Genomic DNA, 288,358 nt, shown 5'->3' with positions numbered 1-288,358 from the left:
CTGCACTGCCCTCTTTTCATCCCTAACACCACTACAGCCAGGATTAGGGAGGAACTTGAGGCCAGAGCTTTCTACAGACCTCTGGAGATGCCTGAACTTCTTCCTTCCATGAGACTCAGTGAAGCTGTTTTGCCTACAGGCACAAAACACAGGCTTCTAGAACCTGAAAAATAATTTTCTAATTTCCTTAATATCCAAGAGGAAAGTCCATGGATAAGAGGAAGAAGTCATCACACTTGCCCAGACAAGTTTATTCCTGCTCTTCCAGATACAATGGAGAATCAAGCCCACTAACGACAAAAATTATGATCTTGCCATGAGAAAATTCTACAATTCTAGGAGGATTTAAAGCATGTAAAAGAAGCATCATTTATGGAAAAATATCTGGGACTTCCAATTTTGGTCCAGAGAGAGCCTTGTTATTTTTAGTGCCGAATTTTCTTTCTTTTTTTTTTTTGGAGACTGAGTCTAGCTCTGTTGCCCAGGCTGGAGTGCAGTGATGCTATCTCGGCTCAGTGCACCCTCTGCCTCCTGGGTTCAAGCGATTCTTCTGCCTCAGCCTCCTGAGTAGCTGGGATTACAGGCATGTACCAACAGACCTGGCTAATGTTTGTATTTTTAGTAGAGATGGGGTTCCACCATATTAGCCAGGCTGGTCTTGAACGCCTGACCTCAAGGCTGTCTCAACTTCCCAAAGTGCTGGGATTACAGGCGTGAGCCCCAATTTTCTATTTTCATGGCCTCTTTGTAAACAACTAGAACCTCCAGATGTGAAAATAAAGAGGAGACAAGAATTGTTGAACCTCTTACTATTAAAACAATTAAACTGAAAGTTACCACAGTGTCTGGCACAATAATAAATACCCAATAAGTATTTCTCAGACTACAAGATTTTAACTTTGCTACACTTTCTTGGTGGCACATTGGTAAATATTAGAAAATATAGCACATAGGAAATAAACCTTTGCTTCCTAACCTCCTTTTGAAAGTTAAACTTTCTGAATCCAGACAGGTAAGTTAAATTTTCAGGATAATCTTGGCCAATGATTTGGCTGACTTTCAGAAGTCATTTATTAATAAGGTGCTAGTTTAGAGATATTCTAATTAACATATTCATTGATTCAATTTGCTTGGCAGAAAAGCTGCATAAAGCGATGAGGATGAAATGAAGCAAGTCATAGCTAAAAATCAATTAACCACCTTCTACACTTAGTACTGCTGACGTTGTCCTCTCTCCACAGTCATTGTGTACAATGCAGCTGTACAGTCCTTGGTCTACCAGCTGAACATTACATATGGTAAGAAACTGAATATTTCCATTTTGTGATTGCTTCAGTCTCTCGGATTCCTCTATCTTTGCACCTTCATGAGTCCAGGTTACATCGATGAAAGAATCATCTTTTAAAACACAGAGGAATTGAGCCGTGTCACCGCACTTTACAGTGACGTCCTGAAGATGCAGGAGAATCTTGGGTGCCTCACCCACGGACTCTTCAGCACATTCATCAGTGCTTTCTGCAGTTTGTGAAAGGGACACAGTATGGTGCATCTGTACATCTTGAATGGACGCAGCTGTGTGGGTGGAACTTTGAGATACACTTTCAAAAACCTGCACTTCATATTCATATGATGATCCTTGAAATGACTTAATTTCCTTTTGAGATATTTTGCTCTCCTCCTTTGTGAAAGAGGAATCTGCCACTGCCTGGGACTTGGTGGACTCTCTTACATCTTTCCCAGAACTTTGCCTATCTAGGACTTGCACTGTATAATCAAGTGACAAGAAAAAGAAAAGAATATTAAGATCTAAGTTTTGTCACTTGCCCATGTTAGTAACACAAAATGGCATGAAAGATGAAGATGAAAGACATAATTGTCACTTGGAAGCAGCATGCCAAATGCAGTATGCTGTAGGATGTCAAGATCACACAAAAGAAAATTCATTCCCAGTGATCCAGTGATGAGTGGTTGACGAAGGCTCATGCGGATGCTATACAATATCTGGTTCCTTCTTTCTGTTGTCGTTTGAGTTATTCAAAGTGACCCAGTCTCTCTTTCTATCTCTCTTTCTCTAGCTGACAATATTTGGGGCAGCATTTACTCTCCCTCTACCATATGCTTTATAAGTAATAATCAGCAAAGAGATCATTTAATGACGCAATAATACAACATTGCTTAGAAGAGCAAAAAAGCCAAGCAAAGATAGTGCCTAATAAAATAATTACTGGTTTTCCAGTGCACAGAAAACATACTTCAATGAAATTCAAAGTATATATGTTAACCCATAATGACCTGGGGAGAGTTACTGTATGTTATTTTATTAGTAAGTTATGGACTAACCACAGTATGCAATAAAACAAACATCAGAGACTCTCATTAGTAACAGTGGAACTGAGAAGTATACAGCAAATCAAAGTTGTTGAAGCGAGATGGGCTTTACCTTTTGGAGTCACTGTGAGTGTAGCTGCACAAGTGGCTTCCCCAGCACTATTGGCTGCTTTGCAAGAGTACTGCCCAGCATGCTCTGAGTAAGCATCAACTATAAGCATTAAAGCCATGCCTGTGGACTCCTCAAAATGGAAAACTATATCTTTTGATGGTAGAATTAACTGCTGGTTATGAAACCATTGGATTTCTGGCTTGGGAATGCCAGAAACCCTCGCATGAAATCTGACTGTCTCCCCGCTGTGCACCCTGAGGCTTGACAGAGGCTGGATGAAGATGGGCTTTTGGCCAAGGGACTCCTTCTTAAATGAAACTGATAAAGAGACATGCCATTGGGAGTTTGATGTATTTTCTTCAAATTTGCTAAATCCTGAAAAGAAGCATACCAATTTTTAATGTCTTACCTTGCATTGAAACCAGAACTCATTTGGAGTTGTCTACAGATTTGTCACAAATTTCAATAATGGGCTAGAATTCAGTCCAATCCTAATGCCTTGTCATTGTATGTCACTACTGATTCGAAGTCACACAAGTTTACCTCCATTTCCGAGAGAAGCAAGTTGAGACATGAATGGGCTAAGGAGCTTCACTACATTGTTCATGAAGGCAATAGTGGATACCCAGCAGGATTTGGGTATTCTTTTCTTTCTTCTTCTGGTTGTAAAGTCAGCTTTTCTATTTTATAAACCACTTTAAATTCATTATTTAAAAAACATCTAGTTATGGTTAATGTGCAAAATTAAGAAGAAAAGGAAGTTTCTCTGAATTCTTATGTATTTGTGTGTACTTAATACTACATAGACTATATTTGCTCAGGAAAAATAGTCCCACTATATAAAAATGCCATCCTTGTTTGAATCAAAGTGCCCCATTACTGAGGAAGTGTTTCTGATCACAGTTTAAGAGCCCTAATTAACATAAATGTTAAACCATAGGACTGGAGTCCTCAACACTAAGACATCTTGAAAGGATGGTGAATATAACTCACTGGTGTACAGACCTGAAACTGTCTAGCTTTTGTGAAGTCAAAATTGTGTCAGCATGATGAGAGGATTATAATACTCTTAGATGTTTTTAAAATGTAATTTTTATCTTGGCCAAATGAGAAAACAAATCTACCTATTTCTTCAGCATGTTTCACCCCCTTCTGATTCATGCTGATCAGGAAGCATGACAGCAGGTGACAGCAGCAATACATTACAAATTGTTACAGAGAAAAAGCAGGGCCAAATGAAACATGAGGGTTTATGATTCACAATGAAAAGTGGTAAAGGAGAAGTGAGAACATGGCATATAACATGGAAATAATTAGTTGAATTAGAAGAGAATGGTAGGAACAACAGTGATTTACATGAACTCTTGAGTAATTGTTACAGACATTGTAAGATTCGATCTATATTTAAATGGGGTTCTGAAAGTTGTTTTACTCTACCTTCCAGGCTCAGGCTGGCTGTGCTTGACACTTGGCCTACAGCATTACTAGCAACAAAAGTGTACGTTCCTTCATCTTCTGGAAAAGCTTCGGCAATTTCCAGTTGGTAGGTGTCTTCAAATTGAGTCATTCTAAAGAACCGAGATGGCTTGATTTTCTTGTCTTTGCTGTACCAAGACACTTTAAGATCTGTAACACAAAAGAAAAGAGATACTTTGACCACAAAAACGAGTGGATTTTTAAAATATTACCTGCAAACACAATGATAATAATACTAGTGACTATATTTCATATTTGACCTAATAACATCATTCTTTTATCTGGGTATGCCATATCCACTACTCATCTTCAAGAAGGAAACATGATTCTAGAAAAATATAGCTTGTTCTATGGTTGAACTGGTCGTAATGTTAAAATGATAGAATTTCAGTAACATTCTTAGACATTTGCATGTCATGCAGTGGAAGCAGGGATTTTGACATATTCAGTGACTTTGAGAAAAAGATAGTCCTGAGAACAGTCAACATGAAGGGTTTGATCTGGGCTTGTAGTTGCCTTCTGGGACAGACAGTGAGAAAAATCTCCACTTTTGGTTTGCAGAAAGATCGATCACAAAGAGAGCTGAGAAGATCAAAATATGAAAAGTCTAAAATAGATGCCTTTGAAGGCTGAAGGAAAAAAATCTCTATTTTTGTTCCTAATGAGCAAAAGGTTTCAGCACAGCAGTATATATGGCACAAATAATTGTACAGAAAATAATCTTTTAAATAAAGAGGGAGATTTATGGTATTTAAGCATCTTAGATACATTTAACACTTTTCAGAGTGGCAGTTATAATACATTATAATAAAGCTAGCTATTTATGTATAAGGATTGGAACCATTCTAAAATAATAGAAAATAAAAACTCAAATCACAGACAAAGACCATGTTATTATGTTGTAATAATTGCAGGTGATATGCACTCTAATTTTAGTTAATTGTTTGAATAGCCAAAATCAAAGCCACCTTGTTTATAGAGCACAGTCACTATACTACTTCATTGTCTAAATATCATCCAAGACGATCTTCTAACAGTTCAATTACCTAGCATTTGCCTGCATTTTAATGCCAATATTGGTCTATAAAAGTTACTCTCCTTCCCATGATGGTAGTTGTTTATAAATGCACGTTCTCCTCTTAGAGTAACAAATCTGTTCAGTTCCTTACATAGTAAGGTAAAGTAGAAAATGAAATCCTGACACTACAACTTGTCAGCTGTGTGACCTTGGACATGTCATTTGAGCTTTCTGGATCAGTCTTTTCATTTGTAAAATGGTGTGCATAATAATTTATGGGTTATTTATTGCATACAATTGCTGTGAGAATTAAATGATATAATACACATGAAAGGGCTTTATAAGCCACTGGCACAAGGCAGTTATTATAGCAAGAATATCTAACAACACAGACAGAAGCAATGTTGTCTTCAATAACACACCAGATGACAGGGCCATGTGATATAACAGGAAACACCATCACTATTTAGTTTATGTGAAGGGGTGTGTGTGTGTGTGTGTGTGTGTGTGTGCACACGCACGTGGTGTGATAATTAATGGCAGGGGAAGAATGAATAGTTCGGTACATCCTCTTACAAGGTTCTCTACTTATTCCTGCTGACAGCTTCTTCCTTTGGTAAACTGAACGAGGCACCAGGATACACATGAACTGCCACTGGTCATGAACCGCCCACAATAAGTGAGTTAACATGTGAAGCCTTTCTTGGTAGTGGACTTGGTGCTTGTGACTGCGATGCCGCGATCAGTGTTGCTCATTGGCCTCTCGCGGCTTCTATGAGGCCACTCTTCTCCAATCTTACCTTCTGATTACTCCTCCAATACCTCACTTCTCTCCCTTGACTCCCCTGGCTGAAGGCTTCTTCCACACTCTCCAGGCCTATTGTAATAACCTCTCTCCAGTTCCTGACTGCCATTCTAGCCTCCCACATCTGTCCATTCCTTCTTTCCCTATCACAATATTCTTTTTTTTTTTTTTTTTTTTTTTTGGAGAGGGAGTTTCGTTCTTGTTACCCAGGCTGGAGCGCAATGGCGCGATCTTGGCTCACCGCAACCTCCGCCTCCTGGGTTCAGGTAATTCTCCTGCCTCAGCCTCCTGAGTAGCCGGGACTACAGGCACGCGCCACCATGCCCAACTAATTTTTTGTATTTTTAGTAGAGACGGGGTTTCACCATGTTGACCAGGATGGTCTCGATCTCTTGACCTCGTGATCCACCCGCCTCGGCCTCCCAAAGTGCTGGGATTACAGGCGTGAGCCACCACCCCCGGCCACAATATTGTTTCTAAAAAGCGAACCTGATCACATTACCCAGGGGCTTAAAAATCCTTCAGTGGCTCCTCAGTGTAAACAAGATCAATTCCAAAATCTTCAGCATAGAATAACAAAAACTTTAGCCCGGCCTTTGCCGTATTTTCCAGCCTTCTCATCGCTCATGATATCACCTTCCAACAATACTTAAACCACTCAGTTCTAGCACATTAAGTGTCCTTTCAAGTTCTGATGACTTGGAGATGTTGTTTTCTCTTCCTAGGATGCCGCTGTGTTCAATGGCCCTACTTATTTTTCAGTGCTCAGTTTATACATCTTCCTGTGTCTCTCTCCTGGACAGAGAATGATGAATATGTGGGCCTGCTAATAGCACTTACAACCTTGGGATCTAGTTGTGTGCATGCATCTCCTCACCTACATGTTGAGCTCCTTAAAAGCAAAAGCAAGATCTGTTCAACCCAGCACCTAGGGTAATGTCTCAGTAGCAGGGAAACAGTAAATGGTAGAATAAAAATTTCCCAGATGCTTAAACGAATAATGAACAGTATAGTTTCTAGACTAATTATTCATCATTTTGTTTGGCTCTCTGTCACTCTATAACTCTCCAAATGACACTGTGGCAATAAACATTAGCAAAAACCTAGCTTTTTTATGTGTTAAGATTCTGCTTTCTCAGATTGTTCCTCTACCAGTAGGTGGCACTGGAGACCTTCAATAGGTAACATTTTCACTGCTAGAAACAGCACCTGGTTGCTCAGGCCCACGTTTCATGTTTCAGAAAGTACTGCTTCCCCACAAAACATGGAAAAGGGGCCTCTGAAAACTCCCAATTTATTTCCAATTTGTGGAAAGCAGGGCTATGCTTACTTAAGGCAATACCTGGCCAGAGGAAATTGTGTAAATATTTTTAGTCCTAGTGATGTGACACTATGTGAGTTGATAAGTTTTTGAAATGGCATTTTATTTAGTGAATTTAATTTCTTTCATACAGAAAATAAATTTATAAGAGGGTGCTAAGACCACTATATGTGTACAAATATTACCACACATAGGAAGTTAATGATCTTCTGAGTTTACAAAGCCTATACAAACTTTTAAAGACATCGGTCATACAGAAAAGATAGTGAAGTTTTCTCTTTCTCTTTCTACCCCAACTGGTGTCTTATAGAGTGCTTCATGTATATTTCTGGAAGCAATACTATAATATGTTAATATGTTATAGATTTAAAAGCACAATACCAATATAGTTAAGACAAATATTACTAATTTGGATGATGTATATATGTATGTTTATATAAAAAATTCCTCTAAAATTAAATAAATTGATAAATTATTTAGTGTAGTTTTAGTGACTTTGCTTTTAAAATACATTTTTTTATTATTGTGTTAGTAGGATATTATCAAATCGGTCCTCATTTGTTAATATTTAATATTTCTTGAACACTATGCCTCAAGTATATAGTCTATGATATTTGTCCATGCTGGTCACCCAATACTAAGTATTGATGTTTATATAATTCCTTTCTATGGCTATAATAAAATGAATGTATTGAGCCCCAGTTACTTGGCAGCCATGCCTATAGGTGCTTTACATACATTATATCTTTTAATTATGCTCATAAAATCAAATAGGTCCATTAGGTTTCTAGATCACCATCTCCATTCCTGAGGAGGAAATCATCAGGTCAGAAGACCAACTGAAGTATTAACGTGTTTAGAAAAATAAATCTTGACAAGGTAGAGACTGGATTATACACTCATGGGAGAAGCCTAATAAACAAAAAAATAAAGCTTTGCAATTACTTATGGGTCAGAGTGCTGGAAGGTGTCCAAGCTTTGAGAGTTTCCCTTTGGTTGGTGGTATACAAAAGCCAAGAAAATTAGACAGTGATTTTCATTTGGGATAAATGGATCATACATTCATTTATCTTGTCTCTATCTGAGGTCTGTCTATAATCATAATTGACTTGAAGTGGTTCTACATATCTTGTCTCATTCCACAAAGATCAGATTCCTGGGATGAGGGAACTGGCTGGTGGTACTTGAGAAGCATGCCCCAATTAAAAATGGTCACAGGTAACTCTGATTGATTACTATATGATGGGCACTATACTATATACTAACTTGGGTTACCTAATTTAATCTTGATAATAATCTTAAGTGTTTGATAATATTCATTTAACAATCATTAATTTGTCCAATCGACAACTATTTACTGAGTATCTACTATGTACCAGGTGATATTCTAGGGCAAGGATTCACTCTTGCTTTCATAGAGCTTACCTTCTGGCAGGTACTACTTTTCAGATGCCTAACTCTAGGTACTGAAACAGAATTCCTAGCCTTATAAAATATACTTTCTAGGATTGGATGCAATAGTATACTTAATGTATTCATGACAGAAAGAGAACCAGAGGAATGACATATTTGCCTAAAGTCACATATTGAAGGCAAGATTCAAATCCAGCATCTTTGACCATAAAGCCCCGACTTTTGACCACTATAGAGTATTGTTTTCCAAAGGATACCTTCCACACAAGCATTGTCTGTAGACTGAATAATGTCTTATATAAATGTATTATTCTTTTGAAATATATGTAGATGCCATTATAATTAATCTAATAATAATTTTAGTTTGTCATTGTATTTTATCAATTAAGAAATTAAAGTGCAGCTACAATCATAAAGGGAACATGACCTTTTTTAAGATTAGTGAAAATCATGAATCTAATTTTTTATTGTGATAAAGAACACAAAACATAAACGCTTAACCATTTTTAAGGGCACAAAATAGTGAAAAATACTTATCTAATTCTTAATTTAATAATTGAAATAAGTTTTCTGCTAGATTTCCATTAACCTTCAAATTATGCATGAGAGACGTTTGTGATGGAGGAAAAGGTCAGAGAATGTTTTTCCCATATAATTCTTTGTTTTTAAACCTACCTGTTCCAGAAACCTGGCATTGAAAATGGGCTGGCTGCCCTTCAGAAGTGACAGTGTCCTGAAGTGGGGTGATGATAGCAGGAGGATAAACAGGCATTTCCTGATCGGGAGACACAACTTCTGGAACTAAAGAAAGAAACCACAAGATTTGTCATGATTAAGTCACCATGGAGACGTCACAGAAGGGAGCATGTAGGTTTATCTTAATTTATTTCACAGCAGAGTGCTTTCAAAGTTGGGTAGAAGTCTACTTTTATGAGCTCCAAATTGTATTTTTTAATGCACTGGGAAAGCACAAAAGCCTGCTTGTTAGGTTTTTAAGCTGGGAGGTAGCAAGGCATTCCCACCTTCCACTGAGAGTGAAGCTGATGTTGTGGCAACTCCATAGTCATTCTTGGCTTCACAGGTATAGACTGCTGCATCCTCTGGGAAGGCTTCAATTAGCAAAAGTGTGTACTCTTGCCCATCATGAAGAAATTTGCACTTGAAGCCAGTGGAAAGCAGCTGCTCTTCCTTGTACCAGGAAATTTTGGGCTGTGGTCTGCCAGATATCACAGCACAGAAGCGGGCAGGCTTGCCAGACTGTACAGTGACAGGCCGGAGCTCCTGCAGAACTTGGGGCGGTTCAGGAGCTAGGAGTAAATGTCGACAAGTAGCCCATGAAAAAGTGTAAAAATACAGGAGAGCATGCAAAACTCTACATTGATTTGTTGCTGAGTAGTTATACATCCAGAGACAAAATTTTGGAATTTTTGTGGTATTTTTACTTGCCTCAGAATATTAGAACAATCTTTGTGCTAGGAATGAAGAAACATTTAGAATTTGTCCTCAAGCCAAGGGATTATCGTCAGAAAGGTATTTTTGATATTTTGGGGGCATGCTGAGAATGCTGAGTTAACCTGATTATCCCAGTTTCTGGTTGGGGTGGGGGCTTAGCGATGGATACCTGAATGAATTATAAAATAACTTCCATGTGCTACCTATTTTCAAAAGTAATATGGTGAGGAGGCTCATCCCATTCAGGGTTGTTTGTTTTGCAAGTATTTGTGTTTATGTCATAGTCATTGTGTTATGTACCAGTGCCAGTAAAATGCAATCAGTAGGTGTTGAATGAATGACTGAATAAATACTATTTCAGATCTAGTTAAATACAATTAGGTAGACTTAGCAAAATTCAGCTTTCCTGTTTTGCTAACTAAGCATATTCTTAGTGCTGTGATAAGTGAGAGGACCTGGCTTATGAAACCCAGACGTTGGAAGAAATGACTTCTGTGAGGCTAGTTTCTGATACTATCGTAGAAAAGATTTTTACTTTCCTGTGCCTTGGCTTCTCCACTACTAATATAGAGACAGTAAGAACTGGATGCCGTGACTATTGGTCTTCTAGGAACCTAGGGAATGTTGGCGATATGGTTCATCTTTGCGAATCCTGAGATTACCCCTAGTGTTCCTGCATCTGCCTCAGGGGTATTTTATTCAGAGAGGTATGGCCTAGGATAAGGACAGGAAGGATGAGGAAAGAGATCCACTTTTCTCTTTCATCTAGGTTAGACTCTAAACAAGGTCAGCTTGAGATTCAGCCTTAAGATTTCTAATGAGGAAAGCAGAGGTTTCATAGCACTCCCCTGAGGACTGCTCAGAGGCTCCTCAGGAGTGCTTGGTAGCAGGTGGAATTCCCCCTCCAAAATAGGAGTCCCTGTTCTTAAAGTTTGGGGTAGAGAGGATCTAGCTCCACATTGCCTGAGGCTCTCTAGGCCCTCCAGGGTCTCAAAGCAGACCTTTGAGTTCTCCCAGGCACTCCAAACCAGAAGTTGGAAACACCCCTTTTCGCTTGGTAGTGCTGCTAGGACTTGAACAGTTCAGGTGGAAAGCAGAGAACTAAAACAGTTTAATGGCAAATCTAGAGGTTCATCTGGGGTGTATGATAATTGACACCCAGTGGGTGTTCAATAGTGTTGATCAACCAAGTGAGGATCTGGCCATCAGGTGCTTTCTGGAAATAGCTGCTCAGTAGGTCTTTTAACAGCTGCCCTTTCTTTTCCATAGGTATAATGTGAAAAGAAATGTAGCTGCAACCACATGAATGCCATAGGTTCTTTAGACATTTCCTTCAAATTGCAAGAATTTAGTGACTTAAATGGGAGAATTATTTTGAAAGGATCCACAAAATGTGCTGAAATCTGTCCCTACATACCATTGACATAGAGAGTGACAGAACTCCTGTTCCTTCCTGCCACAAAGGTGTATTCTCCTGCATCGCTCTGTCTGGTCTCAGAGATAAACATTCGGTGGATTCTTCTCTCCACTACATATTTGTGTCTTTCTTGAACTTGAAAATTGATTTCAATGCCATCTTTATACCAGTGGGCATCAACATCATCTTCATTGACCTCAAACTCAACAACAGCACGCTGTTTCTCAATGACCTGTTGATGAAACAGCATAAAAAGTCAATCCATTTCTAAAACTGTTCAAATGAATGGTATGTGAAATCAATATATTATGATCTAATAAGTTGGCTGATTATAGCACTTTCCAATTTTTCCTGCCTAGTATTGGACAAAGGGTACATAAACTTTTTTTGTAGAGAACTGTGTTTGTACCTGCACTGGGGAAAGAAACTGCCCCAAAGAGACAATTATTTCATCCTTAAATGTTTGATTATTAATTACTAATAACAGATATAATGATGCTTTACATTTGGGGGCTTTTTATTACCTAAAAAGTAATTACAAAATTTGATTTCACTTGCTAGGAACAATAATTTTGTGGACTAGGTAGGAATTATTAAGAGTGAGAACGCTGAGGTTCAGAATTGGAAAATTAATGATTGAAGACATCTCCAGGTTACCTGAGTCCTCATTGAAGGTTTCTTCATTAAGGTCTACAGTCTCTAAAGCCTGTTTTTTATTTTTAGTTTTTTGGGGGGGATGAGCAATATGATGAAGCTGAACGCAACTGGTATTTCCCTAGACCTGTTTCCTCCATTATATCATTTGGGGTGACTGACACTTATGAGGACAAGCTCTGTAAATGCAGCTGACCGCAAAAGTGCCCAGCACCCTTGTCAGAAGCCCCCAGCATGGCTTGGACAGAGCTTCCTATAGACTTTGTAGAAAGTAGTTCTAGCCACTAAGGCCTTCCACACTTGCCTCTCCACAGAGAGAAACCTGAGAAAATGTCACCTTGTTCTTAATTTCCTTAATTCTAATTGATGTGTGAACCTCACGATTTACATTTTAATTCTTTTCTTGTTGGTGCTGCTTGGCAAGCAGCCATTTATTAGATGGTGAAGTTTCTACAGCTGCTTTAATTAAAGTATTTAGACAGCTGCTAGGGACACACTTGTTCCCTAAGTGAGTGGAAACCGTGGCTAAATTGAGGTCAGTGTAAGAGAGTCTAAGCCAAGTAAGAATAAGCTGATTTAATTCTTTAAAGGACTGTGGTTAGAAAATGTAAAGGGGAAACATTAAAATATAAAATGATAGATTATGGACTATTGATTTTTCAAAAAATTTAGTATGTAGACAATACCTGAACCTCCTTTTTAATGCTTCGGATGCGAACATCTCTGCCTTCTACAAAGAGGTTTGCAGTTGACATGTTGCCTCCTGCCACCACTGTGTACTTCCCAGCATCAGACATCCGGGTGGATGGGATCAGAAGGCGGTGGACATATTTCTCCTTCTGAATCTTTATTCTATGGATGCAATGGAAATTGGACTTTACCATATGGTGATTCAAAGGAAACTGGGAATTACTGGAATGTCGCAAGACAAAACAACCGACCTGTCTGTGATCTGCAATTCCTGGTCATCTTTCATCCACTGTACAGTGATGTCAGGTTCAGAAACCTCACATTCAAACATGGCTCGCTTCTTCTCCAGAACCTTAATGTCCTTAATGTGTTTCCTAAATTCTATATGACGAGCTGGAAAATAGCATGTAGAAAAATTAACATTTTTTCACAGCTTTATTGAGATATAGCTCACATACTATACAATCCACCCACTTAAAGTATACAATTCAGTGTGTTTCCATGTATTCATCATTGCGCAGCCATCACCATAATTTTAGAACATTCTGGACATTTCACATAAATGGAATCATACAATATGTGGTCTTTGTATGGTCTCTGGCTTCTTTCACTTAGAATAAAGTTTGCAAGGTTCATCCACGTTGTAGCATATAGTAGTGCTTCCTTTTTACTGCTGAATGATATCCCATTGTATGGCTATTCCACATTTTATTTATCCATTCGTTAACTGATACACTAACATTTTATAAAGCATGTCTGACATTTTTAATGGATCTAATATTTATGAAACCATACCTTCCACATAAAGTGTGGCTGTTGATGTAGCTTTTCCAGCCACAAAGGTGTAGTCAGCAGCATCCCCAAAGTGAACATTTCTGATGTTCAGTGAGTGTGTGAGCTTTTTCGTTCTCATTTGGCACCTGTCAGTTGATTTGATTTCCACACCATTCTTTAACCATTTGTAAGAGATGCCTTCATAGTTCACTGTTACCTCAAAAGTAATGGTATCTTTTTCCTCAGCGTTGATGTCTTTCAGCATGGAAGTAATCATGATTGCTGCAAAGGAGAAAAGAAAAAACATCCAAGGAGATTTTATGTAAATATGATGTGGGTTATAACAGGTGCAGAATGAAAACTTGGAATGTTTTTAGTATATCTGTTGAGGTGATTACAGTTTAGAGATATAAGCTTTGATACTTTCCTTGTACTATACAGGAGAATGCCAACTCACAAAGGAACAGCAAGATCAGCAAGACCAAGTGATAGCCGCTGAGGCATCTTTCCAGGTAGCCTTTCAATGCTACTCTAACTGGAACATTTTACCCAGGTGGAGACAGTAGTGCTTTACTCAGTGTGAACACATACTAGATGTTTCAGTTAACAATTTTATTTTTTATTCTTTGAGAAAGGATCTCACTTTTTCACCCAGGCTGGAGTGCAGTGCTGTGATCGTGGCTCACTGTAGCCTTGACCTTCGGTGCCCGAGTGATCCTTTCACCTCAGCCTCCTGAGTATCTGGGATTACAAGTGTGTGCCGCCATGTCCAGCTAATTTTTTTTCCCTTTTGTTTTGGTAGAGGCAGGATCTCACTGTATTTTCCAGCCTGGTCTCAAATTCTTGATCTCAAGTGATTCTCCTGCCTTGGTCTCCCAAAGTGCTAGGATTACAGGCATGAGCCACACTGCCCACCCCATCAAAGATTTTTGAGTGGATTAAAAGCAAGGAAAGTGTAAGGATGTAGAATATTAATGAATCTACTGAATATTTCATATATATGTAATATATATATTTTAACTTACGGGTGACTGTCAGAGTTGCGCTGACTTGGTCATTGCCACAGACAAATGTGTATTCTGCTGAGTCCTCTGTGCTGGTGTTCATGATGATCAGCTGGTGGAGTTTTCCCTGCACAACTATCTTGAACTTTTCACTCATCTCAATTTCTACACCATTCTTCAGCCACATGGAAGGGACATTGAAGTGGGATACCTCGCACTCAAAAGAGGCAGTTTTGGTCTCAGGTACCTCGATATTTTTCATGGTTTTTGTAATATGTAATGCTTGGTAAAATCAGAGAGCACTTCAGTTAATGCAACTTATTAAAAGAATGAAGGAAACCAAACAAATAAATAGATGGGGTTCATCAAGGAAAGGGCTGTAGGGGCTGCCGGATACTTACTCTCCACAAACAGTTTTGCTTTGCATTCCAATTGCCCCACCACAGCCGTGTATTCCCCAGCATCCGAGGGGGAGATGTTCTGCAGCATCAGCTTGTGGACCTTCCTTTCTGAGACCAGTCTGTGTTTGTCACTTGGCTTAATTTCCACATTCTTATGGAACCATTTCACTGGAACTGTGTCATGAGAAACACTAACTTCAAAGGCAACAGTGGCATTTTCCAAGGCTGTCACATCCTTTGGCTTTTTAATGATCTTGACAGCTAAAAGGAAAGTTGGAGCAATTCAGTGATAGGGTTACTTAATGGTAACCATGGACTATTTGTAAAGTTGTTTCTAAGTCAACTTACTCTCCACGTGCAGTCTGGCACTGGCTCCTAGCCTTCCAAGCTTGAAGCCATAAACAGACTCATCCACGATGGCACAGTTTTTAATCCTCAGAGAGTAAGTTGTTCCTTTGATAGAGATAGCATACTTGTCATTGGATTCCAGCACAACTCCATTTTTGATCCACTGGACACCTTTCACATTAGGGTGTGTAAGCTCGACAGTGAAAACAGCATCCTGTGTTTCTGTCACTGTGAGGTTCTTCAGAGTCTTCTTAATTTTGACAGCTAAAGACAAATTTATGATTGGTTTAGAAAACATAGATGACATCATCAAGGAAAAGAAGTTCTGAACAAGATCATTGCCTAGTCACCTTGCAAAAGAATGGCTACCAAACACTTTGCAGTTATACAGCACCTCTGTTTTAAAAGACACCTGAGATTATATTTAGGGAAACCTGAGATCCAACTGGACATGTACATAATGAAGTGATTTTTCTCTGCTTTAGTATGAAGTTTGCATAGCTATATATTAGTAGCATAATAGACTGATTAGAGAAGGATAAAAGATGAATGGAGAATCAGTGTCTGATTTAGCTGTTTCAGAGAGCTTTAACTGAAGAAATGGCTTTTTTTGCATAAACACATTTGATAAGCAATTTTGTACATCATGGTATGTGTCTCAGGAAGGTTTAGAGGATCTATAATGACTTTACGAAATGAAGATTTATGGTATCCAAAATGGCCATATCCTATGTCTTTTAAAATGATAAGGATCAAGAATGTAATATAATTTGAAAAGGACAAATCCTATGTTACTTACCTTCAACTTTGAGTTTGGCAGATGTTTTGGAGGTGGCCACCTTGTAGGTGTATTCTCCAATGTCATCTAATTTGGTGGCAGCAATGATAAGTCTCCTTTTGTGGCCATCAGACTCACTTCTGATGTTGTTAGTCAGTGGCAGGTGTTTGCCATCCCTCAACCATTCGCCTTCAGAATCTGGGTTGGCAACTTCACATTCAAACACAGCTTCCTGGGATTCAGCTACAGTCTGATCTGTGAGTGGCTTAGAGATGGCCCCTCCTTTGGAATAAGAGAAGTACTGTTTGAGTCCTTTAAAAATATTCACACAATAAGAAAGTCTTTGCACAAGTAAATATAACATATCAAATTTAAAAACATGATTCTGAAATCATGAAATGTCAATAAGATTGTTTTCATCCATATTGAGGCGATACCAAAGAAATCCCCTATTCTAAGTATGCATGACTGATAATTAGGAGAAATACGGGAATCAGAAAAGTTTTGCAAAGAAAAAGCAACTATTGTATTAATATGAAATTCTTGAAACAGTATACCACCGGGATAGCCTCTAACTCAATTCCTTCTTCTTGAAAAGCAATTTACTTGGTCTTTTAATGATTATTTCCTGGGAATCTGATATTTCAACTACATAAAAATTTGCTAAACAAAATGTCCAAGTCATCAATGGTTCTACTAGATTTTTGGATTTCTGTATAGTAAAAATCACTGTGTTGGCAAATATCACCCATTCTATGAAGTTTCACCCCACTGCCTCCCACTTTTATCATCCACTAACAGAAATAATTACTGCTTTAACAAGCTGGTTGCTTATGTAGCTGTCCTTTTTAAATTATGAATTTCTCAAGAAAAAAATCAATCATTTCTTACTGAGCTTTGTGTCCTGAGTTCCTAGAAGTGTCTGACCTACGGTAGGTACTTTAAAAACGTTTGGTGAAATTACAGTGGGGTTCATAGTTTGCTCCTGTTTCCACATATTTAAAAACATGTAATTTATATTAAATGTATAAAAACGCTGAATCTGAAATTTTGTTTTACAAGTCTTTTCATGGTTCGATCTCTGAGGAAATCTTATAATGTGAGTAAATATAAACCATGAAATTTTCATACCAAATAAGACAAGTCATTACCATATGACTTGCTTCAATATGAGATGTTATGGACAACATGATCTGAATGTAACATCTCAACTCCTCAATATTTAAAATTGTAATGAACCAAACAAATTAATGATACCTTCTAGTTTTCTGTTGACAATTGATTTATATATTTTATTCTTCATTATAAAGCTAAAAAGTTCTGCTGAATGAGCCTGCTCCCATTTCTATGTCATATCATAAATTACATTAAGCTGTATTTTAAAAATATTCATTGAGTTCATGAAAAAGTAGGAAGAAAATAAAAGGAACAAAGGCTAAAGAAGCAAGAGTGGTTAAAAAAGGATATAATTATTTAGAGTAAGAAAGTTTAAATAAAGCTTAATTTAGCAAACATCAATTGGTTATCTGTCATGTGCAATATATTGGAATATACAAATAAAATTCCAGATTTCAGGAGTTTGTACACTGGTGTGGAAAGGGGAAATGGGGAATAAGACAAGTGCATAATACAAACTATGAAAAAGGCACATACAAAGTGATCCTGGGGGTTGGAGGAGAAAGAGATCATATACAAATGGAGAGATTAAGGAAGGCTTCATGGAGAAGGTAACGCTTGAGGTAGGCCTAGAAGAACATTTGTAATTTAGGCTGGTGGGAACGGTGTTGTGAGTACTATTGGCTTTGGGAGTAGCATAAGCAGAGGCATGGAAGTGGGAAACTGAAAGGAATTTGGGGGGAGAAAGAATAATGATTTCTTAAGATAACAATCGTTCCTCATAAGAATTTAGGTTAAAAAATATGCCAACCTGCCACAGTAAGTTTTCCAGATGTCATATTTTCTCCTGCATAAAATGTATATTTTCCTTCATCATCTTTCATCATATTTAGAACTGTCAATTTATATATTTTTCCATGTGCTTCAATTTTATATTTAGGACTGGGTTTGATTTCCTTGTCCTTAAAATTCCACAAGACATCGATTCCAGAGTGGGACAGCTCAACCTCAAACACCACATTTTGAGTTTCTGTACAAGTAAGGTCACGAAGACCTCTGATAATTTTAATTTCTGGGAAAAAATAAAATAATTTTGGTTATTATTACACTTGGAAAATGGAATGCTTAAAATAATTATCAGATAGGTAGAATAATCCTTACTTTCTACAGAGAGATTACAGGTGGTTTCAACTCTGCCAACCATCAGTGTGTAAGGTCCTTCGTCTGAAGCATGAGTTCGGTTAATGATTAGTCGCTGTTTAGTGCCTTTCACGATGGCCTGCACACGGTCATCAGGCTTAATTTGTTCGTCATTTAAGTACCACTTAACAGAAGTCACATCAGGGACTGAGACTTTACATTCAAGCACAGCCTTGGTGCCTTCAATCACGTTAACATCTTTTAGAGGTGTTATCACGTCCACACCTGCAAAATCGTACAAGCACAAGATGAATGAATTTTGTTTGAAATGTCTGCTCCTTAAAGTTCTTTACATCGATTGATAGAGTAAACATAAAATTGTATAAGTAGGACTCACTATAGACAGAGACGCGCCCACTGGTGGAGAGCCCAAGGGCTGGGATGGTGAAAGAGTAATGTCCAGCATCTTCCTTAGTCATGTCTTCAATGAGCAGCATATGAGATTGTTTGTCTATCACAATGTGAACCCTGTCACTGGGCTGCACTTCTTGGCCGTCTTTCATCCAGACACCTTCCACATTTTCCAAGGAGACTTTAACTTCAAGTTGAACAATGTCGCCCTCACAGACTTTTTGGTCACTAAGTCCTTGTAGGATAGCAATGGGGCGGGCTGTAAAATACAGGCAGAAAAAGAATTTTATGCTCAGTTTTTATCAATAAATCATAATGATGCTCATTGCAGGCTGACAAGAATGGAAAGACTTACGTTTCATCTTTAGTTTACAGGTTGTCTTTTTCCCGTCGATGACAAAGCTGTATTCTCCCTGGTCCTCTTTGGTTACATCCTTGACTGTGAGGTTCTGACGTCCACGACGAGATGTAATTGTGTATTTGCCATTGGATTTAAGCTCCACATTGTTATGATACCATTTTCCTTCTATATTTTCCGGGGATACAATACACTCTAATTCTCCTGAATATGATTCTGGAACTTCTATGTCCTGAAGCTCTTTCACAAACTCAACAACTGCACCTGAAGTGTAAAACAGAAGGAGAAATCAATTTCTCCAGAGGTATGCATCTAGACTTAGGATGGAGACAATGTCTTGTATATCTCTTATGTCCCCCATACTATCAGGAATATTCTTAACATCTACCTGCTGCTGGGCTAAGAAATACATTTTCAGTAAGAAGCAGTTATTTTAATTTTTGAATATTTTTGAAAGTAGAGAGTTATGTTTCAATAAAAAACCTGAAAGTTAAAAATCAGGGTAGTATTGTTTTAAAAATCCAAATGGTCAAATTGTTAGTATTCTTAATTAGGAATACAAATTCATTATTCTGGCTATGAAACTCATAGCTAACTTCCAAATAATTGTTTTTATGAAAGAAAAATTGCATAGCTAATTTTATCACATGCTAAGGGTGACTTTAAACCTTAGGTAAACAATGAAATCCTTCATTGTTGAATACCTTCAACAATAAGTTTAGCAGTTGTTTTGACATTTTCATCTTCCACAAGTACACAGCTGTAGTCTTCAGCATCAGATGTATCAATGGTCAGTACAGAGAGGAAGTGAACCTTTCTGTCAGAGTGCATCCTGTATTTATCTCCCTCATGAACTTCCACACCATCTTTATACCATTTCACTTTGACAAATGGTTCTGAAGTTTCACATTCAAAGGTTGCCATGGTGTCTTTTTCCTTAGCAACAACATCTTGTAATTCCTGTGTGAAAGTGATCAATTGCTTGGCTACAAGAAAAAGGTGGGGAGGGGAAAGGGGAGAGCATATTATATTAAATAAAATTCACAATATGAGGAATGGGGAAAAAAATAAAAGGAAACACATTCATGGATATTCATGAATGCAAAGACATATCCATTAAAAGAAAGATATTCAAATTACCTTGGACAAGTAAGAATGCGTGACTGGATGTTTCTCCAGCTATGTTAATGGCTTTTACCATGATGCTGGCAGAGTCCTCAGCAGTCACATCTCTTATGACCAATTCACAAACATTGTCTTCAGGCCAGTACCAGTAGATCCGGTCGGATCGTTCAATTTTGACACCATTTTTGTACCATTCACATTCAGGGTCTGGTTTCCCCACGACTCTGACCCGGAAGTGTGCATCAGATCCTTGGCCCACTGTTTGGCTTTGGATTCTTTCAAAGATTTTGGGAGCCTCCATACTAGGACTTAGTTCAATTTTATCAGGTTTAAAAGTTGGAATTGTGATTTTGCCTTCTTCAGCAAGGGCTTTCTTTTCCTCTTCAGTTAACTCTTTGGTCCAGTGGAGAAGCTCATCTTTTGTCTTCCTGAGGAGTTCCTCATAGGATTCATCCTTCTTTCGAGACTTGAGCTCCACAGCAGTAATGGCTTCATAATAGCCCTCTTCCGTTCTGCGCTTGAATTTACTGCGCAGCTCTTCCGACTCTTCGGGCACTTTTTCATGGGTAATTCTTTCAGCCCTTTTCAATTTCACAACTTCTTTGGTTTCAGTGGTGTCAACAGGTCTATCTACTTTTTGTACTTCAAACTGAAGCTTTCCTGGTTCGTGTACATGAAACTCAGGCCTTGGTTCAGGAGCTCGCCTAAGGACAGACCTAAAATCTTCCCTCTGCTGAATCTCAAGCTTCACTTTATGCTCTATCACACCTTCGGGATTTTCTGCAGTGACCTTCACTTCACCCGTATCATATGATTTGCAATCCACAATGTCCAGGTAATGGATGCCATCATAGCGAACTCTGAACCTTTTGCTTTTGCGGATGAGCTGTCCATTGAGGTACCAGTTGACTTTGGGCTGAGGGTATCCTGTTACTCTGCAGCGGAACCTTGCAGTCTCCCCTTCGAGTACTCTAACTGGCTCTGGGAACAAGACAATGTCTGGCTTTTGCTTTTCTTTCTGATCTGTTGTTACACCTGTAAGTGCACCTTCATGAGCCATTCTCTCTAATTCTTCAATTCTCTGTAAGCCTTTCCTCCCTTCAGGCAACTGGGATTCTTCCACAAGACTTTTCTCATCTTTAACAATAAGAGTAGCAGAGGTATGATCTGTTCCATATTTGTTAGTGGCTCTGCAAGTAATGATACCACTGTCTCTAGAATATGCAACGCCATAATCAAGGCTGCAGTACCCAAATTCATTGATCATGCGGAGCCTGTTGGCTGCTTCAAGTGGCTTTCCATCATGGAGCCACTCCACCACCATTGTTGGGTCACCAATGGGTGTTAGCCTGCATTCAAAGTGGGCAGGACCAAAGCGCTTAAGTCGTAAGGAGGTGAGTTTTTTCTTGAAAAATGGTTTCTGTTGTTTCTCTTTATCATAGAGATCACCTTCTTCCCATTGCTCTTGACCATATCGCAAATGGAGGGGCTCCAGTTCTGGGGCTGCAATCTCCTTTGCTCTATATGTCCCCCGTGGGATGATTAACTTTCTCTCTGGTTCAGGCTCTGCAAACTCAACTTCCACATTTACTTTGCATCTTGTAGTGTCTCTGCCAGCCTTATTAATAGCAGTTGCAGTATACCAGGCAGAATCTTGGCTGACAATTGAATCGATTTTAAGGGCAGCTTCTCCCTTGGTTCCCTCAATTCTAAAAAAAGTTGGGGAAGGGAATCATCAATATAGTGGTATAGCTTCCTTGGTTATTGGATTTGTATAAAGAGCTTAGCTTTATTATTTCCAAACTTACCTGATTTTGGGATATTTATGAGGCACAATGATGTCACTATTTTTCAACCATACAATGTCAGGGTTGGGGTTACCCGTAGCTCTGACTTTCATTTCAAGTCGGGAACCCTCTTTTATATTGACGTTTTTCAGTTTTTCCACAAACATCGGTTTTAACTGATGTTCCACAGCTGAAAGAGAAAGGTCATGATTTAGAGTAAGACTGAAATACCTGTTTATAGCCCAAGTGATGATAAAATTTGTTTATTTTTATTTTATTTCATTTTACCTTCCACAGTTAAAATCACTGAAATTGAAGATCTTCCTGCCCTGTTTTGGGCAACCACAGTCCATTCTCCAGAATCACTGGGTGTGGCAGGGACAATAATCAGTGATTGAGTACCATCTTCTTTAATGACTACTTTATGGGTATAGTCATTGACAATTTGCTGGCCTGTGAAGATATGTTTAAAAGAAAGTAGATCTTAAAATAGTTTTTGAAAATTGTCAGACACATACATAAGCTTGTTTTTGTGTTTTTATGATTAATGAGCAAAAACTTATCATACCATCATGAAACCAGAAGGTCTCTGGCATAGGTCTGCCAACAACCTTTAAGTCAAATCTGGCAGTTTGCCCTTCTAAACATTTGAAAGAAGCAGGTTTTAACACAAAGACTGGTTTATACAGTCTCTCAAGTTGTGACTCATCTGTCTCCTCCAGCCTACGTCCAGGGGACATTCTTGCAGGGGACATCCGCGCAGGAGACATCCTTGCAGGGGACATCCTTGCAGGAGATATGCGTATAGGAGACCTGCTCACTGAACGTGGAGAGAGAGATCTGCAAAACAAAGACAAACGATATTTTCACGAGGCATAAAGAAAACTCAGCAAAACAAACTTCATTTGTTTTATTCATTATTCATGTTATTTTAGAATTTACTTCTTGAATATATTAGAGGGCGCCTCAAACTCATTTGGATCTAAAATAGAATATATTATTGTTGCCCCCACAGCTATGTTTTTCCTATATTCTCAATTTTGGCTGGTATTCAGTACATCCAGGTACCCAGGCTCAAAAATCATGGAATAATCCTTAATACTCTCTTTTCCTTACCACTTGGATTTAATCAGTCACCAGACTTTTTTGATTCGACTACCAAAACATCCTAATAAATGTTGGTTGGTTAAGGAAACCAATAAATATATTTATGGAAAAATAAAAATGCACCTTTTTTTTTTAAAATCTCAGAGGAGGAAAACATAGAAATCATATCTGGAAACAAAACAAAGAAAAGCAAGACTCTACCTACACACTACAGCCGGACTGACTTAGAGTTTGAATGATGCTGACACCACCACTTACAGGCTGGATGAATTAAGGCAATTTTCATAGATTCCCAGGGCTTCAGTGTTCCTATTTCCAAACCAGTAACAATCATCTATTTATTGCAGGGCTGTTGTATAAATTTACATACGTAAAAATCAGGTGTCAAATAAGAGCTATTGTTATAATAGCTATAGTACTAGGAAAATAAATAGTATGTTACGCTGATGAAAATTCTTTGCTCATCTTACATAGGGGCAATAAAAAAACTCTTGGCAGCTGTTGGTGTTGCCAATGGTAAGTTTCTGTGCCATCTTAGCCCTCGATTTTCTTCTTACACAATAGCAACTTACTACTAAGGTATTTGGTGTTTTAAAAATAATTTTATATACTAAATAATCCAAATTGTTACAAGTCTTACCTGATTCTGCTCACTGGCTCTGGTGTGGGGATGTAAGTCGGAGCTCCAAGTGGTGCAGCAGGTTCCACATACAATTTCCCTGAACAAATTGCATTTCCTTTAATATTGCTGGCAAATGCAGTGTAGATTCCTTCATCTTCTGGAAGAACAACAGGTATACGCAGACTAGCTCTGCCATCTTGTAGAAAGTCCATTTGGTATCTTTCTCCATGTTTGATGCGCTTGCCATCTTTGTACCAAGCAATCTGCAAAGAATACCCATGCATGTATGAATAAAATTTATATCCAATCGTTATATTATAACCAACTTGTATCTTTACTGAGGAAAGGAGGTATAATAAATGCTTATATTTTACCTTTGGCAATGGATATCCAGACATCTTGCAATGAAAAGTGACACCCATCCCCTCAAGAATTCTGTAATTCTTGATTCTTAAATCAAATCCTGATTCAACAGCTTCAGATTCAGAAATGTCAACTGCCATCTTTTCTTCTCCATCTTCTTCAAGAAGTTCTTCTAATGTAGTCTTTATTATTCTATATTCAATTTCTTTAATAAGTCTCTCTTCAAATGAAGAAATATGGAATTCCTATGCAAAAAGATTATGGTCTGTTAAAAATATATATCCTTACTGATAGAAATTATGTAAGGATATGTATCTATGCTAGATTGTTGAAGTTTTTAGCTGGGAGAAGAGTCTAGAAGACTTTTGGTTTATTTTTTTTAAATCTGCATTATGGTCATCTTTCCCAGTGAATGCTGTGGCATCTTGGGTAAAAAGGTATTCCAAAAGTAGGAGTTAGATTTGGGTTAGAGGTTACAGTAGCTTATCACACAGATGAAGAGAGCTTGGCATTAATGAACTTAACTGTGCTAATATTTGTCTTTTCCTTAATATATTGTAATCCCTATTTCTAAAGTGACATTTTTGGCATATATGTTATCTCTATTTCTAAACTCACAGGTGCAACATACCATGAAGATTAAAGAAACTTAGCAGCAGTGAACTTGGAACTACTAATAGTTGTCTAACCCTGATCTTATCACTTGAAAATGAAAATATCAAAAAAAGAAAGGAAAGTATAATTTATGAAATGGTTTGGTTGGTCATTATTTTTATACTCACCTGATCTTCTACATAAGTTCTGACCATTGTAGTATCTTTGGCCATTTTCTTCCTAATTAAGGCTTGTTCTTTCTCATACTCTTTTTCATACTCAGAATATAAAAATCCAGGTGCTGTTTCTCCAACTTTGGGTTCTTGAACAAATGCAGTCACTTGTGTCTGGTAAAGCATTTCTTGCTGAGACTTCATCAGTGACTCATAATCAGCTAAGAGTTAAGAACATAAGTTAATTTTTAACGTTCCTATTAAAAAGCATTCATGCCACTATGCATTCAGGGAAACGCTACCCTGGGGAAAGTTAATAACCAAAAGCCAAATTTTCCAAATTTCTGCTATTGAAGTGCTCAATATTTTCTAGATTGAGTTTGGAAACCAAACTTACACTAACAAATCAAACCAGTCACTACAATTATAGAAAGAATTTTTTATTAGCAGTCAGTTTTGGGAGGATTTACCAGGGAGGTCTTCCTAATTTGCTGTGTGGCTTTTGAAAATTCATTTACCTTCCTGAATCTTGAGTGCTTTATCTGCTAACTGAAGATAATATTGTAATTTCCTCTAAGGGATACTGCGTAGATCAAATGAGACAGAGTGTAGACCAGTTCACTGTAAATGTGAACAGTCTATCATGAAAGCTATTGCATTTTTTTCAACTTATAAACATTGAAAATCCTGATTTCCAGATTTTCTTTAAAATATCAGGATCTCTAGCAACACTGAGCCTGGTGCATGCCTGGCAATAACACAACTACTCTCTCTTTGAGGCAGGGCACGTACTCTCCAGTGTGCTACTGTTTTCATTGTGCTCCCTGTTACCTGCCTGGGCCTGGAAGGCAACTGGATTTAGAATCTCCATTTTCAGAGGCATGATATGCCTAGAAACAAATACACCAGACTAGAACTGCTAGAACCTCAGAAGTTTAATGCCAGTCTAGTTGTTGAGGCCATGTGGTCTAAAACATTTTCCATACAGCTGAGGCAAAGACACTGGGGCTAAGTATCAGAACCAGTAAATGGCAACAGGTTTCTCAGCAAATGCACAGCACTGCTATCTCCTTGTATTTCAGCTCTTATCACGCACATAGATACTACCTTAAAGTTGCACTTACCTTCTTCAAGCAAGGAAGCAGATGCAGAAGTTTCTCCATGCTTATTACGAATAACAATAGTGTATTCTCCAGCATCGTCGGCAAAAGTCATAGAAATCACTAGCTTGCATTCACCGGTTTGTTTGTTGTAACTCACTTTGTATCTTTACGAAAATGAACAGATTTTAAAAATCAGTTATAAAGAACCCTTCTGTGGGTAAAATAATTGGACTTCTTTGTGCGTGGATCTGTGGTATAAAATTAAATGACCCTAAACATATGACTAAGCTCCACCATAGATTATAAGATTGAGGAAATTTGCAAAATTTGCTGAAAATTGAGGAAAATGCAAGGACATAAGTAATTAGGGCCAAATAAGTTAAAATAATCATTTTAAAGAATATTTATTGCTAGAATCAGTCATGAAATTAAGTGGTTTTCAGTGTTTATGTTAGCAAATGATCAGGCAACTTAAACAACAGGTATTTTCTCTGTATTCATTATTTTGTTCATTATTTTATTCAGAGATCAAATGAATAATTAAAACAAAAATTCCTTTAAATATCTCAGTATTAACTCTCTGGTACGATATTATTATTAAGATACGGCACCTACATTTTTGGATTACCAGGTTGCTCTTTTAATCTTAAATTACAGAAAATTTAGAGCTAAATTTTATATTGAATGAAGAAAAATTACTAGCATAGATTTTTGTGCATAACTAGCTTCCTTCTTCATTATATGGTCCCTATTCTTCTATCTTTTAGTTGCTTGGTTATTACATGTTTTTATTGAAAGTTGTCTCAAATCTTTTCTGGAAGTGTGTGTCTGTGTGTGTGTGTGTGTGTGTGTGTGTGTGTGTGTGTGTGTGTGTGAAAATCCGAAACTAGAATGTAAAGAAATGTACCTTCTGTCCACTTTTGTCACATAGTTTTATTTCTTAGGAAGACTTTGCACAAAAATAATGTAAAAATACCTGAAAACAAACTAAGGCTCCACAATGAAAGAGCCTACGTTCAAGGTTGGTGGGGTAAGTAAATTCTACTTTAGGCTTCATGCATATATCATACAAGTCACAGGGAATTCTATGTTCAGACATCAAAATACCTGTATCCAGTGGTTAGAGGAACACCAGATTTTTTCCAGTACACATGGGGCTTTGGGTTGCCGCCAACTTGGCATCCAAATACCACGCTCCCACCTTCCACCAGTTTCTGGACCACTGGTTTTGTAATAAAATAAGGCGCAGCAGGTTCTCCGGGCCCTGCTTGTTCCTCTGTGATGCTAGTATCCGTCATAACCACATCTCTTGACTCAACAAAGCTGGAAAGAGAATTCCCTTCATATTAGCTTCTGGGTTGCAATTTGCCAATACTGACGGGACTGAAAATCAAAATTTTACTAGAACAGCTGCTAATTAGCAAAATGTTTTACCGTTTCTCTTCTGCGGTAAATTTCTCAGTCATGGCTGTGGTTTCTTTTTCAAATTCTTCTGACACTAAAAGAAGACAAAAGTTTCTCCTTGAAATGAGATGTCCAGTGACCCCTGCTTAGCACTGAGCGTTAAATTGACCACATAATCTAACCCCCAGTTCCCAAAAGGGACAACATTTCAAGGTGTGCAGAAACTGTACTGTGGAAGAGTGTCAGGTGAGAGTGATGGCACGTGCATTAGGACTGTGGGAGGTTGGCCACTAACCCTGCACAGCCAGATAGCAGGATGTGCTGACGGTTCCGGCCTCGTTTACGGCACTGCAGGTAAATCGCCCACTGTCTTCCGCAAATGCTTCACGAATCATAAGCCGAGCGATTCCACTCTGGAAGGTTATCTGGAAGTCAATGGAACTTTCGATTTGGTAGTCTTCCCTATACCATGTCACTGTTGGGGATGGGTATCCAGAGATGTGGCACTCCAAGGTGACAGATTCACCTTCAATGACAGTCACGTTTTTTAAGCCCTGAAGAGAGGAGGAAAAAGAAATAATGATATGTGTGCATATTGATTAATCATTTCTGTTTTGTAACAGATGTGGAGCCTGAACTCACACATTTCAACCACCACAAAATGGCCTTTTCATCAGGACTCCAGAAATAGTAGTAGAGAGACTAATATTTATATAATATACTAATATATTAGTAAAGAGCTGTAAGGCTCAATAGCAAATGCTACCTGTGCAACAAAGCTTTGCGACAGTATCACCTATTGGAATGAATCTATCCCTTTCATGGATTCTCCTTGTGTTGTGGTACATATCACCTTATATATTTTATTATGCTTGTTTATGTACATTTTCTCTGATGGCAGAGAAAATATTTCACAGAGGGATGAATTGGTCTTTATGTCTCCACAGCTCCTGCAATAATGCCTTCTGCATATTAGAAGCTCATTAAATCTTTTGAATCCATTATGTACCACACATAATTCCCCTCTTCCTTGCCAAACAATGTATGGTCTTAAAATGAGCATCTGTAAGCTCACTAATGTCATTTTTGTATTAGTTTGAGAAACTAATCTTTGCAAACGTGTATGAAAAAGATTTGAATAGATATTAATAGGGTCCAACATAATCAATATCTTTACTCACCGAGACCAAAGTTGGTGGAGTAACAGGAATTTCAACAGGTGCAGGTACTCTTGCTGTTTCTGTTACCTAGATTATTACAAATGACATTACAAAATGCTCACGAAATTAAGGTTAATCTCATAAACTCTTAGCTCATGCAACATTATAAATATAATTTGAGAAAAATATCTCTAACCCATACTATGCTCCATAAAAATCAAGTCTGAGTGCAGTAAAGGAGAAAGGCAAGACTCTGCTGGCTACTTTTCAGTACAAACTGGCCAACCACCTGGCCCTGCTTAATGGGAGTAGACCAAGCAACAGCGGGTAACCAGTGACCAACCTTGGCTTCACGCCCGTGCAGTACTTCAAAGCGCTCTTCACGGATGGTGGTGCCAGTGATGCTCATCCCTACTTGCTTTTTCACTTCAACATCAGCTTGACTCTTGTACGTATCTGGCGTGTCAGTGAAGGGGAATTGTGGCGAAGGGGTGGGCTCTGCCCTTACTCTAGTCTCACTGGGCTTCACAGTAGGAGCCTTCACCGATTTGGTGATCTTCTGAGCAGAAGATGCGGCTGACAACTCTTTTTGTAATGTGGCAATAGCACTACCGGCTATTGATGCCTACGTGGGAACAGTCAGAAAATAAAGTCACTTAACCATCCTCCGAGTCATCATTCAGAAGTGTTTTGCCACTAACACTCTTGGACTGAGTCGGTCCATTTTTTAATGTTCTCATTATCACTCTTATGGTTAGAGATAAGAAAAGTCAGTTAGAAATAAGCCAATTATAAAGCTCCTTATCATGCCTGTTATTTGTAAAACAAATTTTAAAATATCCTTTTAAAAAGCTGTGTTAAGAACTCCTTATTTTATAGCTTTGATCATAAAAGGACAGGATATTCTAAAGCTTAGTCATGAATTTTCACCTAACCATTCTAATGAATGCCACTTTTGAAAATACCACAGTGGGAGATTCAAAATTAAGAAATTATTAAAATTGTTGGTAAATTCTTAAGAGCTACTTTGCAATAGTACATTTGGGTTTTAGCCACAAATCTATGTGAAAGGTGAACATGGAGACATTCAGAAAAAATATTTTAAGTTTCTTTACTGTTTTTATTCTGTTGCAGTCTATGGTTATTTGGTCTGTAATTGGTTTTGTAATTTATGACAAATTTATAATTTTTAATCAAATATAGGTGTTATATGTAAAGTATAATTCTTTGAAGGCATAGAAGATTTGGATTCTATTTCTTAGATATATATAACAATAGTGACTAATATCAAGGATTTATTATATGCGGACAACTTGTTAAGGTTTTTATACACTTTTTACTTGCATTTTACATTTATGTTTACTTTCTCCTGATGACAGAGGTTATAAGGGGGAAGACAGGGCACGAATCCAGAGATATTTCATTCCACAATCCAACCCAACCACCATACAGTACCACCTCTCTATCTTGCTATACTGGGTATATGAATATATGATTTCTCAATGTCTGTCTTTATTATTGAAACACATTCACAGTTAAGTTACTCTGAAATGTCTCACAGCATAAGTAAAACTATGCTGTGTAATACACTACCTTTCACAAATCACTGGAACAATAGTAATCAGAACAACTGAGTTGGAGCTGTCCATGAAATGTGAACTAGAGAGAAGCCTATGTGGATTTGTGTCTCTGCAGTCTGTAAGATAACCTCATGTGACTCTAAGCTCACTCTCCTGGGCAACTTTCAGAAACCAAACCTTTGGGGAGTCTGAGCCCACTGTGAAAGCAAACACATACACAGACACACACCGCCAAAAAGAAGCCTCCATTGGCCTGCCGCAAAGATGCTTTATTTCACAAGTTAGATACTTATTTCCTTTAAACATTTCTGTATCATGCTCTTTAATTTCTTACCTCATATCCATGTTCTGTCTTAGGAACGGAAATTTTCGAAACAGTAAAGTGAGGGCTAGCTGTGCGGGGGCGTTTATCCACATGGACTAATCTTTCTGATGTTAGATCTGTAGTTGTCTTGATCTGCATTGAAATGAAACTCAGTGATACCATTTATCACCAGATGAGCACAGCAGTGAAGCTTGCTTTACCGTGAATAGGGTAAAAAGTCAGCAGGTATAGACTCACCTGTGATGATATGTGCATTCCCATTTGATCAGTAGTTTTGATATGAGTTTCAGAAGGAGCCTGGATTACTCCAGGCTTGACTGCTTTAGGGACAACATGGGGTTCTGAGGCTGGACGTTTGGGAGGCTCAGCAACCTTTGCGGCAGAAATGCGTTCCTTATATCCATACTCCAAAGTAGTCTGCTGAGCGTAGGATTCTTCAAGATGCCCAGGCTCTCTGGGCTCTCTGACTCGGGCCTGGTCTACTGCAGCAACAACTGTTGCTACAGCTTCAGCCTTTTTTCCAACGTCCGCCTGGAGACAAAGTTTCCAGAATTAATACATAGGAACATCGAGATCAGGCTGGAACATCTGCTAGGCATCAGGACAGGCAAATGTCTAAAGGCACGATAGGTAGATGGCATCCACATTATACAGCCGTGTTAATGTGTCTAGAAATGTGACTCAGAAACACTTTTAGGGACTTACTATTTCATTGCTTATTATATTGTACAAATGTCTATTTAAATACACTCTCTGTATATCTGCTTAATTAAACTAGACATTTAATCACATAGAGACAACATAGGACAATCACAATATAAATATAAAATCATAAGGAGATTTTGAAATTTTCTAGAAAATTTCCAGGCACATAGTCAATCAGCAATTGGAAAATCAGAATTTTGGAGGTGGTTATCTCCACTGATTATTTTTATTAACTTTATTATTATCTTTATTATTATTTTTATTTATTATTTTTATGACCATTTAGTGTTAATGCAGTGACAGCGATGATATAAGTGCACTCAAATACTGTCATCATCTCATCCAGAAAAATCAGTGACTACTGAGTTATATGGTTACATGCAAATTTGACATAACATGAAAGCTCATAAACACAGAGTGAGCACATGAATTTACTTATGATTCCCTAAGGGTAAGATTTATTTAATCTACTAGAAAATACCTTTCTTAAAACACACAGATGACCAAGAAAACCCCATGCAAATGAAAATATTGTGATTAAAATGAAAATGTTATCATGTTTGGATTCAAGAGAACAATCTTTCACATTGAAGTTTAATTTACTTTCATTATTATGGGGAGTTAAAGTGAAGAAGGAAACAATATTATTTTCTCATTTCTGAGTCTGATGAACATAAATGGAAACATAGTTTGCAGAGGAGTTTCTCTTTTAAAGAAAGCAACCTAGCTGATGTGGCTTAGATATTATGATTCTATGTAATACTTGGTAACAGCATACCACAAAAATCACATAGCCATGTTCATCCAGTGCATTGTAAAAGTGAGATTGGAAAATTTTATAGTATTCTGTTTTCTATACCTGTGAATACAATCTAGAATGCATCTGAAACATTTTTCAACGATGCAACTTGTATAGCTTTAAAAATTATTCTCTGAACCATTGAAGATATAAATGAGATTTTTCTGAGATGGAATTGAGCTGTTAGTGATCATGGGCTTTACCCAGGCCTTCCTTTTAGGAAGACACAAACAATTTAATCTGCCTTGAAAGACTGCAAATACCATCTTCACTTTGGATTACATCATCTCAGAAAAAACTATAAAATATACACGAGGCTTAGGTAAGTTAAGTTCGTCCATTTATTTGTTTCTTTTTTAAAAACTATGTTGGCCATAAGTTGACTTTAATTGTATAGAAATTTTAAAATGTTAACATTTTCAACAGATAATACTAAATAAATATACTTTTATATTTGATTTTACTTTGACTGTAAAGTGATCACATTTCCACTATCTCGTTTGAACCTTTTGGCCAGTCTGATATGAAGTAGGTTAAGTTTTAATTTCATTTTAACAATGATTAAAGTGGAATCAAAGAAAGTGTCATTTGACTAAATGTCACAAACTGAAGTATTTAAATTTTGTTCTTAATTTTAAACATATTGAAAAATCTTAATCATGGTAGAATATTTTAAATTGCGGAAGCATCTGTCTATTTTTTCTTCAAATTATTGTATATCAAATCTATTTACACATGCTTTTTGCTGGACTACGAATGAGTACACTGGTAATTTCTTTTATTTCTTAGTGGACTTCGATATTTCTCATATTTTTATAACCTGGAGAAGCAGGAAGACAAATTGGACTAGAATACTCCAATTCAAACCAGTTAAATGCTGAGAATAAATTTAGGAGATACAAGGAAAAGCATTATTTGGTCTGACTTTTCACTACTAGAAATGCTCACTGTTCAACTGGAGGACGGACAGAATCTAACCATCTTGACTGTTTAATTGATCAGTTAAGCAATTAGATGGAACACTAGAAGCACAATTCATGACAGATGAAAAGTTATGAGAGTTGATGATGAAATGGGATGAAACAATACTTTTCACCTCCATAGCATCAGCTTTCATCTCTTCTTGAAAAAGATGTATTTGTTCTTGTTTAATAGCAAATCCTTCTCTAGTCATTGGCAGTATGGCTGGCTCAGCAGATTTTGCAGTGGTAACTATTACTTTAGGTATAGACTTTTTCTTGGTTTCCATCCTTAGCTAATTTTTAACAAAAACAAGATAGTCAATTCATGACAAAACTTGAATGGAAACAAAATTAAAAAGTTAATCACTCAGGAAGTATGTTGCACAGTGGGATTTTTGTCATTTATGAGACTTCTGAAAGGCTGATATGCCATTAAAAATTAAACTTGAGTAAAGGTTTAAAAAGTTTATCTTAAATCACGTCTTAGAAAAAAAAAAAAAAAAAACAAAGCTGTAGAGTTAGAAAACCACACTGAAGGAAATACAAACAGGATTCAGGCAATCCTGCTAGTGAAACGAAAAAACTTTAGTTGCTAATTTTCAAATGGCATATTAGCAATAAAAAATACCATAGGTAAATGGCTCATTTGGGGTAAATGACAGAGTTATGGGAAACAGTTTAATTCATGGATATTTCATAGCTATAAATAGATACAATAACCTTTCATGGCTTATGTGTAATCGTTCCGGTTGGATACTTCCTTTTCTAGATTTTAATACCTGCATCTTGTTTAGCTTTATTGGGGGCTGCTATAGCAGGCACTATAATTTTCTCAGCTTATCTTCTAATCTGATATTTACAGGAGGATAAAAGATAAAGTTTCATACAAAGAAAATTATGGGTAATTTACTGAAATAAGTCTATACTCCATAACATAAGATACTGAATTTAGACCCCTCAAAACACACATCTTCTTGGCAGTAAGAGTCATCATTTTCTTATACAATTTTTGTGTTATTAAAAAATGTTCATGGGTCTCTTAAAATTAGCCTGCATGCAATTTTAATCAACTTCTGAAAGATTCCCAAATGTTAATAAAACATTGAAAATAATGGTGAAGAGATAAGTGGAGAAACGGATATGTAGTAATATTAACAATAATAAATAATTCTTTTTTTAGTTTCCAATTATTTAATTGTCTAAAAAATAAATTCAGTTAATAGTGACTCATACATAAGAAATTTAGAGATTTGATATTAATGTATTATAATAAGAGATTTCACATGAGATGTGGTATTAATGAATTATGATAGAAGATTTCACACTTGGAACAGCAATAGTCACCTTTCCATGGGTAACTTGGATTTGTTCTTGTCTAGTAGCCACAGTTTCTCTAGTTCTCAGTATCGTTTCTTGTTCTTTGGCTTTAGCAGTAGCAACTGCTATTGTAGACAAGGCAGTTTTCTCAGCTTCCTTTCTCATCTGATTATTACAGTAAAATCAAGATTTAAGCTGTACAGGGCTTCAAACACATATCGTATGACCCTTCCCCCTTCCTCATGGGGATGCAAGATGGTTATTCAGGGTTAAATACATAAGAGAAATTAACTTTCACCTGGCAATGCCTACATATCCTGACTGACAATCATGAAACTTAGAAATGTTAGCTGTTAAAAAACTCCAGATAAGCCCCTATTTTGCTTTTTAAAAAAATTAAGCTAAAAATGCTAATCTTCATGCAAAGAATAATGGTGAATAAAATGTATTACAGATGCTACCGATGGATGAAAATCAAACATGTAGATAAAATTAATGATAATCAGTCACACATTTACCATTTTGTTTTCAGTTAGGGATTTTAAAAGGAAAATACAGATTAATCATACCACATTGTAGTTAATAGTTTACTAGAAATTAGTTTTAAGATGAACTTTTCACAGCTCAAATATCTGTATTCACCTTTTCCTGAGTTATTTGAACTTGTTCTCTTTTGGTAGTAATGCCTTCTCTACTTCTTGATACTAAATCTTGTTCTTTGATTTTGGGTGTGGCAACTATAACTTTAGGTACCACTGTTTTCCTAGTTTCCTTCATTATCTGATCATACAAGAAAAAGAGTAAGAAAAGTTATTATATTCCATAAGCTTCTAATAAAAGAAACATAAGTCAAAAAGAAAGGAAGCAAAATTTCTTCCTATTCAAGGACATTTTAATTACACTAAAATATATCATTTGAGTTTCTTTGATCATCCATACTGTTTCACTGGCAAAAATATCAAAACAATAAGTCTGGTTAAAAAGAAATCAAATGTGATTAGCAATAAAAGACTAATCAGTGCTATTTTGTATTTTTCACATTTTTTAACTACACGAGACATTCCAGTAGCACATAGTTTTTTTTTTTTTTTGTTTTTTGTTTTTTTTTTTTTTTTTTTAGAGTATGAATTAACTTCTTTAAGGACATCTACTTCAATAGGAAGATATTAAAGTGATTTATTATATTAGCAATAAGCCAAAGAAAGTCTGAAAGTTAGGAATGAATTGGCAGTGAAAACTAGTTGTGTGGGAAAAGGAATTTTCTATTTGCATTATAAGAAGAGGTGGAGGTGAAGAAGTGATGGTTAAGATCCGTGATGAAAATGTAGGTGACTTGCAAATGAAATGGTGTGAGAGCGACTTTCACATTGGCAGGAAGTCATCACCTTTTCATGACTTAGGTGCATTTGATCTTGTTGTGTGGCAGTTTCTTCTTGAGCTCCCAGGATTGTTTCTAGTTTTGTGGACTTTGCAGTGGCAACTACCACCATGGATGCAGCAGTTACCTCAGTTTCCTGTCTTATCTGGTTTTTAAAGTAAAATAAAGATTTGAGTTTCAAAAGATACAAAAGAAATGGCAAGACATCCTTGAAACATTCAGTAGAATACAGAATGCTTAGTAGGGAAAGAGAAAATGTCAGATTTCCATTTTAGGGGCCTACACTTGTGCTTAAGACATAGACTTCTGCTTTTCTGAGGAATGGGCTTCTTTTCTGCCCAAATTGTCCTAGACCTGAAAATATCTCATCTTGAGACAGGTTGACATGTTAGGGAACCTGGTGGGTGGCTGCTGACAAGTGGCTAGAAAACTGTAGGCCAGCTGAACATGCCAGTCACCAGCATTGCAATGGCAATGGGGATTTCTATGCCTTTAATTATGCCAAGTAGGGTTCTTGCCGCATTCGAAGTGTATCACTCACAGTAAGAACAGAGAAATTCAGTCAGCAGCCTCTGGCAAGCCTTTTAAGTGTACAAGGTTCTCAATTGGACCTTTGCAGAAAAGTAGCTCTAAGATTAGCAAACAGCTTGAGTTCAAGAAGGATGAGCACATATGCCCTCTTCAACACGGAAGAATTCAAGATAAATGCCTCTCTCCTGACACTTAAAGGCTTGATTTCACACATGGGAAAGATGTGGATTTTGGTGACACTGAGATTGTCCTTACACAGCTCTAGGGCACAACAGCAGCAAACGCTTCTAGGTCACTGTTTATCAACCATGAATTGAAGGTTTTTTTTTTTTTTTTGAGGAAGTATTCACTATTCACTTTCTCTGATGTCCAGCATTTCCTCACTTTCTCTTGCTATTTATTCAGGGTGTTTATGGGTGATATGTGTGTGTGTGTGTGTGTGTGTGTGTGTGTGTGTGTGTTGTCTTACAATTATGTAGAGTTTGTGCATTACAATCTAAGTGACAGAGGACTTAGGCTATACACAAAGAACCTGACTGTCCTGGTGGGTAACTGGACTGGCACGATATCTATCTTCCATTTATGTTTGTTCTAGAAAGTTCATAGATATGCCCTGAAGTATTTTGGTAGACAGTCTCTTGAAAACTGATCAAGTGAGTGAGAAATAGTGCAGTGTGAACATAATTTCCATCCTGAGTTTCAATACTAGACATAGAGGAACAATGACAAAAACACACAACAAAAGACTTTTCTATTGAGGGGTTTTGGTTATAAACTACCTGCAGCTGGCTGGAATGTGATATTGTCAACAAACTAGAAGATATTTACAAAATCAGACTTACTGTTTCTTGAGTTACTTGTTTTTGTTTTGTAGTAATTTCTCCAGAAATTCTAGTTTCTTGTTCTTTGGCTTTAGCTGCGGAAATTACTACCTTTGGTACAAATGTTTTTTCAGTTTCTTTTCTTATCTGTAATCAATGATTAAAAAATAGTTATTTCCTGATACTCAATGAAATGCTATGGTGTTTATTAAATATAACAACATAGGAATTTGATGATGTAAAATCCCCTTTCTGGAGATGTCACTAAATAAAATAAGTAATCTCTTGTTCATAAGTAAGATCATGCTCTTTCTCTCCCTAAACCCGGAAATTAGGTAGGCTGCTTAGAGGAAAAAAAGTTGAATTCAACACTTTGTTTTGAACAGAAGAATTGTAGTCTTCTTTAAAATGACTTCTAATTTTTATAAATAAATGTATGGCAATATTATTCTGTACTAATTCTGTCATCTAAAAGTAATCTTAGAATATATATTAGAATAGAAAGCTTTAGAAGTAATTTTGTCTGATCTTTTTATTTTACATGTGAGAAATCAAGCATGTATAATTTATAATCTATATTTATACAATATTTTGGTTTTGCCAGTTTTCCTAAATACTGTGAGAAATGCTGTTTCCATCTGGGCACCTAAGATATATGTGTATGTAGGGGGACAGTTTTCTCCATTTGCCTCTTTGCCGTTCTCAAAAATCTCATCACTGAAACACGGGATCCCTAGGCTGAAAGAGACTTGAAAGTTCATCTTCTCAAACCACCCGACAACTGGCTCACCGGCCAAGAGCTCTCCTAGCTGGCCTTTCCCAATCTGTCCCCAAATGCTGCTAATCATGGGGCTGTCCTTTTCATCTTTTTTGGTCATTTGGCTTGTTAAGGCCATGCTGTTCATTTCACTTCAAACTCATGTGCAAATGTCTTTCAAGGAGCCAGGAAGCAGTTGCTAAGATTTCTAAAGCAAAGTGAGTTCAGCATCTTTTCCACTCTTCCCCATTCCTGCTTCAGCATCTATTTCTTCCTCCTGGTTTTACCCAACTGTCCTCTCCCTATAGTCATATACTTAGTGCACTCCCAGATCAGTGTGGTGAGACTCTTGTTTCTACTCCTGGTGTAGGTTCACAGAGTTCTCGTTCATCCTCACAAGGGGAGCATTCAGGGACACTACCAGACTTTGGTATCCAGTCCCAGAAATGTACACATGTAACAAGGGGAATTCATTAGTGTGCTAACAACTGTGTGGCCCAAGAAACTACACCCTGCACGGTAAAGATGATTGTCTGTGTTGACCCCACAAGAACCTCAATGAATTTCAAATCAAAACTCATTCTCACCTGCTCATGAGTTACGTGCATCTGCTCTTGCTTGGTGGTAATTACTTCTCTGGTTCTGGATTTTAATTCTTGTTCTTTGGCTTTATCGGCGGTCACTACTACCTTAGTTACAGCAGTCTTCTCCGCCTCCTTTCTTACCTGCTTTTCATAGAGGAAAGGAAGGAAACACTTTAATCATCTTATATTAAAAAAAAGTTCAAGACCAGCCTGGCCAACTTGGTGAAATCCCATCTCTACTAAAAAATACAAAAATTAGCTGGGTGGTGGCACACACCTGTATTCCCAGCTACTCGTGAGGCTGAGGCATAAGAATCACTTAAACCCAGGAGGCAGAGGCTGCAGCAAGCCGAGATAATGCCACTGCATTCCAGCCTGGGCAACAGAGCAAGACTCCGTCTCAAAAAACAAACAAAAAGTTACAATAGTATATCATGATTGAGACATAAATGTCACACAAGAAAGAATAAGGAGGAAAGCTAGAATGAGTTTAAGCTATAACAGAAAATCTATTCAAATATGAGGCAGAACATTATCCTTGATTTATAACACTGTTCAGCTGTGAATCAAGTGTCATGTTTGTTTTGAGAAAAGTAAAAACAAAAGTCCTTTCGGGAAACTTAGAGAAATGGAATGCCTGCCCTGAAATAGTAGTTTCCATGTCCAGTGAGTGCAGTGATCAAGCTCAGGAATTGACTGGTCTCTATTTCTCCGACCACTGTTTGCCTTCTTACCTTGAATATCATAGTTGACTTTTGCCTGCTCGTATAGCCCAGGTATTTCTGGCCTACTCTGCTCTTGTGATATTCACCTTGTCAACACCTTTGGTATCTCAGATCACCTTTTGCTCAGAAAGTTCTAAAAGTCTGGGCCCTGCTGGGCTCAAGGCTGTCTTCAGAATGATTTGAGCATTGCTGCACGCAGAGCTCAGTGGATGGTGGTTGAGTAAACGTGGCTTGAAGGACGCGGCTCTGCGGGTGCCCCGTGGCAGCCTCACACGTACCTGTTCTTGAGCAGGTTGGACATGCACAGCAGTCGTGGTTGTCCTCTGAGCAGTCTGCTCTACAGCGCTGATCACTGGTTCTCTCACTCTGGCCATATCAACCGCAGCAACAACAGTCGCAACAGCTGCACTTTTGTCAGCATCTTGTTTCACCTAGATTAGACACGACCAAGTAGATTACTTTTTTTTAATGACCTGCCCAGTAGAAAATAAAAAAGCACACTGGAACCTGAGCTACCTAGAACAAAATACACTCATACATGAGCATTTATTATTGCCAAGATATGGAGACTGCATCATTAAAACCTGTATTTTATGGAAACTTCACAGATTGGAGCTTTTGTCCTAATTGAAATGGTTTTACAAAGCATGACTACCAAATCTGGTCTTCAGTTGCTGCTATATTTTTATGTTCATATGCATTTTTCCTCCAATTTATACAGACTGAGTTTTATGTCAGAAATTGTCGGAGAAACCAGAATGTGAAATAAGGAAAAACAAAACCATTCTAACAGTACCTCTTTAGTGCCAGTGGCGACAGCCCCTGCTGCGTAGGTAGCACTGGCTGACACACTGGCTGCAGCGCCCGCAGCGCCACTGACGGTCACTTGCTCCTGGACACCGTATCTCCCTTCCCATCTCTCTTCTGTCCTGATCTGAGTAGAGCTTGTCAGTGTTGTCTCTCTCATCTCAGCCTCAGATGAGGAGGCCACGTAGCCCTCTTGCTTCCAAGGGGGTGGCACTTCGGCGCCTGTGGCCACAGCAGATGTCTGAGTCTTACGCATGAGCAATGGCGACTTAACAGACCTGATGGGGGATGTGGAGATTCTTGCTGCCGGAGACACGGACCTGAAAACCAAAAGGCGGAGGTCAAGAATGCCAAAGCAAGAAACTCCAATAGGGATAATCAGATGTGAATCATGGGATGAAAATCTCTAAGTGCTTTAAGGCAGAGTTTTAAAATGTGTGCCTCCATAACCTATTCAGAGGGTAAATAATGTACTTGGAAGTAATTTGTTTTAAATCTCAATAAACATATTATCTGCTGTAACCCTGTAAGAGAAGCAGCTTTAATTCCAAATAAGCTACAGACTTTGTGCCCCGCATCTTCTTACATTAAAAAAAAAAAAAAAAAGTCGCAACAGAAAAAAGGTGCTTAATACGCAGCCAAAGGAAAGACATGTCAAATCCAGCAATCTCTGTATTCCCAATTAATCTCTGTATTCCAATTCTGAGGGTGAGGGGATGTCAAATAGGTGTTATAAGAAGAAAGGTTTCTGTAATCAAAATGCTTGTGCCACTCTAGACTAGAAAAGTAAAGCCATTTTTTCCCCCTGCAGGACTTCTCACAGCCTTTACCATGTTAATAGGCCTTGTGAATTTCCAGGACAGGAGGACACATTCTTAGGAAGCTTTCTACCACGTTTCTGAGTGTAGGTTATGCAGCGCACTTTTCAAATTGCTGCTTTAACCAAAGTGTTTGTGGACAGCTACTTTTAATTTCCTCTGTATTTGTTTACACTCGCCCTCCTTGTATTACACTCTGGACTTATTTTAAATATATTTAGAGTTATTGTGGGAATTGGCTAATTTAAAAACTAATGATTCTGTGATGTTTGGTTAAATTGATAAAGTTGCTTCTTCCAGAATAGTTTTCATTGTTTGCTTTTTAGGTGTATCTGAGTGCAAGTAGCATCAGTTGAAGAATATGGGTGCTAAATCCCAGCACTGAGAGCCAAAAAAGACCGTTTCTGATCTACAGCAATAATTCTGGGGATTGGCTAACTACTGTAAGGTAAAAAGTTTTTCAAAACTAATTTAATTTTTAATAAGGCTTATTACATATTCCTCTCTAGGTGGCAGTATTGCCCTATCATTGCATTTTATTAATTCTGCATATAAGAAAATGTTCATAAATGCATTCTGTCACTACCTAGGATATTTCTAGGATATTTAGTTTACACTGATCATAAATGAAATGATTATTCTAATTAAGCTTAAGGTACAGTTGATATTTTCTCTAAATTACAAAGTACCTTAACAGTACATTACAACATTAACCAGGTTCATGAAGAAATATTTAATTATTTTCTTGAAGAAGTGTTTGTGTGTGAAAATTCATTTACATTTTATAAATGAAATTGTAATCAAACTAAAGGGAAATCTAGGGAACAAGCCTCTTTTCTGAACATGACTGCCTTCAAAATATAACAAAAACTGAGTTAGAATAATGCATGGTTTCCACTAACTGAAGAAAAGCAAAGAAACATGCACTTTTAAGTTTCAACCTGTGCCTTGTTCTTGCTGTACTTAGTAAATGGGTTTAATTCAAAAAGAGTTAAAGACATGATTAGCATGACATGACTGATTAACAGCAGGTCACAGGTAAGCCTATAACTGTGAAAATCATTGTAATTTCCGTCATTATAGGAGAGTGCTTATTTCTGCACTTACAATAAAAAATAATCACCTGGTCACAGTGAGACACAACGCACCTTATTCAATGAAACGTGTTTACCTTACTCTACAACAAAAATCAAGATTAAACTATGAGACATTTGGGAAGTAGTCTAACTTTGATAAACATTATTTTCTCTGCAAATTGGCATTTTATTTGTTAATTATTTAAAAGCAAAATTTTGGACCAATTTGGATGGTTATTAATGAACTTTCAAAACTGCTAAGATGGTCAAAATTCGCCATTGGATCGGGACACTCCATGATTCTAAATGACCTTTAGGCTTGCTTGCGTTTTCAAATATAGTTGTGTTGTTATCTCCTCAAGAAATCGCATTTGGCCTGTGTTGTTGATTTCATGGTGTGAAAACTTGGATTTAGCCTGAGACTGAACACTTTTTTTATTCAACTGCTAGACATGTTTTTTAAAGCAAGTTTTTTGCTCAAGGTTTCATGTTAGTGTTTGCCAAATCTTTACATTTTTGTGCCCAAACAATAAAAATTGGAAAATAACTAGCATTTTTTTCGTGTATTTATTGGACGTTTACATTGCCTCTCATGTGAAATACTATTTTGTATCTTTTAGTTTTTATTTGTGTTGCATTTTTCCCTTCAAAAATTAATTTGTGGATAATTTTTAATGCATTTGTGTATTAGTTATTTGTCATAAATGTTGCAAACCTTCCCCCAGATCCATTTCTTTCACTTGGCTTGTTTATGGGGTCTTATCCAGCATATGTAATTGTGTAGGCTATACACTGTTTCTAGGCTGGTGTTGTCTACCTTGCAGCCATTTTATGTTTATTGATGGTAGAGGCAATGAAGTATCTTGAGGAGAAGGAGCCTCTTAAAATGTTTTCACAAATGCTATTTGGTTTAGTAATGACCTTTTGCTTTTGCCATAAATACATTTTGATTTTTATGTAGTTGAATCTGTAACTGTCTTTTTAAAAGCTTTCACCTATAAATACTTTTGCAAATTGTATTCTCATTTTTTAATTTTTTAATTTAACTATTTAATCAAGGTGAAATTTATTTTGTAAATAGTGAGAAGCAGAAGTTTATGTTTGTTTGCTTCCAGATAGATAACTAATTGGCATTCTTTATTAAAACACCTCTCCCTCCTCTGAATTGAAAGGTCCCTTTGTTTAAAAATTGAATTTCCTATATGCTTGACTCTCTTTCTGGACTCTGTTTTGTTCCCTTGGTGTATTTTTCTATTCATTTATCAATATCATACTGTTCTTATTATAGCAACTTTACAGTATGTTTGAATATTATTTAGGTCAACTATCTCCTTATTGTTCTTTTATAAAAATTTTCTGGGCAGGGAACATCATGTGTTTTTTACTTCATTTAAATTGATCTATAAACATTTTTTGTTTGCTCAAATTTTGTACATTTTTCATTTCATCATATTAAAACGTTCATCATGATAAACTAAAATCTCAAACTTTCAAAACTGTTGTGGACAATTTACACTTCATTATATAATTTCTGAGCCCTGTTTATGATACATGGTCACCTTCTAAAATACTTCCATATTAAGTAAGTATAGAAATCCATTTTATTTTCTAGATAAAATAACCAAGCATATGCAAAACATTTAGAAGGTTTTACTTACTGTCTGAGTATAAGGACATTTGCATAATTATTTTCTATTTACAAGGCACTTTCAACTAATTATCTCATTGAAGCCCCAAAATGCAGCTTGAGATCATTCTTATTGTGATTCTCTTTAATTTACAGATGACACAACTGAGACCTTGAACAAACGACTTAACTTCTTTAGCTCCAGTTACCTATTGATAAAATTGAGGATAATAATTCTTACAGGTTGTAAACATTTAATGAGATAATGTATGTAGAGTTCCAGTCAAACGTCTGAGAGAGGAAGTGATCCATATATAGTAACAATTATTTTATTATTATACTTATTGCCCTAAGTCAAACTGTTAAGTGATCAGGGTGTTTTGTCTTTAGGGCTTTCAACTGTAACTTCTGTGCTCTTCTCCTTTCACTGTGCCATTTTTTGGTCCTAAAGTAGATATTTATTACATGAAATATAAATAAGAATTCATAAATTTTTAAGGGTCTTCAATTTACCTGTGGACAGTGAGGATTTATGAAATTCATATTCAGTAACTTCTTGCTTTACCTCCTTTGACACCTACTACCTTTTTGATTGCATGAAACTTATATGGGAGGGGGACAGGAAAGCGCTGGGAAGAAAAGGGCATGGTCCCTGGTGAGGCCTGTGCCCATGGACCTAGGCGAGGACAGGCACTCCTGCCTTCCTGCTCAAATGCTGCATTTCCCAAGATCACCCTGACCTGCCACGCTCCCGTCCTATGCCTATAAAACCCCCTGAGACCCTACAGGCACATAGACAGCGGCCAGATGTCGAGAGGAACACGAAGCGAAGCCCCACAACCTGCCGGTTTGTATGCCCCCCTGGAGGTCTGAGCAGCGGGGCACCGAAGAAGCGAGCCACTTCCCGCTTCGCATGCCCTGCGAGGGGGACAAGGGAACCTTTCTTGTTTCAAAACCTATTTCCAAAATGTGCAATAAGCTGTTGTCCCTATGGAAGCTTTACCTGACCGGAGATGGGGTAGGTGCTCGCACGTGTCTGACCGGGGAAGGGGAGTGTCTTATGGGCGATGGGGACTGCTGCCGAGCCAGCTGTGCTTTGGCAGCAATGGACGGTGGCGTTGGGGATCTGGACTTTGGCTTCGGAGGAATCCTGGGAGGTGTTTTATGTGGCAGCTCTTGCCCAGCGGCACCATCTATGACCATCTCAACTGTTGCAATTGATCTGGCATCAAAGTGGGCTTCAATCTTCTGTAAAAGATTAGAATAAAGCCCACGTTAAGGAGGAATAGCTGGGGGCACAACAGGCTGAAAGGCTTGAAAACCAACCGTATAGAAAAATACCTTTTCAATTCGGGTTTCTCTTGATTCTGAAATCTGAGCAGTCGAAACAATTGTCTTTGTCTTTTTAGCAGGCACTACTTCTTCACCTGGGGGAAAGGAAGGATGAATATTTAGGAGGCGCACAATGACCTGTCTTTAAAGAGATTCTGTTAATTCTGACTACAAATTCAAAAAGATTTTCTGGGTATCTCAATGGAGAAAATTGCAGAAATTTTGGATTTTGCATGAATATAAATTAGGTTTAAAATAGAAAACGTTCATTATTAGATAAAAATTTACTTAGAACAATTTTTTTTAATTCCTATATTTGCCAATAATTTGGAAATGTAGATCACTTAATTGAAACCATTTCCAGTTTATAATGAGATTCATGAGCACAGATTGCTTCCATTCTGAGCTCCTGCCTAGAATCTCAGGGATTTTCCATGGGTGTCGAAAAGCCAGCTTTTATATCAGCTGACAGCTGTCTTCCCAGGGTTGTGAGAGGAGGCAGGTGGACGCTTGGCCCTACTTTGTCACAAACCAGCTCTCTCCCCTCCTCTCTGTTCCTCAACCTCCAGCGCATACCTTGAACCAGTAATTCAGCAGTCGAAGTAGCTCTTCCAACACTATTGGTGGCATTTACGGAATAGGTCCCTGAGTCTTCAGGGTATGCTTCCACAATCAGTAAGCTGTAGAGTTCGCCTTCTTGTGAAATTTGGAAATCAAGGGAGCTCTGGATTTCGGCTCCATCCCGGTAGAACTTCACCACAGGTGTAGGGATTCCAGTCACTCTCACTTGGAGTCTCACTTGGCTTCCTTGTCTCACGGTCATGCTCTGCAGTCGTTGAACAAAGTTGGGTGGCGCTGTCTCGGCTGTGGGGGCGAGAGAACCAAATCAGGACTGAGAGCCTGGGCGCTCCCCACAAGGTATTTTTAAACAATCACAGCTCTGATTCTAAAACCAGGCAATGACTTGCCAATCTAAACATCCTTGACTGTCCTTGAACCCAGCTCACCCAGTGATGACAGCAAGAATGGAGCCAGGAGATTAGAGAAGGCTTTCTTGCCACCGTATTTTATTTTATTTGCTTTGTTTTGCTTAGCAGTTTAGGCCATCAACTTTTGTTTATTTGTTTTAAAGAAAAGCTCTAGATTTTGTTATCACATTTCTAGATAATCTTTCTGGCAATTCCCTCTCAACATATTAATAGTGCTCTATTGATACGTTAAAGTCATGGTGCATATTCCAGTAAGCTGCATTAAAATGAATTCCAGTGGTTGATATGGGTGCACCTGTTATGAATCATTACATTTTTCATTTAATTAAAAATATTCCAAACCTTTCCCAACTTGATAGGTGCTCAAATAACCCAAATATTTACTTGCATTTAAAATGTTAATCCCAATAGTAACATTACTTCATGTTTTATGTTATAGAAAGGAATTTTTTTTGGTTATGTTGAAAGAAATTTTTTATAAGTGTGAAGAGTGAATGGAATTAGCTTTGACATGATTTTGGGTAATAAACAGCAGGTGCTGCCAACCCTGTGCATTTTCCATTTGTGAATTTTCTGGGTGCATGCTGAAGTACTACCTGATGTTACTTGATGTGCTTTCTGTTTAGGTCAATTATAGCTGTATAATTGAACATCACTGATGGTATAGTTTATTGGATAAGCATATGTAACATTATGTAGCTTATGTAAGATATTATTATGTAATGTGTAAAGGCATGCAATATTCTGTATACTAATGTCTCACTAGGTAGTAAAGGATAGAGAAAAACAACAGAGGCCACTAAGATTGGTGATAACTTTTCTGGGGAAACAGTGTCATGCATTTGAATAAAAAACAAGCATTTGCTTTCTTCTGGGTATGTTTACATGCCTCTTAAATGGGTGGTCTGTAGACCACCAGCATCAGAATTAACTGGATGCTTGTTAAAGTACAAATTCCTGGAGATTCACACTTTCCTGCAGAATATTTCTTATTCCTTAATAGACTTATAAATAAGGCTCCAAGCTTTTCTACTTGCTGAGAAACATGATTTTTAATATTTCCTCAACATAGTTTTGAGTATTTAATATGTGTATAGAGAAACTGATTCTCAGCCACTTTTATGATGTATTCTAGAGGAAAATTAAATTCCACAAGGCAAACAATTGGTTATAAATAATTCATTCTTCAGCGGACACTTCTCTAGTTTAAGAGTTGTGTCTACCTACGCTCATAGCTTTTTCTGGACCCCTTTCCCAATTTGCCGGAGATGTCTCCTGGGGGAGCAGAGGATTGGCATGTCCCTACCAGCCTACCTTTCACGAGAAGCTCAGCAGTACTAGTCGCTTGTCCAGATCCATTGGTGGCTCTCAGGGAATATCGTCCACTGTTGGCTTTAGTCACGGCGGGGATCGTCAGTTTAGCGCGGCCATCGCTAAAGGAGATCTGCACGCCGGGCAGAGTGGAAGTGGAAATCACCTGGCCATCCCTAAACCAGCTCACCTCAGGAACTGGAAAACCTGAAGAGCAAGAACAATTCATCTTTAGGTTTCAGTGGGCACTGCAAAGTCCTCTGCTTTGTCCCATCATGTTCACTGCCTTGTCCTAATCTGTAAAAGCTTTCCAGCATGGAATGCCACTTAATGATAGTGAAAACCCAACAGTTGCATGATCAGTGTGTAAACTTGCAGACCATTAGGAAGGCAGGAATGGAGGAAACCGAGGCCAAAAGAGACTTAATGATTTTTCCAAGATCCCTCGGTTAGCAGCAACACAGAGGGGACTAGAATTTCCATCTCCTGCCCGCCTGTCCAGGGCTCTATCTGATGCAATTTAATGGGTGTCATTAAAATAATGAAAAGGATTTATAAAAACAAAGAACCAAAGAAATTTTGAAATAAAGAGTGGCTGTTGTCCTCTTGGAGAACAAGTAAAGAACAAAAGCAGCAAACTGATCTCCGAGTTCTACCTGACAAGCCCAGGAGGCACGCCTTCCTCCCTCCTCTGTGGTTACAGGGACGCTGTCTTTCTGGACTCTCCTGCTTTCACAAGTGCAATCAGTAAAAACACTGTAACATGGACAAGCAATTTCTCATAATAAGAGCCTGATCCTAGTCTTTCAGAACAACATGGATCACTGAAATTGCACGTGGAAATCCAAGTTCTCTTTACCTGCATAAATTGTAGAGCCAAGAACTGCATGTCCATCGTTTGATGTTTTAAGTACATTAAAACTCTGTACATTGAGAATGTATGAGGTAAGTTCCAAGCATGGTGTATTTTGCACTTGGCATAAAGGTTGATGCTCTATCTACTTAAGCTGGGAGGTAAAGGTAATCTAGAGAAAGTCTATTTTGTTGTTCATATGTTAGCCAATCTCCCACTATGGCCAATTATTTTTTGGACCGATTTATGGGTATTGGATATTTTCAGCAGTGTCTTTCTAAGAATTTATTTGTATATAGTTTGAAGGAACAAGAAGATATGAAGTAGCCAGATTCCACTGCTTCTCAAGGAGGCAAATTCCTACTGAAGTCATATGTGTTCTGCTCAGTTCAAAAGTTACTGAGTGTTACCGGATAAATAAGTAAATTATTTGGAAGCCAATAAGACTTTATCATGCATGAAAAGAGAATTTCATTGGTCTCTTTATGTACAATAGAAAATAAATAATGATTATATGATACTTGTGCAATGTAAAATAAAGTATTATCTAGTTATGAATAAGAATGGTACATACAATAGAAAAAAAAAGAGAAAAAAATCTTATTTTATTTCTTTATTATAAGCCAAAAAATTCTGAAAAAGAAGTGGGCAATGCAACATGGAAGTGAACTAAATTAATAATCAAACTTTTTTTTATTAATCCATATCATCTTACATGGCTAGTTCCAATACTACAGAAAGAGAAAATAATGATTAAATAATTTTGAAATTATTTATAAATATAGTTCATAGACTACTCCCCATTTTTTCATAAGATGATACCACACATTTTTTTGAACCATCCATAAACTGGCTTATGAGGAAGAAAAGGCAAAAAAGAGATGAACTTCCTTTTAAATAAAATTCTAGGGTTTGTGTTTGCTTCCTTTTAAATAGAGAGACCCAAGAAGCATATTATTTCCTGTCATTTCGAAATGATTGGAAAGTCTTTTAATTCATTAGAATCACTCATTAAAAATTGAAAATAAAATAATAACGAGGAGTTGGTTTATTACTGAACGGCTCTGCTTCTGAGGAAAATTAGATGCATTGTTACTTTGCATATGAGCCAACTAAAGTTCAGGTGTCCAGAGTAGGCAGCCCAGGCTACCTACCCAGTGGCTCTGTGGCTGGCTTCTATTGAGTTCTTGGCTTCCAGTCTGGCTCTGCAGCTGAACCCAAACATGGAATGACTAAATTTGGTCCTACTTAGCTGCTGGATTTTAACAGCAATTTTAATCCAATACTAATTATTTTTGCTTTGTGGAATAATAAATATGAATAAAACATTTTCAAGCCATTATATTGTCAGATTTTGTCAGTGCTCTGTGAATAGTATCCTCTTAAAATGACCTTTCCATAGTGTTGGATTAATTTTCCAAAGTGAAAGCAGGGCTTAAACTTGGCATCAAGTCCTGCAGCAACATTAACTTACCGGAGAGGATGCAAAGGGGAAAAAAAAAACAAAAGGGTGAATGTGTGAACTTACCACTGATGTGCGCCTCAAAGGTTGCGGTACTACCCTCCAGTACCACAACACTTTGTAACGGCTGCGTAAACGTCGGTGCTTGAGTTGCCATCTTTCTAGGCACTCTGAAAAAGAAGAGAAAATGAATTAGGGTGTCCCAGCTAAGAGTCACTCTGGAGCTGCTTTACAGATAGCAGAGACACACATTTCTTTAAATGGATTGCTCCATAGGTCATCTGTGGGCCTAGAGTGATGCAGAGGTCTTCTCTTTTGTGGCTTGAAAAGTTTTAGACAGTTCTTCAATGGTTTACTTAAAACCTAACCCAAAGTAGCAAGTGTAAGGAGAAATAGAAAAAAAAATATTAGCCAAACAGAGCAAGGAATCAACCCTAGTGGTCAAAGAGGGAATATACAGTTTTACCTATGGTGGAAAATCAGGTTGAGTTGAAGAAAAAGAAAACCACAGCAATGGGGGATTAGTGAAGTGTAATTAGAGACAAGACATGTGACAAATGTAAAATGAACCTCTGGGCCAGGCTCGGTGGCTCATGCCTGTAATCCCAGCACTTTGGTAAGCTGCGGCGGGCAGATCACTTGAGGTCAGGAGTTCGAGACCAGTTTGGCCAACATGGTGAAACCCCTGTCTCTACTAAAAATACGAAAATTAGCCAGGCGTGATGGCACGTGCCTGTAGTCACAGCTACTTGGTAGTCTGAGGCACAAGAATCGCTTAAACCCGGGAGGTAGAGGTTGCAGTGAGCCAGGATGGTGCCACTGCACTCCGGCCTGAATGACAGACCAAGACTCTGTCTCAAAAAATAAATAAAATGAAATGAAATAAACCTCTGGACCAGCTTAATGTGTGAGATACAATTATTTTAAAAATTTTCCTTCTCCCCAGGATTTTTCATTCACTCTATATTTGTAAAGTTGACATTGAGTCAGACATTATCTGATTACTTAAAATAGTCACCAGAAGTAAATATTTGAACTTTGTAATATCTTTCCTGACTGGAAAAGCTTTGGCAAGGCTTATCAAATATGCAAACTTTTTGTAGACAGAATACGATGCTTTCTATTTCTTAGCATTTCTTCATACTATAATTGCGCAGTGAGTGTTGCTACTGTTGAAGTAAATATTCGAGAAATTTAAATTTTAGTGAACAGGCCAAAGTTTATTATAGATCTGAAAGAAAAAGGCTGGCTTGAGTTCTTAATATGGAACAATCTGCACACTTTGAATAATGGAAGGCTGGTGTAAAATGTAGATGAAGTGAAAAGGCCTATGCTTTCATAAAGTAAAATACTCAACATCAAAGAAACGAATATAAAATTTGCAGTTAAGTAATTTTGTTAAGTGCAAGAAAGTACTTTGCTTATCAGTTTCAGAAAGATTATGTGAAGAATCTTCAGATGCATAAATACCTAATTATTCAACATGACTATTCTGTTCTGAAATAAAAAGAAAATTTCTGAATTGTCAATCACTTTATTACTATTTTTTATAAAATTCTTTGTTTACTAAAACTTCATAGAGCAATAATCTTCTTAGTGATAATTCTGTTCCTTATCATAACTTTTTACTTCATTAAAAAAAAATAAAACCAGCATTCTCTGAGACAATAAAATTTGTATTTGGAAAATTCAGATAATAAAAGCTTTCATAATTTTTTTTGTCAGGAACTCCTTTTTGTAGCATATTTTCTTTGGGATGAACAACTTTCTGTGCCTGACTTTTTCTGTTTACAAGCTAGTGCATCTTCTAAAAATAGCTGTCTTCTTAGCTATGGAATACATAATTTTATATCTATGTATTTACAGGCATTGACAATTAGTAATTGAATTCTAGGAAGATGAGAAATCAAATCAAAGTGTATTTAGAAGTACAAAGCCTTTAACCATTATTTTTTCCCTTCTTAGTGTCAACATTTATCTCAAATTTTATAATTGGAATGTGTGCTGAATTAAAATGCATGCAGAGATTCTGAATATTTTAGAAAACAATTATATCACTTTATTCCAAATCTCTAACTATGTCGCCATTAACCATCATAAACTGGTCTTACATTCCTGTTGTCTAGGTGGATTTTGTTGCTTTGCACTTGCTCTTCACAGGCCTTTGTCTAACTGGGGCTAAAGGTATGCATCTAAAATGTCATGCTCTTAAAATAAACTCTCCTAAACTCTCCAAGGTTGACTGACAGCAGGCAAGTGTTCTGCCACTGTCCTGCAACTGATACCTCAGCAGTTGATTCCCTTAAAAAGTCATCAGGGTGTAGCTGACACCACACACATTTTATCAGAGCTATTCTTGGTGTGCTTCACTTTATCATTGAGTAATATAACCTTGAACATTTCCAACAGACAAAAAGAGTCTAGAAAAGAAGCAAACGTTTCTCTCAACATTTCAGACTTCAACATTTAGAATGTTAAGTGAATTTAAACAATTTTGAATCATGGAATCATTTAGTTGACATGCTAAAGCTTTCAATTTTTTAAGGAAAAAATACCCCGACATTTTAAAACAGAATTTAACAAGAAGATTTGAATAATGGGTCAGCACTAGCAACAAGTAGTTACACAAACACTTGTACAGAGGCATTTAGCACACACAAATAATCCAGAGCCAGAGATCAATACGCAAGTGACTCTACTATCAGAATCAGAAAAGTTGCTACTCACCTGATTTCTCAAGAGTGCCTAAAAAGGGTGGGACTAAGCCCAAGGTTGCTTCTGAAACGACGTCCTATGTAGAGTTGGTTTTTCCGACCATCTCCGACATGAATCGGTGAGCCTCTAATCCTAAAAACAAAACTACACAGTCCAGACTGTGTAGTTTTGCTTTTCTATGCAATCCCTACACCCGAGGCGAGGCTGGGAATGCACGACTGCTCAAGAGCCAAGGTCTGGCCTGCCCTTTTATTCAGCAGATCTGCTGACAGCCCCACATCCTTAGGCAGGGCCCTGGGTGATTGGCTGTCTTAGGAAAGCATGATGGGAGAGGACCTATTTGGTAGTGTCACATACCACCTGTTCTTCTGATTGACAGTGCTAAATTTAGCACCTCAAAGGAGACTTTACCGAGGAAATAGAACTGCATTTAAAGAGTAACTGTGTTGAGGCTCAGAGAAGAGCATTGGTTGCTGATGTTAAAATCTGAAAATGCGGGTCTGAAGAGGCGTAACAGTAGATAGCACTTGTGGGCACTCATGCAAAAAAGCCCAAAACCTGAGGACTCTGCCCTGAGTCAGGCCCCAGTCCTGTTCCCTTCCCCCATAAAACAAACCAAATGGACCTGTCAATCATGACAGCAGATGAGGGAATTTTCATGTTCTCTGAAGAATCAGTTGCTGTAAACCTTAGTGTTGAAGACAGCCAATTTGTACTACCTACATTCTCCAGAATCCACTTCTATTTCAGGGACAGTTACACTGATGTTAATGAACTTATTGCTTATACAACCCTGCAAGAAATAATGTTGAGAGGGAAAAATGGAACTCTGCTTAGGTTAGTCTGTACAGTGCAATGATTTCACTTTTGTCAGATTTCATTTTTGTCCAGCATTAATATTTACAAATATGCATGCATTTCTCCTAAGTAAGTAGCCAGGTCTTATGCTTAAATCATCCATAAGGTTCTTTTTCCAGGCATGTGAATGCTGTTCTGCTAATCTCTGGAGTTTGCTGCTACTAATGGGAAGTGGTTAGGAGATGATATAGTTGCTATTTTAGGACTAAATTTAATTTCAAGCAAGAGATATTTCAAATACAAAAGAGCACACCAAAAGATCTTTATAATGACTCAGCTGAGAGATTTGTGAAAGTCTACTTAGAGGGAAGAAAATTGTCTTGTTGATAATGGAAAGAAACTTTTATCAATAAAAGAGACTAAAATTTTAAATTTAAGTTAAATTTCTTTATATCTGTAATAAAAATGTTCCCTGTTATGGAAGAATTTGGCCAGGCATTAGACTTTTCAACTTCTCGAGTATTTCATACCTCATATTTATTTATATAGTGACTAATATGTTAATGTTTAACAGAGCTTAAATTTACTAACAACCAATGTAGTACAGTTATACTAACAAGATGACACCATGTACTTGTTTAAACATTTTCTCTTTTACTTAAGTGGTGATATCCGTATTGGTGGCATCATTTCCACCCCCGTAGATTGCATCTGCCATAATAGAAATAATTCTATTTGATTGCTTTATCCAGAAACAACTGGTTTCATGTTATATACTTTGAAAATTATTCCCAGCGAGAGATTTGTGTTACAAAGAATCTACTAGTCATAAGGCAAAGAAACCCTAGAAATTTGTGACCTTTCTGTTTTGGGGTGTTCACCAATTGGCTATCTATTTAAGATACATTTGTACATGTTTGTGTGTGTGCATGTGTGTATTTTTAGGCTCATTTGACCTGATGTAAAGCATGTTAATGTTGTGTTATGTTTGTTGTAACTAAAGTCAAACCACTTTAATTCTTATGAGAACTAGAGGGAAGAAGTGACTATAATCTGGAAGCTTGTGTCATCTTGACCTGATGCAATTCAGGTAACTTAAGAGCCAAAAAGATGGACCATATGTTATAAACATAAAGTCAAATGTCTCTCCTTTTAAGCTGCTTGTCTAGTCACTGTTCTTGGACTTTTCTAGACCTTGTCTCCCAGCCTACATCTTTCTCCAGTGCTGGATGCTTCCTGCCCTTGAACATCAGACTCCAAGTTCTTCAGTTTTGGGGCTCTCCTTGCTCCTCAATTTGCAGACATTCTATCGTGGGACCTTGTGATTGTGTGAATTAATACTTAACAAACTCCTATAGATACATATATCCTATGAGTTCTGTCCCTCCAGAGAACCCTGACTAATACACCTTGCATATTGTCAAGATCCTTGCCTTTACGCCTTTATATGTTTATATAATATTCAGAATTAAAAAAAGAAAGAATGAATGAACAAAAGAAGAAAGAAAGAAAAAAAAAGGAAAAGAGGGACCAGTTAGTAAATAACTATTATGCTGCTCTGAATAGAGGTCTTCTTATTGGAATAGTAATGGACAGTATATGATATGGTGTACATTAGTTTTAAAATTAAGTATGCCATAGTAAACTAGTCTTGTGGAAACCAAATACTAGTCAGATTTGGGGAGTTTGCTGATACAGTAAGATCTCAATTTACCACCCTAACAGTGGGGAGGAGCCCCATAGATAATCCCAAACAGCTGATAATTCAAATGTAATGCCTACTTAATTTGGAATGCATGGCATGATTCTCTTTGAGCACAATATTCAATGTAATTCAATAAATATTTATTAAATGTATGCTTATTGCTGATCACTGTGCTAAATTGCTATGATTTTGGATTCTGTCATTGTTTGTAGATTTGATAAATCTCCACTGAGTGGTGACTTTGTGCTGGGCATTGTGCTAGTGATAGCTAGGCAGAGCTGACCAAGAAAAGACAGTTACAGTCATTGTGCTCTTAGAGATCATGGTCTACATAAACTCCTAATGAATGCTCATTAATCTTGTGACCAAGGCTAGGATATGTTTAAAACTCAGGCAATAACTTCAATGACATAGACTTTGTTTACCTTATATAGTACCATATACAAAGGAAAGACTTATTGGGAGTTATCTGAGAAATGGATGCAGTTTTTAAGGCCAATGCAAGGGTGCTAGAAGAGAGTAAAACTAATGTCTCTTATAACTCATTAACTTTTGTGTGTGTTCTTTTACTGTATTAAACACAGTTCAGGCACAGAGATTATAGCAATTCATACAACACACAAAAATAGCTGCCCTCTAAGAGTTTACATTTTCGTTAGCACATCATAACAAGTGATATAATATTTGTAAATTCCTTTCCACTCATAAAATATATCAAAGCTGAAATATAGGCTCATCATGGAGCTATTTTTAAGCAAGGAAGTAGAAAAGCAAATTGAGGAAGTGCACAGGGAAAAGCATCCTGATGAAAACAACTTGTTCTAATGGATGACAGTCTGTGTTCTTTGGGTTACAGAGGCAGAGAAAGCTACACTGGGAACGTGGGAGACAAGAAATTGTTGCTTACAACTTAAGAGATGACTTATTGTCCCATTTTTCCTACCTCCAGTTGTAATTACTTTAGAAGCAAGATCAAATTAGATTTCCACAACTATTTACAAGTGTAAGAATAATCGCAGACACATTTAACACTACACTGAATACAAAAAGATTATTTCAGACATGTAAGATATTTTTACCAAAGTAAGAAAGATCAAAAAGTTAAAGTCTTGAATGTTTCAGTAACACTGCTGTTAGGGGCACTTGGAATTTTACTCCTACTCTACATGGGTTTAGACAACTCACTTGAATCTCTGAGTCTCAGATTTGTCAGTTGCAAATGGGAGATTATGATCTCCACTTCAAAGAGTTATTAGGAAGATTAAATGACAGAATGAACGTGACAGTGTCCAGGACCCTGAGAATCTGACACATGGTAGGCATTTTGTTCATTTACTGCTGCCAAGCATGACATTAAGAAAATAATTTCTGTGCTTGGTAATATTGATTTGCTCAATTATCTCTAACTGCATGATTAAATATACAAGATGGTATTTTCTAAGAAATCTTTGAGAAGTCCAAAAGTGATCTCATGGAATAAAGCACATGCCATGCCCTTCCCTGAAGGCCCTCAGAAGGTGACATGACATTTATATGTGGATTAAAGCAAAGCCCAAGAAATACTGGAATCTTAAGAAATAAGTTGGGCTTCTGAAAGCCTATGGCAGGAAACTATAAACCTGATTATATTCAACCACCAGCAAATGCTCATTGAAGGTGATACTGCTGTCAAATATCAAGCTTTACACACGTTGAAGGGAGGCAGCCAGGCTCATTTTTTTCAGTAACCACTGCAGGCACAGCACCCGGGGACAGGGATTAAGGGCTCTTCCAGGGCCAAGAATATATCTGGGAGCTGAAAAATAAGTTTTGTTCTGAAACAGAAAAAGAAATCTGCAATAATGAAAATAATGGATGTTTATCAAATGTCTACAAAAGAAGATATGTCAACTAGTCAATGGCATTTGAGATGGGTATATTTCAATGCATCCGATGAGCTCCGGGATGATCTTCCAAAAACAAAACAGTCTGGGTAGGACAAAAATCTAAAAATGGCCCCAAAGGAAGCTCTACAGTCTCAAAAACCAAAGGCAAGCTTTGAAAAATTAAAGCCTCCTTGAGCCTTAAATTATGGTTCTTTTTTTTATGCTCCTATGGAATTCTGCAGTTTTTATGTGTCTGTTAAAAAGATTTAGGCATTTTTACCTTTGTGTTTTACACCACCAAGTTCAAATTTCCAGATAAATTCCCCTTTCCCCCATTTTCTCACTTAATACAGAAAGCCCTTACTGTATTAGCAAAGTATGGGGTGCTACAATATTCTCTGTTGCCCCACCCCATATTTACTAACCGCCCTGCTCCAAGCTCTCTGTGTTCCTGGGAGGCTGACTCCTAGAGAGGTCCTCCATGGCCCTCTGGTTTCTGATATGGCTCAGCCAGTGGGAAGTGCTGCAAGGAGAGAGGTTGGAGTATTCATTCCCTCTGCTTCCTCCTTGCCTGGCCATGGTTTGACCGTGCGTTCCTTTACTTGTGGCCAAGCTCTTGTGACCTCTCTTCTCCGGATTCTTTCTTTGGTTCCAGGAACTGCTCCTTTCCCCATTGTTTTTAGCTAGGGCTTTGGACTGTTGCTATTGCCAGGATTCTTTGGCAGCCCCCATTAGTTTTAATTACCCTGCTAAGTCTTGTAATAGTCCCTTCACTAAACTCTCTTCAGTTATGCTTTTGAGTTGCAGGTGCCTCCTGCCCTGACTGTGACCTGGCTTACTCACATAAATACAATAAGAACTTCTCTCTTTCTCTTAAGCTAAACCAAGTCATGTATTTACCTTCATAGCTAAGTTATTGTTTCCACTTTCAATTGACTTCTTCCTTACCCAGCTTCTTCCCTACAGGCAGCATGTATTTTTAACATTATGTTCATATTTCTGTTCCTTTCTTTCTCGCTCTGTTCTTCTATTCCTCCTTTCCTTTTGTCCCAAGTGTTTTTTGAGTATGTTCCATGTACCAAGAACTATGAAGGATGTAAGGTCCTTCACTGCGACATTAGCTGGAAAGACAGGAGAGCTATGCAACGATGCAAGAAGAGACAATACGTTAAGAGCCAAAATGCTGAGACATTAAGTGTGCAGAAATTCAGAAATGCAAGAGAACAGTGCAGAGTGAAACAAAAGCAGAACTCCTCATGGAGAGGGTCACTTACTTTGAGTGTTTCTATTTCATTTTATAAAAGAATTGAAGCATTTCAGTAAAAGCACATAAAATATAATAAAAGAGAAATGGAAATAAAGAATACCTTTAAGAGAAAATAGAAACAAAGTAGAAAACTAAAACTGTGTCAAATAATAACATAAGCTCATAATCCACAAAACTCACTATATTTGCTGGAGCTTATCTTAGGTTGGTGATGAGCTTCCAGAAAGTTAAAGAAAAAAGAAAGTTAAAATTCAAAATACAAAGTGGAAAGCATACCAATTCCTGGGAAGCATGCAACTTCCCTCCCTTCCTTTCTTCCTAGCTTGCTTGCTTTCTTCCTTCCTTCCTTCTTTCTTCCCTTCTTTCCTTTCTTTCTTTCTTTTTTTTTTTTTTTTTTTTTTTGAGACGGAGTTTCGCTCTTGTTGCCCAGGCTGGAGTGCAATGGCGCGATCTCGGCTCACCACAACCTGCGCCTCCTGGGTTCAGGCAATTCTCCTGCCTCAGCCTCCTGAGTAGCTGGGATTACAGGAATGCGCCACCATGCCCAGCTAATTTTTTGTATTTTTAGTAGAGACGGGGTTTCACCATGTTGACCAGGATGGTCTCGATCTCTTGACCTCGTGATCCACCCGCCTCGGCCTACCAAAGTGCTGGGATTACAGGCGTGAGCCACCGCGCCCGGCCCCCTTTCTTTCTTTTTGATGGCGTCTTCCTCTGTCACCCAGGCTAGAGTGCAGTGGTGCAATCTGGGCTCACTGCAACCTCTGCCTCCCCTGTTCAAGCAATTCTCCTGCCTCAGCTTCCCAAGTAGCTGGTATTAAAGGCATCTGCCACTGCGCCTGGCTAATTTTTGGATTTTTAGTAGAGGTGGGGTTTTACCATCTTGGCCAGGCTGGTCTCGAGCTCTTGACCTCATGATCCATCTGCCTCAGGCTCCCAAAGTGCTGGGATCACAGGCGTGGGCCACTGCATCCAGTCAGTACAAGCAATTTTCTAATGCTAAATTAGTAAAATGTATAATCAGCTTTATAGAGTAGGCAGGCACTAAAGGCACTCTGTACCTATAGAGGTACACAGCAAAAAGTCCTTAACAATGTACCTGTAGCAGATATAGTGACTTATTAATTTGATATGTTGATGTTTTCAGTATGAGTTTTAAACAAATGTTCAGGGCATACCAAAAAACAACTCACTGAATGCAACTGAATGAAAGGCTAAGGAAATATAACCCAAGTTAAAAAAATTAAGACAGGAGTGAGGCTCTAACCTGATCCATGGTAGGATTCTCAACATTTCCTGAAGTAATCAGCATCAGCACCCCTAGCATAAGCCTTGCCAATACTCGGAAGGACTCTCACATCCATTTGTAACCACAGTAGAGGAAAATGATGGATAGTACAGTTTCTAAATCAGGCAGACTTTGGATCAAATCCCAGATGAGCCAGTTATTGGCAAAATGACCTTAGATTAATCATCGAAGCTTCATTTCTTCCTCATAAAATGGGAATGTTCACTTCTTCATAGTGAATATTCTCCTGTACTGTTGTTTTGGTTTCTATTAACTAGATTTTGTAAGTTCTTATTTGACTTTTTGTTTTTACAAATAGTTTTAGATAATAGTATTTATTTTTCATAGTACATTTTATAACAAATGCTCAATGGGGAAGCCGTTGCTGGTTACTGTTATTTGGGTAGCCCTTTCTATACCTTTGGTCACACAGTTTCTGCCTGGCAGGTCTGAAGTGGCATTCATTCCTTCTTTTCCATTTCAACACTTTACTGCTGTGACCATATTTTGGGTCTTTCCCTCTTCAAGTCTTTCCTCTGTAGAGTTGCTTCTCTTCTAACATCAACAGAGAAGTTAAGAAGTTAAAGCTACGTCTCTTTTTGTCACTCTTATCATGAGTAGGGCCTAAACATTTACTCTGTAAACATATTAATATGCTTATCTGTTTTCCTCCATGTCAGGAGAAAATGGGTCTATTCCTCTTCAAGGCTAGACCAATATTCAGGATCCTTCTCTTCTTGTCTCTTCCCAGACACACACTATTCCATATAATATGTTTAACTTCCTCTATCTAGAAGTTTCTTCCCCTTACTAGCAACTCTACTTGATAACATTTTTCCCATTTAATTATAACTGAGTATACTGTTGTATTGATTTTTTTCTTATTGCTATGGTCTAAATATTTCCCTCCAAAATTCATATGTTGAAATCTAACCCCCAAGATGATAGTTTTAAGAGATGGGGCCTTTGGCAGGTGATTAGATTATGGGAGTTTTGCCCTCATGAATGGGATTAGTACCCTTATAAAAGAGGCTTAAGAGAGCTCCTTTTGCTCTTCTGTTATATGAGGTCATAGCAAGAAGGCCTTTTCTCTGAGAAAAGGGCCCTTGTTAGACATACAGTCTCCTGGTGGCTTGATCTTGAACTTCCCAGCCTCCAGAACTGTAAGCAATAAATTTCTATTGTTTATAAATTACCCAGAGTAAGGTAAGTTGCTAGAGCAGCCTGAATAGACTAAGACACCTATTCTTTCTGACTCTCCATTCATCTTCTTTTCTCATTGTTCTTGTACTACTCACATTGTGTTTTCCACTGCCTCCTTCTTCCTTCTTCTTCTTCTTTTTTTTTTTTTTTTTTTTTTTTGAGAGGGAGTCTTACTTTGTCATCCAGGTTGGAGTGTGCAGTGGCATAATCCTGACTCACTGCAACCTCTGCCTCCTAGGTTCAAGCAATTCTGCCTCAGCCTCCTGAGTAGCTGGAATTACAGGCACATGCCACCACACCTGGCTAATTTTTGTATTTTCAGTAGAGACAGGGATTCACCTTACTGGTCAGTCTGGTTTCAAACTCCTGACCTCATGATCCACCCATGTCAACCTCCCAAAATATTGGGATTACATGCATGAGCCACCGCTCTTGGCCTCCACTGCCTTTCTATTTCCGAATCCAACAGGCAGTTTTTAAATAACTTTTTGCAATAATTTTGGTTGTCACTTATTAATCCAATGGATACCTTAAAAATTGTATTTTCATAATGCATAATAGTAAGTGATGTATTATGATACTCTTCAAATAAATTCACTTAAAGGAAAACTATTAGTGTTGAGTGACTGAAAAATCAGTGAGTTCATAGCAGTAAACTTGAACTATTTCTCAGCCTATGTCTTCCTCTGGCCTTGGATTTCTGCTTAAACAGACAGGAAGAACATTAAAAATTTTCTGCATCCCATCACTTTCACCAGTTCATCTACTAACTTTTGTACTTCATCTTTCTAGAAGCTGTCTCCAAACTTGAATTCCATGGCACCAACCTCTCTGGATTCATACAGTTCTGACTTAAAAGGCCCTTTGTCATGAGCAGTTCTCCTCCTTCTTTGCCTTAAGTGCTGATCTTTATCAGGTTCTACCTCTTCTTACTCTTGTGTTTTCCTGGGGTTAGCTCATTTCCTTTCAAGACTTCAACTACATTCTGATGACTTCAAGACGGTTATCTCTGGCTCTCTCATTGCTCATGCACTCCAGGTTCACATTTCACTGTCTACTGGGTATCTCCAAAAGAATATGAGACTTAAAATTCTTTATAAATCTGTCCCTCTTCTTGATTTTTACATCTGAGTTAATGTCACAATCTATTCAATCACCTAAGTGAAAACTCTGAGAGTTTTTAATGCCTCCACCTCCTTATTATCTGCCTCTGAGATGTCAATGAATTCTTTTAATTCTACCACCTAAATATATCTTGAATCTTGTAATCTTGTTTATTGCTACTGCTATTTCCAGGTCCTTATTTCTCACTTGTTCTATTGGATTTAGCCTGTTAACTGTTCTTTTCTGCTTCCAATCTAAAGTCTACATCAAAGCCCAATAATCACTCCATGAAAAAAATTTCACATAATTTCCCTGATTTAAGTCTTCAGCAACTCTTGGGAGCCCTACATCACCCAAGATACTGATTAAATCTATTATCCTCCACGCCTGACTTTTTGGTCCTGTTTAGATTTTGCCCAGCCCATTGCCTGGTGCAGCACTCACTAGAACAATGATTGACACGTAGTAGCTGCTTCGTAAGGGCCAAAGTGTGAACCCTCCAAAATTCATATGTTGAAATTCTAATTCCCAGTGCCTCAGAATGTGACTGTGTTTTTAGATCAGCTCTTTAAAGAGATGATGAAGTTAAAATGAGCTCGTTAGGGTGGGCCTTAACCTACTATCTCTTGTGTCCTTATAAGAACAAGAGATAGGAGCAGGAATGGTGGCTCATGCCTGTAATCCTAACACTTTGAGAAGTGGGAGGATCGCTGGAGCCCAGGAATTCAACATCAGCCTGGGCAACATACCAAGATCTTGTCTCTCTTAAAAAACAAAACCAAAAAGTCCTGGGTATGCTGGTGTGCACCTGTAAACCCAGCTATTCAGGAGGCTGAAGTAGGAAGATTGCTTGAACCTGGGAGACTGAGGGTGCAGTGAGCCATGACCACAACACTGCACTCCAGCCTGAGTGACTGAGTGAGATCCTATCTCCAAAAAAAAAAAAAAAAAAAAAAAACCACACCAAGAGATTAAGACAAACACAGGAACAGAGGAAATACCACGTGGAGACAGGAGGAAGATGGAAGTGAAGGAGAGAAGCCTCAGAAGAAATCAGCTGTGTTGGCCCTTTGATCTTCAAACTTCAAATATCCAGAACTGTGAGAAAATTTAAGCTGCCCAGTCTGTACTACATTGTTATGGCAGCCCTAGAAAACTAATGCTGTGCTCAGTAACATATATCTTAAGGACATGAACAACTTTATCAGAGAAATATAATGATGACAATTTGAGCTTTTGGTGACCGACTTTCTCAGAATCCCTGAAGCATGTTTTAAGGAAATGAGAGTGGAGCAGGCTGGAGAGACAGGACTTCCTAGTTGCTTATTACCATATGTCAGCAGCAAAAAACTGCTCATCTCCAGGCCTTCACTTTTTTATTCTAAGTGTCAATGTGTACTGTCCCATTTTAAAAAAGGAAGCTTTAGGAAGTTTCACCTTTGGCAAATTCTTTGTCAAAATGAAGGAACACCTATCACCATAATGTGAATCTGTCTTCCTCCATCTCTGTTGATAGTTTGTGATTTGGGGACGTTTGTTACGGGGTACAGAGGAGGAAAATAGTAGTTATCCTTCAGTATCCTTGGGGGATTGGCTCCCCTAACCTCCAGCAGATACCAAAATCTGTGGATGCTCAGGTCCCTTATATATAATAGCATACTATTTGCGTTTAACCTACGCACATCCTCCCATATACTTTAAATCATCTCTAGATTCCTTATAATACCTAATACAATGTAAGTGCTATGTAAATAGTTATGCTGTATTTTTTATTTATATTATTTTTTATTTTGGGGTTTTTCCTTTTTTTAGTATTTTTGATATGCATTTGGTTGAATTCATGGATGCAGAACGTGTGAGTAGGGAGAGCCAAGTGTATTATTAACCCATCAGCAACTACATTCATTAGAGGTGGTTAGTTGAATAACAAATATTATAAAACCATATGCAAGTTTAAAATATGATATGCTTTGAAAAAGAGAAAAGTAGGTCCTGGCATCGAGAAGCTGGCCTTTGTTATCACTGATGAGCCAGTACTGATGCATTATTACTAAAGTTCATAATACACATTAGGATTCACTCTTGTTTTGTACATTCTGTGGGTTTTGACCGATGTGTAATGACATGTATCCACCATTGCAGTATCATTCTCAGCAGTTTCAGTGACCTAAACATCCTCTGTGCTCCACTTACTCATCTTCCTCTCCCTTCTCTCCCTAAACCCTGGCAGTCACTGATTTCATATTGTCTCTGTACTGCTTTCCTTTCCAGAATACCATATAGTTGAAGTCATACAGTATGTAGCCTTTTCAGATTAACTTTTTTCACTTAGCACTATGCATTTAAGAATCCTTAGTGTCTTTTCATTACGTAGTAGCTATTTCTTATTGCCTAAGATTCCGTTGTATTTATGTATCTCAGTTTGTTTATCCACTCACCTATAAATCCATCCTGTTTGCTTCTAAGTTTTGGTCATTATAATAAAGCTGCTATAAACATCTGTGGGAAGGTTTTGTGTGGACACAAGTTTTCAGCTCATTTCTGTAAATACCAAGGAAGGAAGGAAGGAAGGAAGGAAAGAAGGAAGGAAGGAAGGAAGGAGGGAGGGAAGGAAGGAAGGGGGTAACCTCCACAAAACACTTTTAGTTCCTGCCCCTTTACCTAAGTGGACAACTGGTTCTTGCTAGTACTTTTGTCATACTTCTAGTACTTTTGTTTCCTATGTTGTCTTTTTGGGCAAAAACTTTTGTTTGTGTTTAGCTCCCGTCTGAAATGTGCCACGTTTCTTTCTTTAAGAGAGAAGGTTAATATTGTCTTGTGAATAAGTATTCCATTCATGTATGTATTGCATACCCGAGAACATAGCCTGAAATATAAGAATTTAGCTGAAAGTGCTGTTGGTGGAACAACAGATCTCTCCTACTTTATTATTCTTAGGACAGAAGTATCTCCTAGATTCAGAAAGATTCATACTCTTTTTCTGTGCATAATATAGAAAAACATAGTTAGGAAACACAATATATTCTTCTGAAAATAAAGACAAAACCACATGACTTACTTGAATATCTCTAGGTACCACTTAGAAGTCATCTTTGAACCAAGTGACATGTGGTCCTGACCTTCTGGACACCATACAGTATGGAAGCAGATCTCATCCTTCCTGAAGGTAGACCGGTCTAACACTTTCAAGGAATGCTGGAATTTTGCCTCATACTAAAAGCAAAAGGAAATTTGAAATTGCTACATATAAGATACACATATCCTTCCTTCCTTCCTTCCCTCCTTCTTCCCGTTCTTTCTTCTTTCCTTCTTTTTCCTTTCTTTTTCTCTTTCCTTTTTCTTTCTCTTTCCTTCCTTCCTCCTTTCTCTCTTTTTCTTTCTCACCCTCCCTCCCTTCCTTCCTTCCTTCCGAGTCTCATTCTGTTGCCCAAGCTGGAGTGCAGTGCCACAATCTCTGTTCACTGCAACTTCTGCCTCCCAGGTTCAACTGATTCTCTTCCCTCAGCCTCCTAAGTAGCTTACAGGCCCCTGCCACCATGCCTGGCTAATTCTTGTATTTTTAGTAGAGATGAGATTTCACTATGTGGGCCAGTCTGGTCTTGAATGCCTGACCACATGTGTTCCACCCGCCCCTGTCCCCCAAAGTCCTGGGATTACAGGCATAAGCCATCATCCCCAGCCCACATATGCAATATTTTCAATGTGTTCATTTTCAGAAATCATTATAAACAATGTCAAATTTCTTTTTACTGCATGCTTACCACCTCCTAATGTCTAGCAATGACTAATAATTTCCCTGACTGAAAAACCAAAAGCAAAAGTAAAAACAAAAACAAAACCTGTAAAGGTGACTTTTTAAAATTTTCTTTTAAAGTTCCAGGATACATGTGCAGGATGTGCAGGTTTGTTACATGAGTAAACATGTGCCATGGTGGTTTGCTGCACCTATCAACCCATGACCCAGGTATTAAGCCCCACATGCATTAGCTATTTATCCTAATGCTCTCCCTCTCCCGACCCTCGACAAGCCCCAGTGTGTGTTGTTCCCCTCCCTGTGTCCATGTGTTCTCATTGTTCAGCTACCACTTATAAATGAGAACATGTGAAGTTTGGTTTTCTGTTCCTGTGTTAGTTTCCTGAGGATAATGGCTTCTAGCTCCATCCATGTCCCTGCAAAGGACATGATCTCATTTCTTTTTTATGGCTGCCTAGCAGTCCATGGTGTATATGTATCACATTTTGTTTATCCAGTCTATCATTGATGGATGTTTGGGTTGATTCCATGTCTTTGCGATTGTGAATAGTGCTGCAATATATTTGCATGTATCTTTATAATAGAATGATTTATATTCTTTTGAGTATATACTGAATAATGGGATTGCTGGGTGAAATGGTATTTCTGGCTTTAGGTCTTTGAGGAATCACCACACTGTCTTCCAAAATGGTTGGACTAATTTACACTCTAAACAACAGTGTGAAAGTGTTTGTAAAGGTGACTTTTATCAAGACTCTTGAATAGAGTCATCTTGTGAAATTCCACTTCCCTCATATATGAGGGAGAAAGAAGGACAGGCAGAAGGAGGATCTTGTTCTTATGATATCAAATTACCATGCTTTACTCGGGATCTGTCTAAGAGTTTCCAAAGTAAAAAAGGTACATTCTTGGAGACTATTCTAGAGGCAGATTTAAACGGAAGTAATAAAGATGACATTTCGAACTATGCATGTAGCCATTGATTGCAAATGTACTTAGGGGCATTTTTGCCAAAAAATGGTATCTTCAACATTTTGCTGTCAAATTCCAGAATATAGACTTCAGTCTGTTGAATTTTGCAGGCTTTTATTTGATATATTGAATTGGACATCATGGTTATCATTTTGCTGGCATTTTAGGGCAGTGGTATGTCAGGAATTTTAGCTCTCATAACAGATTTATTCAACTATATAAAACTATTTAATAATCTACACAGTATAACTAATCTATTTAAGAAGAAGAAAAAAAGTAAGAAGAAGTTTCAATAATTAAGAAACAGTAAAATTGCTTCATGAAGATCATGTTATTTGCTGGATCTTATTTTCTAAATTGTGCTGACAAAACACCAATGTTTAATGTTGACCAAGCCTATGCTATCTTGTTTCCTTAAATAGTGGTTCTCAACCAGGGATGATTTTCTGCCAGGGGATATTCAGCAATATTTGGAGACACTGTGGTTGTTACGTCTGAGGGTGGGGGTGCTAATGACATCTAGTGGGTAGAGGCCATAAATGCTGCTAAATACCCTGCAATGTATAGGACAAACCTCAATAAACACCGAATTATCTAGTCCCAAATGTCAACCTTGATTCAAGGTTAAAAATCCTGCTTTAGAGAAATACACCATGAATACCACATTTTCCTCATATTTAAATAATTTTAATATATAGATATCTTATGAAAAATTCATCTCAAAACCCAAGCAAAATGCAGTTTTTATGTAGAACATTTTCTGGTCAATGTATACACAAGTTTAATGTTTTTTTAAAAAGCATTCTACCGCATTAAAGGACACAAGTGGAAGATGTTTATTGAATATGTTTATTAAGCTTCACTCACTAAGTAAAGCATACCACTGATACTTCCTCCTGCTTATCTGATACATAAAAGAACATTAAGCCATCATTTCCTGCAGTTTATGTTCCATAACATGGCAGTTGATTAGAAAGATGTAGTTACTTCTGTTTGAAAAGGTAGCTGCTGCTTTGCCCTCTGGCTCACTTTGAAAATTTGTGGTTCTGAAAGTTCAAGGCACTATTTTTACTCTTCGTATTTGGCTCTGACCTGTGCAGCTATGTTCCTGCTTCTCATTTCCCTTTGTTTGGCTGCACTGGTGGAGGGTGGGGCTGGTGTTGTGTTTTTTAAGGTTGGGGGAGGGGTTGTAGTCACTCAGACAAGATTCTGTTAAGTTCACCTTCAGGGTTATTTTGACTGAAAACTAGAATTTATAATTTTACAAAATCAGATTATCCATTTTTATGTATTTTTATTAAATATATTATCTCTTCCTATGAAAACAGAAACATGGCAAATAATATCTGAATATTGTTGGGCACTTAAAAATATTTTTATCCAGATTCAAGCTTAATTTGGAAGAAAATTGTGAAGTATATTCTATTTGCAATTCCCTTTTTTTTTTTTTTTTTTTAAAGACGGGGTTTCACCATGTTGGTCAGGGTGGTCTTGAACTCCTGACCTCAGGTGATCCGCCCTTTTTGGCCTCCAAAGTGCTCGGATTATAGGCGTGAGCCACCGTGCAATTACTTTACATGTAACAAAGTAATTTTTCCCTGAGAATGAGGTCTAAAGTATTAATAGATTAAATTGAAATAAAAGAATTTTTAAAATCAGTAATTTACATGAACCGTTCTAAAGAAAGCATTAGAAATGTGTAAAAGCTTATTTCAAAAGGGATCATAATAGAAAAATAATTTGACTTAATTTCAGTATAATAAAGGCTAAGATTTTTAAATTGCCTGAAACTGGTACTGCGCTTTTGATTAAGGCAGATATCATGAGGGTGGACATTTTGATGGCCCTGTTTAGAGTGCCAGTCTTATAAGGGTATCAATCTATGAAGTTCTTCAAGGTTCCACGTTAAAGATTCAAAATGACTTTTTATTTTCTATGTTCTATTATACCACTATGCATTTTAAAATTACTCACTGGATGCAAAATGAATGTTAAACTAGGGTTGCATTTCTCTAGAGAATGATGAGATCTATTCGGACTAACTTTCTTTTTTCCAGCATAGGGGTAGTTTTTTTTTACAACTAGTATGTGCTATATTCCCAGTTATTTCATCACTCAACAAAGACACAACTGCATTAAAGAGCTTTAAGGCTGAGACTCTGGGGGTGAATAAGAGCCTGATTGTGTTAGAAGTTACTTTAATTTTAATGTAACAACAACATCATATCATCATAAATCTTAGTTGAGAAGCAGCTGTTGGTTTTTTCAATCCATAAGTTATGGTATTTCAAGCTTCCATAAAAGTACTGAATCTAGATCCTTAAAGACAGATTTTTTTCTAGCTCCTATCTTAAGGTTACTAAAGCATAACCTTTAGTAGCTAGGTATTTAGTGAACCATATTTGAAGTCCTATAGTCACATATATAGAATAAATAGAATATTTTATGACTGTCGAAAAGTACGCTATTCCAAGACCTTATTTGTCTTCTGCTTCCCAGGAAATTTCCTTTAAATTTTGTTCTAAACCTTGGTCTCTTGATCATTTGGCTCCAAACAGCAAGTGCTTGGCAATATCACCCACCTGTTCCAATGAGAAAATCAAGAACACACTGTATGTTTAACACCCCTTAGAGATCAGTGAGAGCTAGACACACATTTAGAAATGGTCTATCTTGCACCATAATTCACAGGCAAGGAACATGAGGGTCAAAGATTTTAGTTGCCTAAATTCTCAAAGTTCTTCTGTAGCAAAGCTAGAATTAGAATTTAGGTATTTAGCACTTCTAAATAGTAACATTTTAAGAGGAGTAATACAGAATACACCAATTCTTTAAAACAAGTGCTCCTTTCTCTATGAATACAAGATTGAGAATGGGCTCAAAAGCATATTTTATAAAATTAGTGTTCCACTATTTTAATGAGCAGTATTTAGGATTCCAATTTACTTGCCTAAAGGTACATGAGGACCTCAACAAAAAAACCCGATATTTATCCAATTAAAAAGGATTCAGATGGCCCTAGGTTTCTCAGGGCAACATCAATAGAGGGCCATTTATCTCATCTATGTTATCTCTAAATGGAAATGTTTACATTGACATATAAAGACATATCCATCATTAGAAATGTAAAACAAAAGTGAAGATTGGTCATAATTTATTTTCAGTAACATACATGGCCAATGTCATAAAATTTAAATATCAATTATATTCTGATTTTAAATATGTCTGTTAATGTTATTAAAATAATCATGTAATCTTTACACTGTATTTGGAATCTGTTGAATCAACCTGCAAAGTTTCAGACTGGTAGAAAAAGAAACATTTCTCCATGTGTCCACATATGAAAAGGAATACAGCAGAATAAGAAGCCAGTACATTTGACTGTAGAAAACTGTCTGAACTTGTTTTGATTACTATCCTTCCCTAAAATGAACCACTATTCTGCAGTGGGATGTTTAATAGGCGTATGGTTAATATTATGGTTAAATATTAACCACCATGATTATTTTTTCTCTTAAATTGGAGCAATTGCATTTATTAAGACCATTTTGAGTCAGTATTTATACAAGAATAAGCATCCCATAGCTGCAAAAGTTTGAATGAGATAATCAGATTAAATTTATTACCTTTCCAGGAACTTAATGTCAAATTATGCTTTAAAGAAGTCCCAGTAAAGCTAAGAAACAGGCAAGCAAATTCTGTTGTTTCCAGGTATTTAGTGGACATAATATGTATTTTATTATTAGCAGGCAAACTGTTAGCAATAAAAAAGAAATAAACACACAAAACATTTGTTCCTGCAGTAATTATATATGCTTTAGTAACCTTAAGATATGAGCTAGAAAAATCTACCTTTAAGGATCTAGATTCAGTACTTTTATGGAAGCTTCGAATATCATAACTTATGGATTGAAAAAACCAATAGCTGCTTCTCAACTAAGATTTATGATGTTATGATATTGTTATTACATTAAAATTAAAATAACTTCTAAGTTCTATTTAGAAACAATTCTTTTTGATTTGCTATCAATGAATAATTTAAATGAATTTATATTTGGAGTTGATATATGTGTACACGTATCTTAACAGTATTTTCCCCCTTCCAACAGCTGTTTGGAAATCTTGTTTGAAATATACAGGTTTTTAATTATCCATTTTAAATCTGGAGCTGTGCCGAGCCTTTTATTCAGAGCATTCATATAAATAACTCTCTGTATGATACCACTGTTAAAATGAGAGAAGCTTATTTCTTCATTAAATCTAGGCCATAAGTTGCTAATGGCACTGGTGCCATTGGCATGAGATGTTTTTCTAACCTGATCACATCATATATCACTTGGGCATTTTATGTATTACTGAATTCATACAGGTAAAAATTCATACAGAGAAACACACACACACACAGCCAAGATTAAAAATTCTTGAAAGTTTTTATTTATTCACAATAATTCTAATGGCAACTGACGCACTTTGCTATATAATTTTGATTAAACCAACCTACAACAATTTCCTGTATTTAAAGAAATGTATAGGCTTTTCTAATTCTGAGATTCTCTGCAAGATCATATCATTCCTCTAACTGATTTAATTTTTTCCTACAATGGATTAGAGTCAGAGCACAGGGGAATGAGACTCATATGCCAAAAAAAGTTAGCTGCACCATAGCTCATACCTGTAATCCCAGCACTTTGGGAGGCTGAGGTGGATGGATCAACTAAGGTCAGCAGTTCAGGACCAGCCTGGACAACATGTCAAAATCCTGTCTCTACTAAAAGTACAAAAATTAGGAGATTTTTGGCTGAGATGATGGGGTCTTCTAGATATACAACCATGTCATCTGCAAATAGAGACAATTTGACTTCCTCCTTTCCTATTTGAATACCCATTATTTCTTTTTCTTGCCCGATTGCTCTGGCTAGAACTTCCAGTACTATATTGAATAGGAGTGGTGAGAGAAGGCATCCTTGTCTAGTGCCAGACTTCAAAGGGAATGCTTCCAGATTTTGCCCATTCAGTATGATGTTGGCTGTTGGTTTGTTGTAAATAGCTTTTATTATTTTGAGATACGTTCCATCAATACCTAGTTTATTGAGGGTTTTTAGCATAAAGGGCTGTTGAATTTTGTCAAAGGCCTTCTCTGGATCAATTAAGATAATCATGTGGTTTTTGTCTTTGGTTCTGTTTATATGGTGAATTGTGTTTATAGACTTCCGTATGTTGAACCAGCTTTGCATCCCTGGGATGAATCCAACTTGATCATGGTGGATAGGCTTTTTGATGTGCTTTTGCAATCGGTTTGCCAGTATTTTATTGAAGATTTTTGCATCTATGTTCATCATGGATATTGGCCTAAAGTTTTCTTTTCTTTTCTTGCTGAGTCTCTGCCGGGTTTTGGTATCAGGATGATGTTGGTCTCATAAAATGATTTGGGAAGGATTCCCTCTTTTTGGATTGTTTGGAATAGTTTCACCAGGAATGGTACCAGCTCCTCTTTGTATGTCTGGTAGAATTTGGCTGTGAACCTGTCTGGACTTGTGCTTTTTTTGGGTGGTAGGCTCTTAATTGCTGCCTCAACTTCAGCCCTTGTTATTGGTCTATTCAGGGTTTCGACTTCTTTCTGGTTTAGGCTTGTGAGGATGCAAGTGTCCAGGAATTTATCCATTTCTTTGAGGTTTACTAGTTTATGTGCATAGAGTTGTTTGTAATAATCTCTGATGATGGTTTGAATTTCTGTGGAATCTGTGGTGATATCCCCTTTATCGTTTTTTATTGCATCTATTTGATTCTTCTCCCTTTTCTTTTTTATTAATCTGGCTAGTGGTCTATTTTGTTGATCTTTTTGAAAAACCAGCTCCTGGATTTATTGATTTTTTGAAGGGTTTTTTGTGTCTCTATCTCCTTCAGTTCTGCTCTGATCTTAGTTATTTCTTGTCTTCTGCTAAGTTTTGAGTATTTCTGATCTTGCTCCTCCAGCTCTTTCAATTTAGATGAGAGGGTGTCGATTTTAGATCTCTCCTTGTTTCTCATGTGGGCATTTATTGCTATATATTTTCCTCTAGAGACTGCTTTAAATGTGTCCCAGAGATTCTGGTATGTTGTGTCTTCGTTCTTGTTGGTTTTAAAGAACATCTTTATTTCTGTCTTCATTTCATTGTTTATCCAGTCAACATTCAAGAGCATGCCTTCAATGTTCATCGATGATAGGCTGGACAGGGAAAATGTGGCACATATACACCATGGAATATTATGCAGCCATCAAAAACGATGAGTTCATGTCCTTTATAGGGACATGGATGAACCTGGAAACCATCATTCTCAGCAAGCTGACAAGAATAGAAAATCAAACACCACATGTTCTCACTCATAGGCGGGTGTTGAACAATGAGAACACATGGACACAGGAAGGGGAGGATCACACACTGGGGTCTGTTGGGGGGAAATAAGGGAGGGGCAGTGGAGTGTGGGGAGTTGGGGAGAGATAGCATGGGGAGAAATGCCAGATATAGGTGATGGGGAGGAAGGCAGCAAATCACACTGCCATGTGTGTACCTATGCAACAATCTTGCATGTTTTTCACATGTACCCCAAAACCTAAAATGCAATAAAAAATAAAATTAAATTTAAAAAAAAGAAAAAAATGTACAAAAATTAGCCAGGTGTGGTGGCAGGTGCCTGTAATCCAGCTACTCAGGAAGCTGAGGCAGGAGAATTGCTTGAATCTGTGAGGCAGAGGTTGCAGTGAGCTGAGATAGCACCACTGCACTCCAGCCTGGGTGACAAGAGTGAGACTGTGTCTCAAAAATAAAAAGGAGGAAGGAAGGAAGGAAGGGAGGGAGGAAGGGAGGGAGGAAAGGAGTGGAGGGAGGGAAGGAGGGGAGGGAGGGAAGGAAGAAAAAAAGAAGGAAGGAAGGAAGGAAAGAGGAAAGAAAGAAAAAGAAAGAGAAAGAAAGAGAAAGAGAGAAAGAGAGAAAGAAAGAAAGAAAAGAGAAAGAAAGAAAAGAAAGAAAGAGTCAGCTGCAACTGAGGACCAGCCCCTGTACCTTAGACTGTGCTCCTGACTTGTTCAGGAACATCCTGTTAAGCCTGGACCATACTTCATGGTGTTCCTAATCCATTTTGGGTTGTCATAATAAATCAGTATTTGTGCAATTATACAATGTACTGCCATAGGTTTGAACAAAACCTATAATGATTACTTTGTATATCCATTTGTAAGTTCTGGATGGGGTCTTTACAGTGCTGTACCATTTATACTATTATATTTACAAAGCCTTTGATAAAATACAAATTTAATACTTGGCTTTTGTGGTGCCTCAGTTTTAAGTAATAAAGTACAATGCCATAATAATTTAGAAGATTGACATATAAGATCAAAAATTACCCTTGAAAAATGTTTAATGGTAATGAAGAAAATAATTATATTTAACATTTAGACAATACAAAACAATTAGTTTCATTGAAAAGTTTCCAGTTAACTATAAGTGCTGAAATAGCCATTTGTATTCTGTCATTTAACTAATTAACAAACTATTACTTTATGAAACACTATTTTTTAGGGTATAATACAGTGGTTGGTATATTTTAGCATAGGTTTCCAAGAAGAAATCTTAGAAATAATACTAGCAGTTGGGGCCCATCCTTGCTGATAGGAAAGTACATATCCATGGTAGCTACATTCATTCTTGTAGTGCAGCAAATGGCCAACCGGTAAATCACCTACTCCAGGATGTGATGTCAGAGGCCAAAAGGACTTATTTTATTTTGATTATGTTTGTTATTATTGGAAAAAGCTCAGCTCAACAATCCTTTAATTACAATTTCTTTCTATTTATTCTCTCTTGATCTGTTGACAATGACAATGGCCAGTTAATGATCAAATTTGATTTATGTTCCACAACGAAGTAGTCCCTTGTTCTGGTGAGCATAGTCTTCTTCAAGTTTCCATAATGTCTGCAACCAATGTATGGAAAAGGAGTAATTTCTTACTGCCTCTGCCATGGTCTCTAAAGATGCCTGATCACCATACTGACAGCTCCCTAGCTTTTTCTTGAGTGTAGTTGTTGCAGGTCTTCTGCTTTGGCGATTTTGCTATACCAGGTTAGTTTCAAGAGATTTTTGTAGATTCCTTGGAATGGTCTATGTAGAAAAATCATGATACCTGTAAATAAAATTAGTTTTATTTCTCCTTTTTTAATCTTAATAACTTTTATGTTTTCTTGTCATATTCACTAGCGTTTCCAATCAACATCACGTAAGAGTGGTAAGAGAGTATGTCCTTAAATATAATGTTAGTTACAGGTTTTTATAGATGTTCTTTATCAAATTGAGAAATTTCCTGTTACTAGTTTTCTGACTGTTTTTAAAAATTATCATGAACACACATTAGATTTTTGTCAAATCTTATTTCTGCATCCATTAATATAATTATACGATTTTTCTTCTTTTGTCTGTGGATGTGGTGGATTCACTGATTGATTTTTGAATTTTGAAGGAGTCATATATAAATAGAACTAATCCCACATCTTGTGTGGGATTCTTTTTATTAATTGTTAGATTTGATTTATTAGTATTGTGTTGAGGATTTTTGTAATTACATTCACGAGAGATATTGGCCTTTAGTTTTCGTGTCTTGTAACATCTTTACCTGGTTTTGGTATTAGAGTAATTCTGACTCCAGAGAATAAGTTTAAAAAGAGTTCTCTCTGCTCTGTTTCCTGAAAGAGATTGTAGAGAATGGATATTATTTTTTCCCTTAAATGTCTGGTAAATTTATCAGTGAAATCATCTCGGTCTTGTGTTTTCCTTTTTGGAAAGTTGTTAATTATTGGTTCAATGTCTCTAACAGATAAAGCACTTTTCAGGTTTTCTATTTCTGCTTGTGTGAGTTTTGGTAGTTTTCTCTTTCAAGGAATTGATCTATTCCATTTTAGTTATCAAATTTATGAGCTTAGAGTTGTTCATAGTATCCCTTATTATCCTCTTAATGTCCATAAATTAGAGTGATGACCCTTCTTTCATTTCTAATATTGGTAATTTGTATCTTCTCTTTTTCTTGGTTATCTGGCCAGAGGTTTATCAATTTTATTGATCTGCTCAGAGAACAAGCTTTTGGTCTCATTGATTTTCTCTACCATTTTCCTGTTTTCAATGTCATTGATTTACACTCTAATTTTTAAGTTTTCTTTTATTCTGCTTGCTGTAGGCTTAAATCACTAGTTTCCTAAGGTGACAGCTTAGGTTGATTTTCAGCTTTTTTCTTTCTAATATATGCATTTAATGCTATAAATTTTTTTCTACATACTATTTTTCTATATCCCACAAATTTTGATAAGTTGAATTTGTAATTTCATATTTTTCAAAATATCTAAAAATCCTCAAGATTTATTTTTTGATCTACATGCTATTTAGAAGTGTGTTGTTTAATCTACAGATATCTCTGGATTTTTGAACTATCTTTGTTATTAATTTCTTGTTTAGTTCCATTGTGGTCTGAAAACATGCCTTTGCATGATTATTCTTCTTTTACATTTTTAATGTATGATGTATGGCCAAGAATGTGGTCTATCTCGGAAAATGCTCCATATGAGCATAAGAAGAATGTATACTTTGCTGTTGTTGGATGGAATATTCTATGTGTCAATTGGATGAAGTAGATTGATAGTGCTGTTTATGTCATGTATATTCTAATTTTGACTGTTAGTAATTCCATTTTTTGAACTTCTCTTCTCCTTTCTTATATTGTATACACTCTTACTTTGGTTGTATTTCTAAACACAACTTTCCTCCCCCTTCCCCCAACTCCCATTGTGAATGGTTTCAGCTTCCTCTAGAACTCTTTGCACTACAGTGCACTTAGAGGGTGATGTTCATATAGAAGATGAAAAGTTACTGATTGGCTGAAACGTACCAAGGTGATCCCTTCAAATCAAGAAGGAAGTGAAGGTATTCCAGCAACCCCAAGAGCGCTGGTTTGAAAAGCTTGCTGGTGTCCAGTAATGGTCTCTGGGAATTTTATTACCAGAGATTTGTATTAGTTCTTCTAAAACATGGTCATTGTATTAGCTTCCCATGCTGCCATAACAAAGCACCACAAAGTGGGTGGCTTTTACAACAGAAATTTATTCTTTCATAGCTCAGAAGGCTAGAATTCAAACAGTCCAACGTCTAAACCAAAAGAACCATGCTCCCTCCAAGAGCTTTAGGGAAGAATCTCTCCTCACTTCTTTGAGCTTCCAGTGATGGCATTCTCTGGTGTACCTTGGCTGATAGCAGCTGCATTACTCCAGTCTCTGCCTCTGTTGTCACATGTCATGCACCACCTCCTCCCTGTGTGCCTTCTCTGTGTCTTATGTCTGCCAGGCCTCCTTATAAAGACTCCAGGAACTGGATTTAGGGTCCACCTTGACACTACTGGACCCAATACGGTCCTCTTACTGGGTAACAAAACTTATCATGTAGAAACATTTTATTGTGGCCTCTAACTTCTTGGGGAGTTCCCAAAAACGTTTTCAGAATCCATAGGAAATTCACACAGGGAAGCGGAGAGCCAAAGCTGACGCCCAGCGTCCTCACCGTATTGTGTAGCCAGTGTTTCCTTTCCAGTTTTACATTCCCCCCATCACCACCCTAAGTGAACATAGCATACAAATCTTTCAGGTTCCCATAGACCCCATTTTCTCACCAGAAATTACGTTCTTTGGGTGGGGAAGCATTCTGATTTAATCTGGTAACCCAGATCAGAATGTGATAAGAAATACTATTGCTCTTTTAAGAGTAATAGAAATGAATAAAAATGCATTTTAAAAGGCACCTTCTGGAACTGCATTCACTTGAATCAAAGGCTGGCCCTGCAGGTTTGGCACGGCAGCAGCTGCTAGAGAAGCGGCTCTGGAGCAAATGGGCATGTTTGCCTTTCTGACCCTGCCAAGTAAGTGGTTTCCTACCTTGTCTGCATTTCCAGCTGCCTCTGTTTTCCAACAGCTTGTTTGTGTGTGGGTGCGCATAATACTTATTATAAAGAGAGGTGGCTGTCTGCCATCATTAGCATAGTATGTGTTGGAGACAATTTGCCATGGATAAAGTATGTTCCTTTATATTTCACTAAATTTTTATCTTCAAAAGATTTTATTGCATGATACTTTTAAATGCACACATGAGATAAAAATACCATTTTGTAGATGCTTGAATCAATAAAGTTCTTGTAAAAAGACCAGTTGTTGAATGACAAAGGAAAAAGAGGACACTTCATTTTATTACCTAGCTCTGGAGCTATTTCACAAGTATTGATATTTAAGCGGATTCTAAATGGAAAAAGAGCCATGGCAAGGAGCCATACAAATACAGATTGAAAACTGCGTATTATGTAACTGTTATTTTTCTGGTTTAAAGAAAAATTGGATTCAATCTATTTTTTTCCATTTACACCTATGGTTAAAATATATTTTGATTTCACCCAGTTTTTAGTGTGCTAATTGGGAATACACACACATTCTTGTCTATACGATTATTTCTGCACTCTTGTTGTTTAAGGAAGAAGTTAATTTTACGGTACAAAAAGGAGAATCCAAGGAATCCGATTTGCCATGTCCTGGTGAAACTGCTGTTGAACAGAAGAAAGAGCAGGCCAAACACTCAAGCTCTCAACACAAAGGCTTGTTCACCCTGAGACGTGTCATGCCTCCAACGTGCACCGATGCTCAGATGGTTCACAACGTTATACAAACTCTCACCATCAAAAGGAACAGTGGTGTGGAGATTCACGGAAAAAGGCCAAAATCACAGCCGTGTGCTTTCTGTTTTTGAGGTTGAATTCATGCACAACTGATAACATTCAAGTCTCATCTCCTGTGATGAGTGCAGAGAAAATGAATTGTTTTTGCTTTTAAAAAGGACATTTTAATTTAGTCAGTGCAAGTCTTTTAACTTTCCAATGCAACTCAAGATTCTGCATATTATAAATGGAAAACAGTCTTCAGGCTTTGGCATTTACATTGACAGACACAATATCAGAGCATACTAGAAGAAGATACTTTATTTGGTTTCAACCAACTTATTTCATAGCTGCACTTAAAATGCTGTACATACAACAGGAGTGTCAAAAGCTTCAGATGGTAATCTTTAGTAAGAAATGGTAATGAATAAAGACAAATACAAAGCAAAACAAAATAGAATATTCTTTCCTTTCTTCATTTGGAATTCAAATGCTCTTAAGTTCTTGGATTTGGCTTTCTTTATATTTACAAGGATGTATGAAATACTGGTTTCAAATAAGATCTGCTCACAGCCCAGATTACTAAGCCCCAGCTACAATTAAATATTGATCATTTATGTAGTTTTCTAAGGAAGTACATAAATTCTGGTTTTGACAGTTTGGATTTAGTCATAGAGAGTGGAGGCACGCAGTTCCTCATACCAGATGAAAAGTTATGCCTGAGTACATATGTTTTAAAATGTTGGAACACTTTAAAATGTTGGAACAATATTGATCCAGGAACAACAATCCTGGACCTTTCCCCTTTCCTCCTCACTATTATTTTAGTCCCTGGAGCCAGCATTGATTTTTAAACTTAAATTTTCAATCAGGGTCTAGCCCAGAACGTCTGGAGGGTTCTCATATAAGTTTTGCAGATGAGGTGAGTTTCATGCATGCTTCATTGTTAGGGCCTGATTTGGATTGACTCCTGTCTATAAGAAGGGAGAATCATTTTTTTGTCTTTTGCATTTCCCCTCTCCTCTCTCTAAAAAGGGGAGAAAAAGCAAGCTAGGTTTATCTTTGGCAACAATTCAAAAGAGTTTACTGAGTGTGGCTATGTCTTAGGTGCTGGCGATACAATGACAACAAGGCTGTCACGGATCTTACGGCCTAGCCAGAGGAGACAGACGCTCAAACCTGAGATTCTGGTGTGTGTATTCAGAGACATGGCTGAGCAGTGCAGGTGTTGACAGTGCACATGGCAGGACCATCTACTCTGGACTTGATGGGTCAGGAGGCTTCCCAGGGGAAGTTGTGTCTCAGTGGTACTGGAAGATAAGCAAGAGTTAAGTCATGAAGATAGGGTGGTGAAGATAGAGAGTTATAAGAAGAAAAGGCGGGAGAAAAGAGCATGATAGGTTAAAACCCTGAAGTTAAATGTCACTTTGCTAGGGGTGGGGGGCAATAGGAGGGGATCAGATAGAAGGTGGAAAGGGGAGGCCAGGTTGTAAAGGGCCTATGAACTATCTGAGGAAATTTTAATTTGAGCAAAGCAGTTAGAAGGGTCTTGTAGTCATCTTTTTAAGTCTCTGTCTTGATTACAAGTGATAGGAATTACCAGTATTGATCAAAATAGTCAAAAATATTTCTGCATCTTGTTCAAATATTTTAAATATTATAGATTATTCAGAGATTCAAATGTAAATCTTCCTACTGTAAATTTCTCTTGGAACTGTGTGTGAAAAACTACCACCAAATGTTTACACATCCTTTTACTAGAAAATCAAAGCTGGAAAACTCAATGGTTTTGCCTTATGAAAGCTCAAAACATTTTTTTGCGGTTCTTCAAGGTGTCAAGTATATATATTTTTTTCTTTTTAATTTTTTTAAAAGTTTAGGAGCTTTTTAGAAGAAAACCTAGGCAAAACCATTCAGGACATAGGCACAGACGAGGACTTTATGACTAAAACACCAAAAGCATTGGCAACAAAAACCAACATAGACAAACGAGACCTAATTAAACTCCACAGCTTCTGCACAGCATAAGAAATAATCATTAGAGTAAATTGGCAACCAACAGAATGAGAAAAAATTTTTGCAATTTACCCATCTGACAAAGGGCTAATATCCAGAATCTACAAAGAACTAAAACAGATTTATAAGAAAAAAACAAACAAACCCATCCAAAAGTGGGAGAAGGATATGAACAGACACTTTTCAAAAGAAGACATATATGAGGTCAACAAACATATGAAAAAATGCTCATCATCACTGATTATTAGAGAAACACAAATCAAAACCACATTGAGATACCACTTCATGCCAGTTAGAATGGCGATTATTAAAAAATCTGGAGACAACAGATGCTGGAGAGGATGTGGAGAAATAGGAACACTTATATACTGTTGGTGGGAGTGTAAACTAGTTCAACCATTGTGGAAGACAGTGTGGCACTTCCTCAAGGACCGAGAAATAGAAATTCCATTTGACCCAGCAATCCCATTACTGGGCATATACCCAAAGGATTACAAATCATTCTATTATAAAGACACATGCACATGTATGTTCACAGCGGCACTGTTTACAATAGCAGAGACCTGGAACCAACACAAATGCCCATCAACGATAGACTGGACAAGGAAAATGTGGCACATATACATCATGGAATACTATGTAGCCATAAAAGATGATGAGTTTGTGTCCTTTGTAGGGACATGGATGAATCTGGAAACCATAATTCTTAGCAAACTGATACAAGAACAGAAAATCAAACACCGCATGTTCTCACTCATAGGCAGGTGATGAACATGAGAACACATGGACACAAGGAGGGGAGCATCACACACTGGGGTCTGTTGTGGGGGCAAGGGAGAGACAGTGGATGGGTGTGGGGAGGTTGGGGAGGGATAACATGGGAGAAATGCCAGATGTAGGTGACGGGGGGATGGAGGCAGCAAACTACATTGCCATGTGTGTACCTATGCAACAATCCTGCATGATCTGCACATGTACCCCAGAACCTAAAGTACAATAAAAACAAAAAAAGGAAAAAAAAAAAGAGTTTAGGAGTTTTTGAAAGTTTTCTGTTGAAAATCCTGAGCTTAATTTTCACCAGAAAACCTACAGGACAAATTCTAAAAGAGCTGTAACACATACGCTTTTTAATTTTTGTTTTCATTTGAGGTTCTTGTCGAAAATGTTTTGATATTACAAACCATTCAGAATCTTCTTTAGAAGTAAATGGCTATAAATTATGTATATACCTTAAAATAGAGACAACACTTAAATTTCCTAGGTCTCACATTTTTAGCCAGTAACTGAAATTGAAACTTTCATAAGAAGAATTATTTTCTCATGACAGAAACCCTAGTAAAAAGGAAAATTACACTTAAGTTTCTGAAATTAAAACACAACCAGAAGAATAACTGAATAATTATTCTTTACTGCCATGTTAGTCAATCAATAGCCTGGATGAATAGGTAGATGGATAGATACACAGAAAGCTGTCTGTACTGTATCTTGAATATCAGCATAGTACTCTTTTCTAATCTTTGTGCTCTCCACGTTCTGCCTCTCTCTCTGTCTCTAAAAATGGATTTTGCGTGCCTTTTTTCATCATACACCATGGGTGTATATGTATCTCACTCTGCTCTGCAAAAGGTTAACATGAACAAACTTGAAACAGAGAAAACAAACCAGGAATTCCCATGCTCTAAAAACCCCAACACACAAATTCAACCCTATTGACAAAATGGGAAGGGAGATCCTGCCAAATTAATAAGAAAGAGAAAGTGGGAAAAGAGACAACTTTTTACTGGGCCTCCCCTGCCTTCTTTGGACACGAATAGGTTTTTACTCTTTAGCTTCTACATGGGCAATAGCAGTTAGGCAAGATTCATACATTATTTGAAATTGGACAAAAAGGATATAAGAGGCTGGGAATGGTGGCTCACACCTGTAATCCTGGCACTTTGGGAGGCTGAGGCAGGCAGATCACTTGAGGTCAGGAGTTCGAGACCAGCTTGGCCAACATGGTGAAACCTGGTCTCTAAAACTAAAAACATAAAAGTTAACTAGGCATGCCTGTAATCCTAGCTAGCTGGGAGGCTGAGGCAGGAGAATCACTTGAACCCAGAGATGGAGGATGCAGTGAGCCAAGATGTTACCACTGTACTGGGTGACAGAGCAAGACTCTGTCTCAAGAAAAAGAGGATAAAGAGAATAAGAATTCCCTAGGATGCTGTGTATACAAGATTTTAATATTGTTTCTATCAAAATTTAGAAGGAAACTGAGATTTAATTTTTTAATTAAATTGAATATGCAGTAAAAGAAAGAATATGCCAAATGTTTACTTGACTACACATTTCACATCTTCAGATAACATTCAGTAACTTTTTAATATCAACTTGAATATATTATATTTAAATATTTTGATTATTTGTAGACAGTCTTCCAGCAACATAATTAATTCCTTCCCTTCATCAAAAATCTGTAATGAATTATTCTTTCAACTAAAGATTTTCTTCAGCATGATATGGCTATGTTTAAAATCTAAAAAACAAATGCCTGTCTACTTAAAGCTTATTTTTTAAAGGAAGACAAAAAACAACCTTTTCTGAATAAAGTGTTTCAGAAAGGCATATAATACTTCAATATTATAGTAATTATTATAAAAGGATATAATTCATCTCAGCCCATCCTATTACACATGATTCCCCCTAGAACAAACAAAATGTATCCTCCTGAGTTTAATTTCAAGTCTTTGAAAAGAATGCAGTCTTAAGAAATTAGAAAAGAATTTAAGCTCCAATTCATAAAACATCACTTTCCCCCATGGGACTAGTTGAAAATTACATATTAACAGCACTCCTTTAATTTAATATTCTAAAGAAACAGCATCTAAAAAAGAAGAAATAGTGAGCCAGAGGCCAGTCTGATGACAAATTACATTAAACAATATCATTATCCTTAGTCCTCATTGAGTGCTTTCCATTTTCCAGATGTTTAAAAGACACAAAATGAAAACTCTCAATTGCCTAAGAGGTAGACGATGAACTCATTTTCCAGACAGGAAACTGAGGCAGTGAGATGCTTTGCCAAAGAGTATAAAAATGGTCATCAGCAGAATGAAGATTAGAAGCAGAAACACTTGGTTACAGTTGTATACATTGCTGCTCAAAACACATCAATAGAATGACACAGATAACGTTGGTTCTTTCCTGCAACTTGTGTTCCATCATGCTGTATGACATGCAGAGCTGACCAAAGATGGAAACTATTTAAAGCTGATGGCACATCTATTCTCCAATGTCAAACCCATGAGAGCAACACGAGGAATGATTATTTACGGTGACATTATCAGACTCAGGAATGTAGTCTATGTTGAAATTACATAGAATGCATTTCAGTAAAAAGATCAAGACGCGAAAAGCAAAATTACAGGACAGCTAATGCAAACAAAACTACAACTTCAATAGTTCTGTTGATATTCCCTAAAAAAGAGGTCTTTTAAAATGCAATTAAAAATAAATTATCAAACAACCGTATTTGAAATTTAGTGCATTTTGATGTCGAGTCAGCCTTCATCTGCACACCCTTAAATTAGGAGGGAATAAGCATAGAATAATTTTGCTGCATATTATATTGAAAACATCTTTCTAGAATACAAAGATATGTTATCTACTACAGATAATTTACCAAGCTTCTCAAATATACTAAACACACAAGAAAATTTGATTATTTCACCTAGCAGTGGTATTAGCCAAACAAGCACAGTGATCAGACTGGAGATACACTTGGTAGGAGATGCTCTGCAGGAGGTACAGGAAGATAAACAGCTGCATTGTTCTTTAGGCACATGAGAATTATGTCCATTGGTGCCACCACCACCAGTTATTGTGTGAGTAGCCAGTACATTAGGAACACACTAACATAGATGACACACAGGGTTATCCAGTTAATTCTTGTGATTGGTGGCCTGCAGTTACCTGTCACGTGGAGGATGACATTGGAAGTGAGAGTGCCGCTAGTGTTTCGGGCCTGAGCCACATAGAGGCCTGCATCTGCCTTGCACACCTTCCGAATGAACACCGAATGCCTTGTCTCCTTGTGTAAAACCTGCAAGTGCTCATCTGCAGACAGTTTCTGGCCCTTCTTGTACCTGAAGCAGAGAGGCAGTTTTTAAAGTCAGGATTGCTGTTTATTCACATCATTTCCACTGCAATATTCTCTAGGATTAGTAGGAACCTTGTAGCCACAACGAATTCCAGTGGGTCTGTTTACTTTTTTTCTTTGATAGACTGGAGTGCAGTCTATCAAATATCATTGCAGCCTCAAACTCCTGGGCTCAAGCAATCCTCCCACCTCAGCCTCTCAAGTAGCTGGGACTGCAGGCACCTACCACACACCATGTGCGGGCTAAGTTTCTTATTTTTTATTTTTTTAGAGACAGGATGTCTATGTTACTCAGGCCAGTCTTGAACTCCTGGCTTCAAGCAATCCGCCTGCCTCAGCCTCCTGAGTAGCTGGGATTATGGGCTGTTTATCTTTCAAGCAGAATTTGGTAACTGGTGGCAAGAAAATTGCTTTGACTGGCTCAGACAATGTTTTTGAAAAACTGAATTTTATGAAATCCCTTAAAAATTGGAATATTGCATATGAACATGCAGATATTCAGCTATGTCTAAAAAAAACAAAAATAAAACAGACCATCGGGTCACACTAGGCCACCATTTGCTGACAGTAACAATTTCCTAGGGTGTGAAATGGCACCGTCATGTTGTCCAGCTTTATTCTTTTTGCCACTATGGAACAGCAGCTGTGACTCTTTAGAAATTGTAATGGAGTGAGACTTATCTACCCCCTCATAGACATACCACAATATCCACATGACAATACAGATGTGCTGTTTTAGAGGATTGTACTTAACATCACTGCCTGATGAAATAACATCATTTAATTTTTTTGAAGCAATTTTGTTAGAAGAAGAAAATGGCTTCTAATTATAAAAGGTATTTATGCAACTGGATTATGACTATTAATAACAAATTTCTAAAAGTTTCCTATGAACATGAGTGCTTAACTTCATGTTTTTATCAAGCAAATAATTTATTTTGTATATCTGAGATTCTTGTTTATTTATACCCACAATCTACCACTCATGAGCGATGACAAATCTGAATTATTTTCTGCCCCCATTGCCTAAGTAATAACTTTGCATTTTCCTGGGTGTCCTAAGAATGTATGATTCCCCGAAAGTTTGTCAGTCGATAATTTAGCACAGTTGTAGATCTGATGGCAAAAGATTTGTTTACAACATTGCAATAGTTCTTTAACAATATGTGTGTTGCAGTGGTTCTTTAAACACATACATACTAACCAAATTATTAATATCTATCAGGTAGACAAAAACAAGAAACACATCAGACAACTTGTTTCTTTGGTGTGAACTAAGATTTAATAATGAATTAAATATCTTTAAAATTCATAAATATGAAACTCCTGATTTGTAAAAAACATGCAATTATAAAGACCGTAAAACAAAAAGCATAAGTGACTGCACTAACATTGCACAAGTGCGGTTTCTTTTCATAATGAGAGTAACCAAAGCTTTCCATAAGTTCCTCAGATAACTGGTTCATATTTCAAGTACCATCAATGGGCATACACAATAATTGAAACTGATAATTTAATGTCTACTGAAACACTAGGATCAATAAATGCTATTTTATTTAATCTTAGTTTATAAGTATAAACTGGCTCTCACAGATTCGTAGCTTTGTCCTCAAATACATCTGCTTAAGGATGAGAATTTTCTAAATGTTTTAAAGTAACCCATATATTGAAAAAGAACTGCTTTTGTTATCAACAGTAAGCAATCCAAAACCTGTATTCTACAGTTTGCTTTTACTGAAACAAATAGGCTAAAAAATAATGATGTCTCCAGAGTGAAATCATATCGTTCACAGCTCAGTTATTATACTACCTTTCAAAAATGAGTTTATTGCCTGTCACCTGAAGCAACTGTGACAGAAATATTTTTATTCCACCTCTCACATTGAAAAAATTTGTGAAAAGAAATCTTAGTAAAACAAAATGTTACGAAAATGGCATGTGTGACTTTATTGGAAAGAGGAAAAAGATGAAAGAGGTAAATGAGAGAAAAGGAAAAAACTCAAATTCTGATATTTTTCAGTTGCATAAAGGCAGTTAAAGCAAGCAAACATCATACTTATATGGAAATAGACAACGGAAAAGAATTTCAGCCCACAATCTTTAGAAATGTGGAATGTTAAGCACAGAAAAAGAAAAACAAGCACAACCAACCTACAGCGCTTTGGAAGCTTGTTAAATTTTTAGTACTTTATATGGTTATCCTTTTTTCTTAAAGGTGTTAACTATGCTGCTGCTAAAATGAGAGGGGTCTGATGTGAGGTTAAATCATGCAGAGTTACAGTGTCCTAGAATATTAATCAACTAGCCCTAAACCTTAAAGTTAGTACCCAGAGAATGATTTTTGTCTGTGATTGAATTTGTACCTATTTACGGCTTGTCATTATAGGCTACCCACCATGTCAGTGTAGGCTCTGGAAATCCTGTTACTTCAACTTCCAAAGTCACTGGAGAACCTTCCATGACAGTTACATTAGACAGGAGCCTGGAGAAATTAGGTGCCTGGTCAGCTAGGCTGACCACGCTGCTCTTTGCTGATGTGCTTTTAATCTCTTCTTGAGGAACCGTTTGCCTCTGATAGCCCCTGCTGGTGCCTGATTGAAACCTGAGGCCCAAGAATGCATCAGGGGAAACATGCAGCCTATCTTGGGTTTTAGTGAAGTTACTATCAGCATGCATTTTCTCTCGAGTTTCTAGCAAACCGCCCTGAGCCTGAGGGTGCTGCTGTAAAGCTCTCTCATGCACTTCACTCATCATGCTCTCTGGATGTCCAGCACTGATTCTGTGCAAGGCAGTACTCTTTTCCAGGAATCCTTCAGAGGTTAGTGGGGGTTCAGCTTTGAATTGGAGGTACGGCCTCTCAAAATGACTTGAAAATGTTTCTCTCTTATCATTGCATGCATCTGCAAATGCAACAGGTGGTGAAAGAACAGATTCCTGGGCATCTCCTGGGCTGCTGGTCCCAGCCTGCACCCCACAGCTGCTTATGTGAAGGCTGAGGGAAGATCTGGAAGGCTCTTCCACCTCCATGTCAGATGGTGCAAGGGGGGACTCAGGGCTTCCCGGGAGTGGAGGCAAGGAGATGTCATCAGGTGAGACACACTCATATTCTTCCCCTGAGAGCATGTCTTCAGGCAGGAGCACGCCCTGGACACCACCCTCCTTGTCAGTGGACACCTTCAGGTCTTGTGGTTGCGGATCTTCCCCTGTTCCATCGATGGCCAAAAGATCTGCCACTTGCGCCTGCCCCTTGAAAAGAAAAAAGCCAAATCTTCCATATTTATTCGTTTTTCTTTTGCCAGTTTCAATTAGAGTATAAAACTCAACTTCAGAGAGACAACTTGAGAAAACCTACAGTGAGTTAAAACTTAGGACGCTGGAGGAAGAATTACATATGGGAAACCATTTGTCTGTCTATCCTGAGCACCGTCCCACTTCTCATGACTAAGGAATCGCTAAAGACCTCAAGTCTCTGAGTAAAATGTGATAGACCTTGGGAACAGAAGAGACAAAGCCCTAGTTTCCATCTGTAGTAAAAGGCATTGAACTGGATCAACATCTTTCATACCATGATCTGAGGAGTCTCCTCAAACAGCAAAGTCAGCTTAGGTCTGGCTTGTCTACACTCCCTGTGAACACAAGGTTTCTGCACAAGCAAAGTCAGTTTAGGTCTGGTTTGTCTACACTCCCTGTGAACACAGTTTCTGACCATCAGAGACTCCCTTGTTGAGTGATTCCTCGGACCCTCCCAGGATAATCTCTCTTCTCTCTCAAGAAAGCCATCCCTTTTCTAAAATAAATTGTAGTGAAATATACATAAAATTTACCACTTCAACCATATTTAAGGGTACAGTTCGGTGGCATTAAGTGCATTCACATTGAGTGTAAATATCACTGCCATCCATCTCCAGAACTTTTTCCTTTTTCCAATTGAAACTCTGTATCCACTAAACAATAACCCCCCAATCTTCTATCTTCCTTCTGACTCAGCCTCTGGCAACCACCATTCCATTCTCTTGCTCTGCGCATTTGACCACTCTTATGTACTTCATATAGAGAAAGCTGTTTTTCATGACTAGTTTTATTTTCTTACTGTCCTTTAGTTTATTCTTACATTGGAAAAATATTTATTGAGCACCTACTACTACATACTAGGTACCATGCTAGTATTAGAGGCATACTTTGGTGAATAAAAGTAGATACAGTCTCTGCAGTCGAGGAGAAATAGCCTAGTGGAAAAGGTAGATATTAATGGAACAATCAGATGTGATGGCCTTTCCCAAGAGAACACATGAAGGTACAATCGGAAAGCAACTGCCACTTGTCTCAGTGCTCCAATCAAAGTGTAATCCTGCTAGGACCTGTGAGTAGCAGTACATCTTTTCCTGCTTCCACTGTCCTAGTCTAATCCACATCCATCTCTGGTTTAAGAAGAGGCTCAAATGTCCCTGTGACATAGGCTCAAAAGAACATTGAAGGTGAAAAGTGATCTTATCTAGCCCCACCTGCTTGTTTTACATCTCCTTCCTGTACCTTTCCTTAGCATTTTGGGTACCTTCTTACTTATCATGTACTGGTTTTTGTCCTGTGTTAACTGATGCACATAGGAAAGTTATGTCTTGCCTTGCCTTTGAGTTCATTTTAACCCATAGTCTTACTCTTGATATACACTTTGTAGGTGATTTTTAAGAAAATAAGGGCTGGGCGTGGTGGCTTACACCTGTAATCCCAGCACTTTGAGAGGCTGAGGCAGGTGAATCACCTGAGGTCACGAGTTCAAGACTAGCCTGGCCAATATAGTAAAATCCTATCTCTACTAAAAATACAAAAAAATTAGCTGGGTAGGCTAATTTTTAAAAAATTACTGGCGGCAGTTGCCTGTAATCCCAGCTACTTTGGGAGGCTGAGGCAGGAGAATTGCTTGAACCCAGGAGGTGGAGGTTGCAGTAAGCCGAGATTGCACCATTGCAGCACTCCAGCCTGGGTGATAAGGGCGAAACTCTGTCTCAAAATAAAAAACAAACAAACAAAAGAAATGTGTTTTCAGGATGAAGAGTAGAAGCAAAACAATGTTGCTTCTACTATGCCACAGAGATGACCTTTCCTCAGAGAAACATTAACCCAGCTTAGAGAAAGCGAGCCATTTAGTAAAAGTTTAAATTCTGAGTCTAAAATCCAGACGTTCTTAGAAGTTCTTCTCATTTAAAAAAATACTAAACTTACTAATTGCCCCTCCCTCATTTGGTTGTTGTGTCACAGCTTAGCTCAGTCTCTCTCTCTCTCTTTTCCTGAAAGCAGAATGCTTATTTTCCTCCTTGCAGGGACTTTGATCAACCACTTATTCAGTCTAAGAATCTCCTCTACAACATTCTGGCAGCCTCTATTTGAACAGTTTTTCTGAAAGGGTACTTTGAGAATGTATGCCTTACTTGTGTTAGGAATATTTCCCATATGTGGCAAAGATTTGCCTTCCTGCAATTTCCTCCAATGGATCTGAATTCGCCTCCTGGACCTACGCAGGAAGTCCAGCTGCTCTCCAGTTTTAACAGCTCTTTGACTGGAGAATTGGTCCTACAACCTGTCTAAGCCTCTTTCTTTGTGTCAGACATCCTCAGGTCTTCTTTTGCCTCAACTCTCTTTCAACATCTTGGTCACTTCTGGGAGGTCCCACTCCTACTGGGCCACAAGTTCCTTCATAGGAGAGCAGGGACATTTGTTGACTGGATGGCCTTTCAGGGACAATGACAACTCCTAAATGAGTTCTTCAGGTAACCTATGACTCTCCACAGAAGAATAATGTTTCACAATTGTCTGAAAATTTACAACAAGCTTAGGAGAGAAACTTGAATAAAAATCCAGACCAGTCTCCCAACTCCTCGATCCCTGCTAGGGAGAAAATTATTTCCTGAGGGTTTGGAAGAAGGAACTGAGCATGCTCAGATCTGTCTCCATGAGGCCCTCTCTTTTGGATTTGCTTTTTGGAAAATGCAGGGATTCAGGTTGGCTCGAAGTCACAAAAAGCCCCTGGAGGTGAAGGCTGTGGTTGTCTAGATGTGCACCCAAGTGGACTGGGAGCACATTTAATCTATTTAGATCAGACCTGAAGTTTGGGGGAACCCACTAGAAAAGTTCAAGCCATCCAGCTTTAACTGGTTCCTGACTCCTGTATCTTACTTTCATCTAGTGCCAAATGCAGGAAAGGAATCCAAGGCTATCATTTTTTCACTTCTAACAATTCCTAAAATAGAAAAAATACTTTCCTCAGAAAATACTACTACCCAGTAATTTCTACTATCAATACGAGGGAGAAAGTTTTCTTAAATCTTTTTCTGGAACAATTTCAACTCCTCAATAAACATGTTTGTTTCTAGAGTTGTTTACTTTCCAGATGGTAAGTCATCAGTGGAATCATTATCTTCTTGGCCTATATGATATGTTTTTATTAAGGTGATTGTATTAGTTCATTTTTTAAAATAAAAATCACATGGGACCATTGACTTATACTGAATTTGTAGTCAACTAAAATTTCCCAATTCCTCTATCCATTAATGCTACTGATGAAAATGTTGAACACAGCAGTGTTTAGAACAAAGTCAGATATCTCTGCAAGACAGATTGTCTCCAAAGTTGATGCTGATGAACTACTTGACACTCGAGTACAATTATAACTTGGTCAAACCCTCATTCAGTACACATTTCTCCACTTAAGAGAGCATCGTGAGTGTGGTTATCAAATGACATCTTGAGAACATAACAAATGATGCCTATGGCACTGACCTAGAATTACTTATTAAGTAATCATCTCAGGAAGCAAGATTAGGTGAGTTTAATGTATATGCAAGTGGTTTGCTGAGTAAATCTATTTAGCTCTTGGCACTTCTGCTTTTATTCTGAAATAAAAAATGAATGTATTAAATTATCACAGGTACCCCAAAACTATGTACATCTATTATGTATCATATAAAAACATTTAAAAATTTTAAAAATGCAAATAAGATTTCAGTTTTTAAGTCATTATGGAAATATTATTTTATTTTTATTTTCATTTTTGAAGTGGAGTTTTGTTCTTGTCGCCAAGGCTGGAGTGCAATGGTGCAATCTTAGCAACTGCGCCTCCCAAGTTCAAACGATTGTCCTGCCTCAGCCTCCTGAGTAGCTGGGATAACAGGAACCCACCACCATGCCCGGCTATTTTTTGTATTTTTAGCAGAGATGTGGTTTCACCACGTTGGCCAGGCTTGTCTTAAACTCCTGACCTCAGGTGATCCACCTGCCTTGGCCTCCCAAAGCGCTGGGATTACAGGCATAAGCCACCTCACCCAGCCAGAAACATTTTAAAACTCACTGAGCTATATTTTCTAGATCTGTCTACTTTTCAACTATGAAAATAGTATCCAAACATTGACACATACTAATTATTTGTTAATATTTCTCTACTCTAAAACCACATTGTTTATTAGAAAAAAATGTGTGTTATTTATTCAGAAAGGGTTAAATAAATCTATGGTTTTCAGTACAGACAGGGCGTATTTGCATCAGCCTAATAAGTTCTGACAAAATAGCTGGGAAACTCTGATCTAATTCACGAAAACATAACTCCTCTCAATCTGCTTTTCTTATATCAAGTCAAGAGGCAGATCATTGTCATTTTGTTGATTCCTTTTTCTTTTCCCACCTTCTAAGTATATGAATGACCTGTGGTCTTATCTTTAAGTTCTCTAATTGTCTCTATATACTTAGCCCCTCAAAGATATCACCCACTTACATATCTAGTAAACAATTAACTTTTAATTAATACTAAATCTACAATTTCACATCTTATGTCTCTCAGGACTTCTGAACTCTCATTCCCACTGGTGGACATAGTTGCTTGAATTTACAATCATTGCCATGTAGGCAGAAAAAGTGACTGGAAGGGAGAATACGGTGATATTCCTACATCCATTCAACTAAGTGGGCAGAACCAATCCTCAAAGTACATAGAGCAGAGAACTACTTATGTGGTAAATTTGAAGGAACACCACAAAATTTCATATTCCACAATATCTCCACAACAGATAAGCTTATTTTAGGGTAAATAAGATTTAATGAAGGTAAGTAGGAAGTAAACAAAGGAAGGTATTAAGCGTAGGGCTTGGTCTGTGAAAGGTATTTGTAGAGAAGGGGGGCTTTAAACAACAACAGGTAATATGGTACTTTGGGGCACTTTAGGTGGATGAGGTAAAAGAAAAGGTGAAGAAGAACATTTTGTGTCTTCCCAATTTGTTTTCAAGGCAAGTGTTTCAAGAACTTCCTCTACCTGCCAGGTGATCAGGATTTGTGTGTGTGTGTTGGGGATGGGTCCCTGCACAGCTCCCCCACTCAGTCTGATAGGAGCACTCCACTGAATTGTTTGGTGTAAAAGTATTTTCATGTTATTGTTTATGAACAGATGAATAGGAAGAGGGGAAAAGTTTGTCATGGACATCTATAATATCATTACAAAACAGCTTATGTATATGCAGCAGTTCCTGGGAGCTCCCATTTGGTCTTGTGGGAAAAGCATATGGCTAAAATTCTAGAGAATTGGGATGACTACCAGTTCTTTCACTACCTTCTGGAGGGCAAAATATTTAATCCCTTTTGGCCTCAGTTTCCTCAACTGTAAAATGAGATTTGATCAGATGACTGTTAAATCCCTTCTAGCACTAAAATTCAATAGTTCTAAATAATGGCATTAGAAGCCATCATCTTCCACCAAATAGCTCCATGGCTTTAGGCGAGCCTGTTAATACTGTGTGCTTCCATTTAACCTTAGGAGTGTTCAGATATTACCATGGATTTAGCTTCAGTGCTCACAGTGGGAATAAAACACCATCACTAATCTGTTAGCAGTGCTACATGTGTTGCATTTAGTGAACTGCCTAATTCCACCTGCTGCATTTTTGGGTCAGTAAAATGAGAAGTACTTTGCTATCTCCAGGAAAAAAGTTCCTGTGTTGAATATATTCTTGTAGTAATTCAGTGGAACTATTCTTTTGGACTCAAATAATTTCCTCAGGAAGACTACTATCATTTAAGGGTATCAGAATTGACTGCGATAATACCAGGACAAGCTTTTCACTTGGTGCTTCTTCTCTGCCCATATGGGGTTGAAGAATCATTACATCTGATCTACATATACATAATAGAGACAATAAGGGGGTAAATGTGATTGAGATACTTAAAAGTGAAGATTTCTGCCACCCTTTCATTTTGCTGTCTACACCAATTGCACCAGGACATGAAATGATGTTAATAAGAATTCTTGACAGCTGTAATTGTAGACCTTCACTTACACCCAAAATGACTGATGCTTTATCCTTTTAGTTTATATAAGATTAAAAGTGATTTTTCCATGAAGGTAAATCTTGCTTTGTTTTTTAAATTTAAAAGAATCCGTTTCTTCTAATAAGAAAATAAAATCAAGAAAAACTACTTCTACTAAGTATAAATTATTATTATTTTTTTATGTTTGCTTTGGTAGTATTAACTTTTGTTTCTGAGCTCTTAGTAAATGTGTCTGGTTCACATCTAGGAAATTGTGCTGAACTAAATAAATGATAAGATGTTGGATTTAGTAACTCTTAGAAACCTTTTTAAGAAAATGTGGTGCATTTAAGGCTATTTACTATATTTACCAGTCATTCTCAACTGAAGTGATTTTATTATAATAGCTGCTATTGACATCTAGTGAGTAAGGCCAGGAATACTGCTAAATTCCTACAATGCATAGGACAGCTCCCTACAACAGAGAATTCTCTGGCCAAAATGTCAATAGTGCTGTGGTTGAGAAACTCTGATTTAGACCAATTGGAGTAACCACAGACCAGTTAACATAAGAGTAACACACAGCAACATGACCAAAGTTTGGCAGCGTTCCTTTGCCTCAGAGAGGAATCTGGGTTTAAGTGGCTCAAGGCCCTACCACAGAAAAGACAGCTTGCTTAGCAGTACTTGCTGCCTGGTGGTTGTATAACTGCAACAGGCCTTGACATGGATTTAACCTGTGAAAAAAGGGCCTATAAAGAAGCTGAAAGACATGTTGACTTCAAGGAAAGATAAATCTTTCTCCATGAAATAACTGCTACCAGCGGAGAGGGTATTTATTTGCTTTTAACTCTCATGTCACGAGAAGTATATTTTATTAGTTTGAGGATGGTTGAAAATAATGTTGACTCTGATTGTTCCTTTAGCTCCTCGGGAGAGAAACACTAGGAACAGGCATCTTGGTAAAGCAAACAGTCAAAAGCTAATTACAGTCCAGCAGCTATGAGAGAGAGTGAGCAACTTAGGCCGCAAACCAACATGATGTTGTGATTTAAATAATACTTTCAAAATCATGACACATTTGCATTTTTGTGAGTATTTATAGTTGTTACATGCTTTAATTTATCAGATCAGTAAGTGCCTAAGTTTTAGAATAATTTAAACAATTTTCTAAATACTTCAATATTGATATTCCAGCTGGATTCTATGGTTTGGTAAATGTTCCTGGAAATATCATCTTAGAGGTACAGTCTATGGGAACAAGATACTATCTAACTAAGGTTTTCTAATGGGTTTTGGAAAACAACAAAAATCATGAAAATATGATAAAAAGAGAGAAGTAAAATTTGAAGTTGGATTGGATATAAAAAGACTATGGAAAAGGCAGCTAGAGATGGTAAAAATAGAAGTGGTTTGGGGTGACATGGCATTTAAATGGCTGTCCCAGTGCTACTGTGAAATGTCATGGTTTCAGTACTCGATAGTGAGAAGCTCAGAGGAAACAGCATAGCAGAGAGAAGCAGCACTAAGTAAGGAGCAGACGGGAAGTAAGGGAGGAGGAAACTCACATTGCATTTACATTGGGAAATTCTGTTTGGATAGATAACAAGGTTGCAATTCACTTTTATTTTGCAATGCACAATGACTGTACCCTCAGAGCAAAAGTAATGAATAGCTGAGGGTAAGCAGTTTTCTTTACCTTATTTGTTTCTTCATTGAATATTGTCTGATTATTTTTTGCTGGTTCCTTTAGCAGGTCAATGTAATCATCATGGAAGTCTTCCAAATTTGGATTCATCTTTAAAACTTCTCCCTGCTGTACAAAGCAACAGCTAGTGAGAGCCTGAGCCAGGAAATTTGGAGGAACAGTGCCATACACTAACTACTTGGAAGAAAACATAGACCACTTGCAATCTTTCAGCAAATGTAATCCACAAGAGAGTGGTATACTCCCATGATGTGTTTTATAAAATTATCCCTCCCAGCTCACAGTTTCCCTCCTGCCTCATTCCTTTGATAAAGTTCATTGCCAGTAAAAATTGGTTGTTGAAAGGCCCAGCAGGAAAAAATGTAATCATTATAGTAGGATGCTCCTGCAGGAGCATTCTCTAGAGAAAGGAATCATTATGCACGGCAGTGTAAACCATTAGGAGAGTCTGGGGAGCAGCAGTGAGGCAGAAATGATTAAAGGTCTCTAGGGGAGAAGAAAGTAGGAAATCCAGAGAATCTACACAAGCAAAATACTGGGGAGACTCTTGAAAAGATGAATAAAATAACACTGAGTATAGCAAAGAAAAACAGCAATTGAGAGCACAGGATGCTCCATGTGGTTGAAGATATTTTGTTCCTTGTATTTCATGGGGCTCAGTTTTAGTCATGGAGGTAGTGGGGATTTGCAAAGTGCTGTGGAGTCAGTGTGAGAGCTGAGAAGACTTTGTAAAGGTGGAAAGAACCACTGGTATCCCACGTGATAGAACATACCAGTTTAGAATGATGATTATACTGTAATAGAAGAGTCTCTATTTGACCCACAACACAATCCTTAGCTGGGTCTTAAACAAACAGGTATGCTCATCAAAATGCATATGCAGCACTGGCTCAGAGCATTCAGGGAGACCCACTAATGGGGAGATTCTGCTTTTAGTACCAACTCTAAACTGAACTGGTTTGTATTGCTCTATGAGTCACTCTGCTTTGGTATGCAGTTGACATCTTCTTCCAAAATATCAGCTGGTGTGGAAAGAATGCTAGATTTTGAATTAGATCTAAATTCAAATTTGAGATCCACCACTATTGACTATTGGGCCCCATGTAAAGCACTTTTACCCTCTTTGGACTTTTCCTTTCTAACACAGAAAACATTCCCCTTCTTTTCATCTCAAGATTATTTGGAAATCACTGGAGATAATGTATATGAAAGTCTTTTGTAACTCTCAAATTGCTAAACATTAGAAAGAATTTCTATCACTATTTCAGCCTTGATAGGAATTGCTGAGCCCACTTTCTATAACCCCTGAAGAGAGAGGTATAGCATCAACCTTCATATTTAATAACATAAAAAAATAAACATTTGCTATTTTCATACAGACACCTGTAAAATGTTGGTAAGCATTCTTTGGCAAGTGTTTGTTGCATCTGTAACTCATAAAGGTAATACTGATACATATTTCTCTTGCCAGAGATACCCTTTCTCATTTCTACATCCACCTGAACTAAACATCTTCAAGCACTGAATGATTGTTCTTGTCTGTACCAATCTACTGGGTGTTTACTACAAACGTCAAAACTCTTTTGCGAGAACCTGCTTTAAAAGGCAAATCAGGTCAGGCATGGTGGCTAACTCCAGCATTTCGAGAGGCCAAAGTGGGAAGATCACTTGAGCCCAGGAGTTAGAGACCAGCTTAGGCAATATAGTGAGACCTCAACTTTACAAAAATATCAAAACATTGGCCAAGTGTGGTAGCACATGCCTGTGGTCCAAACTATTTGGGGGGCTGAGGTTGGAGAATTGCTTGAGCCTGGGAAGTTGAGGCTGCAGCGAGCCATGATAACACCACCACACTCCAGCCTGGGCAACAGAGCAACACACTGTCTTGAGATAAATCAATCAATCAATGAAAGACAAAACATAGTATTAAATATTGTGTGGGAGACTAAACTTAGCAAAGCCAGAGTGTTTCCTTAAGTATAATCAAGTAGGAGGGGTTGGGATGGCAATAGTAGTTTTATGTGATGTAATTACATTTAACAGTTAGATGTGATGATTACTTTAGTGCTATAGCCTGAATGTTTATGTTCCCCTAAAATTTATATGTTAAAATCCACACCTTAATGTGATGGTATTAGGAGATGACACCTTTGGGAAGTGATTAGGTCATAAGGGGAATCCCTCATGAATAGAATTAGTGCCCTTAGACAAGAGGCCTGAGAGATGCCCCTCATTCTTCTACCACGTAAGGTTAGAGTGAGTACCAGGAAGTCCTCACTAGACACCAAATCTGCCAGCATCTTGTTCTTCAACTTCCATCCTCCAGAACTATGAGAAACAAATGTCTGCTGTTTATAAGGTATCTTGTCAGTGGCATTTGGCATAGCAGCCCAAATGGACTAAGACAGGGAGGAAGGCACACAGTGCCATGGGAGATCAGGGCGGGAGTGATACAACTAAGGAAGGATTTATGGAGGAGGCAGCATTTGGGTTTGGCTCTGAGAGGTGGTAAGATTTCGAAAAAGAGACAGAAGGCCATGTCCTTGAAGTAAAGGTTTAGAAGCGGGAAACCCCAGGGAGCATAGTAGATCAGTGGGATACGAACCCTACGTGAATGTAGAAGCACATGGTTTGGAAAGGTGACCAGCCTCAGAACACCAAAAGGCTCTGAATTGGAGCTTGACTTGGTGATGACGCGTTTGTAGTGGAGTTTTGTGAATGTGAAGATGACACTAGCAGAACTATTTAGGAAGGGTAATCTAGCTGGGTGTATAATTAGGGGACTCCTGACTAGTGCAAAAGAGAATCCAAGTGACAGATTGAGCGTGAGAAAGAGAGAATGCCATCCTGACTACAGTGAGTGTGGAGGGAACGGGGAATGAGGAAGCTGGAGAGGCTGTGGAAACTGCTCTTTCAGGAAGAATATCCATGAAGGCAAAAGCCGGAAAGGGCTACAACTTGGAGAAAGTAGATTTTATGAAGCTGACTCTCACTTGAAGATGTGCAACACAAATGACAGGAGTGTTGAAGACAAGGAAGAGCAAAGAGTGGGAGGAAGCGGCGAGTTTTAGCCTGTGTATTGAAAGTCAGAAGCGCAGCAGCTCCTGGGGCTGGGGGGTGTGGAGTGGGAAAGAAAGGATAACATGTTGAAAAAGATAACATGAGATACATGGTTTATTATCATTGTGAAGCATTGATGGGAAGCAAATAACTTATATATTAGAAATATTAATAATTCCATACATTAAAAATTTCACTTTTCTCAAACCTGATTGGAGAATTCGTGTGTGGGTAATAATACAAAAGAAAGAAAAAGCTATGAACAAAGGTGTTCATTGTAGTGTTACTTAAAACGGTAAAAAGGTTAAAAAAAAATCTAGATTCTTAACCAAAGGATAAAGATAATTTGGTTGGGCACCCACTGAATTAAAAGCCTCACAAACTATTTGAATGGAAGAGGCACATAAACTTATGACATGAAATTCCTTCAGAAAAAAAGTGACTGGTAGAAATAAACGTAATTCTGCTCTGAACTGCAAGACCACCATTAGGCCTCAGTAAGAATTATCACAACAGTAATCTTTAGTATCTTCATAGGCAGTCCTCAGAGCTACCCTGGGATCCACTTTGCAGATCAGGAAACAGAGACTCAGGGAGATTAAATAATTTACCCAAAGTCACAAAGCCAATCATTTAGGGAGTTGCTATTTCAAGGAAACTGTGCTTTGCTCTACAGCCTTTGCTCTTAATGACCTTGCTATTCTCTCCATCCTCAAAAACCAGTTCAGCCAGCTATGAAAACAGCAATAATCAAATCAGTTTTTGACATGACATTAACAAAGAAACATGTTTTTTACTTTAACTGGCTTTGCCTAGACATAAAAATTTTCTCTGTATTTGTTACCATCAAATTTGTATTCTATGAAAAGTGATCATGATTAGTTTACTATTTTTATGAGGCAAAGTATTCAATGAATATAACACCTGAAGAATACTTTTATTTTCTCTGGTGCCACAATTTGGAGAGGGGGAAAAAAAACCCTGACACCTATTATTTATGAATAAAACCACAAGCTACTTAATTATGAAACCAAACCATAGGCTATACTTAATACAAAGTTTACTGGCAGAATCTTAATGGCACACATTTTTTAGGATATGATCTATGAAAATGTAAACTAGACACCTTAATTGTGTTTAGCCCTCATTCCCAGCAATATTTTTCTCTGCAGTGATGGGAAAGAAATAGAATTAATTATCAGAAACACCCAGATAATTATGTTAGAAACCTGTGAAACAAATGTGCACATTATGTCCCTTGAGAAATTCTATTAAAACATCTTTGCATCAGAAGACATTTGATTAACAATTTTTATTTATTTGGCTTGAAAATACGTATTTGGGGAAGAAGAAATTACCTTCAGTTTTTCTTCAAGCTCTGTGAGGGACCCACATAATTCAGCCACAGATTCAAGAACCTCTTTGTGTTTTGTCACTATTTTCTCAATATATTTCTGTCCTTCTTCCAAACCTGGGGAGGAGAAGGATGAAACTAGTTTTAAAGGTCAAATATTTAGCAAGAAAGAAAGTCCAGGTGTCAATTCATCTTCCTAATGTCCAGCATGAGGGCTGATTAATTTAAGTTCTTAATAAGTATTTGCTGAACAGATAAATAAATGAATAAAGGCATGTTTCCAAAAGTTAGATATTCTAGGAAAATGATTACATCTGCTGTACCACGCCACTTTCATATAACCTAAATAAGGTTGCTATATGAGCTTTAAGACTATATGAATAGTCTTAAACCTTAATTTTCCTCAGTTTTTCCTGTTCAGAAAATTCAGTGGTTCCTCACTGCTTAGAGAATAAATTCCTCAGGATGGCATTCAAGGCCCTTCCATAACATGGTTTCAATCTGCCTCTCCCAAATGTATGTCACTCTGATTCCCTCCTGTATTTTATTTCTGGGCAAACGGAACCAGCAGCTCTTCCCTGAAGATCCCCACAGCAGCTAAGTGTTCCTTCCTCTACCAGCAGTACTCTTCCTCCACTCTTTTTCTGCTGTCAAAACCTAACCTACTCTTTAAGGTTCACCTGAAATGCCAAGATTTCTGTGAAGATATTCTCAATCTTTTCCAACTGGATTTCTCTCTATTGTAATAAAGATAGCTATCATGTAGTGCATGCTTATTATTTGCCTGTGCCTAAACACTGTATAACCATTGTTCAATGTAATCCTTGGATAGATTCTACTACTATCCACATTTTACAAATGAGGAATGTGATACTCAAAAGAACTTCTTGCCTGGGCAGGGTGGCTCACGCCTGTAATCCCAGCACTTTGGAAGGCTGAGGATCACTTGAGGTCAGAAGTTCAAGGCCAGCCTGACCAACATGGTAAAACCCTATCTTTACTAAAAATATAAAAATTAACTTGGCGTGTTGGCACATGCCTGTAATCCCAGCTACTCGGGATGCTGAGGCAGGAGAATCACTTGAACCCAGGAATTGGATGTTTTAGCGAACTGGGATCATGCCACTGCACTCCAGCCTGGGTGACAAGGCAAAACTTCGTCTCAAAAAAAAAATTAGGGGGACTTCTTTATGTGATTCAGACAATAAATAGGAGAAGAAGGATTTCAACCCAGGACTATCTGACTCCACACCCTAAGCCAGGTTGTAGTGCACATTGTTATGGGCTGAACTATGTCCCCCCATCCTGCCAAATTCATATGTTGAAGTCCCAATTCCCTGTACCTCAGAATGTAACTGTATTTGGAAATAAGATCTTTAAAGACGTGGTTAAGTTAAAATGAGGCCATTGGGATGTGGCTCTAATCCAACATGACTGGTGCCCTTATAAGAAGAGGGAGAGATACCGGAGGCGTGTGTGTGCAGAGGGGTGACTACGTGAAGAGGCTGCAGGAGGTCAGTCATCTGCAAGCCAAGCAGAGCGGGCTGAGAGGAAACCAACCCTGCTGGCATCTTCACCTTGGACTTCCAGCCTCCAGAAGTATGAGAAAACAAGTTTCTGTTTAAGCCACCCAGGTAGTGGCATTTTGTTATGGCAGCCCTAGCAAACAAATACGAACATTTTATATCTTTCTTACTCCATTTACCATACCATGACTTCAAGGCCTAGACTGTGGTCTCTTGAATGCAGGAACCAGGTCTTAGTTGTCTTTATAACAGCTATAGCTTTTAGTAGATCACAGGTATGCAAAAATGTTTTTGAGATAATTTTTCTGCATGAAAATTCTGAGTTCAGTAATGCTTGAGTAGCTTGCAAGAGTTGATATAATCTTAAAGTACCTTCCTTGATGAAAATTTTAAAAAATGTATCGCTTCCCTACCAAACAGATGGAGACTCATGTCATTCATTTATTCATTCAGTGATTCATTTATTCATCAAATATTTGTGAGGCAGTTAATTTGTCATTAGACAGTGAACTAACAGGCAAAATCCCTCCTCTAATACAGCTTGTACTCTGGTAAGGAAAGCCAGACAGCACAAATAGCTATATAAAATGTCAGTTGGCGATAAGGGGCAGGAATACAAACAAAGCCAGATGCAGGATGTTGCATGATGGGAAGGGAATTTAACTTTTTAGGGGCTTTGTCAGTGCGTATCATGCTCTGAGACTGAATAGGCATTGATCCAGGCACAAAAAAAGTTAAAAAATATATATACTTTCCTCAAGTTTATGGGCAGCAGAGAAGACAAACAAATAGGTGTTTATACCAAAAATGTAAAATGTTCAATCATGGAGGAAACATACACCAGGCTATGGGAGCAGAGTGTCTCCAAAATTTTTTAGTGTACTTATACAGCAACTCCAGCAAGAAGATGTCACCTCAGTTTTCATTGATTTTTCAATCCATATTTTATTATTTTTATGTTTCTACCTTTTTCTTCTAGAATATCATGAATAATTCATTCTTAGTAATTTAAGTAGTGCAGTATAGATTCTACAAAATTCATGGCTCTCCATAGATAGTGTTTCATGTTATAAGAGAAAATATCTGACTGCAGCCATTGGCAGCCAAATTAAGCATTTTGTACCAACTATTGTGTCTTCTTTCTGGGCTGTTTGCCTGGTCATTGGGAATTACTCTTAGTCTCATAGGACCGTTACCAGGAAATTCATGGAACTTATTCCTCAGAGCCCTCAAGAACTATCATCCTCCAAGGACTTCTTAAGTGGTGGCCTCTGTTAGGAGGAAGGACCTCTCAGGATGCCATGATATTATCTTTTCTAGTCATGGAAGAGAAGAAAGCAGAACTTGTAAAATGGCAATCTGAGTTCTCCCATTTATTCCACAAGTAAGAGGAAAGTAAAGGAGAATTTTCCAGGTCTTTCTCAAATTCGTGAACCAAAAGCCTTATAGAAATGAGAGGGCTGGAGACTTCAGTCTTAGCTTTTTGTCTACTTAAAGTATGACTGAAGTTTTCTATGTTTTTCAAGGGATCAATCTAGTGGAAATTAGATGGTTTTTTTTTTTTGTCGTTTGTTTGTTTATATAAGCTGAGTATTGTTCTGGTGTTATTACCCTCGAGATGAATAACAGGAATGGAGGAGAAAAGAGAATAGAGAAGGAAGGCTTACGCAAACTAGTTAAAAATCTGCAGGCTTCATCTGCTGTCAGAAATTCCTCCCTCTGCTCCCTGTTTGCTTTCCCTGGCTGTGGGCTATTACCTTAAACCTTTTCTCTGAATAGGTTGGTGTACTGAAGACCCCGAGGACTTGCCACGCTCTTGTCATCTACTGGATTAGGCTCAGTATAGATTCGTTCAATGGCCAATCACTGGACATCTTAAAAGAGATCTCACCATATAAGTGCTGAGCCAGGTCAGTGGCTTCCTGAATCCTTTCTTCTTGCTGTGGCACTGAGGGTGCAATAAACTTATTGAACTGCTGGTGGAGAATTTTCACAGCTTCCTTTGTCTTGCACTCTGTGGAATATCTTCCAACTCTTACAACTGTGGCACTTGCATCTTCGTACCAAAAGTGACACTAAATTTAAATAGGATAAAGCACAGATGAAAGAGACACCAACCTCTAAAGTTCTTAATTTTGACAAGTGAGGTATCAAATTTTAATTCTCTCAACTTTATGTTCACATTGGCTTGAACTTACTAACTCATAACAAAGAAAATATTAAAACATAATCGTATACTTTTGCACTTAAATGTTAGTGGCAGACATAAGTACAAATATGAAAATACATACAAGTAAAACTATAAGAAAGTAAAAATATGAAAATATATTTGATTCTCCTGCCTTCTTAGGTTTGCCTAAAATATGATTCCAAGAAGAATGTTGCAGACTTATGAGAACAGGCAGAATAAAAAGCATCTGGCACTAAAAAGAATTCAAATACATGCTAAATGGTAAGAAAAAAGCCAGCATGTTCATAATCCAGTAAAATGAACTGATATCATTTACAATACACTGCTAGAGTATTGCCTGATGAATACTCTAATAAATAAAATCTCTTTGTAGAATAAGATTCAGTTTATGAATGGGGAAATATCATCCAAAGAATAGCATTTCACCTTTTCTTAATAGAAAATAGTTATATTTTCCAAACACAGTGGAGAATGAGACAGTTTCTCATTAAAAATAAATAACTGTGGTGGAAGGAATATCTGACCCAGTCCTGAAGCACTTATGCAGGGTGAGAAATAGAAGCACATGACTCAGTTACAAGTTGGTTTTAAATAAGTACCACAAAGGTACAATAAACCTATACATCATATGTAGAAGAGTGCTCATTTTGATTCTCCTTAATCTGGTGTTAAATCTAAAAGCTCAACTGCATTAGTGGCAAGGACACTCTGTATCTCACAATAATGGGCAACAAAGAATACTCAAGAACTTTAAGTGCAGAATTTCTTCAATATTAAGTGTTAAACAATAACCTTATCAAATTTCACATATTTTATGTATACTCTACCATGTATCCTCTTGACAGTATCAACAAAAAACATCAATAACAACTTCTTGTAGCTGAAAAATCACAGTATCACTTTTTTAAAATAAATATTTTCAAGTTCTGTGAAATAAGCCATTCTGAGCATTTTAAACAGATATCCAGCAGTGAACATAATTTCATGATAATTAAACATCTTCAGTTGATGAGGTTATGGACAAACAGGAACACTCATACATTGCCAGTAAATCAGCGAAGAAATTGACCAATACAATCAAAGGCCTTATATAATTCATCCCCTTTGATGCCCCAATTCTATTTTAGAGAATTATCCAAATGAAAAAAAAAATGAAAAGTAGCATGATACATGAATTTAACGACAATAGCAGCTAACGCAACATTGCTTTAAAGTTGTAAAATAATTTTTGTAAACAACATTACAATGTGGATACCATAGCAACAAGAAGATACCTCTTCTATCACCTCCTGGAGATGCTCAGTCAGGTCCAAATTCTTCTTGTAATCTGTCACAACTTTGTCAAAGTCATCCACATGTTTTTGCAAATCCTTCATAGCTTCCAAAAGAACATTAACTTTATCACTTGGATAATTTAAGAAAGAATCAGAGGTTTTATTACTAACTTTTTCCATTTTCCTTTTCAAAGCCTGTGTGAAAAACAAAAAGTTTTAAAAATAACATTCAATCTGTATTTAAGATGCTAGTGATTAAATACTGAGAGAAAAACTGGTAAAAGCTTTTGCCGCTTCCTCCAATCTACTAAAATAATAATTATTACAAATATATTATGGAAAGAATGGGGGTTTTCCCAAATATTCGATTGATTTAGCATTTAGCAAATAAATAGAAAATGTACGATATACCAGGTCTATTCCAGATTTTGAGAATAATAATATGCTATTTTTTTAAAAGACAATGATAATTAAATCAAATACTTCTCCTCAATAAGCTCACTGTCTCCTGGAAAATGCATTCAAATAATCTAGCCAGTACATGTGATAATCAAGGTAGGAATAAGAGGCTATAGGAGCAGTGGAGCAAAGTAATGGCATAGATGGGTGCAAGAAAAGGAGGATTATAGAAGGTGTGCACATGCATCCATGCTCGTGCGTGTGTGTGTGTGTTGGGGAGAAGGATGGAAGCAGACAGGCTGGGTAGGCTTGGCAGAAACCATTCTGGATCTGCTTTAAGAGATAAAACCATTTATTATATTTTTTACATGAAGAATACAATTGTTATAAAAATGGAAAAATACTCTTTGAGTCCCAGTGCTACAAAAAGTCAGAGTTAGGTATCTAGATTCAAAATGCAAAACAATTTTGCAATAATTGTGTAGTACATACATACACATGTGCATGTACACAAACCATACTTTCTTGTTAGCTGCATTACACATACACACGTGCTCATATACAAACCATACTTTCTTGTTACCTGCATTTTTTCAGCATACATATCAACTTGTTGAATTTGATACTTAAGCGCCTTCAGATTCCGAGATTTTTCATTTTTCTTAGTGTAATTAAACTTCAAATTATTGAATTTCTTTTTGATATCTTTGAATGACTCTTTGAGCTGTAGTTCAATAAAAAAAATAGGTGATTTCCTTAAAATAAGGAAACAAAGTCGCTTGCAATAAATCAAAGCATTTGAACACTTCAAAATATTGATCTTAAAAATGTATTAAGACTAATTTTCTTTCCCTCCCTCCCTTTCTCCCTCTCTCCCTCTCTTCTTTCTTTTTCTTTTTTTTCTTTTTGAGACAGGGTCTCACTCTGTCACTCAGGCTGAAGTGAATTGGTGTGATCTTGACTCACTACAACCTCCACATCCTGGATTCAAGTAATTCTTATTTCTCTCCTAAGTAGCTAGGACTACAGATGTGTGCCACCATCCCTTGCTATTTTTGTATTTATAGTAGAGACAGGCTTTCGCCATGTTGGCTGTCTCTGGTCTCGAACTCCTAGTCTTAAATGATCCACCCACCTTGGCCTCCCAAAGTGCGAGGATTACAGGCGAGAGCCACCAATCCCAGCCTCAGAGTAATTTTCAACAGAAAACAAATTTGCCAAGTGGACATACAAAGTGAATTTAAATATATCTTCCAAATATAAGTAATTATAAAATGTTTGTTAATACTTTTTGATTTATAATTTTTAATTAAGATTATATCTATAGAGCATTCCTTTGTCCCTCAAGTAAGAAAATTTCTCACATATCATACATAAACTTTTAACAACTCTAATTTTCTTATTTGTGTTTATTTGATATCTTTTTCCCAATCTTTCTGTTTTCCATACGGTAATATTTGTCCCAGGTCTATCTTCCAATACTCTCTCACAGCCATCATGTATACATTTATTAAGGCTCCAAAGAGCTATCCATGTTGAAGAGGTCAATGAAGCATTGACATTTAGACCACCTAGGGCATTGGTGGGGTAGAACAGAAGACCCAATATGATGAGATTTACTAGAAAAATAACTATATCTGCCCAGTTAAAAAATTATTTTTCTTGAGCAGTTCTGAAAATAGTTTTACTTTTTAGACATAGATCATTAACTTCAGAGATCCTTCAAAAGCAAAAAAGGTACAGTGAGAGTTGTTGCTAATGATGGCTATGCTAACCTGTGTATAAAGAAAGCATATAGCTATACATTAATAATAGGAGATAGATTTTGACAGTCTTAACAACCGTTCAGCTTTACCAGTGCACCAAATTTCTAAGCAGTCCAGTTCCATTAAATGCACCACTTTGTCTCTCTTCTCTATATTTAAGGAAGATAAGCATATTGACATCTCTGTATTATCAACAAAGCAAAGCACAGAAGAAAAAAAAAAAACCTCAGACTATATGGAGGCATTTAACAGCAAGAGTGAACAAAGTCATGGCTGATAAATTTGAGCTAAGATAAAAGAAGTCAGAAAAACATTAAAATTCTTTTCAATGACAGGAAACAAATTAATTGGGAGGGAATAAAGACCATGCGTATGCTAGATTTTAGAACTGTAATGCAGAAAAACATGCTTGCCCCACAAAATGCATGCTTTCTCAAAATGCTTACTTCAAATTCTGCTGACTGTGAAAATAAAGGCTTTATCTTATCTTATTTTAACATATCTTGGAGACATCAACTTTAAAGCCCTAGTGGAACTGCACAAGGAAATTATTACACTGAAAAAATTTTTACATCTGATACACATATACTTAATCAGTGTTGTTTAGTTTATATGGTAAATGAAATTGTTGAACATTACTTTTAAGTAACAAACTAAATCAAGCACAGAGACCACATGAACCACTTTAACTGATAAATAAATCAGTAATAGTCAGAAAAAGTGAAAAGCTTCATAATTTGAACATTATTTATCTATTAGAAACACAGGGGAATATTTAAAAGATCATATTCAGTTGACATATTTGTGAAATAACCAATAAATATTTGCATTCTATGGCACTCAATGTTTTAATGTGCATATGTTTGATTTTTAACAGGAAAGGATAATGTCAATTTTATAAGATTGAGATATAAAGGGACTATATCTTTAGTAATTTACATAAAATTTTGGCAGGAGTTTTATAAATGTAATAGTGCCACATCTGAGGAAACCACACAGTGTTGTTTAAAAAAAACCTCAATAACAAGTTACTATTTAATGAGTACAGAGTTTATGACTATATAAAATATAGACTTATATGTAAGTAGAAGTATATTTATTTTTTAAAATTTCATGTTTATGTTTTAAATAAATTTTATTTCTAAATAAATTTTATGTTTATGTTATAAAATATGGTTATTTTAAAAAATTTTTCTTTACTGAAATGTGACATATATCAGAAAACCTTAGTCTAGAGAAAGGAAGAGGGGATCGATCATTAACCTGATAACCATCAGATTACATCTACTTCAAGTGGAAAAGTTCAATGACTATTTGAAAACTGTCTAATACCAAGAAAAGCTGAGATTTAATACTTTAATTCTCAACCATGAGACTTTAAATCTACTTTGGATTAAGAAATTTAAGACTGATAAATGATGAGTGTGATTTTATTTCTGTTTGCTTCAGAACGTGTGCACTTCCACTGAAGACGATTTATAAGGTGAAAGAATGTTCGTGACACTATGGGTACGTGAAATGGGATCAGCTTCTTTCTGACACATGAGCTCCCTTGACAAAGTTGCTGGCACTTTTCTCTTTTGGTTTCACCGGAAATTCATTTTTAATCTAAATCTCTGTGCCTTTTTCATCTCAAATTCAGGACTACTGCAGATACAAGTAGAAGGCAGTATGCATGAAGCTACCTTCAGCGATTGAAAAATCTTGCCACACTTAATTTTCTTACCTGCGCTTTCCAACATGAAAACTTAACTTCCCATCTAATCCCCACATAACTTGTGGCCATATTTTTAAAGGTACTGAGTGCCATATTTGCTGGGCTGTGGTATCATTGTTCACGCAGCTGTTTCTAACTTTAGTCAACTTGTCAACAATGGGGAATGGCGGGATGGGGCTGAGACAACTGCTCAAGTCGAGCACATACGTGGAGAAAAACATCCCAAGCTTGGGGTGGGAAAAACTTTACCCTGTTAGAAATCTTTAAATAATGTTATAATTCATATCAAAGTCCCTCAAAGTCTTTAGAAAATTAGAAAAAATATATTTTTTAATGAATAATTTGATTTTCCCATCTTTCCACGTGTTCAGCTCCTCCGTATTTACCATAGAATAAACAGGCCGAGTTAATGTAGCTATAATTAGAGAAAAGTTATTAAGATTTAAAAACTATAGCTTTTTTGAAATTAGCAGATTCGCATCTTTGCCAAATTTTCCAGCATGCCCTAAGCCCCCTCTCAGGGTTAGAATTGAACAAAGTTTCTTTGGAAAGAAGCGGAAGGGAAAGAGGCTGATGCCAAGTGAGGCTGGCTTGCTATTCTTAGTCTTGATGAAGCTGGTTGAGCCAGCTTTGGCACAAGAATGTATTATTTGTAAGTCTGCTGCTGTCAAGGCCAATTTGTGTGAGGGACATGGCATATTTTAAAACAGAAATGCATTTAATGCATTTAAAAAGAAAGACTTTCCTTAGAACTACGGCACATGTTTGGCGAGAAGCAAAGATATAAAATGACTGGTCAATTTCCATAATGTCCACTTCATGAATGTTGTTTCTTGCCTGTCATTTTAGTCACTCCAGAAAAAAGCTTTCTGATGCTCATGTTCAGTAACAGAAGGCTGTGATGTTACCACCTCCCAGGGATGCTTCATTCAAAATCAAGAGACCCAAAGACTCAAAATTTAACCCAAATGACTTGCTACAATTATCACTTGTAGGATATTCAGACTTAGTGTTAGAGAGATTTCCGGACAAGACTTTTTTACCTCCTTCCTTTTGGCAACCACGCCTTTGTCTTCCTGTGCTTGAGGCCAGCTGCTGGCCACTTAAAGTGGGCCAAATTGGGAAGACATGACAATTGCTCCATCCTGAACTGTAGGTAGCAGCAGGTATCAGTAATAAATATTTTATCAATTTTGTATGTTTTGTGGCTTCATAATGTGTTAAGTTTTGTTTTCTGGACAAGACAACCATAATTTCAAACTTCAGCTCTCTTTATTCTTCAGGAAGATTCCACAGAGTCACTATGCAGATGTTGAACACCAAAATGTTAAGATTTTGACTTTATGGAATGGATGCTTTTAAAGCAAATTATAATTTTTCCTATCCTCTTACACATATCATCCAGATGGACCCAGGATGGGGCCCACCAGAGAAATGGCTGTGATTGTGAAGCCCCAGGGGTTTTAATGCACTCTAGACTCTTAAGTTTCCTGAAGATGTTTGTGTTCTTCTTTTTTCTTTTTAATAGAATCTCACTCTCTTGTCCAGGCTAGAGTGCAGTGGCATGATCACAGCTCGATGCAGCCTCTTATGAGCACATGAGATACCCCTGCCTCAGCATCTCAAGTTGTTGAGACTATAGGCGCACACCAAAACACTCAGCTAATTTAAAAAAATAATTTGCAGGGCCAGGCATGAAAGCTCATGCCTGTAATCCCAGCACTTTGGGAGCTGAGATGGGTGGATCACCTGAGGTCAGGAGTTCGAGACCAGGCTGGCCAACATGGTGAAACCCTGTCTCTACTAAAAATACAAAAAATAGCTAGGCATGGTGTCACATGCCTGTATCCCAGCTACTTGGAAGGCTGAGGCAGGAGAATTGCTTGAACCTGGGAGGCGGAGGTTGCAGTGAGCCAAGATCGTGCCATTGCACTCCAGCCTGGGCAATAGAATGAGACTCTGTCTCAGAAAAGTCTCAGCAAAGTCTCAGGACGCTAAATCAACATGCAAAAATCATAAGCATTCCTATACACCAATAACAGACAGAGAGCCAAATCATGAGTCAATTTCCATTAACAATTGCTACAAAGAGAATAAAATATCTAGGACTACAACTAACAAGGAATGTGAAGGACCTCTTCAAGGAGAACCACAAACCACTGCTCAGGGAAATAAGAGAGGACAAAAACAGATGGAACGACATTCTATGCTCATGGTTAGGAAGAATCAATATCATGAAAATGGCCATGCTGCCCAAAGTAATTTAGAGATTCAATGTTATCCCCATCAAGCTATCATTGACCTTCACAGAACTGGAAAAAAACCACCTTAAACTTCATATGGAACCAAAAAAGAGCCCATATAGCCAAGACAATCCTAAGCAAAAAGAACAAAGCTGGAGGCATCATGCTACCTGACTTCAAACTATACTACAAGGCTACAGTAATCAAAACAGCATGGTACTGGTACCAAAACAGAGATATAGACCAATGGAACAGAACAGAGGCCTCAAAGGCAATGCCACACATCGACAACCATCTAATCTCCGACAAACCTGACAAAAACAAGCAATGGGGAAAGGATTCCCTGTTCAATAAATGGTGTTGGGAAAACTGGCTAGCCATGTGCAGAAAGCAGAAACCAGACCCCTTCCTGACACCTTAGACTAAAATTAACTCCAGATGGATTAAAGACTTAAACATAAGGCCTAACACCATAAAAACCCTAGAAGAAAACCTAGGCAAAACCATTCAGGACATAGGCATAGGGAAGGACTTCATGACTAAAACACCAAAAGCATTGGCAACAAAAGCCAAAATAGACAAATGGGATCTAATTAAACTCCAGAGCTTCTGCATAGCAAAAGAAACAATCATTAGAGTGAACCGGCAACCAACAGAATGGAGAAAAGTTTTTGCAAGCTATCCATCTGACAAAGGGCTAATATCCAGAATCTACAAAGAACTAAAACAGATTTACAAGAAAAAAACAACCCCATCAAAAAGTGGGTAAAGGATATGAACAGACACTTTTTAAAAGAAGACATTTATGAGGCCAGCAAACATATGAAAAATGCTCATCATCACTGGTCATTAGAGAAATGCAAATGAAAACCACATTGAGATACCATCTCATGCCAGTTAGAATGGCTATCATTAAAAAATTTGGGGACAACAGATGCTGGAGAGGATGTGGAAAAATAGGAATGCTTTTGGCACTGTTGGTGGGAGTGTAAATTAGTTCAACCATTATGGAAGACAGTGTGGAGGTTTCTCAAGGATCTAGAAATAGAAATACCATTTGACCCAGCAATCCCATTACTGGGTATATACCCAAAGGGTTATAAATCATCCTATTATAAAGACACATGCACACATATGTTCATTGCAGCACTGTTTACAATAGCAAAGACTTGGAAATAACCCAAATGTCCATCAATGATTGACTGGATAAAGAAAATGTGGCACATATTCACCATGGAATACTATGAAGCCATAAAAAAGGATGAGTTCATGTACTTTACAGGGACGTGGATGAAGCTGGAAACCATCATTCTCAGCAAACTGACACAAGAAGAGAAAACCAAACATTGCATGTTCTCACTCACAAGTTGAATAAGGAGAACACAAGGACACAGGGAGGAGAACATAAAATATTGGGGTCCATTGGGGGGTGGAGGGTAGGGGAGAGATAGCAAGGGGTGGGTGCATTGAGGAGGGATAACATTAGGAGAAATACCTAATGTAGGTGATGGGGCGATGGAGGCAGCAAACCACCATGCATGTGTATACCTATGTAATAATCCTGCATGATCTGCACATGTACCCCAGAACTTAAAGTAAAATTTAAATTTTTTTTTCTTTTTGCAGAGGCAGGGTCTCACATCTTGCCCAGGCTGTACTTGAACTCCTGGACTCCAGTGATCCTCCTACTCTGGCATCCCAAAATGTGAGGATTACAGGTATACACCATTGTTATTTGTATTCTTATGGCTTGGTACACAGCAGCCACATTAACACATTCATTGAATGAATCTAATGGAGTCCTTTTTAAAGAAAATGATGAATTCAGGTTATAAATCTGGAAAATAATTATTGTCTGTACTATAACATTGTGCTACCCCATTGGGTGGTTTGCTGTCTATGCAAACTCGTTCTCATTTCATGGTCATTTTTTCAGTGGCAAAGAGCTATACAATGTCAGGCGGTTTTCATTTTATTGTGTATGTGTCTATAGTGTCAACACTATTCCTGTATTCTAATTTATTGCTACTAATCAACTTGTATCCCTGGAACTCATATGACTGATTTATTCAAATTAAAAAAGAATTTGTGCCACTAGAACTTGTGACTGATACATGGAACATATATACTAAGTCCTTTTCTGCACAATTCCTGATGGGCAAGATGTTGCTACAGTGGAAAATTTCAGGGTCAGGTAAAATAATTATCTGGAAGCTCTATGTGGAAAACTTATTTTGAGAAAATGGATACCAATTCAATTCTGTCATTACTATTCTTTTCAGCAAAGTAATTGTTTGTGATCTGTAATATGAACCTCTAGTTACAAATTTCCATTATGATCATGTAAATGTAAGGGTAATTTTTTTGGTCAGGTTGAAAGAAGAAAACATGCTGATATTATTACATTTCTAAATGTAGGTGTGTAAAGAATGATGTTTCTGTGTCACGCAATATGGCAGAGAATATGTCTATTGAGCTTTGTGTATGAACAACTTATTTATACAGTCAAGCAAGAAAAAATATGAACTATATTCAGCATTCATGCATACAAATGTATCTTTGTGTGAACTGGGTAGGAAAAAAAACACAAAGTGGTGGTCTGAAGATTATTTTTCTAGTAGGTAGACATGAAGAAAATGAGGTCTTACAATTTCCTATGTCTTCATACAAAATTATGAAAAAATGGTTTTTACTCAAAGATAGAGCACAAACTATCATTCATTGTCGTTAAGGCGCATCACATTACATTTTTTAGAATTACAGTTAGAATACCTTATTTTGCCTTGAGGTATTGAATTCTTTTCTAAGGGCTTTCAGTTCAGTTAAGACCACATAAGTTAGCTACAGCACAGTCAAGAAAAGTATTTTTGTGGAAATAACCAAATGAACTGTGCTATTATATTGGATCATACAAACATCTTAGATATAGCAGAAAACAGGGATAGGAGAGGAAATCATAGAAAAAGAAGACATTTAACATCAGACCAGGCAGTGGTTGAATGGCACTGAAATATTACGTGGTGAATTCTGAGTGTAACAAATGATAAGCATGTTGGTGCCCAACAAATGGTCTGCGGCCTGAAGTGACTCCCTAGAACACCCTGAGCTGAAACTCTGTTGTCCTCTAGCATACTCCTAACATAAAAGTCATACGCTGTTCAGTTTTCCCATCTGAAAAATGAACATGCTGAACTAGACATTCTCCAAAATCTATTACAAATTAGAGTCTGTGAACTTTCTAACAGCACTTTAAGCACATTGGAAGTGAAACTGTGTTTGAAAATCAACTTTAAAAATCAAATTCTATGCTTGGTTTAGTCCTCTGGAATGTTATCTAATTGTTTATGAAGAAAAAATTAGTGTAACATATCATATTTCATTTTACATATGTCTTAAGCACCTATATCCAAACACTAATAGTGATAAAAATAATAATAATGTCTAGATAGCAAGTATTATCATCATTGTGGAAACTGGCCATCTGTTTGGGCTCTGCTATTCACTATATAAAGTACAACTCATGTATTTTTATTTTCCTAAGGGGCACTGAAAATATTCCTTCTGATTATTTTCCCTTAGGCCTGTGATGGGAAAGTCCAGGGTATGAACACTCATTATATCTCCACAAAAAATGGGAGAAGTGACAAAGACCCAAGGTTCTCAAAGGTCATTTAAATGTGAAATTATAAGTTATATGATAGATTAACTGGATCTGTAGTGGAAGCAAATGGGAAGAATATCTCTCATAAAATGTAAGAGCATGCTAAAGTGCTATCTGATTCCTAAATCAAACTGTCATGTATCTGGTTGCTCATTCCTGACACGGTACAGACAATCCTGGGGCGTCCCTACTGTTGACAGGAAGGAACATCTGTCATCCCGGCTGGCTGGCTTCAAGCAGAGTCTCATCATGAGGCAGTCCCTGTAAATAGAAACCCTGCTGGAAGGGCCTGAACAGGGAGACCCAGCTTCATAAATGTCACAGCTCTTCAGGGAGATAGAAACAAAGCCAGAGAGGGCTAGGAAAACCCCTCAGCCTGCTCTACTTTTGCTTTAGCAAATGTAGAGTCCAACCATCACTGCAAAGAGGGAGGATTTTGGCAAGAAAAGGTTTACAGATAGAAGTACAGGAGGGGGAAGAGAAGGAGGGAAAGCAGGAGGAAAGGAAGGAGGGGGAAGGAAAGAAGAGAGAAGGAGGAAGAAAGAAGATAACTTTAAGGAAAGACTGTAAAGGAATGGTTTCCATAACCATCAATCCACATTTTGTAGCCTTGGGGAGACCAGTGTATTCTGATTGTTTTCCTTAACAAGGCTTGATGGACGTGTAAGCAGCAGTACAGGAACTTGAAGTAGCCATTCTATCATGTAGAGAGCAAGTTACACTACTGGTTTACCCCTGAAGAGTTGATGCCTCTCTAGCCAAAAGTAACTCCCTGGAACACAAATTATGAGCAGAAACTCTACAGTCCTGTAGCACACTGCTGAAATGAACATCATTATCAGATGTCAGTTTCTGCTTCTCTCCTGTTGAAGGGGATCAAAGTGTCCACTCCTGCTGTCTTCCCCTCTGGTTTTCCTTCCAGCCATGCTCCATCCTCCACCTGCCTATGGCCTATAAAAGTGTGGCCTGCAGGAAGGGCCACTTCAGAGCCAGACCACAAGAGTCATTTATACTTCTATCTGTGCTTTAATGTTGTTGGATAATAATTGATACTTGCTGGGCCTGGATGATGTAAACTGGGCATAAACAGAAAGCGAAGAAAGTTTACCACCTCCTTTTCCACCAGTTTCTTTAGCAATGGACTTATGGCTGAATGGGCTCAGAAACATTTTGCTCTAAATGGAGAGAAATCTAGAATTATGGGTGCCCTTGTGTTCTGCTATCAGTTCCCAGTCAAGAATTAGAACTGTCATTATCCCAATCTGTGAGTCATTTTCTCCTAGAACAAGTAAGCCTTTCAATGGAAAGCTTAGCTAGAAGCAGGTGGTGGTTGTGATTTAGTGAGTATCTAGGCGTTGTTGATTGGTTACAGTTGAGGGGGAGGGGATAGAATTAAGCATGTGGAAGTACATGGATGCAGAGGATCACTTTAATCTGTTATTTATTTTTTCTCAAAGAGTTGTTTTGCCATAAAAGCCACTCAGTTTGAATAAATATGAAACCAGCCACTTGACTTCAGTGATAATACTTTGTAGCTCCAAAGCAAAGTGCCTGCTCCCTGGCACCATTGACTCACCATGAGTCAATGACCCTTAAATAGAATCTCAGCAGGCTGGAGCTGGCTGCAACGAACTGGTCAATGTCACTCCTTCCTCTGTGTCCCGAAAAAGCTATATCCACTCAAGCAAATGACTGCTATACAGGTTTGAGGGTGAAGGGGGAAGCAAAATCAAACGAAAGCAACCAAAAAACTGTACTACTGAATTACAGGTTTTTCTAAGCATTGACATCATACTGACTTCAACAAATTTGAGAGCTTGAAGTTTACTCAAACTTCCAGAGCCCTGATGTCACTGCCCAGTGGATTAAAAGACATCAGTGAGAAGAAAGTCTCCTGATGTGTTGTGTGTCTGTGTGTGCATGGGAGTGTGTGCATATGTAGACATTTAGACACGTACCAGGTTCAAACAGCTTTCTGGCAATGTGCCAGTTGTCACTCCTCCCACCCTACCTCATTTATCTCGTCTCTTGTGGTGCAGTACTCCACACTACGGGACAGGATCTGTGCATACTCCTCAGCTTTGGCCTGCCACTTCATGCTGTCCTCCTCAAGGAGCTCCAGCTGCTGCTGTAGGTACTTTGCAGAAACATTAGAGCAGGGCTACAGGAGACAAATGAGGGTAACAGGGAGAATGCATGAAACAGCTATGAGACAAGTAGGCTATTTACCTGCATTATAAACCTCATAAATGACACTTTTTTAAAAAAAGAAATAGGCTCCTGATTTATTTTACTTTAAACATATTTGAACATAATTACTTCAGAAAGAAGCAAGACGTCAAACATTATGGAAAAGACATTTCCCAGCTCGAATCTCTAGTGTTGAAGATTCGCTCGTCACACCCAACTTCTCAGAGACACCATTCATTATAGGGTATAATTTTTACTTCAAAAGGCATAAAATATGCATTAGAAACATTTGATTTCTGCACTATAATTTTCCTGTCAACTTGAGCTTAACCTCAGGTTTATTATGCAAGTGCTCCAATCTTGGCTCAGCACAGCGGGGCTGCCAGGGCCAAGACCAGAGGATTGGAGAACGATTTACATTATTTGCACAAAGTAAGACTTCTTGGTTTTTCTTTTAAAAATAAATGTACTAATAAAATAAAACTCTTCAAAAAGAAAGCTCTTCCCTGACAAAAAGCCAATTCCATTAACAACATAATTTATATTTCTATATCTTTCAGTTTAAAAAAATATTTTAGATTCACTGCATTTCAAATAGTTTAGTGGATATCTTATGTGTACTTTAAAATAAAATGGGCCATTTTGATTTTACTAATGTTATACCTATTGTTAGAATAAACATAATCTTTTCTCCCTCAAGTTAGAAATCTGGAGGAGGATTTTTTTGTTTTTGTTTTTGTTTTGTTTTGCTTTTTTTGAGATGGAATCTTAGTCACTCTGTCACCCTGGCTGGAGTGCAAAGGCTGGATCTCGGCTCACTCCAATTTCTGCCTCCTGGGTTCAAACAATTCTCCTGCCTCAGCCTCCCAAGTAGTTGGGATTACAGGTGCACAATACCATGCCTGGCTAATTTTTGTATTTTTAGCAGAGACAGGGTTTTGCCATGTTTGCCAGGCTGCTCTTGAACTTCTTGGCCTCCTAAAGTGCTGGGATTACAGGTGTGAGCCAACGTGCTGAAACTGAAGAAGAATTTTTTTAAGAATCAGTGTCCAGTGTATAATTGATAAACATTTCATCTGGAAATACTTCCTTCTCTTTTAGGCCCCTCTTTTGAAGTCTGACAGTGGCATAAAGCAGATTCAATGAACTCTAGCTAGAATCAGGATGCTTGGACTCCTCCATTCTTGGCTTTTATGGGTAAGGCGGGAATTTCTGTTTGCCTCAAATTCTTCATCCATAAAATGAGAGCTCTCGCCTGGATGAACTCTAAGATCTAGATGGTGTTCCAGATCTGCAATGCTAAAACAGCATTGTCCAACAAAAATGGAATGTGAACCACACAGATAATTTAAAATTGTCTAGGGGTCATATCAAACAATCAAATAAAAAGATACAGCAAAATAATTTTTATAATATAGGTGATTTAACCAACTCTGTCCAAATATCATCATTTTAACATGTAAGTAACATAAAAAATACTAATATGATTGCTTTTCATATTACCTCTTTGAAATCAGGTGTGTATTTCATACTTTGATCATGTCTCATTTGTTGCTAAGTTTCTCTCAGAAATATTTGATCTGTATTTTAATTTTATAAAACTTATAGTTTCAAAAGTTGATAGGACCCATACCCAAATTGTTCCCAACATATTTAAAAGTTTTCCAATAACTAAACTGAGGATCAATTTTAAGTTTATATTTAAATTAATGCAAGCTAAATAAAATTAAAGCTTTAGTTTTTTAGTTGCGTTAGACACACATCAAAGGCAACAAACTGACTACAACACCAGACTACACGGATCTGCTATATAAATATTCTTTTTTGAAAAATTTTCATGAGAATACAGGTATTCAACAAGGCTTTTATATTCAGATTTTTTACTTAATATTTTTTCTTTTGTTAAGGGTAGAAACTAATAACAAATAACTACCCTAACGGTTTAATTTATTTTTAAATTTAACATATACTAAGCAATCTGTCTGATTTCTTTCATATGCTAGCCCAAGCCCCAGCTGGACCTGAGTCTAAACGTATTAGATAATGTAATTGTAAATGTAAATGATGCTTACAGGCCGCTGCACTGATGAGATGATGTCCACTCCTAAGGAAAGGGCCAGTCGGTAGAGATGGTCTGCATGTGCTTGCTTTTCTTGAGAGCACCGGAGATGAATCTGCACATCGTGAGCATCATCCAGGTCCTTTGGCTGCTCTAGAAACTCTAGTTCTCTTGATTTGATGAGACGTCTCAGCTGGAAATTGGGGCATTAACAATTAACCTGGGTTTTATATGAAGACAGATTTTTTAAATCTTAATTTCTATAGCACATTTTGTTAGCTGGTCAAAATGCTGCCAAGCCCATCTATAAATTGTTGGTGTTAGTCAAATAAGTGTTAGAATGCTGCAAATCCAATGGTGGTGAAATTGAACCACTAATGATGTCAGTTCTATTAAAGTAATTAAGAATCAAGATACTAAAATGCAAGATATGTGGAATAAACAATGTGCTCTAGGATTTTTGAAGAGAGAGAAATCACTCCAAGTGAAGTAGGATTGTTGGAAGGAGGTACAGGATTTAGATAAGAGGGAGGAGAAAGACTTGTCAAATAATGGCAGCCTGAGAGTGCAGGCTCGGAGTTAGTATGTGTGCACCATCTCTGAGGAACAAAGAGCTCAGTATGGCTGGAACAAATGGGAGAATAGGAACATAGTGAGAGAAAAGTTAGGGGCCAGATTGTGTGACCTTCTTAGAAGACACAATTTGGCCTTTATTTATTATATAATAACTCATTTTTAGTCACATAGTTTAAAACTCAGGATTTTTCAGACATCCCTTCTAAGCCTTACCTCTTCCTTGACTTGATGGAACTGGACCACCTTGTACAGGACATCCTCGTAATCCTGGATTCTCTCTCTCTGTTTCTGATGGAGGTGAATAAGGTCCTTCAGTTGCTGAGACTTCTCTTTTACAGGGGCTCCTTTGCCAGTTAACTCCTCTGATTCTTTCATAATGTAATGAACCTCATCATTCAATTGCTAAAACATTGAAAGCAATAAAAATAAAATCTAGCTTTTAAAGAATCTTTTTACTTTACAATAGACAATATGAAGGTCTAAACAATGCATCACTCTTTCATTTCTTAACACATACTTATTACGAGTGCCCCCACCCTCCAAAAAATTTGAGCATTGTGCTGGATGATAGAGATACATTTTTCCAAATTCATCTCAGAAATTTACAAAAAATAACATGAACAATGCAAAAATGTTTCAAAGCTAGGTGGAAAAACAAAGTCATGTATTTCTGTGGCACACCGAACACTCTATTCATCTGTTAAGTAAATGTATTTTAGATATTTTATGCAGCCCCATGATTATCTCTGATATTTAATACAGACTAGAATCCAGTGGTATAGTAAAAACACCATGAGAAGATGAGTGTAAAAATATATCAGGGGAATAACTTGTGCTCTGTGATAAAAGAATGATCAGAATGAACCACCAGCTGAATAGCACAGGAGATACGTTGCTTCAAAAGCAGTCATCCCATGAGCCACAAATAGCCATCACATGTAGGGAGGGATAAACTGCCTTCCTTTTTACCCAGCATTGCTCAGATATCCCTTATAGGAATGCAGATTCTGGAATAGAATTTGCAAAGGGGGCCTACTTTAAAGAGAATGCTACTATAGGCCAGGCGTGGTGGCTCATGCCTGTAATCCCAGCACTTTTGGAGGCCAAGGAGGGTGGACCACCTGAGGTCAGGAGTTCAAGACCAGCCTGGCCCACATGGCAAAACCCTGTCTCTACTAAAAATACAACAATTAGCCTGGTATGGTAGTGCACACCTGTAATCCCAGCTACCCCAGAGGATGAGACATGAGAATTACTTGAACCTGGGAGGCGGAGGCTGCAGCAAGTCAGAATTGTACCACTGCACTCCAGCCTGGGCAAGAGTAAGACTCTGTCTCAAAATGAGACAGGAGAGAGACGAGAGAGAGAGAGAGAGAGAGAGAGAGAGAGAGAAAGAGAGAGAATGCTGCTATAGTTTTAAGAGTAGATCTTTTGTATGAAATGTAAAAGTAATGGAAATGATTTAGACTAAAAACATAATTTTCAGAAGAGTGACCTAAAAAGGGTCTTCAAGTTTAAATCAAGCATTTGGGCTCAAATATATGTGCATCACAGTGACAGGGCTAAATAAGTGTGGCGATGATACTGATTTAAAGGAACTTACATGTACATGCAAACGTGCACACAAGCAAAATGCATGTAAGCAGATAACACAAGGTGTATTAAAGAACCTAATGTAGGTCAGTCACATTTGCTGAGAGTTTTAAAGAGTTTGCTGTGGGTTACAAGGGTGGGTGTGTTTGTGTGTAGTGGGCACGGTAGTTATATCTTACATTGGTTTTGCCTTAAAGGAACCTAAAATTAGATATTCCCTAAAGGAGTCTTTAATCTTCTAATTCTGGGATTCTTAAAAGTCCACATTTATGAAGTAGTCACAGCTAAAAACAAGAGTATTTAAATTCTGCAGCAAAGCATAAGAATCCAGGCAGAAGTATAATGTGACTGGCAGAGGGCAATTTTTGGCAGTTGTGTCATGTTTTGGAGAGGCAGGAGGTAGGGAAATAGGGACTATGTTAAGCAGTCAGGGGCCAGGAACATGACTCATCATTTTATCGCTCACATCCTGAGGCTTTGTGAGGCATGGAGAGCACAGCAAAATTCCTAGGGTGAGGTAGGAGCCTGGGGTGCTGGTGGGTGGAGACAGTGACATAACAGTGGTCACCCAGGGCAGTAAAGGCTCTGGATCCAAGTTTGCCCATCCTTGTTCTGAGATGTCTCAATTTAAAACACCTCTGTACTCCCCAGAAAAAGAGTTGGTGTGAACATATAGGATAAATGTATTAGTAGTTTAATTAGCCATGTGAATTTTCAAAATCTAAGATAAAAATCTATTTAGAACATTTTGTAGCCTGAATGTTGGTATATCATCAAATTCAAAAGAATGCAGGAAAATAGTAAGAAAAATGTGTCTCTACAGTGGATTTTCAGACAAGCAATACTTTTGTTTAAAAAGAAATTTTTCAGACAAGCAATACTTTTGTTTAAAAAGAAATTTGCCAGCCTATTACAATTAATTAGGTAAACTGCAATGAAACAGTTTTAAATATTTTTTCCATTCACCCAAACCCAGCAATACATTTCTTCACCTGGAACTGAGGCTTCATGTCATTCCATTTCTGTTGTAGGTCTAAAACGGACTTGAGGCTCCCTCCAAGGTCAAGTGCAGACACAGGCATAAGTACTTCCTGAAGAAGTTTTAAGTTGTGAGTAGTCTGAAAGAAACATTGGACAGTTATGCATGAGTTTTCTTTGACATCTCCAGCAAATGTGATCCTTCTAGTAATGATACAGTGTGATCAAACTTTTCAACTACCATGAAAACATTCACGGTGTGGCGTATGCTCAGGGTTCTAAACCACCAAGGAGTAAAAGTACAGCCCCTTGGTTTCTGTTATCTTTTCTGGTTTTATTTTGGTAAAATATACAAAACAAAAGTCACCATGTTTATCATTTTGGGTGTACAGTTCAGAGGCATGATATTTAACACGTTCACATGATTGTACAATAACCATCACCACCATCCATCTCCAGAACTCGTTCATCATCCCAAACAGAAACTCTGTTCCCATTAAACAACTCCCTATTCCCTCCCTGTCTCCCCAAGCCCCTGGCAACCTACATTCTGCTTTCTGCCTCTATGAGTTTGACTACAGGGACCTCATCTTAGTGGAATCATACAATGCTTATCCTTTTGCGTTTGGCTTATTTCACTTAGCTAGTGTTTTCAAGGTTCGCTTGTGTTAGCCCGTGTCCGAATTTCATTCCTTTTCACATTCCATCATTCCTTGCCTCACCTTTTTAAGCTGCTCTTTGAATGCCACCCACTGCTGTTTTACAGGCTTGCTTTCTGTGGCTTTAAGCTGCCATGCCAGCCGCAGGAGGCTAAGTCCTTCCCTTTCCGCTTTCTGGGTTTCCATGGTGTTCTTCATGATGTACACTTCATTTTTCATATTTAACATGTCGTTCTCTTTTGCCTGTTAAGTTAATAATTCATATAAAAGCTTTCCTTTCCCAAGACATACAGCTTTTTGTTGTATATAACTATTTTATGAGGCAAATTCTTTATTACACCCAAAGCAGAGCACAGTTCTAATATCCAGACAAGTCTGAACACCCTGCACAGAGGCACAGTTCAGCTCGTGAAACCCATATACTGTGCTTAGACATAAGGTCCCAAGTTCTTCAAGACCCAAGAGATGTTTGAATTTTGAATTCCTACCTAGGGTCTGGTTATTTCCTGGGGTTTGAAAGATGATTTAATGAGCAGGGGATCCAGAATTTTTGAAAACAAGATTTAAAAACTGTGTATAAGTATACTTATACACATTTTAAGTACCGTATACTCCATCTTTTATTTTAACACATTCATTAGAATATGTCAAAATATCAGTATTGAGGAATAGGAGGGGTGGATTGTTCTAGACTGCTGGTTTTTTTTTCTTTAAATTATCCCATTGTTACAATTATTTTAAATGTCCTTTGCAGTTTCTCAAGTTCCTCCATTTTGTGAGAACTGAAATGTGTCTGTATCTCTGTATTCCGAACTACATCATGCGCCGGAAGCACAGTATCTAAAATCAAAGATTTCACTTCCCAGCTTTCACGTGTTCTGCCTGACTGGTTTGAAATCTTTTAAACAACGGTTTTAAACAAGGGGAAGTTCAATTAGAGGTAAAATGATAATTGGAGCAAAGAGTAAGGCTACGCATGCTTTATTTCTATAGAAACATTTTTAAAATGCACAGGAACATTCACTTGGCAAAACAGTTATTATGTTTTTTTTTCTTTAGTAGCCAGCCTTTCTCAATAAATCTTCAAATTTCTATCATCTCAATGATAGTAATTGACAGTATCATAAATATTTAACAGGATATTTTAGATAGGCCATTTTATTTTGAAATTATTTTAAATGATATTGATAATGCACACATATTTTTATATTATTTTATACATTACAAAGTATAATTCATTCCAAAGCAATTCATTCCAAAAATATATATGTGTAGGTCCTTAATGAGATTTCCCCATGAACATAAGAATCTAGTAAGAAAATTATATATTCCCTCATTATTAATGATACATAATAAATTATGAAAGATATTAGACAACTACAGTAGAATCCATCCCAAATTATACTTTTATATTATAGTTATATTTCACATATTTTAAAGAAATAATCAGAATGTAATGTATTATATAATTTAATATAAATTTTGAAACTGCAGCACGCCAATGACAACTTTAATCAGAAGGATACGGTGGTCTGAGTGAGGTCTAGAGAAAGGAGGGCGGTAGCAGGATTCGTAGATGTCTAGCTAGTAGGATCTGCAAAAAGTGATTATGTATTGGCAGATGAATATTTTGGGCACTCAAAAAGATGGAATAATTTTCCTGAGGTCTAATTAGTAAACACAGTACTCATTTTACTTCTGTGTAGGACATGGAAAATTTTTGCCATATTCCAATCTAAATAGGCCACTAAAGTGTTCATTTTTTTGTTTATATTCATGCACCATGAATGGTTTTCTGATGTCTTTGTTTTCCAGATACCTTGATAAGAGGAAGGCTGTATCCCAGATAGCATTCTTGGTATTGACCATTATAAATTAATAAGCTGGCATGTTCATCAAGATGTCTGCCAGAATTTGGGCCTGAATCAGTTTCTCTGATCTTAACGATTGTTAGATGAACTGAAAAATTTCTGGCTTGAAAATATGAGCCACAACAACCCAATAAAGAGCAGAACACTCAACTGAATATACCAGCTGGCCTCTGCCTTCTTAACGAGCAAACTGGTCACCATGATTCAACAATAATGTTTGTTTAAAAGCCTAATGGTCCAAAACTTATGATGAGAATGGAAAAAATTGTTTTACTTACTTTACCAACAATTTCATCTCTCCAAATGCTGCTGACCAATATATTTCATTATCACACGGGCTTTAATTTTATCAATAACGAGGAACATATTTATCATATGATAGTGGAAAAGGCCTTGGGGTACAGCGATCATGGTTATGGCATCAAGATAAAAGATTACCAAAGCACAGTAGTAAAATATACGCTATTTCTGGGAGATCTAAGTGGGCATTGAATATTATGATAACCTAAGTTTATTTAGATATAGATACAAAATGTAATTTGGAATGAGTTATTGCTGCAGATCCTTAAAAACGAAAATCTGACTGTACAATCTAGAACATTCTAAATAAGTAACAAAGGACTTCTGGGCAGAATGGGGCAGCCATTGGCAGAACGCTGGCTAAAATGCAGAAGGCGTCCATTTGAAGGAAGCAGAGAGCTGCTCTGGCAGCCAGAATGAGAGACGAGATGCTGACTCCAGAGAGGGAAGAACCTGACAGTGGCCAGCTCACCTATCATCCCAGGGGCAATTTCCGATTCTTTGCAGACAGGAGGCCAATAATGGAGACTTGCCTGGAGCAGAGAACGTCTGCGCATAGAGATTGTGGCAGACACTTGGAGGGCTTTAAGCACAAAAAAGACGCTGACAAAATACTGGTGCTATATGGGGCAGTGGATTAAAAAACCTAAGCAAAGGCCTCTGAAAAGCAGAGTGGAGTTTTTCAGCAGACTACCCAAAAAAGATTGGGGTTTATGACCTGCCAGGGACAGAGACCTCAGAGAAAGCATCTAGCTCTCAATACCGAACTCTGGGAGTCTGAGGGGACAGGACTACACTGCAAACACAACTCTACCAGCTTCTGATTGGCTTGAGTGATTGCCCAACAATGCCTGCCTAGAGAAAGAAGGGTGACTCTTTCTAGAGGAAGAAAACACCATCTGCCGGTCCTCCAAATTTTTATATATAATGTCTGGCTTGATAAATATTCACTAGTCCTGCCAAGAGACAGGTCTACATGACTGAAAACCAAGGGAAAAATTAGACAATAAAAACTGCTCCAGCTTGGCTGTGTGCTGTGGTTTACGCTTGTATTCCCAACACTTTCGGGAGGCCGAGGAGGGCAGATCACTTGAGGTCAGGAGTTCGAGACCAGCCTGGCCAACATTGTGAAACCGTGTCTCTACTAAAAATACAAATATTAGCCAGGTGTGGTGGCAGGCACCTATAATTCCAGCTACTTGGGAGACTGAGGCACAAGAATTGCTTGAACCTGGGAGTTGGAGGTTGAAGGGAGCTGAGATTGTGCTACCACACTCCAGCCTGGGTGACAAAGAGAGACTCCATTTCAAAAAAGAAAGATGGGGGGGTGATAGAGAGAAAGAGAGAGAAAGAAAGAAACTAATCGCTCCAGATCCAAATGTTGTAGTTAGCTGGCAAGCACTTTAAGTGCCTAGGATTCATATGGTTCAAGAAAGTACTGGAAAGATGGAAAAAGGGCAGACAAGAAACAGAATTTCATCAGTAATTCAACTCTAATATATAAAAGTAGCAACTATAGATTTCAGAACTAAAATCTCTGAAATGTAGTTAGTCATAAAAAGATAGACAAAACTATGCAGTTTGAAAGTATTTGAATTACTTAGGTAAATCAGAAACATACATAATTAACAGATAGAAAAAGATTGATTGAACCACATAAAAGTGTGAGAGAAAGACAAAGAGATAGACATACAGATAATACATGTTCTAAATGTTCTAAACAAAAAATAATTCGATGTTTTCTTTTTGTTGCAGTAAAGACCTAAATTACATAGATACATAGGCAAATTGCTTAGCAAGTTTTCTTTAATGCTTAAGGATCGTGTTAGATAAATTAGAATTAGCTAATACATATTTTATTTCCATGTACGTTTAACAAGAATGGTCTTCAAACAATAAAAGTTAAAACAAGATAAGGAGAAAATTGTAGCTCAAAGTAGATGAGGGTAGTTAGAACCTAAATCTTCCAAATGAATTCAGGCTCCAGACTGGGATTAATCATATCCCAGGTACTGAGAAAATTGCAGCTGTCAGTTATCTTTGAAAAATCTATAGAAACTAGAAGGGCCATAAAATTACAGAACAGAAAATGCCCTGATTTTCAAAAGGAGGAAAGGATGGACTACGCAATTTACAGATTGGTAAGCTTCAGACTGGAAATCATTGCAATAAGTTCATTACTTATCAAGCACTTTGTGAGCATTGTGGAAAGAATGCCTTGGTCACTAAAAGCCAACCTAATTTATGTCAAATTATGTCTATATCATTGATAGGATACTAGGTAGGTAAACCTTCTTTTAAGCAGTTTATTTGAGAAAGTCTCCCATTATAGACTTAACACAAAGAATATGAAGTAGTAGCTGAATTAAGTACTATTGGGAGCATTCATGATTATTTTGAAAACTAGTTAATCAATAGACTGCTTTGTGAACTGGAATGTCAGTCTGCCCTTTAGGCATTTGGATTTAAGAACTAATTGCTGCCATAGAAAGCTGACCTGTTATAGCTACAGAATTAAACCCAAGAGAGATGGCTAATATAGTAGATAGGTTCAAATTAATTTAGCAAGATGGGATCATGTGTGAAGACTAACAAAATGAAATTAAATAAGAAAAAATATAAAGGCCCACATTTGTATAAAAAAAGTAAATGGTTGACATAGGTATGATATGAGAGAGACCTGGTTTGACAGAAGCTGAAATAAAAATATTATGAGAGTTTTGTTCTATCACAAACTTAATATGAACCAGCAAAGTGATACTACTGCTAAAAATGTTAGCATAATTTTAGGTCTCATTAGCAAATAATAATGTCCAGTTTATTGTACTCTGTGCTGCACCTGTACTTCACTTTTTGGTTACATTTAGTGAACGATCCTGACAAACCATAGAAAATTCTGAGAAGGGGGGATCAAGCATAGAAAGAAGAATGAAGCTCCTTCATAAATGATAGAAAAGGATTTTTAGTGCTACAGAAAAATAACTCAGATATAGCAACTGTTTTTAATGTTGAAAGGACTTTCATGTATGAGAGAAATGAAATATGAATACTTTTTGTCCCTGTGTAGCTAGAGAAGGTCAGGAGTAGATATGGAAACAGATTTATTTAACATAAAAAATTTTTTCTAACAGCTGGCATTCTCCAACAATGAAATGAGCAGTTTCGTTGGTAAAATTCTTGAGGTACTGAAAGAGAAGTGAACTAACCATCTTTTAAGTATCCTATAGGGAATTGTATATGGGTCATGGGTGGATATAAGCATTCTAGAATATTTTACAGATATAACTCAGACAGCTAAAGGTTAGGATGTATTTCTAAATGCAATGGACCTTCACTACAGAAACGTCTGCTATGGTAAGAAACTCTTCCAAACAAGATTCATCTTAGAAGTTGTCTTCAGCCCCTAGAAATTTTGAAAGGACCTTGTCGTATGCTTCCAAAATAACACAGAACTTTTGGGTGGACTTCTGAGGACTCTATGTAATAATAACAATGTTGCATTTGGATTACAGTCACTCTTTTTTCTTAGTAGTTAAAACAGCCTTCCTGTTATAAACCAGCCAAGGTTCTAGTCTAAGCAAGCATTTAAATGTTGGGCTTCAGGACCGGTCTAGGTTGAATGAAGTTAAAGAGAACTTCCTAGGAGAAAACTGCTGATTAATAGACAGCTGAACCTTTGAGTTTATTATTTGACTTTGGTAAGTAATCCTTGCAGAAGGTGTGATCCATTTAATGCCATTCTTACCATATTTATTAAATTAAGGAACTCAAGTCCTAGATCTTCTGTTAAAAAACTCTTCTTTAAAAATAGCTGCCACCGCTTCTCAGCCGAGTCAGAACAATGCTTGGATTTAGCATCATCCTGCTCTTTCTGAGGGATTTCAGTTTCATAAAATTCTTTTAAGCTCTGAAACTGCATGTCTACCTAAAAAAGAAAAAGAGAGTTAAGAACACTTAAACACGTTTTTAAAGAAAAAGGACAGTAGATTCCAATAAAAGTCTATATAAAAACTAAAACTACATTTTCTAACTTTTTTATTTTTAAACATTTTATTTATTTATTTAGTTTTAGAGATAAGGTTCTTTGCTCTGTCACCCAGGCTGGAGTGCAGTGGCACGATCATAGCTCACTGTAGCCTCAAACTCTTGGGGTCAAGCGATCCTCTCTCCTCATCCTCCAAGTATTAATAGTTAAGAACTACAGACTACAGGCACTTGGCACCAGGCCTGACTAATTTTTTTTTCTCTTTGTAGAGACGAGGTCTTGCTATGTTGCCCAAGGTGATCTCCAACTCCTGGGCTCAAGAGATCCTTTTGTCTTAGCCTCTCAAAGTGCTGGGGTTATGGGCATGAGCCACCAACCCCAGCCCATTTTCAGAATTCTTTAAATAATTATTGAATATTTTTAACTTATTGAAAAAATATTTAAAAAATCAATTTCGATTGTTGACCGATAGGACTACCATTGGGTAGAAAACTGAGCTGACAAGTTTATTAGCATAAAAACTACTTATTGAATCCAAAATTGTATTTATAAATTCTGTGTTTGTATGTTTTTCAATTTGGGACAACACATGCCAAAGACCAGTGTGGTTTCATTTAAAGCCACATTTCATAATTCAGAAGAAAGATACGTACGTAGAATCAGACAATACAAATCACTAAGAACTATAAGTCAGTGAAAGATTATTAGTAATTAGTAAATCACAATTTACTTCTAGTCAGCAATAAATCAGAATAAAAGAGTACAAATAATTACTAATTCTCTGCCAAACTATTAATATTAAACTGCCTCCAGGAGCTAATCTTATTAAGGTACATTACTGTGCCTCCCTGGAATTATATTTTCTCATTTGCTAACCAATGTAAGAAATATTAGATTATTTTAAATTACTCTTCTTGAGCAGAGTTTATATACAATCAAATGTTTCTGTAGACCTACAGATTAATATATAATTGGATGATGTAGAAATAGTATAAATTATCTGATGCCAGTTTGTTTATATTTTCAATAATACTAATGGCTGACGGAACCAGACTTAAATAGCTTGTAACTACCAAGAGCAATCTAAACAGGGTAAGAAATTTCAGGCAACGGTTAGTCACTAGATTTTAAAGATTTTAACATTTTTCTTAATTTAACTGAACTTGATAGGAGAGCCTACAAATAGCCCTCAGAAACAGAAGCTCTCTCCTCATTTCCATATTCCATTTATACATGCCTCTGTTTTGCTGATGCTTGCTCCCTCAGCCCAGAATGATCTTTCTTCAATTTTCTTCTCCTATTTATCATTCATAAGCAGTTAAAATGCTACTTTCTCCATGGAAACTTCTAAGATGCCCCAGTAATCATTAACTATTTATTTTTTGGGGTACTCAAAGTTGGCTCTCTAAAGAGAACCATAATTAAATTATTACAACACAAAGACACATATACAGACAATATTATGGGCACACTGAGGAGAGACCACCAACCCTATATACAGTAAATAGGGAAGAGCTTCCCAAATGAAGTGACATTTGATTTGTGTCTTGAATTGTCCAGGGTGAGAAGGCATTGAAGGGCACCCTAGATGGGAGGAATAACTTGTGTAAAAGTGGGAAACACTAGCTGTGAAGACACTTGCTGGTTCAGAGGACAATACATGATCTTAGCGTGGGTGAAGTACAGGTTGCACGAACTAAATGGCAAGAAAGAGACAGAGGGATAACCATGCTGGCTTAAAGCTGGCCAGCAGGCTTCAACTTATTTCCTACTATAACCAACATAATTGAGATACATTCTCATTAGGTTGAAACCACCAATAGATGACTCGGAATCAGCATGACAGTCATCAGGGTTTCACAGGGTCATCCATTATAGGCTAGGTGTCAATATTATGGGCAGTCTGTTATGTGCAATTCTCAAAACATAAACTTTAATTTATCCTTCTTTTTCAATGGCTCAAAAAAGCCTCCTTGAATGCAAATGAGAACCATGTTATTATAGAAATTCCTTTGACTCTGTACTAGCTGATTTAAGTGAATTAATGAAAAACTAAGATTTTATTCATTTTTGGTAAAAGTTATTTGCAACTTGCTTTATTATACTTGTCAAATTACCTGAATTTCAGGAGGTAATGTGATCAGATTTGCCTTCGAATGACTTTTGTGTTGGCTGCAAAAAGAAGGGGAGTGTGAAGGGGGAAATATAGGAGGCAGATGGAGCAGGCAGAAGATGACATCATTAAGCCAGGTAAGAGACGACGACAGCCTGAACCAAGGAAGGGATGGTGCAAATGCAGAGAAAGGGGAGTTCAGAAATCTCTTAGGTTGGCTCAATAAACAGATGTGGGAGAGCATGGCCTTTGAAATAGGAAAAACAAAAGGGAAATAATTGGGGATTAAACTTCAGCTTTGATGTTTGCTAACTACTTCATCTTGCATACCTCACCCCTCAGAGCCTCAGTTTCCCATATTTACAAAATGGGGATCATAATAACTAAAACACAGGGTGTTATAAAGATTAAGTAAGATCAGGAATGAGAAGCATAGTACCTAGTACAAAATAAATGCTCATTGAGAAAGCAATTGAAAAAGACACTGAAGCTTCTACATAGGATTTCTGAAAGGATGGTGGAGTCATTAACCCAATGACAAAATACAGAAGGAAAAGCATATTTGAGGAAAAGACACCAGCTGTATTTTACTGAGTTGGAGAAGCCTACAGGATACATAGCTAACTGAATGCATTGGTTTGGAGCTCAGGAGAGTTGGGGCTGAGAAACCACTTTTGAGTTATTGGGGAAGAAACCATAGGCGGGAATGTGATTTTTGTAGAAGTGGGTACAATGTGCAAAAGAGAGGGCATGGGTAAGAACTCTATGACCCACCACACTTTAAGAACAAAAAAGAAAAGTGAATTAGGAAAAAGGAGAAGGAATAGACAAAGAAGTGGACAGGATGATTCTGCTTATGCAAAATATCCAGAAAAGGCAAACCCAGAGAGACAGAAAGCAGATCAGTGCTTGCCTGAGGTTGGGGGTGGGAGCCAGGACTGACTAAAAATGTATACCAGTGCTCTTCTGGAGATGATAGACATATACTAAAACTGGAGTGCTATGATGGTTGCATGACTCTATAAATACACAAAAAATCACTGCACTGTAAAATAGGTGAGTTTTATGCTATGTAAATTATACCTCAATAAATCTGTTCTTTTAGAAAAACACCAACGGAAGTGAGAGTGGGTAAGTGGGTCAAATGAATTCTGCAGAAAGATTAAGCAGGATGAAGACTGAAAATATACCATTTCATTTGTCAACCAGTAGGTAGCTTAAAATAATGTTTTTAATGGAGTGAAGAGGTGACAAATTGAAGGGTTGAAAGGGGAATAAAGTGAATTGCAGTGGTACAAGGACAGGATGAGCAAGTAGAGCTGAGGAGTGTCATCTTCCCATTTCAAGAGTCCACATTTGAGCGTGGGCCTCATGGAGAAACCCCATTTCTACAAAACGGAAATTAGCTGGGCTTGGTAGCACATACCTGTAGTACCAGCTACCTGGGAGGCTGAGGTGAGAGGAACACGTGAGCCTGGGGAAGTCAAGGCTGCAGTGAGCTGTGATCATGCCACTGCACTCCAGCCTGAGTGACAGAGTGAGATCCTGTCTCAAAAAAAAAAAGTCTACATTTAAAGGGAAAGAGAATGATGCAGTGCTAGCCTTGGTGGGGACAAACCTATGCGGACATAACTGTAGAACAAAAGGAAAGAAGCAATGGAAAAGAAACCTTTTAAAAACTAGAGGATGATTGCTGGAGATAGATGCTGAAAGATGTAGGAATATTCATGAAAGGACTGATCACAGATCAGTCTTTTACTTTAATGGAACCCATGGAGGATGGGTGAATATGTCAACAAGTTTGGAAGTCAAGGCCATTATTCTCAATGGCTTCATTTTTAATTTCAGTGACATATGAAGTAAGGACATTGGATGAGATTTAGGGATAGAAACTAAGATAGGATGCTTGAGAACTGTCACCAAATGGGAGCTAACTAGGCAGCACATGGAGGACCCAGCTGAGGCAGAGACCCATGCATTCATAACAGGGCCAATTAGTACAATTGCATGATTTTCCACTGGAGCGTCTGGAAGCTTGGAAAGAAAAGCTGAGTACACAGTGTATTGGATTGATCTCTTATTGGGAGTTGGCAGGGTTAGTCGGTGTGGAGGCAGGGAGTTGAGGGGATGGAGAATGGAAAGGATATGTGTAACCATGAGCTGGTGAGGAAGAAAGGGAAGCCAGAGGAGGGGCGAAGTAATGGATGGGAAGCATTGCCAGGGTTTGAAGGATGGGAGGCTCTGCCAGTAGGAAAAGAGTTTTAGCAGAAAATGAAAAGCATGAAGGTAAAATGTTCTGATTAAATTGTTGTTTGCAAAGCTAAGCCTCCTGGTCCAAAAGCTGGAGTGGGTCACGGAAGTGGATGCTTAGCGGAAAGCCGAAGAGGTTCATTTTTGGCAACAATGATGAGGACAGCAAGTACTTCTTTATAGGTTCTCTACCATTTCATGTCCTGCATTACAATGTTCATCAACAAGATAATTCTGTCAGTTGGAATTAGTTTGGAACTTGCCAAGCCATGAGAGTTTAGCATTGAGAACTAAAAAGAACACAAAAGATAAATGCTTGAGGGGATGGATACACCATCCTCCAGGATGTGATGATTACACATTGTATGCCTACATCAAAACATCTCATATCTCATAAATATATACACCTATGTACCCACAAAAATAAAAAATTAAGAAAACAGGAAAATAAAGAGAAAAGCTAAAAAGAAGCCAGAAAGAACAAACAGTTGAGCAAAAATGTAGAAAAGGATGCAGGGGTAAACTAAGAATATTATGAAGGACTCAGACAGAGGAGGTGGTGGTGAGAGGTAAGGATGAAGGTGTTGAGAAGGTGGAGGTGAGAAGATGCAAAAAAACGCACTACTTATCTTGGGTTGGCTCTGTCCCTGAGTGAACCCTGCTGGCTCTGCCTTCCAGTAAACTAGCACCCATGTGCCTGAAAAGGAGAGTGAGCTACACTGGCATGGGGGTTACTAGGATCGGGGTTAAATAAAGTGGGACTCCAGGGCTTTTCTATTATTGATGCCAGCTTCAAGAAACAATGACCTTCGAGATAGAATCCAGTTACGAGAGGGAATATTAGAGGCCATCTAGTATAACCAGACAAAATAAGGCCTCATAAGAAGCTCTGAGGGGTAGCATATGAAAATGTATCACACAAGGTAGATTTGAGACTGAACCCAGTAGCCTGTTCCAATTCTGTGTATTTCAAATGAACCACACTAATGGCTAAAGTATTCAGAAAGATCCATGGGTTAGAAGATGACTATTTTGAAATAATTTTGTTGTACATTTAGGATATTGTAAATATTTGTAGGATGAAGTAAAAAGTATTCCAATATAACCACTCTGTTTATTTGTGCATACAACTATCCACACATACAAATTTGTATGATTTTTTAGAAAACCAACTTACTATTTGAGCCTTTGTGTGGTGCCTTGAAGAATGTGAAGCAAGCAAACAGAAAAACAGAATCTCAGGATCCCAAACTCACTATGCCCAAGGGAAAGGCAAGCTTGGGAACTGAGTACACACACATAAAAACTGCTTTGCTTTTGTTCCCAAACAGATAACTGTAATTTCACAGCCTTATGTCACAGCCTTTATTGCCTCTTTTCACATGTTTACTTTATCTTATGTAAAATGTAGACTCACTGGGTGTGTAACAATGCATAATTGACTTTCTCCCCTATTCCTTTCACATGTAAAATGTAGATGTGCTGAGGCTAATCAGAGTCTCACAGAAATGTAATCATTTTCCTCACTGCCTAGCCTCCCTTCTTTTTGTTTTCCTCATGCTTGCTCTTTCTCCTTCAAATACTGAAGTTCCCCAAACCCCCTTTGGGAACAGCTGAGATCACAGAGGCTCCTGGAATTTTTATTCTTTCCCAGGCACCTCCTCAACCTTGACTTAATAAACCTTTATAGATTGAGACCTGCTGCAATCACTCTCTGGTTTACAAGAATACAGGGCCTATCAGTGAGCCCACGCACAGAAGTAGAGTATATGGAACTACCCACCAAGGCAGAGCGTATATCCCCACAGAAAGCAAGGACATGGGCAGTGGCCACCTTGCTGAAGAAGGTTAACAAATAGTACCATACCTCCTCTGATGACTTCAGAAATGCCACGTAAGTTTGCAGGACTTGTGATCTGGAGTCAATGCTTTGGCCAAGTTGGTTTAATTCTTCTGCTAGCCATCTAGCTTTAGAGGAAAGTGATGCCATGTCATCAGATTCAAATTCATTTTTCTCCATCATGATTTTTGCAGCTGCTTCTAATTCATGTGATGTCTCCTGTAAAAGCATAGCCCCAGAGGTCAGAAACTGACAGGGGAATCATGAACATTCATATTTCATTATCTTCTGCATTTCCATCAATTATGATTACTAACTGAACTTATACCAACAATCTCCTCAATAAAATAATTTTCATTTTCACTTTAAAATGAAAATTATTTTAAATTATTCTTGGCTATATGAGCTATACTTATTTTGAGAACTCTAACTTTTTAAAAAATATACATATTTTATTGCACTGTAGGTTCTGGGGTACAGGTGCAAAACATGCAGAATTGTTGCAAAGGTACATACATGGCAATGTGGTTTACTGCCTCCATCCCACCCATCACCTGTATCTGGCATTTCTCCCCATGTTATCCCTCCCCAACCTCCCTACCCCCACTATCCCTACCCTTTGTCCCCCAACAGACTCCAGTGTGTGACGCTCCCCTCCCTGTGTCCATGTGTTCTCACTGTTCAATACCCGCCTGTGAGTGAGAACATGTGGTGTTTATTTTTCTGTTCTTGTGTCAGTTTGCTGAGAATGATGGTTTCCAGATTCATCCATGTCCCTACAAAGGACATGAACTCATCATTTTAATGGCTGCATAGTATTCCATTGTGTATATGGGCCACATTTTCCTTGTCCAGTCTATATCGATGGGCATTTGGGTTGGTTCCAGGTCTTTGTATTGTAAACAGTGCCACAATGAACATATGTGTGCATGTGTCTTTATAAGAGAATGATTTATAATCCTTTGGATATATACCCAGTAATGGGATTGCTGGGTCAAATGGAATTTCTATTTCTAGGTCCTTGAGGAATAGCCACACTGTCTTCCACAATGGCTGAACTAATTTACACTCCCAACAACACTATAAAAGTGTTCCTATTTCTCCATAATCTCTCCAGCATCTGTTGTCTCCAGATTTTTAAATGATAGCCATTCTAACTAGCATGAGATGGTATCTCAACATGGCTTTGATTTGCATTTCTCTAATGACCAGTGATGATGAGCATTTTTTCATATGTTTATTGGCTTCATAAATGTCTTCTTTTAAAAAGTGTCTGTTCATGTCTTTCACCCACTTTTGAATGGGTTTGTTTGTTTGTTTCTTGCAAATCTGTTTTAGTTCTTTGTAGATCCTGGACATTAGCCCTTTGTCAGGTGGATAGACAACAAAATTTTTTTCCCATTCTGTTGGTTGCTGGTTCACTCTAATGATTGTTTCTTTTGCTGTCCAGAAGCTCTGGAGCTTAATTAGATCCCATTTGTCTATTTTGGCTTTTGTTGCCAATGCTTTTGGTGTTTCAGTCATGATGTCCTTGCCTATGCCTATGTCCTTGCCTATGCCTATGTCCTGAATGGTTTTGCCTAGGTTTTCTTCAAGGGTTTTTATGGCGTTAGGCCTTATGTTTAAGTCTTTAATCCATCTGGAGTTAATTTTAGTGTAAGGTGTCAGGAAGGGGTCCAGTTTCTGTTTTCTGCACATGGCTAGCCAGTTTTCCTCACACCATTTATTAAACAGGGAATCCTTTCCCCATTGCTTGTTTTTGTCAGGTTTGTCAAAGATCAGATGGTTGTAGATGTGTGGCATTGCCTTTGAACCCTCTGTTCTGCTTCATTGGTCTATATCTCTGTTTTGGTACTAGTACCATGCTGTTTTGATTACTGTAGCCTTGTAGTATAGTTTGAAGTCCAGTAGTGTAATGATGCCTCCAGCTTTGTTTTTTGCTTAGAATTGACTTGGCTATGCAGGCTCTACTTTGGTTCCATGTGAAGTTTAAGGTGTTTTTTTTCCAGTTCCGTGAAGAGGGTTATAGGTAGCTTGATGGGGATAGTGTCAAATCTATAAATTACTTTGGGCAGTATGGCCATTTTCATGATATTGATTCTTCCCAACCTTGAGCATGGAATGTTTTCCATCTGTTTCTGTCTTCTCTTATTTCCTTGAGCAGTGGTTTGTAGTTCTCCTTGAAGAGGTCCTTTACATCCTTTGTTAGTGGTATTCCTCTTTATTCTCTTTGTAGCAATTGTGAATGGCAGTTTGTTTTTGATTTGGCTCTCTTTAAGTCTGTTTTTGGTGTATAGGAATGCTTGTAATTTCTGCACATTGATTTTGTATCCTGAGACTTTGCTGATGTTGCTTAACAGTTTCAGGAGATTTTGGGCTGAGACGATGGGGTCTTCTAAATATACAATCACGTCATCTGCAAATAGAGACAATTTGACTTCCTCCTTTCCTAATTGAATATCCTTTATTTCTTTTTCTTGCCAGATTGTTCTGGCTAGAACTTCCAATACTATATTGAACAGGAATGGTGAGAGAGGGCATCCTTGTCTAGTGCCAGATTTCAAAAGGAATGCTTCCAGTTTTTGCCCATTCAGTATGATACTGGCAGTGGGTTTGTCGTAAATAGCTATTATTATTTTGAGATACGTTCTGTTGATACCTAGTTTATTGAGAGTTTTTAGCATACAGTGCTGTTGAATTTTGTCAAAGGCCTTCTCTGCATCTATTGAGATAATCAAATAGTTTTTGTTTTGGTTCTGTTTATATGGTGGATTACGTTTATAGACTTACGTATGTTGAACCAGCCTTGCATCCCTGGGATGAAGCCTATTTGATCATGATGGGTAAGCTTTTTGATGTGCTGTTGCAATCAGTTTGCCAGTATTTTATTGAAGATTTTGGCACCTATGTTCATTATGGATATTGGCCTGAAGTTTTCTTTTCTTGTTGAGTCTCTGGCGGGTTTTGGTATCAGCATGATGTTGGTCTCATAAAATGATTTGGGAAGGATTCCCTCTTTTTGGATTGTTTGGAATAGTTTCAGGAGTGATACCAGCTCCTCTTTTGTGTCTGGTAGAATTTGGCTGTGAACCCATCTGGACCCGGGCTTTTTTTGGGTGGTAGGCTCTTAACTGCTGCCTCAACTTCAGCCCTTGTTATTGGTCTATTCAGGGTTTCAACTTCTTCCTGGTTTAGGCTTGGGAGGGTGCAGGTGTCCAGGAATTTATCCATTTATTTCAAGTCTACTGGTTTGTGTGCATGGAGTTGTTTGTAGTAATCTCTGATGGTAGTTTGTATTTCTGTGGAATCTGTGATTATATCCCCTTTATTGTTTTTTATTGCATCTATTTGATTATTTTCCCTTTTCTTTTTTATTAGTCTGGCTAGCAGTCTATTCTGTTGATCTTTTCAAAAAACCAGCTCCTGGATTTGTTGCTTTTTTGAAGGGCTTTTGTGTTTCTATCTCCTTCAGTTCTGCTGTGATGTTAGTTGTTTCTTGTCTTCTGCTAGCTTTTGTGTTTTTTTGATCTTGCTCCTCATCTCTTTCAATTTTGATGACAGATCTAAAATCTTTCCTTGCTTCTCATGTGGGCATTTATTGCTATATATGCAATTTTATATTTTAGATCTTTCCTTGCTTCTCATGTGGGCATTTATTGCTATAAATTTTCCCTAGACACTGCTTTAAATGTGTCAAAGCGATTCTGGTATGTTGTGTCTTTGTTCTCATTGGTTTCTTAGAACATCTTTATTTCTGCCTTCATTTCATTGTTTATCCAGTCAACATTTAAGAGCCAGTTGTTCAGTTTCCATGAAGTTGTGGGGTTCTGGGTTAGTTTTTTAATCCTGAATTCTAATTTGATTGCACTGTGGTCTGAGAGACTGTTTGTTATGATTTCCGTTCTTTTGCATTTGCTGAGGAGTGATTTATTTCCAATTATGTGGTCCATTTTAGAGTAGGTGTGATGTGGTGCTGGAGAACTCTAACTTTTGTGTCACAAATAAAAGAAAGGTTTGGTATGAAAGGTGGTAAAACCAAATGGAAGAAATGTTTCAAATAATTTACATAATTATACATGAGATTGCTATATGAAATTTAACAATAGCTCTAGCAAATTCATAAACTAATTTTATTAGTGGGCGAATCTCTAAAACTTATTCATTAGTTTTTAATTTACAAAAAGATATATCGATAGTGCAGTCTTATTTAAATCTCTATCTAGAAGAGCTAGTAGGGAAAATATTACATACCAGGCCTAAACAACCTAAAAAATCAGTGACTTTGATTTGCTCAGGGATGTTCTCCTATGTTTTCTTCTGAGTGTAATTTCTGTTATGTGAACTCCGACCACTGATTAAATGGACGAATAGGAATAGTAGGCATTACAATTATGCATGTTACAGAAAGAGCCCTGTAAAATTTCATGTGAGACCAACCTAAAAACCAAGCAAAATAAAAGAAAAAAACTCTGCAGCAATGAGGGATTGCTTCCCTACTTGCAATTAATATGCTTCCCAAGTACTCCATTGAATGAAGGACATTTTAATTTACAGGCCCTGCTTTATGAAAGCACTCTGGGAAGGAGATAAGCAGGGAATTCTTCCCTTGTAATCTACTCCCCATTTCTAAAATGTTTAAAATGTAAAAATGAAATTGAGTTCAGACATAAGTTTTAAGTATTCTAAATAATAAATAAAAAATACCCCACTCAACAAAAAATTGGTGTGTTTGTGAGTTTCCAGTGGGGGCAGAGTCCATGAAGGAGCTTCTTCTGCTGAGAAATGGAGTCAGGGAGAAACAGGGGAGGGCACTTGACTCACCTTCCTTTAACTTTGCTGGAGCAGACAGAAACTTCAGGGCAGGTTTGGAGCCAAGTGCCATGTGAAAGGAGCAGGAAGGAGCTGGAGAAGGTGCTGTGGTGGGCGGGGGGCATTTTCTGTCTCTGAATGTTAGGTAAGCAAACAAGGTTGTTTTTATTTATATCCTTGGAATCTTGCAATAATGCATGTTGCTTCTGGTAATTTGGTAACTTGCTCTTACAGAAAAAAATTGCAAATAGTCTTAGAGAAGCACTGTGCCTGCCTCTTCTATCACCCTCAAAATGAGGCTTTGAGAAACTGCCCAGGCAACAAAAAGGAACCAAATGAGTGTTTAATACCCAGCTGTAATGCTGACTTTCAGTGAGCACAAATGCCCTAATAGATGCACATGTAAATATAATTTAGACACATAGGAATATGAGATTTTAAGTCATTATGTGCTATATACAAATTTAGAATTGTAAATCTCAAGCAAGCTAGGATTAAGTTTATAGTTATCAAATATTTTTTGATATACAATATACAAAAGTATAGCCATATGCTTTTGTAAACATAATTTATAAAGCCATACACCCACATCATTCTCATTTTATTTACCTTAGCTTGGATATCTAGTTCCAGATACTTATTAAAAATCTTCTCCAATTCAGAACGGGTGGAACCGACATCCACTGTATTAGAAAGTACTGAACTGATTTTCTGAATTGACATTTCCACCTTTAGGAGTAAACAACATATGGTAGTCTTATTAATATATTTTTGCATGTATGTATGCACATGTGTCAGGAAGATATTTTATAGATTCTCATATTTGAAATATATTTTACCAATATTAATCTAATATAGTTTTAAATATTAAGAATTTCATATTTTAATAATGCTGCTTTTCATGGGAGGTAATACTAGTGGCCTGCCAACAAACGTTGTATGTTTAAAGATATTTATTAACAGCTATGAGATATAAACAATCATCCACATCCTATAAGAACTTGTCTATATTACCTATGAAGGATAATACACTTGCTAACACATCCACAGAGATGAATTTATCTGTGAGTTGAATGGGACCCAATTTGCAGGCATGTTTTGAAGGCAAGATCCAGAGCATGGGTATTGCAGTAATTTGGGAAGAGGGACTCCAGAGAAGTGCAAAACCCTACACATGCTGTAGTAAAACACAGGGACATATTTAGGACATTTAATTGATGAGCCTGGAGGACTATGATTTGATCTTCAGTGGACATAAGTCAGTGACTAAAGTAACCTTTGAAGTGTTCTATCCCATTCAAGTCACATGCTTTGTCCCCTTCCTCTGACTCCAGTCCATAGTCCCTACACTCAAATTCACTCTGAATTGGCAATAAGACAAGTATCAACAGCTGAGTTCCTACTGTGTCTTCCACTGTCACCAAATTAACTTGGGTCTCAAGCTCCAGGGAATGCAACACCACAGCTGCCAACATATTTGGAAACATCCTGAACCCAGGCACCAGAAGAATGACAAAATTCCCAAGGTTCTGGATTAATAACAGATGAGGAGGCAATTTAAATACAGACATTGATATTTAATGTCCTCTCTAGTGAAGTCTACTAATTCTATTCATGGAAGTTCAAGCATGTAAGTCCATTGTATCAAATGAAAACATCATTCAAAATTTGAGACCCAGCCTCCGCAGCAAGGTCCATTAACATCAATGCCATTGAGCTACTGCTAATTTTTTGCTAAAGATAAATTTTTTTTTTAGTCAAACTGTAGCTCCTTAGTTTTATTCCCCTCTGGAAATAGGAAGTAAAATTCTTCCATATCAAGCCATCATGTTCACTGCAGAGAGGATTTTCACATGTATGCTTACATGCAGAATGACTGTGCTGCCTTGCACTGCTCTAGTTCAATAAAATATGATAATGGCAATTTATTCCTTGAAAAACCTAAAACTCATAATTTTTGGTATCTGTTTATATATCAATCTATCTACCTCTCTATAGTCCTGGTGTTGTATGGTATCATTGTAACTGAAACTTGTGCATATTGGAACCATGCTCAGAACCATGCAAATGAAATATCCACTCTATTCCCATATATATTTGGTTCAGTTAACACAGTACTGTGCAAAGGGGGAACTGCCTTTGTGTGTATACCTTCAGGCTGAAGGTGGCAGACGAGCCACCTGGGTCAGGGGTAGTTGATGAACAATAGTGAATTACCTCTGTTTAGTTCACTTAAAGGACCCAATGTGGAACATAAGAGCAGCCTAAGGAGACACGCCCCTGTCCTCCCACCACGCCCACATATTGCACCTACCATACCATCTATTATCACCAACTTAGATGTTTAAGTTTTAGTTTATGAAGCTACCTTCCTTAGGTAACCCTCCACCAAGGCTGTCAGTTGTTGTTTCTTAAGAGCAAATTCCTTGTGCGCTGAACACTGTTCGGTCAGATGATCCACTCGTCTCTTAATGCACACCATCATCTCATGGATGCCGGATACCCCAGAGCTGAACAGAGCAAGCCAGCTGTTAGTTCACTCTACCACAATATAGAACACAGAGCATTTGAAAGAGATCTGCTCTCATGTTAGGTAGGCATTGGTAAAAGGCATCAGCTTTAGGATAGCAGAAGGTAAGTAGCTGTCATCTTGGGATAGCAGAAAGCAAAAACAAATTATCTTCTTTTGTTTTGTCAGTCAGTCCTGAGGGAAAAGATGAGTTATGGGTTTTTGCAACAAGGTCTAATCTTCTTTTCTAAAGGTTTACTTTTTAATAATTCTGTAGGATATTTTGAAAACCTTATGGCAAAGGCACAGTATGTTTGCCATGAGTTTTCCTTAGGGTGTTATTAAAAGCTTCATTTATCTAAAGATGCTCTTTGAATAGAAATGTGGATCAGCCAATTAACAAAACATTTACTGATCCAATGGGGTAAAATATTTATATAACACTAAGGTCCCTGTTCTCAATGATTATGAATGCTCAAGGCTGTATTCATCAGATGAGAACCAAGTTATCACCAACAATTAGAAATCAAATATACTTGTTGATTAAAAAAAAGAAGCTGAGTCTCACATTATCATTTTTCTTCCTGTGCTGGCCTCATGAGACCAAAAAAAGTGACGTGATAGCTCCTACCGTGAAAACGCCTCTAAAACAATGCATCAACGTTGAGCTGAACTCTAGCTCTAGTCCAAATATATGTTAACAAGTTTCCTAATATTCTTGATGGAATAAGCACTATTAAATTTTCCAACCTATCCCTAAGACTATTTAAGAAGTTGATGCCTTTCATTTCCTTCATGTGCTGTATTAATAAAGATTAGCATAACTCTTAAATTTAATTACCCAGAGTTTAAAAAGAGCTCAGAATGAGGAAGAGATTTCAGTGATTTTACCTAAAAATAATTAATTTATGACTCTGTAAAAATGAACTTAATTAGTAATGAAATGGGGGCAAGATCCTAAATGACTGAGAGGTAAAGTAACCTCACTGGAGTGACGAGGCCACTATAGAGCTGGGGAACACTGAGGTATGTCCTGTGGGTACCACAGGAGTCCCAGATAAGTTTAATTGGAGGTAAATAGGAAACCACTACGAGTAATCTTATTCCTGGCACATAATGTTTCACAGATGTTACATTTTAAATATTTAGTTTTGCATTTTAATACATAGAGACAGTGAAGAATATAATCAAGACATCAGGAGATTCTTCTCATTTATCATTAAGAAATAGTTCTTAATAATACTAAATCCCATAATTCTACAAAAGCAGTGTATTGGTTATACTAATTATATTTTGACTAGGCTTTAGACTTTGAAATATTATATGCTTAAAAGGCATTTAAAAGACCAGCTTCCCTATATACTGTAAACTCCAAGTTTTCTGCAGAAAATGGCAACCTGGAATGAGAAAAATAAATTGAATAAGGAGCATTGTGGAAAGAAAGTACAGAGAACAAAGGCTGTGAAATGAAATGGGCAAGCATGTAGAGAAGAAAGACAGTTGAAAACGGCAGATGATGTCATTAAAATAAAAGGAATTTGGACATTATTAATACAATTCATCAAGAAAATAGCATTGATAAAGAACTGCATCAGCCAAGATGACGGTACCTGCTCCCACCTATGAGTTGCCCTGTGTGGTCCCACCCCAAATGTCCTTGGCATCCATTCCAGTCAGGGGCTATTTTAGCAACTAAACATAGAATACAGGCCTCCCTGACCCCAAGAAGCTGTAGCTGGGAGGGGAGTCCAAATTATGAATAGGCTACTCCCTGGGCGAAACTAGATCACGGTAACCAGCTCCAGCCAAGCCTTTTGATTCCTGTTCACATTACTCTTTTTATTCCTTGGCTTTCTCCAAAGAATGAGACTATCAGCCAGCTTCTTGCAGTAATCTGTAAGTCCTAGCCATAATGTCTCAAGTACCAGAAGTATCATAACTCAAACGCACTCTCTGTCTCTGACCTGAACTTGCTCTAGCATTCCCTCCACCTCCCAAATTTCCCTCTTGAATCCCTACTTTGTCTTAATTATGATGCTCTAATTCAATACTCACGCTGAATCCAGCCTCCTCTTTGGACATTTGAATACAAAATGAGCTCTCTTTCTAAAATGGCATCACTTGATTATACCATAGGAAATGTAGATTACAGATGCACACTTCCTATGAATTTGCATATAGTCATCATAGTAGCTACTATTTAATACATTCTTGCAACAAACATGACACTTTGTTAAGTGCATTAGATGCATTATTTGGCAGAATCCTTAAAACAACTTTGTGAGGTGTCAGAAAAGTAGCAATAACTTCAATTTTTAGCCAATGAAACTGAGGCTCCACAGGTGATAAATGCTCTAAAGACACATAACTAATAAGTGTCAAAGAATTGATTTAAAGTCAAGTCTCTCTGATACCTAAATAGATACACTTATTGTACTTAACAATTTTATTGAATTAATGATGATTTACACAACTTACCTTCAAGAAATTTAAGGAAAAACAGACATCAGTTCAGTTTTTACCATAAAATGCCATAATTGCAACTAATAAAAACAGTTATTGAGTTCTTACTATTATAAGGCATCATTCTTAATATTTTAAATAGTTTCTTTTCTAATCCTCATAACAACCTTGTGAGTTGGGTAGGATTGTTATCCCCATTTCGCAGATGAATAGACTGAGGAAGAGAGAGGCTCAGTAATTTGCCTAGTTCTGAAATGGCTGACATCTGATCTCAGCATTCACACTCTACCACCTCATAGTGCTTTTTCTAGGGAATATTTTCTCCTCTAAAATTTCACTTTGCCCTGAGTTGAGTGTTCTTCGCTGTCATAGAGGCACAGGGATGGCCTGGCTGATGAGCTCTTTTGCAACTGGCTGGCTTCTCCAGGTAATACAACGTCTGCTGTAGTTTTCAAAGTGGCCACTAGAGGGACATGGCAGCTTGTGCAAATTTCTACGTGTCTTGTAGGTCCCTCCGGCACAAATATAGGTAAATAAAACCAAACCAAGCATTCCTTCCATAAAAATTTTGCGTTTTTACAACCTACAATTTTAATTTAGATGAATTACAACCAGTCACATAGGATCTCTCTCTCTCTCTCTGTGTTTCAGTGACCTTGGAGATTCTCATTTTGCAGGGATTTATGCCTTATTATGTGTATCTATTGCATTGTAAATTATTTGAGGGAAATAAACGGTGTCCTATCATTCTTATAACCCTTGTAGCCCTGAACACATAGCCTTATAAGTAGTAGAATATGAATGCCCATTTTCAAATAAAATAGTCTCTGATCATTAAGGGAAGAAAACACATAAAGATTGAGAAGAACATTTGTGCAGTTACCATACTTAAAATGTCGTGGTAACAGTGTCCAATAGTTTTGAACAGTGATGACTCTGCACTTTTGACCACTTGTAGAAGTTTCAGGCTATCCAAAGAGTGCCCAGTTTCTTCTTCAGTATGCTTTAGCAATCACAGTTAGGTTAAACCAAGTTTATCATGTGTAGTTTGCTTTGATACCTCTTCGTTCTTAGAAGGACAGACTGGGCTGCCTTGTCATTGTGTGCATCCTTGCCTATCCTGTGTCTATTCCACTCTCACATGTGGCTTAGATCCAGTTCACAAGAGAAGTTTCCAGTCATCTTGGTCACTCTAGCCAGCTCCCATTTCCCTCTCTCTATGCCCTTAACACTAGGTCATCTCTGTCTGACTGGGCAGTAACCAGTGCCTTTTCCCTAATTCCCAACTGGAATATATCCACCACATTCCCAGTCCTAGGGCTGCTCCTGTCTTTTTGTATTCCTTCTTAAACCCTAATCTGCAGGTTACAGTCAGCCCGGATTCCATAATTTTCCATTAGAAACTTTACACGATGATACCAGACTTCTATTTTGAAAGTTTTAAAACATTTTAAAACCTGCATAGCATGCATATTGACAATTTCCTCAGCACCTGAACAGCAGGTGATCTGATCAAAGGAAAGGTATGACCCCACTCTTTGCCAGCAATTCTTACATGAACTGAAAAGAAATTAATAGAATATAATCAAGTCTCCCAGAAATGAGTCCTAGTACGTTACAGTCCTATTAAATTAATTATGAGAAAAGAACTGACAACAGGTAACAGAAACTTGGTTGAACCAAAAACGTGGTGCCCTGTCATTTCGTTCTGATTTGGAAGCAACACTGCTCCTGGGCCGCCTGATTGGGTGGGAGAGGGGCTAATAATGGGCTAGACTTCTATCTCTAACAGTCAGTGGCTCTGTGATTTGCACTGGAAATACTGATTGACCTCTGGGCTGTCTCTGTAAGAATGGATTCGAGGACGCCTGTTTGTAGTGTGAATATGCGGGACATCAGATTATTCCTGATGTTGACTTTGACTTTCCCAAGCATCACAGACTGTGAAGGCTTCTTCAAGCATTTGTTAGAAACTCTAAATGAGAACATTTTACATTTTCTTCATTATTCATTGAGCCAACAGAGGGGAGCAGAGGGAGAAGAAAAATAATTGCCTTTTCTTTCCCCCTCAAAGAGCAGAGACGTATTAACTTCTGGTTCAAGAATAGACTGTTCTATTTACTGTATGGAAGCACTTGCCCTTTCTTCACGTTTGTTGCAAATTGGGGCTGGAAGGGGGGGGGAAATTCCAATGTTAATCTGTTCTAATGATTATTTCCAAAGAATGGCAAGTTGCTTTCAAACATTTCATAACTTACTATTGTCAGCCCATCTGGATTAGGAGCTAAACCAGATGGTAAGCACTTGACAGCTTACTCTGTCTCATTGGGAGGGATCAGCTGACCATATTTTTCTTTTTGTCTATGGACAAATTATACTTTGAAGATGGAAAAAAAATCTTCCTTATCTTTAGCTTGCTGCTTCTTTTAACAGGAACCCAAAGAGTGTCTTTTTATGTTTATGGTTGTCTTTATTTTGGAGGAAACAACTGCTGCTCTCTAGTTTTCATCCCTACATTGAAAAAGTGCCATTTATACTGTAGAAGTGAAATGCATATGTTTCTACAATAAATTTGATTTTTTTTTTTTTTTGAGATGAGTCTTGCTCTGTCACCAAGGCTGGAGTGCAGTGACGTGATCTCGGCTCAGTGCAACCTACACCTCCTGGGCTCAAGGGATTCTCCTGCCTCGGCCTCCCAAGTAACTGGTACTACAGGTATGTGCCACCACGCCCAGCTAATTTTTGTATTTTTAGTACAGACGGGGTTTCACCATGTTGGCCAGGATGGTCTCTATCTCTTGGCCCGTGATCCACCCGCCTCGGCCTCCCAAACTGCTGGGATTACAGGCGTGAGCCACCATGCCTAGTCTGATTCTTATTTAAGTTATACACTTTGAAAGTCTCTCCCACCAAACGAACCTCTCTCTCTCTCTCTCTCTCTCTGCTTCTCTGAGACACACACACACACACACACACACACACACACAAACACACAATCTTTTATGTATATATAACAAAGTAGAAACAGAAAGCAGTAAGTGTGGCTGAAGTTACAGGGCTCCTGGTTTCTTGTTCAGATGCATGTGAGATGGCCAGAAGTTCCATTTCTATAGGATTCTTCCTCAAATCAGTAGCAGAGTTGAATTCTCCGCCCTCATTAGGGGAGGTTGAAAATGCTGTTGGCAACTGCTATGGGGGCCATGGAATGAAACATGGCAGAGCCATCAGGAACCACATTAAGCCCTCTTCTGGTTTCCTGACTGCATCTGCAAGAGCCACAATATCTCCATAGAGCTTGTGTGACCCTAATCAAATAACAGAAGGACATTTTGATTCTGGACTGAAGGTCCTACAAGTCCAGTTGGTTACTGCAAAGCTGCTAAGGAGGAAAGAGCAACGAGAGAAGAAAGCAAGCAAAAGAAAGTCAAGGGAAGAAAACCTCCCACTCCAAATGAGAGTCCAATCCAAAATCTCAAAACACATGAGGAAAAGCAAACCCAAGACATTCAACAACCAAGAGATAAATGTACTCCAGTTGAAAAGAAAATAAATAGAACAATTTGACAATGACTTTAAAGTAAATGCCTGAGATCATCAGATACAAAAGAAAAACCAACACCCACAATAAAAGAGCAAGAAACTGAAACAGTCAGAAACAAAATTAGATATAAAAAATTAATTAGAAATTACAGAAATGAAAACAATATATTTTCTAAAATAAGAAATCAATGAATGAAAACAAAGAGAAAATTAACAAAAGAAAAAATAGCCTGAGGACCCACAGAGAATGCAACACAAAGAGTTAAAACAGTGATAAAATATGGAAGACAGGTAAGAGACCTGAAAGAGACCACGAGGCTTCAATACTCTTCTAATAGAAAGTATAGGAGAAGAGAAAAAAGGGAATAGCAGAAAAGTAATGTTTGAAAAGATAATTGCTGAAATTTTCTCATAATTTACAACATAGTACTGAGATTAAAAGGGCACAGCAAGAGCTAAACAGATAAATGCACACATTTGAGATTATTTGGAAAACATGAAAATATCTTTCAGCGTATTTCCTTTCAAAAAGATGTTCTTTTGGCAGTCCCCTGCCCCTCCTCACCTACTCCAGCTCACATTAGTATTATTCCACAGAGAGAATGTGAGACCCACTTGTACCTACTTACCATTATATTTTGATGATCCTCTGTCTTTAAATGTTCTTCAAAAAACCATTTAATATGGACTTAGATTATTCCATTATGTCCTTTCCCTTAAACTATTCAAACATTTCCCTAGTTTCTGGAAATATTTAGGGGGTGTTCAGGTTTGCACCATTATAAATAGCAGTGTGATGAGCATCTTGTTCATAAATACATCCCCTTACATCTCTGTCTCTCTTCTTTGTCCTCTTCTCCCCAAACCCTCTAATATGAGAGGAGTCCTCAATCATCCAGGGCAGAGATTTCTGCCTCTTTAGTCAGCCTTCCTCTGGAGGTTCTGTGGGTCCATATCTTTTTACTCTGGAATCTTTGCTACTTCACTTCACATCATCATTATAAATGAATAAATTCATATTGCAGTGATAAAGATACTTTATGAGAACCTAGTGTGGTTACTCCTGGATTTAATGGAAAGTATGAGATTTTGGTACTTTCCATGCTAACAGTTTTAGAATGATAAAATCCTTAACAGTGTTAACAAGCCAAGATTGCAGTTATGACATTTACCGAGCCTCTAAAAAGAACAGCTTAATATAGACATGAAAATATTTGGAAAGCGGATGGGTTAAGACTGTCATAAGAACTCAACTTTGTAATTTCCTAAATTTCACTATCTGACATTTACCATCTAAATGCATCATCAAATTCTCTTAAAAGCAGTTATTTTTAAGTTCTTAAATGCTTAGTACAGTTGATATAAAACACAGTCATAGATGAATCTACTAGGCAAATGAAATGTGTTTGTTTTGATGGAGAGTTGATATTGTTTTTGTTTGTTAAGATCTTTGTAAATATTTTCCCTATGATAAGGGCTTTCCTTCAATGTAATGCCAGCCCCTTAACATTTCAAATCAAGTCAGCTAGTATGTAATACTAGCGTAATGTAATACTAAACTAAGGAAGGTAAAAAGAGGCTTCTTGGATGCTTTCAGCCCTTGGGGTGATATCATGGTCTGAATGAGGAGACGATACTGTGACAAATGAAGTAACTAAAGAATGATTCAGCCCAGCACAGAATGAAAAGTGAAGCCACAGGATAGATGTAACAAATACAAAGAAATTCAAAGAAACGTATGTGGTAGGTATTGATTCAGTTTATCTTGGCTTGAAGATATAGACCCTTCACCTATACAAATACAGCAACCATTCATAGCCCTCTTAGATGTAACCCCCTCACTTGGCCTCTCCTGATTTCAGACTTCAGGATTGCATCTCCCTTCTCGAAGAAATGACCCTGATACCCACTGTACTCATGGCCCCCTCACGCCTGGAGCACACTTCCTTGATGTGCAGCTCCCTGACTGGACATGGGACAGGTTCTGGGGATTTGGGGTCAGTTTTATATGACTTTGATTGTCCCTGAGGCTTAATGCTGGTATGTCATATAAGATGTTCATACGTACATTTAATAACTTCTTAAATGAACTGAAAGAAAGAAAAACTTTGCGGAGAAGTTGGGACTTGAGCGGAAGCTAGAAGCTAGAGTAAATTTTGAGTGCACTAAAATATACAACAAAAGGATCCGTGTTAATTTAGTCACCAGGCTCCTTGTTATTGATTAAAGCTGAATAAAAGCGGTAGAAAGACAAAGAACTAGCAACCTAACAGAGTAGTTCAGATCAGCTCTTAAGTACTCACACCGCCTCTTACTGCAGTGTGACAGGCAATAGGGCAAGTTAGCGAACTTGTTTGTGCCCCAGTTTCCTCATCAGCAAAACAGGAACAATGATAATAGTAGTCCCCATTTCACAGGGTAGTTTTGAGGATTAAATTATATCTAGAGCACAGAAGTGTTTGCCATTATTGCTAATGAGTCTTTGAACAGAGTCTACCTCCTCCCTCACTTTGTAGTCTTGTCTGACACCCTTTTCCCCCGATACCCCCTACTCCAGCCACACCACCTTTCTCTCTGTGGCACGCTTGCTATTGCTCTGCCTGGTCCACTCATCTCCCAGCTGTTTGCAGGGTAGCCCCCTTTGTTCGTAGAGAGGCCTTCTCTGACTTCAATGTCTAAAATAATCTCCTGCTCACAGTCACTCTATCTCATTTCCCTTTTATATTTTTTCATAGTGCTCATTGCTGTGTAAGAGCATCTTATGTATTTGATATTTATGGGCTCTTTCTTATCAACAGAATAGCACAGGCACCATAAAAATGAACACTTCACCTATTACATTCGATTGTTGGGAACATCTGATTTACAAAAGATGCTCAATAAATATTTCTGAATAAACAAATGAATGAGTGGACCATGTTCTGTCCAAAAAGTTCATAACCACACACAATATCAACCAAAGGATGTAGGTGTAGCCAACACAAATGGAAATTGTGGGAAAAGAAAGCAAAATGCAATTAACTCCTGTTTTATGTCTCTGTAAAACATGAAAATAGGAAGATCTACATTAAGAAAGTAGTAAGTGTTGAATCAAAACAGATAATACTTAAAGTTATACCAAGGCAAAATATTCAGTTAGGATGAGGCATATAAGCTTAAGTCCACCATGATGAGGTATAATGAAAACTTATACAGTCCCTTAAGGCAGGTGTAGAAATAACTCTCTAGTAAGTTTATTTGTAAATTATGTAAGTTAGTTTTAGCAAACAGGAAAGGCAAATGAATATTTCACAAGGTAGCCTGGTCTTGCTGGGTGTTTATATGCTTTTGAGCTCTGAATTGGTAAGAGTACCGAAAGAAAGAAAAGAGGTCCCTCATTTTTTGTCCCATTATAGAAAACTTGACCCTCACACAAGGTCCTGGACCCAGCACTTCCAATTACCACAGATTCCTATGGCTTAATAAACGCAAAATTCTGCTTGGTAGCAAGACAGCTTTGGTTTTTCTTTAGACTTGGTTCTCAAGGATGATGCTTAGGGAGAGATAAGGAAGGCTGGAAGCCAGCAGCTTTCGGCATCACCGTAAGTCTAAGCTTGGCCATGTGGTTTGAGTATGCTTTGTCCCCACCAAAACTCAGGTTGAGGCTTGGTCCTCAATGTGGTGGTGTTGGGAGCTGGTGTCCTCAAGAGGTAAATAACACGGTCATTAAGGTGGATTCATGTCTTTTCCATAAGACTGAGTTAGTTCTCTCAGAAATGGATAAGTTCCCACTAGAGCAGGATGTTATAAAGCGAGGCTGCCTCTTGTGTTTTGCCCTTTTTTCACACACACCTGGTTTCCTTCCAGTTTTCCACCATGTTATAAGGGAGCATGAGGTTCTTACCAGAAGCTGACCATATGTGTCCACCCATTCTTGGCCCTCCAGGCTCCAGAATAATGAGCTAGACAAACTTCTTTCTTTTGTATATTACCCAGTCTCAGGTATTCTTCTACAGCAACAGAAAATGGACTAAGACAACTGTTATTACATGCACTTGTAGGCGTCATAAAGAATCCACTGAGATGCCTTTAAAATTAAAGTGGTTATGTAAAAGTTATTGTACTCCAAAAGATAACAACTATTTAATAATGACTCTAAATTATCATCAGATCAAAGACAGGAAATAGAAAGGGCAAGAAAACATGTAAATAACCACAATTTGCTTTGTGAAGCTGCTCAAACTTCAAATGTATTCAATTCCACGATAGTAAAATAGTGTGGGTATACCCCTAATAAAGTAGCAATTACAGAACAATAATGAAAGGGTCTCAGATTTACTAAGGAATCTTCATCTCAGATAAATGCAGACTTCTGAGGTCCTATTTTTTTTGACTAACAGAAAGAAAAAAAAAATCAGAACAAAGGGCCTCTGAGATGCCTACCTGCCCCGATACTAAATTTAGCCTTTTATTACATTAAGGTAAGTGCTTATCTTTCCTATTTCAAATATTGCCTTCCCAGTTAGTGAAAATGAATACAATTTGGTAAAACTGACTGTGTCGTAATCATTTGAAACGATCATATTACCCTCAGTATTTTGTTTTTTGAGCTCTTTATATAGAAAGTAAAAAAGAAGCATAGTTACATACCATAAAACATTTCAATCAATGATGCTGGTCCCATAAGATTATAATGCTGTATTTTTATTGTACTTTTTCTGTTTAGATACACAGATACCAGTATGTTTCATTTGCCTATAATATTCAATATAGTAACATGCTGCACACGTATGCCGCCTAGAAACAATAAGCTAGCTTAGTTATGTAGTAGGCTATACCATGTGTAAGGATGTGTAGGTGTGTGTAAGATGTGTGTAAGTGCACTCCATGGTGTTCACACACCAGAAAATCACCTAAGACTTATTTCTCAAAATGCATCCTCACTGTTAAGTGATGTGTCACTGTACTTGTTTATTGAGCTTTTTCTGTGTGCTGATGGTGGTGCACATAGAGAGGGCTCAGTAAACAAGTGAGTTTATGCTCACCTGGTGGTGCTGTCCCATTCAATTTAAAAAGAAACTTTATAAAATGTATATCTTCATTTTACAAAGAGAAACTGAGATTCAGAGAAGTTAAGTTTAAATGTCAGGGCATCCTTTTGGCGTTCAGAATGTATGAACCAAAATTCCTTTAACATGAAGTCTTGGGTTTCTTATACATAACAATTTTCTGGTGTCCGATAATAGGAATCTTAATATATTGTGTCCCATGAGTGACACCAGCACTCAGAAGTCTCAGAAGCTACTGTGATGTTCAACAATATCTGCTTTGCTCTGTTGAAATTTACATTGATTTCCATTGCTAGCATTCTAAACTCCATCTTCACTCTAGCAGTGGCTGGAACTTGAAATCTTATCCTTAGGTTCTATTTATTTCTTGTGATGGTGACTCAGGCCATTGAGCACATAAATTATTAGATGAGGAAAGGAAGCAAATCCCAAACAGAATACATGAGATTGAGGTGAGTAGCAATGTATGGCTCTAGTTTGCAACTGACAGTCTAATGCATTTCAGTTCAATTTTTAATGGATTTTTATTCTACATCTACATTCTGAATCAAAAAGTGTCCTTTGCCAAGAAACAATTTTATCTTCAGCTCCTCCTGCAAAATGAAGATAGTATTTGGTTTATAAAATATTATGAAATATCGAGGAAACCAAATACCTTGAAACTATGATGTTGACAGAAACCATATTGCTAATGATTTTCTTAAATCCAGTTACCTAAGCATTAATTCAAGCTTTTCAAAATGGTCCCTAATTATTTCTTCTTCTATTGAAACCAGTCTGCATGATGAAAGGCAGAATTATAGATGTCTCTTTGAAAAACAATAATTATGTAAAAATTAAGACCAAAAAGAGCAAAAGAGGTAAAAAGAAAACTGGTATGGAAAAGGAACCTAAGACTTGTGTCAAGGAGTTTAATTCATACATTCTGAGGGCCAAAAACAATGCCATGACATTTAAACTTAACTTCTCTGAATCTCAGTTACCTCTTTGTGAAATGAAGATGTCTACTTTGCAGAGTTGGGGTTTTTGTTTCTTTGTTTGTAATTGAATGAGACAGCACTAAGCACATAAAGAAGTAAATAATCAACCATGACAAAATGAATGGCTAAAAATAGTCAATAAAACCTCAAAGATAGAATGTATATAAAATAAAAGCAGCTTCCCTCTTATTTTTTTTAAATAAAGCATTACTGATTAGAGCAAACAGCTTAAAATTTAGCAGTAAAAAGTTGTGACCACCTTCTAACTCCAGTTGTTAACGCATCAAAACTGAATAGGGAACTCCAGTTTCTGGTCAAGAAGCGGGGACTGGATTTATTACCCTCATGCCTTAACCAACTAGAAAAACAAGTACATGAAACAATGGTTTTCAGACACTGAACAATAGGTAGCACAGGGCAGTGATCTCTTAGAGAAGGAAAATACATGAGGTGAGTCTTATGATTTCACTAGTTTACTGCCTGGAAGGTAATTTTTAGATCAAAGCCCAGAGAGGTGGAACCCAAACAGAACCCGGAGCTCTTGTTGAGTTGAGAAGACAGGAATCAGACTTTGAGTCAAGGTATCTCGAATTTGTGGGCAGGACACCAGATAGGAAGGAGTAAGCCACAAACAGAACTCCAGAGATTTGGCCAGAGGTCTTTGGCTACATGGTGATCTCCCCATGTGTGAAAGGAACCTTTCCATAGCCAGGGAACATGCCACAAGCAAAGAGTAGCCTGACCAGAGAAATAACGTCTGTACTTTGAGACCCATTTGTTAAACTGGGAATGTATCATTTTAAAATGATAAATGGAAACCCAACCACCTAATTCAGTCATGATATGACTCAAATCAATGACCAACATGTACTGTGAGTCCAGGCACAATAAGTGTCTCTTCCACCCCATAGTGTGTTAATGTATTGCTCAAGACATTTATACCTTCTGGAAAAGCTAGAAAGGAGGAGAAGGAGGAGTTCCTGTACCCATATTTTGTGCCTGGAAGGGAACGCCTTAAAACTCCTGATGCCTGGTTAACACCCCATTACTTGATACATGGCTTGGAGCTAAAGTAAAGAAACTTAGAAAAAAAACATAGCTATTCATTTTTCAAAGGGGATAATCCCTTGTCCTCATAGCCTCAACATTTTGGATTTTATTGGAAGACCTTGGATTATTTCTAATCTTAGTTGTGCATGGTTCTGTAGCAAACATCACAAACCCTGGGTTAAATACCTCTGTCTGGATGCAGACTGTCTTGTGGAAAGAATATTTCCCCAAACCCAAACTTACCAAATCAACAGAACAAGGGTTTAAACAGAAATAAAATGATTTTATCACATTTCACCTATTTATGGTTCTTCAAATTGAATGTCTTTGAGTTTCAGGGAGACTGTAGACATGGAAGCTGAAAAACTGGGTTTAACCTATTTGAAATTCTTGTTTTGTCGCTCTCTGCCAAAATGTAAGCCCTGCTTTCATTTCTTCCCGGTCAATATGCTTTCCACTATCTGCTCTGTCATTTCCTCTTTGTCTTCCAATCCCTGTTCTTTCCCATGCTTTCCCACTGCATTCTCTCTCTGTTTCTCAAGATTTTTCTCTCTCATCATGCCTACTATGCTCAATACTGATGTATTCACCAAATGTGCTCATAAAACATTCCCACCTAGAGCATGGTTCAAAAGCATGGGGTCTGGAGCCCAGCAGTTGTATTCAAATTGTCACTGTTTACTTAGGGTTTTGCATGGTGAGCCACCAAGGTCATAACTGGAGGAAATTCTGGTATTTTATTTTCTTCCAGAAAGAAAAAAAGGGGCAGGACAGACTCAAGATTCACAAACCAAAGGGAAGGAGCTATTCCATGAAGATGCTAGGGTTTGAAAAGCCTTGAGAACTAAAGCTCCATTTCTTATTTTTTCCATCCCCTTTCCCCTCCTCAGAACCAAGTAAACAGAAAGCTTTAGCATATTTAAGTCCCCAGGCTCAGAATATGGCCTCACTTCTGGATGAGCAATGGCTGTGTTCAGAATAGCTGTTGATCAAACTTCATTAGATCCTTTTAAGCCATATCATAATGCAGCAAAACATCTGAACCAGAAAAAGACAATCATGCATCTTTTTTAATAGGTTGTGGAAGCTGTGAAAAAGCTTTTTACACTGAGGAAGAAATAGACTTGACTCACCTGCAGGAGGCTACTTGGCTGATTACGGTTTGTCCCTTTTGCAAAGCATCAGCTGTGCAGTCTTTAATTTTTCTGTGTAATTCCTCATGCCTCGCTGCCAAAACAGCCAGACTTAAACTCTCTGATTTAAGGAGCTTAAGGTAAGCTTCAACTCTTCCAAGTACATCAAATGCCTGCCAAAGAAAACATAATTTTCTGCTTTTCTAGTTTAAAATGTACATCATTGTGTACAAGAAACACTAGCAATTAAACCAGGCTGAACAATTTATTAGTTTCATTATAACAGAAAACAACAATCTTAATCTTTGAAGATTGTTGGAAAAAAGCTGTATAGTTTTTTAAGGCTCCATTTAGGGAAACCAATCATAGCTTAGATCAATATAAATAAATGTCAATACCATAAAATCACCAATATAGCTTACATTGAGAATGTATCTATACAACACAAAGAGTTATAACTGCATAGAATTTGGAGAGTCGGTCTGGTTTATTTTGTGCATTTTGTACTGTATACAAATAATAGATGAGTTATTTAAAGAGATTATGCAGGCTTTTACGGCCCAAATGTTTCTGTAATATTCTTTAGAGGAAATTTCCCAGTAAATTCCACTTTGCTCTTGAAACATTGTAGGGAAATATTCAAGAAATTATGAGTGACCCTTTTTTCTCTTGCTTTTGCAGATATAAGATCTTCAGCCTAATTCATCCAAGGCATCCATCTGTCTTCAAAGAGGTTAGAATTTTGTTCTGAAGCAGTGCAAAGAATAAGACCAAGGTAATATTTAGCTTCTGACATGCAGAAATAGGATTATGCAGAAAAAACAAACCAAGATATTGTCTTGAGAGAAGATTTTAAAATTCCTTTATTTCCCTCCTTTATTAGCAGATCAACAACCAAGCATGCAGGATTATGCTTATAGAATTAACATAAACTAGAGAGGAGTTAGCCATTGGACCATTAAGGCTTAGTTGGCATTTAGATGGAGGAGTGCATGATATAAAGGCAATGAAAGAAGACTGTGGAAATATGAGGAGAAAGACAGAAAGCAGAGTACAGTCATCTTTGAAGGTCTCCTGATAGCTCATCTGATGTCTCTAGGAATAATTTCAACGTAGAGAACAAATGTATTAGGTACATTGAAGAAAATCTGAATGGCATGGGAGCTCTTGCCACATTGGCCTTTCGCACTATTGGAAGAAGTCGCCTTATGGAATGTTCTATTCCAATCTGAAAAATAATCCTAACACAGTCAGCTGGGCAGTGCTGTGTAGTCAGGCAGAGGCCTTGAAGTGTAGCTGCCCTGGGTTGCTGAGTTGGAAGCCAGTGAGCTTGGCAGGAGCTGACCAATGGAGTGGGAAGACCTCATAGAAGACTAGGTAAGGATCCCAGACCAGAAGTAATGAGAACAGATAGACTCATGAGTCCGGTACCACTAAGGCCTGAAGGAGACCAGGCGAGCAAGGATGAGCTGGTGCTGGAGCAACACAGGTGAAGCCAAGTGTGGAGGCTCTGGTTATGGAGGTGCACGAATGCACTCATGACCCTGTGCCTGCTGCCACCTCACGGGGTGAGCTCCAGTGGCAGAATTGGAACTGGGCAAAATTTGAATTTACAAATGAAATCACTCAAACAGTGCCTTACTACTTATACACTGATATTCTATTTTTCCCACCAATGTCCTCATGTCTACCAAGTCTGCAATTCTGTTTATTTAGAATGTTTAAAACAAAATCATTCTCATTTATTTAGCAGTGAAGAGGAAGTTATAATAATAACTCTAGTTTAATAAGAACTAACTACGTGCTTGCTTCAATACTGTGTGTTGCACAATTCTTATTTAGTCAACGAATATCGAATGCCTGCATAGTTCCAGGCATATTCCCCTTAACAGTTCTAAGAGGAATTAAGAAATTATCCCCATTATATGACTGAGAAAACTGAGTCTCAGAGAGGTTAAGTAAATTGCACAAAGTAACTCTTCTATCAAGGGGCAGATTTGCAATTTATATCCCATTTTCTGGCTTTGAGACCACTGCTCTTAAACCCTGGGTTGTAGTGCCATGTGGCAAAGGATTACCTTGGAAGACTTAAGAAGGAAGGGCTATTTCAGAGAAAGTTATAATTTTGGGTGGAAAGGAGGGATTTTAAAACTTACTTATTGTAAATATGTCTCTACCTTTTCTTCTTATAGGTTAGAAAAAATACAGAAAAAGGTTGAGAGATTTCTCTAATACTATAGGACTGTAAAAGAAAGAGAACTTAATTAAAGAAAGTTTGAACCTGAAGAACTCTTCTTTATCTGATTATTTTGCTTTCCTGTAGTTGGCAATGGAGCCAAGTACAACAAGATGTTGATGATAGAAAAGATGATTGGCTGGGCATCAGTTGGATTGAGGTCAGCATGCAGCCCATCATACCAATAGGTATTCTACAAATGTATTTGTTGAGGTAATGAAGAAATAAAATCACTTACCTCCTTTCTACTGCTCTAGTTTTATTAAGTGTGATACATAGAACAATTTATAGTAAATATTTTCCTTACACATTTGAGAAAAACCTCTGTAAGATAATTTGGCTATTTTGATTCTCAGTTATGGGTTATCTTTGTCTTTGATATATCATTCCCTCCTTCTAGTGAATGCTTAGTCTTTCAATTTATTTTTATTTTATTAGGAAGTGATACTTTTATTATAACATTCAGGGAAGGGTGGAAGGGGTGGGCTCATGCCTGTAATCCCAGCACTTTGGGGGGCAGAGGTAGGTAGGATCACCTGAGGTCAGGAGTTTGAGACCTCTGCCTGGCCAACATGGTGAGACCCTGTCTCTACTAAAAATACAAAAAAATTACCTGGGCCTGGTGGCACACACCTGTAATCCCAGCTACTCAGGAGGCTGAGGCAGGTGAATCACTAGAACCTGGGAGGCGGAGGATGCAGTGAGCCGAGATCGCGCCATTGCACTCCAGCCTGGGCAACGAGAGTAAAATTCTGTCTCCAAAAAAAAAGGAAGAAGATGATTCAATGACTTTCTCTATCCTTCCATAACCCACTGAAACATCATTTGCCAATAACCACTGTTTCTGAAATTTTAAAACATATTTTAAAATTCACATTGCTTATTTTGAATAAGTGGAGTTTGTTGTTAATTGGGGGTTAAAGTCAATGCCTAAAGCAAAAACCTGGCATAGTCAAGATCATCTTGAACTCCCTTAAATCATCCTTAAAGTTTAATATATGTGAAATTAGTACATATAGTAACATGCATTCACATTTAGAATTGAGAACCCTGAGCTACACTAAAGGAAGAAATAAAGGGAAAGTCTGTATGTAAATGTCCGAGCCTTTTTGCCTTTCTTCCCTTATGATAATTCTCAAGTTTTCAGTGTGAATGGAGAAAGAATGGAAAATTCCAAAGTGCTTTTTCTTGCCTACACATTTAACTCCAATTTCTAAAATTAAGCCACTATCACCCTAATACATGTTATGTTTGTTGTTTTGAGAATTAGAAAGAAAAATGTATAAAAGTAAGTGGGTTTCATGTTAGATATGTAGTAGGTACTCGGAAAACACTGGTTGTTACTCTAAATGTTGAATGATAGAACCCATCTTTAAAAAGTCACTGAGAAGAGCATGGCCACCTGGTGCTTGTCATTCATCCCACATGGGCCCTTCCTCTGTGGCCCCACTGAACATCTGCCACTCTCAAATGCTCAGGCATTGTTCTCATCTTTGTTGGACTTAGATGCTAAAGCCACAAGGTCATTGGATGCATGTATGATATCACTCCACCCCTTCCTGAATATTACAATGAAAGTATTACTTCCTAATAAAATAGAAATAAATTGAAAGACTAAGCATTCACTAGAAAGAGGGAATGATACGTGAAGGACGAAGAAAACCCAGAACTGAGAATCAAAATAGCCAAGTTATCTTCTAGAGATTTTTCTCAAATATGTAAAGAAAATATTTACTATACATTGTTCTACGTATTACACTTAATAGAACTAGAGCAGTAGAAAGGAGGTAAGTGATTTTATTCCTTCATTAGCTCACCAAACACATTTGTAGAATATTGGTAAGACGGGCTGCATGCGGACCTCAATTCTAACCAAACCCTAATAGGAATAATCTGTAGACACAGAAATAAGAGTTAAATTTCTGGACTTTAACAGAAAGCTACTTTCAAGAAGACTACACTGTCTGTGATTGTCTGAATTATACGTAAACTCATTTCTCTTATTCTTATGCAGAACTTGATGAGAACTATGTGCCAGCTCCAGAAATGATCTAAGTATCATTGCTTTCACTTAATCTACCCCCAAAATAGAACTGAGTGCTTTTCTATGTAGTGTATCCATAAAGAACCTGATACAGGATCCAACCTGGAAAGACTCCCTCTGCTGTACACACAGTACAGAACATATTATTTGTGGCAATAAGAACACTGTGACCCCCATATAAACTCCTTTGGAAGGAGTGTTTTCCCTTTAGTCTTTTTTCCTTCACATATTCCTCTTTCTTCAAACCTTATATGTGCAAGTCGAATAAAGCTACTATGACTGGATTGGGAAAAAAACGACACAGGACAAATCTATTTTATCCCTCTGGTTCCCAGCTCTTGTTGACCATTTTACACGTACTATTCAGTTTCTAGGCAAATAAGAAAATGAATCAGCTCTTTTTGGCCTTGTTTTGGTAAAGACTAAGGACTTGCTTGGTGCTTGTTCTTTATGAAACTAATAAAGACCTTTCCTTTTTCACTTGTTTAGTACAGGACCCAAGGCAGCCTACACCAAATCAAATAGAGATAGTACCAGGACATGGCACGCTTCATTCTTTTAAAAATATCTACAGGATGAATTCAAACAAGAGCCATGAGTCATCTAGCATAATTCTATCATGCTGTTTCACAAAAGGTGTTTAATAAGTAATACTGTTTGCTTCTTGACTAATCAATTTGAAGAGAGACAATTAAGCAGGAACAACAACAGAAAGAAAACAGCCAAACCTAAAAAATTCCCTTCCACGAGTCTGGTGGCTGGAGAGAATTTTGTAGGAATGCTTGTAACTACCAAAAACACAAAAAGTTTAATTAGTGCTTCTAATTAGAGCACCAGATTCCATTACCTGGAGAGATTCAGATTTCCCTTGGGTTTCACTACAAAGACCAAAAACTTCCATTTCCTTTCCTATACATCACCGGAGATAACTTCTGGTGGTTCCCACTCTGGGGAACTGATTCCTAATTCATGTTCTGCCCAAATCTGCCCAACCTTTCAAATGCCATGAACACCTCGGTATAAGGGTGATATGATTTTTAAGCTCCCAATACTTCCTGTCCCCTACTGCTGCTCCAGCTTATTGCTTGCCTGTCAAGGGCAGTTGCTGCTGGACCCCAGAGCTCCCTTTTTGTTCCAGGGTGAATTCATGGTATTAATGAGAGGTATTAAATGCCATTAGCACCTATGGAAGCCTTTTGTCTCCTAATCTGAAAAGCTGAGAAAACACTGGAATAAAAGGAGTTTGGGATTAAAAGTGGTAAGTATCTGAAGCATTTATCAACAAGAAGTGGAGAAAGTTTACACATTGACCATCTCTTGTTCTGAGGCAAGAAGTACAACTAGACCCATTCAATAGCACTTTAGACAGCTAGTCACTATTTGTAATTTCTGGTTTCTTTTCTCTAAGTTGACCTAAATGACTTTAAGGTGATCTTGGGAATATCAATACAGAAAATGTCCATTTATAATGTGTAAAGCATTTATTTTTTCACTTATTCAAGAAAACACTGAAATCTATGGACTGTGTACTCAGCTATGTGCTGGGAATATGAAAATGAGCAAAAGCATTAAATCACATTAGAGTGGCTAGTGCAGTATTAAATTCATATATAAAGACAAAATAATGGCTAGCACTTAGTGAGTGCTTAGCAGTTCTGTGCTCTAGCCATGTGTTAACTTACTTAGCACAATGACCCTGTAAGGTACCAATAGTACTTCTATTTTACAGGTTAAAAAAGCCAAATGCACAGGAAAGTTAAGTGATTGTCCAGGGTCTTGGAGCTAATAAATGTCTGAGATCAGATTCATACTCAGGCATTCTGGCTCCAAAATCTACTGTTATTTTGGCAAAGTGTCATGCTATCAAACATTTCTAATTTTCACTTAATACCCTACAATTCCATTTATTTCACACTCCAACTCTATCCCAAAAAGATTGTGTATAATTTATCACCAATTATAAGAACTTTTATTATTGACTGATACTCTCTGAAGTAGATAAGGATTACTAGACTGATTTTAGAAAAGAGAAAACTCAAGCTCAAAATGTAAATTGGTTTGTCACATGGCCATTTATTCATCTAACACAAGTTTTTTGACCACATGTGACATCACAAAGATTAAGATATAATCTCTCTCTTGGGAGGCCGAGGTGGGCGGATCACGAGGTCAAAAGATCGAGACCATCCTGGCCAACATGGTGAAACCCAGCCTCTACTAAAAATACAAAAAAATTAGCAGGGCGTGGTGGCATACGCCTGTGATCTCAGCTACTTGGGAGGCTGAGGCAGAATAATTGCTTGAACCGAGGAGGCAGAGGTTGCAGTGAGCCGAGATTGCATCACTGCACTCCAGCCTGGCGACAGAGCAAGACTCTGTCTCAAAAAAAAAGCAAGACATAATCTCTAAGGAGCACAGAGAAATATTATGGAAATGATACAAAATAAGCAATTAATGCTGTCTCAGAGGAGGCACTATGTGTAGAAGACAAGCCCTTTGCACAGCACTATCTGCCTTCTCAGGTATGATGCAGAGATGAAGCTTTAAATTTGTGTTCCTTGTATATTAAAGAAATTAAGTTATCGTCTTTCAAAATGGTTAAGTCCCAAGTACCTTGGATCGATATAATCTCCTACGAACAATTTCATGTAATTGGCCTTGAAAATCTACAGTTTATATTTCACTGCTCTCAGTCATTGAAGTAATTATTGAATACCCACTAACTAGAAGTCACTGCTCTAGGTGTGTGAACACAAAGTGAAAAGGACGTGTTTCTTACCCTCAAGAAATTTTAATTTAGTAAAAGAAATCTACCCAGAAATAACTATAATACTAGGCAGAATGTGTTTACTGCCGATAGAGAAATGCAACAATCTGATATTGCATATAGAAGAGAAACCAATTAATACACTCTTAACTTAGAAATTCATTGACAGCTTAAATGTGAAAGGTATTGATGAGTGAGGACAATAAAATTGAACATCTTGATTATCAGACTATTAGGCATAAACTGAGTTGTGGGCTCTCACGAGACATTTAAGATGTTAAAGGTGTTCCTTTTTCTATATTTTTTTCTATCATATATCTATTTTAATAATTGTATGCTAATAATGTAGCCATATTTATCAAATACTTGCTGTGGTTTAAATAGCCTGCACTCTGAGCTCTAAAATCAAAGGTTTCTAAACCCTACAGTCATCATTCTCTCCGAGGGAGTACAGGAAGAGGATAAATTAAGACATCATCTGCTTCTTGTGGTGAGGTTTGCATCATCATGACTTTTTCAATCTTAAATATCTCTGCATATTTAAAGACATGTTCAGCATAAAATAGAAACTCCTTAACATGCTATTGAGAACCCTGCCTGATATCCCCACCTGCTTCTACAACCTTTGTCTCTCATCACTTTAGGTGTACACCCTAAACTCCCAGCAAATTGGATTATCTTAGGTTCCCCAAACACGGCATGACTTTGTACCATCAGGCTATTCCTTGACGCTTCTTGCCCCATCCTTTCAAACTTATCTCGGCTGTCACCTCCTTTGGGGAGCCTTCCTTGACTCTTTTTTCCCTACGCCGGATTAAGGGTCCCTGCTCTGTGTACCCTAATGCTTCGGGCCTACTCCATTACAGCTTTCCCACAGCCCAGTGCCCTTCTGTTCCCTTGCCCCTCATCTAAACTTGACTGAGAAGGTCTGGAAAGCAGGGATTATATCTTCCATTGCATTTGCTCAAGTACCCATCTGATGCATGGGAAGAATAGGAACACAATATATTAGCTGAATGCAAATATGGAAAAAGAGAGGGAGGGATCACAGGTGGCTTTAGTTATTTCTAAGTGAAAGGGGAGTTGTTCTGAAAAAGAGGAAATTAAGACAGGCTGCTGAGGAAATATAAAACTGAAAGTAATTACATTTTCTTTGATATCTAAATAACATTTAGCCTAATTTCTTGAATTCATTTATATCACCTCAATAAATTCCTTCTGGATAATATTTTTCAGGTACTCTACTTGGGCAGGTTTTTAAAAATTTCAATCTATATAGCAACTGGACCATTTTAAATTAATTGTTTTCCTCAGCTGGGTCTAAAATGTGTTTATTTTGAAAATGGTAAGATCACATATATATCACGTGTATATACAAATGAAAAAAGGTGTATCAAATTCCATGCTTAAATGTTTTCATCTGAAACAATGATGCTGCTATAAGCATTACTGTCCATCACTGTAAATATCTTGCAAAAGCAACATCATCTTCTTAAAAGACATTAAAGTTTCAACAGCTATGGCAGAAACAATGGAAGCTATAACAATTGTTACATTTCAAACCCCAACTTTTGCTTTATCTTTGCTTTCAGGCTGACCACCCAAAAATCAGACCATGTTTGGAAAATGGATTTGGCCTCAGTTTCCTCTGCTTGCTTTCTTCAGTGAAATCATGTGCCTGGGAATGGAAGGGATAGGACATGATACATTATGAGCCGTCAGTCATGTTTTACAGTTTTGGGTTCAGTTGCAGCTGTCCTATAAATATAGGCTCACACCCTTCTGTTTTTGAATCATTATATATTTCTCTCTGATTCAAACTACATTCCCTTAACAATGATGAATACATTTGGGGTGATCAATAAATATCAACCATAGCTCGTTTTCTGTGAACATAGTAGAAGTATAATAAATAAGATAATCTACAATCCCAAAGGATGAATATTTTGGAGGATCAAGATGCATTATTCTAATAAGTGCTATATTCATATTCCATGCCATGTTCTCATAAGTCTTAGCAACATCTGATAATTAGAGAAACTCTTCTCCAATCAGCTATTAGTCATTGTCGACAATTGACACTTATTTGTATATACTGCTAAGTGATTTAAAAAATAGCTTCATTCACCAAACACATTAGGAAATTCTAAAAAGAACAGGAAGTATATCAGATTCTTGAGTTATACGGCTCACTCTTCACTTGAATCCAGCAGTCGGTTTACAGCAATGCCATCTCAACATCGCCACCTGCTGCTCACTCCGGGTCCACACATGCATATCTCAAGCCACAGGCTGCCAGACATTAATTACCTCGGTGAGAAACATTACCTGGGGTAATCATCAAACCCTAGCAGAATTAAAGGTAATCCATTACACTCCTGGAGCACAGGGCAAAGGCAGTGAGGGAGCTGTTGTCAACGTGGGCAATTAAGTGATAATTATATTTTATTGAATCTCACAAATTGGAAAATATATTGGCTTTTGGATTTTTTGTATGTTTTGATCTCTGCTATATCCCCAGCATTTAGAACAACGCCTGACACATAGCAGTGGCTCAATAAATATATACTAAATAAGTAAATATGTAAAGAGAAGAAGGGTAATTATTCTTATGAATTCATCTTTAAATAATAAAATAAATTATTGTGACATGTTTCTAGTAACTAATAATGTCCCTACTTAGAATTGTTAGAGAGAAGAATGAATGAAAATGAAAGGAGGTGGGACGTGGTGGCTCACACCTATAATTCCAGCACTTTGGAGGCCGAGGAGGGTGGACTGGATCCCTTGAGCGTAGGAGGTCAAGACAAGCCTGGACAACATGGCAAAATCCCGTCTTTACAAAAAATACAAAAAATTAGCCTGGTGTGGTGGCATCCAAGCTGCCTAAGAGGCTAAGGTGGGAGGACTATCTGAGTCTGGGAGGTCAAGGCTGCAGTGAGCTGTGATCATGTCACTGCACTTCAGCCTCGATGACAGTGAAACCCTCCCTCCACTTCCCCCGAAAAAAGAAAGAAAATGAAAGGAAATGGGGGAGAGAGTCTCTTCAATTATTTTAACCAGAAATATGATAAAAACCTGGATGAAGAAAGAAATATATATGATATGAGAAAATTACTAACAGTGTATTCTGCAGATAAAATGGGATATTCTTATTTTAACGAAATTCAAAAAAGTAAAAAGTATACTTAAAAAATCATATATTTCACTTTTTACTGAGCTGATATTCAAGCTATCCCACTCACTTATTTATATATTGCCCATGATACTAACACATTTGTTACACTAGTATTTGACACAGAAATTGAAAAAGTATATTGACCTAGCTTCAACAAATTTGGAACAAGAGGTTGTTTGCTGAAAAATAATTCCTCTTATCCAGAATGAAACTGATTTTCAAGGAAAGTACCTTTTTGTAAAGTGCTGATTTCAAGTTTTATTACTGCAATGCTAACATCCAGATCTGCATGTGTTGGGAGAGAAAGTTTGTGGATCTCTGGTGCTCCCACTGGTAGGTCAAGAAGACAAGACTCTGGCCCCTCTACATCTGGGCCACTTTTCAGTGTTGAGTCTACAACTAGCAACCTTCGGGGTTGAAGTGATGTTGCCCTCCAAAACAAAGAGCAAACTTGCTTCCTATTTGCTGTAAAACTGCGGATTCCCCAAGTTTAGGGTTCCTTTCCTGAACCCCATCTGCTACAGGTGCATACATCCAACTGGACCCATCTGCATCACCCAGGGAGAATTGGGGCTGGGAGAATCGATGTGGCATACCGACACTGTGGCTACTGCTTTGCTGTAATAAATTGCCTCTGACCCAGAAGTCAGGAGTCTTCTGTAATCATCCATGAAACTGTGATGAGTTAACATGTTAGCTTGAAAGTACGGTAAAATCTCAAGGCCCTCACAGTCCTTGAGAGCATGACTTCATTTAAGGACAGGAATGTTCACAATTAGGGAACCCCAGTGTACTCAAGGCACAATAAAGTGAATTTTCAAGAGGAAAATTCAATGTTTTGGAGACAACTGGTTATATAAACTGAAAATACCTTTTTCACTAGTGTAAACAGAATTTTATTCTAGAAAAAGAATTTTGAGGGTTTTGAAATTATATTAATTTTAAAAATTCAGTGCTTTATTTAAGCTAGGGTTATGAGTGTCACATTAAAAATTGGGTAAAGTGGTCAGGTTTTTGTAAAATTTGGAGATTTTACAATATCAGTAAAAAAGAAAAATATCATTTATAAGCCACAAGAAGAGTTTTCTTTTTTAAGTGGATTTATATAATATAATTTCATCATTTATTTCTACCTAATAATATAGTAAAGAATTCATTTCAAGAGTCATGATTAAAAATCTGCTTTCCAAACTCCAGCTTTTATTTTTGCAAAGGGTAGAAATATCCATTACCTTTCACATTGAGTTCTTAGATTTGGAGTCAGAAATTATTTCCTTGATGCTTTGAAAAGGGAGAGGATTCTAACACTATTCTGAGTGCCACGTGGCTATAGAACATGCTGTAATATGGATAATCCCAGTGGAGCTTATTATGATTTGTATAGTTAGCATGCCAAGGCTTTCAAATGATAAAACAGGGAATCTAGAAATCAAATGCTTTTGGGGTCAAGAAACATGAATTCTCTTCTTCAATCTGTCCTGAATTACTGTATGAGTTTGAGAAAGTAACCACTCTCTTCTTCTCCTTTAAAAAAACCAACCAAACAAACAAAAAAACTTCTACAGGAGATATTCCTTCTCTGTACCAGGAAAATATCCCAGCAAAGTACAAAATAATGACAGCAGAGAAAGCAACAGTAAGAAAACGAGAATGAAAGAAACCATATTTTGCCAGGCTATAAACTATAGGATTTGTACTGGAAGCATCGTTTTATAACAATGTGTTTGATAATTCTTTTCCTTAGAAGCAGTATTAACTGACTTGTAGATGGCCAACTCATTTTGAAGAATGAACATGCAGTGTAAATTTAAAAGTCTCTTATTCAAAAACAAAATTACTGAGGAGAAACTTAACTAGCACCTAACATCTAATGCATTCAACAGCTCCAGTAATATGGTATATCTGTTTCCTCTCTTAAAGAAATTCCCAATGACAAATAATTTGACAATAAATCTTTAACATTTTACCACAACTTAGCACCTCTGTTTTGAAATTTTACTATTTTTTTTTTCAAAAACTTTCTTATTAGTAAAAAAGGTCAAAATTAAGTCACTATTTTGATATACACCAGGACACTGTATTGACATTGTGATTTTAGATCACAATGTACCTAGCCTCCAGAGTTTCCTCATTCGTTTCCTGTCACACTGTCTGCTTTGGAAACAACAGTGAAATTTTAAAGCATGAAACAATTCCAATAACACCATTTGAAGGTGTATGTTACATCGGAAAAAGTAGAAAATGTTTTCAAATAAGATCACCAGCCTCATATACTGAGTTGTTCTCAAGTGATGTGAACAGGTGAACATTGCTATGCAGCAGGAACCACCTGCTGCAATCAATGTCCAATGAATCAGAGAGGAGAAACAGCACTTCTCCAACTCAAGAAGACCTGGAGATGGTCCAAAGGCAGATTTCACTTTGGCTGACTTAAAAAGGCAAGACCATGGCAAAGCAGTCAGGCTAAGGCACTGTTTCTAGACTTATGGCTTGTGTGCGAAAGGCTTGCATTATTCATGTATTTTTACCTGGTAAAAAAAAGAGGATTAAAAAACCAGAGTCCCTTTGGTAAAAATTGTAAGATATTTTTAAACCTTGATATATTTATGATAATTGTCTTCCTCCACGAGAAACACTACAATGTGGGCACAAGTGTCCCCCTCTCAATAGACCAATGGCAGCTATAAGATAAAACCCTCATGAGGCTAGGCATGGTGGCTCATGCCTATTAATTTCAGCACTTTGGAATGCTGAGGAAGGAGAACCAAAACTTGAGCCCAGGCGTTTGAGACCCTGTCTCTCCAAAAAAAAAAACCATAAAAAATTAGTTATGCATGGTGGAATGTACCTATGATCCCAGCTACTTGGGAGGCTGAGGTGGGAGAATCAATTGAGTCTGGGAGATGGAGGCTACAGTAAGCTATGACCACAGACACTACACTCCAGCCAGGGCGACAGAGCCAAACCCTTTCTCAAAACAACAGTAACAACAAAAACCATCCAATCAACCAAACAAAACAATGCCCCCCCCCAAAAAAAAACCCTCATGAGGTTTGTTTTTAAAGTCACCCTTTACATGTGAAAACAGTCTTTTATTTTCGAGAACCAAATAATGGTCATAATAGGAATATATGTTAAAAGCTCTTCTTTGCTATCGATTTTGAAATTCTACATGGAGTTCTAACTTCTGTGATATGCTCCAGCCAGCTGAAGTAATGAGTCTTTTACTGATCTGCCTGATTACCAAAAATTATCAACTTGACCTCACACTGACCTTGTTAGCACTGTCAAAAAATTCATTTGCCTCCTTTAACCGGGTATTCCTTTCCACCATGAGTTGACCAAATTCTTCTTGAAGCTGACTCAGTTTCTGGTGAGAGAGCTGGAGGTGTTCTTTCTCCACGTAGCCCTTTGACAGCAGAATTCCCAGTGCCTCACTCTTCAGCTTCTCAACAGCAGAATTCCATTCCTGCAAGAGATCATTCTTAAGTTTATTTTACACATCCCCCCTGTTATGGACTGAATGTTTGTGTTTCCCCCAAATTCCTCTGTTGAAATCTAATCCCCAAGGATGATATTAGGAAACAGGACTTTGGGAGATGATTAGTGACCTTATAAAAAAGGCCTGAGAGGGCAGCCTTGCCCCTTCCACCATGTGAGGATACGTAGGGTGGGAGTCTGCAACCCAGAAGAGGGCTTTCACCACAACCTGACCGTGCTGGCATGCTGAGCTCAGACTTCCCACACCCAGATCAATGAGACATAAATATCTATTGTTTATAAGCCATTCAGTCTATATTACTTTGTTATAGCAGCTCAGAGCAACAAAGACACCCCTTTCTATAATTTCTAGGATTCAGAGAACATTTAAATGTGTTGAGTATATCAAAAATCTGCCATTCGATTTTCAAATCACCTAAGTGTGGTAAATACTGTTAGTGGTAAACGCATCACAACAGGTTTGAGTACCATGTAGATGTAATGGGAAAAGATACAGAATGAGGACAAAAAGGGAGAGTAGAAAGAGGCAGGAAGTTGGGATGAATGACTGGCAGAGCTCCCAGCTGACCTGAATACAGGTCACTTCCATTTCTGTTAACTCCACCTAAAAATATACTCCTGATACAATGAACAACAGTTTTAAATCTCAAACTTTTTGTCCTATTTTTATTCATTTAAGTATAAAAACATATCTTTCCCACAATTCCGTCTCACTGTCAATGTGGGTAAATGTGCGCAAGAAATGAAGAGAAATCACATGTCTTATGGCTGTTGTTTTTGTGTCTGCCTACACATAGCACTGTTAGGTTGGTAGAAAGGTACCGTTTTTTTTTTGTTTTTTTTTTGTTTTTGCCTTTCAAAGTAATCACCTTTGCACCAACCTAATAAAATGAAGTTCTGTTACTCTTCATAAAATGAATAGCTGTTATTGTTCTGTATTTCCTCCTTCATGATAACAGTTTCACCTTTCAAGTCTTCACTCTTATTGGTATATAGACCTTTCAGATAATGAAAAGAGGTAGCTTTTTACTTTTTGTTGCATGAGGATGGAAAAACAATAGAGAATTAAAATACGAAGTTGGAGTAAATCAAACATATTTACATTCAATTTATTTGAAGGGAAATTCAAGTTTCTTGCAAAAGTCCTGAAGTTAGACCTACTGTCATAAAACAATGATTATCACTAACATAGCCACCGTGTTAGTGAAGTTTCCGGTATCCATATAAGCTAAGGTTGAATGATAGGCATAGGCTATTTGTTAAACATGGAAAATTTAGCACAAGGTTTCAGAAATCTCAGTCTGACTCCATCCTGCCTTGTTCTACCAGTATGAAGTGTCCTATTATTGTTACATTTGTTATATTACATTATATAAAGTAAGTACAATTTTAGTGCAATTTGCCATTATTGTTTGCATTTATTCGTTCATTCGCAAAGTATGCTAAGTACTATGTACTGGCACTATGCTAAGACAGATGCCTTGGGGAGTATAAAGAAAGAATAAAATGGCCTGCGCGGTGGCTCACGCCTGTAATCCCAGCACTTTGGGAAGCTAAGCCAGGCAGATCGCTTGAGCCCAGGAGTTGAAGACCAGTCTGGGCAACATGGAAAAACCTCATCTCTATAAAAAATACAAAAAATTAGCTGGGCATAGTGGTACATGCTTGTAGTTCTAGCTACTTGGCGGGGCTGAGGTGGGAGGATCACTTGAGACCAGGAAGTCAAGGCTGCAGTGAAGTGTGATCATGTCACTGAACTACACACACACACACGCACACACACTCAATACAGTAATAATTAGCAGGTGTTAATATAGAAATTGTACATATCATTTTGTTTTGTCCATAGAACCTGTTACAGTACTTGTGCAAGAGAAAAATATTTTGATCAATGAATACAGGAGTATAAAACGTAGAGTAAGAAATTGGAATTCTTTGAAATATCAGTTATATAAAATGTGGCTTGTAAGTATAATCCACAAAAATCCTTAAATGAGATATTATTATTTTTTCTAGTATTGACGTAGGTTCAGAAGGGTATGCTACTTGAGGTTACATATCCAGTAAGCGGCAGTACCAGGACTAGTTCACAGGTCTTTGTCTCATGCTACCTTCCAGGGAACTGAGGATAGAGAGGCTCCAAAATCTGCAAATTTCTCAGTGCATGCAAAAGCAACACTCTTAGGCATGGATATGGGCTACGTGAGTTCTCAAGATTTTTCCATTTTTAAAGAGCTATTGAGTCCCCACTTAAGGAAAACTTAATAAGTGCCAAGACGTTCTTTCATAAAGCACTCTAAATATCCCTACCACTTATAAGCCATTACTTTAACCTATTGGGAATGAGCAAATATTTTTAAAATAGTACAATATCTGGCACACATAGTAGGCACTCACTAAATGTTAGTCCCACTTTTCTGCTCATCAGTTTTGGTTCATTAGCTCTCCAAAATTTGTTCTTTATTTACAGGTATTCTTCTGTTACCCAGTTGTAAAATAATGGTAGTGAAACGTTTCCCAAATGTTATTGATTAGCGTTAAGTATTGATCAGTCTTAGGAGATTAAACAAAGTAAAATAGGGTTATTGTTTGTGTTTGTTTTATTACTGCAGTACTTCTGAGAATCTTTAATTTGTTAATGTGCATTGAGTCTCTCCTAGAGGAAAGTGTGGTATGGAATATTTTGGACAAACTTTCTTGATGAATAAACTGTTTGCTAGTCATCTCAGGGGACCAGTGCTCCAGTTGGAACAATGTTGAAAACAAAGGTTCCATGGCTAAGAGCAGCTGAATCACCAACTGGGTTCTCCAGCTCTTACAAGTCTTTCTGTTTCTTTGTTTTGTCCCTATTCTCCAGCTCTTTAGTTCATTTCCTCTCTTCGTACCATTCTTTCTTCCGTCTGTTAAGATCTGTCAGGCATTAATACCCAAACTTAGGTGGAGAAATACTTAATGTGTAAAGATGCAGAATAAAGCAGGTAATTTTTAAAAAAGATTTGGCATTGACCAGAACCTTCTGTGCTAATTAGGTGGAGTCCACTTAACAAATGTGGAGAAGCTCAGGGATTGGGGGGTGCAAGGAAAATGCAGCAGTTAGGATATGAAGAAATGAAATAGAGCCATTGTGTGCTCAGTCTAACAACACTAAGCTCTAGGATGTTGTCTTAACTGTCTGCAAGATAGTAAGGGTTGATTTATATGTTAGTGGTGTGCTAAGTGCTTTACATGCATTATCTCATTTAATCTTTACCATAGCACTTTGAAGTAGGTACTGTTATTATCCTCATTTTGCAAATGGAGTAACTGGGGCTTAGAGACATTACCAACTTGCCCAAGGTGTCAACATTAGTAAGAGAAACAGCCAAATTTCAAATTCAGGTAGTTTGACCCTACAATCTATTATCCCAACCAGTATTCCAGCCCCAGCTCTTCTAAGTCTTGATATACTGTTTTTCTCGTCAAAGAATGATTAACCATGTTATTTTGGAATTTCCTAGGTAAAACTTCCATATGGCCTGGACAAGACCTTGGAGGTGATAAAAATTGTATATGACCCTGAGATTCTCAGATTTGAAACCAGAAGTCTTACTATTTCAGAATAAACACAAAGCTAATATAGATACAGTTGAAAATTTACAGCCCAAACTCAGACTTAATTTTGCTTAGCAACTGGACCAAAATAATAAACCTCTTCTCTATGAATAAGAAAAGAAATACCTGTTCTCTAAAAATGTTCATAAATCTGCCTTCAGTATAAATTTTGCAAACAACATTAAAGAGAGACTATAGGGGTAGAGCCAAGTCTTTGAAAACCCGCTTTAACCTTATGCCTCACATCATGCCATAAAGAGTGGACTGTGACCTTCTAAAGAAGCTGTAAAGGACCATTTGTGCCTCTTATCGTTTTTTGTTCTCCATCCCCAGTCTCCTTAATTACATTTTCACATGAACTCTGTGGGTGTTAAATGGAACTGGGTCCATTCAATATTTCTATTCAATCTTCTCAGAAAATTGGTTCTGTTTTCTTTGGACAATCTAAAGGCAGTTTCTGAAGCATGTCTATACCATTCTGGTAATGTATTTATTTCCCCAGCCATTTTTCATAAGGGATGCTTCCACTATTTTATTTTTAAGATAAAACTTTCCAGAGCCCTCTGAATCCATCACACTATTTAAAAAATATAGTTGTCACCCTTGTCAAGGCCAGAGGAGCCCAGTGGAGAAAATCTCATTCTGTTTTCTCTAAGCTCCTGCTGTCTGCCTGCTAAGTGTTAAACCCTAGCAGGGTCTCAGTCACTTTGCAATAAAATATTTCCAGTACTTGTCCCCACCAGCAGAAAGACAAAGCCTTCCATTTCCTTGGCTTTTCAATTTGACAGAGATACGTGCATGTCTCTGACACGAAACAGATGTGAGGCCCTGTGTGTTCCCAGGCTTGTGGAGTCTCCATAGGTCACTCCTTTATTTTCATTTTTCACTCACAGTAGGAACCTTTTCAGCGTACCTTTCAGTATTCCATTTGCTGAGGAAATTGAGCTTCTCTAGGATCACTTGATTGAAAGGGTACTTTTAAGAGGATTAGTGCTGACAGACAAGAAAGCGAAAAAGATTTCTTCTTTCCTTCCCTCCCACTGTTAGTCCTAGCTTAGCTCTTTAAATGAAGTTATGAATTGGCATAACAATTATCCAGCAAGCAGATCGAAAAAGTAAGAATGTTAGCTGCTCCAACTGCAAAGAAAAAAATAATAATAACCACAGTATGTTTAGTAAGCTTTTGCTCACACAAAAACTTCCCTGTATATGAGGGGATTTTAACCATTCACCATCAAGTGGTAAATGTTCATTGTAAGCTTGACTTCAGAATATAAATTTTAAATGGGGGAAAGGTGGATGAAAACCAATAGGGAACATATTGGAAAACTACTAAAAAATATCACCTTTGGAGATTACTGGCCAAAATTAGATCTGACAGAAGCATGTGTTGAGTTCATGTATAGTTCCCAAGCATGGCTGATTCCTAGACCATCTCATTAGATATAGCCTATTTCTTGTTTAATTCCTAAGTCTACAGTTCCATTTGGTTCAGCACAAGGAGAATTAACTCATTGACACATGATCGCATTATCAGATGGTAAAAACAAACCTGGCATTTTTAATCATAAAATATTTGAAAGTCTGCTTTAAGCAGATTTTTCCTTTTGACAGAAATGTTTATGCTTTTCAAAACCATAATGCCTCTTCAAGGGTGGCACTGAGGTCTTTAAAAGTTGAAACTCTATATGTCAAGTTGGATTACAAACTGGGCAGCAGTTTCTTCTCCTCATGCTCCCTTCAGGGTCATTTCTATGCTGACCTATACAAATGCCAGGGCCATTCTGGAGAGAAGTGTCTTGCCTCAGTCACCCATGCTGCTGAGTTCAGTGTCTACTGGCCATTTGAACTTTGCCCTCATTATGATGCAGTCCAGCAAAGTCACAGACTGCAAATAGGAAGAACTGTGATTTTTGCATTTCACCTAGAGATGAAAGAAGTGTGCTGTTTCACCTGCCAGACATATGGTAGAAAATCATTGCGATTGAACCAGGGAGAGCTTGTAAGAGCAAAGAACTCCAGCTAGAGGTATACTTTTTATTCCAAACTTGTTAAGTAGCTTCAGGCAGAAGATTTTGCTTTTTGAGCCTTACTTTCACTGCAGTGCAATGACAGTCACCACCAGTTGGTACATTTCTGTTTCTCTAGTGACTCGTCTGTTAATTCAGTGACAAATTAGCTGGGCTTCAAGTTCCTGGATTTCATGCCCTCCCAAAATGTGGGATACTAGCTGTTTGAGCCATAAATTAACCTTACCAGCATTGGAATTGCAAGTCTATAATAGAAATGACAGATATCACCAAATTAATTTCTCAGTATTAGTTGCTGCTTTTTTAAAATCACTCTTAGTTCATTCAGATATTTTAAAAGTTGCAGGAAAATGGCTCATGGCTTAGAAATCTTGTTTCCCTTATTCTCAGTGTTTGGCCACCGAGTGGACCCGCTCATCAGCACTTCAGCAGCATGAAGCAGGGTGCTTGCTGCTAATAAATACTGAAGTAAATGGCTATGTAGCAAAATAAAATTTGAAAATAAAATAAAATCACAACAAAGTATGCTCATAAACATATCTTTAAAATAGTGATTGGAGCACAACTGCATTTATTCTTTCTTCCTTAGTTCAATATAGGTGAAAATTTAATTACACAAGAATTCTGGGGAAAATATTCCTAAGATTTTGTATTCCAAGAACCATTTTTTTTCTTTAGTGTCTTGTCCCTGTTTTTCTTAGAATTCTTGTTCCTGTTAATCACATTTTCTTCTAGTTGATTAAGTAAGGAACAGAGCCTGATTGCTTTTTCCATTTTTAATTAAATTTAATAAAAGTCTAGCTGGCCAAAATATTTTCATCTAACACAATTTGCCTACAATCAGATTGTGCCATGGGCTGACCAGGTGGTCCCAGTTTATATTAATGTCCTCAGGGGACTTACTTTTTCATGTTCTAGACAATCCATTGGATATATTTTCAGGATCTCAACACACATAATTCAGCTACAGGGGAAATTATTAGGTTGTGATATTTACCTTGTGGTGATTTCCCTAAATGAAATAGGCTAACTTAATAGAAGGGAGGGTCTATTCATGTTTTATCCACAATGAACCTCAAATATAGACTTTTAAAAAGGCTCTTAAATCTGATTGACTGTTAGTATCTCCTGGGAAAGTTTTAAAAACACTTATTTCCAGGCCCTATCCCTATCCACTGAATCGTAATTTATATTGGTAGGGTGAAAAAATACGGATTAAAAAAAAAAATCTGAAGCATTTTATTTGCAATCAGGGACAAGGAAATGATACTCATAACTGGAAAAATTTTGGAACCACTGATCCAGAATATTCTAAGATGTTTAATGAATAGGTAACATTTGACTTAGAATAATTGATTAATAGTTATACCAATAATTAGACAATCGATTCTATAAAAATAGTTTAAAACTTAAAACTTTCAACTAACTTGACTCTGAAAATTACATTACTGTATTAATGACTTCTAAATTTAAAACTTAAATTTAGCTTTACAAATTACTTTATTCAGTCAATAAGTATTGAGCTAGGCTGTGGAAGACAGAATGACAAATAAACAAAATCCTCACCCTTAGGCTCCTTGAATGATTGATTGCTATGCCAATCCATCAGGAGTTTAAACAGCCCTGTGCAATGTTGGATATCATTAATCTTAATTCATAAATATGAAACTGAAGTATTCCTTCCTACTTTCTTCATTCACATCATTGTTTCAACAAAGGGGCAACTGATTTAAAAGGGAAGGGATCTAAAATTACAGCTGGATATAAAGAATAAGTTCTAATGTGCTATAACACTGTAGAATGACTATATTTTCAAATAGCTAGAAGAAAGGATATTAAATGTTCCCAATACAGAGAAATGATAAATGTTTGAGATGACAGATTTGATAATTAGCTCAATCTGACATACACACTTACGTTATATGTATTGAAACATCACTATGTACCCTATAAATATGTACAATTATGTGTCACTTTAAAGAAAAAAGCTAAGAAAAGATAAAAAAATATGATCAGGTTTTTCTTTCCCAAAATTGTCTATATGCCCATATGATTATTTTAACCTTCCTTGTAAAATTTTTGTAACTATATTTATAATATCCATGCACTCTATTATAGGAAAAAAACCATACCTCTAATGGTATGGAAGAAATCACTTGTCTTCTAACAAAATCCACTGAAAGCTAGAATTTCTTCAACTCATCTTTTTGCAGACTCTGGTTTTCAGTTCACCACTAAGTATATACACAGGACTCTCATTCCATACTCAATAATCTGTGAACCAGCTGCAAATGATACTGGGATGGGCATTTCATAGCTCTCCTATGCTGAATGTGGAACCATCTAAAAAGCATTATTCAGCACCTTTTCTGAACACAAGCTCAAATGGAAAACAAAACAAGTGTGTAGCAGAAAGTGAAATCAGTTTCTGCTTTGGGGTATCTGAGAAGCCATCTTATTGGGTCTTAAACACGTGCAGGGATTTCAGCTGGTGAACACAGAGGTGGGCTGGGGAGAATGACCTATGTCCCAAGCAGGAGAGACAGCCTGAGCCAAAGCACTGAAGCATGGGGGTCAGTGTTAGCAAGAAGATGTGGAGGACGATTGTAGATCATAAAGAAATGGAGCTAACAGGGTTTGGAGAATTAATAAGTGTTTCCTATAGGAAGTGATGTCTGAGCTGAGGCTTCAAATAAGCTGTTACCTAGGCAGAAAAGGAGTTGAGATGAGGTGGGGAATGAAGGGTGACAGAAAAACGAGTTATTAAGAATGAAGAGAGAAATAAAATGAACAGGAGATAGAACTAGTGGGATCTACAAGAGGATCAATTTTTCTTGGAAACGAGGAAAAAGAGAAGTAAGAGTGAGAAGCAAGGAGGAGACAAAAAGTTTGGGCAGAGAAGAAAAGAACAAGCAATTTCACTCTGTGACTAAGTGACTTTGGGGTTAGTTAAGGCCTGGCTCCAGGGTGGTTGAGAATTTTAAAAGAACATGAAAGTTTTGGACTAGTTCTTATAGGGAATGGAGCAGGGAATTAACAGATGATAAATAAAGGGATTTGTAAGGCTAACTGGTAACAGATACATTACATTTTAAATAGAACCAATCAGAAAAACTATGCCAATTGTTTCATCTTGTTTCAGAATTAGGACGAAACGGAGAAATCTGTGATTGAGTTTATTCACAACAGCCCTGGTGGTCCACGCTGAGTAGCACAAGAACAGAGGCCGGGAAAAGAGAGAAGGAAGGGAGTGTATGATGAGAGCAGCTTTGGATGATGTCATAAAACAAAGTATGGTGGACACAGGAGTGGGAAGCCGAAGCTAGCTGAAAATAGGTCTTTGGAGTAAAGAAAGTCAAGGAACGTTAATTGAATAAGTCATTGAATGGCTCAATTAGCACAAGAAGGTTGTAGGTGATTCAGGGAACGACCTTCTTAAGGTTTAAGAAGTCCTCACAAGTGTTCACTTAAAGTAGATTCAATTTCACTGTTATTATCATGATAGCAGAAAACCATGCAATATAATAGTATTAACTATAAAAAGCCATGCTTTCCGGGACATGTTATTTAAGGGCTGACAAATGCCAGGAAAAAAAAAGATATATGAAAAATTTTTGTAAAAGTCAAAACTAAAAATGCTTTTCTCAGCATTTAAACTTAAGCTGGTAAAGATTCTGTAAGCAAAGTAACAGCAGGTAGTTTTAAACCTCATGATCATAGATCATAAAGCGCATGTCCTCTATTTGCTTTCTTAACTCAGCCCTTTCTTAGATGGGGATAAATATTTCTGAGAGATTTTCTAAATTCAAATTTCCCTTGGAAATTAAAACATAGGACTCACTAAGCTTTCAATTGAGCTGCAAATTAAGGCTAGAAAATCCCATCATTATGTAGACATCCCCAATGCTTGCTGGAAAATTCAATACTATTTGTATATATTTTGCCTGTTAGTAATAAAATGATTTCTAATTAATGTTCTGTGAAAAATGACACCTGCTTTTAATTGGAAAGTTCATTAAAGAATCAGACAAGTAAAACAAATTATTCACTAAAATGAAGGCAGGGGAATTGAAATGTTCTGATGCAGGTGTCTTATTCTTTGGAGAACTCAATTTCTGCCTTGAGACATTTCAGATTCAGACCCCACTTTATTTTTTAAATTAGATGAAACATTATAAAACAGACTCTCTTTCATTTTATTGATTTTCTTTGTAATCATCAGATACCTGAGCTGATTTACTGAAACAATACATTTTATAGTGATTTTACAATTTTTTCACATACTTTTGGGGAAGGAATTTGGGGAGCTAATGAAAGTTCAGATAGAAGAGTCAGCTTCTTTATACAGGTTAATATTAATGTGGAATGACAAAGGACCATGAATAGCCAAAACAGTCTGGATAAATAAGAACAAAATTAGAGAACTTTTACTTCCAGATCTTAAAACTTACTACAATCCTACAGAAATCAGAGCAGTGTGGCAAACTGGCATGAGGATAGACATATAGATTTATAGAATAGAAGTAAAAGTCCAAAAATAAACCCACACATCTGAGGTCAATTAATTTTCAGTGAGGGTGCCAAAGTCATTCAACAGTGAAAGAATATTTTTTTTCCAACAAATTGTGAACACATGCAAGCCAATGAAGTTAAACCCTTACCTCCATCATACATAAAAATTAACAAAGATCTAAATATATACACTAATGCCATCAAATTATTAGAAGAAAACATAAGGAATAAAATTTTATAATTTTGGATTTCATGATGGTTTCTTAGAAATGACACCAAAAACACAAGCAAAAAATTTAAGATAGATAAATTAAACTTTATCAAAATCAAAACTCTTACTTATCAAAGAACATTATGGTCAAGGGACTTGAACAGACATTTTTCAAGGAAGATATACAAATAGGCAGCCAGTAAATGAAAGAGCTGCAACATCATTAGTTGTTAGGGAAATACAAATAAGAATCACAATGAACTAGCACTTCGTGCAGACTAAGACAACTATAAAAAATCAAACAAAATGAAAAATAACAAGTGCTGGAGAGAATGTAGAAAAATTGGAATCTTGTGCCTTTCTGGTAGAAATATAAAACAGCAGCTGCTATGGAAAAACAGTGTAAGTAATTTCTCAGTAAGTTAAACACAGAAATAACACATGATATAGCAATTTTACTCCTAGGTATCACCCAAAAATTGAAAGAGGTATTTAAAAACATATTCATAGATGTTCATAGCCTCACTATTAGCACTAGACAAAAGGTGAAAACAACTCAAATGTCTATCAACTGATGAATGGATAAATGAAAAGTGGAATATCAATACAATGGAATATTATTCAGCCATAAAAAGCATGTTTAAATATATGCTACAACATGGATGGACCTGAAAAACATGCAAAGTAAAAAAAAAATTCAGACACAAAAAGCCATTAAATATTATTTCATTGAATGATATTTCCAGAATAGGAAAATACATGGACACAGAAAGCAGATTAGTGGTTGCCAGGCGCTAAGGAGAGAGAGGAATGAATACTGACTGCTTAATGGGTATGGTATTTCTTTTTGGAGTTATGAAAATATTCTGAACTAGGTAGCCATGATAATTACACAATGCTGTGAATTTGCTAAATGCCACTAATGATAAATTTTATGTAATATTTACCATTATTTTCTTAAAGCCCATATTATGTTGTGTTTCTGTTGTACCAGGCATTGTGCTAAGAACTGTTACATATGGCCAGGTGTGGTGACTCAACGCTTGTAATCCCAGCACTTTGGGAGGCTGAGGAGGGCAGATCAATAGTCATCTATAAAAATTAAAAGGGACATGAACATACATGAAACACATAGGCAAAAAGTCCTAGTTGGTGCCTCTTAAATTTTAGCATGAATACAAAGCCTCTTGAGGAATTTGTTAACGCACAGCTTCATTCAATAGGTATGATGGGTGAATCTGAGATTCTAAATCTCTAACAACTCTCTGATGCTGTTGTTGCTCTCTGGCTGTCATACCTTGAATAACAAGGCTATAAGTTTTCTTTAAGCTTTATAGATGGAGATTAATAACCTCCATCTCGAAAGACATCATGCCCTTCCTAAAGTCACTCCCATTCAACCTGCAATAGTTTAAGTGATTTTCTGTCTTCTGTCTTCCTCCTTCCCATTACTATCATTCCCATTGTTTCCAAGGTAATCTCCTAAAATGAAAATCAATTTAAGCTATACTTTGCTTAGATGATATCTCATTGCCCATCTGGTCTCAAATCCAAATGTTTACAGGGGCCAGGCACATACTGTAAATGAATGAAGCAAGGGTAGGAGGAAGGTAGGCTACGAGGGATGATACCAAAATAAAGACTGTGGCAAACTGATGTGCACATGCGTTTTCTAAAGGAAACAGCTACTACTGGGCTCCAGCCAAGAGTCACTATGTCTACGTGGGAAGATGAGTCTGATAATGCCAGATCTCTCCCTTTTTTTTTTTTTTTTTTTTAAGAAACAGGACATCTAGATTTCTTTTTTAACAGAAAGTCCAACATTTTAAGATTGACATTATTTTTTTAAGCCTGATGCCTACCAAAACCTACGTAGAATCTCTGGGAATGAGATGCAGACATCATCTCATTTCAACATTTCAACATCCCCCAGGTGACTCCAGTGTGCAGCCAGAGTTGAGAAGCACTAATCCACACATCTCCCTATGGCACTAACTACAAAGGGCCTGAGCTTAACCAAGGGTTGAAGCTATAGAAGTACAGAGTTCTATTATGTGAACATTATTTCTGATGTGTAAGAGAAGGAATGATCATGCCTCCTCAAAAAAAAAAATTGCAAGTATTTGTTTGCATAATATTTTAATACATCCTACAACAAATTCTGAGTTTCAAAGGTTGAATTCAAGTTTTGGGGAATCAAGTTGATTTATAATACAATTTAAGAGTATTTAAAGGTTTTTTTGTTTTGTTTCTCAGACGTAGGCTCCCTGTCACCCAGGCTGGAGTGCACTGGCGCGATCTCCGCTCACTGCAACCACTTTCCAGGTTCACGTGATTGTCCGGCCTCAGCCTCCCCAGTAGCTGGGACCACAGGCGCCCACCACAACGCCTGGCTAATTTTTTGTATTTTTAGTGGAGATGGGGTTTCACCGTGTTAGCCAGGATGGTCTCAATCTCTTGACCTTGTGATCCGCCCACCTCAGCCTCCCAACGTGCTGGGATTACAGGCATGAGCCACTGCGCCTGTCCAAGAGTATTTAAGGTTTTAAACCAAAGGATAATTTATAATCATCCATGTCTACTATTTCTTTATCTCTCACATTTGCAAAAGAAGAAAGAATTTTCATATAAAGAAAGTATAATTTAAAACAATTACCCATAATCAAAGGTTGTATTTAAAAATCCTTTAGTTCATTTCAACATGTTCTGAATAAAGTATCACATTTATTAAAAGCTATTAAAGTTGCTATACTTCTTGTTCTGAATGTATTCCAGTAAGAAATAATACAGACATTTTTAAAGTTTATTTAGAAAAAACTGACTGAGTAGACTAACAAGCCATATACACTAGCTTCCTGCTGTTGAATTTATTTGTGGGTAGCAGAGAACACCTGCTTTCTCTGTGTTACCAGTTTATTTACATGAGCTTCACTAATTAATCCCCAGCCTGATCCCGAATTTCTATGTTAAATCATCTTTGAAAGAAACATTTCCTATTCTGTGCCTCATATTCACCCCCAAACAAAAGTCCAAGACATAATATGCTGCTTACTATTTAAGGACATATAAAATTGAATTTCTTTTCAATGAACAAGAAATGAGATTGTCGAAAAACCACAGAAGAAAACTCTTTGGAAGTTTACACTATGGGCAGGAAATAAACAAAATACTATTTTTGGAGCCATTACTAAAATGTGGATGCTTTCACAAACATTTTCATTTTTTTAAAATTAACTTTTATTTTATGTTCAGGGATACAGTGAAGATTTGTGACATAGGTAAACTCATGTCACAGGAGCTTGTTGTACAGATTATTTCATCACTCAGGTATTAAGCCCAGTCCCCAACAGTTACCTTTTCTACTCTCTTCCTTCTCCCACCCTCCACCCTGAAGCAGACCCCAGTGTCTGTTGTTTTCTTCTTTGTGTTCATAAGTGCTCATCATTTAGCTCTCACTTATATGTGAAAATATGGAGTATTTTGTTTTCTGTTCCTGCATTAGCTTGCTAGGTAATAGCCTCCAGCTCTATCCATGTTCATGCAAAAGACATGATCTCATTCTTTTTTATGACTGCATAGTATTCTGTGGTGTATATATACCACATTTTCTTTATCCAATCTGTCATTGATGGGCATTTAGGATCATTTTATGTCTTTGCTGTTGTGAACAGTGCTACAGTGAGCATTCACATGCATTGTCTTTATGGCAGAATGACTTATATTCCTCTGGGTATATTCCCAGTAATGGGGTTGCTGGGTTGAATGGTAGTTCTGCTTTTAGCTTTGAGGAGTCTCCATACTGTGATTTATACACTTGCATCAGCAGTGTGTAAGTGTTCCTTTTTCTCTGCAACTTCACCAGCAACTGTGGTTTTTTGACTTTTTAATTATAGTCATTCAGACTGGTGTGAGATGATATCTCCTTGTGGTTTTCATTTGCATTTCTTCAATAATCAGTGATATTGAGCTTTTTTTCATGTTTGTTGGCTACATGTATATCTTCTTTTGAGAAGCGTCTGTCCATGTCCTTTGCCCACTTTGTAATGGAGTTGTTTTTCTCTTGTAAATTTGTTTAAGTTCCTTATAGATGCTGGATATTAGAACTTTGTCAGATGCATAGTTTATAACTATTTTCTCTTATAGGCTGTTTACTCTGTTGATAGTTTCTTTTGCTGTGCAGAAGCTCTTCAGTTTAATAAGATTCCACTTGTCAATTTTTGCTTTGTTGCAATTGTTTTTGGTGTCTTTGTCATGAAATCTTTGCCTGTTCCTATGTCTAGGATGGTATTGCCTAGGTTGTCTTTCAGGGTTTCTACACTTTTGGGTTTTACATTTAAATCCTTAACCCATCTTTAGTTGATTTTTGCATATGGTAATAAGGAAGGGTCCACCTTTAATCTTCTGCATATGGCTAGTCAATTATTCCAGCATTTATTGAATAGGAAGTCTTTATCTCATCACTTGTTTTTATCAGCTCTTTTGAAGATCAGATGGTCATAGATTTGTTGCCTTATTTCTGGGCTCCCTATTCTGTTTCATTGATCTATGTGCCTGTTTTTGTACTAGATGCTGTTTTGGCTACTGTAGCTCTGTAGTATAGCTTGAGGTTTGGTAACATAATGCCTCCAGCTTTGCTCCTTTTGTTTAGGATTGCCTTGGCTCTTTTTGGTCTTATATGAATCTTAAAATAGATTTTCCTAGTTCTGTAAAGAATGTCATCGTTACTTTGATAAGAATGGCATTGAATCTGTAAATTGTTTTGTGCAGTACAGTCGTTTTAATGATATTGATTCTTCCTAACCATGAGTATGAAATGTTTCTCCCTTTGTTTGTGTCTTCTGTGATTTCTTTGGGCAGGGTTTTCTAATGCTCACTGTAGAGATTTTTCACCTCCCTTGTGGGCTGTATTCCTAGGAATTTTTTTTGTGTGTGTGTGGCAACTGTGAATGGGATTGCCTTTCTGATTTGGCTCTTGGCTTGGCTGTTGTTGGTGTATAGGAGTGCTAATTATTTCTGTACATTGATTTTGTATCCTGAAGCTTTGCTGAAAGTATCTGTTGAAGGAGATTTTGGCTGAGACTACGGGGTTTTCTAGATATAGAATCATGTCATTTGCAAAGAGATAGTTAGACTTTCTTTTTTCCTATTTGGATGCACTTCATTTCTTTCTCTTGCCTAATTGCTCTGGCTAGGACTTCCAGTACTATGTTGAATAAGAGTGGTGAAAGAAGGCATTTTGATCTTGTACCAGTTTTCAAGGGAAAGGCCAACATTTGCCCATTTGGTATATTTTTGGCTGTGGGCTTGTCAAAGATGGCTCTTATTATTTGGAGGTATGTTCCTTCAATATCTAGTTTATTGAGGGTTTTTAGAATGAAGGGATGCTTAATTTTATTGAAAGCTTTTTCTGCATCTATTGAGAAAATAATGTAGTTTTTGTCTTTAGTTCTGTCTATGTAATGAATCACATTTATTGATTTGCATATGTTGAACCAACCTTGCATCCCAGGGATGAAGTCTATGATCGTGGTGGACTAGCTTTTTGATATGCTTTTCAATTTGGTTTGTAAGTGCTTTGTTGAGGATTTTTGCATCAATGTTTATCAAATATAAAAGGAAAGAAAGAAAAAAGAAAGGAAAATAAATTTACTTTCAGGGATGCTGTAGAAAAATAGGTTTCTCTGCCTCATTTTTCAGAATCAGTTTGACTTGAAAGCTACTTGAGTATGTGGGGCAGTACTCAGCTTATGCATAGGACACAGAGTAGTTCAGGACCCTAAAGGAGGTGGATATACTTGTCTGGAACCTCCAAAGCTCAAACGATCCTCCCACCTCAGCCTCCTGCATAACTGGGACCACAGACATGTAATACTACACCTGGCTAATCATTTAAATTTTTTGTAGAGATGGAGTCTCCCTATGTTGTCCAGGCTTGTCTAGAATATTATTTATTTCTAAACAGGAATGAGCTATCAAGCCATGAAAAGACACAAAGAAAACTTAAATACATACTACTAAGTGAAAAATGCCAATCTGAAAAGGCTACATACTATACAATTCTAACTACATGACATTCTGGAAAAGGAAAAACTGTGAAGAAGTAAAAAGATCAGTGGTTGTCAGGAGTTGGAGGTGTGGAAAATAATGAACAAGCAGAGCACAGAGGAGTTTTAGGGCAGCAAAAATAATCTGTATGATTCAATGATGCTCAATCATTCAATACATGTCATCATACATTTGTCCAAACACACAGAATGTACAATACCAAGAGTGAACCCTCATGAAAGCTATGAACTTTGGGTGATAATGATGTGTCAATGTAGGGCCATCCATTGTTACAAACGCATCATTCTGGTGGGGATGTTGATAACGGGGGAGGCTATGGATGTGTGGGGGCAGGGTGTATACGGAAAACTCTATACCTTCCTCTTAATTTTGTTGTGAACTTAAAACTGCTCTAAAAATAGTTTTTTAAAAAATTATTGTTTACATCCCTTATACCTGCAACTTAATATTGATGGAAAGAATATCTATATATTTTTTTGTTTATGCATATCAGAAGTTGAAATATGAGATATAAACTATGACAAAAACTGTGTCCTACTAAGGTCAAACATTAACAAATATTCTACTCCAGACTGTCTTCAGGACTAGAGGAAATGGTAACTCCACATTTATAGTGAATATAACCCCAAGATATGTCTAAATTATGTGTATATTTTATACTGTTTTTTTTTGTATTAAAGGAAGTAGTGTCATGCAATTCTGGTCATCTGGTGCTTAGCATTTGGGGCTTTTGATAGAATTTTCACTAATAAAACTTGAGTTTGATACAAACGGAATAAATTGCTATATAATTCAATGAAAAAGGTTAACCTCCTAAACAGATAAACCAAATGCTGAAAAATTTGAAGAACTTAAAAAATAATCAGTCATTGCCCGTCAATAGTCCTCTGTAAGTGTACCTTCTATCAATCAGTCAAATATTCAAACAAAACACTTTGAATGCCTACAAGACACTGGAGTGTTCAAACAGGAGCAAGAAACTGAAACAAATGTGTCATGATTCCTATGAGAAGATTTTAGTCTAAATAAATGCAGTGTAAATAACTGATTCTGTACTCACCCTGGTGACTCCTGTCTTCCCAGACATGTGAATATTTGACTCGTATAGCCTGTATTCAACTATTGTCTAATAGTCTTGGCCCATGTTTTCTAGAGCTTTACGACTTAGCTCTACCTACAACTATCAATCATCTAAAATATTAATAATACAAAGTTCTCCAAATCTTGATAGTGAATATTCACTATTTTCATTCCATCTACTATGATGGACTTTTGTTTTCTTTGAGATTAACATGGAGGCTCTATAAAGAATTTTGGAAAGTATTTGTAGACCCCAGATGTATAAATACATTGATTTTCAAACAACAAGACACAATGGAGAGAAGGTCAACTGCAACACGGGTGCTTTACCCGTCTTGCTTTCAGAACTTCATGCTTACATTTTAGTGCATTCTATACACCTACAAGTGGCTGCCTGGCTGGAAGCCATTACTTCTTGTAAAACTGAGAAATCTGAAGCAAGTTAAGGAACCAAAGAAGTATAAATAGGAACAGCAATCAAACTATATCTGGCATTCATAAAAATGACTCATAGTAGTGATATCTCAGTGTAGACAAAGAGTCTTTAGAAATCTAAAAAAGTATAATATTTAAGAGCTTGGGCCTTTGTATCAGATAAAACCTACAAATGAATTTCAAATCTGCCACTGACAAGATATATTATATTGGTCAAGCAACTTTGCATTTCCAAGTCTCTGTTTTTTATTTGTTTTGATGCATAAAATGGGGAAAATAATACCTCCCCCTTGGGGGTCTTGTTATAATTTTGATAATGCATCTCATATACACAGCATAGTGCCTGGCACATAGTAACTATTCAGAAAATTATAGTTATTGTTGTAGAAGCTGTTAATTTGTTTATCATTTTCTGGAAGCACTGTCAATGCACAGTGGTATTTGCTAATGTTATTGGGATTTTTTTTTACATGAATAGATTTATCAAAGAGAGTTTTCAGTTTTCCTCTAAATTACTCACAGAAGCATATTCAAGAAAGGTTAATGCATTTTCAATTATTTTTAACATGTCTAATATATCTCTTACCTTTGCTTTTATTATCAGTTCCTCATGCTTACGAATTAGGTCCTCATTGTCTGAAAGTGATGAACCTAGACTTTGTTCCCGTAAATCTCTTATAGTTTTCTGAAACCAACAAGTAACCTAAGAAGCAGAAAAGAAAGATCAAATTCAAATGATCAGAATAAGTGAGTAAAAAATTCAGAAACAGTCCCTCAAACTTCCAGAACTTAAGCTACTTTAATTTCTCTTTATATAAACTATATCATGTATTTATATCATATGAACAAGTTTTGAATTTTTTCTTCATTTTAACCTCTACATGCATAAGAGAAAAAAATCCCCAATAAAGTACGAAAATGACTAATCAGGTCAGATTACATGGCATAAAGAAAATCAAAATTTCCTAACAAAGAATCAAAATAGATTCCCAAGTGGTCTGTAAATCATGAATTCTTTTAAAATATGTCTTCTTTCCTAGAAATAAATATGAATCTAAGTATAGTTATATAAACCCATACAAAGATGTTAAAACAGTATATGTAGAACTATATTTTCTGCCATAAAAAAGACAATACAAAAATATTTAATTTGCTATAAGTGTTGGAAAGCTATATCCAGAAAACAGAGGTTATTAAAATCCATTAACATAAGTGGTAAGGGCATGACTCACATTCACATTGACTTGGTTTATAATACATTCCATATACAGTGCTGAAACTACAAATAGCAAAGGACTTGAAACAATCTATACATTTTTAAATGATTCCATAACTTGACATGGGGGCCCTGGATGCAGATTCCTTATCCCAATTAAGGGAGACTTAAATTTTTACTCTCGAATCCTGTATAGCATTATTCTTATAATCACGTCATAATGACCAATTCTTTTTTTTTTTTTTTTTTTTTTTTGAGATGGAGTCTTGCTCTGTTACCCAGGCTGGAGTTCAGTGGCACGATCTTGGCTTACTGCAATCTCCTCCTCCCGGTTCAAGTAATTCTCTGCCTCAGCCTCCTGAGTAGCTGGGATTATAGGCACCCGCCACCACACTGGCTAATTTTTGTATTTTTAGTAGAGACAGGGTTTCATCATGTTGACCAGGCTGGTCTTGAACTCCTGACCGTGATCCACCCACCTCAGCCTCCCAAAGTGCTGGGATTACAGGCGTGAGCCACCAGTGCCTGGCCATAATGACTGATTCTTAAGAGACGGCTAGAAACTAGACAGTTTGCTAGTTGCTTTTTGGGCATCATCTCTATTTCTCTCAACAACTTTATAAAAGTCATCATATCATCATTTTTTAAATGAGATAACGGAGTTTTGAAGCGGTTAAACAGCTTATCCACAGCCACAACGTAAGCAGCAGAGGCAGAATTTGTCCTCCAGTCTGCAGAATATCAAAATCCGTGCTCTTTCCATTGTACCCTGCTGCCATGCTTGAGACATTTAAAGTCTACAGCCCTGCCATCAGGGGTAATGACTTCAAATCTGGAAAATGAACACTGGCAGCCCATTCAAAACAATGGGCATCTAAATCCCAAGCCTGATACTGTCTTTCCCCAGCCTAGGTTGGGGAAAGGCACACTGCTATTGTGCCTGCAGCGTCTCAGGATTTCTCTGAAATCCTGTAACATGGAGAAATGTGTGAAACAGGTGGCCAAGGAGAGCTCTAGATTAGATTGGAAGTTCCACACAATAAATGTATATGACACATGGCATACACACACACACACACACACATCAGAGTTAAGGGCTCGCCTAGAATAGGACACATCATTTATAGGGCTGATATCACAAAGCTGGCTATGGGATCAAAAGGTCTGCACTAACTCTTAGTATTTTCCAGCATGGAATTAGGCAGTTAAAATACAGGGTGGAGGCATTTCTCCAGCTTTCTGCTAACTGGAATGTCTTTACTAACCATCATTTTAGTCTATCATTAGTGCAAAGAAAAGAATGCTGGCGGCCTTGTAGCAGTTTTCATGTGACATATATCTCATTTTCTTTCGAATATTTGATAATCTATGCACAATACGATACACACATTATCTAGTTAGTCCTCACTATATATAAGTATTGTGCTTATTTATTTACAATTATTTGAAGACAGTCTGTTTTTCTGGTATCCAGTTAGAGCTAGATGACACTTATAATGTGCCTATTAAAACAGAGTATTTTATCATCAGCTTAACATTTATTATTTTATTTTGAAAAGCAAAATAATTTTCTCCCAAAAATTCAGTGATCTCCTATAAAAACACAGCTAGAGCAATGATTTAAGGGTTTCCTAGAAGTAAAGTGGATCACAAATATAACTAACTTGCAGAGATCATTTATTTTATTAAATGAAAGTGAGTTTTATTTATTCTTAGCTAAAGTGGGAGGGACTTGACATCTCAAGAATGATTTAACAGGGACAATTAATATAGAATCACAGTGGATGAAAAATTGGTACAAACAGGTGTTCACTAATCTCTAAAAACAGGTGAGAAGCCTGAACTCTCAGATAATCTTATTAAACTTTATGAGTCAAAGATTTGTCATCTAACACATGCCAGCATGATGAAAGCTGTGAAAGAGTGAGTTGTTTTGATTTTTTAAATGGTATCTACTGACCTCATCTCCTAGATTTGGCACATACTATTTCAACTCCCCAAAGACACTATTCTTGTAAGACTACTCCCTTTAGGATAATGTAGTTAAAGAACTACAATAATGTTGTTCATGTTCCTGCCTGTTAAATCATGCTGACTGTCTAGATCTACAGACTTTTACTACCAGATACACCCTGGAAAGAAACATAAAAACAAGTTGGCATAAAATTCAGAAGTAAGTAGATCATGAGGGTGTTACATCTCATTATGAGGTATTCACACACAGGAACAGACTTAGATCAGATTTACCATGTATGCTGTGGGATGCACACAAAATAGGCTCTCAGAGTCCTTCTGGTGATAAAATAAGACACCCTAAATAACCAGGAGCATGTCAACCACAATATTCTGCCACCCTGTAAATCAGTCATTCTGTCCAGTGAGTAGCTACTGCAGACAGCTGCATAGATATTCTAAGTGCACTTTTTATAAGCTTTTAAATTATATCAGCTGCTGTCCAGAAGCCAGAATGATAAGTACAGTAAATGATGCACCAGGACATTTCTGAACATGATCCCTGCAAAACAATGAAAACATGAGCCACAAGCTGAGGAGATGTGCAAAGGAAAGAAAACAAAAAATGTTCAAAGTATGCACTGGAAATTGGTTCTGGGCACTGATGGATTAAAAGGGTAAATTAGAACATTTTTCCTTTCTTCCCAGTTCCTATGTTTCAGTTTCATCTGAGCAACATGATCATGGTCATCGCATCACTTTGATAGGGCATTCTAGGTACCTGATGCCCAGAGGAGGTAGAACTCAGCAGAGGAGTGATGTAGATTTTGTGTGTGTGTGTGTGTGTGGAGTGATAGGGTGGCATCTATCACAGAGTGACAAGAGATGGAGAAAAAGGAAGGTCAGCAAAGATGCAGAGAGGAAGCAATTAGGAATGTTCAATGAAAACCAAGAGCTGCATCGAAAGTTAAAGTGGGGTGGCAGGAAAATCTATACTGTCCAATACAGTAGCCACTAATTATACATAGCTATCTAGTACTTGGAAAGTGACTAGTCCCAATTGAGACATGCTCCATGTGTAAAGCACACAGCAGATTTCAGACTTAGCATAAAATATAATAAAAATATCTCACTAAGAAATGTTAGTATGAGTATAGTGGCTCATGCCTGTAAACCTAGCACTTTAGGAAGCTGAGGTAAGTAGATCGCTTGAGCTCAAGAGTTTGAGACCACCCTGGACAACATGGCAAAACTCAGTATCTACTAAAAAATTAGCTGGGTCTGGTGGCACACACCTGTAATCCCAGCTATCCAGAGAGGCTGAGGCAGGAGGGTCACCTGCGCCTGTGAAGTCAAGGCTACAGTGAGCCAAGATCATGCCATTGCACTCCAGCCTGGGCAACAGGAGTGAGACCCTGTCTCAATAAAAAAAAAAAAAAGTTAGTATTTATTATTTATTGAAAAAACATTTCAGGTATGTTGGATTAATTTAAAAATAGTATTGCTTTTCACCCTTTTATGTGGCTTTTTACTTTTTAATTTCTTTTTTACTTTTAAAATGTGGCTACTAGAAAATTTAAAACCACATCAGTAGTTTACATTATATTATTATTGGATGGTTCTCCAATTAAAATATATTTGGACTGTCTTTATTTGTTAAATGTAGACTTAAGGACTGAGCTTAATTAAGGATATTTTTTTAAATGGAGTCAGGAGAAGAGTGGTGTAAGATATCAGTTGATAAGCATTTATGAACATCTAAGTAGGGGATGAGGAAGTAAAAACCAGAGACACTTTCAAAAACTTTTATTGGCTGCTACAGTTCTGATATTTGTCCCCTCTAAACCCCATGTTGAAATTTGATTCCCAGTGTTGGAGATGGGATCTAATGGAAGGTGTCTGGATCATGGGGGTGGACCCCTCATGAATAATACATTAATGCCCTCCCTGGGTTGGGGCCGGGGGTAAGTTCTCCCTTTATTAGTTCCCAGCAGACCTGGTTGTTAAAAAGAGCCTGGGGTCTCCATACTTTCTCTTGCTTCCTCTCTTGCCATGTGATCTCTGTACATGCAAGCTCCCCTTCACCTTCCACCCTGGGTGGAGGCAGCCTGAAGCTTTCAACAGATGCCCAATCTTTCAGGCAGCAGAATCATGAGCCAAATAACCCTTTCATATTTATAAATTATCCAGTTTCAGGTGTTCCTTTGTAGCAGTGCAAAATTAACTAAGACACCGACTACATTTACTGGCTAAGTAAAAGATAATACATTTTGGGAAAGCAGAAGTAACAAAGGGGCTCCTCTCCACATTTTTTTTTTCTTTATGTGAGAAATGGATTTCTTTGCATGTCTTGTTCATCACTGAAGATGCACGAGGAAAGTTGATACAGGGATGTACCAAGAGTGGGAAGGTTGGAAGAGCAGGAAGGTTGGGCTAAATACCTACTGAAGGTATTTAGCCTTGAGCAAAGAAAGACTCCTTTTTGCTTGTTGGAAGTCCCACTTTGGACCCCTGCTAATAGATGGGAATGAAGAAAGTAAACGAAGTGAACCAGTCTTCCAAGAAAGTATTAGGTACCACTTTAGGCAGGTTACAACACAACCTCAACCAATCTTTGCACCCCTCCTATGATAAACACATTTGCCTTTTCAACAGATGAAGTAACAGTTCAACAGACAGTTTAATAACTTACCTAAGGCCACACAACCAATATGTGGAAATTCTTGTAGGTAGGGGTAGAAATGCCAGTGTCAGAATATATACTATGCAATATTTTCCCTGCTCATTTTATATATATATATATGCTCATTATATATACATATGCTCATTATATATATATATATATATATTCTATATATATATTGTATGTATATGTGTGTGTGTGTGTGTGTGTGTGTGTGTGTGTGTGTATATATATATATATATATATATCTGCAGAGATAAAGGATTCTGGAGAAGAGAAGTTCTTAATAAGCTATGTCTATGAATGTCTTTAAAATAAAAACCAAAAGGCAAAGCTATGGTTGTAGAACCCAGTTTTAACACAGAAATAGGTCCTGTGTACAATCCTAAGGACTCAGTGAAACTATTTCATTAGAGAGGAGAATGGATGTGTGGGTTAGTACTGTCAAAAGGAGTCCCTGAGAGGAAGAAGCCACCTGTGGGCAGTGGTGACAGCAAGAGTAGACTGAGAACTTCAGTTCCCAAGATAGGACTGAAAGGTGGGCATGCAAGCTATAGAAAATGCTCTCTGATGGTCAAGGATAAACAGCTCAGGTGGCAAGAAGGTGAACTTCTGCTGCAGCCCAAAGCAATGCATCAGAATGCCATAAACCACTGCAGTTTATTTTTCTGCAATTTGTTCCACAATCTGAAATCAGATCTTTTTTATCTTTATTTCAAATATGCTGGAGGAGGTAAGCTAGCAATAAGCAATTCAAACCACCTTAACAGAAATGCTTCAGGGGAGATGAAAATCTCAACAAATTACTTTCATTTTCTTTTTCATGTGCACAACTTGCTGAATAACCAGGTTCTATTAAGGACAAAAAACTGATAAAGGAAAAAGGCATCAGTTATTTATCTTCCTTAACCCAAGACTTTTTGACAGTCTCTCTTGCAATTACCAAAAATACACAAATATACAGAAATGTTTTCAATTGTAGTTGATGGTCACAGGTGACAGTTCTAATGCCTTCTTTGATTTTGAAGGCATGTTTCCATAGGGCTTTTTTCTTTCTTTTTTTATAATAGGGGAACGAGTTGTCTTTGTTTGGTATTAGACAATACAGTCAAACGAGCACTGAACCAAACTAGCAATAACCAGACTTGAAATATCCATTTGCTCCCCTAGTTGATTCTAATGCACATTAGAAGAGATGCTGAAGCTATGTTGCTGATGTTTGTACCTGCAGACTTGGGAGTAGGGGAGGAAGAAGTAATTACTGTCAACAACATGGATCAGGTTTCTATTTTTAGATGTATTCTGGAACTGATCTAGTTATTCGCCTGTTACTATTTGGACTTAGAGATTCCAGGAGGACCGTGCTCACAATTTTCTTCTGTAGAATTTGGGAGCCCTTTGTGAATTACTAAAATCGACTGGAAGGCATTAGTGTCTCCTCAACAAATTCCAGTATCAAATCCCAGTATTCTCTGTTGATGGGCAGTAGGAAAGCTAAAATCTATTATTTTAAGGCAAAACTTGTTACTTTATGAACAGCTTTACATATAATCCTTTTTACTATCTAGAATTATAATTTTATGTATTTAACTACCCTGACTTGTACTAACAGATTTCTCTTCTCACATCTATATTTCAAGAAAAGAATGGCACAAAGGACTTCCCTTCTTAACATTGCCCACAACAATTATTTGTGTTTAGGTAGGCTCTTTACTTCCAGCTGCTTAATGGATGGAAAGTTATTTAGTCCAATGGACAAAATCAGCACAGTGGAAGTCTCTGGACAAATTTTATTTCTAGTATTACCTCCGACTTGTTGAAAAGAACTACCACAGTAATGGAAAGAAATTGTCTTTCAGGAGAGGAAACAGCCCCATCCAGTGTCTTGGCAATGTGTATCCCTGCCAAAGATATCGAAAGCATGATTTTCTCAATATCACTTGAAGTTCCACTCTAAGTGATCTGCAGCCAATTATATTCGCGATGTGAGATAAAGAGAATGAGAGACAGACCAACAGACAGACAGTACAAAGCTACTTAGGAGTTGGACCAAAGATTGACATTTTCATTTTATCTTCCCAGTTTCTAGGTCATGCAGCTTAATGGAGTTCCTACCAAAGTTTTGGCCTGAACCTCTGGTTGTTGGGAAAAACCATGAATCAGAAATTGTTATATAAACAGGATAAACAACTGGTAAATTTTAAAGGAAGTCTTAATCCTTTTAAAGTGTGCCATTTATTGTTTGCTTAACAGTCTCCCTACATATTTCATTAAAATTAATTCATATATTTGGCTTGTCTTTGGGGATTGGATCATAAGAATGAGGGAAGAGGAGAAAATGATTTCTACTCTCTGGCTAGTTTGGGATGGTGGCAGGAAAAAAGGAAAGCCACAGTCACCAGGGGCAAACACCAGGGGTAGGAAGGGAAAAGAGCTCAGAGAGGTAAAAGGAGACACAGACAGCCCCAGGCCTTAGCAGGTAGCTCAGGCAGCAGCACCTAATTTTGTCATACAAGGGGCATGAGGGTTAGAAGCAACCATAGAGCCTTTCCCAGGGCGCACACACATATCACTTCTGACGGTGAATGTGGTCACAGTATAAGCCCCCATTCCCCATGCCAACCATCTTGGGGGCTTCAATAATCAAAATGTTGCTAAGCCATCAGCTCCATTGAACAGTATACAGGAGTGACCCAATTTAATGAAAATATAATTAACTATAATAAGTATAAGTGACCTAAAGAAATAGCTAGAGGATGGAGAAAGTTAAGGAGGGGCAAATTGGCTTTTAACTCTGTCTTGCAGCTAAAGCTGACCTTTTGAATAAACTAGACTGGATATAAAGCCATGAAATGACATTTATGCCCTGTTCATATGAGAACATCTAGTGGTTTATGGAATTGGTGTGGGATGTGGCCAATATGCCTGATTTTGAATGCTAGTGATTATCCAGTAAAGCTCAGAAAGTGACCCCCAAAGTATGTAGTGACATGGTGAACATTTGAAAATTATTGAGCACTTACAATATGCCAAGCTGTGCTCAAAGCATTTTAAAACAGCTATTTTTTATTTTTACAATAAATCTATAGGTAGATACTGTTATTATCCCCATTTTACAGAAAAGGACACTGAGGTACAGAGGCCAAGTAACTTGTGCAAAACCACATACCTAGTAAATGTAAAAGCTAGGATTTCTATCCATACCATCTGCACCAGAGTCCCTCTGTTTCTACCTTTGAACTGCAGTGTTATTGGAAGCAACAGTCATTAGCATATATTCCAGTTAGAAGAGGTTTCTTTTTCTTTCAAAATTACATGCTGCTTCTGCGAATACTATCAGATCCTTTGCATTTACTGCTGGTGTGCCCTAGAGAGAATTCTAAAGACATCCTATATAACAAAACAAAATTCTGTGATGACAGTTGGACAGTCATTTATACCTGTTACTGACCCAAATGTTTGATACCAGTGTCACCAAAATAATGCAACCCTTATTTTGGCCTTATCCCAGCCAATGTACAAAAGCTGCCTTCAGAGAAGGACATTTTTTTTTTTTTTTTTGAAACAGCAGCTCACATTTACTGAGAGTGCAAATGCATTATAAATAGATAGATTTTTAATGTGATCGCTAGAGATTTAAGAAATACTAACTTAAATAACAAGACCAGTTTTGCAAACATGAAAAAAAAGGTGATGTTCAACATTGACCAGTGTGGTGGGAACTAGGGCTCACATATAATGCTAGCTGGAGTCAAATTTGAACAACTTTTGTGAGGGTAATTTGACAAGATGCATCATGAGCCTTAAAACATGCTCGCATTCCATCAACCCCCAAATTCCACTTTTGAAAATAACGCTGTTTATCCAGGAATACCACCTCTTGGAATATGAAAGATATACTCAAGAATGCAACTGAAGAGGCTCATGATGTGTCATCATAATCATGGGACCAGGACTGACATTTTGTTGATATAAATGTTTCAAAGTATTTTCACTCAACTTTCTCATTTAATTCTCACAAAATCTCTTGATGATAGATTTAGTATCCCCATTTCAAAATTTCCCAAGCAATAGATAAGAAGCTTAGGTAAGTCAAGGAACTTCCAGAGAAGGACTTTTAAAATTACGCATTTAAGCTGTTTAATCATTCAAGTTCTAAATCCTAGTTATACAAGAGAATATGCTCACATATTCCTGTATGGGTGTACAGTTTTACAAATGCCCCCCAGACACAAGATTGGTGCCCAGGGGCTATGATCATATATGTCATCTCTGATACTTTTGTTGCCCACTGACGAAGGATATACTGCATGATTATGATACACATTTTATTCAAATTATAAAGCCACAAAACCTTCTGATGTGAATTCTATTATCCTTCCTGCCCCTAAAGATGTATACCTTATATGTGATCTGGGTAGTAAAAAGAGATTGTCTACCCTTATGTCTTAATTCTCCTAGACGCCCTTGACACTGTCTTGTACACAGAGACCATGAATAACTTAGTTTTAATATATTTGTTTGTCTCACTTATGCCTGATTGGAGCAATTGAGAAAAATTACATTCATAAATCTTCTTGCCAAGATAATTAATTATGCACGAAATACTTCAAGCTGCTTCTGATTTTCATTAATGAAGCAGATTATCTGCAAAATAAGATGCTGCTGGAGCTGAAAAGAAAGGTCAGCCGCTTATCTTTAAATGTGAGACAAGCGTGCATTTTTACATCTGAAAAACAATGATGAAAGAACATGCTATAATTGTCTTTATGAGGCTATCACATCCCAATTAAGATAGGAAAGAATGTGGTTTTCATTTACTGTTTTACCTCAATTGATGTAAATCCTAAGTCCCCATCATGCTGGTCACTTAATTTCTTTTCCAAAGCAGAACTGGCTGAACTATTATCATTCAAAAGCATTAGCCACAGCACTTAGAAACAGAGAAGCACTAAATGTATCTTTTAAATGGCCCTTATGGGAGAAGACACATCACATATTCTGACATCCACATTATTATTCATCAGTAATCTTTGTTCTAATTCTCTACTTAATTTCCCTTTCTCTTAAGTCATTAAAATGATTGACAAAGCTGATATTTCATTAATATAAAGTATGATAGTTCCTGTGTTCCCTTAAAATAAGACAGAACTGACAAAAAAGAAAAAGAAAGAAAAACTTTGCCCTCCAATAAAACGTGGTTCCATGTGCTCTAGAATTATCAGGTAGATCATTCAGGAACATGATAACTATAAAACTCAAATTATTAACTGACTGACACTCAGCTTAGTGTCCCTGCTGCAATTCTTCACCACCGTACCATCAACAACGCTTTAAAATAGAACATTCAGGCTGGGCACAGTGAGTAGCTCATGCCTGTAATCCCAGCACTTTGGGATGCCGAGACCAGCAGATCACTTGAGCCCAGGAGTTCAAAACCAGCCTGGGCAACATGGTGAAACTCCGTCTCTACTCAAATACAAAAAAAAAAAAAAAAAAAAAAAAGCCAGTGTGGTGGTGTCCATCTGTAGTCTCAGCTACTCAGGGCGCTGAGGCACAAGAATTGCTTGAACCCAGGAGGTTGAGGTTGCAGTGAGCCAAGATTGCACCACTGCACTCCAGTCTGGATGACAGAGTGAGACAGTCTCCAAAAAATAATAACAATAATAATAATAATAAACAGAAGTTCAGAAAAACTACAAAACTCAGGTAAGATAATTTGTGCTTTTACGTACCTAAACTTTAAAGTAATTCCTTCTTCATATAATTATCAACACAGTAAGCATTAATTATTGTTTATAATATTAAGAAATCAAAGCAACTCTATTTCCTCATTAATAAAATACTGTTTAAATTGTGTTATATTCAAATAGCAGAATACTGCATACTCATTAAAATTAATTGCTCTACTTTTGACACAAAATATGTTTATGTCTTTTTCAATTTAACCAAAAAGGTTATAATACAGTATATATAGGCTAATTCAATTTACTTTCATTTATTTGTTTAGCTGTTTAATAAATGCGTGTGTGCCTGTGACTATACTCATACTCGGATACAAGCCCAGAAGGCGGCAGTGTGTCAAATTTCTACTAGCAATCATTTGCATGGAGGGTGATCTCTACATTTTAACAAAGAAGCATGATTAAATCACAAGCAGAAAAAAGATACTACTTTTTGTTTTAAGCTATCAATTCAGTGCTCATTAAACAAGGGTAGCTGTTAACATTACTACAGTGACTTTTATCACACCCTGTGAACTCAAATAATAAAACTGGTCTTCGATCTGAGACCAGTCATCATCTGAGCATGACACTGGAGGGGCAAGGAGTGGGACAGTATATAGTATGTTGGGCCTTCACCATCTTTTTCAGGCATGACAGTAACAGCTGCTAACACTAAGACAGCAGTAGGTATTATTTTTCATATTTTTACAGAAAACTGAGCTTCAGGGAGGTTAAATAATTGCTGTTACTCAGCCAGTAAGTGGTGAAGCCAGAATTTGAACCCAGCCAACAGCCTGGCCCTAGGATCTGTACTCTTACAAGTATAAAGAGACAACACTTAGCTTTATTAACTAACTACTGCAAACACTGTCACTGCTGTTAACAAGAGAAAATATAACATGAGTGTTTTAAGATTCAGAGCCTAAACTTTATTTTTATTTTATTTTTTGAGACAGAGGGTCTCACTCTGTCAATGAGGCTGGAATGCTGTGGTATAATATTGGCTCACTGCAGCTTTGACCTCCTGGGCTCAAGTCACCCATCCCATCTCAGCCTCCTACGTAACTTGGACTACAGGAGCATATCACCATGACTGGCTAATTTTTGTGTATACATTTATTATAGATACAGGGTTTTGCCATGTTACCCAGGCTGGTAGTAAACTCCTGGGTTCAAGCAATCTGCCCACCTCACAAGCTATTCTGATGAGGATGCTGATAAAGATGGAAACTGCAGGTGTGCTGACAGGGAACATATAGGAAATCTCTGTACCTTTCTCTCATTTTTTTCTGTGAACCTAAAAGAGCTCTAAAAAACAAACTTTATTTTTTAAAAAGCATCCCTCACAAAATCACTTACCTCTAAAAAAAAATGAGACCCCATAAGTTAAAGAACTTACCAAGTCAGAAACCTTCTGCTATGCCTTACTTTACTTATTAGCAAACATATTTGTTTTCCAGGTTTAGCAAGGTATCTAGATTTCCTTTAAGCATGTGGCTGGGTTAGAAAATGTTCATTTTGAATCTTCTGAATTTTCAGTTGATATTCTTTTTTTTTTTTTTTAACTGCAGAGGATTCAAGTGGATGATTATTGCCATAGTCATGGGGAAGAAAGGCAAAATTACTATCTTAAAAATAAATAAATAAAACTTACTGTAGCTGTTTTCTCATTCTTGGGGAAATTGTTCTATGTTTGGAAAGACTCTTTGATGAACCTTTTTTTTTTTTTTTTTTTTTTGAGAGACAGAAAAGGCCTCTGTGTTAATCTGGATAAAAGATGTTGAGGTTTAAAAGACAAATACTTCTCTGTATGATAACGCAAGAGGAGTTTGTAATGTATTCTTGGAAGCACTAGAGACAGGGGCTTGGGGTTGTAAACCCGAAAATGATAGATAAGGGGAAGGTTTATATGAAGAGATAAGAGGAAGGTTTCTTTAAGGGGAATAGCAGCTCTGGGAACATGGTGGCTAGTCAGGATTAGGGCAGAGACAGACAGGTAGGAGCAAGTGAGCTACAATAGACCCACTCATCCTCAGAAGGACAAAGAATTTTGGAAACAGCTGTCTTACAATTTTAAGTTGTTTCCTGTCCTGAGCATTAATTTCCATCTTGTTGTGCCAGAGTCATCATGAAAAGATCTTTACATGGGATGATAGCGCTTTGGGGAACAAGCAAGTGAAAGTGCATGTGAGAGCGTGTAACGGCTAGAGCAGGGTCAGAAGGTAGCACAGCAGAATCAGGACAGGAGGACGGGTAGCAGTCAGGGTAAAACTGATAAAAACAAGGTAGCTTAGAAAGTGTATGGTAACTTAGAGGGGAATGGCAACAAAGTGCAAGCAGGAAAATACATGACTGGCATCTGTGTTTGGGTGTCTGCTCTACACCACTTCCTCGGAGAGGCTTCTTAGATTCTTTCTTTGATAAAAAGTTGACCAACACGTGTCAAAATTCATTACCTTACTTAATTTCCTCATCAGGTTTATCACTGTACTCATCATTTGTTTATTATAAGTCCTTCTCATCACATTAGAACAGTGGTTCTTAACTGGGGGTAATTTTGTCCCCCAGGGGATATGTGGCAATGTCTAGAGACAGTTTTGATTTGCCACAACTGGGGATGTTGTATCGGTATCTCGTTGGTAGAGGCCGGCGATGCTACTCAGCATCCTAGGGTGTGCTGGACAGGACAGCCTCCCACAACCAGGAATTACCTGGCACCAAATGTCAATAGTGCCAAAGTTGAGAAGCACTGCATTAGAAGAAACATTCCTAGAGGAAAAAAGGTGCTGTCTTGTGGTCTAGTATATCCCCAGCATTTATGATAGGAACTGGTACATACTAGATACTCAATAAGTATAAGTTGAAAAGTTGATCATCATTTAAACTCTCATTTTTCTAGCATAAGAAATAAGAACCAGTTTCTTCTGGACTCATATGTGCTTCCAACTATATAAATGTCTCTTCAGTTTGGATGGAGCGATATTATTAAACATGCGAAAAGTTTTCTTCCCTGTGTATCCAGGCCGGGAGACTGCCCTCCACATGATTTCTCCCTAAAAATTCCTTCCACTATTTAATCTGTACAGATTTAAACATGGAATTAAGACAATCAGAAGTGTTGTGATAAACATCTCACTTATTTGAGTTGGGGGTTTGCAAAGACAGTTCTGCCCACTTTTCCCATCAAGTGATTGTAGCAGAAGGAATGCATGTCAAGCACATTGAAAACCCATCAGAGCTATGCCTGCGGCCTGGGTAATGAGCTCTAATGAGCCTGCAAACTCATCAACCCCCAATGCCCTCTGACCACTGATCCTGCAGCTATGGGCCAAGGTCATATTTCTTGATTGGCATCAGACCACTTTTGTAAGAACATTATCTCTATTTTGAGCTGACAGACTTTTTACTGATGTAAGCAGCAATCTAGCACAATTCAGCAGCATCATGCCTCTTCAACTTTTAAGAAAACTGCAATTAACATTTCCAAATGTTAAAGACACATGTCTAAAAAATAGTGACTTGAAAGGAAGAATTCAACAATAGAATACATTCATTTTCAAAACTATCCACGGTGTTCTCTCTCATTTATAAAATCAACAGTATAATGAAAAAAATGTGTGTATTTGTTTTTATATACTTACAGGGAAAAACAACATGGTAGTTTGAATGAAAGGCTTTTGGACCAAAGACCAAAGGATTTGACCATGAAGACTGAAAAACTGCCCCAGGGAATGGGTAATCCATGTAACAACTAATTAGCTGAGGCTGGAACATCATCAAACGCCCCATTGGGTTACCTGGTTTTCTTGTTGGTCCCACTGACATATCTGCAGAACCTGACTCAATTCTTGCCACTGTTGCTTCAAGTACTTGTCTAGTTGCCTTCTTCTGTCTTGTAGAAGTTCAAGAAGGCTGTCAATCTTCAGACAGCTGCTATGAGCTGCCTGAATCAACTCGGGGTTCACATTAGGTCCTTCACACTTGAATTTTTCTATGAAGTCAGTGAGTTGTTGACTTTTGTTTAAAAGTGCTAAAGACCGTTCTAAGAGTTCTAGAAGAAAATCAGAAAGAAAGAAGAATGATATTAGCAAGCTTTTATACACCAATCTTCAGACTCTTCATAATTTAAAATATATGTAACTTTTATGTTAATAAAAAACAAGTTGTGCTCAAGGAATTAAAATGTGTGAACAGAAACTGCCTACAGTACTTCAAAGAAAAAACTGGTCAAACACCTTGGCCTAACAATTGTGACAGTGCTAACTGCCAACTGATGGGATGCTTTGTTCAGCAATTATGGGATTCAGGACAAAGAGTAGAATAAGTGTGGGATTTTGACATTGTTGCAGTTTTCAGTGATATAATGCTGCTTTAAGTGTTCTACATTCTGAGGGGACTGGACTAAAGCTGAGGTTTAAAGGTTAGTGCCTGGGGTAACCAAACAAAAACTCAATGAATGTGGTGGCCAGGTACCCAGATGTCAGGGACTACAGCAAAGTGGAAAATGCTTCTCAGCCTAAAAGGGTCAGCTGTCACTCGGTACTGACCAACTGCTGACATGAGGAATATGGGGTCCAGTGTTGATGGAGTTTCCAATTGTTGAGACAGTTTCAAATGCAGATTTTATGTGAAAGTTCTGACTTTTAAATCTTTCATAATTCATATTTTTAATTTAAAAAAATACCACAAGATAAAGAAGCATATATATCTGCTAAATGGGCCACCAGTATGTCATCTCTGGAGTAAATAGCATTGTAGTTTTGAGTAACATCTTGTAGAACAGGGATGTTAAGCCTAACCATTGAAGAACTGCCAACGGAGAGAGTTGAGAATAGCACATTGAGGAACATCTACACGTGGGGATCAACTGAAGGAGCAGTTGGGAAACTGTCCACTCTCCGTCATGCAGAAATGAAGGAGTTGTCCATGACATCCCTCCCCCACATCCCGCTATCATCAAGAACTGTTGATTTTATGTGCTATCTCGGACATCTGTCTACTTCCCTCCATCCTTACCATGGAATGTGTCATCTGTTGCCTGGATGTGCAGTCTTCTCTTAATTGCATTCTCTCTCCAGTCCAACCATCAATTCTCTAGACTTTAGCCACAGGGATCTTTTCTCAACATAACATCTCTCGCTTTCTTTCTTTTTCTTTCTCTTTCTTCTTTCCTCTCTTTCCCACACACACACGCATGCATATGCACACACACACATATAAACACACTTACAACAATGGCCCTTTGCCTTAAATTAAAGATAGGCCCCTTAATGTAGATGACTAGGCTGGCATGGTCTAGTCTCTTCCTTCCTTTTCAAATTGTCTCAATCTCTCAACTTTTCATTCTTATCTTCTTTAAATTCCTCATACATGCTATAATCCCTCCCGACCCTGAACTTTTTACTATGCCCACTCACAAGGACGCCATTCTCCTCAACCCCCTCCTTCTTTACCTTTACTATACTTATACTCCATGTCAACTGTCACTTCCTCAAAGGACAAGTCAGACAGGATTAAATACTCTTACATTTAATGTCCGTCTTTGCCACTAGGCTCCACTGCAGCATGAGGATAAGAGACCGTGACTGCATCCCCAGCACTTAGCACGGTGACTGGCACAGGAGATTTGCGATCATTTTTGTAGAATGCTTGAGTGAGAACAAATGTTTTGAAAGAGGGAGAAAAATTGAGTGAGCTACAAATATTAGAGATCAGAAGTTCTCCAAAGATATAAAAAAGAGAAGTTGAGAATAAGATTTGGGTTTTGTGAGGGAAACAGAAGGCAAGTTACCAGGTTGCGAAGTGAGAAGGCAATGAGAAGTGAGAAGAAAGTAAGCTGAGAAGTGGGAAGGCAACAAGCAGGACAATCTTTGAGACACTTGTTGTTAGAAGAAAAGAAAATGCTAGGATTGTATCTTGAGAGAATAATGGGGTCAAATATTCTGTTTTTTATTTTATTTTATTTTCAGGTTGGGGGAACTATGGCAAACACTCAGAGAGTAAGCACCTTACCAAGCCTGACACTAAGAAAAATGGGCTGAAGCAGTGGTGAAACGCAAGACTTGTGATTAGTATAGCTCAGTGTTCTTTCCACTATAGGGACATGGTCAACTTCAGCACTCTAACTTTGGGCAATTTATTACACAGCAATGATGTAGGCTGAGGTAGTTGGGCCAGTTTATCTTTCAATTGACACCTTTTTTTGGAAAGCAGGAGAAGAGAACGAGATAAGTGAATATACCATAAAAAGACATTTTGAGATGAAAAGGAAATAATTCAAAGTAGTTTATTCCACATGACCTAGATCTGTCCCGTAAAACATTAGCTAGTAGTATCTGTTCAGAATGAGGAGAATGTGATTATGCGCCCTAGGCAATTTGATTGTGAGTCAACAATGCAAAGAAACAAATGACAAAAATAGCCACAGATTTCAACCAGGTCAGGAAAGGAGAATGTAAATAACATAAGAAAAGTCAGGGAGAACATTATAATTGAAGTCAATTTCTTGAAAAAAAAAAAAAAAAAAAAAAAACAAAAGTAATGAAAGCAAACATGAAAAAGATGGGGCTGGGAGTGGTGTGCAGGAAAAGACCTATCTGTTTAAAACAAGTTCTTACAGGGAGGTGCAAGACACAACTATTGAGAAACAGGGTAAAGGCAGCTTACAGCAGGCCTGGGCTATCAGACTGAAGAGTTTAATTTCTATAGCCTTAACGAAGTAAGAAGTATGATGGATTCTCCTTTTATATATAGAAATAGTCTTTTTCCTTTGTGTTTGAAGAGCTTGTTATGATATTGTGAACAGCTTACACACACACACACACACACACACGAGAAGTTTGGGAAGGGAGCAGGGTCTCCACATGGTTTCCTTCCTTCCTATAACTCACTCTTACACATTAGACTTTGAAAATGAGAGAGGGAGGCACAACTTTAGACCGTCAGTATATTGCAGACTAATGGTCAAGCTGTTCTGGTTCTCACGAGAATATGTACAATTAGCCAAAATTACAATTCACATTTTTTTTCTGGTTTTCTGTTTCACCTTCTGCCAAAATAGTCTATCCACTACCAAAGTATTACCAGGGATACAGCCTCCTGAGCCAGTGCTAACTTGTAAAACGTACCCAGGCTGAGTCAGTCTTGTTGCCTGCTACCACAATGGCTGCTGAGTTGGATGGATTCTTCCCTCAGTTTCCTCTGCCAGTTCCCTCAATCTTTCTGTCAGTTTCTTATATCTTACTTTTTCACAGTTTACATTTTCCTGGCTATTTATTCCATCAGTTGATCTTACAAAGTGATGCATTTTTTTCTCAAGGGTAAACTGTCTAGATATATTGTGACCTTCAAGAACATCTTTACAGTCAATTTATTTTAAAGATTGTATAACAGCACATACAAAATCCTAGTTACTGACACAATACCTTGCGATGTGAACTTAGTTGAGAAATTTTCATTAATTTTCAATCTATATAAAAAGTTATTAAAGTTTATAAAATACATATTTTATATTAAAACCTCTACAGTTTGCCATAGTTATTAAGTATAAATAACCAATTAAAGATGGTATAATAGGTATACACAAGGTAGATAGGTTTATAGCTTGTTAAACAAATTTTCCAAATGAGGACTTTCTAAAATGCATCAAGGCCATCATCTTGGTCCTGAGATCATGTATGATATTGCTTCTTAATACTTTAAAAATATTCTAAATGTTTCTCAGTGGGATGGTTTCTCTTCAACATAATTAATGGGTATTTTTGAATATAGACAAAAGTAGAGATAATAGTATAATGAGCCCCCAGCTAGGTTTAAGATCTATACGACATCTAAGAAGAAAGAAGAAGTAATATCTTATGATATTATTCATATAATATATGATCCTTCTGTGATGTAGCTTCTCAGTTCTTGCATTCATTTTAAGAAGACCCTTAGAAAACCAGAGGGTGCAGTTGTCATTCTTCGGAGCTTTTTCTTCTCCTTAATGTCCCTTTAGAACCTTGTTTGTTGCTTACTTTTGCATCATGCTGCCATGTTCTACAATGGAATTATATGCAAATAACACCCAACAAATATACTTTGGGTTGGATACTATTCTCAGCTTTGGAGATCTGGGGTCTCACAACCTGCTGATGAAGACTAATAAGAAAATAAATGATTACCACACAGTGTGTGAGGTGATGTATTGAAGAACCTACAGAAAGTACAGAGGGAGTCACCAACAAGTGTGTACATGTCCTGCTAAACTGCAGGCTTCCAAAGAAAAAGAGCCATGTACTACCATGACACATGGCCCTGGGTTTCTCACCAGGTTATGGGTTCAGAAAACAGTATTTAATTATATGTTTTTGGATTGAGGGCAACTAAGCCAATAAGTAATCTGGAAACCATATTTGCCAGAAAAAAACTTTAGCTAACTGACTAGGTAAGTTTAACTCAAGAGAGAGAAGCCTGGAGAGGGTATATTATTCTTTCTGTTTCAAGCAAGGATTGTTATGTGGTGGAGGGAACCAACTTGTTCTGAAACATTCTGGGGGGCAGAAACAACAAGCCGCTAATCCTGGTTCTGACTTCCACAGTGCTGCAGGGAAGTTTCTTACATATAAGAGAACCTTAGCATTGCTGAATAAGGAGAAAGCATAGGTGACGCTAATTGAAATAAAGTGGCTATTGGGGTAAGTGTGACTATAGTTTTCCAGCTTTTGTCATCCTAACACTCAGGTTCTGTACTACTCAACTGATCAACATCTCAGAAACTTACTGGAATGGCTAGCTGCACTTATATTTTATTTCCTTAAATTTAAAGAGAATAGATATGAAGCCCTTAACTAAAAAAATCAGAATTTCACCTTCCACTATGCATTTCAAATCAGCTAATCTTAATCATATCCCACTGAATTAGTTGGTTAATAAATGGCATCAACTCCCCCTTTTTTTTTTTTTTTTGTTTATGAAAACAAAAACTTTTGAAGCCACCACTGGGCACATGAACTGGGAACAAGGTATCCCTGACCACAGTTCTGTCATCTCTGTGCCTCAAGTATTACAGAAGGGCACAAACTCTCACAATAAATATGCTATCAAGATGGAAGAATATTTTTCATTACAAAAATAAACTATGTTTCCTGTCTTCCACTAGCATTTTTATCCATCTCTTCGGACTAAGGAGACCCACTGGACTCTCGAAGGCTGTACCCCTGAAAAGCAAAACATCAGTCTCACTGTCAGCTGGATGCCAGAGAAGTGCAAGCAAAGCAGCACGGGCCTCATGTAAACTGGCCCACAGCACCACAGATCCTAGGAACTTTGAAGGAGCCAACAGCAGTGGCAAAAACATAACAGCATTAAGGCTCCATTCCCCCTGCCAGCTCCATTCCCAAATATTTACAGAAAAGCCCCTGCTTCTACAAGCCCCCAGTCCCTCTGGAGAATGCTTTCATTTGATTGCCTCAGTATTGAAACTCTTCAATAATAGCATCTGTCTCTGACAGGTTTCTGGAGGTAAAACTGCTGTGTGATGATCATGTTGGTCGGAAGAAGATTGAATTGAGACCACAGAACCTATCTGTTACCTTCCAGTCTCCTATCAGGAATTTCATGTGATTCTACTCATTTCCTTTGGACCTAGATAGATTACTACTGCTGTATAATAATGGGCAACTACTGCTTAAAAGTACAAACTTTTGATGCTGTTTATAATCCCTGTTAGTGACAGGTCCTACAGGACAACAATCAGTGGAAATTATATATATGTATTTGGTAGGATCTCATAAGAATTTACATAGGAAAGATTGAGTCCTTTAATCTTTTGAGTTTTAGAAAGTTGCGATAAGTAATTTATCATAATGATCTATTATCTAGAGTCTTTTGAAGGGTAATATAAACACTAAATCTATTTGTGACTTTAAAACACCTTTTGGTCCTGTCCAGAATGACAGGCTGGTGTAGCTAGAAGTCAAGTTAGAACTGTGACAAATGAATTCAGGAAGCCTTTCTATCCAGGCCCAGTTCTATTTGGCAGTAAAATTAGAAGATACATTAGGAACAAAAGTAATGGTTGTTTCTATCTATGTATCTAACCTCCTTCCATAGCAAAAGATGACAGATAACTACAACTCTTCCACAAATGCCTTCCCTACTTCGCTCCTGGCCCACACCAAATTCTTGTGGAAAGGCTTGGCATACAAATTGTTGGTTAACAACCAGACTGTCTTTTTAGTTGTTCAGAGGGAATTGAAAATCTTTTTTGCAGAGTGTTTTGTTAGATTTTCATCTGGAAAAATTCACTATTTTTTTTAACTGCAATAGTGAAAGAGAAATTTTGTTTATCCAGACCTACTTTTTAAAGAATGACCCTTATTTATTGACCCTTAAAAGGAACATTCACTGAATTCAATAATTTATTCAACTAAGAGATACTTCTTGAGGCTCTACCATGTGGCCAGGCACCTTGCTAGATGCTGAGGGTAAAGGGATGAACAAGGTAGAAATGGCCTCTGTACTCGGGAGCTAAACAACAGAACAAACAACAGAATCTCCTGGAGGCACGTCTTCTACCATCCTCTCAGAATATTTACAACTAGTTCTTTCTTTCACAAGATGACTAAAAATGAAGCTTTATTTAATTTTTCTTAGAACAAATTGAGGTATACACAAATAAATTAAAGCTACACTGTCATACATAAGCACTCATATTAACATCTTTTAAAACCTCTAAACACTTCTGTCAGAAATAAACATATTTCTTGCCTTTAGTATGATGTTCATGAAGCTGAAGAAGTGATTTTAAGGACTCAGCATTCTCAAACTCATGAGTATTCTGGAGGAAATCTTCAGTTTGGTCTATTTTAACAGCAAACTACAATAGAAATACAGAGGAAAGACATTTGTATAGAAATTAATGTACCATTGTTAGTTACCTGTAGATATTTTTCATAAATTTGTAGCCCAGCTGAGGATGCATGTGTTTGTGAAAGTGTGTATGTTTGTATGCATGTGTTTGTGTGAGTGTGTGTTGGCTTAGAGTGTTTGTGTGTGTGTGTTTACATGTAGTCAATTTACAAAGTGCTATTGGTAAGAACTTTCTTCTCCTTTCATACCTAATAATGTATGCTGAAATAAACCAACCTGTTTACTGTCCAAATGCCTATTAAAATTTTCAACCAAAATTATAGTGTCCTATGTATCTAATCACTTTCAACATTCTAAGACACTTTGTTAAGAATAAGCAGAAAGTTAGCTAAGGGCAACCAAGAAAAGGTTAACTAAAAAGTAACCTACACATGTACACGTACATGTAGCTTAAGAACTCACTTAGAGAGAAGGTTGTAGTTATTTTTTCCCTCTATAACTGAACTTAGCAGTGAAATATGCAAGTTTCCAAATAATGTGTAGTCTAATCCTGTATTTTATACTAAGCAAAATATATATATTTGTATAGAAAGTGGTCTCAAGAAAATACATACCAAATGGTGACTTAATGAGAAGAAATGAAATTAAGGATGAGTGAAAGGAGGTAAAATTTTAATATTTGAATCTATAATTTGTAATTCTCTTTGCATTTTCAACAATAATTTGTATGCATTACATCTATAAATAAAATGAGATTAGATGGACTAAGAATGACAAATGAGAAATTTCTTCTCTGTTTCAAGGAAAATGCATAGTAATTTCACACTCTAAATGATGAAGAATATGACTGGTCTCTCTTTTTCTTTTTCTCCATAGAGAAAGTGAGAGGTTAAGAGAGATGATTAACTTGATGTTAAAATGCTCAGGGAAATAATCTTTGAAACAAATTTTAGAAGATGGCAAAATATATTTGGTTATCTTAACACAGTATGTCTGTTAGGGCAGACAAATAGCTGGTTTGTTTTAGCACTAAGTTTCAACAGTAATTATTACAGTTTCTATGAGCATTTTAATATATTCACCTTTGGATTGGGTTTAGAATAAACTAATTGAGGAAAACTATCAGTGTGAACGACACAGAGGATTACCATAGTATGTATCTTCTTTTTAAAGTCTTCTCCAAACTACCATCTTTGAATTTGGGGATTCTTAATATTTTAATGTAACTATTTGATTAACATAATCTACTGTAGTTTGATTATTACAACAGCCATATGAAATCCAATTATAAATGAAACAGATTAATGAGAGAGAGACTGAAGAGCAGGGACATGTTTTGGAGATGTAAGGAAGGCCTCTGACATCCTATTAGAACAACCTAATGGACATCTGCTGCTGTCACTCAGGGGCAGTGTTCCTAAATTACAGCACAGTGTTCAAGGTGAGAATAACCCAACTGACAGTTATGTCTGTAAGCCTGAAATAATCTTGTAATAATGATCAGCCATGCAATCATTAGTAATTTTGCATTTCTCAAAAACTCCTGCATGCACATAATTCAATAAAAGGGGTTCATATCCACATCATTTACATCTCTAATTCACTCAATTTTTAATAACTGATTTTAAAAATATTATTTAAAGAGAATTTCAAAAGGAAAAAAAAAAACATTCCTAGTAGGTGGTTTGTTTGTTCCCTGAACAACATTACAAAAAGTTCCAGGGTCACAGTTTAACTTATATTTATATTTCAGCTTGTTATAAAATTAAAAATAAATAAACAAACCAATAAGCAAACAATGCTTTACTCAGAAAAAGCTTCCCTAAAGTTCAGTTTACTTTTATCAGTATTTTCTTTTCTCTACTCCATCGCTAATAAAAATGGCTTTGGCATATACAAAGGGGGCATAAGGATTATATAGGGGTTTGTCTTCAGTTTAGTATGAAGTGATCCACAAAATTGGAAACAGGATAATAAAAGAAATAATTAGTCTTTTCACTAGATCCAATAAAAGCTCACACAAGTGTAAGAATAAGAGTGTTGGGCTGAATTATGGTTTGGCCTACTATTGCCTTTTATTTCACGCCATATCTCAAAGTAATTTATTATGGAGAAAATAAGCTAGTATTAACTCTAAAACACAGTGAGAAACAAATATTGTTCTAATGCTAGAAAGAAAAAATTCGCTGGGCTCAAAAGAGCTGAGTTTCAAGGACAGCTGAAACCTATGCCCTACTTACTGAGATAGAATGAATCAGATATATCCATAATTTGGCCTCTGTAGGTGTTTTTCAGCTGTCTTATTTCTTTTCAGGAAAGAAAGTTTGTGTATGAAACTTCTTCCAAGATGGTTTCTGGAATTAGTTGAACTTCAGTGTTCAAATTGTGAAAAACAAGCCTTGAAAATTATAATAAGGTTTTTATTCCTCCCTTTTGCCTTTAAACAAGTTCATGATGCATGAGATTGCCTACTCCAATTTTTAGGTTCTATTACTAATCTTCTTTCCTTCATTATATTGGATTTAAGTCCTGAAATTTTGTTTAAAAAATGTCATATTTTTCAAATCTAGTGCTTTATCATAAGGAAGCAGCACTCTCACATCAAAATGAATGGGCTGCCACTTGACAGAGAAGTTAAAAGTGAAATTTCCAATAACTGCCTTATACCAAATATAACACCTCTTTTGATAATGTTCTTTGAAACTCACAATTGAAATCAGAAACTTCAAAACATTGTAGAATCCTAGAAAAATCACAAGGAGATATGGCCTTCTTAGGGCCAGAAGGACTTTTTCCTTCTCTTGTATTTTAAGGTGTTCAAACTATGGAAAATCAACTACATGCCTTAGGAAAGTACTCATAAAATGCTACATTTATGAGTCAAATAACCTATGGAATATTCTACAATTTCTTTTTTAAAACATAAGCAGCAAAAAGGAAATTTTATTGTCCAACTTTTGGCTGAGAATAACACTCTAGACCAGCATTCCTTAGTAATCCTACAATCAGGGTAATTGTTTGATTTAGTAACTATATTACTACCTTCTATATAGAGGGAAATAAATCATAATAACTTATAAGAGTTCCTATTATTACTTAATATTTTACCACATTTTAATTAATTAACTGTACTTTGTTTTTGTTTGAAGACCTACTCTTAAAATAGTAATAAATTTACTTTTGACAATCAAAAATTAAATATATTGTGTATGCATGTATTGGTTATTCTGCCAATTTTTTTTTTGACTGACTGCAATGTCTATTTGTGGAAAAACAAACATTTTCAGGAGTGCTATTCATTTGCTCTGGTTTGGGGAAGGGAGAAGTTTTTTAAAGCACGAACCTCTAAGGCATTTTCAAAAAATTCAGAAGTCAACCTAAGGAGATCCGTTCTTCTTTCAAGCATGGAGACCAGGGCTGCCCAGGCTTCACCCAGAGTCTCGGCCATGGCATCATAGACCTGACTCTGATCCTTGTTCTCTTCAGCTGTCTTGTCTGCCTCCTTCAAGAGTTCCCATACCCGATCTTCCAAAGCCTAAGTCCAAGAGAAAAAGGCATAAGCCAGGGTGTTAACTCAATGTAACAACACAGAATCACATTTTAAACACTTGGATATTAGAAATTGTATGGAGTCCAGGAAAGAGAATTTATAAACACAAACTGTTATGCAAGAAAGTATATCAAAGAAGAAGGAAGGAGCGATCAGGATTGAGGTGAACGAGGGAGCATGGCTGGGCCAAAACTATTTTTGCATGGCCGGGCCAAAAATTCACATTTAAACATTGTCCAAACACTGCTGACATTTAGCAAAGATACATGTCTATATTCCCATAAGGCACAGAATATTATGTTAATCTCACATTTCCAAAAAAATAAGAAAAGTGATAAGAACACACCTAGAAGAGTGATCAAGAATAAAGGTTGTGACAAACAAGCCCAGTAAAGCTTACTGTTTACTGTAAGTAATTGTCATTAGTTGTTAACATGACTGTGATGCTTAATGTAAACATTATGAGGAGATTTTTAAAACAGAATAGTCATAATTTAAAAATTTAGATATGCATAACCAACTCTATGTACTGTTTGGACAAAATATGAAAAATAAAAAGGAACATGTGCTTACATAATTTCTCATTCAGGGATAGGAGGATTCAATAAATTCCATATAATTCTTGAAGTTGGTACCAAAATAAAGGCATAATTTTTAAAGAATATAGTAGACTAAAATATTATGAATACATTCTGAAATATCAACATAAAAATAAACTTAAAATGCGATAAAGAGAAATACAACAAACAAAAGAAATAAGAGCAGGTTCATAAGGATACACACACATAATGACAACAAAATAATTAAAAATCAATTAACACAAAAAATGTGGATGAGTTAACCTTTTAAACAAAAAGACAAACACTATCAGAGTGAGAAAAAAAAAAGGCAACAAAGCTCAACCAATTTGTGTTTGCTAGAGTATCCCTAAAAAGAAATATTTTTTGGAAACAAAGAAATGAGATATATCAGGAAAAGACAGACAAGAGAAAGGAGGACTAATATTGAACAAATTAGAATCAAAACAAAAATCACTGGTGCTTAAAAATGGTATTTATAATGGTAAATAGTGCAAGCCACAGTAAAGGCACTCATGAACCTTCATATCTGTGGCACTGAAATATTTCAAGCAGATATAACCAGTCTTACATCAAACAAATAGAGAATAAAAACTACAATTATAGACTGTCTTTAAAACTAATAATAAGGCTACTACATTAAGAAACTTTGAATATACAGCTAACCTTATGCTCAGATAAAATACATAGTATTAGACAACTTTGTTTTTAAAGAAAGAAAATAAATTATCTCAACATCCAGGTCTAAATTATTAAAAAAAAAAATAAAACAACAAAATAAGGGGGATAAACTGATTAAATACAAAATCAGAAATTAGCAGATTATATTAAAATACTAGAATTGAATTTTTTAAGGAGATTAATTGAAAAGCCAATAAAATATTAAATAGCTGACAGATGTCAAATAAAATGGCAGAGTAGGTAGCTCCAGTGACCATTCCTGTAGAGAAACATCAAAAACAGCAAGCAAAAACTGTCTTAATTTTGTTAGAACTCTGGAAAGAAGTTAAAAATTAAAAAAAACCAAAATTAATCTCCTTAAAAAAAAAAGGCTGAAGCATGAAAAAGGTGACTTTAAAATATTAGAAAAGCTTTGAGACAGTGTTATATGCCCTTGCTCAACCACTCCTGGGTTCAACAGAGACTATCAGAGTAGATAGGAATAATAAGACACAACTATATATTGTCTACAAAAAACCTACTTCAAATATAAAGGCAGAGATGCATTAAAAGTAAGTGAATTGGAGTAGCAATGTAAGGTGATTGATGTATTAGCTCAATTAATTTAACATGTGTTAATTATTTTGCAATGCATACATACCTCAAAACATCATATTGTACAACTTAGGTGTACACAATTTTTAGTTGTCAATTATACTGCAATAAAGCTGGATGAAATAAAATAATGGATGGAGAAACATGTACCATGCTAACACTAATCTAAAGAAAGCTGGAGTGCCTATGTAAATTCTAGACAGAGAATATTTTAGAGCAAGAGATATTATTTGAGATTCAGACAGGTATTATGAAATTATAAAGGAGTCAGTCTGCAAGAAGGCATAAGAATTCTAAATGTACATGAGCCTAACAACAGAGAGTCAAAATACATGAGGCAAAACTAATAGAACTACATGGAGAAATAGATAAATATGTTATAATAGAGATGTCAACATCCCTCTATCAATAATCAATATATCCAGCAGGCTGAAAATTATTAAGGATATAGATGAACTAAGCAACACCATCAGTTAACTTGATCTAATTGGCATTTATAAAATAATTCCTCCAACAATGCAGAACACACTTTCCTCTCAAGCTTACATGGAACATTCATAAGATAGGCCATATCCTGGACCATAAAACATACTTTAACAAATTTTTAAAAACAGAAATCATACAAATATATTCTCAGACCACAAAAGAATTAAACTAAATGTCAGTAACAGAAATATAGCCAAAAAATACCATAATATTTGGATATTAAACAACACACTTTTAAATAACACATGGGTCAAAGAAGTCTCAAGGGAAATAAAAATATTTTGAACTAAATGAGAAAATGAAAATATGATGTATCAAAATTTGTAAGATGCCAAAATGGTAGTGCTCAAGGAAAAATTTATAGCAGTCAATATATATATGAAAAGAAAAAAGACTGAGTTTTTTTAGTTTTTACCATAGGAAACTAGAGAAAGAGAGTAAATTAAATTTTAAGTAAACAGAAGAAAATAATAAAAATTAGAGGAGGAATCAATGAAATGAAAACAATAGAGAAAATCAATGAAAGCAAAAATGATTCTAAGAAAAGATCAATAAAATTGATAAATCTCTAGTCAAGCTGATCAGGAAGGAAGGAAGGGAGGGAGGGAGGGAGGGAGGGAGGGAGGAAGGAAAAGGGAAAGGAAAAAGGAAAGGAAAAAGAAAAGGAAAAGAAAAAAAGGAAAGGAGAAAAGAAACAAACTACTAATTTCGGAAATGAATGAGGGGCCACAACTACTGATCCATGGACATTAAAAGGATAAAAAGGAATAACAAAAATGGCTTTATATCCACAAATTTGATAACTGAGATGAAATGGACAAATTCCTTGAAAGATACAAGCTACCAAAATTCACACAAGAAAAAAATAGATAATCTGAACAAGCCTGTAACTATTAAAAAATTAAATCAATAAAAACCTTCCAAATAAGAAAGCACTAGGCAGAGGTGACTACACTGGTGAATTCTACCAAATGTTTAAAGAAGAAATGATGCTAAAGCTAATTAAAAAAATACAGCAAAGTTACAGAGTATGTGATCAACACATAAAAAAATCAGTTGTGTTTCTTTATACAGAAATGAACAATCTAAAATGGAAATCAAGAATTCCACTTACAAGAGCATCAGAAAGAATAAAATACCTAGGAATAAGATTAACCAAGGAAGTAAAAGACTTGTACATTGAAAACTAAAAATCATTGCTGAAAGAAATTGAAGACGACCTAAATAAATGGAAATAGATCCTATGTTCATAAGTTGGAAGACTTAATGTTGCTGAAAAGCAGTACTATCTAAAGTAATCCACAGATTCAATGTAATCAATATAAAAATTTCACAGGCTTTTTGACAGAAATTGCAGAGATAATCCTCATATTTATATGGACTTGTAAGGGGACTATAGTCAAAACAATCTTGAAAAAGGACAAATTCGAAGCCTCACACTTCTAAAAATTTCAGAACTTACTACAAAGCAGCAGTAATCAAAATGGTGTATTGGCATAAGGATAGACATATAGGGCAATAGCCTAGAATTGAGAGTTTAGAAATATACTTATATGCCTATGGGCAATTGATTTTCAACAATGGTGGAGGACCACTCAATGAGGAAAGAATAATCTTCAACTAGTGGAGCTAGAACAATTAGATATTCACAAGTAAAAGAATAAAGTTGAATATTTACCTCTCATGCCATATAAAAAATTCAAAATGTATCAGTGATATCAATGTAAAAGCTAAAATTTATGAAAGTTTTAGAAGAATTTTACAAGTAAATTTTCATCACCTTGACTTTGGCAATAGTTTTTTTAGATATGACACCAGCAGCATAAGCAACAACAACAAACAGACAAATTGGATTTCATCAAAATAAAGACTTTTATGTACAAAGGACACTATCAAATAAGTAAAAAGAAAATCCTTAGAATGGGAGAAGATATTGGCAAATTATATAACAGATAAGCATCTAGCATCCAGAATATATAAAGAACTCTTTCAACTTAACAACAGAAAGGGGCTGGGCGAGGTAGCTTACACCTGTAATCCCAGCACTTTGAGAGGCTGAGGCAGGCAGATCACCTGAGGTCAGGAGTTTGAGACCAGCCTGACCAACATAGTGAAACTCGATCTCTGCTAAAAATACAAAAATTAGTCGGGCATGGTGGTGGGTGCCTGTAATCCTAGTTACTCAGGCTTTAAATTAATTTACTTTAATTAAATTAATTAATTTGGGGCTGAGGCAGGAGAATTGCTTGAGCCCAGGAGGGGGAGGTTGCAGTGAGCTGAAATCACACCACTGCACTCCAGCCTGGGTGACAGAACAAGACTCTGTCTCTAAATAAATAAAACAATAGAAAGGACAACAATACAATCATAAAGTGGGCAAATGATTTGAAAAGACATTTCTCAAAAAAAAGAAATAAATGGCAAACAAGTGCACAGAAAGATGCTCAAATGATTAGTCTTAGAAAAAATGCAAATCAAAAGCACAATGAGATGTCACTTCCCACACCCACTAGGATAGCTGTAACCTTTAAAAAACTGGAAATAACAAGTGTTAGCAAGAACATGGAGAAATTGGAATCCATGTACATAGCTGATGATAACATAAAATGGTACAGCTGCTTTAAAAAAACATGTTGGCATTTACTCAAAAAGTTAAACATAGAATTACCACATGACCCAGCAATTACATTCCTAGGTATATCCATGGGAAGTAAAAGCATGCATATGTCCACACAAAAGCATGCACATGCATGTTCACAGCAGCAGTATTGACAATAGCCCAAAGGCAGAAACAACCCAAGTGTCCATTTACTAGTGAATGAACAAAATGTACTATATCCGTATGAGGGAGTATAGATAGGAAGGAAGGAAGGAAGGAAGGAAGGAAGGAAAGAAGGAAGGGAGGGAAGGAAGAGGAGGGGAGGAGAGGGGAGGGGAGGGGAGGGGAGGAGAGGAGGGGAGAGGAGGGGAGGGGAGAAAAGGAGGGGAGGGGAGGGGAGGGACAAAGGAAAGAAAGGAAAGACCAATATATGCTACAACACTGGTGAACCTCTAAGACATTATGCTAAGTGAAAGTCAAACACCAAAGGTCATAAAATGCAGGATCATGATCCCACTTATATGAAATATCTAGAATAGGTAAAATCTTAGTAATAAAGAGCAGAATGGTGCTTACCAGGGGCTGGGGAAAGGGTGAATAAGGAATCACTACTTAATGGGTACAGAGTTTTCTTTTGGGCTGATGGGAAGGTTCTGGATCTCAATAGGGATGATAGTTGCACCATGAGAAAGCTGATCATATGAATTGGATCATTCTGGTGATATGCATAAAACAGAGTTGAGAATCCAGGGAGAAAAGCACTCAGGGCACAAAACATTGCCCCAAAAATGTAATTCCCTGCAAGTCTGGAAGCTGAAACTGCCTACTATAACCTGAAACCAGTTTTATCTATTGACTACTGAAACAACCTGAGACTGTTTTGTCCACTGCTGTCACTTGTCAATCAGAGCTTACCAGTCCTCAAAACCTTACAAGTGGCAATGACATTTCTCAAAGAGCAATACATATTCTCCATTTTATAAAACCTGTAACTTTCTCTTTGTTTTTCAGACATACTGAAGACCAGCCAGTCTGCATTTATGCCCTGAATTGCAGTACTTTCTTCCCAAATAAGACATTTGAATTTCAGAAGTTTATTTCTATATTGAACGTTTCACACACAGCACTGTGAATGTACTAAATGCCACTACATTTTATACTTTAAAATGGTTAATTTTATAAGAATTTTGTCTCTTCAAAAATTTTTTTAACTTTTGAGATTTTAAAAGGAAAAAAGTGACACACAAAAAAACATAAGCAGATCTCATGAAGGTGGAGATAGAATGATGGTTACCAGAGGCTAGGGGGGTGGAAAGGAAGGAGGTAAAGAGAGGTTGGTTAACGAGTACAAAAATATGGTTAGATAGAAGAAATAAGTGTTTGATAGTAGTGTTTGATAGTAGGGTGACTATATTTAATTATTATATATTTCAAAATAAAAGTGAAGATTTTTAGTGTCATCTACACAAAGAAATCACAACTGTTTGAGGTGATGGATATCCCAATTCCCTCATTATACAGTGTAGGAATGTATCAAAGATCACATTTATCCTGTGAAGATGTGCAATTATTATCTATCATTACAATTTTTTAACATAATTATAATATTAAGATTGAAGACTATAAATGCATATAGCAAGTTTTGGATTTTCTGCAAATAAAAACAAAAATGGGGACAAAATGGAAAATTTTCTTTAAAATGTTACCAAAATTGTCCCAAGAAGATCTTATCATCATCTGCCTCATCATCACTATGATGACTGCCACCAGCATGGAAAATATTGAATAATTTCTCAAGTATGTCCCCAAATGAATAGGTGAATATGCCAATTTATTTAGTTGCCTGTGGAAATTTGGATGCTTCCAATTTTTGACTATTATATATAAATCTGCTATAAATATTTATGTATAAGTTTTTAGGTGGACATGTATTTTAATTTCTCTAAGTATTTACCCAGGTGTTTTCCAGTTAATTTCACATTCTTATTTATATCTTTCTGTATGTTTTAAATTTTTTATAATGAAAATGTTATTTTTATTAACGGAGGAAATATTTTTATTTTTGCAATTATGTAAAATAGACTTATTCTTAAAAGAAAAAAACACATGTCATTGCTATATTGGAATCATTGACCTAAGTTGTCTCCAATTATTATTCTTGAACAGTCCTTTCCTTCCTTATTCTTCCAAATTATATTCTAAGACACATTACACACTTTAATTATATTATTTTTCCCAGTTATTTGCTGCTTCTCTTTATAAGAGGATTGTACGTCTATGCCTCCTAAAACCAGACTTGTCCGTGCAACTAAGTTAGACTAAAAAATGTGAACAGAAGTTTTGTGTGCCATTTCTGAGTAGAAGTATTAAGAACCAATGAGTGAGTCTATCATTGCTCTTTCCATGAATAGGGGTTGCTCCTCGATAAGGTTTTGGTGTATCCCCACCCAAATCTCATCTTGAACTGTAGTTCCCATAATTCCCATGTGTCATGGGAGGGATCTGGTGGGAGATGATTGAATCATAGGGGCAGTTACCCCCATGCTGCTGTTCTTCTGATAGTGAGAGAGTTCTCACAAGAGCAGATTGTTTTATAAGGGACTTTTCCACCTTTTTCTTGGCACTTCTCCTTGCTGCTGCCATGTGAAGAAGGATGTGTTTGCATCCCCTTCCACCATGATTGCAAGTTTCCTGAGGCTTCCCCAGCCATGGTGAACTGTGAGTCAATTAAACCTCTTTCCTTTATAAATTACCCAGTTTCAAGTATGTATTTATTAGGAGCATGGAACAGACTAATACACTCCTTGAGCCTGGATTCTAAAATAAAGAAGACACACAAACCTGAACTGCAATTACCATGCAGCCAACATGGTAAGATAAAATCTGTTATTTGCAAGGCATTGCTTTTTGGAGTTATCTATTACCCTAGAATTACCTAATAAAAGCTATGTATTAGTTCATTTTTACATTGCTGATAAAGACATACCCAAGGCTGGGGAATTTACAAAGGAAAGATGTTTAATGGAGATCTCACAATTACATGTGGCTAGGGAAGTCTCACAATCATAGCAGAAGGTAAGGTGGAGCAGGTTACATCTAGAGGGGCTGGTGGCAGCAAAGAGAGAGCTTGTGTAGGGAAACTTCCATTTTAAAAACCATAAGATCTCATGAGACTTATTCACTATCAGAAGAACAGCATGGGGAAGACCTGACCCCATGATTCAATTACCTCCCACATGTCTCTCCTACAGCATGTGGGAATTCAAGATGAGATTTGGGTGGGGACACAGGCAAATCACATCATTCCACCTCTGGCCCCTCCCACGTCTCATGTCCTTATATTGAAAACCAATTATGCCTTCCCAACAGTCCCCAAAATCTTAACTCATCTCAGCATTAAGTTAAAAGTCCACAGTCCAAAGTCTCATACAAGATAAGACAAGTCCCTTCATACCTATAAGCCTGTAAAATCAAAAGCAAGTTACTCACTTCCTAGATACAATGGAGGTACAGGCATTGGGTAAATACAGCCATTCCAAATGGGAGAAATTGGCCAACACAAAGGAGCTACAGGCCCTATGCTAGTCCAAAATATAGCAGAGTAGTCAAACCTTAAAGTTCCATAATGATCTTTTTTCACTCTCTGTCTCACATCCAGGTCACGCTGATGCAAGAGGTGGGTTCCCATGAACTTGGGCAGCTGCGCCCCTATGGCTTAGCAGGGTACAGCTTCCCTCCTGGCTGCTTTCATGGGTTGGCACTGAGTGTCTATAGCTTTTCCAGGTTCTACAGAAATCTGTCAGTGGATCTACCATTCTGGGGTCTGGAGGACAGTGGCCCTTTTCTCAGAACTCCAGGGGCAATGCCCCAGAAGGTATTCTGTTTGGGGACTCCAATCCCACATTTCACTTCCACACTGCCCTAGCAGTGCCCTGCATGAGGGCCCTGCCCCTGAAGCAAACTTCTGCCTGGGCATCCAGGCATTTCCATATATTCACTGAAATCTAGGTGGAGGGTCCCAAACCCCAGTTCTTGACTTCTCTGTACCCACAGGCTAGAAACCACATGGAAGCTGCCAAGGCTTGAGGTTTGCACCCTCTGAAGCCATGGCCCAAGCTCTGTGTTGGCCCCTTTCAGCTATGACTGTAGTGGCTTGGTCACAGGGCACCAAGTCTCTAGGCTGCACATATGACAGAGACCCTGGGCCGGGCCCCCAAAACCACTTTTCCTCCTAGGCCTCCAGGACTGTGATGGGAGGGGCTGCCATTAAGACCTCTGACATGCCCTGGAGACATTTTCCCCATTTCTTAGGGATTAGCTCCTTGTTACTTATATAAATTTCTGCTGACTTGAATTTCTTCTCAGAAAATGGAATTTTCTTTTCTATTGCATTGTCAAGCTGCAAATTTTCCAAATGTTTATGCTCTGCTTCCCTTATGAAACTGAATGCCTTTAACAGCACCTAAGTCATCTCTTGAATGCTTTGCTCCTTATAAATTTCTTCTGCCATATGCCCTAAATCATCTCTCTCAAGTTCAACGTTCCACAAATCTCTAGGGCAGGGCAAAATGTCACCAATCTCTTTGCTCAAACATAACAAGAGTCACCTTTGCTCCAGTTCACAAGTTCCTCATTTCTATCTGCGACCATCTCAGCCTGGACTTTATTGTTCATATCACCATCAGCATTTTGGACAAAGCCATTCAATAAGTCTCTAGGAAGTTCCAAACTGTCCCACATTTTCCCATCTTCTTCTGAGCCCTCCAAACTGTTCCAAATCCTGTCTGTTACCCAGTTTCAAAATCACACATACATTTTCAGGTATCTTTTCAGCAGCATCCCACTCTACTGGTACCAATTTACTGTATTAGTCCATTTTCATGCTGTTGATTAAGACATACCCAAGACAGGGAAATTTTCAAGGGAAAGAGGTTTAACGGAGAACTCACAGTTCCACATGTTTGGGGAAGTCTCACAATCAAGACAGAAGTCAAGAAAGAGCAAGTCACATCTTACATGGATGGCAGCAGGCAAAGAGAAAGCTTGTTGTAGGAAAACTCCCATTTTTAAAACCATCAGATCTCATGAGACTTACCCATTATCATGAGAACAGCACAAGAAAGACCTGCTCCCATGATTCAATTACCTTCCACCAGGTCCCTCCCCTACCACATGGGAATTCAAGATGAGATGTGGGTGGGGATGCAGCCAAACCATATTAAGCTGACAGATAAATTTACAAATATAAACTCCTTTATTGGCACATTATGTCACCAAGATTCTCTTACACTTAATAGAGAAAAAAATAAAATATATAATGCAACTAAGCAAAAAATCTAGATCATAGACTGATAATTTCATAGCTAACTCAAAAAAGGTCTCAGGCAGATTAGATGGAAATGGCAATGAACACCCACTAACAGATAGATGAGTATGTGCCAGCTCTTTTCTCTTTGCTATTTAGAATAAACAGACAGCCACGCACAGTGGCTGATGCCTGTAATCCCAGTACTCTGGGAGGCCAAGGTGGGTGGATCATGAGGTCAAGAGATTGAGATGACCCTAGCTAACATGGTGAAACCTCGTCTTTACTAAAAATACAAAAATTAGCTGAGGGTGGTGGCAGGTGCCTCTAGTTCCAGCTACTCAGGAAGTTAAGGCAGGAAAATCGCTTGAACCTGGGAGGCAGAAGTTGCAGTGAGCCAAGATTGCACCACTGCACTCCATCCCAGCCACAGACTGAGAGACTGTCTGAAAAAAGAAAAAAAAAAAAAAAAAGAATAAACAGACAACTGTTTGTCTAAATTGCCAGGAGAGTTTGACCAAAAGTGTATATTTTCTTACCTAGCTATTTGAGAGCCTAGTAACTGGACATTTCATTCTTGTGTGGCAAGTTTTAGACCATCGTAAGGGCTGGTTACTTTTGTATTGTGCATATTTTTCATTTTACACTTTTTAACATTAAAATAGGTTAACCTGGCCTCAATCTCCACTTATGATGTTGTTAGGTCAAGAATATATAAGAGAAGATGTCCGACTAGGAACAGCTCAGGATTGCAGCTCCCAGTGAAAGCGCAGAGGGTGAGTGGATGCCACATTTCCAGACGGACTTTTACTGCCCACAGACCAGGAGATTCCCAGGCGGAGGAGCCCCACGGGTCGCCAGCATGGCTGTTTTGGCCAACACAGCTGTTTTGGCTGGTGCAGCTGCTTTGCCGGCACCCTGGTGCAGCAGTTCTCCGTACAAAATACACTGGTCTGGATGCCCTTTTAGCTGGCGATTGGAGACCGGGAAAGGCAGATCACCCATTCATCTGATTTAAAAAGCCAATGAAACAGGGAGCCAGGCCAGGAGATTCCTGGGCAAAAAAAAACACCATGAATCTGAGCGCTGCTGTTTCAGCCAGTGCAGTGAGTCACCGCACTGGAAATCACACAGATCCTGGCACCTTTTCAACAGGCGACTGGAACACCTGGGAGAGAGTTGACCGTTCAACTAAAAAAAAAAAAAAAAAAAGACTCTGAGTCAGGGAGTCAGGTGATCAGGCTCAGCTGAACTCACCCCACCCCACACACACACAAAAAAAAACCCAGCAATTAAAAATGCTCTGGGTTGAGAGTTTCACAGCAAGCACAACTGAACTCAGGATGGTCCAGCTCTGTGAGGGAGGAGTGTCCTCCATTACCGAGACACTCCACCACTACGGAGGTAGTCCTCCATCACTGAGGCAGCCTGCTGTTGCCGAGGCAACCTGCCATTACAGAGAGAGTCCGCCATTACAGAGGTGGGCCACCATTGCCGAGGCAGTTCTAACTACATCCATATAAACAGGACTGCAGGGAGGATCACATGGCAGCTGGGCAGAGCCCACAGCAGCTCAGCAAAGCCACTGCAGGCAGCCAGTGACTAGGCTGTCTCCTTGCTGTGCAGGGCAGCCCTGAAAAAAAAAGGCAGCAGCACAACGAAAACTCATAAATAAAGCCCTAACTCCCTGGGACAGAGCATCTGGGGGGAAAAAAAAAGGAGTTTATGAGTTCTGCTGCAGCAGACCTAAAAGTACCTGCCCAGCAACTCTGAATGAACAACAGAGCTCACAGCTCAGCACTTCAGTTCCAATAAAGGACAGACTGCCTCCTCAAGCAGCTCCCTGACCGGGGTATAGCCAAAGAGTCACCTCATAAAGGAGAGAACAGACTGACATTTGGTGGGTATCCTTCTGGGACAAAGATATCAGAAGAAGAAACTGGTAGCAACCCTCACTGTTCTGCAGCTGCTGCAGGTGATCCCCCGGCAAGCAGGGCCTGGAGAGGACCCCAGCAGTCCTACAGCAGAGGAGCCAGACTGTTAGAAGGAAAACTAAGAAACAGAAATAACTTCATCATCCATAAACTGGAAGTTCACCCAGAGACCCAATCTGAAAGCTAGCAACTACAAAGACAACAGGGGGATAAATCCACAAAGATGGGAAGAAACGAGTGCAAAAAGGATGAAAACACCTGAAACCAGAACACCTCTCTTCCTACAGGGGATCACAACTCCTCACCAGCAAGGGAACAAGGCTGGATGGAGAATGAGTGTGATGAAATGACAGAATCAGACTTCAGAAGGTGGGTAATAAGAAACTTCTGTGAGGTAAAAGAACATGTTCTAACCCAATGCAAAGAAATTAAGAGCCTTGAAAAAAGATTTGACAAAATGCTTATGAGAATAGACAACTTAGAGAGGAATATAAGTGAATTGATGGAGCTGAAAAACACAAGAACTTCGCGAAACATGCACAAGTATCAACAGCCGAATTGACCAAGCAGAAGAAAGGATATCAGAGGTCGAACATCAACTCAATGAAATAAAACGAGGAGGAAAGAATAGATAAAAAAGGGTAAAAAGGAATGAACAAAGTCTCCAAGAAATGTGGGACTATGTGAAAAGGCCTAATCTACGTTTGATAGGTGTACCTGAATGTGACGAAGAGAATGAAACCAAGCTGGAAAATACTCTTCAGGATATTATCCAGGAAAACTTCCTCAACCTCACAAGTCAGGACAATATTCAACTCCAAAATACAGAGACCACCGCAAAGATATTCCTCAAGAAGAGCAACCCCAAGGCACATAATCGTCAGATTCACCAGGGTTGAAACGAAGGAGAAAATGCTAAGGGCAGCCAGAGAGAAAGGTCGGGTTACCCACAAAGGGAAGCCCATCAGACTCACAGCAGATCTCTTCAGCACAAACCCTACAAGCCAGAAGAGAGTGAGGGCCAATATTCAACATCCTTAAAGAAAAGAACTTTCAACCCAGAATCTCATATCCAGCTAAACTAAGCTTCGTAAGTGAAGGAAAAATATATTCCTTTGCAAAAAAGTAAGTACTCAGAGATTTCATCACCACCAGGCCTGCTTTACAAGAGCTCCTGAAAGAGGCTCTACACATATTAAGGAACAACCAGTACCAGCCACTCCTAAAAACACACCAAATGGTAAAAAGCATCAACACAATTAGAATCTGCATCAACTAATGGACAAAACAGTCAGCTAGCATCAAAACAGCAGTATCAAATTCACACATAACAATATTAACCCTGAATGTAAGTGAACTAAATGACCCAGTCAAAAGACACAGACTGGCAAATTGGATAAAAAGCCAAAACCCATCAGTGTGCTGTATCAAGGAAACCCATCTCACATGCAAGGATACACAAAAGGCTCAAAATAAAGGGATGGAGGAAGATTTACCAAGCAAATGGAGAGCAAGAAAAAAGCAGGAGTAGCAATTCTTGTCTCTGATAAAATAGACTTTAAAGCAACAAAGATCAAAAGAGACAAAGAAGGACACTACATAATGGTAAAAGGATCAATGCAACAAGAGAGCTAACAATCCTAAATATATACGCACCCAATACAGGAGCACCCAGTTACAAAAGGCAAGTTCTTAATGACTTACAAAGAGGCTTACACTCCCACACAATAATAGTGAGAGACTTTAACACCCCACTGTCAATATTAGACAGATCAACCAGGCAGAAAATTAACAAGGATATCCAGGACTTGAAAACAGACCTGGAACAAGCAAACCTAAAAGACATTTACAGAACTCTCCACCCCAAATCCACAGACTATACATTCTTCTCAACATCACATCACACCTACTCTAAAATTGACCATGTAATTGGAAACAAATCACTCCTCAGAAAATACAAAAGAACAGAAATCATAACAAACTGTCTCTCAGACCACAGTGCAATCAAGTTAGAACTCAGAATGCAGAAACTAACTCAGAACTGCATGGCTTCATGTAAACTGAACAACACTGGATAAACAATGAAATGAAGGCAGAAATAAAGGTGTTCTTCGAAACAAACAAGAACGAAGACACAACATACCAGAATCTCTGGGACACATTTAAAGCAGTGTCTAGAGGAAAATATACAGCAATAAGTGCCCACATGAGAAGGAGATATCAAAAATTGACACCCTATCATCAAAATTGAAAGAGCTAGAGGAGCAAGATCAAAAAAACTCAAAACCTAGCAGAAGACAAGAAATAACTAAGATCAGAGCAGAACTGAAGGTGATACAGACACAAAAAAACCTTCAAAAAAAATCAATAAATCCAGGAGCTGGTTTTTCAAAAAGATCAACAAAATAGACAGACCACTAGCCAGATTAATAAAAAAGAAAAGAGAGAATAACCAGATAGATGCAATAAAAAACGATCAAGGGGATATCACCACAGATTCCACAGAAATTCAAACCATCATCAGAGATTATTACAAACAATTCTATGCACATAAACTAGTAAACCTGGAAGAAATGGATAAATTCCTGGACACTTGCCTCCTCCCAAGCCTAAACCAGGAAGAAGTCGAAATCCAGAATAGACCAATAACAAGGTCTGAAGTTGAGACAGCAATTAAGAGCCTACCACCCAAAAAATGCCCAGGTCCAGATGGGTTCACAGCCAAATTCTACCAGACATACAAAGAGGAGCTGGTACCATTCCTTCTGAAACTATTCCAAATAATCCAAAAAGATGGAATCCTTCCCAAATCATTTTATGAGACCAACATCATCATGATATCAAAACCTGGCAGAGACTCAACAAGAGAAGAAAACTTCAGGCCAATATCCATGATGAACATAGACGCAAAAATCTTCAATAAAATACTGGCAAGCCGATTGCAACAGCCCATCAAAAAGCTTATCCACCATGATCAAGTAGGCTTCATCCCGGGGATGCAAGGCTGGTTCAACATATGCAAGTCTATAAACGTAATCCACCACATAAACAGAACCAAAGACAAAAACCACATGATTATCTCAATTGATGCAGAGAAGGCCTTTGACAAAATTCAACAGCCCTTTATGCTAAAAACCTTCAATAAACTAGGTATTGATGGAATGTATCTCAAAACAATAAAAGTTATTTACGACAAACCCACAGCGAATATCATATTGAATGGGCAAAAACTGGAAGCATTCCCTTTGAAATTTGGCACTAGAAAAGGATGCCCTCTCTCACCCTCCTGTTCAATATAGTACTGGAAGTTCTAGCCAGAGCAATCAGGCAAGAAAAAGAAATACAGGGTATTCAAATAGGAAAGGAGAAGTCAAATTGTCTCTATTTGCAGACGACATGATTGTATATCTAGAAGACCCCATCGTCTCAGCCCAAAATCTCTTGAAACTTTTAAGCAACTTCAGCAAAGTCTCAGGATACAAAATCAATGTGCAAAAATCAGAAGCATTCCTATACACCAATAACAGACTTAAAGATTGCCAAATCAAGAACAAACTGCCATTCACAATTGCTACAAAGAGAATAAAATATCTAGGAATACAACTAACAAGGAACATAAAGGACCCCTTCAAGGAGAACTACAAGCCACTGCTCAACGAAATAAGAGAGGACACAAACCAATGGAGAAACATTCCATGTTTATGGTTAGGAAGAATCAATATCGTGAAAATGGCCATACTGCCCAAAGTAATTTATAGATTCAATGCTAACCCCATCAAGCTATCAATGACCTTCTTCACAGAACTGGAAAAAACCACCTTAAACTTCATATGGAACCAAAACAGAGCCCACATAGCCAAGTCAATTCTAAGCAAAAAGAACAAAGTGGGAGGCATCACACTACCAGACTTCAAACTACACTACAAGGCTACAGTAATCAAAACAGCATGGTACTGGTACCAAAACAGAGATATAGACCAATGGAACAGAACAGACGCCTTGGAGGCTACACAACATATCTACAACCATCTGATCTTTGACAAAGCTGACAAAAACAAGCAATGGGGAAAGGATTCCCTGTTTAATAAATGGTGTTGGGAAAACTGGCTAGCCCTGTGCACAAAGCAGAAACTGGACCGCTTGCTGACACCTTACACTAAAATTAACTCCAGATGGATTAAAGACTTAAACATAAGACCTAACACCATAAAAACCCTAGAAGAAAGCCTACACACAACCATTCAGGACATAGGCATAAGCAAGGACTTCATGACTAAAACACCAAAAGCACTGGCAACAAAAGCCAAAATAGACAAATGAGATCTAATTAAGCTCCAGAGCTTCTGCAGAGCGTAAGAAACAATCATTAGAGTGAACTGGCAACCAACAGAATGGGAAAAAATTTTTGCAGTCTACCCATCTGACAAAGGGCTGATATCCAGAATTTACAAAGAACTAAAACAGATTTACAAGAAAAAAACAAACAAGCCCATTCAAAAGTGAGCGAAGGATATGAACAGACATTTTACAAAAGAAGACATACATGAGGCCAAGAAACATATGAAAAAATGCTCATCATCACTGGTCATTAGAGAAATGCAAATCGAAACTACATTGAGATACCATCTCACACCAGTTAGAATGGCAATCATTAAAAAATCTAGAGACAACAGATGCTGGAGAGGATGTGGAGAAATAGGAACACTTTTACACTGTTGGTGGGAATGTAAATTAGTTCAACCATTGTGGAAGACAGTGTGGTGATTCCTCAAGGACCTAGAAATAGAAATTCCATTTGACTCAGCAATCCCATTACTGGGTATATATCCAAAGGATTATAAATCATTTTATTATAAGGATACATGAACATGTATATTCATTGCAGCACTGTTTACAATAGCAAAGACCTGGAACCAACCCAAATGCCCATCGATGATAGACTGGACAGGGAAAATGTGGTACATATACACCATGGAATATTATGCAGCCATAAAAAAACGATGAGTTCGTGTCCTTTGTAGGGACATGGATGAAACTGGAAACCATCATTCTCAGCAAGCTGACACAAGAGCAGAAAACCAAACACCACACGTTCTCACTCATAGGCGGGTGTTGAACAATAACACATGGACACAGGGAAGGGAGCACTACACACTGGGGTCTATTGTGGGGAAATAGGGGAGGGACTGTGGAGGGTGGGGAGTTGGGGAAAGAGAGCATGGGGAGAAATGCCAGATAAAGGTGAAGGGGAGAAAGGCAGCAAATCACACTGCCATGTGTGCGTCTATGCAACTATCTTGCATGTTCTTCAAATGTACCCCAAAACCTAAAATGCAATAAAAAATATATAAGATGAAAATATTATATTAAAAGTTTAAAATTCTAACTTTTTCAAATGCAAAGAGTATGATAAGAACTGAAACTACAAATTCCATGAAATCTAAAAATTCTTTTTTTTTCTTTTTCCTTGTGTATGAGACAGAGTCTCACTCTATTGCCCAGGCTGGAGTGTAGTGGCTCAATCTTGACACACTGCAACCTCTCCTTCCAGGGTTCAAGTTATTTTCCTGCCTCAGCCTTCTGAGTAGCTGGGATTACAGGCATGTGCCACCATGCCTGGCTTATTTTTATATTTGTAGTAGAGACACAGAGTTTTGCCATGTTGGCCAGGCTTGTCTCAAACTTCTGACCTCAGGTGAGCCATCCGCCTCGGCCTCCCAAAGTGCTGGGATTACAGGTGTGAGCCACTGTGCCAGGTTGAAATTTGAAAATTCTATGGCCTTGATACAGGGAAGAATAAGAAATAACAGACTATGAATTCATTCTAGGGAAAACCAGGTAAACATGTAACTTTCCAGTAATATTTCTCAGATATGGCAGAAAGGGGCTAAAATAAATTCAAGAATGAGCATGTCTATATCTAATAGAATTGCCTTTGGAAGTATTTTTAGAAAGAATCATCTTAGCCTTGTTAAACAAATAAAATAAGCTCCTCTTAATATTGTTATTTTCCCACTCAAATGACACTTTATAAATCGGGATAAAAAGGTTTTAGGGAGAGCAACTTAAAATAACTATGATTCTGGCTTCCAATATTGCTTTGGGACTCTCCCATGACCTCCACTGTGAACCACAAAATGTTCTAATCATTGCAGACCCAAGGCCAAAACATTTTTACAGAACCCTCTGGATTTAATTTGGTACAGATTATACTTGGGATTTTCTCCAAGAATATAAGTAGATATTCTGCTTTGGGAATCTGTAGAAAATTTTCTGATTCAAATTTCCTTGGAATTTTAGATCTCTCTTGGGCTGCTGGGATTGGAGGCCAGGAATGGCCCAATGCGTCCCAAGACCTATCAAACACCAGCTGAAATACTGGAGGAGGAGACAGGGACTCAAACAGAGAGAACTAGACAGGATTTACAGAACAGGGATATTTCTACCAAATCCAAAAACTCAGGACAGTGACCAGTTAAAGTTTGTCTCCTATGAGATTCTGGAAACATAACATGATCTTGAACCCAAAGGCAGAATCCACCCTGGCAGGTTTTTGATATGGAGTGCTTTACTTGGGTCTCTGTGACACTTCTTCAGCCTTAGTAAAGGTGTTAGTAAGGCCTTGTGGTTCTTTCAGTGGTCCAGCTTTCTATGTTTGCCCACGTGCCACATCATCCTGTGGGCCAGGCCCTCCCTTTTAAATCTGGTAATGCTCATATGCTGTTAGCACTCAGGAAATACTATTTTATTTTATTGTCCGTTACTGAGCCTCCATGGAGGCTAATTCTTTCTTTTCTCTTCCCCTAAGGAGCAGGGTGTATTAGTAAGGCAGCCTGAAACACAAACACAAGTGAGGTACTAATGGAGAAGGTTGGAGGGCATCATACCCCAACATGCCAATGATAATGATTTCAGGTCTGTGAAGGAGATACAGAGACCTAAACTGTCTCACATTTACAGCTCCAGCATCTGTCACTGGTTCTCAGACAGTTTTAGTTGTCACGTGTGGAGCTTGAAGGATTGTCCCACCAAATAGCACCCCTACTGAGAAACACAGAATGCCCAGCACATAGCAGAGGCTCAATGAATGTTTGTGGTAGAAGTGTGGGAAAGGTCTAAGAGAGTTCTTTCACTTTCTCTTGAAAATTATTTTATTTCACAAGCTGTTAGAGAAGACGTTTCAATCTGACATCAACTTTAGAAAGTTCTAACAATACTGCCACACAGCACTGATTCTAGAGTAATGGAACTTCCTTACATTTGGAACAGAGCCTTCCACAGTTGTTAGAAGTCTTTTTAGACCAGAACAAAATATGCCTCCTCTTTCTCCAGAATGCCATGATTCCGTTTTCCAATGGTGGGAAAATCCTTGATAACACCCTTAAAGTTGTCTCTCTCTCTCTCTCTCACTTCCTATTCAGGCCTGTAGAGTTCTTTTAGAAAATTCCTAAGATTTGTGTACTATGGAAACGTAAACCAGGTAAACCTGAGGATAGGATTTTGAACACTTAAAGTGAGCCTGGTGCTCCTGCCTTTAACCTGTCCCCTCAAGTGGCCTCTCTCCATTGCTGACAACTGTTATTGTCTAAATGGAGAGAAGCAGCTCTTCCCCACGGACAGCAATCAAAAACCATAAGGTATGGAAAAACAACTTCCTATCTGAAAACACTTAAAAGCAGGAGAAATCTCATTTTTGCATGTCTTATTTATAAATTCAGTTAATAATATTGCAGTATAAATAAGAATAATTGTATATTGATTTCTAGTTAATAAATTTATATAGTATTCTACAGCACTCACAACATTCTCAATCAACAGGGAGCTGTAGAAAGTACTTCACTAGTGGAGAGATCCAAGATGGCTGATTACTAGCAGCTCAGTATTGTAGCTCCCAGAGAAAGCACACAGAAAGAGAGGACACCACGCTTTCAGACGAATTTTTGTTGCCCATGGACTAGGAGATTCCCAGCGGAGGAGCCCCACAGGTTGCCAGCATGACTCTTGTGGCCGGTGTGGCAGTTTTGCCGGCGCTTCGGCGCGGCGGTTCTCGGTGCAGAGTAAACAGGACTGGGTCCCCTTTTGATCGACGTTTGGTGCTCCAGGAAGGCAGAGTCACCCATTTACCTGATTGAAAAAGGGATTCAAGAGGGAAGACAGGCCAGAGATTCCCGAGCAGAAAAGCACCAAGGATCTTAATGCCGCTGTTTTAGCCCGTGCAGTGGGTTGCTCAGATTTCGGTGCTGGGAATCAACAAGTTGGACGTCCACTCAGAGAACTAATTTGAAAGTTGGCAATCACAAAGATGACAGGTGGATAAACTCACAATGATGGGAAGAAACCAGTGTAAAAAGGTTGAGAATACCCAGAATCAGAATGCCTCTCCTTCTACAGGGGATCACAGTTCCTCATGATCAAGGGAACAAGGCCTGATGGAGAACGAGTACGTTCCATTAACAGATTTAGACTTCAGAAGGTGGATAATAAGGAACTTTTGTGAGCTAAAAGAACATGTTCTAACCCAATGTAAAGAAACTAAGAACTTTGAAAAAAGTTTGATGAAATGCTAATGAGAATAGACAATTTAGAAACGAAAATAAATGAATTAATGGAACTGAAGAATACAATATGAGAACTTCGCAAAGCATGCACAGGTGTTAACAGTCGAATTGATCAAGCAGAAGAAAGGATATCAGAGGTCTAAGACCTACTTAATGAAATGAAATGAGAAGACAAGATTCAAGAAGAAAGAGTAAAAAAGAATGAGCAAAGTCTCCAAGAAATATGGGACTATGTGGAAAGACCTAATTTACGACTGATAAGTGTACCTGAATGTCATGAAGAGAATGAATCCCAGTTGGAAAATATTCTTCAGGATATTATTCAGGAAAAGTTTCCTAACCTAGTAAGGCAGGACAATACTCAACTCCAAGTAATCCAGAGACCACCACAAAGATATTCCTCAAGTAGAGCAACTCCAAGACACATAATCACTAGATTCACTAGGGTTGAAATAAAGGAGAAAATTCTGAGGGCAGCTATAGAGAAAGGTCAGGTTACCCATAAAGGGAAGCCTATCAGACTTAACAGCAGACCTCTCAGCAGAAACCCTACAATATTCAATATCCTCAAAGAAAAGAATTTTCAAACCAGAATCTCATCCAGCCAAAATAAGCTTCATAAATGAAGGAAAAATAAAATTTTTCACGAACAAACAAGCACTCAGAGATTTCATCACCACCAGGCCTGCTTTACAAGACCTTCTGAAAGAGGCATTGCAAACAGAAAGGAACAACCAGTGTCGGTCATCCCAAAAATTTACCAAAACGTAAAGAGTATCTCCATAATGAAGAATTTACATCAACTAATGGGCAAAATAGCATTAAATTACAATATTGAACTCACAAATATTAATATTAATCCTAAATTTAAATGGATTCAATGCCCAATTAAAGACACAGACAGGCAAATTGAAAAAGTTAAAAATCTATTGGTACGTTGTATCCAGATCTAACTCAAAATGACACACAAGGACTCAAAATAAAGGGATGGAGGAAGATTTACCAATTAAATGGAGAGCCAAAAAAAAAAAAAAAAAACAAACAAACAAACGAAAAAACCAGGAGTTGTAACTTTTGTTTCTGACAAAATAGACTTTAATAGTAACAAAGACCAAAAGAAACAAAGGAGGACATATAATGGTAAAAGGATCATGCAACAGGAGTTAATGATCATAAATATATATGTACCCAATTCAGGAGTACTCAGATACATAAGACAAGTTCTTATTGACTTATAAAGAGATTTGGACTCCTGCACAATAATAGCGGGAGATTTTGACATTGCATTGTTAATATTCGATGGATCAATCCGATAGAAAATTAATAGGGACATCTATGATTTGAATTTAGACCTGGAATAAGTAAACTCAGTGAATATTTATAGAATTCTCCACCCCAGGTCCACAGAACATTTTTCTCAGTATCATATTACACTTATTCTGAAAGTGAACACATAATTGCAAGTAAATTACTCTTCAGTATTTGCATAGCATCTCAGAGACTTAAATGAAATATTGGTTGGCTGTTTGTTATTTTCTTCCCTTATTCCTTCCTGTCTATGTTAAGTACAATTATTGGCATAAAAGAGGTTTTTAATACCTTTTTAAGATTGCATTCCAGCCTGGGCAATAGAGCAAGACTCCTGTTCTCTCTCCCCCTTTTTCTTTCTCCTTTCTTTCTTTCAAAAAAAAAAAAATAGAAAGAAAAAGAAAAAGGAAGTACTTCACTAGAATGGAAAGGGTGCTCTTTATCCTTTATTAATGCTAAAACCAAACTGTCCCTTGTTCAAATAAAATAATACTCTCAATGACTCTTATAGTTCAAGGAAGATAATATCTAACGGAACCTGATGTCATTCATGAATATATTCACGCATTCATCGTCTCACTTATCCAGCAAGCATTTTTGAAACCCCTCTTCAGTAAAATAGTACAGACTGTCATAACAGATATAAAAGATTGTGAAGGAATCTAGCTATTGCATTGTTTTTCTTTCCTCCATGCTTCAGTTTTTTCTCCTTAATACCCATCTACTTCTCCACTCACTCCTGAATGGTTTCTGTCCCCATCATCTCACTGAAATATTCTTGTATAGGTCTGGATGACCTCATTTTGGTCAACACTAGCCATCTTTAATTATCTCTTCGTGATTAATACTGTTGCATGCTCCATTAAAAATTTTTTTTTCTTCCTCTGGCTACCAGTATACTCTGATTTTTCATCTGTGTTTCTGCTCTCTTTTACAGGTTCGCTTTCTTTTCTTATTTTAAAACATCCAGGTGTTCCAGGATATTATGGTCTTTGATGTTTTCTTCTCAAACAGGTAGGTATCAGGATGGGTCTGAGAAGCCTTTATCAAAATCATTTGGGCAACTTTTTCAAACTACACTTAACTTACTCCAGAAACATTAATGTGGCTCTGGGAGCTGAGGACAAGTGATCCCGAAGTTTGAATAGACTATCACAGCAAGTCATGAACACTGGTTGGATTGCATCTCTGTACAGTCCAATGGGGATGGAGGAGAAAATGCAGCAGTCATTATTCAACACCCTCTTTCCAAGTGAACATATCAATGCTTATATCTGCAACCCCCATCTACATAACTTATTTCTCCTGATTTTTGAACCATATTGAAAATCTCCACTCAAATATCCAACAACTACGTTAAACTCAAAACATCTACAAATAGATCATGCCTTCTTTATTTCCACTGAAACTCACCTGGCTGTCAGGAGCAAAAACACACAAGGGTACCTTTATTCTCTCCTGCACATCTCCTCCAACTCCAAGATCTAATCAGTCACCAAGACCCATTGAGTCAACTCCTACATATCATTTGAACCCTCTCCTTTCTCTATTTCCATCCCCTTATCACAGTTTCATCTTTCAACACTTCTCACCCAAATTCCTACAACAGCCTTTCAACTTGTTCTTCTGCCTCTAGGCTTCACCCAATCAATTCTCTACCCTTATGCCATACAGGTCTTTCTAATATGAGCATGTCACTCAGCATCTCATAAATCTTTCCATGCTTCCAATTGATTTTAAGATAAAAATAAAAGTCCAAGCATAGCAAATAAGATCCTCAATGCTTGATTCTTTTTCTAGTCTTATCCCTCTTGGCTCACTCACTAACACTATTCTCGAGCCTTCTGAAATTCTTGTGGTTCCCTGACTCTCCTATGGTCTATCATCTATTTCTCAGCCTAGAATACTCTTCCTTTTGGCCTCTCACTCTCCCCTTTTTCTCTTGTGATTCACCTATCCTTGAACAACTTTTCATCATTCTTCGCCACACTGTTCAGAAGTTGTCTCAGCAAACTTTCCCTGACCCTCACCCTTCTCTCCTACTTGGATCAAGGGTATTTGTCCCTTTAAAGCACTTCCCACCATTATAACCATTATTATAGTGCACTTATTTTTTGCTTTTCTGATTATAAAAGTAATGTAAGTTCATATTATAAAATGGAGAAAAACAAGAAAATCATATAAAAATTAAAAATTGCCCATAATCCCACTGCTCAGAGATCCATCACCATTCACATACACACACACACACACACACACACACACACACACACACACACACACACACACACACAATCAGAATCACAAGGGATAGATCACAGATCAACCAACAATGGCCTATGGTCCAAATCTATCCTGCCATCTGTTTTTGTATGGCCTGTAAGGTAAGAACGGCTTTAGCATTTTTAAGTGGTTGAAAACAAAACTTAAAAAAGGATATTTCATGACACAGTAATTATATGAAACTCAAATTTCAATGTCCATAATAAAGTTTTATTGGAACACAACTGTATCTACTTGTGAATGTATTGTCTACAGCCACTATCACAACAGCCTAGACTAAATAGTTGCAACTCACAAAGTAATATGATTCTAAAATATTTACCTAAAATAATTTAAATTTTAGATAAAATATACTAAAATATTTACCATCTGACCGTTTTACAGAAAAAGTTTGTTGACTTCTTGTATAGAGAACTGTATATTGCTGTTCAGCTTAAAATAGTAGTATGAGACCTTTCTTTTCAATGCTTTTTAGAAATACTATTTTTAATGGCCATCTAAATTCCCATGACATGGTTTGCCATAATTTATTTAATTATTCCCTTGTCTCACAACACAAATGCTACTGTGTTGCTCTGCAGACACAGTATACTATAGAATATGTTAAACTTTTGGTCAAAATGAAGGAGGCCAAAGAAATATGCCGGAAACACATTACCAAGAAATGCAGCCTGTCCTCTCTGAGAGCATCTACTTCTAATCCAGTCAATAATAATATTTTTTGAGTAATAAGTAAATAAAATCAGACTATTCTCCCCAAAAAGAAGGTTGAGACCAGAAAGGACAGTGTAATGAATGGGGTAAAGCTCCAAGGAAACATCACAAACACATCAAAATAATACCTCTCATAAATAGAATAGGACTGATATTCTTTTTGTGAACTCACAATTGGTTATAAAAGATATTCTGCCAGAAACAAAAGTAAACAGTTGAGAAATTACTCATATAATTTGATTGATATACTGAATCAATCTGGAAAATGGGATAAAGATCTATTTTGCTCAGGGATTGTTTTTGGAAGGAATCAACCTTATATTTTCACTTATGTTATCTTTTTAAAATAAAACTGAAAATGTATTTGCTCATGAAGAAAATTTTGACATATTATTTTTCATGTATAAAGATTATGTTTTCCAACAACAAAAAAAAATCATGCACATTGAGTTGTTTCTCTAGCGGTGGAGATGAATTTGCCTTGAGTGGCCACATTGTAAAATAAACCTCCTTTCGAAGCATGGCAGGAAGTGTAACATAGTGATTAAGAACCAGATCCTGGAGTCCACATTCTGGCTGCACTAGGCAGTAGCTCTGCATATTTTATAAATTATTTTTCCCACTAGGTCTTAGCCTGCTATAAAATGCCAAAAATGATGATATCTATCTTATAAGATTTTGTGAAGAATAAATGAAGTAATCCATGGAAGTTCTTAGTAAAGTGCCTCAAACATAGTATGCAATAAATATTAGCTATTAATTATGTTTTTGTGTACCTTCTTACTACTATTATTTTGTGTATTTATCAAACCACTGGTAGAGAACATATAGAGCTCACAGTAGGAATAAACTAAGTGACACCATACCCATAAGAGGAAACAAAAATCTATTTTTGATTTGAAGTGTCTACATGGAATGCCAATCATGATAGCCTGCAATGACAATTTCAGAAATGGTGATGAAAGTTCAAAACATATTTTAATCTGAATCCAAATAACAATGATTTAGAAGAATGAAAAGAAAAGAAAATGTATGTATGAATATGTTTTTTAAAAGAATTGCGTTTTTCAGAAAAAAATGCAATCGTTCATTTTGTTCTTAATCTTTATACTAATTCTCTATGGTAAAATGATTTTTTTTTTGTATATTTATTTTTCTCACATGCTAATGAGATGGAGAGTACAAACACCTATTACTTAAAATTGAATGTAGAAACGTAGTAAACTTTGCAAAAGTCTATGTTGTATAAAATTCAAGTCTCAGCATTTGGAGTTTCATGGCAAATCCAATTACTTCATCAAATTTGGTCCAGTGGTTTCTGAAATCCATGTTAAAATAAGAATGAAATGTTGCATTCTGGGATTTGTAGTTCCCTTGGGCTGAAGACTGTATTAATGATTAGGGAGCTACTGATATATTCATCTCTATGCATCCTCAGGGCATCTCTCACTAAAACAAAATGAACATATGTGAAAACAAACATATGCTGTTATTATTGCTACCAGATTGCCAATCTTATAATCATTTTTTGCTACTTCTTCTAATGCTAACAATTGTTCTAATACCTTTGTTTCCAAAAAGTCATACTATGCATACAAATGACCAATTTTTAAGAATAGTCATTTGTTGATAGGTAAATTATATGTGAAAATTGTTCATGAACTTTCATCTATAGATAGAATGGTATTTGAATTAATACTTTAGTTTATTGTCAATTTGATTCTAATTTCTACTGCCAAGCATTTCTGTAATTAATCATTTCAGAGTCAAGATGAAGATACCATCTGAAATATCTATTCTATGAATGACATGTGGATATTGATTTCCTGAAGTTTTCTTGAAACTATACCTTATCCTCTCTATTAAGTATCTAAAACGCTTTCTAAATAAAGAATATTAAAGACGAAATTTTTACTTTTTTTTTTTTTTTTTTTTTTTTGAGACAGAGTCTTGCTCTGTTGCCAAAGCTGGAGTTCAGTGGCAAGATATCGGTTCACTGCAACCCCTGCCTCCAGGTTCAAGCAATCCTCCTGCCTCAGTCCCTCTAGCAGCTGAAATTACAGGCACACACCATCATGCTTGGCTAATTTTTGTATTTTTAGTAGAGGCGAGGTTTTGCCATGTTGGCCAGGCTGGTCTCGAACTCCTGACCGCAGGTGATCCACCAGCCTTGGCCTCCCAAAGTTCTGGGATTACAGGCATGAGCCACCACCCCCAACCTAAAGACTAAATTCTTAAAAGCCACAAAAGTTTTTTGGCTTCTGGACAGCTTTTAAATCACCAAAATTACAATTTAGAGAAGATTTTAGGAACGCTCTATTCAAACCTAATACAAACAAATTTCTTTAAATATTTTCAACTACACTTAATTAATTGACAGTGATTTCCCTCCAATTAGACTGTCTGTAATGAAAAATATTCACTTTGCTTTTTTTCAGTAAATGGATCTAAACTATTCCACAAGAACATATTCATAGATTTTCTTACACTTGTGAACATGATTTGGAGAAGATTTTTTTTTAAAGAGGCTTAGGATATTATTAAACAATGTAACAGACTAGCATTATTCAAATAGTTTAAAAATATGTGATAATGTATACAAGAGGAAGAGACAGAGGAAATTAATTCAAAGATGAGATGCATTGAGAGATTATTTACATATATTATTCATCTATTAAAAAACAAACTAAAAGGTAACATTGTAAGGAACAAGCGTATTGCACTATAAAAAATCTTGTTACCAGAAGTGACAAATAACACTACAAGACATGTGGGACATATGTTTCACCATCCTATCCCTGCTTCAATACTGTGTTTTTCTTTCTTTTTTTTTTTTTCTTTTTGAGACAATCTCATTCTGTTGCCCAGGCTGAAGTGCAGTGGTGCGACCTCAGCTTACTGCAACCTCTATTTCCCCCAACCCCCATAGCTGGGACTAGAGGCATGTGCCACTGCCTGGCTAATTTTTGTAGTTTGTAGAGACGGGATTTCACCATGTTGGCCAGGCTGGTATCGAACTCCTGACCTCAAGTGATCTACACACCTCAGTCTCCCAAAGTGCTGGGATTGCAGGAGTGAGCCACCATGCCTGGTGATATTTGTGTTTCTTAATACAAGCTACCTCTCTGGGATACTCCATACTTCTCTACCTTCTAGATCATGTAGAACATTATTTTCCTCTTCTCTGTCATCCCAGTGAAGGTATACCTCCAGCAGTCACAAAGAAGGCAGCCTAGCTCTTAGTCCAGGTACCAACTATCCAGGAGAATCATTACTTCCTCTCAGGCAGCTTCAAGGCTGAAACAATGACCCATGACTTCTGTCTCCCCTCAATCAATTCCCTAGCTGGAATTCTTCCCCACTCTCCCTGAACAAAGACCAGCTTGTTCGTTTGCATTTCATTGGCAGATAATATTACTTGAGATATCATTCAATTTATTATTTTTATCTTAACATACATGGGGGTGGGGAGGAGAAAAAGAAATTAAGCAAACTGTAAATGTCCCTTTGTTCAGTGTTATCCATTTCTGATAACTATTTAAGATGATGGTAGATGGCAAAAAATCTCCCTGGGGAAAAAACAGTGGGAGTTTTCACATAAAAGTGTTCGAATAGTGGTTCAATGATCATTCTACAAAATATTGTAGGAAATGTCTGCATCCATCCAAGAGAGTAACTGGATGCCTTCTAAAGACCCATCTATTTCCATGGTTCAGTGATTAATTAATTTATACAATGGGTATTGGGTATTTGCCATTTGCAAGGTACAAGGAGTAGCTGAAATCTAGAAACTTTGCATGTGAAATGTTTAACTTTTTTGTCTAACACATTTCATACAAGAGTTTAAAATTAGATCCGGGGTTGGTAAGAGGCATATAATATTCAAGACATTACTGAAATACAAGAAAAAAACCATTGTTTTCACTGTTGAAGAGATGTAATGTTTCCTCACTTGGTTGCATACAATTTTTTTTGCCGTTAAAGATCAATTTTTCTTTCTACCTTAGACATATTAAACACTAGTAGGAAAATTAAGCCACTATGGTGGACTTGTTGATTTTTTTTTCTTTTATTTTTGCCAATAGAATAATCCTTTTCTTCTCTCTCAGTAGAACCCCTTTCATGTGAGAAACCCATGACACAGGATTTTGGGAAGGATCAACCTACTCCTTCACCCACTGACAAAGGAAAGTAATCACATAGGGCCAGCTCCCCTTATTAATGAGTTGATTGGCCCAAAGATGAAAACATGATTGATTCAAGGATGGAAAATGTTCAAAGTCCGGAAAATCGGATTCCACAGAATCTTTTCTGCTGAGGGTATCTGAAAAGATTCTAATCACCCGTTACAAAGTTGGTAAGATGTGAGCTTGGTGTAGCTGACTGGCCATACCACCAGCTATGTGTAGAGAGACTGTCAAAGAGCTGTAGAGACACAGCCTTGACAATGTTATAGTATTCCTGGATTTACTGTTCTTCTAACTTAGTCTCCTACTTATGCAAATAAACACAGAGATCTAATCCACATTTTTCATGGCTTCTGCAAACTAAACTTAATAAACATGTGAAGTAAATTGAAATCTTGAAATCACCTCTGTTTATCAAAATAACTGCATCTGATAAACATCATTATTTGTCTGCTTTAAAATGCATGTTACTCTGGAATATGGATTTTGAACAGAGTCAACAGTCGATTCCTGAAGATCAGCTCTGTCTCCCCAATATCCACCTTCTGACTGCCCATTCAGCACATCTATAGACGTAAAATGTCTAAATGAGATTTTTATTTTAAATGGGTGAGGGTCAGAAACAAATAATTTTTTTAAAAAATTTAATGTCTAATAAGAGTCTTGCTTTTGACATCTATAATAAAGCCTCAACTAATGAATGCAATAATACTTTCTCTTCTTTTACCAAGCAAGGAGATTAAATGTTTCAAAACATTTTTTTTCAAAACATGTTTGAAATAAACATCGTGCTATGACTGTCAAGTTTAGCTTCAAATGATTTTTCCTGTCTCCATTGTTTAATATATGTCTGGATTAACTACCATTATATGTCCACTTATCATCACTTAGATTATCTATCACAATCACACAGTGATGATAATTGATTCAGAAGTAGTACCAGAGAATACATTTTCTTAGTTTAGCTCATAGTCTCAGTGTAACAGTTTTCACAAGATGACTGATGTCATCTTCTGTGTTCTAAGATCTATTATCTTCTTCAGAGCAGATATTTTATAAAAATGACTGATCCTTAATTTTAAAATTAAAATGAACAGAACTGCTGAAAAGTCTGAATAAATAGCTGGGCTTTAGCTGATATGTATCTGGTTTTAATAAATTGGTATTTTAGAGTATTTTGGTCAAATAAGAATATACAACCACACTATTAGCCATACTGCTAGTCTCTGCTAACATTAGAGTTCAGCCGTCTCCATTCATTTATCAAATAGTTGAGGTGCATCTACCATGTGCCTGACTTTGCAAGACTTTTCAAGGACACAAAGAGACATATGACATGGCAGCTTGAGCAATGCAGGCTAATATAATCAAAGTGCTCCCACAGCATTTGGTAGATGTCACGGGCACTGACCAGTTGAGCCCTTTGCAAAGAGCTCTGCAGCCAATTCTTCCTATCCTCCCTCTACAAATTGATGTTCTCAAACCCCAAGCAGTGAACTGGTTGCACCAGCGCTACCTGGGGGAAATTTTGGAAAATACAGATTCCCAGGTGTCACTCCAGAGGATTCTGACTCAATAGGTTTGGAGCAAAAGCTGCAAATCTCTGCTTCCTTTAACATTCTTCAGTCAACTGTAACGTACAACTATGGTTTGGAAGCACCACTCTACCTATTCATTCTGGGGTGGAAAAATCAGGGCACCAATTCATAGGTAAGATATTAGGGCATTTGAAAACCCTTAAGTTCCCTAAATATCTCTACCCACAGGACTATCAGGGTGCCTGAAAATTTCCACCTTCACAGTTGTTCTTTTAACTTTAGATATTCTCTCTATATAAAGTTCTGAATACAGAGCACAAATCAGGTCACTCCTCAGCCTATCTCTTGTCAATGATTATTCGTCAGCCATAAGATAAAGAGAAACCCAATCCAACAAAGACAAAGAAAAAAGAATAAGAAAATATAAATAAAGCCTCCAAGAAGTCTGGGATTATGTTAAGCAACCAATCCTAAGAATAATCAGTGTTCCTGATGAAGAAGAGAATTTTAAAAGCTTGGAAAACATATTTGGGGGAATAATCGAAGAAAACTTCCCTGGCCTTGCTAGAAACCTAGATTTCCAAATATAAGAAGCACAAAGAACACCTGGGAAATTCATTGCAAAAAGACCTTCACCTAGGCACACTGTCATCAGGTTATTCAAAGTTCAGATGAAGGAAAGAATCTTGAGAGCTGTGAGACAGAAGCACCAGGTAATCTACAAAGTAAAACCCATCATACCAACAGCAGATTTCTCAGCAGAAACCCTACAAGCTAGAAGGGACTGGGTCCCTATCTTCAGCCGCCTCAAACAAAACAATTATCGGCCAAGAATTTTCTATCTGGCAAACCTAACCCTCATATATGAAGGAAAGATACAGTCTTTTTCAGACAAACAAATGCTGAGAAAATTCCCCATTACCAAGCAGCCACTACAAGAACTGCTAAAAGGAGATCTAAATCTTGAATCATGAACAACAAATCAGAACATCCATAAAGCATAAATCACACAGGACCTATAAAACAAAATACAAGTTAAAAAGCAAAAACAAACAAACCAAAGTATACAGGCAACAAAAGCATGATGAATGCAACAGTATCTCACCTTTCAATACTAACATTGAATGTAAATGGCCTAAGTGCTCCACTTAAAAGATAATACTCAAGCCTGTAATCCCAGCACTTTGGGAGGCCAAGGCGGGTGGATCACGAGGTCAAGAGATCGAGACCATCCTGGTCAACATGGTAAAACCCCGTCTCTACTAAAAATACAAAAATTACCTGGGCGTGGTGGCGCGTGCCTGTAATCTCAGCTACTCGGGAGGCTGAGGCAGGAGAATTGCCTGAACCCAGGAGGTGGAGGTTGTGGTGAGCCGAGATCGTGCCATTGCACTCCAGCCTGGGTAACAAGAGCGAAACTCCGTCTCAAAAAAAAAAAAAAAAGATAACAGAACCAGCCAGCATTTTCTCACACCGGTAATCACAGCACTTTGGGAGTTTGAGCCAGGTGGATCACGAGTTCAGGAGTTGAAGATCAGCTGGCCAACATGGCGAAGCCTTGTCTCTATTAAAGATACAAAAAACTAGCTGAGCGTGGTGCCACACGCCTGTAATCCCATCTACTTTGGAGGCTGAGGCAGGAGAATTGCTTGAACCTAGGAGGTGAAGTTTGCAGTAAGCTGAGATCAAGCCATTGCACTCCAACCTGGGTAACAGGACAAGACTCCATCTCAAAACAAAAACAAACAAACAAAAAAGATACAGGACCACAGAATGGATAAGAACTTACAAAGCAACTATCTGCTGCCTTCAGGAGACTTGCCTAACACATAAGGACTCACATAAAGTAAAGGGGTGGAAAAAAGCATTTCATGCAAATGGACACCAAAAAATGATCAGGGGTAGCTATTCTTAGACAAAACAAACTTTAAAGCAACAAAAATTAAAAGAGACAAAGAAGGACATTATATAATGGCAAAAGGGCTTGTCCAACAGGACAACATCACAAGTCTAAACATTTATGCAGCTAACACTGGCACTCCAAAATTTATAAAACAATTACTAATAGACCTAAGAAATGAGCTAGTTAGAAACACAATAGTGGGGGCCGGGCACGGTGGCTCAAGCCTGTAATCCCAGCACTTTGGGAGGCCGAGGCAGGTGGATCACGAGGTCAAAAGATAGAGACCATCCTGGTCAACATGGTGAAACCCCGTCTCTACTAAAAATACAAAAAATTAGCTGGGTATGGTGGTGTGTGCCTGTAATCCCAGCTACTCAGGAGGCTGAGGCAGGAGAATTGCCTGAACCCAGGAGGCGGAGGTTGCAGTGAGCCGAGATCGCGCCATTGCACTACAACCTGGGTAACATGAGTGAAACTCCGTCTCAAAAAAAAAAAAAAAAAAGAAACACAATAGTGGGGAATTTCAATGCTCCACTGACAACACTAGACAGGTCATCAAGACAGAAAGTCAACAGCAATAAACAAATGGATTTAAACTGTATCTTGGAATAAATAGACTTAACAGATACATACAGAACATTTCATCCAACAACCAGGGAATACACATTCTATTCAATGTGCATGGAGCTTTCTCCAAGACAGGCCATAAAATGAGCCTTAATAAATTTAAGAAAATTGAAATTATGTCAAGCACCATCTCAGACCACAGTGAATAAAACTGGAAATCAACTCCAAAAGGAAACTTACAAAACTATGCAAATACATGGAAATTAAATAACCTTCACCTGAATGAGAATTGGGTCAAAAACAAAATCCAGATGGAAATTAAGAAGTTCTCCAAAATGAATGACAATAATGACACAACCTATCAAAACCTCTGAGACATAGGAAAGAAGAAAGTTCATAGCCCTAAACACCTACTAATTTACATCAAAACGACTGAAAGAGCACAAACTGACATTCTAAGGTCAAACCTTAAGGAACTAGAGAAACAAGAACAAACCAAACCCAAACCCAGCAGAAGACAGGAAGTCACCAAGATAAGAGCAGAACTAAATGAAATTGAAACAACAACAACAACAAAATACAAAAGATAAATGAAACATAAAGCTGTATCTTTGAAAAGATAAGTAAATTTGATAGACCATTAGCAAAATTAACCAAGTAAAGTAGGGAGAAAATCCAAATAACCTCACTAAGAAACAAGATGGGAGATAGTCCAATTGACACCACTGAAACACAAAAAATCATTCAAGGCCACTATGAACACCTTTACCCATATAGAAAACCTAGAAAAGATGGATAAATTACTGGAAAAATACAACACTCCTACCTTAAGTCAGGAAGAATTAGATACCCTGAACAGACCAATAACAAGCAATGAGACTGAAATGGTAATTATAAAATTATCAACAACATCAACAAAAAAATGCAGGACCAGATGGATTCACAGCAGAAGTTTACCAGACATTCAAAGAATTGGTACCAATCCTTTTGACACTATTCCTCAAGATAGAGAAAGAAGGAACCCTCTCTAATTCATTCTATGAAGCTAGCATCATCCTAATACCAAAACCAGGAAAGGACATAACCAAGAAAAAAAACTACAGACTGATATCCTTGATGAACATAGATGCTAAAATCCTTAACAAAATACTAGCTAACCAAATCTGACAACATATGAAAAAGATAATCCACCATGATCAAGTGGGTTTCATACCAGGGATGAGGGGATGGGTTAATATATGCAAGTCAATAAATGTGATATACACCATAAACAGAATTTTTAAAAAAATCAAATGATCATCTCAATAGATGCGGAAAAATACTTGACAAAAATCTAGCATCGCTTTATGATGAAAACTCAGCAAAATTGGCATACAAGGGACATACTTTAATGTATTAAAAGCCATCTATGACAAACCCACAGCCAAAATAATACTGAATGGGGAAAAATTTAAAACACGCCCTCTGAGAACTGGATCAAGACAAGAATGCCCACTCTCACAACTCCTCCTCAACATAGTACTGGAAGTCCTAGCCAGAGCAATCAGACAAGAAAAAGAAATATAGGGCATCTAAATCAGTAAAGAGGAAGTTAAAGGGTCCCTGTTTGCTGATGATATGATCACTTACCTTGAAAACCTAGGGACTCCTCCAGAAAGCTCCTAGAGCTAATAAAAGATTTCAGCAAAGTTTCCAGATACAAGATTAATGTATTAATGTACACAAATCAGTAGCTCTTCTATACATCAACAGCAACCAAGTGGAGACTGAAATCAAGAACTCAACCCCTTTTACAATAGCTACAAAAAACATAAAATAAAATACTTAGGAATATACCTAACCAAAAAATCGAAAGACCTCTACAAGGAAAACTACAAAACACTGCTGAAAGAATCATAGATGACATGAACAAATGGAAACACATCCCATCCTCATGGATGGGTAGCATCAATTGTGAAAATGATCATACTGCCAAAAGCAATCTATAGATTTAATGCAATTCCCATCAAAATACCACCATCATTCTTTAAAGAATCAGAAAAAACAATTCTAAAATTCACATGGAACCAAAAATGAGACCACATAGCCAAAGCAAGATTAAGCAAAAAGAACAAATCTAGAGGCATCACACTACCTGACTTCAAACTACACTATAAGGCACAGTCACCAAAACAGCATGATACTGGCATAAACATAGACACATAGACCAATGGAACAGAATAGAGAACCCAGAAATGAGCCCAAATACTCACAGCCAGCTTATCTTTGACAAAGCAAACAAAAACATAAAGTGGGAAAAGGACACCCTTTTCAACAAATGGTGCTGGGATAACTGGCTAGCCACATGTAGAAGAATGAGACTGGATCCTCATCTCTCACCTTATACAAAAACCAACTCAAGATGGATTAAGGACTTAAATCTAAGACCTGAAACTATAAAAGTTATAGACGATAACACTGGAAAAACCCTTCTAGACATTGGCTTAGGCAAGGATTTCATGACCAAGAAACCAAAAGCAAATGCAATAAAAACAAAGATAAATAGCTGGGACCTAATGAAACTTAAGAGCTTTTGCAAGACAAAAGGAACAGTCAGCAGAGTAAACAGACAACCCACAGAGTCTGAGAAAATCTTCACTGCCTATACATCTGACAAAGGACTAATATCCAGAATCTACAATGAACTGAAATAAATCAGTAAGAAAAAAAATAACCCCATCAAAAAGTAGGCTAAGGACATGCATAGACAATTCTCAAAAGAAGATACAGAAATGGCCAACCAACATACAAAAAAAATGTTCAACATCATTAATGATCATGAAAATACAAATCAAAACCACAATGTAATACCACCTCACTCCTGCAAGAATGGCCAAAAAAAATCAAAAAACAGTAGAAGTTGGCGTGGATGTGGAAATCAAGGAACACTTCTACACTGCTGGTGGGAATGTAAACTGGTGTGAATGTACAACCACTATGGAAAACAGTGTGGAGAGTCCTTAAAGAACTAAAAGTAGAGCTACCATTTGATCCAGCAATCCCACTACTGGGTATCTACCCAGAGGAAAAGAAGTCATTATTCGAAAAAGATACTTATACATGCATGTTTATAGCAGCAAAATTCACAATTGCAAAATCATGGAACCAACCCAAATGCCCATCAGTTAAGGAGTGCATAAAGAAACTGTGGTATATACATACATACAGTGGAATACTACTCAGCCATAAAAATGAATGAATTAACAGCATTTGCAATGACTTGGATGAGACTGGAAACTATTATTCTAAGTGAAGTAACTCAGAAATGGAAAACCAAATGTTGTATGTTCTCACTGATATGTGGGGGGGGCTAAGCTATGAGGACACAAAGGCATAAGAATGATGCAATGGACTTCGGGGAACTGGGAGGAAGAGTGCAAGGGAGGAGAGGGATAAAAGAACTACCAATATGGTGCAGTGTATACTGCTCGGGTGATGGTGCACCAAAATCTCACAAATCACTGCTAAAGAAATTACTCATGTAACCAAATAACACCTGTACCCCAATAACTTGTAAGAAAAAAAATAAAAAATAAGTAGTTCTCCTCCACCATAAAAACATTTATACCCATAAACACATATTTAGAGGCAAGATGAGAAAGAGAAAGAAAATGTGGAACAACATTAACAGTTAGGAAATCTAAGTAAAGGATTTCTGCGGTCTGAAATTTTTCAGAATAAAAAGTTGCTAAGAATGGTCCATCTTCATATAAGCCTCTAGAGTACAAGAGTCATCTCATACTCATGCTTGTATTGCCCAAATCTAATCCAGTACTTGGCACAGAGTATGCTTCCACTAACTATTAAGCGAATTGATAAGTGGTAGGAATAACACATTGATATCTTAATACCTTTTGATACATGAGCAAGAATAAATTTCTTTACTTTTTAAAAAATGTACTTATTTCTTATTCCCCTGGTTAATTTTACCTAGGGAAACAAATGGAATTCTGGTTGAGGCTGGAAGGTGAGGGTTGGCATCAGGGTGGAGGGTGAGGCGCAGAGTAGGCTGCGCTTTATAAACTGCTGAGATTCCACGTTTCTGAAGGGTAACACACGTTTCTGAAGGGTAACAGGTGCTACATATGATGAAGTTTGGGTGAATTGGTCCCCAGGCAAACATTTCATACAAAGTATATTCTCTGTGTGGGTCACCATGCTTCAAGAAATGTTCTTTTTTTTTTTGGTTTTTGTCTTTTAATAGGGGAGAGAGATTTCCCACGCCCACAAATGTATTAATCTATTCATTTGACAGATTTCATTTTCATACAGCATATTTGTACATTATAATTATCAAATTTTCTACTTTATCCAGATATTTTGAAACTTTTTTTGAGGCAGAGCCTCACTCTGTTGCCCAGGCTGGAGCGCAGTGGCATGATCTCAGCTCACTGCAACCTCCACCTCCCCAGTTCAAGCAATTCTCTGCCTCAGCTTCCCGAGCACCTTAGATTACAGGCACCTGCCGCCAAGTCCAGCTAATCCTTTTGTATTTTTAGTAGAGACAAGGTTTCAACATCTTGGCCAGGCTGGTCTTGAACTCCTGACCTTGTGATCCACCCACCTCAGCCTCCCAAAGTGCTGGGATTACAGGTGTGAGCCACTGCACCTGGCCAAACTTAAATGATTATTCACAACAAAAGTAAGTGCATACCGGTGGCCTATTTATCCAGTGTTCTCCGCATCTTTTTTTGTTTGTTTCTGAATAATAGTTGACTTTTGCAAAAAAAAAAAAAATAGTAATAATACTTCTAGTTCTATCTTTTGATAGTGACACCTGTTAAGGAACCGCATCATTCAATTGTAAACTAAAGAAGTCCATTTTACAAATGAGCTCCCACTCCTTTCTTATATCTGATTTTTGGAGAAAGTTGTTTTATAGGGGTGTGTCTGGGGTGGGTGACAGCCCTTCTTTTCTATTCCTTGGGAGTTAAGCACACTGGGTTCCCACCTTTCAGGTTGTTTCCATGCCCTTCCTTAGATCCTCATTTCCCTGCTTTAGAGCGTAATTAAGCCCTCTCTTCTTGTTCATACCATCTTTAAACTTGAAGAAAGCAGTAGCTAGGTAACACAAACTTCCTAAAGGAAAATCAGACACTATCTGAGGTGAAAAAAAAAACAATTCAATCTCTTTGCAAAGTCTAAACAAATCAATTTTTGTCCTTACCTTGAAAAAAAAAAACACATATTCTCAGATATTTTTAAAAAATCAGGGCAGTCACCAAATAAAAACCCTTAGATAAATTGACAGTAGCAATAATAACGTTTTTTAAAACTAGTTGTTTAAGGGAACAAAATGGAATGCCCAGTTTACAGTTTAAGCAGACTTTGTGTTGACGATGAGATATGGCACTTTTAAGAAGAGCAGCCCATGAAAAATGGCTTGCCTCAAGTCAAGGCCACCTCAATTTACGTTTTCCTCTCCTACTTGCTTAGTCATTAAAGTAGGGAAAGTATTTTGGAATTGGATCTGAGAAAAAGATGTTCTGGCCAACATCATAAAGCTGATTATTTAAAGAAACGCTAAAAGGTACTACTTCCCTTTCAGTTCCAAAAGGATAGGAACCCAAGGCTGTGCTGCAATACTTGAAAAATATACTTTGTCTTTTTAAATGTGGCTTTGAAATTGCTGCTTTTAAGGGCAGCATGTTTTATAGACATTGCACCACCTCAACTGTTATGTGGGCCACAAAAAGGATTATGGACATTCTCTTCAGCAGAGCATTAAACGATCCCCTGAATAGCAATTTTCTAAAAGAGCAAGCATATGTGGCATACCCTGCATATGTTTTCCTGACACTGGAGTCTATCTTTAACATAAACTGTAGGATACAGGTAGAGTCCCTCATTTATAGAAACGCACTTAGTTTTACCACTAAACTGGAAGTAATTAAGATACTTTAAAGAACACAAATTTTTGAAAACTTGCCAAACAGTAAATGGTTACGTTCTATTATTTTTGTCAGTCTCTTTCAAATAACATCAAGGATTTTTTTTTTAGCTTTTGCTGTTGTTTTGTTGAAGGATTTTAGCTAGAATGTTCTACACTTTAGCATCTGCCTATCCAAAACCTGTTAGCCTTCAAGTACCTTCAAGTGCTGCCCACACCATAAAACCCTTCTCTCCACACCAGCAAAAAGGAACTCCTTCCTGTGGACTCCTTTGTCTCTTTCTTTCTACCCTCCTAATGTGGTTGTTATGTTTCGCTGTTTAGTATAATTGTGAGTGAGCTAGTTTTAAATTCTGTAGATTATAAACTAGGTGAGAGCAAGAACAGTCTCAGTTATTTTTATATTTCTTATTGGATAGTATAACGTTTCCTTTTAAATACAAGGTAAAGTTACTGAAAAAAAGGTAAATAGCAAAAAAAATACAAATCAATGTTCTAAAATTCATATTCTGAAAGGATAACTTATTACAATGTTTCAGATAATTCTTTAAAAGCAAATAATAAAAAACAAAAATAAAAATCCAATTTCCATTTGATTATAATTTCCCAAAAGCCAGACCATGACCCTCTTCTTTGCACTCCCATAGCTCCAAGTTCAGAGCATTGCTTTTTGTCAGTGTTAGTTACCATTTGGTGACTCGGAAATAAAACTGCGTCCTGTGAGCCAATGTTCCACAGTCCACCAAGCCAGTGTTATATTAGAAGACAAAAGTCTCTTTGGTTCCCAACACTTATCCAAATCCAAATATTTAATATACTTCCCAAATATTTCTATCATCTTGATGGATCTCCCTGAAGACTCCAGGAATCAACAAAATATATTCATGGTCTTACATTGCTAAGTGAAGCACCTTTGTATTTATTTAAAAAAAAAATGACTCCCATAATCATTACTTCATCTACATAGAACATTAATGATGAGAGAGAAGCATTCATGTAAAGACCTATCAACACCAAGGCCTCACTACTGAACCCTTTGATTGCTCAATACTTACTGCACAACACTTATTCTTGTATCAGTAATTCCAGTTTAATGACATAATATTTATTTCACATAAGAAAGCTTTCAGCAGCTTTCTTATGTGAAATAAATTTTCAGGAAGAAAAATCTACTCATAAACCATTACACATTTTCTTTCTCTATCATCATTATAACTATTATACATTATACATTTTCTTTCTCTATCATCTTCACACTTGGCTTCATATCAAAAGTAAAATAATTGGGCCGGGCGCGGTGGCTCACGTCTGTAATCCCAGCACTTTGGGAGGCCGAGGCGGGTGGATCATAAGGTCAAGAGATCGAGACCATCCTGGTCAACATGGTGAAACCCCGTCTCTACTAAAAATACAAAAAATTAGCTGGGCATGGTGGCACGTGCCTGTAATCCCAGCTACTCAGGAGGCTGAGGCAGGAGAATTGCCTGAACCCAGGAGGCGGAGGTTGCGGTGAGCCGAGATCGCGCCATTGCACTCCAGCCTGGGTAACAAGAGCAAAACTCTGTCTCAAAAAAAAAAAAAAAAAGTAAAATAATTATTCTATAGTAGGAAACTACACTTTAATAATTAATACTGATTTTAAAGCTGAAACAATATAGTTCCAATACATCAGTATAGCTCTTAGTCTATTTTGCAGCGATGGTAAGATCATTTTTATAAATATTTATTTTTACTTTATTCTATTGATTTTATTGAGACAGTATCTCACTCTTTCACCCGGAACATTACAGCACAGTGGCATGATCATGGTTCACTGCAGCCTTAACCTCCTGGGCTCATGCAATCTTCCCACCTTAGCCTCCCAGGTAGCTGGGACTACAGACATGCACCACCATGCCTAGCTAATTTTTTGAGATGGGGTTTCACTATGTTGCCCAGGTGGGTCTCAAACTCCCGAGCTCAAGCAATCCGACCACCTCAGCCCACCAAAGTGCTAGGATTATAGGCATGAGTCACTCTGCCCAGCTAGGAAGATCATTTGATAGGTAAGATATGAGAAAATAGTTTCACATTTGTTAGCAATAAAGACTATTATAAGCATCATGTAGAATCTAAAAAGTTCCATAGAAAGGGCTTGCACATTTCAAATATAGGTGTGTGGTTTTTTTCTCTCACTCAACAATGCAAGGAGCTATAGAGCTAAAATTCAAAAGCATAATTTTACCTAAATATGTTCCTACTCTTTATATCAGTTATGCGGCCCCCACACTCTTATCCAGTGTGCCACAGTGCTACTCTGGGCTGATCAACACTGCCCCAGGCAGGGGAACTAAAGATCTGCATGTCAGAAACCTCCAAGCTGGAACTGGGCCAGTCTTAGGCCTACCTAGAAACACGAGACCACTGTTGGCTGTGATATGACAGCACTTCTCATGGGATCGGGTATATATTTCTAGACAGCAGCCGGCTTCTATGCTCAGCTTGTGCCAGGAAGCCATAGGATCCAACATTATGGAAAGATCATGAAAACGATATTTTCATCAAAGTGTGATTCCCAGCTCAGCCAGTTACTAAACCAGAGCAAGTCCCTTAATCTCTCTGAGTCTCAGCTCTCTTACCTATAAAAATGAGTCTATACCACACTGGTCCTTATTACATATGCTAAAAAGAGACAATGATATGAAAGCAGTCTCTAAAGTAAATATGCATGCATTTATGTAATGTTAACTATTCTAATCTAGTTGTACTTGGATTCTATGAAGATATTTCAGTGGTTACAGGTTAGTTACATGCAATGCTTATATTTCTACAGGCTTCAACGTTTCCTGATGGCAGTTAGGGTTAGCCATAAATATTGATGGAACAAATAAGTAAATATGTGGTGTTATTTCAGGGATGTAAGAAAAACCTCGATGTTGATAATAAATCCTTCTACACTCGCTGGCTAATTAGCACGTGATTGTTAGCACATCACCTGGCTACTGTTCAGTCTTCCATAAAAGTTCGTAACTTAGCATAATCATCATCATTAATAGTAACCAAATGTAAGATAATTATAAGATAATAAATACTTTGGAAATTACACATTTCCTTTTATACCCATTTTATGCCTTTATTTCACTATCAAGTACGTTATACCCTCCTTTGTAAACCATCCTGAATTTGATTTTTAGTTTACACATACTGTTTACAGGCACAATGAATTTCTGGCTTCAACTATTTTTTCTGGTGAAAGAGAAACGAACATATGGCCACTTAATTCTAGCTATGCGAACCTAATTGCCCATGCCTATCTTAAGGAGGTATTACCCTGTCCTACTTGAATGAGCTGCCCCTAATCCAAACTGGCACACAAATGACAGAACTAGTATTCTGACTGTCTTCCAGTTTGAAATAGAAGCTGCAGCTAATGGGCTGCTGAAAATGTGAGGGTCATGGCTGTCCCGAGTGGAAATTGCCTCTTACTGAAAGCTAGACCCCAGCCCTCACTGAATTGAGAATTCTTGTGTCAACTCTTTACTTTCCAGGGGTTCCTGTGCTAAAACCAAATTAGTAAAAGATCAAATGGTTCTGCTGTCACTAGGAAATGTCAGTAGCATACAAAGTAACAAAAAGAGACAAAATTATGAAAAGCAACTTGGAAAATTCTGACATTGTATTGAATCAGTCAATTTGGATTAAAAAAAATAAGAGTTTATGTTTTCTTGGTCACTTTTCAAACTAGAACCATTTATTGAAGGACCACAAAATCTGTTTATAATGGACATGCCAGCTACAACTTAGTCCCTTTATAATTAAATGGGACTAACTATAATGTACATAGAACCAGATCAGATATTTTCTTCTCAGTTTACTGCAAAGTAATTGTTGCTCCAAAAATACTTCTTTTGTATAGGCCCAATAAATGATGGTATTTTAAAACAGATTTCAAATGCATCCAAAAGGCTCTACAACATTACTTCTGATCAATACATTTTCTTAATTTTTTTTGGATATTTGCATACAAATGACTTCCATATCTGTTCTGTTAAATGAAGTAAATAATGTAATTAGAAATAATCTACAGGTGTATAGACCAAATGATTAACAGTAGCTCCTGCTGTTTGACGGAGTTATCTGTATGCTTGGATTTGTTTGAATTTCACTACCTTTTTTTCAGAGTTCTATGGCCTTTGAAGTGACTGAAAAAACAGAGTCCTGGAGGTTTATCAAGAATACCATTGTGTGTTTCACTAGGGAACCTGAACTCTACCATGCTTGAATAAAATACAAAAATAACAACAAAGAGAAGAACACATTAGAATCAATGAAAGCTAGAACAACAGGAAGTTTTTGTACCAAACAGAAAGATAAATAAATACAAGTACTAAGCTAACATCTGTTCACAGGATGAAGCCAAAGCAGAGGAAAGAGGCAGCTTTTCTGACTGGAAGAGCTAGCTCTCTTCCCTGCCACAAACACTTTTCTTTCTCATCTCACTTACTCCCACAACCCTGTATATCAAAGTTGACCTTAAATTCTGCCTTCCCCATGACACCACTCCAGCTAAATTAATTTCTCTTTCTCCCTGAATATGTCTGTTACTTTCACTATCAGTGTCTTTCACCTGGAGACTTAATTAATCAGCTAGTGACTTGATGTTGTGACTTCACTGTAATTTAACTGCTTTGTGAGTCTACGAGGGTCATTTTGTTCTCCAGATATTATACATTACATATTTCTGGAGGCCAAGAATGCCTTTTACATTTTATGTATGTGTCCTTTCCAATGCCAAGCACAGAGCAGGCACACAGGATACAGGGAAGCCAGCCAGGTGGAGCAGAGCCATCTTGATACTATGCAATGTGGATCTTGCAAATGCTATGAGATCCACAGCCTCAGTATTGCTAAGAAATTACTGAGTGGTCCTTTTCGGTCATCTGAGAAGTGGCACATACCATACCTATGACTCCCCTGAATGAGTGGGATCTCAGAGTACAGCTAATGATTGAAGGGCACACAGCATGCTGGGTACAGGGACCACAAAAAGGCACACCACTGGAGTGGGAGGCCCAGCTCCACAGCTTCCTAGCTGTATGACAAGGGCAAATGCCTGTATACACACTTGTGTATACAGATGACGTACGTATTAGTTTCCTCAATTGTAAAATGGAGATTAAAAATGATAAGAGTTAATCATTCAGCACTTTCTATATTCTTCTAAATTCTTTAAAGTTTTCAACTTATTGGATCTTCACATCCACCTCCTGAGACAGGTATTACTACCCCCATTTTACAGATGAGCAAACTGAGGCAGAGAGAGGATAAGCAACTTTCCCAGAGTTACACAGCCAAGCAGCAACACTGGAACACACATCCGTGCAGGCAGAGCATGCATACTCAACCATTAAGGTACATTGCCTGTTATAAAATTTAACTTATATGATTATTTTAAGGATTAAATGGATTAATACACTTAAAATATTTAAATAAATAAAAATAATTAAATATATGTAATGTTTGAAATTAAATATTAAATTTTTAGAAGTGGTTCACACCTAGCAAACACTCAATAAAAGTCTACTGTGTTATATTTGTACATATGTCACAACTTGGGCTCTAAAACTCTTACAACTAATTAAGATAAAAATTATCTAGAAAATAACAAGGTGCACCAACACAATCTCTGTCCTGAGGAAAACTTACACTCTTATGAGAAATATATACATCTGTAAAAATATAAGCAAGCTAACATTAAAAGCAATGCTTAATGATAAGGAAGAGTCTTAGAGCTGCAGGTGCCAAGTGCAGATGGCCTTGCTCTACCCACAGAGAGTCTTATAGGGGTCTGGAGAGCTACTCTTTAACAGGTACCCAAGATGATATGAATGTAAATACTCCATAAACCATGCTTGAAACACATTATACAGGCCACATTAATGTGACATGGTACTGTGCATAATGAGACATTGGTTGAGAAACTCAGAGGAAGCACAGTAGAGAAAGACAGGCCCAACATAGGTGAGGGCAAAGCTCAGGAGGCTACATTGGCATTCTAAAATGAGGACATGAATAATTTACAGGAAAACTCTTCCTCTGGCTCAGTTAAAAGAAGAATAATGACAAATCAGAAAAACTAACAGCATTAATAATTTATCCATTCCACCATGTTCTCTTAGGAGCCCGAATGGTCTATACATTAATAATTGAGTCTTCTTCAAACCCTCAAAACTGTTGCAAGCAAGAAGAACAAGATATGTGAATACCATTTAAATTATTGTTATTTTGTTTCTTTACTCACATTCATTTTTTGCATGTTTCTTTTGTTATTACACAGAGATTAACTGTTCCTGGGGTTATGTCATGAATACATGTATTCACTCATTCATTCCACAAACATTTGTTGAATATGTGATCCAAGCACAGTGCTAGGCTCTAGGGATAGCAATATGTCCACAATCTTACAAAGATGAAAATGAAACATGCATAGGTCTGTCATGGAACACAAACTATAGTAGAGGTAGATAGGCTGCAAGTTATAGAAGGTACTCAGAGAAGGTCACAACCAATAATATAAGTGAGAAGCACTCCAAGAAGATTTCAGAGAGCAATAATAATTTCCTCACTGTCAGAGCTCACAGCATCTCAAATATACTGCTGTTTTCAACACTATTCAATATTCTGTCTTAGAATTTCCTTTTCTCCAAACATTTGTGATGGGACGCTGAATATTTTTGCCTCTAACTTTTCATTAATCTCTTTTTCAGTTTTACTGATGACACTTTAATGTTGTTTAATGAAAAAATGTTTCTTTAGGTTACAGTCAGAGCTTCCTATTGCTCATTGTGTTTTAGAATTACTTCAAAAACTTTTTTAAAACATACAGGAACTCCAGCCTTTCCTTCGTTCTTTGGGTTTAGGGCTGAATAGGAGTCCTGTGGTTTACTTTTTTAAGTTCCTCAATTGATTCTGACATCAGCCTAGTTGAGAATCACCTACTTAGGACTTCCTTCCTCTTCTCTACTGCTCCTTATAGAGATTGTTCATTTTCTTTTTCTTCTTAACTTCCACGTTAAGTTCAGGGGCACATGTGCAGGTTTGTTATATAGATAAACTATGTATCATAGGGGTTTGGTACACAGATTGTCACCCAGGTAATCAGCTTAGTGCCTGATAGGTCGTTTTTTATCCTCATCCTCAGATATGGTTTGGCTGTGTCCCCACCCAAATCTCATCTTGAATTGTAACTCCCACAACTCCCATGTGTTGGGGGAGGAACCCAGTGGGAAGTGACTGAATTATGGGGGTGGGTCTTCCCTGTGCTGTTCTCATGATTGTGAATGAGTCTCATGAGATCTGATGGTTTTAAAAATGGGAGTTTCCCTGCACAAGCTCTCTCTCTCTGTCTGCTGCCATCCATGTAAGACATGATTTGCTCCTCCTTACCTTCTGTCATGATTGCGAGGTCTCCCCAGCCACATGGAACTGTGAGTCCATTAAACCTCTTTCTTTTGTAAATTGTCTAGTCTTGGGTACATCTTTATCAGCACTGTGAAAATGGACTAATCCAGTAAATTAGCACAAGTGGAGTGGGGCATTGCTGAAAATATACCTGAAAATGTGGAAGCAACTTTAGAACTAAGTAACAGGCAGGGGTTGGAACAGTTTGGAGGGCTCAGAAGAAGACAGGAAAATGTGGGACAGTTTGGAACTTCCTAGAGACTTACTGAATGTCTTTGTCCAAAATGCTGATAGCAATATGGTCAATAAAGTACAGGCTGAGGTGGTCTCAGATGGAAATGAGAACTTGTGTTTTAGCAAAGAGACTGGCCATATTTTGTCCTTGCCCTAGAGATCTGTGGAAATCTGAACTTGAGAGAGATGATTTAGGGTATCTGCAGAAAGAAATTTCTAAGCAACAAAGCATTCAAGAAGTGACTTGGGTGCTGTTCAAGGAATTTAGTTTTATAAGTGAAAAGTTTTATAAAAAGTTCAAAAAATTTGCAGTGTCACTGACAATGTGATAGAAAATAAAATCCTATTTTCTGAGGAGAAATTCAAGCCAGCTGCAGAAATTTGCATAAGTAATGAGGAGTCAAATGTTAATTCCCACACAATGGGGCAGATGTCTCCAGGGCATATCAGAGGTCTTCATGTCAGCCTCTTCCATCACAAGCCTAGAGGTCTAGGAGAAAGAAGTGGTTTTGTAGACTGGGCCCAGGGTCCCTGTGCTGTGTGCAACCTAAAGACTTGGTGCCCTTCGTCCCAAGCACTTTAGCCATGGCTGAAAGAGTCCAAACATAGAGCTCAGGTCAGGGCTTCAGAAAGTGCAAGTCTCAAGCCTTGGCATCTTCCATGTGGTATTGAGCCTGCAAGTGCACAGAAGTCAAGAATTGAGGCTTGGAAACTTCTGCCTAGATTCCAGAGGACACATTGAAACACATGATGTCCAGGCAGAAGTTTGCTGCAAGGGGGAGGGCTCTTATAAACTCTGCTAAGGCAGTGCAGAAGGGAAATGTGGGGTCAGAGCCTCCATACAGAGTCCCCCGCTAGGCAGTGTCAGAGAATAGGAAGAGAGGTAAAGGAAACCTAATTTTTACAATAAGAATTTTTGTATATTATGTGTATAAAGAAATGTTAGAAAACAGACAAAATAGAAACCATTCACAGTTCATGATTCAGGTTCCAAAATTCCATCTTTGGAAAAGCAGATTTGAGGACTGTTCTCCAGTCTCCTAGCTGGGCTGCCTTGTGAATACACCCTTTCTCTAGTGCAAAACTCGTGGGCCTAGTGATTGGTATATTGTGTGAAGGCAAATGAGCCTGGTTCCCTAACAGGAGCTGAACTGTCTCTTCCTGCATGCAGCTAGCAATAAAGATTCCTCTAGGAGAGGTACGCTGTCCATGCCAGGGCGAGAAAATAGCCTTTATCACCAGAGATTTGGAACTGGAGGTGGCATTGGACTGGAATAAACATTCTTGCAAAGTAACCCTTATCTTCCACCTGTTTTATACCCCACCCCCTATATATCTCCTACGTGTTTCCCTAGAAATTTTTACCACCCTCGCCAGATTTTCTTTGTCCTGTCAAATACTTCTTTTAACTCCCCAAATTTCCAATTCAAGTCCATCCTGCATATCGCTATAAAGGGGATCTTCATAAAACTCTTATTTTATTAAATCTATTCCCTGTTTTTTCCCACTCTTGGCCACAATCAAATCTAACTGTGTAGCCCAGTGTATACTGCCTTTTGGTCCCAGCCCCTATTCTCCACCACAGTTTAGCCTCATCTCATATTTCCTGACAGAGTTCTTCATGTGCCCCATGTGTATTATGCTTATATTTGTCTCAGCAGGTTTGCTAAGCTTGTATTTTAATATGGAATGTCAGTCTGATTCTCAATCTTTACCCATCACTTCTTTTGATATCCAAATAAATACTTCCCTCTCTTGGGCTGATGACTCTTTTATGAGCCAACTGTCAGCATTTTATAAATAGTCTTCCATATATTATTTTGTCATGGCTATATTTTGAATATTAATAATACCTCCTTAAATAAGCTAGAGTGGCAATGACTAATAGTATCATAAGCCATTGCACGATTTGGGTGTAGCCACTTCTGAATTTGCTTAATCATCTGTGAAATGAAAATATTTTCTAACTCACAAAGTTAATTTGAAGACTAAATATCTAATACATCTGGCTCATAGATGATTCATAGGTAGTCACCATTATTGCTTCTATATGCTTTTTAAGGGGCTAAAAGCTTTATTTTGTAAGATTTCATATCCACAATCCTTTGTGTACCAACTCCGAGGTGTGTATACAGAGGGTGTCCCATAGTTACACATTGGGTCCATAATTTAATCATGAAAATTCTAGGAATTATAGCAAAATCCATAAGTTGGGTTCATAAGTTAATCATGAAAATTCTCGGAATTATAGCAAAATTATATTTGCAAGCTTAGCTGGGTTTTTTGGTTAGAAGTATAAACATGATCTATTAAAAGGAATCACTTATGATGACTAATGAATTGTTATGATGGAAATTTCAGGATTGAAAATGTTGTTTGATACCCCTGTGTTTAATTCTTTTTTGCAAGCTAGTTCTAAGTCTTGGGTGGTATAGAAAGCTTTTCTGTTCTTGGAAGAAAAAGAAAATCCAAAATTTATAAGCTCTTGTCTTCCCAATCTTGATTCATTATCCAATACTTTTTCCAGGTGTCTTGCCTAGTCCTGGAGAATAGGCTTTACTAAACATTTAAATCTTTATCTCATTTGTATATGTAATATCCAGAGCATAATTCTCTCTTCTCTAAGTACAACACATTAAATGGCTATAAACATTGATCAAACACTCAAGTTATTAGAGATCATATTCTTAAATAACATATATCTCCCTCTTTACTTATTATTCAGAACTTAAGCCATCATGTACAACCTTAAAGGAAAACTAGTCATATGTGAAACATTTATAAATAAATTAATACCAAAAACAATTTTTAAGTTAGTTCATTTTCCAAATATGCTAACAGAAAGCAAATTCTTGCTTTGAATTATGCATTTGTCACTCAAGTAACAAAATATACAATCTTTAATGACCCACTAACCAACATTAAGCAAAACTAACCAAGGCATATTAACAAAATCCTTTCAGCTATTTTTAGAATCTGAATTGCATTTGGCTTCCCATGTTGTTATCATTATTAAGAAACATAACCATAAAAATCTACTGAGCAATAGTTGAGCAATGAACAATGAACAACAAATTATATATAATATTAGCGAAATGTGCATTAATGCTTCCAGAATTTGTAAACAGACAATTCTCCATTTAATTACTGCCTTTTACCACTAACCTTTCAAACTGAATTAATATTTTTTCTTTTCATTGTTGCAAAATGCTTATGTAATTCATTCATTTTAAAGAAATTACTTTTCTAAGTAAAATAATTGGAATAGTTACTACAAACATATACAAAGAAATTTATACACATATGTATTTTTTAAAATATGGCACTAGGGAAAAATACTCCTACTCATCCTATGACAATGTCTAATAATACTGCTTTATTACTTGCCTTCAAACATTTGCTATTAGAAATAATTTGGCCTGGCTTTCTTTCCTTTCTTACCCTTGAAATAAAACTCATCTCGTAATTTTCCTTTTCAGGCTCTGTATGCATTAGTTTGGTAAGCAGGCTTTTCCTGGGTGAAAAAAATGAATTATTTTCATTCCCAGAAGACTTTGTCTTCTTTAGTCTCTAAATCTGCACTATCCAATATGGAGGGCCACTAGCCACCTGAAACATAACTTGTTCAAATTGTGATGTTCTATAAGTATAAAAGTGTATACTGGACTTTGAAGTTTTAATATAAAAAAGATTAAACTATCTCAATAATATTTATAAAGATCAGACGCTAAGTGATTTTATATATATATAATTATATATATACATATATATGGGTAAGTCAAACATATTATTAAACTATTTTAACCTTTTTTTTTTTTTGCTTTTCTTTTTGAGTAGTTTTGGTAGCTTAAGGATTTGGTTTCTTTCATCTAAGGGTTGAATTTATGTGCATAGAGTTGTTCATAGCATACCTTTATTATAATACCTGTGGAATTTATAGTGATACCCATCTTTCATGCCTAATATTAGTAATTTTTGTTCTCTTTCTTTCCTTTCTTGGTGTGGTTGAGAAAGCCTTTCAAAAACCCAGCTTTCGGTTTTACTGATTTTCCCTACTGTTTTACTGTTTTCAATGTTATTGATTTCTGCTTTTATCTTTATTTTTTCCTTCATTCTGCTTGCTTTGGTTTTAATTTACTCTTATTTTCTAGTTTCTTAAGTGAAAGGCTTAGATCATCAATTTGAGACATTTATTCTTTTCTAATGTAAACATTTAATGCTCAGAATTCATATGTGGACTACCAAAAACTTTAAATTACATACACAACCTGCATTTGTGGTTTGCCTTACAGATTTCTATTTATTGCTGCTCCAAGAAGTGTGACACACTAGCAAAGTGTTTTCTTTTCAACACGTTAATAAAAGTTTAATAGTCTATTGGGTCACTGAACCTAAGAATCTCAGGCACTCAAAGCAGTCAGCAATAGCCTCGGGTGGTTTGGGTTTCTCCAGTTTCAACTACGGAAATACTTGGGATGGGTTTTGAGTTGACTGTTAAAGTGAAAAATACATTTTATGAAACTGGATTTGACAGCTTGTGGTTCTTCAGAGTTTTCTATGTAATGACAGAGTAATTAGGCTTACTTTAAAAAAAATCAAAGAGCCATCTATATAATATAAGTTATGGAGCTGAAGGATGAGACTGCTCTCTCACATTCTCTATCTTCCCACTTCACTGGTTTGACTCAGTGCCAGAAATCTGTACCATGGAAACCCTCCCTTACTGGTTTTCTGGCCTTAAAGCAAGGGCTTTAGCTTCCACACTTTGCTGTGCACATCCCCTCATGCCACCTGTAGGACCAAGTAGCCGAAAGGATGGGGAGAGAAAAAAGCAATATGAATTCATTCCAAGCTTAGGGACTATTGATCTTCTGGCCAGAGAGCTTTCCCCTTTCTTGGAGGTTTAGGTACCTGCCTGGTTGCTTCCACTTTCACTATCGCCATTGCCATTTGGGGATGTGGGGGCAGTGGCCTGGACAGAGGCAGAGACAATACAAACATAAAAAGCAAAAAACAAAAAGCAAGGGATTTTCCCTTTCTGTCTCTGACCCTTGGATCCTCTTTCCTCTGCTCAGAACTGAAAGAGGGGGCTTTTCTGGAGCTTTTTCTGTCCACATCTGGTACATATATCAGGGTGTCAATTTGCCCTTGAATTCAATCTGGGAAATACTGGAGCAAGGACATATGAAAACACTGCTGGTTTTGGTGGTATTTGAAATTCTATTCCTTTATCCTCATCTGTCTGCAGGCATTTACTCTTCATCATCCTCGTCACGCATTCATTCCTCCTGGGTTTATAGTTGCAGTTAGCAGAGATGGGGTGGAGGATGTTTATTTCACCTTTTCTGGTACTAGAACTAGTAAAAAAGACAAAAATTCTCATTTTACTCAAGGGTCTAAGCTTCAAATATGTGGTAGGAAGGATATGGAGTATACAGACAATCTGGAGAACAGGGTAAATCATAGAATCAGAAGTTTGCTTTATTCTCCAGAAGAGTAATAGGTAGGTGAACTTGTCATAAGAATGCTATAGCCATGCCACATGAAATCTCTAGTGTTTTACACATTTATACATTATTATATATCTCAGACAAAGTCTGTAGTTTAGAAAAGATGCATTCTGGCTAAGGCTAATCAGGCAGGAGTCCTAGTGGACTTAAAATACACAAACCAAAACAAAAGAAAATCCTCTCATTCTAGGCTAAGTACAATACATATGGACAGTTGGCTCTTCACTTGCATATCCACAGATTCAATAAACCACGTATGTAAATATTCAGAAAAAACAACAACAATTAAAATTAATACAAATATAAAAGTACTATGGTATAATATTCACATGTTTACATTGTTTTATATATTATAAGTCATCTAGAGATGATTTAAAGTATAAGGGGGTATGTGTGTAGGTTATATGCAAATACTATCCCATTTTATATAAGGGACCTGAGCATCAGTGAATTTTGATATCTGCAGAGGTCCTGGAACTAATCCCACATGAGTACTAAGAGACAACTGTATATGCTTTCTAGAGCAGAAAGATCTGTTACCTTCTGGGCAGAATACAAAAGTATATTTTTATCTTAACATTTAATCTTACTCAGAAGTATTGAAGATTGGGAGTAGCGGATGGGTGGATTCTGTGCCTACCTTATCTCTGTCATTTTCATTTACATTTCTTGAACTGTCAGAGTTTTGTCCTGTTTGTCTAAATCTCAGATCTAGAGCCTTTTTGTCATACTAATAAGAACTATGGGTTCTACGTTCCATGAAAAACTGTTGGTTGTAGGTTTATATTTTTAAAAGGATTACCTTCTAAATAGAAAATTAATAGCTGGAGACTACAGGCCTATGATTTCAAAAATGCTAGCTATGATTCTGGTCTTTCAAATATAAATGTTTTTAGTGACAAATAACATAAAGACCAACCAACACTGGCTTAAATACCTGAATATATCTATTTAACAAGCAAGAAGCCTGGGCCTCAGTATAATATTCCATAGTTTGATAAAAGCATAAATTATCAATTTAAAATTTTTTATTTCCCCTATTATTGTATATTGTTTTGTTTCTAGTTAGGTTGTTCAATTAAAAACACATATTATTCACTGCAGCACTATTCACAATAGCAAAGACATGGAATCAACCTAAATGCCCATCAGTGGTACACTGAACAAAGAAAATGTGGTATATATACACCATGGAATACTATAGCAATAAAAAAGACTGAGATAATGTCCTTTGCAGGGACAAAGATGGAGCTGGAGGCCATTATCCTTAGCAAACTAAAGCAGGAACAGAAAACCAAATTTTGCATGTTCTCACTTGAAAGTAGGAGCTAAATGATGAGGACATATGGACACGGACACATAGAGGAGAACAACAGGCATTGGGTCCTAATGGAGGGTAGAGGGTGGCAGGAGGGAGAAGATCAGGAAAAATAACTAGTAGAGTACTAGACTTAATACCTGGGTGATGAAATAATCTGTACAACAAACCCCCATGGCACAAGCTTATCTAAATAACAAACCTGCACATGTACCTCTGAACTTAAAAGTTTAAAAAAATGTGAAAAGATGATCACTATCAAAGCAAAAGCATCTTTATATCAATATCCCTACTAATGCTTTCATTTCCAAGCATAGTTTCCTGGATGTGAGGTTACTAGATCACAGGTTGCATGCATTTTACATTTTAATGCTTTCCAGTTTCCAAAAGGTTGTGTCAATCCAAAGTCTCAACCAGTCTTTCCTTGCATACTTATCATTGAATGTTATTGGTATTTTGAATTCAGAATTGTATATTAGACAAATAATGGTAATGGCTACTAATTATTTTAATTCTTTTAATTATTGTTTCATTTCTCAGGCAATTCTGATATAGATCTCCTTTTTAAATGTTTACTGGAGATGTATTTCTCTTTCGTGAATTGTCAATTTTTTATTGATTTTATTTGTATTTCTTATCAATATGAAGGATTATAACCATTAAACTTCCATGTAAATTGCAAATATTTTTCTCCCTATCTATTGTTTGTCCCTTAAATTAGTCTGTGGGGTCTGTAACACTCACATTCATCTCCAGGACAGCTCAAATATCACTTTTTTCTATTGAGGTTTTCCCAGAAGACTATATATCCTGTTTTCCACAATATACCCATGATAGTTTGTGTGTATCTCTGTGTGCTGAATTATAAGTACATTTTTCTATCAAGAAACTATATCAGAATGCAAATCAAACAGTCTAATACTATGATAGACATACCTTTGAATCTGTCCTCATTCATTCTTCATAAAGCAAATCTCTCACAAATTCAGAATTTTCTTTTTACTTATCATTAGGATTATCACCCCATCTTTCATTTTAGAGAAACTCAATTCCACTTATCCACTGTCTTCCCATAAAAAAAAACTCTTGTCTTCTTCTGCCTGTGCCTTTTCATGTATGAGCACTACTTTCGAAATCCCTAGAGGATGCTCCTACTGCATTTGCACTGTGTTCCATTTGTGGCTGTATAACTCGCCACCACAAATTCTAGTAGCCTGAAGCAGCAACCACTTACTTTGATTCTAAGTTTGGGCAGGGCTCAGTGGAGAGGGCTTGTCTCCGCTCAATACAAGTCAGCTGAGAAGCTCAAATGGGGCTAGAGAATCCACTTTCAAGGTGGCTCACTTGCATGACTGGAAAGTTGATTGACTGTCGGGTTTCAGCCAAAGCTGTTGCCTGGGAGCCTCAGTTCTCCTCTATATGGGCGTCTCTACAGTTTTGCTTCACTTCCTCACAAGGTGGGTGGGTTTCCAGAGTTACAATTCCAAATTTCAGGAAGTAAAAGTAGTCAGTCTCTTGGGGCCTGGGCCCAGAACATCGCAGAGCATCATCATATTACTCTAAAAAGTCACAGAGTCTCCAATTTTAAGGGAAGGGACATAGATCCCATTTCTTGTTAGGATACACTTTAAAGAATTAACAGCCATCTTTCATCTACCATAATCTTCCTGAGTACTGGGTCTTTTAAAATTTGCCAAAAGGGTTGACAGTATTCACCATAACCAAGCCAGGTTCTGTTCCTTGCAGAAATATGGAGGGCACCTCTTTTTTGCCCACTCTGTGTGGCTTGGTGTCCCAGCAACAAAGGAGTATGACAGGTGCCTCATCTTTTTCACAGGCCCTTCAGCCTCCACTAAGAAGTCCAACCTTGATTACTTGGCCAGGACAGGGCCGAGATCAGGAATGTCTTTTCTACATTTTCTCACTCTTCAGTCTCTACCTATAAAATTTTCTCCTTCTAGAATTATTGCTCCTTTGGTAAGTCAACTCCCATCAACACTTCATTGGTTATGGTCATAATCTAAACTCCTGCTCAACCTGAATTGGTAAGAAATTATTTGTGATATCCAGAATATTATGTGCCCTAACTCTCTATGTTAAAGAACCCTATTTTAATGGACACCGTATACTCTCTTAAATCACAACAACAAAACCCCATGACACAAGCTTACCTAAATAACAAGCCTGCACATGTACCTCTGAAATTAAAAATTTAAAAAAACTTGAAAAGATTAAGTTAATTTTATTGATTGAATTAAATTTAAATTAATTTAAATCAACATGTCTCACTTCCACTTGTGAAAACTATATTTTACAGGATTGTCCAAGGCACTTTTCATATGTAGAGAATGCTATTCAAACATAAACCCCTTGGACCACTGCACAGCTCCCTTCTAGTCACGGGAATTGAACATCAGGGGAAGAAAACAATCTATAAACAAGGAAAGTGCCAAGCGAGGCAGGGAAAGTCACCAGGAAGTTGTGCTGCCTCACAGTTACAAGAACACTATTTTCATTTTTTAGTGGAAAAAGTTCTCCATTTTCAAAAGCCTAAAAGAGAAATTAAACCACTGACTAATTCCATCTTGACCAGAATTCCAGCATTGTTCTTACCTTGTTCCAGTCACCTTCCTCAAAATGATCCATGAAAAATAAGGCAGGAACTTTACATACATAGAAGACTAGAACACCATCTATTTCAAACACAGATCAATACCTGTTGGAATTTGGAATGTGCCAATTGATTTCACTCCTTTCCCTTCAAGATTCTGAATCAACTGAGAAATAGAAATCAGGGTGAGGGAGGGATAAGAACATATGCTGTTATTGCTGGTAAAGCTGGACTGGAGGATGGAGTGATTTGCATTTCTGCATTTTCTTCCTATAATCTATCCCATGGAAGCTCCCTGCGGAGAGAGGTGCATCTGAGACACAGATGTATAACTGGCTGCCCTAGGTGGGACTGTGGGCTGTGTCTGCCAGGTAGGGACAGCTGGCCAAGTAAGCAAAAGCAGAGAGAGAAGAGAACCACAGTCCACCGTTTAGTGGATATGTGGAAAGGGCCCTTGAGGCTTCCCCAGTCTCCCCAGTCAAGTGACACAGGCCTCCCTACTAGTGTAAGAAAGACAGTGAGGAGATATAAGTGGAAACATCTTCCCCAACACTTCTGAGAGAGTAAATTCTTGAAGGTGTGTGTCGACAGGAGCACAGGGAAAGAGATAAAGTGGATCTTCTATATAAAGTAACCATTTAGGGTAAAACACTGCTATGACACTGATAATGTAAAGTAGGTTAGTCCTCTTCTAACACTGTCTGAAAGGGTTCCATCACATTCACAACACACATACTATGAAGTTTCCTCTAATATGTAAATATAAATAATTCAAGTCACACAGCTTTGGAATATTCTTAAAGAATATCAAGAAAATGAGAAGCAACCAACAGGATGGCAGAAGATATTTGTAAATTATATATCTGATAAGGCATTAATATCTAAAATATAAAAATCCTCTACAACTCAACAACAACAAAAAAAAAACAAATGACTTGCTTTAAAAGTGGCCAAAGGATTTGAATAGATATTTCACCAAAGAAGATATACATTGGCCAATAAGCATATGAGAAGATGCTCAACATCATCTACTTTAGGGAAATACAAGTTAAAACCACAATGACATACCACTTCACACCTAATAGGACGGCTATAACTGTTTCAAAAAAGAAACGAACAAGAAATGACAGGTTATGGACAGGATGTGGACCAATCAGAACACATATAATATTGGTGAGAACAGAAGTTGATACAGTTGCTGTGGGAAATATTTTGATGTTTACTCAAAAGGCTAAAAACAGAAATACCCAGCATGGGACCCAGCAATTTCACTCCTACACATACATTCAAAAGAACTGAAAACAGAAACTCAAACAGATACTTGTACACCAATGTTCACTGTAGCAGCATTCATAAGGGCCAAAAAGTGGAAACAACTCAAGTGTCTAAGACAGATGAATGAATAAACAAAATGTAGCATGTCATTACAATGGATTATTCATTATTCAGAAAGGAATGATGGTCTGATACATGCTGTAATATGAGTGAATCTTGAAAACATCACATGCTAAGTGAAATAAGTCAGACACAAAAGGATAAATATTGTGTGAATTCCACTTATATGAGGTATCTAGAATAGACAAATTTGTAGAGACAGAAAGTACATTAGAGGTTACCAGTGGAAGTAATAATTAGTGTTATTTTTTTACTGAGTACTGAGTATCTATGTGGGCCGATGAGAAAGTTTTGGAAATAGATAGTGGTGATGGTTGCACAGCATTGTGCATGTAATTAATGCCAATGAATTGTACTTATAAAATGATTAAAATGGCAAATTATATGTTATGTATATTTTACCATGATAAAAATATTTTCTAAAAGCATTCTTAGCAAACACTTCAGATGAACACCAGAAAACCTCACTACCTCTTATTTAAGTTTTTATAAGACTTTTAGTTTTACTGCTAATATATTCTATTTATAGTATATTCATTTCTAGCTCAGAAAATAGAAATAGGGCAAAAACAAGCATTCATTGAGTTGGAGATTTAGTCAGAACAGGAAACCAGTAAATTTATGGGAGTCAAATTAGAGGTGAAAATCTCCAGTGTTTTACCATTCTAAAGGGACATTCTTCACTGAATGCTAACTACAAATACAGTTGCCAGTGCCCAGGAGGTTTTCTTGATTCTTACAGTCATAATTCCCCTAGACAATAGCAATGTAATAGAAAGTCAGATGTTGAGAAGAACATTCTTGGCAACTTCCCCAAGGAATTTCCAACTTCTTTTTCTTTAACACTCTGCACCTCACCTCAGGATGCAATGTCAATGGTTGCTACAGGCAGAGCTTCTTTACCTGGCTTAAATCTACATTTTCTGGGATGCCTTCTTTTTCATTAGAAATGATTTGAATACGGTTTAGAAATCTGGATGCCTTTTGGGAGTTAAACTTTATTCCACTTGACTTTATTTTCTTCACTGAAAACAGGAAAATATTTTTTCTCTGGACACTCCACTGAGATTAAGTACATTGCAAAGGGAAAATAAGACCTCTAGGGTATAGATATTATCAACATTAGAGGCACTCATAAAAATTCTGGGTTTTCAGAATTTTTTTCTTTAGTCTAAATTACTAGGGTTTAAGATAATTTTCAGTGGAAAGCAGAAAACAGATTTTCTATTAAACATTTATCAAATTACTTTGATACATTCATTATTAACATAATAACTATGCCACTTTTTCTTTGAAAAGCAGCATGTACTTCCATATGTTATTGTATGTCTTCCCCAAATTTTCTTTTTAGGTGTGTAAAGGTAACCATTATTATTAGTCTAATTTCTCAAATAAAGACCCTGAGACCAGAGAGACTAACTGTTGTGCCCAAATCAGAGTGAACTCAGCACTGAATCCTACACCCTTCCAATGCCATTTTCACAGCATTCTTCATAATTAGAACAAATTGCAAGACCCTATACACAGGAAAAGGACTGGAATAAACATTAAATATTAAGAATTATTGGCTTATTGAACTACTAATGTCCCCATCCTTCAAAAGCTCATATTCAAACCAACTTAGATCCAACAATTTTCTGCTACAGGTTGTTTGTGCCTATCTTGACAGCATATTAACTAGTAAATTGGTTCAACATATGATCTATCCATTTGTGAAATGAAATTTACATTTTCATTCTTTTTAAAAGTCTTTTGTCAGCAAATCTGAAATAGACTTCAGACTCCTTCATGAATTTTTCTTTTTTATACTCATAATATTAGAATCAGGTATATCTAGATGATAAAACTACTAGTTAAAGTTTGTTAGGGCTGAGTGGCCAGATTGAGAGAGGTGAGTGGGTGGGAGAGCATATGAGAGATGGACCTTAAGAGGTTATGGCTACAGGTCCAGATGAAGCTAAATGATCTTTTGGTTTGAGACTTCATTTTCTCAAACTCATGCACAGGGAGGGAGAATAGTACATTATGGTAAAATCTGCAATAGATACAAAGCTTTGATTTGTCCTATTCCTTCATTTTAAAGATAAAAAGCCTGAAATCTAGAGAATTTAAGTGGCTAGTCCATACATACCCTTAAGGTCATCAAAGAACAAGATGTTTAAGTCTAGAACATATGTCTTCTAAAGAGGATAGAAATGAAAATCCCTCTTTTGTTTTTATTTTCAACTTTTAAGTTCAGGACTATATGTGCAGGATACGCAGGTTAGTTACATGTGCCATGGTGGTTTGCTGCACAGATCATCCCATCACCCAGGTATTATCCCCAGCATACATTAGCCATTCTTCCCGATGCTTTCCCTCCTCCCATCCCCCACCCTCTGACAGGCACCAATGTGTGTTGTTCCCCCCACTGTGTCCATGTGGTCTCATCATTAAGCTCCCACTTATAAGTGAGAACACACAATATTTGGTTTTCTTTTTGAATTAGTTTGCTAAGGATAATGACCTCCAGCTCCCTCTAGGTCCCTGCAAAGGACATGATTTCATTCCTTTTTATGGCTGCATCATATTCCATGGTATGTATGTGCCACATTTTCTTTATCCAGTCTATCGTTGATGGGCATTTAGGTTGATTCCATGTCTAAGCTATTGTGAATAGTGCTGCAATAAACATACTCATGCAGATAACTTTATAACAGGATGATTTACATTCCTTTGGGTATATACCTAGTAATGGGATTGATGGGTTGAATGGTACTTCTGCCTCTAGGTCTTTGAGGAAATGCCACACTGTCTTCCACAATTTCACAATGATTCAACTAATTTACACCCCTACCAGCATGGTTAAAGCATTCCTGAAGCACTCCTGTTTCCCCACAACCTTGCCAGCATCTATTTGGTTTTTTACTTTTTCTTAATAGCCATTCCTACTGGTATGAGATGGTATCTCATTGTGGTTCTGATTTACATTTTTTTAATGATCAGTGATGTTGAGCTTTTTTTCATTTGTTTGTTGGCTACATGCATGTCTTTTGAGATGTGTCTGTTCATATCCTTTGCCCATTATTTAATGGGGTTGGTTGTTTGTTTTGTCAAATAACCAGCTAGCGTCATGATGACAAGATTAAATCCACATATAACAATACTAAGCTTAAATAGAAATGGAAATGCTCCAATTAAAAGACACAGAATGGCAAGCTGGATAAAGATCCAAGACCCATTGGTATGCTGTCTTCAAGAGATCACCTCACATGCAAAGATACACATAGGCTCAAAATAATGGAATGGAGGAAAATTTACCAAGCAATAGGAAAACAGAAAAAGCAAGAGTTGCATTCCTAGTTTCTGACAAAACAGACTTAAACCAACAAAGACTGAAAAAGACAAGAGCATTGCATAAAGGTAAAAAGTTCAGTTCAACAAGAAGAGCTGAATATCCTAAACGTATGTACCCAATACATATTGGGTGTGTGTGTGTATATGTGTGTGTGTGTGTGTGTGTAAAGATTCATAAAGCAAGTTCTTAGAGACCTTCAAAGACACTTAGACTCCCATACAATGATAGTGGGAGGCTCTAAGACCACACTGACAATATTAGATCATCAACAGAAAATTTAAAAAGATATTCAGCTCAGATCCAGAACTAAGTACAGCTCTCGATCAGTGGACCTGATAGTTAACTATGGAACTGCCCACCCCAAAACAACAGAACATACATTCTTCTCATTGCCACATGGCACTTACTCTAAAATTGATCTTATAATCAGAAGTAAAACACTCCTCAGCAAATGCAAAAGAACTGATATCATAATAGTCTCTCAGACAATAGCACAATCAAATTAGAACTCAGGATTAAGACATTCACTTAAAACCATACAACTAAATGAAAATTGAACCATGTTCCCCCAAATGACTTTTAGGTAAATAATGAAATTAAAGCAAAAATCAAGAAGTTCTTTTTTTTTTTTTTTTTTGAGACACAGTCTTGCTCTGTCTCTGAGGATCTCAGCTCACCACATCCTCTGCCTCCAGGGTTCAAGAAATTCTCCTGCCTCAGCATCCCAAGTAGCTGGGATTACAGGTGTGCACCACTACGCCTGGCTAAATTTTTGCATTTTCAGTAGAGATGGGTTTTTGCCATGTTGGTCAGTCTGGTCTCAAACTCCTGACCTCAGATTATCTGCCCACCTCAGTCTCCCCAAGTGTTGAGATTACAGGCGTGAGCTAATGCACTCAGCCTAAGAAGTTCTTTGAAACTAATGAGAACCAAGAGACAATGGACCAGAATCTCTGGGATGCAGTTAAAGCAGCATGAAGAGGGAAATTTATAGCACTAAATGCTCACATAAAAAAACTGGAAAAAATGTCAAGTTAACAACCTAACATCACAACTGAAAGAACTAGAAAATCAAGAGCAAACAAACCACTAAGGTAGCAGAAGACAAGAAATAACCAAGATCAGAGCTGAACTGAAAAAGATAGAGACACATGCACACAAAAAACACCCTTCAACAAAAAAAAAAAAAAAAAAAAAATCAATGAATCCAAAAAGCTAGTTTTTTGAAAAAATTAATATAACAGGCCACTAGCAAGACTAAAAAAGAAGAAAAGACAGAAGAATTAAATAAACACAATCCAAAATGATAAGGGGGATATTACCACTGACCCAACAGAAATAAAAACAAGCATCAGAGAATATTATAGACACCTCTATGCACATAAGCTAGAAAACCTAGAAAAAGAATTCCTAGATAGATGCACCCTCCCAAGGCTGAACCATGTAGTAACTGAATCCCTGAACAAACCAATGATGAGTTCTGAAATTGAGGCAGTAATAAATAGCCTGCCAACCAAAAAAAGCCCAGGACCAGATGGATTCACAGTCGAATTCTATCAGAGCTATAAAGAAGAGCTGGTACCATTCCTACTGAAACTACTCCCAAAAAATTGAAAAGGAGGGACTCCTCCCTAGCTTATTCTATGAAGCCAGCATCATCCTGATGCCAAAACCTGGCAGAGATAGAACAAAAAAAGAAAACTTCAGGCCTTGATGAACATCGATGCAAAAATCTTCAACCAAATACTAGCAAATCAAATCCAGCAGCACATCAAAAAGCTCATCCACCACAATGAAGTAGGCTTCATTCCCCAGATGCAAGTTGAACATATGCAAATCAATTAATGTGATTCATCACATAAACAGAACTAGAGACAAAAACCACATGATTATCTCAACAGACACACAAAAGGCCTTTGATAAAATTCAATATCGCTTCATGTTAAAAACTCTGAATATACTAGGTATTGAAGGAACATACCTCAAAATAACAAGAGCCATATATGGCAAACCCACAGCCAATATTATACTGAATGTGCAAGAGCTGGAAGCATTCCTCTTGTATACCAGCACAAGACAAGGATGCCCTCTCTCACCACTCCTATTCAACACAGTATTGCAAGTTGTGGCCAGGACAATCAGACAAGAGAAAAAAATGAAGGAGAAGAAGTACAACTATCTTTGCAGATGACATGATCCTATATCTAAGGATATAGGAAAAACCCCATCGTCTCAGCCAAAAAGCTTCTGAAGCTAATAAGCATCTGCAGCAAAGTCTCAGGATACAAAATCAGTGTGCAAAAATCACTAGCATTTCTACACACCAACAACAGGCAAGTCAAGAGCCAAATAACAACCTCCCATTCACAACTGCCACGAAAAAAATAAAATATCTAGAAATACAACTAACAAGAAAAGTGAAAGACCTCTTTAAGGGAAACTAAAAACCACTGCTCAAAGAAATCGGAGATGACACAAACAAATGGAAGAACACTTCATGCTCATGGATAGGAAGAATCAATATCATAAAAATGGCCTTACTGACCAAAGCAATTTATAGATTCAATACCGTTCCCATTAAACTACCACTGACACTCCTCACAGTATTAGAAAAAACTATTTTAAAATTCATATGGAACCAAAAAAGAGCCTGAATTGCCAAGGCAATCCTAAGCAAAACAATGATTGTGGAGGCATCACTCTATCCAACTTTATACTACAGTAAAACTCTTATAGCTGAGCTACTAGATGGATTCAGGTATGCAAATCTGAGCACAGGGTAGAGGAGGCAGGAGCTGAACTGCTGCATCTTAGAAGGCATTTCCCTTTTGTAGTCCTGGATAAAAAAGGGATGAAGGGAGAAGTGAGGTTTTTCAAGAGTTGCAAACTGATGTGAGCTCAACCAACACCACCCACAATTTATCAGTGGACTGGGAAATGGTGGCTGGGCATGAATTATTAGTGGAAACTGGGGGAAAAATGTAGTTTCAAGATCAGGTTAGCTTCAGCAAAAACAGTTGGCAGGTGCATACAAAGGAGCTGGGGACACAAGACATCATGAGAAAGCAAACTTCTGGAAATACACAGAAACTTCAATGAAGTATTGTGTTTCTACAGTTCACGGAATTGGGGATTCGTGACAAGTTTACACAGCTTTTTGTGCAGCAGGAAGACCTTGAGCTGTTGACCAAATCACACTAGTTTGTGACGTAATTTGAGCTAAACAACAGGTGTTTTGATTCCTGGTTCAATGCTGTTTCACATCATAATGGGGTTTTTCTACCTACAAAAGACTTAGCAATAACTAGGATTTTCTGCTTTGCAAGACAATCTAGATCCCAGAGTAAGGAGCTGTCAAAAGGGGAATAAATTTTGCATTGTAAGGGCCTTCTTGTTAATACTAATTCTTTCTTCAACTTCTTGGTTTCATTCACTCAATTACTTTTACTACTGCCCAAGCAGAAAACCACTGTCTATATATCAGATGCAGATCAAATCTGCTTCTAAATCTAGAAAGCAAGTATGAATTTCAGCCTAGAGGTACAAAGAAGACAATAATATTAAAGTACTAAAAATGCAGAGCATCCTGTCTTTCCAGTTCTCTGAATCCTCATTTCATTTGTCTATGAGGTTATCACTCACAGGGCTGGCTCCCTCAGAGGTTCCTCAGAATGGAACACGATTTAGGGCTTACTGTTGTATCTGTTCCTGTGTTGAAATTCTTTAAATTTGTTTTGCAAGTAAAGTCCAATGGGACAACAGAGCAAGTGCTGAAAGCTTGGCACCTCATCAGACATGTGGTCCTATCTCCTGGGTATAGGAGGTGGCAACAGTTACAGAATGAGGCTGAGGAGCAGCCAGGACAGTTGGCTGCTCCTCAGGACAGTCCCCATTCAGTAATTTGCCACCTCGTATAGCTGGAGCTGTGGCCAATGTGCAGCTGGAGAAGGGTGGGGTCAGGCCCATGTCCTTTGCACGGAGTCACGGGTGAGGCCATGCACCTGTGAGGGTCTGTACTTTCCTTAAACATGAAGGAGCCAGACATTAAGCAGTGAATAAAAAACACCATGACACGTGAAGAGAAAGCTTTTCCCTGCTTTTTGAACAAGAGGCCCCACATTTTTATTTGCCCTGGGTCTTATAAATTATGTAGCTGGCCCTGATCTTACCTGGCCTTTATCTGACAATCTGAAACCAATGCTACTTTTAGATTTCTAACTAAATACTCTCAACAGACGTGGAACAATATGTCTGGTTTTACTAAAAGTATTATTTGCTTTCAAGAACTTTTAATACTAAGCAGACTCAGATATTTTTAATAGTCCAACAGAGGGAAAAAGTCTTCTAAATTATTTTTACCAGCAGGTATTGTTAACAATAGAAATTGTGGATCTGTTTTTGTGACTTGATGGTGTAATGCACGAAATGAAAAAATGATGGAGTTTTTTCCATCGAGCCAGCCAGGAAAAAAAAATTACTTATTTCTCCACAGGAAAAATATTTCTCCATGTTTTCTATCACATTAGGGGAAATTTTTTTTTAAATCTTGTTACTTCTCTCTGATGCTGTTTGTTCATAAATAAGTACTGATTTTCCCATTATCTACCTGATACCATATTAAAGTGGCCCTAGGCCAGTAACAGCAGAGGAATCAAGAAGTGTAAGAAATAGTATTTTACGTCTCTTTAATTTTGTTTCTGCTTCACATCTTAGTGTCTTACCTTGAGCTTGGCCAAAAGAAGTTCATGATCATGAAGAAGTTTTTTGGTTTCATCCTGACTGCTGCCAATTTCTAGAAGATTGGGCTGTGATTCAGCCAGTTGAAGTTGTACCCATTTGCCACACTAAAAATAAAAATGAAATAAAATGCACTTTTAGTTCCTCTTGTTTCTTCCTCTTCACCCTTCTCGTTTTAATATATCTTCTAAATGTCCAGTTATACTGTAAACACTTTATTCTTTCCATAGAGATGGGCTTACTTAATTTGAAACATAGCAAATCTAGTATAAATCCATGCCCTGCCTTTTCTTTTTTATTCTTAGGATAAATTATTCTCTCTTGGCATATTGGATTTAAGTTAAAAATTCCCAAATGAAGAAAACATACAATGGATTATGTATTACTGAATATTACAAAGTTACAGAATAATTTACACAACTTTATCCTCTCTCACTCACAAAACTGAACTGCATGAAAACAGTGAAATTCCACTTGGGAAAGTAGGATGCAAATTTCACCACTGGGGAAAGTTTTTGTAAATGCAATTTAGGCTAATTAATGTCTTTACATTGGCCTTGCTGGTTTGGCTGAAAATAATAAATACCAGATGAAGGAATAGATTTTTATCTTATTTCAAAGGTAAAATATACTGTTTTCCAAACTTAGTTGTTGAATATTCATTAAAGTATGTAGGAAAATATTAACAAAATTAGACGCCTGTGACAACTGCCATTTGAGCACACTCAACTTGCTTTCCACACAAGATTTACACTGCTCTTAGACATAATTTGTCATTGCATTTCCTGAGGAATTGCTTTTCTAAGAAGCAACAACTCATTAAGCAAAAGGAACCACTAACAGGCCTGTGCATGTAGATACATGAATTACCAAAGAGAAATTAGAAAAATGTGTTTCTATTTTAGAACATAATCAGTCCCCTGAGACAGTCTGGAAAGTCACTATAGATTGGACACAGGCACTTCTACTCCATTAAAATGGACTCTCTACTCTGAATTTCTTGGGGTGTATTTTGTATGGATATGGCAGAAAAGTAAGAGAGCTAAGGAGGGGGTACTGAGGGAACATTCTTAGAAATACAATTCAATTAAAATAAGAGCTTCCAGTGTAATTTTCCAGTGTAATTTTTTGTGTTCAATCTACCTCTGATTTTTCTGTAATTTATCCTCTAATATTACTCCTCCTGCTCCAAGAATGTTTCATATTTGAGGAAATGAAAAGTTAACTTTGAGAAATAGTGAGTTTGCCTCTTTTCCCTCATTGCTGAAATCTGCAGTTACTCAAAGTATCATTAATCCCATGCAAGTGATCTGTTTGCACGACTTCTGCATCAGGCTTCTTTTCATCCACACTCCGGGACTATGAAAAGATGGGAGGGTGAGGAAGTCAGCAGAGGTCTGGTTCACGTGGGACATAAGCCTCGCAACACCAGAAAATCCACCTGGGTAGGAACGCTTTCCATTCTGTCCTTCTATAGTGAATCCTTTTGCTCAATGTCAGGTGCTGTTTTCCTGTTATGAATTTTCACATTACCATAAAATTCACAGCAATTAAGTTAAATTAAACATGGCTTGCTGTCCATGCTCTAACAAAAGGCCAGAAAAGTCATTCAATTAAGCCTGGTGGGGACCTGAAAGTAACTGGTTTGTGGCCACCAGCTTGTTTGCCAGTTTTCCTTCATGAAACACTGAATTATTTAGGTGGAACATCATCTAATGCCCAAGCCTAGTGCTTGGGAGGTTTTTGCAGGGCATTTCCATGGAGAATAAAATCATGGATGTCTTCTTAAACCTAAAAATGTGTGGCCATCTTTGCAAATGGGCAAATGGCTTGTCATAAATGTGCAGTAATTATAAACCCTAAGAGGCTTCTACTTCCTGCTATTAAGAGCAAATTTGGCACAAACCTTTTGTACCTTTCCCTGCAAGGTCTTCATTACTGGACAATGATTTAGTAGTATTTTTACCATGGCAAAACCAGTCTTGCAAAGGGCACATGTCAGAGCCCTTTACTAGGTGTTTTCTGAGTTCTCTCATGCTTAAAACAGTGCCCTCCCACTGTCGGTCAGGACCTGCCTCCTCCCACCTCCATCACATCCACTCTCAAAAATCATAAGCAGTTCCCGGCTCCATTGGACTTTTTACTCAGGCAATCACGAACTTCCAATCACCAATGCCTTACTTTTAAAGACCAAATTGTTATATGCTAGAGGTTCTTTCTTTCTCTTCTCTTTCTCCTTCTCTCTTTCTTTCGTTCTTTCTTAAATCAAGCTCCTATAGATGTTTCTTGCTGACTGAAAGGAAAGAGATTCTCTGGTAATTGCTGAAACTTAGAAGTTTCTCTTAGCAGCCGATTTAACAAAGCAGTAAGAGGGCTGGCTGCATTATCTTCTCTATGCTGTGTCCTGCTGACTGCATGGAATGTTCTTTAGGGTTTTCAGCACACAGCTAGAAGCCCACAGCCACACAGAAAAAAAAGGAAGTTGTTAGCTTACCTTTATGACAGCTATAACGATTTTGGAGTCCCCAGCCTGCACAGCAACTGAACTGACTGTCGTCGTAGAAAACTCCACACTAGGACTTCCTTGGCTGGACATGGTACTTTAGAACCAGAGTTTATACTTTGGGCAGCCTCTGGACAGTGGCGTGTCTGCTGGTCATTTCAGAAGGCAACCACCAGGGTTACTTGGATTCATTCAGGGAAAGAGCTCAGCTCACACTGATTACTCTGCCAAAAGGAAAGAACAGGAGGTTAAAAATAGACAACCCCATTGAGTTTATCATGAGAGAGAGAGAGAGGAGCGAACGAAAGAAATTTGCCACACCCCTAGTATGGTTAACGCTAAGTGCCTGTTATTTTTGCTGTTATCTTAAATGTGGAGGACAGTTTCTAGCTCTTTCCCTATCAGCTGATGTTTGATAAGAAGTGGAAAAAAAAATTACATCCTGACAACCCAAATTAGTTTTGCCACCGAAACTATGCAATTATAAACATGGACTTTGAAACCAGTAAGTCATTGGCCTGGATATCAATCTTTTCAAGAATTTTGAAATATCTCTCATGCAAAGGAAACTACCACAAGTGTACTTTAAGAAGGTTTGGGTATTTGTTTTGGGATTAACTCTCAAATTGCTTAAAACCCATGTTTAATCTGCTTTTCTAAAACTTACTGCTTTTTGCCAAATGAAGTTTATATGGAATAGCCACATTATCTCAGAGCCTCAGATTTCTTAAGGATATTTTTAAAAATATTTCAACCAGCATTTATGAATAGATAGCTATCAGATGGCTATCATTTCAGATTTTCTTTGTGACTATTCTACTCCATGAAGCAGGGTTTTTCAAGCTCAGTTATCAATACCATGAGAAAGCGAAATACTTTGCTTTTGCCTTAATTTAGTTGCAGCAAGAAAATGTTTTTTGTTTGGTTAAAAGTTATTACGATATATATTTTGCTGCAATTAAAAAAAAGGGACAGCACTATATTTCAGGCTTGATTTTCATTCCCTAACCCCACCTCCTGTGCAGGAAAATTATGGCCAGCTTCAAATCAGAGCCCCACATTGGTAGATTAATCCTATTGCTAGAAACTCAGCCTGTGTCACAAGTTGTCTGTGGTATTAAACAGCAGCTGTTGGATTCCCTATCAAAGAACAGCTGAAAATAACACTAAAGTTTAGGTCAGAAGTCAGATGCAAACGTATCAGAGTTACTAACTCCAAAGCTGCTGGAACCATTGGAAATCTCTGGGACAAAGCCAGAACAGAGAATATAGCAATGAACAGTTTTAATGAATCCACTTGCCGTGCAAATATTTTAGCCCAATTTAATAGTAGGTTCAGGCTAGGGCCAATGTTTAGAAGACTGAGTTAGCACCACTGCTTTGTTTTGCTAAGGTTCATGACCAGATTCTTGATTCAAAGGGGAAAAGTACTTTTACATATACTTCAGTGTTCAACAATTATTTTTGTTTCCAACAGCATGTCGTGGCTGCTCTGCCGCTGCGCAGCCACTACCTAGGTCCTCCGTGCTCAGTATCTGTCTGCTGCCCCAGTGAGATGGAAACCATGCCTAGATCCCAGTCCCTACACAACGTGAACTTCACCTGACACCTGAAGGCATCAACTGGAGCAAGCTCAGGAAAGCAGGTGCCAAGCAAACTACAAGGTAGCAACTACTGCAAACGGTTTCATTTTATGGCAGGGCTGGAGAGCTTGCAGAGGTAACTGACCTGGAAGGTTGAAGGCAGGCTCCTTTTTCCACTTGAGCAAATGATCTAAACAAACCAAAACGAACTATTCACGACAGTTTTTAGCTAATTGTCCTCAAGAAAAAGCAAGAGTTGACACTTGTGTCTCACAATATCTAAACTGTAAACTAAAATGCCGAAGGAGCGTAGCTTGTCATTGTGTACTTTGCCAACTGGAACGGCAAATAGGGACTTACCCTCAAAATACTCAGTGCAGGCTGGGAATGGTGGCTCACACCTGTAATTTCAGCACTTTGGGAGGCCAAGGCAAGGAGGGTCGCTTGAGCCTGAGTCTAGATCATTTAAAAATCAACCATGCATGGTGACACGCTCCTTTAGTCCCAGCTAGTTGGGAGGCTGAGGTAAGACAATCCCTTTGTTACCGAAAGGAAGGTCGAGGATGAGTTGTCTGACAAAGCGCACAAAGTAACAAAGGAATGAAACGGGAACGAAGCAGCGAATGCAGGGATTTACTAAAGCGAGAAAGCACTCCGCAGGGTAGGAGTTGGCCTGCCTACCTGAAGAAAGGCCCCAGTTACAAAGTTTTCCGGGTTTTAAGTACTCCTTTTGAGGCCCCTCGTGGCTACACCTTATCTGAATGGCTAATTAAAGGCTGCTGTGAATTGACGCTCAATGCAGATGAAGGGATGGCCCACACCTGGCCCGCAGCCAATCCAGGGCATGCTCCTTTTCCATCGAAGGCGGAGGGTTGCAGGAGAGCAGCCTTTGATCTTTGCTACCAGGTGTGGGTAGAAGGGGTTTTTCCTTTTGGTTTAGCTTCTGGAAGTTGCTGTTAATTGGCCTTAGGTGCCTTGCCCCCAGACCCAGGTGTTTTCCTTTTGATCCAGCTTTGGGAAGTCAGCACAAATTGACCTCGGAGTCCCTGCCCCTCAACCTTGGTGTTGTTCCTTAATTTAGCTTTAAAAAGTCAGCACGAACTCTCCAGTCTGTATTCTCCTCCCTCACCTTGAGCCCAGAAGTTGGAGGCTGCAGTGAGCTGTGATAGCGCTACTGAACTCCAGCCTGAGTGAGAGTGAGGCCTGTCTCAAAAAAAAAAACAAAAAGCAAACAAAAAACCTCAATGCACTTTCACCCAAGTTAATTCTATGCTAGAAACTCAGTGTGTGTCACAAGTTGCATGAAGCCCATCAAAGGTGGGAAAGTGTTTTTGGCAGCAGGCTGCAAAGACCACAGGGTAAGTAAGAGTGGTTCTGGCCACAAAGCCCGAGTTAAGATGGATGATTGTGTAAGGGGTGTGGAAGGTAGCATGTAATGTCTGGAATTGCAGGCCCAGACAGAGGGAAAAGGAGAAGGGAGATGAAGAGGATAGAACACATGGCTAGAAGTCTGGTTAATTCCAAGGCTTAAGGGAAAAGGGAATTAGAAAAATATAAGACTCCGTTAAAAGATTAACCCAGCTATTAAGCAACAAAAGTAGTGCCTTTCTGTGTCTGTGTGTATGACCTTTCTTTCTGTTAATTAGATGGAGCAGGTCCAGGCTGTTGTGCAAAGGAAATGTTTTCTGCGTTGGTGAACATAAGCAATAATGCAAAATGCGTACATGAATTTAACTGGCTTCTATTTTATTTTAAAATTCAAACTCTTGACTCCAAAATCTTCAAAGGACTCGAATCATGTTTTTCTCCTCTGTTTTTGCCTTCTGTTCCTCTTTTCTTTCCTCCTAAATGTTTTAGACCTTCCTTCTACAGAAGCCCTGTGGCTCAGACTTCTCCATCCACATCTAGCTTATTTAGAACTTTGACTTCATTTTCTTCATCTAGAATAATATTTAATTATAAGTTGCACCATTAACTTGTATAAACAGCTTGAAGAATAGTTAGCGTGGAATACATTGTACTAACAACATCAGTACACTAAGATGGATTTTTTAATGTTAAAGAACTGAAAGTTTCTTGAGTTACATTTTATTTATACTCTGCCTCCCCTATCATCACCAAAAAACCCCAAAACAAAGTAAAACAAAAACCTTCTGGCATTCTCATACCTTTGAAATTTATAGAAGATTGTGCAGAGGTTATTATGCCTTCTCTGTTTAGCCCTCTGGGAAATGCCTGTTTTTATAACAACTGAGTTTTAGTGAAAAATCTTCCATAGGGAATCATAAAACTGTAACTGGATTCTGTAGAGTTGCAAATAGCACATTTTTAATGAAATAGTCTGAAAAGTTTTTCATGTGATTATTTTTAACTCTGTCAATGGTGATGCCATTAAAATAACACATTTTCTTTGCTGGAGTATATGTGAGGTCTGATCATTTTTATGTAAGATCATAGGTATTTATCTTCATCAATAGTATTATTGGTTAAACTATATTCAACTGTGTAAAAACAAATTAGGTAGACCTGGTATAGATAACCCAGAATAAGTCTATTTACCCAAATTAAAAATTCAAGGCAAATTACTTTAAGTGAAGCAAATCAGACACAGAAAGCCACTTATAAGTAGGAGCCAAATAATATCTACACATGGGCAGAGGGAGTGAAATGATAGACAACAAAAACTTGTACAGGTGAGGGGGCGGGCGAGGGAGTGGGTAGATGATGGGAGATTATCTATTGGGCACAATGTATTTTAGTTGAGTGATGGATAACCTAAAAGTCCTGACTTTACCACTATATAATCTATGCATTTAACAAAATTACACTTGTGGCCCATACATTTATACATATAAACATAATTTTTTAATTCAAGGCAGATCTTCTCTGCTGTTATGATTAATATAGTAATAATGGTTACTAATTAGTGACTGCTTTATACAGGCCAGGAAATGGGTTAAGTGCTTTACACTCTTTATCCCATTTAATCTACATAATAAGTCTGGAAAAAAATTTCTTTAATTTTACAAATGATACACACATGCACACATATATTCACACACAGTGATTCACCAATTCCAGTCACCTCTAGTCCACCTTTTTCTGCCTAGGTTTCAAACCTATCTATGGCTGGCCTCTCCCTACCAGGCCAGCCAGTCATGTATACTATTATTCTCAGACCCCAAAGGTCATTCTTGTTCCCTACCTTAGTTCAGTTGTTCTATCCAGGAATATCATTCCCTTCTTCCGTTCATCTGTCCCAATTCCTCCCATCTTTTGAGGCCAAGATGAAGTATCAACTTCTTTTAAACTTTAAAATATCTACCTATATTCTTCTTTCTTAAAAACATAATTGTAACTCGTAATAATTAAATGCTTGTTGATATAATTTGGATGTTTGTCCTCACCCAAATCTCATATTGAAAGGTAATCTCCATTGTTGGAGGTGGGGCCTTGTGGGAGGTGATTGGATCATAGGGTTGGCTTTCTCAGGAATGGTTTAGCCTCATCTGCCTTGGTAAGCTTCTCATGATAGTGAGTTCTTGCGAGATCTGATCATTTAAATGTGTGTGGCACCTCCTCCTTCACTCTCTTGCTCTCACTTTCACCATGTGACCTGCCTGCTCCCCCTGCCTTCCACCATGATTGGATGCATTGTGAGGCCTCTCAGAAGCAGATGCTGCTTATGCTTTCTGTACAGCCTACAGAATGTGAGCCAATTAAACCTCTTTTCTCATAAATTACCCAGTCTCACGTATTTCTTTATAGCAAAGACAGAATGGCCTAATACACTTGTATTATAAGCTTCTATCACTTTCTAATTGTTTTACTCTCACTGTTATTATTTCTCAACTTTATTTGAAGCTCCTTCTGGAAAGGAGCCATAGCCTAACATTTTTTGGATCTTTGCCAATCATCTCACAGAGTTACTGTAGAGATTAAGAGCTGCTTTATATAAAGTGCTTGGAAGAAAACTTGGCATTTGTTAAGTCCATCTATGGAACGTGGTGCTAGGCACAGAATTGGTGCTTACAAACATTGGTTGACTGACTCACATAAGTCATATAGAAAAAGGATACAACTAATTAATATAACTCATTTATTCAGTATTTATGCAGCCAATAGTTACTGAGCATTTGCTACATACCAGGCATTTTGGCATTGGTAATACTGCAGTGAGCAAAACAAAGAAGTTCCTGCCCTCAAAAAGCTGATATTTCAGTGAGAAAAGATAAACCATTAACAGTGAAATAAATAACCAAGATAAAAACACACTGTCACAGAAGCTAAGAGAAAAACAACTGGTAGTGGTTTAAGTAGACTGAATCACAAAATGTTAATTTATAATCTGCCAGGGAAATCAGGGAATTCTATTAAAATATTTCTATTGGAATACAGAAATTAGTGGGAATAATAAATGAGTAGTGATTGCAACAACAATAAAAACAAATTGCATAATATGACAAAGCTGATGGGCTCTGAAATCAGATTGTCTCAATCTATGTTTCAGTTTCCTCATTGTAAACTGGGAATAATGGAAATGCCTACACCATATAATATGTTGGGAAGATTAAATGAAATAATACTTAAAAACACTAAAGATAATGCCTGGCACATAGGTGATGGTCTGAAAGGTACATATTATTGTTCAAAAAATGACATCATCTGTTAAGGGATTTCCTAAATCTAGTGGTTAGCACAAAATTTGAAATGAGTTTTTAAAATTAAGTGGAATTAAAACACAAGGTAGGCAATCTGAATGGATTTAACATGTTAAAAAGACATAAAATATGCATTATCAGGGCATAAGTTATTTCACTGTAATCAGATGTAGAAACATTTCAGTTCACTGGCCAAAATTTTCCCCAACTCATTCTTTATATCATGTAATGCTCCTCCTGGTACTGTTTTTTTTTTTTTTTTTTTTTTTTTAAGATGGCGTCTTGCTCTGTCACCCAAGCTGGAGTGCAATGGCGTGATCTCAGATCACTGCAGACCTCTGCTTCCCAGGTTCA

The 288,358-nt window shown here is 37.4% G+C and overlaps 2 protein-coding genes, 1 long non-coding RNA gene and 1 other non-coding gene across 14 annotated transcripts in view; 1 reads left to right on the top strand and 3 right to left on the bottom strand.

Moving 5' to 3' along the window:
• The window catches only part of TTN (titin), a 269,746-nt gene extending 217,576 nt beyond the window's left edge, over positions 1-52,170 (bottom strand). For 2 of the 4 annotated variants that reach the window (XM_032293067.1, XM_032293068.1), the window contains exons 1-44: positions 51,941-52,168; positions 49,280-49,383; positions 46,902-47,105; positions 45,175-45,462; positions 44,608-44,693; positions 44,270-44,514; positions 39,735-40,065; positions 39,217-39,369; positions 38,217-38,357; positions 36,894-37,019; positions 35,528-35,665; positions 34,785-34,922; positions 34,170-34,307; positions 30,597-30,890; positions 30,369-30,491; positions 28,798-29,079; positions 28,476-28,541; positions 27,590-27,848; positions 27,325-27,388; positions 26,998-27,213; positions 25,912-26,054; positions 24,803-25,008; positions 24,032-24,265; positions 23,676-23,920; positions 22,497-22,768; positions 22,217-22,381; positions 21,950-22,118; positions 20,157-21,850; positions 19,721-20,002; positions 19,014-19,280; positions 18,645-18,917; positions 18,269-18,532; positions 17,919-18,179; positions 16,013-16,273; positions 15,214-15,477; positions 14,866-15,126; positions 14,486-14,746; positions 13,482-13,742; positions 12,938-13,079; positions 12,683-12,848; positions 11,343-11,574; positions 9,496-9,780; positions 9,149-9,274; positions 3,878-4,066 (exon numbers count right to left, since the gene is read on the bottom strand). In XM_032293067.1, the coding sequence (XP_032148958.1) occupies positions 3,878-4,066; positions 9,149-9,274; positions 9,496-9,780; positions 11,343-11,574; positions 12,683-12,848; positions 12,938-13,079; positions 13,482-13,742; positions 14,486-14,746; positions 14,866-15,126; positions 15,214-15,477; positions 16,013-16,273; positions 17,919-18,179; positions 18,269-18,532; positions 18,645-18,917; positions 19,014-19,280; positions 19,721-20,002; positions 20,157-21,850; positions 21,950-22,118; positions 22,217-22,381; positions 22,497-22,768; positions 23,676-23,920; positions 24,032-24,265; positions 24,803-25,008; positions 25,912-26,054; positions 26,998-27,213; positions 27,325-27,388; positions 27,590-27,848; positions 28,476-28,541; positions 28,798-29,079; positions 30,369-30,491; positions 30,597-30,890; positions 34,170-34,307; positions 34,785-34,922; positions 35,528-35,665; positions 36,894-37,019; positions 38,217-38,357; positions 39,217-39,369; positions 39,735-40,065; positions 44,270-44,514; positions 44,608-44,693; positions 45,175-45,462; positions 46,902-47,105; positions 49,280-49,370 (10,306 nt within the window). In that variant the 5' untranslated portion in view covers positions 49,371-49,383; positions 51,941-52,168. Of the gene's footprint in view, positions 1-3,877; positions 4,067-9,148; positions 9,275-9,495; positions 9,781-11,342; positions 11,575-12,682; positions 12,849-12,937; positions 13,080-13,481; positions 13,743-14,485; positions 14,747-14,865; positions 15,127-15,213; positions 15,478-16,012; positions 16,274-17,918; positions 18,180-18,268; positions 18,533-18,644; positions 18,918-19,013; positions 19,281-19,720; positions 20,003-20,156; positions 21,851-21,949; positions 22,119-22,216; positions 22,382-22,496; positions 22,769-23,675; positions 23,921-24,031; positions 24,266-24,802; positions 25,009-25,911; positions 26,055-26,997; positions 27,214-27,324; positions 27,389-27,589; positions 27,849-28,475; positions 28,542-28,797; positions 29,080-30,368; positions 30,492-30,596; positions 30,891-34,169; positions 34,308-34,784; positions 34,923-35,527; positions 35,666-36,893; positions 37,020-38,216; positions 38,358-39,216; positions 39,370-39,734; positions 40,066-44,269; positions 44,515-44,607; positions 44,694-45,174; positions 45,463-46,901; positions 47,106-49,279; positions 49,384-51,940 lie in introns of all 4 variants that reach the window. The other 2 variants (XM_032293071.1, XM_032293069.1) reach the window with 2 other exon arrangements.
• Positions 52,171-64,238: 12,068 nt separating this feature from the next.
• On the bottom strand, positions 64,239-283,770 carry CCDC141 (coiled-coil domain containing 141). Of its 7 annotated transcripts, none has more exons than XM_032292809.1 (25): positions 281,752-282,042; positions 279,242-279,364; positions 213,305-213,496; positions 209,860-209,968; positions 202,908-203,161; positions 188,119-188,235; positions 169,381-169,575; positions 155,882-156,054; positions 141,527-141,668; positions 139,768-139,887; positions 134,377-134,568; positions 127,907-128,086; positions 122,054-122,233; positions 121,346-121,471; positions 118,974-119,162; positions 118,198-118,377; positions 115,947-116,096; positions 105,132-105,272; positions 104,150-104,344; positions 102,576-102,759; positions 99,163-99,275; positions 94,736-94,852; positions 86,147-86,997; positions 83,565-83,737; positions 64,239-64,371 (listed from the first exon to the last, which is right to left on the bottom strand). In XM_032292809.1, exons 1-25 carry the CDS (start codon positions 281,851-281,853, stop codon positions 64,367-64,369), a joined length of 4,503 nt encoding a protein of 1,500 aa, XP_032148700.1. In that variant the 5' UTR covers positions 281,854-282,042; the 3' UTR covers positions 64,239-64,366. The 7 variants fall into 7 exon arrangements, with proteins under 7 accessions (XP_032148700.1, XP_032148699.1, XP_032148698.1 ...); XM_032292808.1 differs by lacking the exon at positions 64,239-64,371 and adding an exon at positions 81,867-82,954 and having other exon boundaries at positions 281,752-282,057; XM_032292805.1 differs by lacking the exon at positions 64,239-64,371 and adding an exon at positions 283,704-283,770 and having other exon boundaries at positions 83,470-83,737; positions 281,752-281,984.
• On the bottom strand, positions 80,672-80,730 carry LOC116561278. The gene has a single exon (XR_004273370.1). It is a non-coding gene; the product is annotated as a U7 small nuclear RNA (small nuclear RNA).
• LOC116561094 lies at positions 121,386-160,958 on the top strand. 2 transcript variants are annotated; one of them, XR_004273285.1, is made up of 5 exons: positions 121,386-121,462; positions 155,826-155,908; positions 156,563-156,656; positions 160,132-160,172; positions 160,656-160,958. It is a non-coding gene; the product is annotated as an uncharacterized LOC116561094 (long non-coding RNA). The 2 variants fall into 2 exon arrangements; XR_004273286.1 differs by lacking the exons at positions 160,132-160,172; positions 160,656-160,958 and adding an exon at positions 158,205-158,413.
• Positions 283,771-288,358: the final 4,588 nt, after the last annotated feature.

This window comes from Sapajus apella, unplaced genomic scaffold, assembly GCF_009761245.1.
Source record: "Sapajus apella isolate SASKATOON/1434 unplaced genomic scaffold, GSC_monkey_1.0 scaffold28, whole genome shotgun sequence".
In the NCBI taxonomy this organism is placed as follows: Eukaryota; Metazoa; Chordata; class Mammalia; order Primates; family Cebidae; genus Sapajus; species Sapajus apella.
Note: the sequence above shows the minus strand (reverse complement) of the source record. Positions and strands in the feature narration are given on the sequence as shown.

Bases quoted from the DNA above. Each gene is read 5' to 3' on its own strand.
- CCDC141 (XM_032292805.1), bottom strand. From the start codon at position 281,853: ATGTCCAGCCAAGGAAGTCCTAGTGTGGAGTTTTCTACGACGACAGTC. The intron at 119,163-121,345 runs GTGAAGAAATGT...TCAATGTTTTAG, and splicing joins ACATGAAGCCTCAGTTCCAG to CAATTGAATGATGAGGTTCA. The intron at 118,378-118,973 runs GTAAGGCTTAGA...CCCAATTTCCAG, and splicing joins TCCATCAAGTCAAGGAAGAG to CTGAGACGTCTCATCAAATC.